This window comes from Chelon labrosus (genome assembly GCF_963514085.1).
Source record: "Chelon labrosus genome assembly, chromosome: 11".
Lineage (NCBI taxonomy): Eukaryota > Metazoa > Chordata > Actinopteri > Mugiliformes > Mugilidae > Chelon > Chelon labrosus.
The window spans coordinates 27947240-28233090 of record NC_140344.1 but is presented as its reverse complement, the minus strand read 5'-3'; the positions used below and the strand labels follow the sequence as shown (position 1 = coordinate 28233090).

Genomic DNA, 285851 nt, shown 5'->3' with positions numbered 1-285851 from the left:
ATTGTTAAAAGTGAAGCAGGAAGTAGAAACAAAAATTAACCTGACTGGCAAAACAGCAGCGATTAGCGTTTGGGTGGCGTTGTTACTGAGAGAGACAGACTGACGAGGCACAAGTATAAATGGCTCACACCGGCGTAGGCTACGTACGTAGGTTACGGCGTCTATGTCCCGCAGGACCTTAAATGAGCCTTTAATAATGTCCCACCAACACCCGTAGGCTTTCTACACCAGACAAGTTCTGAAACATGCAAATCTACCTCATGTGGCAACACTGCTAAGAAAAAAACAACATCTACTGCAAGTTAAGCTAATAACTTGCAGTAGATGTTGGCCGGGTTTTGTAAAGCCTCTTGAGACGATTTGTATTGTTATTGACGCTATATAAATAAAATTGAATTGAATAAAAAAATAAATAATAACTCTGGCATTCAGTCTCCACAAAAACGTCAACCTTGTTTATGTTACAGCCTGGCTCGAGGGACGTAACATAAAGTGGAGACAGCACAGACAGTATAAAGACGGACGGTGGAACAGCTCCTCTAAAGTGAAGCCAAATCAAGTAGAGCTCCCCCTGGTGTCTGGCTGCAGTATAGGTCATAAGCTCCACCTTCTCCATGTTAGTGGGCGGGACTTGGGCCAAACTAATAAATTTATTCAAAAATGGTTTCTGTCATTTTAGGTAGGTAATATAATGTTGATGAATGTTCAAGTGTCAATTATTTGGAGAAGTTTTGTTTTAGTTAGTTATTTGACGCTATAGAAACAGGATGTGACATAATGGTGACCACCAGTTGCCATGCCAACCACTCCGTATTTCCTTGTAACTGGTGGAGGTAGAGCAGAGCGAAGTATTAATTAAGTCTGGAGGAAGCGTGGGAGGGGCTCTCGGACCGTCCTGATCAGTGGTAAGATGGCGCCGCCTGTATCCCCGGGAAAATAGCTTCAGTTTGGCCAATGACAGGAAGTGGAGACGCGTAGTCCATATTTATATACAGTCTATGGCAAACACATGACAAAGAACTAAGTATTTATTTCATTAAAAACAAATAAAAAGGCGACTGGTGAGCTTCTGCAGCTGAAAGGTTGTCGTCTTAGGCCTCTCCAACAACGCCCTTTACTCACGTCATCTCAGCTGTTGCTGGTTGAGGTAATTAAGCAGGAGCCAGAGACTCCTGCTCCTCCACTGGGAGGCCAGAGGAGGAGCAGAGGGGAGTAACATTAATAAAATGAGTATTAAAGGCTGAATCCTGGGACCAGATGGAGTCAAGTTTTTACCTTCCACACAACACAGAGTCAGACTACTACCACTACACAGTCAGACATGTATATGTCTATTTTTTCCTCCCAGCCACCTGCTCCAGATAATGAAGCGAGGCCTACAGCGGCCTGCTCCTCCTCCTCCTCCTCCCGGCCCTGACAACATGGCATTGTATGAGCTGTTCCTCTTGTGCCAGTGCAGGGTGGAGAGATAATACTCATTTGGAGAGCATAGCGGGGGCGTTGCTTCAGATACAGCTAATCCTCACACCTCATCACCGTGATGTGGCCGGCTGCTGCTGATGCTGCTGCTCCCTCGCTCTTTTTCTTTTCTTTTCTTTCTTCTTCTTCGTCTCGACTCCTTCTTGAGACTCTGTGCGTCTCCTGCTGTTTTCTTCCTCCTCTCTAAGCCCTCTTCGCTTTCTCCTCCTTCATTTATCTCCTCTCTGCCACTGGGGCAGGGGCACGAGGGATGAAAGGGCGGGGCGCTCCTTTTAGAGGAGGAGGAGATAAAGGAGGATTTAGGAGATAAGATGAGGTTGATGGAGAGGAGAGGAGAATACAGCACGGCAGGGAGGGAGAGGATGCTGGAGGCTTTATGTGATCATCTAAACCAACGTACAGATTTCTGTTGTATCACTGGAAAGTTTATCTCACATTTATTTAAAAAATCAAATTTCTTTCTTTTTCCTTTTCTAATGTTTTCTTTGACGTATTTAATGATTTTTTTCATTTCATTTTACAAAACAGATCATGAAACAAACCTTTATATAACAATAAGGTGAGTTTTAGTAATTTCAAAAACTACATTTAGAAGTTTTTGGGGTTAAGGTCTGGACTCTGTGGTGGCCAATCCATGTGTGAAAATGATGTCTCCTGCTCCCTGAACCACTCTTTCACAATCTGAGCCCCATGAATCCTGGCATTGTCATCTTGGAATATGATCCATTGATGGAATAACCTGGTCATTCAGTATATTCAGGTAGTCAGCTGACCTCATTCTTTGGACACATGATGTTGCTGAACCTAGACCTGAGCAACTGCAGCAACCCCAGATCATAGCACTGCCCCCACAGGCTTGTACAGTAGACACTAGGCATGATGGGTGCATCACTTCATCTGCCTCTCTTCTTACCCTGATGGTTCTCCACTATCCTTCCAGTTTTTAATAATACGTTGGACAGTTCTTAACCCAGTTTTAGTAGTTTCTACAATCTCCTTAGATGTTTTCTCTGCTTGATGCATGCCAATGATTTGACCCTTCTCAAACAGACTAACATCTTTTCCACGACCACAGGATGTGTCTTTAGACATGGTTGTTGAAGAAATGAGAAGCTACTCATTGCATCAGTTGGGCTTAAATAACTTGTTGTCAGCTGAAAGATAATCACCCATGCAGTTATTATCCAATAGGAGGCTCCTACCTGTTTGATTAGTTAAATCCAGGTGGAGACTTTTTTTTCAGTGTATTTAGCAAAACAAAACGTGAGTGAAGCTGAAAAGAAGAGTTATAAAGTTGTCTTTTTGTCTCTTTGTCGTAGATTTTAATTTCTCCGTTAACATTTAGTTTGGTTGTTTTTAAGCTTAAAATAGCTAGAAATTATGTTATATGTGTTATTTTTTTAAAAAATTTAATTTCACAAATCTCCCATTTCATAGGAAAAAGTTGTGTTTTTGTATTTTTTTTTAGCAATTTCACAAACTTCATTTAGATATTTGATATAAAACTAAAAATAAGTAAATCTGAATGAAGCTTGAATTAAATTAAATTAAATTAAACATTTTAAAATAACCATAGTTCCTCTAAAACATTATTTTATACATTAAGTGGATCCATGCGCTATAATGTGTAGGCATTTTTCATAATTTCATGTTTGTGTAATAAAATAAAAATAAAAATCATGACATAAGTCAATAATATAAAAGCAAACTTTTGAAAAGTCATATTTAAAAGAATCAAACTGAGTGATTCGTTGAGTTTAAAAACTACCAACTTAAAAAAAGTATCTTGATTAATTTAAAATAATTGGTGTTTTTTTAAAATAAATAAAGGTAAAATATAAAATCAATGATACAACAGAGAAACCTGGACTTTTTTTCTTTTTTTTTAAATAAATATTTTGTATAATTAGATATATTAGTTTCTCCACCGTCCGTCTCTTTAACTCAGAGTCTGGATTCTGTTGTGAGCAGTAAGTTCACAAAACGAGAAAACATTATGAAACTTCTCATCTTGGCTCAAATGTTTGCAGCTAAACTGAGTAATCAGAAAAGAAGCGTCTCAGCAGTTTAGGTGTTTAGAAGAAAAAAGACAAACTGAGTGAGACGGGGAGAAAGAATGAGCCCTGGGCTGCTCTCAGCATTTTATCGCGTATACAAACGGTTTCCCAACAAATACCAAATGTCAGGGAGCCTTAGAGTAGACAGAAGCCAGAGGCGGCATTAGTGTCTTGTATGTCAGCTTCCTGGACGCTTGCCCTCCGTCTGCCCTTTGCTTTTGGCTGAGACTTCCCACCGGGATCCACAGGCAGATGTAATAAAAAGGTCCGTAATGGATGTGAGACGTCGGGGTCGTGTAATCAGACGGCGACGCTTCACACGGTTTAGATTTCTGAGATGCTACGCAGTGGATGAAAGCGTCCCAGCTGATGACACAGGAGTGCAGCTGTAGAGCTTTAATGGATGGACGAGCCCAGCGCGGGACGTCCAAACAGGCCACGGTTATGAAGCAGACCAGGCCCCGTAGGTCATGATGACTTCTCTGCCTGGTGACTATTAGCATAATGGAGCCGCACATCACTTCCTCTTAGGTGTCAGTTAGAGTCTGTGACCATGAGTTTTGACTTTTTGTCCGGCGCCATTGGGACACGTGTGCTTTGAACACAGTCAGCTGGTTTGGTGCAACCCAACACTCATATTTTAATGTAAACATGAGTCAAAATAAGTTGTAACCAGTTGTTGCGGCCAAACCGTATCCTTAACTAGACCTTTATCATTTTGGCTCATTAATTATTTTAAAAAAACAAAGCGGCGTCGATGTTCAAGCAACGACTCCCAACTTTTAGCTCAGTTAGTTCATCCTGCAGGAAACGGTGGAAAATATCTGAGTTGAGCTGGTTTCATCTAAACTCTATTTTATAACTGACACATTTCTTTGTTTTTTGTCAGAGCTATGATGTGATGAACAGTCCCTCTCTCTATGGGTCAATAGTTACAGCCCCACGGGGCAAGGTCAATATTCACACCCCCGGTGACCCAGCTCCATCATCCGACCCACGGGTAATGCTTCAGCACGAGGCCCGGGACGGGACAGGACGGGACAGGACGGACGCCAGCCTCACAACAACCTCAGAGTTTTAATCATTCATACCAACGACCTGCAGAGTTATCCTGTGTCTTTGTGTTTCTGGTGTTTTATTACGTTCTTGTGCATGAAGGACTTGAACGGATTAGGTGAGGATGATTAGCCAGAAGCTAAGCCAACAACTTTTTTTAAATTTTAGTGGTTGGAGGACCGTCCAGCTGCATAAAGAGTGTTTGTTTCTGGACTGTATATAAAGCAGACGCCATGACAGCTCCTCAAAAGTGAAGACAAAGCACGTGGAGCTCCCCCTGGTGGCTGGCTGCAGTACAGCTCATTTTAGCTCTAATATAAGCTCCGCCCCCTCCATGTTAGTGGGTGGGACTTGGTCCAAACTAAAACATGTGGTTTCTGTCATTTTAGGTGGTCAATATAAAGTTGTCAAGTTTTAGTTTTGTGATGCTATAAAAACAGGATGTGACATCATGGTGATTGGCAGTTGCCGTTGACAACCGCTCCGTGAAGCCAACATTTCTTTGTAACGGGAAGAAGAGGAGCATCACATCCACTGGCAATAGAACAGAAGAAGATGGAAGAGGAGGAGAGAGAGAAGGAGGGAGGAGGTGACAAGGGAAGAAGTAGGGGAAGAAAGAGAGAGGGAAGATGAAGAAGGAAAGGGGAGGAGGAAGAAGAGATGGAGAAAAAAAGGAGAAGATGAAGGAGGAGAAGTAGGAAGGAGATGGAGGAAAAAAGGAGAAAAGGGCAGATGAAGAAGTATGAGGAAGAGAAGGAGGAGAAAATGAGGAAGTAGAAGAGATAGGTGAGAAGATGAAGGAGAAGGAAAAGGGGATAAGGAGTAGGAGAAAAGGGAAGAAGACGGAGAAGTAGGAAGAGGAGGACAAAAAGGAAGGAGATGGAAAGTAGGAGAAAAGGAGAAAATGAAGATGAAGGAAAAGTAGGAGGAAGAGATGAAGAAGAAGTGTCCTCCTCCTCCATGTCCTCCTCCAGTCCTGAATGTGTGGAGTCTTAGAAGACGTCAAAGATGTCTCCACGTCTCCATCGTCTCTGTCCACATTGATTCCATCTTGGTTCATCTTGTTTTTCTACCTCCATGTTTCCGTCCCTCCTGGAAACTCCTCACCTGGTGTTGACTAGTAAAGGTTACCATGGTTACCACCTCCACAACCTCCATCAGTCTGATCTGACTGAGGTGGACAGTGTCCAGGTTAACATTAAGTTCAGGTGAGAGGATTCTGGTCTTGTAAATCACCAGCAGCCTGTTGTATTTATCACATATACAGGAATTTAAAATTAAACTAGTCTGAAACCAACAACACATCTTATTATATTTTTATTTTTATTTTGTGTATCAAGCCATTATTACTCCACAAAGACTGATTCATGACTTCTACCCAAAGTCATATAAAACTGGGATGAAACCAGTTAAATCTTCACTCAGAATAATTGATCAATCAACAGGAACTAAATAAATAGGAGCAGGTTTATTCTCTGTACATGTCCGTCGTCTCTCCAGCGACAGCGTGGCTCAGGTGTGGAGGACAAACAGTCTGAGCCGCCGTGGTCTGTTCAGGTGTGAATGTCGGTGATCTTCCTCTTGCGGTAGTTGAGGACCAGGTTGGAGGCGGTGAGCTGCGAGGCCTGGCCCTTCTCCCAGCTCTGGAAGCCGTTGAGGCCGCTCTGACCGGACCTGAACAGAGCCTTCTCCAGACAGTCGAGGCGGTCCACCAGCGCCGACGTGTCCTCGTTGTAGGCGTTCTGGGACGAGTCCATGGTCCGTCTGAACCGGCCGATGAACGTCTGGGCGGAGGGAGACGGCTTTTAATCCAGATGTTAAAATACATTAATCTGCATATTAGATTATTGATTAATCAAAGTATTTAACTGATAACATCCACCAATCAGCCACAACATTATGACCACTGACAGGAGAAGTGAATAACACTGACCGTCTTGTGATAATTCAATGTTCTGCTGGGAAACTTTTCCAAATTCACTAGATCCCAAACTGATCAAGTATCTATGGGATGATCCACAGAGGCCCCTCCCCTCAAAGGCCCCCCCACTAACAACAGGACACCCTCAGAAGGCCCATGTCCATTCTCTGATGAGTCACCACAGGGGAGACCTGCACAATATTACTAAGGTGGTCATAATGTTATGCCTGATCAGTGTATGTATTAAAAAAATGAATAAATAAATGACTCAGTATGTGCATGTTAACTACTACTACTACTACTACTTAGCTATCAAGACATGTATCCTGACTAACTGGAGATAATTTGCCGTTGCTGTTCCTTTAAATGATAAATTGCTATTTGATTGTCTCTTTAGCATCATTCAATAAACAAATCTTTAATAATAAATGAATTTCAGAGTATATAAAGTCTAGACAAACCTGCAATCAGATAGATTTCTAAATCTCTGCTTTGATATTTCTGCCTTTTAAGTTGATTTAAAATCCAGTTCTACATCATTTATTTAAGAGTTGGAGCAGCTCTTTGTTTATTACTTGTTAAAAACATCATCTTCACACAGTAGCAGGGTTGTAGATTTTCTAAATGATGCTCATGTACTCACACTTTAAGTCAGAGCGTCATGTGAGGTTATAAACAGCCTTTAAATTAAAGCTGTTCTACCTGGAAACAGCTGAACCAGTCAACCAGTAGTGTGTTGTGTTTCTGGGCAGACTGCGCCCCCTAGCTGCCATGTAGGAACTAACACTGGCTGCAGGCGTTAACTCAATCTGTGTTGTGTCTCTGCTGACGACAATAAATGAATTAAACCATTTATCTCAGGCCAAGGCCACAGAGGAAGAAGAAGACGCTTTAGTAGCATCAGACTCTTTAACATCAAGGACACAGACATCCTCTGGACAATTTATCTTGATCCATTTATCATTTTATCATTTTGTCTTGTGTAATTCCGGTCTTTTCTCAAGTGCAGCACATATCTCAGGTACTTTTATACCGTTTACATACTCATTTTGGTACTTTCTGGTATTTCAAGTTATTTTTTTTTTATTTTAGAGTTTAAAAACAAGAGCTTATTTGATTTTTAAGTTAAAAAGCAAGAACAAAAGAATGCTAAACAAGGAAATTTACCTTCAGTCTCTACATATGAACTATAGTAACATCCCATTCTTAATCCATAGGGTTTAATATGACGTGGGTCCACCCTTTGCAGCTAGAACAGCTTCAACTCTTCTGGGAAGTCTTTCCACAAGGTTTAGGAGTGTCTTTATATTTCTGACCATTCTTCTAGAAGCTCATTAGTGAGGTCAGACACTGATGTTGGACTAGAAGGCCTGGCTCTCAGTCTTCACTCTAATTCATCCCAAAGGTGTTCTATCAGGTTGAGGTCAGGACTCTGTGCAGGCCAGTCAAGTTCTTCCACACCAAACTCTCTCATCCATGTCTTTATGGACCTTGCTTTGTGCACTGGTGCTCAGTCATGTTGGGACAGGAAGGGTCCATCCTCAAACTGTTCCCACAAAGTTGGGAGCATGGAATTGTCCAAAATCTCTTGGTCTTCTGAAACATTCAGAGTTCCTTTGACTGGTACTACGGGGCCAAGCCCAGCTCCTGAAGAACAACCCCACACCATAACCCCCCCTCCACCAAACTTCACACTTGGCTCAATGCAGTCAGACAAGTACCGTTCTCCTGGCAACCACCAAACCCAGATTCATCCATCAGATTACCAGATGGAGAAGCGTGATTCATCACTCCAGAGAACATGAATTTCACGACTGGACTTGTTGCTCAGGTGTCATCCTATCACAGTACCACGCTGGAATTCACTGAGCTCCTGAGAGCGACCCGTTCTTTCACAAATGTTTGTAGAAGCAGTCTGCGTGACGAGGTGCTTCTATCTATCTTTGATTAAGCAAATAAATCAGTGTAAATATGTGTGATTTTAATATTTATTACTCAGTAGTTGTCCAGAGCAGACCTAGGTTCGTCAGCTCTTTTGTTTTTTATTTATTTTCTTACCTGCAGCAAGGTCTGAGCGATGTCTGGGTTCTCTGGGCTGTCGAAGTGCAGCATCTGGGAGCCCAGGCCGTAGTAGTAGGGTCCCATCTTGTGCAGGTCCACCACGTTGGGGTCGGCGTTGAACACGGTCCTCCAGCCCTCCTTGTAAACCTTGGGGAGCTCCACAGACAGCACCCTCCTCTTCCTCTCATAGAGACCCTTGGACAGCCACAGAGGGAGCTCCATCTTTGAACCCTGAGACCAAGGAAAGAGGCTTCAGAGCTGCAAACAGGAACATTTACACTGCAGGCATATTAAATGTCAGTCCAAAAACAAATTTAAGACCTTTATAATATTTGCATATTGATATGTTGTTATCTACTTGTCAGGTTACCAGACTTTTTATTATCTTTAATGTGACTAAAACTTCTTTCTGTTAAATTCGGGTAAGTCATAAACGACCATACAGCACGTAGTCATGCTGAAATCTTCATTTTAACATGTAATGCTGCTCTTACCACAATACAATTAAATGGAATTACGCGTTACATACGTTAAAGTCCTACTGACATTAGTGCCGAAGTAACGAGTGAAAATAGTTTATTATTGAAAAGTATTTATAACTTTATCCATCAAACGTATCAATAAATAAAACCAGAAAATTAAAACACGCGAAAAAATGAATGGAGTTTGGCGTGAGGTTAGGTGGCTTTACGCAGCCAAACTATATTTATCTGACGGATACTTTAGAGCTGGAAGACAAAAATACTGTTAATGTGATTACAATAACAATCACTAATGACATTTTAATTAATTTTACCGACCTCCGGGATGTCCTGAGTGTCGCTCGACCTCTCCAGGAATCCAAGCCGGGGGAAGGTGCACTCGGTCCGGATAGGAAGTCTCTCGTGAGAGAGCAAAATGTCGTCTAGGGACAGGTAATTCTCCTCCATCCCCACTCCGGCTTCAACGGGAAGGTACGACTGTGTGTTCATTTGTCCGGTAATACACCAGTAATAACAAATTTACCGATTTATTCCCAGTAAATTGTGGAGAAAAACGAATACCCCCGGCTGTATTTACACTTTGTCCTCGCGTTGGCGCCATAAACACGGACCAATCAGAGCGCTGCAGCAACGTGTGAGCCAATGGGAGCGCTGCAGGGAGATCCAGACCAGAGCAATTGATTCAATCGCAATCGATTCACATCTTTCTGTTATCGATTTGTTTTTTGTTTTGTATTGAACTGTGCTGTCTTTTCCTGTTTTGATTTATTCGACCACTTTTAGTTATTTTTAAACGCCAAATATGATAATTATTTAAAGACAAATATATTTGTTTACATTAGGGACAAAACTAAACTTAGATTTTTATATTATAATGATTTCCGTCAATAAAAAGCAGTAATATTCACGTTTTTCACGTGAAAGTCATGTGTAATTACGATTTTAGCCATTAGATGTCAGAATATTACCTTTAAAAGGTTTGAGCAGTAATACATCTTAGAACGATTAATATGAACAAAAAAATTATATAAAAGCACAAGTAATTCAAACTAGGACTAAAATTTCAACCTTGGAGTTCAAAACAATTTAAAAGGATGAGGAAAGGAAGAATAAATTGTCATGCTGCATGCTTCTCTTTTGCTCTAAACTTCTTCCTTCTGTGCTGATCACACTTATCTGTTGAGAAATGAAAAGTGACAAGAAGTCCATGCTGTAATCTTGAATTTTCCAATCTGTCAGACAACAGGAAGTCAGTGATGTTTCCCATTTTGACGTTATAGATCATTACATATGTCCTGATTCTTAGTCGTCCCAGAAACTGGACGTCAGAGTCATTAGAGATGTCAGTAGGTCGCCAGTTTCATCCTCAGAAAGGAATCAGATTAAATGAAGCAGCAGTAAATGAAGCTAGCGTATTCTCCCGGTGTCTGAGCTGAGTTGCAGGCGCTACGCTGACTTTAATGAAGCAGAAACTTTCCTCTGCAAACCAGACTGAAAACACGTCATTCGCCAAAGAGATCATCCCCACTCCGTTAGCTGCAGGCCACGACACACAGGGAACATTGTGTGTCCCATAAACTGGTGATGATGGCGGCAGTTATCGTTATTTGGCCTCTTATGGCCCCCTGTTCTGCACCGTGAATGTGAAGTTAACGCTGTCCTCTGTCTGAACGCCTCCATGTGTCAGGGCCTTAATAGGGATGATCTCAGTACTAACAGGCATGCTACCCTTACTGTGAAGGGAAATAAAACCTCAGTCAAACTACACTACATCAGATCTGGGCCCCTGAAGGTGAACATAACATTGAAACGTGTGTGGGACATCCAGTGACACATTAACTCTCCGTATCTAAAATCATTTTAACTGCTGTGACCTGGGACTTGCAACACTTCACTTCAATGTTATGCTGCAAAAAGAAAATGCTGTAAATGAAATTAGCATCCATTCGAAGGCTTTAAATGTCAGTTTTTCAATGAGTTGCCTGGATCACGGTGTTAAAAACAGAACAGAAGTTTCTATATATACATACTACAAAGAGGTGCTGCTCTGTTGCTGCATCATCTGTAGTGTTTCTGGTGCTTTCAAAACAAACGTGAACATTGTCAAAAACTGCGCTTCCTCTAATGTCCACTAGAGGTTGCGTCTGAAACTGAGTCAATCCTCATAGAGCTCCATGTTAAAAACTTTACACCAGAAAAAAACATGTTTACAGCCTGGTACAAAAAACTGTTTGGTCTCTACAGCTAATTTCTACATCCATGACCAATGTACAGGGAGAACACACCTGTTTAAATTATATCAAGGCTTAAAGCTATGCTGAATTAAGGGGCGTGGCCACTTTGAGTGACAGGTGGGTGTCCTCACAGGTTGCTAGCTTCACTCATGCTCCGCCTCTTTGATCATTGTTGAATTAGCTGGGAGTTTGGTGGAGTCAGGTGCTGCCAAGATGGCGGCGTCCAGAGACGCCACATTGAGCTTCAAAAACGATTTTTCAGGAAAGATGACTTTTTCAAAATTCAAAATTCTTTCATATCCAGTAAAATATCTAAACATCTACTTGGATTAAAAAGCAGTTTGTAGATATGCATGGTGTCCTGAGGATGAATGCTAGCCTGGAGAAGCCAGACTAAACACTTGGCTTTCGTTAGGGGGCGTGTCTTAATTAATACAGAGAAAAAAGATACCGCTGCATCAACTGGAAAGTTCTCCAACCAATCAGAGCCATTTTGTAGGTGTTCAGACGACAGCGTGACTACTGTTGATCTTCTGTCAATCACCCACACAAAGCCCCGCCCCCAAACGATCTGATTGGCGCAGCAGGAGCAGAATCAGTTCCCAGCGGAGAGACTCCAGAACAACTTTCAGCCACAAAAAAAAAAGTGCTGGTCTTGAAGTTGGTCTGACTTCTAGGCTGGGATAGTTTAGGATGTTTGGACAATTAGATAAATTTGGCTCTGAATGGTTGACTTTTATAGATTATTACGCACTAAAGTATTTATTATTTTTATTTATAAAACCACAAGAAATCCTGTAAATCCTGATCATCCAATCGTCCAAAACTCTGCAACAGTCTTTCATTGGAAATTAGACAAATTCAGTTTCCATATTTGAACATTTGAACTTCTTAACATTTAAAGTCAATTTAACTTTCTATAGCAAATGTCTCTCTAATAGCTTTATTCTAAACTCATGCTCCTTCCCCTCTGCAGAAGCTGTCAGAGAGCATTGTGGGAAATGTAGTAAACGACTGTCTAAAAGTGGGTACGTCTGGTTCGCTCCTAAAATAACTCCTCCTGGGGTTTTCCCACGTTCCACTAATAAAACCCGTCACAGAATGGAAGCTGGAAACAGAAGCTGTCATCTAGCACAATTTATTCCACCATTTGTTTACAGTAGCTTTGTAAATGCAGTTTGTTTTTTTGTATGTTTGATTCGTAGTAGTCTTCACACATCAGCTCTTGGCATCATTCTGAAACGTGAGTGAACACCTCACATGATTGGAATATTAAACAAATATTGTTAAATATGAACAAATGAATAAATAAGCCCCCCTTTCCCCCCCTCCACCCTCAGTCCAGTGGCTCCACAGTGGGTCTACAGAGTCCGTCCGAGGGTCCGAGGGTCGGCTCACGTCTCCGGGTGCAGACAGCCAGACCTGCTCTAGCAGAAACACGATATGGGGAGCCGACAGTAGTAGTAGCAGAGACCAAGAGCCACCTTTTCAGTTGCAAACACACATGTACAAACGGTCACGGATGGATTATGAGACGGCGGGACCCCTGGGCACAGACTTCAAAAAAAAAAAACACAACCTCCTTTCAAAGACGCCCAGGCTGAAAGGGAGACCAAGCAGTTAAAGATGATGAGGATGAGTTGTGTTTGTTGTGTTTCTCCATGGTTATTTTGGGTCTCTCTGCATCGTCTTCATTGGACTCTTTGTGGACATTTAGGTTTGTTCTTTCTTTGAAGATGTTTCGACTCTATTTGTAGTTGGTTTCTGTCTCTTTGTGTCTCATTGTAGTCGATAGTTTTTGTCTCTTTTTGAGTCTTTCGTTTACTAGTTACTTTAAAGGCCCTTTGAAACTTCGTAGTTAGTTCAAGTGTCTTTGTCTTCGTGGAGACTCAGAGTCTCTTAGTAGTTGCGTTGTGTCTCTTTGTAGTTAGTTATAGTCTCTTTGTAGAGACTCAGAGTCTCTTAGTAGTTGCTTTGTGTCTCTTTGTAGCCGGTCTGAGTATCTTTGTAGCTGGTTTGAGTCTCTTTGTAGTAGCTCTGAGTCTTTCTATGTCTCCACATCGAGGCTGAGTCTGTTAGCAGTTGGTTTGACTCATTTTGAGGCTTTTTGTAGAGACTCAGAGTCTCTCAGTAGTTGCTTTTGTGTTTCTTTGAGTCTCCTTGTTGTTGCTTTGTGTCTCTTTGTAGCCAGCGTGAGTCTCTTTTTAGTAGCTTTAAGTCATTTTGTGTTTCCTTGTGGAGGCTCAGAGCCTGTTAGTAGTTAGTTTGAATAGGTTTGTAGTTGCATTGCGTCTCCCTGTTGTTGTTTTGTGTATCTTTGTAGCTGGTTTGAGTCTCTTTGTAGTAGCTCTGAGTCTTCCTGTGTCTCCCTGTAGAGGCTGAGGCTGTTAGTAGATGGTTTGAATCATTTTGAGGCTTTTTGTAATTGAATTGTCATTTTTAGTCACTTTGTAGTTGAAGAAGTTACAGTCGTTTTTTAGTCTTAGTCTCTTTGTAGCTGGTTTGAGTGTCTTTGTAGTTGTGTTGAGTCTCTTTTAGTCACTTTGTAGTCACATAGTCAAGTTTTTTGAAGTTGGTTCAAGTCTCTTTTTATTTGGTTTTGAGTCTCTTTGTGGTTGCTTTGTCATCTTTAGTCACGTTGTAGTTGAAGTTAACATCTCTTTGCAGTTCTGTAGTTGATTTGAGTCATTTTTTGTCTTTTTATGTCACTTGAGTCATTTGTAGTCTCTGTGAATATCTTCCTAACCGTTCGGTGGCGGTTCCACTGACTAACCAGAAACGTCCTTGTGTCTGTGCCCAGTTGACCCGTTAAGTAAAATCCCTCCATGAGAAACAGTCATATGCACGAAGACACTCGCACTCACTCTCACATTTTTGAGGCCGACACGAGAAAAATGACTAATCGTGATCACGTGGAAAAATCTGGCAGATCTAAAAACGAAAGAACTCAGAGAGGTTACGTATGAAATTTACAACATGTCACGTCGCTTCTCTGCAGCTGTAAACATCAGCAAAGTAAAGGGAGGACTGCCAGTCGCACACACACACACACACACACACACAACATGGACATCTAGACTGTAAACATTTCAATACACAGACGCACACACAGCACCGTCCCAGTCAGACCTCTACAGTGACCGTCCACACCGTCCCACACACGACCACACAAGGCTTCAGCAAAAGCTACGTTATCACCGTGTACATACGCCTGACACCACGACATCCCAGACACACATTGCTGGCCCCTTCCTAAATCCCTCCCTCAGGTGTTGACTGAGCATGCTCAGACTGCTCCTCCTCCTCCTCCTCCTCCTCCTCCGCCCCAGACGCGCTGACTTCCCGACACCCCTCCCTGCCAGCCCAGGTGTGCACAATCAAGATCTAAAAAGCATTGCGGGGAGTTGTTTAATTAACTAATTAGTCTAATTGGCGAGGAAGGTCAGGGGTTATGAGGAAGGAGCGTCACCGAGCTGGAGTCCTGCTGCATGAGCTGAGAGGCCCAGTCTCTTTTCTGTAGCAAAGCTTCTGCAGCTCAACAATCCTCCATCCGCCGGGCTTCCTCCTTCCTCCTTCTTTATTTTCTCCATGTGTTGGGTTCCTCTCCTCTCCCCAGTTAAGGCCGTGGGGGGGCTGGACACAAGCGACGGACACAAGCCCGGATCCAGAGACGGAGACAGATGGAAGGCCAGCGAGGACCTGAGCACGTCGAAACGGGCGGGGAGGGAGGCGGGCGGCGAAGACGACGACGAAGCCCTTTTTACGGGGACTCTGTTAGCCTGGAGAGGTGTGAGGTGAGGGCGGGGGAGGAAGGGCGAGGTGGTTGTAAAGCAGTATCATCAGCGGATGTATAATGGAGGGGGTCCCCCCTCCCTCCCCACCCGCTTCTTTTTAACGTACGACGGTTTGACAGTTTTTTTTTTTGGTTCAGTTCACGAGGAATAATTATCTTGGTTTAGGATGATGGGGGGTCTGTCGGGGTGAGGGTGTCGATCGCTTTGATTGTTTCATCGGATTTGGTTGCGTCTGTGTCCAGATGTCCATGACAGGACCACGAGATGTCCTGGAGACAGAGGGACAAAGAGACAGCATGGAAGTCAGCGACAAATGAACCCCGGCCTTTTTATTTCTGTCATTTTGATCTTCAATTAAATAATGATCTGATCAGTATTTAAAACGCACAGGACATGGTGAGGACCTGATTGGTCAGTGGAGCCATAAAATCAAATGATTTCCAGTATAGCCCAGATCGCTAGCTTAGCTTTAGCACAATAATGGAGAAACATGGCAGAGATATAATTTAGTCCCCATGAACGGTCACCTCAGAGAGGTTCAGGTATTTTACTCTGAAGTCCCAGATGAAGGTGAAGGAATTAACACGATGAATTTAAGAGAATAAAATAAAATTTCCTCCGTTCATACTTCACATTGACAGTAAATGGCAGGACTGAAGAAACTGAACTTCTTCTTCTGCTTCTTTTTTTTAACTGATTCAGTTTTGATGCCACAGTGCATATTACTGCCCCCTCAGGCTAGAATTATGTACTGCAGCTGCACTTCAGATTCTGCTTGCTTTCCTTTCCACAGTCACTGCTGATCAAATATATATATATATATATATTTGATTTCATGAATTTCTAATGTTTTTTCTTTGTTTATTTATAGGTACTTTATTATTATTATTATTATTATATTATATTTTTCTTCTCTTTTTTAAAACAAATTGAAAATGATAAAAATTTAAACATTTTATTTTTATTTAATACATTTGTTTGTTTACAGTTTACTGAATAAATGTATCTTGTCTCTTCATTTTTATTTCCTGACCCTGTTACATAATTGTGAGTTTATTAGTTCATTAATGTTTTATTATCATGATGATTTATTAGTATTATTATAACTATGTTTTTCAGATGTTCTGTACCAGTTGTTTTGTCCCTGTCCTGTTAGTGTTTCTGTTTGTTTGTCTTTAATAATAAATAAATAATAATAAATTATAATCCATACACAGTTCTGCAGTGATGAGCATTCAGAATGCGTCTCTCACCTTGAACAGTATTCAGGATGGGCCCAGTGATCAGTCAGTCAGTCAGAGGGGTGTTCAGGGCAGGACCGGTTGATCTCAAACCACGAGTCTATACAGCTGCAGAAAGACGAGGACGCACAGAGATGAACTTATTACATCAGTGGCACATAGCGGGAACAAATATCTGAGAATAACAGCAGTTATACAGAAGCAGCAGCTGGAGGGTTGTTGGAAGGCCTCCATGTACGCCCACAAACAAATACGTTTTATAAGAGAACAGCAGCACTCACATGTGCATTATTTTAAACATAATATATTTACAGAATATTTGAGGAAGTCAGAGGCAGTTGCTGAAACAGTGGAAGCATGTAGATATCTATTTGGTTTAGTAATCTTTCATTTATAATAAGATATTAAGATGCAGCTGTCAGAGCTTTCTGCATTTCTGCATAAAAACGAGTCAAAACATCAGTGGATCTTCACACATATCCTGAAAGTAGACAAAGAGAACCCAATCAAACTAATTAAACAGAAATATTATACTTGTATGAGTCTGCTAATGCCTCATTTGGATTTCATTATGGGGCGTGTTGCAACCATAGACTGTATATAAATATGGACTACACGTCTCCACTTCCTGTCATTGACCAAACTGACGCTATTTTCCCAGGGATGCACGCGGCGCCATCTTGTGAGTTTGGAGCCAGAGTCTGATCAGTACAGTCTGAGGGCGGAGCCACGTGGAGCCGTGATATTGATGCCCCGCCCACACTTCCTCCAGACTTACTAGCGTTTCAGTTTAATTAATACTACGCTCTGCTCTACCTCCACCTGTTACAAGGAAATGTTGGATTATACACTGGACTTATTTTTAAATTTGGCATGGCAACAGGTGGTTGCCATTATGTCACTTCCTGTTTCTATAGCGTCACATAGCTAACTGAAACGAAATTTATCAGAAAACAAATTGACACTTGAACTTGCATAAACATTATATTAACTACCTGAAATGACAGAAACCATCCTTGAAAAAAAAATTTAGTTTGGCCCAAGTCCCGCCCACTAACATGGAGGAGGTGGAGCATATGACCTATACTGCAGCCAGCCACCAGGGGGAGCTCTACTTGCTTTGGCTTCACTTTAGAGGAGCTGTTCCACCGTCCATCTTTATACTGTCTATGGTTGCAACGTACACAGAGGATAATCCTCCAACCAATCAGAGCCGTTTTGTTGTGGGAGTACATCTTCAAGGAACTCTACAAGTCCAGGTTTCTTTGTTTAAGCTTTGTTTTTGTTTTTACAGTCAACAGTCTGACCGTTACAGTCAGCAGATGCTTCATATTTGATATTTAAAAGCTTGCCGTGCATTGGTTTTCTAAAGGTTTTGGAGCCGCCACTGTTAATGATACACTTTCATTCCCTGTGACCCAGTAACATCTATACTGACTCTTACACCTGAACTCTTGCAGTAAACTTATAAGTGTTACCTTTACTATAACCCCAAAAAACAAAACAACCAAGTTAATAAGACATACTCTGCTGAGACATGGTCAAAGTCAAAGCACATGAGGTGTAAGCAGAAAAATGTATTTCAACACAAAAACCACTTATTTCAGAAAATTAATGCTGCAATCTAGAGAAAAGTAGAGCAATAAATAAATATTTTTATGTGGTTTTATGCTAAATAAAACTTCCTTAAAGGGTTTACAACAGGATTTAAGTGCATATAACTATAATAAAATGAAGATCAAAAGTTCATCTCATATTAAATCATACAAACACAAAATTAAACTACCGATATTCAAATCTCGACGAAAGTCATTTTGACTAATAATAAAAATACTTTATATTTTATGTCTGCCCATTAAAAGGAGATTCATTATTTATGTATTATATAATGTTTCTCTCATATTAAATCATGCAAACACAGAATTTTGGATTTAAAAGATGCAAAAGTTCTTTTAACTTAAGAGGACCACTAGCAGCAATCATCTCATTTGTTTATGCAAATGACCCCGAGCTATCCAGTTAATGTGACGGTGATATATCAGCTTCATCACCTTTATTATCTGACGATATAACACCTATAACCTCCAAATGTGCCGTCCATCTCCAAGGATGGTCTTTACTGGAGCGTTGTGAGCAGAACCATAGAACGGGCGTTGGTTCAAATCCCTCCCTCTCTGTGTGAGTGTGAGTCATTCACCTTTTGTGGTAGATGCAGAGGCACGGCAGTCTGGCGATGGTGTCCCCTTGCTGCAGCTCCTCTAGACAGATCACACACTCGCCGGCGTCCCTCGCCAACACATCATCTGAGGTGGCAGAGGACGCATCAGTATGCAGCAACAAACATCGAGAGCAAATCAAACCCGGAGCAGAGCGGCTCGGTGCACAGACACCGCGGCGGCCGGCTGCTTTCTGCTGCTGCTGCTGCTGTGGAAATGTAAAGGTTTCTATTTAAAGCTGGGAAGGTAAATGCATTAAAATCAGGTTTATAGATTCTGTTTTCTGTCCCGTCCTGATCTACGCCTCCACAAAAGTTAATGTTTATACTCAGTGTCACCCTCCAGAGTTCAGTCATTTTTCTGTTCCACATAAAACACCTGCAGAAGCCAAGTACCTCATCTTCAGTTCTAGCCTGGAAGTAAAAACCCTCTCTGTTGGGAACTGATTCTGCTCCGGCCAATCGGATTGTTCGTGGGGGCGGGGCTTAATGTGGTGACAGACAGAAGAGTAACAGTAAGAGTCATTCCCATCATCTGAGAGACGTGGAGTTGGATTAGTTTACGACAAAGTGCTATTTAAAAACCTTTCGTGAGGTTTTGTGCTTTTTATTCGTCAGTTTGAATCTCTTTTCTCATTGCGGTTGTTTTGGATCTTCTTGCAGCCATTTTGAGTCCTTTTGCAACCTCTCATGTGTCCTTATGCTTCATTTTTGTCTCTCTGTAGTCAGCTTGGATGCTTTTGCAGCCATTTGTGTCTCTTTGCGGTTGCTTTGTGTCTCGTTTTTGGTACTTCTCTAGTTGTTTTGCATCTTTTTGTGATGTATTGTGTCTCGTAGTTTTGCTCAGAGCTGTGGTGCAACTCTGAGCAGTCAGTTTGAGACCCCTCGTTTGATTGACCTTCAGTCAAGACAAATTTTACGGCAGCAATTGAGCCTGGAAGACAGACAGAGGTTGGTCTGGAGTCTCTCTGTTGGGAACCGATTCTGCTCCTGCAAAAAGATCTGTTGATTGTTTGGGGGGGGGGGGGGGGGGGGGGGGGCTGTATGTAGTCAGTAGTCATACATGTCATCTGAGAGCCATGGAGTTAAATTAGTTTACAACTTAATGCTATTTCCAACATTCTGAGGGGATTTTTGTGCTTGGTTTTTGTCTCTTTTGTCTCGTTTGTGGTTGTTTTGCATCTTCTTGCAGATATTTTGAGTCCTTAATTAACAATGTTGTGTTTCTTTGCGCTTGGTTTTTGTCTCTTTGTAGTCAGTTTAAATTCTGTTGCAGCCATTTCTGTCTCTTCCTGGTTGTCCTGTGTTTAGTTCTTGTATCCCTCTAGTTACAGACAGATAGATAGACGGATAGATGAAGTAACAGACAGAACATATGCTCTGACTGCAAATCAGCTTAATTCTTCAAACTCCTGTAACCCTGCTCTCCTCCTCCTCCTCCTCCTCCTCCTCCTCCTCCCTCCCTCCATCTCTCTCTCCTCATTTCTATTGTTCACATCCCTCCATCCCCAATGAAAACATCCAGGATCTCTCTCCGACCGAGTGCTCCAGATTAAATCGCTGGAATCTACATACTGATAACAATGCAGCAGCTCTCCTCCTCTTCACCCTCCTCCTCCTCTTCACCCTCCTCCTCCTCCTCCTCTTCCTCCTCTGCTTCATATTTTCCTATTAGCCCGGACGAATCGAACCAGGAAACACTCTGAGATTAATCAGCTGCCATAAACTCCGTGCAGTCCTCTAAACGGCGCTCGACAGCGAGAGCAAAGTGTATTAGATTTAAAGTCAACACCTGACCCGAGCTCTGATAATCAAGTTAAGAGCGCCGTTCAATCATGTTTCCTTCACCTGTGGAACGCTTTAAAAAAATGAGGTCGTCAGGTTCAAGCTAGCGCCCTAACCCGCCGACCGAGAGGCCTTTTAAACGGATCATGTTGGTTGATGAAGCCTTTCGTGATCCTTGCAGCTACACTGGTGTGCTCTTAACTCTTTATGAACCAGCACGTGACCTGAAATTAAGTTTCATGGTGTAGTGTAGGAGGTAAACTGTTAGTGATACCTGGAAGTCCTTCCTAACCCTGACCTCCGAAACATACGACCTGTGGGTCAATACCAGACACTTTCACGTGCGAGGTTTCACTGTTTTAGTCATAGACTGTATCACTTTCCTGCACAGGCCAAACTGACGCTATTTTCCCGGGGATACGGGCGGCGCCATCTTGCGACATATTGATGCCCCGCCCACACTTCCTCCAGACTCACTCACATTTTCGTTTAATTAAGACTACGCTCTGCTCTGCCCCCACCAGTGACAAGAAAATGTTCGATTATACACTGGACTTATTTTTAATTTTATCTTTTTTTGGCCCACCGGACACTTTACGGTGTGGTTGGCATGGCAACTGGTGGTTTCCATTACGTCACATCATGTTTCTATAGCGTCACATAACTAATTAAAATGAAAAATTGACACTTGAACATTCATCAACATTATATTCACTACCTAAAATGACAGAAACCATCATTTGACGTGTATTTTCGTGTTTTAGTTTGGTTCAAGTCCCGCCCACTAACAACTAGGGGGTGGAGCTTATGACCTATACTGCAGCCAGACACCAGGGGGAGCTCTACTTGATTTGGTTTCACTTCATACTGTCTATGGTTTTAGTCAGAGTTGTGGACATAACACGACACTGAGACCCAGAACTAAACAGCAGGTGGCAGCAGTGAGCTGAAATTGCTCTTAATTTTGTTTAGAAATTTTTGGTTGCAACTCCATCATCCTCTCCACACTCTGCTGGAGTATAATCAGTTGCCAACAGAGAGACTCCACACCAACTTTCTGCTACATAAAAACTGTGGGAGGGGGACGTTGGTCTGGCTTCCAGGCTACAGGTTTAAAAATTAAACTGCGTGACACGTGTGAGACCACACATGAACTATGTGCGGCATTAAACTGATCAGAAGCTGGTGGAATGCCAGCTTCCCTCTTGACTTTCAGCTGTCTCTCCTGGCTGCAGTCTTGCCAGCAGACGTTTGGCATCCAGCGCCTCCACATCAATAACGACTTCGAGGAGACGCTCTTTGCTTCGCCGAATCACGCCACTAAATTCCCTCTTTCCTCGTCTCTTCCTGCGTCCTCCGGTGACCTGAGCTGCACAGCTTCATCTTTACCTTTCACTTCATATACGACCCTGCTGACTTCCATGTCTGTACGAGGCCCAGCCCCCTCCGTCCTCTCGCTCTCTGTGCGAGCAGGGGGGCTATATTTAGACGAAGGCATTAAAATATCATCATGCAAAGTCAAAGCCCAGAAAAGATCCAGTGGTCAGCTCACGTGGACTCAGTGTGCTACCTATAACCCTCATCTGCTCCTGCACTGAGGAGGCATGAAGGCGAGCAAAGAGACACAAGTAACACATTTACTTTGATTAGTATTTGTATTCAGACTTCGTATTAACCCATTAACATATATTTTACCAGTTAAGGTGCTTTGACCCACTGACCGACGCTGTGTTCCTACTGAATCCATGTGAGGATAAAATCTGGGAGGTTTAAATCCAAGCGTACGACTCAATCCTCGTTGTCATGTCTCCTTCTTAATACACATTTGAGATTGGAGTAAATACTAATAAATATACTTCCTGTCTATGATGAAAAACTTAAAGCTCTGTTCAGACGTCACATTATCATCCAGTCTGGGAAATCCGATCCGATCGCAAGTGGCCGGCTTCAAATATCCACACCTGACATTAACATGCGTCCACAGCCAGCACTTCGGATCTGATCTCTGTTTCGCCCTCTGTATGTACGCAGTAGAATATTTTAACAGCTGTTGTCTCTAACGGATCCCTACTGTTGGTTCAGAACCAAGAACGGCGCTTTAACTCAGATTATAAACCCTGGAAGCTTCCATAGGCACTATAATCTCAGGTAATAAAGGTAAATAAAGACACCGGATTCACATTGATAATTAACCACATGCTGATAAGTTATTTAATGACAGAATCATTCACTCATATTCATAATTTCATTCGTTAATTCTTGTTTAAATGTATTTATTGTCTAGTTAATTAACAGCTAGTTAACAGGAACAAAATCCCGGAGAGCATCACCATTAGCGTCACCATTTGCATCTGGTCTGGAGCCTCTTGTTGAGTTCTTGTCTCAAATGAGGACACAGCAACGAATTTAAGATGTGTTCGACTTCTTCTTTTGAGATTTTGGACCTTCTGGTCGTATTACTGCCCCCTTCGGGACAGAAATGATTTACAACACAGAACATCTCAAATGTCAGGGTCTTGTTTGATGAATTTCGACTTTTCCTGTTTCAGTTTGCGTGCAAATCGACGCATTAACGTATGACGTTGAGGAAACTTGTCTGAGCATTGCAGCAGAGTGCTGTATTTGTGGCCTGTCCTTTATAGCGCGTCTTTGAATGAGGCCTTTACTGAAAACAATTGCTGCAGCCGCCGTTGGACGCTTTGATCAGTTCAAAGTTTGGGATTTGTCTGAACCGCTTCGAGTGAAACTACAGCATTAGGGCCGACGCAGCCTTTGATTTTGTCCAGGTTTTAGCCCAATAAAAAAAATAAAAAAATCAAAAGGAACAATGCCTCAGGTCCAATGCCCTGTCTTTCATCCTCCCACCGGTGCAGCAATCTAGTTCAAAAAGCACATTAGAAATACTTGATAGCATTCAATTTACACAAATGTCTGTCAGGTTTTTTATTATTTATATTCTTTGGTGTGTGAGTGTTAGTAGCGAGGTAGTCTTCAAAGGCTTTCCTAAAACAGTTCAGGAATGTAATGCTTTTAAGAACCTTTCCCATGTAACTCACAGACAGGAAGGTGTAAACAAAATAGTCCTGCAGGAAACTTCAGAAGCAGATTAAACAGAATAATGAATAACTTGTTCAGAGTGTTGGATTAGTTATTCATTCAAGCTTTTCCAGCCCTTATGCTCGAGGCTATTTTTTATTTTTGCTTCAGTTTTAATCTGAATGTTCCGCTTTGCCTTGATGAGTTGCGTTTAAAGCACCGAGTTATTAATGATAAACCGTGGCCAAAAGGAAGACGGTCTTTAATGTTAAGGTTGTTGCAACGACGGACGAGGCAACGTGTTGAATGATTATTTACTTAAATCCTCAGATTGCCATGAAGAGCGAGTTTACAACCATCCACAATCAGGTACGTTCACAATGACGGAGAAAAGCCAGAACCCAAACTCAACCACAGGTGTGTTTAATTCTTTATCCTCTAACAAAATCCGTCCAGTCCTTTTATGAATATGTCCCTGCAGTAAATGTGTGTTTGAGATGTTTGAGAAGTTTCTAGAGAAATTTGGAAGTCTTGTTTATTTAAGAGTTAAGAATTTTTGCAAGATATGCTTCAAGTTTAGGTGTAAAACGTGAAAATTGTCCACATAAACCCATAAAACCACTCTATGTATGCAGATGATGTGATGCAAATTATTACCTGGTGTAAATGTGACTCAAACTAAATCCGTCCAGTCCTTTTCTGAATACATCCCCGCAGTAAATGTGTGTTTGAGATGTTTCTAAAAACAACCAAATAAAATAAAAATCTGAAATGAAAAGATTCACCACAGTAGAATAAAATGGTCATAAAAAAAAAAAAAAAAAAAAAAGATCCTGTTTGGGGGAAAAAAATATAAAAATGTTCCAAATACAATGAGCTCTATTTACGTATTTATTTTTTGTTCTAAAATAAAAATAAAATAGTGGTCAAGTAAATTGCCATAAATGCCATGGAAATAGGTGGAAATATTTAACAATATTTAACAATATTTTGACAATGATTTTGTTTGAAGGTCCTATAAGCACTTCTATTTAAAAAAAATAAAAATAAAAAATATATATTTATAATTTTTATTTCACAGGGTTGAGACTTTTTGCAAGAAAATTTAGATTTAAAAAATGAAAAATGTCCACGTAACCACTCTATGTACCGCATGTATGCAGATGATGTGAAGTAAATTATTACCTGATGCTCAACGGCTATCTTTGCCTGAACAAAATAAATGCAAAAAAATACAACGAAACTAGAAAGAAATGTTTGAAATGTTCCAAATACAGTGAGCAGTATTTAAAACAATAAATAAATTGTAGTCAGTAAATTGTCATAAATGCCCCAAAAATACTGCAAAAAACTAAATCATAGGCAGAAATATTTAACAATATTTTTTTTATATTGATATAATTTAAAGGTCCTACAAGCACTTCTATTTTTAAAAAAATATATATTTTTATGATTTTTTTTTTCACAGGGTTAAGACTTTTTGCAAGATACGCCTCAAGTTTAGATTTAAAACGTGAAAAATGCTCTTAAAAACACTCCACATGCCGCATGTATGCAGATGATGTTATGCAAAGTACAAAATATATACAAAAAAATACAACTTAATGACACTAAAGGAAATGTTTGAAATGTTCCAAATACAATCAGCAGTATTTTTTTCTTTGAAAAATTGTGGTAAGTAAATTGTTACAATTGCCTCAAAAACCATTGGTGGAAATATTTAACATTTAATACTTTTTAGGTTGATATTGTTTAAAGCTCCTATAAGCACCAAATGGATTTTTATCATTTTTATTTAACAAGATTAAGAATTTTTTCAAAAAAACGCCTCGAGTTTAGGTGTAAAACGTGAAAAATGTCCACGTAAGCTTTTAAAACCACTCTACGTACCGCATGTATGCAGATGATGTGATGCAAATTATTAGCTTGCACAAATGAGACTCAAACTAAATCCGTCCAGTCCGTTGCATGAATCCATCCCTGGAGCAAACGTGTGTGTTTGAGATGTGCTGATGTGCGACAGCGAGCGTTGCCCCCGGTGGATTGACAATACACCCCTGAGCATGCTGGGAAACGAGATAAGCTCGGCCAGTTTTGTGGGTCTCAGAAACCCAAAGGGACAAAGTGGGAGGAAGATGGAAGAGGAGAAGGAGAAGAAAAAAATTACAGAGAGATTACACGGCGGGAACAGACGGAGGAGAGAGGGACGCAACGAGAGAGAAAGTAATTTTCTAGAAATAAAGAACGGCAGGAAGTAAAAAAAAAAAAAAAAGAAGAATTATGGAAGTGTTTCTCCTTTCACCCTCTGTCCTCTCGTCTGTTATCGGCCATCGTGGTGCTCCATCATTCTAGATCCCATCTCGTTTCAGACAGTTTCACTCTCCTCTCTCCGTCTCTGTCACTCAGTCCAAAATCCAGCAGCAGGCTTCAAACGTACATTATCCCTCACAACGCTGGCCTTGCGGGCCTCGTTGGCGGCTATTTGTGGAGCTGTAAAATTACTTTCCCACCCTACCCCAAGCTGTAACGACTGCACATGATTTAGTTATCTTTACAGTCAGAAACGCACCGACTTCTGCAAGGTGACCCGATCAGAGCCGAACCAAACAAGTCTGAGAGCAGCCGTGGGGGCGATGAACGAACGGGGAGTGGCATTATTAAAACAAACCTACAGCCTGCAGGAGGAAATAAAACAGGAGATTGGACGGTAGACAACGCGTCTGCAGCAGCTTTATGTACTATTTTTATTTTTTTTATTTCATTCATAAATATCAGATAGTAGCACCTTGACACCGAGCAATAATAATGAATGATGATAGAATCTCAGACGTTACAGCTCCTAGTCTGGAAAGAACTGAGTCTGAATTAGATCCACAGATGCAACTTTTAAAGGAAAAAACAAACACTTTAATAATAAATAATAATAATTTATGCACATTAAGAGCAAATGTGACAATTCTTTTTACATTATGACCACCTTCCTAATATTGTGTAGGCCTCCCTTGTGGTGACTCATCAGAGAATGGACATGGGCCTTCTGAGGGTGTCCTGTGGTGTCTGGTAACAGAATGTTGTTAGTGGGGGGTCTTTGAGGGGAGGGGCCTCTGTGGATCATCTCACAGATACTTGATCAGTTTGGGATCTAGTGAATCTGGAGGCCAGGTCAACACCTTGTGCTGTTCTTCATGTTTTTTTTTTTTAGTTGTTCCTAAAGTGTTTTTGTGTGTGTGTCTGTGTCAGACTGCATCCTGCTGGGGATGGCTGCTGCCATCAAGGAGTGTCATTGCTATGGGGTGGGGGTGCCTGGTCTGGTCTAGGTGGGTGCTACATGTCTAAGTAACATCCACACCAATGAATGCCAGGTCCAAACGTTTCCCAGCAGAACACTGAACTGTCACAAGATGGTCAATGCTATTCACTTCTCCTGTCAGTGGTCATAATGTTGTGGCTGGTTTTACTTTTGGATGTAATATGTTGGCATGTGTGGTTTTAATGTTGTGGATTTTCAGTTGACGTGTCACCGCGTCAGAGGGTGCGACAAAAAAAGGTGAAGCCTTAGCTTAGCTTTCATGCTAAACCCGACACCAAGCGACAAGTAGACTTGTTGCTCCTTCACTGTTGGTGTGAATGCACCATTAAAAGTGCAATAGCATGGATGGATGGATGGATGGATGGATGGATGGATGCTAGGTTCTGGTACCCCTCTCAATCTTGATTACATGATATAATGCTAGTGGTGTTAGCAAAGAGTAGGGATGCCCTGATCGGTATTGGGGCTGAGCCAAGCCTGATCTTTTGTAGTTACTGAATTTAGGTCTGCCATAAAACTTCTTCTTCTGTTTGAGTCAGTCAAAGGCTGCACCCAAACAACAACAACAAACACTGAACGTTTAAAAGAAGAGAAAAGTTTCCTGGAGTAGAGAACACAAGGTACCAGCTACCCTCTCCACACTACATTAACTTTGACAGAAAGATTTATTGGACTGAATCCAGTCGACTCTAGGAGAAGACAAGGAAGACAAGGAAAGACTTTAGGACGCTACAGGGGAGGAAGTTTAGGACATAACTCAATATTAAGAGCCTGGGACATCCCTAGAAAAGAGCCAGATCTTCAATAATCCACCAACACATGGATGGTTTTTGTTTTTATTTCACTGTCTGGTTCATTAGTCCAACGACTTCTCAAGAGATTCAGGATCTTCTACAACCTACAGCAGGTATCAATCCTCTAAAACACAGGTAAGCAGAAATGGATTGGCGACTTTAAAGCTGCATCAGTCAACTGGTGGTGGGACGTCCGTGCAGACAGAGGACCAGGCCGCATGAAGACAGTGAGGGATGAGCTAACAGGGTAACACAGAGCAGCGCTACACAGACGATCAATAAAGAGAAATAAAAGAGCGTGACGTTGCCGGCTCCCACATCTCTACGCCGTTACATACAGCGGCGAGACCGAGAGCCGAGCATTAACCGTTACTGACGGTGAACTTTACTTGTGTGTGTGACTACGCACCTAAACGCAATTTAAAGAAGCGAGCAGACGTCGTAAAATTATACCTCGAGCGTCTGAACTCGGACCTTTGTAATATGTTAAAAGCAGAATGGTCAGCATATAAAACGTCTCTTCTCTCTCTTTTCTCTTTGGCAGTTACTTCGGCTGATTCATTTGTAAAATTATATTGATTAAAATGTAAAAGACTAAAATGATGCCAGTGCTATGAATGTGCAAGAACTGCCTTCACTGAACTCTGGCGTGCAGCAGAACAATAAGAACTAGGAAAAGCACTTAAATCTGCTTCTTCTTGTTGGTCACAGCTTCTTTAGTTTGTTCCAAATTACAGCCAAGCTCACAAACTAAAAGTTTAGTCCACCTTTATTCCTCATCCATGGGCGCCTGTTGAACCTCTTAGGTGATGTTAACTTTGCCTCAACTTTGGAAGACTCCCAGCTATTGTCATATGTTTTTTTTCATCCCAACGGAAAGCAAATCATTTTAATTTTGACAAAATGTGCAGAAGATGCAATTTTTTTTGTGCTGTTTTGTTAATTTATGGTCCAAGTCTCTTACTATTGAGTCCTGACCTGATGTTAAGGGTCCTAAAGTTCCTCCCCTATAGATTACTTTCTTGTCTTCTCCTAGATTCATGCCAACAGCTCATCTCTCACTGTCTTCATACAGCCTGGTCCTCTGTCTTCACGACGTCCCACCACCAGTTGACCGATGAAGCTTTAAAGTCGCCGGTCTGTTTCTACTCATCTGTGTTTTAGAGGATTGATACCTGCTGTAGGTTGTAGAAGATCCTGAATCTCCTGAGAAGTTGTTGAACTGATCAACCAGCCAATTAAATAAAAACAAAACCATCCATGTGTCTGTTTCTTCTCTCTACGTGCAATAACAAACCATGTACAAAAGATTTATTAATCTTTTTTGGGTGTTGGGAAATTGGGGGTTATTCACTCGTCTTTATTCAATTCTTGTACATGTATGTCCGACAGTGCTGTGTGCGATGGAGATGTCAAATTCCCTGCGGAAACCCTCCAAAGGGATCAATACAGCTGTCTATCTATCTATCTATTAGTCGTGTGAACTTTTTACTTTCAGTCTAAATGAACCAAATCAAACAGGAAACACATCAGTTAACCAGCATTTAACGCTACAATGCTTTACACTGTACGGTTGGTTTCTTACAGAAGCGTAATGGTTTTTGGGAACGGGTTGAAATCCATCATGGAGGCTTTTAATCCTCAGCTGTGTTTGTATTTTCTGGACCGGATGAACGGATGCGCTGAGTAAAGTCGTTCTATGAATTTTTATGATTTCTCCTCATTCATATTTATCATGTTTTTGGGAGGAACGGCTTGATAACACGCCCCAGTGTTTGGACCCACCCACGACGTCTTGAATAATTATCTGTACAGCAGCAGCAGCAGCAGCAGGAGTCTTGGCGTCGTGGCACAGTCTTGGAGACGGGGATCAATAAATATGAAAAAAGTAAAAGTACATCATGTTGAAAAACCGCAGCCAGAACCGGTTCATCGCATCCCGGCTCGGCGGTGATCCAGCCCACAATAAAAATAAAAGATAAAAGTTCTTTACCGTTGTACGAGAGGCGGGGCTTGCTTAGACACATGATGAAGTGAACCTCCATTTCATTGGACGCCACAGACTTGGAGCAGACAGGACACTTGAATCCTGGAGAGAGAGAGAGAAATAAAGAGTAAATAAACGTTATGATCCCCCAGAGTAACGATGAATGTTCTCGTTATTGAACCAGGACCAGTTCCACCTGCTGCATTTTAAACCGGTTTAAAGAATCCAGATCTGAAGGAGACCACAATGATTGTAGATAAGAACAGGATCACGTCAACAGACTTTAAAATAAAGATATCTCCTTCAACCCGATCGACCGTTTCCATGGAGACCAGGTAAAACGATGGGACCAGATACATGAGTCCACATCAAAACATCAATCACCTGTAGAGCTTTACTGATGGAGAGGAGCGTCACATCTACTGGAGATAGAACAGGAGAAGAAGGAGGAGGAGGAGGAGGAAGAAGAAGACAAGGGAAGAGGAAGAAAAAAAGATGGGTGAAATGGAAGAAGGCCAAGAAGATGAAGGAGGAGACAAAAAAGGAGAAGTAGAAGATGGAGGAGGAGAAGAAAAGCGAGAAGGAAGAGAGGAAGGACGAGGAGGGAGAGGAGAAGGAGATAAAAGAGGAGAAGGAGAACAAGTTGGAGGAGAGGAAAGGAGAATATTGTCTCCTCCAACTTTGTCTCCAGTCCTGAATGTCTAGAGTAGAAGGGGGAGGAGGGGAAGGAGATGAATGACAAGAAGGAGGGTGACCAAGACAGAGAGTGAAGAGGAGGAGGAGGAGATAGAAGGAGGGGTAGTCTCCTCCTCCATGTCCTCCTCCATGTCCTGAATGTGTAGAGTCTTAGAAAACAACCAAGATGTCTCCACGTCTCCATCGTCTCTGTCCACATTGATTCCAAAAGTCAACTGTCTGTGGTTGAACTCATTTATTTATTAAAGTTAAACGAACAAAAAACCCCAAATCAGCTGAAAAATCAAATAACTGGAATAACTTAATTTTGAAATGCTGAACGTTTCTTCTAAATAACGTGAAGAAACAAACTTAAGTTTTATGAGTTATCAACTTAATTTATTTTATTGATTGTGTCATGAATAAAGAAGAAAAGATAATTCTCCTAATTTAATTTGGTCTCTTGGTTAAAAAATACTTTCATTAGATTTCAACAAGACAAATAGAAAAAGTAGATTTTTTTTTTACAGTGCATCTCTCACTTCCTCTATGACGAGTTCTTTCACAATAAAAGTCTTCATCTGTGCTTGTTCATCCACTCTGATCCTCTCTCCCTCTCTGTAGTTGTTTTTTATAAGCCGTCCCGTCCTGGGCTGTTCGTCCTGGACTGTTCGTCCTGGGCTGTTCGTTACAGTTTTACAACTTAATTTAGTTAAAACCTAACAGATAATTAGATGAACCACATGAGCCCAGTTTGCCACACAGCTGAGAACGGGACAGGACGGGACGGGATGGGACGGGAGGGGATGGGACGGGACGGCTCGCTGGTAAATAAACTCTGAATGGACAGAAGACGTCCTGGGATCACGCGGACGTATAATGAGATTTACATTTAGATGGGTGCTGGCGTTGCAGAGGGACTTTCTCTGACAGTTTGTACTATGGGCTATATAAAGACATGTACTTGAACTTAAAGGGCTACTGCAGCAGTCTAGTACCACACATATTTTAAAGCTAAAAATAGCCTACACTTCCCAGAATGCACCTGGTGTGAATTAAACATCTTAACCTTCTTGACATGTGGGAATGATGTCTCCTAGTGGTGACGGTTCAATAGTTTTCATTACACAACGAGAAACGTTGACGTTTCAATACGTTGATCTTGACTATACACTCACTGGCCACTTCATTAGGTACACTAGTGGAACCAGTCCTGCTTTAAATCTTGTCTACATGAAGATTCCAGTATTCAGCGTTATTTTCAAAAAGACCGTGGTCATGACTTGGGGAGACGATACGTATTTCAGACCAAGCTGTAAAGTCTCTCTCTCGCTCAGTGACTCACTCAACGGTGAACTTTAAAGATTATGATTGTTATTTTGATGATGTCACCTTAGAAAGCTTTAAATGTTAAGCTTGTTACATAGTCTGCAAGGAGCAAGAACTTTGTTCTCTCTCCTCGGGCTGCGAGAACAAGACAAAAGTTTGTTCTGGTCATTCTGGTCATTTATACTTCACGGGAAACTCAAGTGCTGAACTCCAGGGAAGTCCTCACAGGCCCCTCCCCCTGCAAAGCATTGTGGGAGATGCTGAAGAGAGGAACTTTCCTTATTATTTTTTGACGAACATGTCCGTCGTGCATGCACCCACAGAGAGATTAGCGGCCACTTCCAATTTCTGACCAATGACAGAACAATAAACAAGGAGAAAAAAAAAGGTTCTGCCCGGTTGATGTATCGAGAATAAGCTGAGTGAACTCCCAAACAAAAGCTGCGAGAACAGAACAACGTCATTTTGTTCTCGCAGCCCGAGAAGCGTGGACAAATTCTCGTGGAGTTTGTAATTCCCACAACAACCAGATCTGCAGGAACACGATCAGTTCCCGACGGAGCTACTCCAGACTAACTTTCTGCCACAAAAAGGTTTTGGATTAAGAAATTAGTCCGGCGTCAGTGGGCTAGGCTAAAAAGCGATCCAGTTTAACATCACCATAAAGTCCATCCAGGTGAATCACCACCTTTCTGACGCTGGTTCTACATCAACTGAACATCAGAGCAGTCATGAAGGAGGATTTAGATTAGAATGCATTCCCTAGTGTACCTAATGTTTTGGCATGTGTTACTAAAACAACATATTTTATCTCCTCTTAACGTGCTTCAGCCAGTGATTACTCCTACGCCACCATCACCTGTAAATGGTTATAATGTTATGGCTGAAAGAAATTAATATATTTTTTTTTCTAAAAGTGAGTTTTATCATTTGTTAGCTCACAAACGCGCACGGATAAATTCACTATATGCTAAACTCTTACATGGCAGCTGACCCACTTTTCCCTCGGCTGCTATTTTCAGACGCTCCGTCGGGACGAGCAACGAGAGAGAGAGAGAGAGCGAGAGAGAGAGAGAGAGGAGGGATGGAGGAAACGAGTGAAAAGGAGGTGCAGGAGGAAGGTGGGAGAGTCGAGGCCCTTCTTTTTTTTTTCTGGAGGAGAAATGAAGGGTTGTGATACGGCATCCAGCAGGACCGACTCAGCCAAGCGCCACAAATCCTCCAGGACGTTTCATATTCGAGGAGCGCATAAGGTCACGCTGGGACAAAAATAAATCAAAGCACTGGATCATAAATTAATTATACTGGTGCCTATGTGAGAGAGAGAGAGAGCGAGAGAGAGAGCGAGAGAGAGAGAGAGAGAGAGAGAGAGAGAGAGAGAAAGAGAGAGAGCGAGGTGTCAGCCCAGTAATCCTGCTCTGTGCAGGAGGAGGTAGTTTATGTCAATGTGGAACGTTTCTATCAGATATATTTCTCTCATCACCGTGGACTACAGGTGACCACTATGGGACGTGTAAGACTACTGTTACCCTTCTGTCCATCATCACATTAAGCTCCGCCCCCCAAACAATACGACCGGCCCAGCAGATTTTGAAGGAGAAGAATCGGTTCCCAACGGAGAGACTCCACAACAATTTTTTGCAACCGTTTGCAGACTTTGTGGACGTGACGTAGAATCAAACACATTTGTTTCATGTCCAGTTCATTCATCTTCTGTAACCTCTTGTTCCTGTGAAGGGTCGCAGGGTCTGCTGGAGCCTATCCCAGCTGTCATTGGTCTAGAGGTGGGGTCCACCCTGGACAGGTCTCCAGTCTATCACAGGACTAACACAGAGAGACACTCACACCTACGGCCAAGTTAGAATCACCAATGAACCTAACCAGCATTTCTTTAGACGGTGGGAGGAAGCTGGAGAACCTGGAGAGAACCCACGCAGACACAGGGAGAACATGCAAACTCCGTAAACAGAAAGGAACCAGACGACCCATGGATTCGAACCCGGGACCTTCTCGCTGTGAGGCATCAGTGCTAACCACCTCGCCACTGTGCCGCCCCATACACATATTGAACAGTAAAATCAGCCACAACATTATGACCACTGACAGGAGAAGTGAATAACATTTAAACCATCTTGTCACAGTTCAATGTTCTGCTGGGAAACTTCTGGACCTGGCATTCATTGGTGTGGATGTTACTTAGACATGTAGCACCCACCTAGACCAGACCAGGCCCCCCCACCCCATAGCAATGACACTCCTTGATGGCAGCAGCCATCCCCAGCAGGATGCAGCCTGACACAGACACACACACACACACACACAAAAACACTTTAGGAACAATGACCTGCGTTTACACCAACAACACACAAACCAAAAAAAAAAAAAAAAAAAAAACATATTTGGGAACAACTAAAAAAACAAACATGAAGAACAGCACAAGGTGTTGACCTGGCCTCCAAATTCACTAGATCCCAAACTGATCAAGTATCTGTGGGATGATCCACAGAGGCCCCTCCCCTCAAAGGCCCCCCCACTAACAACAGGACACCCTCAGAAGGCCCATGTCCATTCTCTGATGAGTCACCACAAGGGAGACCTACACAATATTAGGATATTAGTCATAATGTAATGGCTGATCTTTGTAGGTCACAATATTAAACTTGGTCCAGGGCAGCGTCACAGCAGGATAAAGAAGAACCATAAGAACCATTCCGTTCACACCTGGTATTAAAATACTAATCCCTTACGGTGCACTTTCCTTTTTATTTAGGCTTTAATTTATAAAAGTGGTCGTGTAAGAGCGCCCCCTGTTGAGCAGGAGGTCTTTAAAGCGTCCCTTCAGTGCATCCTGGTCGTCTTCACACCTGTGCTGTCAGATCGCCCAGGACTGATGCTAATGCGAGGTGTGAACGGGGGCTTCGTCATCAACTGCACCGCCTACAATGAGCCAAGAGGACGGATCCAGATGTTAGATCAATTAGCCACGAGACGTATTAAAAATGTTAAAACGCAGAAGTCCCTGCTCGTTGTTTGTCTTCTCTAGTGTCCACAGGTGCTGCATGTATTTCCATATCTGCACATCTGAGAGCACACACTAAGCTGAATGTTGTGTTATCCTTTTTCCTTTTTTTCCAGAACATCTCTCTGTGATGTTTCAGTGATGAGAAACATCCGGGTGTGATAGAATAATTATCATCCGGCGAGCGGAGCCGATCAAAGCTGGATAACGACTCCTCAAATGCAAAAACCTGTTGTTGGATTTCCCTGCATGCATCTGGCCAGACGCTGGCGTCAGAGCACCTGACTGATCACGTCTAGCTCCAGAATACTTTTTAATTCCCTGCAGGCTATAACAGCACCTGTTATCTGCAATGTCCACACATGATAACTCGCCCTAAATGGATTTATATTTCATTTGAAACGGTTTTATTTCTTAACACAACACAGGTTCCAAGTGTCTGAAGTCTCTAAAGGAGAACAGATCATAGAAACTAACATTTATTTTGGCAGAACGTCGTCATAAATCTTTGCTCTTGGATTTTTCTAACAGCTGAAGGGTCCTCCGTCAGATGGAGGCCGTCGCTCACGTAGAAAACAAACTTCAGTCTCACTCAAACGACGGGAAACTTGTTAAATCACGAATGAAGTTATTAAAACACGCTCTTATCTTAATAACGCCCTCTAACATTCTGAGCATCCATCGACACGTACACTTGAATATAATCATTTCACTGCGGAGGAATTTAAATAATTAGATGCACTCACAAACATTTCTCTCTCCACTGAACAGAGAAGCAACAATGGAGGAAAAAAACCTGCAGCACCGATAATAAACTAATGCAAATGAATGTTTTATATAAGAGAGCCAGAGAGCGTGAAGGCGCACAAGTTCTGAGGATGGTTGGAGCAGCAGAGGAAGGCGATCCGTTAGCCCACACACTTTAAACACGGTGTCTGCACGCCGCTACGCCGGGCCAGCTTTCATTACTGGTCCTGCTTTATATTTGTGTCTGAATGTAGTTTGAGCAGCGGGAAGGTGAAGTTTTTATCATCTGAAATCCACAAACACAAGATAAGGATACAAAGATACTGCAGAACTAAGATCAGCACTGAACAGACACAGGGCTGGGTTTAAAATTTAGATTCACAGATTCAAATGGATCTGAGTTTGAAAGATTCGTTATCAGTTCATAAAATAATCTGCAGGTTTTCAGGTAGAGAGGACACAAGACATGCTCCAGAACACTTTAACTCCCTACAGACTGGAGCAGCACCTGTTATCTGCAGCATCCACACATGATAACTCGGCCTAAATGGATTTATATTTATATTTCTAAACACAACACAGCTTCCAAGTGTCTGCAGACTAAAAGAGAATCCCCTCTACCTTAAAACTCATCACAGTGTTTCTCCTACAATCTTAATCTAATTTACTTGCCGTGGTCTCATAACGAATCAGAAATACTTTTCCATATTTCGAACAACATTGTGCTCATCTTGTTTTTCCCATTGCTTCTGAACACATCTCCCCCTCCCCCTGTAATTTAACCTGACGGAGAAAGCGGCGCTCACGTAGCATGAGAAGCTACTTGTGTAATAAAATTTTACGTTACCGTGTCTTTTTAAAGCCTGATGTTTGTGCTCTGGATTTTAGACCACAGAGATTTACAGTTATTTAAAGAGAGTTGGTGAAAACGTGAAGGAAACGACTCCAGACGTAACGTGACCGAGCTTAACGTTATAAAAGCTACCTAGCACAGTTAGACTGACATACAGCAGTTCTCTTGTCACATTACATTACATGTGATGCTGTTATGTTTAATCAGCAGCATTGTGTTTAGTGTTCATGGAGCCAGGGACTCATGAAATTCTGCTTGTGTCACAGTTTTGAGTTTTGAATTTGTTCCGCCAGAGTTTCTGGTGAAGTAAGGATCCAAATGCGGGACTCAAAGACGGAGGCAGGAGCTGGAAACAAACTGATTTTAAACTAAAGGTGCTGCAGGAAAGGAAGGGGAAGCAAAAAGGTAAGGACCAAAACCAAGACGAGAACGAAGAAGCACGAGTGTAGGATAAACGGAGATAGCATCACAGATGATCTGAGTAAAGGACTATATATAGGAGGGGTTAATGAGACACAGGTGAAACTAATGTGGGCGGAGCCACGAGGAGAAACCAATCAACCAATCAGAGGTGGGAAAACACAGGAAGCAAAAAAAGACAAGAAACATAGAGGAAGAACTTTACAAAATAAAAACAGGAAACACAAAGATGTATTCAAAACTCAAACACAACGACAAGAAGAGATGACGAAAGGAAAGATGAGAAACTAGATCAATGGTCGGCACACACAAAACTGAAATATCTCTAAATGGATTTATGTTGAATTGAATTGAATCATAACCAGGCTGGTGTCACATCAGCTGTTAGGCATTTCAATCTTTTTTTTAAAAGCTATGATGTTAAAACCGTCGTACATCTGCAGGAAACTGAGGCATAAACATAATGAAGAGAGGCTGAAGAGACTGCAGCTGCTGTTCAAAGCTTCAATCTGTTTCCAGTCTACCTGTCTGTGGGAGGAACATCACACACCTACACACACCGTGCATGACTGTGCAATAACAACAGCGTCAGAGAACCACCGAGCAGACAGAGCCGCCACACATCCTGAGCCCGAGCGCTATTAAATGGTCCCACGGAGACTTATTCATGTCAAAGCCCTCTGCACACACACACACACACAAGCACACACACAACCACACACACTTCCCAGACGAGGTCGCTCAACTCAATCTCTGGCCGATGCATATTTCATCAACCTCTGGACCGAGACCCTGACGCAGCTCCCAAATAACCACCGTCCACGGAAGAAGACGTCAAGATGGAGACACGGCGAGCCGACGTCTGGCTGCAACTTGTCGGCATACTGAGCATGCTCAGAGGGGACGTTGGCGAGACTCTGATTGGCTGTTCGGCTTAGCGAAACAAAACCCAGCAGTGACAAAGTCCGATTCCTTGCTGGTCCTAGCTCTTCAGGTTTCCCCTTTTGATTGAGACTACTGCCACCTGCTGGTACAGAGCATTATTTGCTTTCCTGCAGGCGCAAAATGCTATGCTAGCTGGTCGTTGGCTATAGGCAGGAAGTGGAGGTACAAATAAAAACACACTTCACACACTTTTTGTAGCTTAGCAGAAATTGGACATGAGCTGTTGTATTTGTTTATAACGTTTCAGTCTTACAGATAGAGTTGTTCGCTTGTGGTAGCTCCACATGCTAACATGCTAACATAATCCACTATAACACTTAAGCAAACTGCGCTAACTAATCTGAATTTTGGGCTTTTCTAAGGACTATCTTAATGGGAAAAGGGAAAATTCCTCAGTTATTATGTTAATTTATTAACTAATTGATAAATTAGTTAATAAATTAAAAGTTAATAATATTATTATTGAAATAAACACTAAAAAAAGAGGATTTTAAAGTATGTAACATAAAAGACAAAAAACTAAAACAAACATCACATGATTTCCACCAGAGGCTGTAAAGACAGCGGTCGCTGCTATTCTGCTAAGCTAGGCTAGTTAGCTAGCGTTGAGCAGAACTACTACTATTTGTGGCGTCACTAACATTACACATTATTATTTAAAGGTGTCAATGTTTCCTTATGCGTCTATTAAAACAGAATAAAGATGTTTAGCATCCGACGTGGGAATTTAAGAAAACGGGAAAAAGTTGGTGAATTAGCTTAAGCTAAGGCTAACAGCTAGCCTTAAATCATCTCGGTTTTTACTTTACTGTTTTTGAAGTTGTTCTTTTGTAGTGAACATGAACAGAGTTCAGCATTTCATCTTCGTGTGGTGGATTTATTACAGCGTCAACGACACGACTGTCAGATTTGAAAATATTAACATTTACGTGAGTGTGAAGTTAAATCATCTTTATTGGATTACAGTTACAGTATAATTAGGTGGTTTATGGCTGAATTAATGCCAACAAAGGAGAAGAGTCTTGAATCACCTTGTTCTGTGATAATGTCTGGCTCACTTTACGTCAGCTCTCTCTCATCAGCTGTTAATTACCTGGAGGTCAGTGGCTTTACTCTGGATGATGCTAGAGGCTGTTATCACTCATCAGAGAGACTCCAGCCAATAATGTGTTGGCGACACATTGATTTTTTTTTTTTTCACTTAAAAATTAGTTTATAACAACATCTGATTTAAAAAAAATAAATAAAAAACGGCTTGTGACGGACGACTCTGAGTGAGTAGTGTTAAACTCTTGACTTTGGTTTTGCCCCAAACGTTGGATTAGTGGAGCTCCTCTGAGATGAAGATTTAATTTAATATTCAAATAACACACCACATTTAATCTATTTTTAACATTTCATTGTGAATATAATTAGCCAGGTCTAGGATTATTAATTAATATCAAATAAGTCTGTTTTTTCTTTAATCAGGTCTTTGTCTGGTCAAACAGCTCCTGATGAGTAATTAAACCATTTGTCTCTGTTTTAGACCTATGTCATCTTATTTTAACGCTAGATAACCTTCGACGCCTGCTTCAGTCATTTCGTGTGTCTTAGCATTTGCTGTGATTAACTTGTACATTTGACTCTTTGTTGTTATTTTCCTTCTCACTGCAGTGATTTTTTGTTTCTTTGTAGTTTTGTATCTTTTTGTAGTTGTTGTGAATCACGTCTGATGAATATGTGTCTCTGTAGCCATTTTGCACCTTGTTCAAGTCATTTTGGGACTTTTTGTGTCTCTTTGTAGCTTTGTTGTATCATATTGTAGTTGCTGTGATGAACTTGTGTCTCTTTGTAGTTGGTTTGTTTCCTTTTCCTTGTTTGCTTGTGATTCATTTGTGTTTCTTTGTTGTCATTTTGTATCTCGTTCTCTGTAGCATGTTTGTGTCTTATTGTAATTGCTGTGATGAACTTGTAATAGATCTGTGTGTGTTTGTGTCCACTTTGTGTCTCTTGGAAGTCACTTTGCATCACTTTATGGTCATTTTGCGTGCGTAGCCCCTTTTTTGTCTCCTTTTGTAGTTGTTGTGAATCACATCTGATGAGTGTGTGTCTCTTTGGAACCATTTTGTATCTCGTTCTAGTCATTTTTGTGTCTCTTTGTGTCTATTTGTAGCTTTTCCGTATCTTTTCGTAGCTGTAGTGATTTGCTTGTGATTCATTTGTGTCTCTTTGTCGTCATTGTGTCTCTTGGAAGCTCTTTCGTAACCATTTTGCATCTCGTTATATTAATTCTGAGTCTCTTTGTAGCTTTTCTCTGTCTTTTTGTAATCGTTGTGATGATCTTGTGTTTTTCATTCGTAGCTATGCCGTGCCTCTTCATCAGCTGTAACTAAAAACATTATTTCAAATAATCGTTTGTTGCAGCCCTCGTCTCTTTAAAGTCATTTTGTGTATCTCTGAAGTCAGCTGAACAACTTTCCACCAGGTAACGGTAACAAACACTTCAGGCCCCTGAGCCTGAGTCCATTAATCCCTCCATGTCACACCTGGTTGTTAGATGAGGACGCCAAATAGTAAGAAAGGACAGTTACCTTCTATCTTTAATCTGGTCTGTGTATTAAAATTCAAAATCATGTTCCATAATAATCTGTATGAAAGTGGAAGATGTTGGAAACACTTTGAAACAAGATAACTGGCACTTATTTGTTTTGAGACGTTCTACAACATGAATTATTAAATAGTTTAGATGTAATAATTATTATTCAGGACACTTTGGTGTTTGGTTTAAAAATGAGACTGGATGTTGGTCAGAAAACAGGAGTAGTGGTGTTATAACTTTTTAATTTCACTAATTTGGGACGTTCTTTAGGTCTTTATAGTATTATATTTATTCTGTGTCTTCTCAACAGTTATTGGTTTTAGTTCTGAAGCTACTGATGAGTGGTGGACCAGTGAACAAACGGATGATTCTGGCTAAAAGAGAGAAAACACTTTAACATTTAACCTGAGGCCTGCAGCAGCAGCAACATGCAACAAGCTGTATTTTCTAATGAGCAGAGCAGACATCAGTCAGCAGGCGCTGACATTAATGAAGTGTCTCTGTGGCTGATTTTAAATCATCGGTCGTATGGAGCAACACCTCGACCGGCCCTGATCCTGCAGCAGACGCCGTGATTAAAACACAGACCCGGCCGTCTCGTAACGATGAATAATGTCCAGAAGAAGACGGCTGGACCGTGGAGAGCCAGCGTCATCCAGAGTCTAAATCAACCCGGAGCCCGGCAGCGTAACGGCTGCACAAACAACTCCCCCAGACCAGATCGATAGCTCCGTAAAATCCTGACTGTGTTCAGGCCTCGCGTAAAATATCTGCCCAACGGTAACCACAGTAATCACTGGGGATTGTTTCCAGTCCTCATCTGTGTGAACGCTTTGAGCCGAGAAGTGTCAATAGCTGCAGAGGACAGACAGACGATGGTAGGAGGAGGACGGGACGGGGAGGGGGGGTGGTCACATAAGGATCACAACAGTCCGGGGGCTGGGATGAATCATCCCGACGTCTACTTTATGGTGCAGAAGTGAGGAGGAGGAGGAGGAGGAGGAGGAGGTAGAGGAGGAGGTGGAGAGGACGAGAGGGGACAGTAAAGCAGAGACTAGAGGAAGACGAGACAGAAAGTTCAAGGGGGAACCGATGGAAGAGAAAGACCACGAGGGAGGGATAGAGAAGGAAATACTGAGAGTGAATGGAAGGAGTGTTGGGGGGGGGAGTGGTGGAGGAGAGAGGGGGGGATGAAGTAAAACACTGAGAAACTATTTCTTCTTCTTCTTCTTCTAAAGCTGAAACTGGACATCGTCTCGTCTCTGGTTTCTGACTCTAACTCCTCTCTGAGACACTGGGATGAAAACTTCATCCAAAGACTGAAGGAGTCAACGGTTGTTAAGGAAATCAACGCTCTGAAATAAAACTAGAGGAGTCAGAGTGTTTATGGTCCTAATGATGCTGACGCGTCCTGTGGCGCCAGCATCATTTCAGCAGTGATTTGACTCTCTCTTAGTTTCTCTTAGCCACTGTTCTTTATGTTGCAGTCATTTCACTTCACGTTGTAGTTGTCTTGTGTCTTTTGTGTCTCTAGCCAATTTTGTCTTAATAAGAATTTTGCCATTGTTCATCAATTTATAATAACTTTGCATCTTTGTAGTTACTGGGATTAACATGTAGCCATTGTGCTACCCACTGTAGTTGTTTTGTGTAACTGTTGTGTTACTCTTGTGTCTCTTTGTAGCAAATTTGGTGTTTTTTTGCATTCTGTAGACTTTTGAGTTCCGATGTAGTCATTTGTCTCTTTGTAGTTGTTTTGTATCTTTGTTGAGTTGTTGTGATGAACTTGTGATTAATTTGTGTCTCTCAGAAGTTATTTCGTATCTTTGTAGTTATTTTGTGTCTTTTTCTAATTGTTGTGTTTAAGTTGTGTCTCTTTAGCAAGTTCTGCCTTTTTGCATCTCTTTGTGTCACTTTGTAGCCATTTAGCTTCACTTTTTAGTCTTCTTGTCTCGTTGTTGTCACTTTCTAGTTGTTTTGTATCTTTTCTCAGTTGCTGTGATGAACTTGTGATTAGTTTGTGTCTCTCTAAAGACATTAGAGATCTCTTAACAGTCATTTTGTCTCTTTGTCTGCAGCCATTTTTGTCTAAATAATAATTTTCTTATTTTGCATCTCTTTGCTTTCAGATCACATTTCTTCTGTGATCAACTTGTGGTTCATTTGCACAACTTTGTAATAATTTTACATCTTTATAGTTGTTGGGATTAACTTGTAGACATTTTGTGTCTTGTGTCTTTTTGCAACTGTTGTTTAACTTGTGTATTTTTGTAATCATTTAATTAACTCTCAACAAGAAAGACTTCAGGCCCCTGGGCCCCTTGACCACCAGGGCCCCTGAGCCTCTGTCAGGTAGGACCGTACAGTTCTCCTTCCATGTCACACAAGAACACGATGTGATTTTTCCGTCCCTGTGTCTACAGAGACAACATTTAATCAAGTGTGTGTCCACTGAAACTCAGAACAGACAAACAGCGAGACGAGAAACCAGCGTGGTGTAATTACACAGAACTATTTAGATTAAATTCATTGTGCAGAGGACCCTCCTGACGGCCCCTCAAGGACCCACAGAGGTCCCCTGGAGGCCACGCTGACAAAGACCGCAGGAGCAGATGTTGCTGCGCTGCTGGAGACGAGATAAGACGAGGAGACGCTGGGTGTTGGACGACACATTTAAAGACGGTGACGCAGCAAAGTCAGAGGAAACGACAAAGATCACAAAGTAAAACTCACAGTTAAAGGAACAATCAATAGAAGCTCCAGTGTGGACGGTGGCAAAGGAAAATGTAGTGAGAGAGATTTTTCATTTCTGTCTCAAAGATAATCTGTTACTGTGATGATTATGGTGCGTTCTATTTGTCTTGTAAGCGCGACTTGCAACTCGGGAGTGACGTCACATCCGTGTCGGAAAACAAGTTACAGCGGGTTTTTGCGTTCTGTTTTGTACACAACACGACAGGTCGGAGAAAAGATGTTTATAGTGTTTATCTCGTTTACAGTGCAACCACGGCGGCTTTCACGTCCATTACATATTACACAGTTCGATATCTGAATATTCCGTTTTGATTAACGTTAACGATAGGCTACTGCTCCGCTTTCCGCTCAAGACTCGGCATTGTTGTCATAGCAACATGGAGCGTCTCTAGCCAATTTAAACTGCACAAGCTACAAAATAACTTATTAAGCGGTATTTAGCTGTAGCGACATGCCTATTGGGTAACCGTATACACTGCTATGTGCACGACTTCTACATTTGGTTACAACAAAGACAAACGTGCTTAAAATAGTAGAAAACCACAATGTTTACTACGTGTGACGCTCGTGGTAGCCATCTTGGAAACTGAACTCGGGGTCCTCTGAGCTTCGACGAGTTGACGACTTGTATATACGACCTCGGGGGCGTTCTATTTGCAACTTCCGGTTCGTAACTCGGGAAAACGACTCGGAAAACGAGTTCGGTGGACAAATAGAACGCCCCATTATTTCCTCAAATAAACGATTAAAGATTTTGTCTCAAACACTTCAAAAACTAGTGAGTAATGCCAGTAACAATCAAATGTGGGGTTAAATAAACTAAGGTGGTCGATTACTCGTTAAACTTTATTTATTTATTCATGTGAATAGTCGTGGGTAATGTAAAGTCAGCACGATTAGAGATGAGTCTGGAATCTAAACCAACTCTTCACCAGCTCACAAATCTGTTGTGGCTATAATTTGGTCTGGAGTCTCTACGTTGGAAACTGATTCTGCTCCTGCAAAGATCTGCCGGGCCAATCACATCGCTTGGGGGCGGGGCTTAATGTGGAGTTGAATTAGTTGACAAATAAAAGGCTGCCGTCAGAGAAGAGTCCACCATCGAGTGCACAAGTTTAAAGGATGAACAGTTAACAGTGATAAGGCATTTGTTGAAAATATCACATACGTCATTGCTCTGATTGGTTGGAGGACTACCCAGTTAATGCAGAGGTTAGTTTTTCCACTGTATGGGTTGAAACACATATTTATTAGAAATATAGCAGGTTGAAATAAACTGGAGTTACTTTTTAAAGTGACTATATCCAAAATAAAACAAGTTGAATCAAGGCCAGTGAAGACGTTTCATCCAGGTAGCTTCTTCTAAATGATTGGTGGATTGATAAGGTTTGCTCGGGTCTGTCAGATTAATCTGGGTCATGAAACTTTCACTAGTTTAAGTCTGGAGTTTCTGGCCATTAATAGGCAGGAGTATCAACATCTGGGAAGGTTTTCTGTCATCCAGGTCATGTTTTAACCAAAAAGAGAAGGTAAAAAAAAAACAAGGACAACTGGACTTGTGGAGTTTCTTGAAGACGTTTCATCCAAGTCTTCAGTTCTAATAGACTAGTGGTGGAACTGGGGTTTAAATAGAATCATCTGTGGGTGCTAACATGGCTAGAGTCTTTTCATGACCAGATAGTCACCTGTAGTTGAAGGAAACGGTTTTGATCCTGTCTACAATGAATGGTACTCTAACAACCCATTAATGTCCAGAAACTCCAGTCTCAAGGTGTCAATGAACCATTTTTGGGGCAGAAATTGTTTCTGAGTTTGTGTTTAAACCCCAACACTGGGTTTTTAGAACTGAAGATTTGGAGGAAACGTCTTCAAGAAACTCTACAGCTCCAGTTGTCTTCGTTTCAGCTCGTTTTGGCTTTTTTTAGGATACTGCATGACCTGGACGACTGAGAACCTCCACAGACATGTTTTAAAGTGCAAGAACAAGGACTAAACCTTTCAGTCGGGTCAAGGTAAGCCGGGGACATGATCATCGCCACAGCATCAACACGCTTTGGTCGGTTCCTGCTCTGATTCTGATTCTGATTCAAGGACACCGGAGCCTTTTTATCTACGTGGTAAGAAAGCTGCAGAGGCGACCACGCTGAGATTTAGATTTGTGAGACAGGCTGAAGGCAGAGATTCCACTGCAGAAGCTCCACAGAGCCACTCTGGGGGTTTACGGCTCGATGCCAGAAAGCAGAGATTTAACACACAGAGACACTCCAGGCAGCCGGTGTCAGGCAGACGGATCAGAGGAGGACGACGGAGAAGACACCATTAATACTTCAGACGGATGGAAAGTCTGAGAGAAACTCCAGTTAGTGCAGAGAGGAGGAGGAGCAGGAGGGAGGAACAGCTCAAACTATTACTATCATTACTATTATTGTTATTGTTGTTATTACACAGTCATTAAAAGAGAGGATTCAGAATCTGTAAACATGTTCTGACAGGATGAATCCTGTTTTAATTGTTGTGTGATTATTTTGTCTTTGTAGTATTTTTATGTGTGTTTTGGGACTTTTTGAAGTTTGAAGTTGTCTCTTTATCGTCACTTTGTGTCTATTTTGCGTCTATTTTGCATCTAAAGCCATTTTGTGTCACTTTGTCATTGTTTTGTGTCTCTTTAAAGTCATCGTTATTGTTTTTTTGTCTTTTATATTTGTTGTGATTAACTTGTTGTGAATTTGTGTCTCCAAGTAAGTAATTCTTTGGCACTTTGTGGCACTTCTGTGTCCATTTGTAGTCATTTTGCATCTCTTTAAAGTTGTTTTGAGTCTATTTTGTAATTGTTGGGATTAACTTGTTTCTCTTTGTAGTCATTTTGTGTCTATTTTGCGCCTCTTTGAACTAGTTTTGCGCTAATTTTGTGTTTTGTTATTGTCATTTTGTGTCCCTTTGTCATTGTTTTGTGTCTTTTTGTAGTTGCTGTGATTATGTAGTGATTAATTAATTATATGTATTCTGCTTTGTAATGAACTGGTTTAGTCATGCAATTTCTTCATCATAGATTTATGGCAGCCTTGATGCTAGCCAACCGCCACTAAAACAGAAGAAGAAGAAGAAGAAGAAGAAGAAGAAGAAGAAGAAGAAGGAGTTGTGATTCTACAGGGGCGTGGTTTTGGTTTACAGCAGAGCTAAAACAAATAACTACAAAAGATGATTTTAAAAATGACTCGATTGGCCCCATACCGATTGGGACAACCCTTTGACGTGAAGGGAACATACAAACTGAGGAAAACCAGTGGGCCGAGAACAAAGCCTTGAGGGACTCCATGAGTGATAACTGGGAACTGGCAGAATTACAAAGACCATGCAGACTGGATTCCTATCCTCAAGTAATAGTTCTCCACCTCTGCCTGTAGTATACTCCTTGTTACATCTTCTTTTTTATTGTAAATTCTCATTAAAGCGGTTTAAATTAAATTTACTCCATCACGTTCCCTCTGCCGCCTCCATTTTTGTTTGTATGAAGAAGCAACAGCAGCAGCGTTTCAAAGCTCGGCAAATAAATCAAACCCATGCACCGTAAAAAAAAAAAATAAAATGCCAGACAGCGAGTGGATTAGTACCTTTCTCTGTCTCACAGTCAAAGACAGCAGGACGTCTGGTCGTCAGCAGCCCACCACCGTCACGACCGTAAACGGCAGCCCCCAAACAGAAAACTGTTTGGCTTGATTGCATCACAACTTACAACTAACGCAACTCTCGCCAACAAACTCGCCTTACCTTTACCGGAAAGACCAGCAGTTTCCATGGGAACAGGACTGAACAAGAGAAAAAAGAGAGAGAGAGAGAGAGAGAGAGTGCCGGAGAAAGGAGAGGAGAGGACGGATGGACGGATGTTGGGGGTGTAGAGAAAAGAAGTGAGAGACATGTTTTGTTTGTCGCACAGGGAGTTAATGCGACCTTCGACGTGAAGTGAAGAGAGGGAAAGGTATAATTACACAGAGAGAGAGAGAAGAAAAGACAGGGCCACAGCTTTGGGTCTGAACAACTCAACATCACCAGGGGTTAAATTAGGATGTTTGCTAAGAAGAGACTCCCTCGATGCTCAATCAACCCCTCAGAGCCGTCCTCTCCAGAGACCTCAGAGGGCCTGACAGGGATCGGTAAACAACACAGTGATATATATATAAGTCACTCTGAACAGCAGCCACAGTGCAGCTTCGTCCCATATTCATCCATTAAATGAAGGTTCTCGGTCGTACAGGTCATTGTTTATCCAATAAACGAGCTGAAGCAAGGACACTTGGACTTATTGAAGACGTATTTAAACCCCACCAACTTATTAGAACTGAAGACTTGGATGAAATGTCTTCAAGAAACTCCACAAGCCCAGTTGAACTTGGGACATTAGAGCGGGAGGAAGCTGGAGTCCTTATTCTAACAGTTGATTTCAAAAATATTTTTAAATAAATTAGGGATGCCCTTTTAACAGGATCAGCCAAGTCTGATCTACTGTAGACAGTTGTTTTAGGTCTGCCATAAACCAAAACCACGTCCATGTAGCGTCACAACGTCTTCTTCTTCTGTTTTAATGGCAGTCAGCGTCAAAGCTGCTGAAAATCTAAGAAGAAAAAGCAAAAATCCCGTGATTAAACATGTGATTAGACATGTCTGCTTCGTGGAAGAACTTTAGTCTGGAGCCAGGGTACGAGCTACCCTCTCCACACTACATTAACTTTGACTGAATCCATTCGACTCTAGGAGAAGACAAGAAGGACAAGGACAGACTTTAGGAAGCTACTGGAGACAAACTCTAGGACATTTAGGATCAGACCAGCACTAATATCGGCCGATAATCAAATCCCTTCTCTACTCCAGATCTGATCCTAAATGTCCTAGAGTTGGTCTCCTGTAGCTTCCTAAAGTCTTTCCTTGTCTTCCTTGTCTTCTCCTAGAGTTGGTCTCCTGTAGCGTCCTAAAGTCTTTCCTTGTCTTCCTTGTCTTCTCCTAGAGTCGACTGGATTCAGTCCAATAAATCTTTCAGTCAAAGTTAATGTAGTGTGGAGAGGGTAGCTGGTACCTTGTGTTCTCTACTCCAGAAATGTTCTGGTCATCCAACGCTGCCATAAACTCCCTAACCCTCTCTGGAAGATGTTTCTCCTTGACGCTGTCTCCAGGAAACTTTTCTCTTCTTTTAAACGTTCAGTGTTTGTTGTTGCTGTTTGGCTGCAGCCTTTGACTGAGTGGACTCCATGGATTCTGTTCAGATGATCAACTACTACCACCTCACCAAACATCTACATCACACTAGTTACTAACTGCTGTCTGACTCACGTCATTTTACAGCAGACATGGTTAGACAAATGGTTTTGCTGCTTCTTCTTCTTCTTCTTTGACGCGAGCCAAGCTGCGTTAAAAGCAGAATCAGAAAAACACGTTTTGACGCTACAGGGGGGCGTGAATTTGGTTTATGGCAAAAGATCAGAGTCCCGTCGCAGTCGCTTTATAAATGCCTGGATCGGCGTCACGTCGTGCGTGTGCAGCAGCGGTGGGAAGCTATGTGGTTGTCACGGCAACAACAAAATAAAAACCCATCTCCAAACGTAGCCTCCTCACACTCTCACTCCCTCGTCATCTCATTCTCTGCCCTTGTATGTATGCAGGAGGCGTACGTATGTGTCCTCGTACGCCTCCTCTGAGCAGCAGTGTGCTGAGTTAACAGGGAGTAGAGAGACAAGAAAAGATGGGGAGACTGTGTGAGAGACGGAGAGGGAGAGAGGGAGAGAGGGACAGGAGGAGAGGGGGAGAGGAAACAGAAATAAATTGCAGCGCTGACCTATATTCTCGAATCCCGCAACCAGACAGTACAGCGGCACAGATGTTCTCCCATCCCCGTGTTCCTGAAACCCTCAGCTGTGAAATCCAGCCACAACACCAGACTGCATGGACGCTCCGGCTGCGTGTTCGCCGTGCATCCTTTATTTATTTGTTTGTGTGCACGTCTGCAGGCATGTGTGGGAGGATCTGCACTGGTTTTTTAATATTCCCGTGCTTGAAGGCGGCACTGCGCCGGTTCCCCCCGCTGCCGAGCGCATATCTGGTGCCGTTACACACTTGTCAATAATCTGTGTCTGGTAGGACGCGCCTATTCATCCCTCCAAATCCTAAACATGATGATGCAGCGAGGAAGACTTATTTCAGGCCTCGGGCGTCTAATCTTTCTCTCTCTCCACCAGACTCAACCTGCAGACTCTCCTTTCCTTGTTTCTGTGACGGCAGCATCGACGCTTCTTATACAGATAGTGAAGTGACTTCTTATCGCAGCGATGTGTTGCACCCAAAATGCATTATTGTCATAGCTACAGGCTTTAAATATAAAATGGACAACACAGTACCTCAGAACTGAAGCCAAACTCTGGCAGTCTAAGCACTAGAAGCTCAAATGACGTCCACATTCAATCTAAGAGGAATCTATCCTCTATCTATGCTAGACACACGGTTAGCGGTTAGTAATTATTTCTGTTTAGACAATAATAAAGTGTCTTTTAACACACTCAAGTGGAGTCAATACCACGTCACTGCTACACAAACTCTAGTGGAAATTAGCACAACATGGTAGCATCCATTTCCACCATATTTAGACTTTTATGATAATATCTTTCATAACATGCTCAAGATAAATAATAATTGGCAGCTAAATATCATATGATTCACTGTATATTATGTAAAAAAAAAATAAAAACTGTGCATGTTTCGCAGATTTCAGTCAATCGCTAGCCAATGCAGTTCCTCTAATGTCCACTAGAGGCTGGCTCCAACAGCGAGTCAATCCCCATTGACCTCCATGTTAAAATATATAGGTCAATGTTATCACTACTATGACCACTAGAGGGCTTTGGCTTGAATTATGCATTTGTGTGGTGGAGCCAGGACGGTATTAGAAATTAGCATTGGTTTATTCAGACTTTTTATATTTCATAGTGTGTGAACCAATCCTGCAGTTCCTCCAGTGTCCACTAGAGGTTGGTTCAGAAAGTCAATCCCCATACACCTCCATTAAAATGTGAAACTTAACAGCAGAAATAAAAATGTTTGGTACAAAATCAGTTTACAGAGGCTGAAGTGAGGTCTGTCGTGTTGCCGTTAAATGTTTTGTCCATGTCATTATAACTTTTAGAACCACTAGAGGGTTTTGGTTTAACCGAGTGGCAACGTCTGAGTTTCTAAAATCTTTTTTAAAGTTTGACGTTTGAGTGGTGGAGTCGGCATGGTGTCTGATATGACACTATGTTTATTTAGACTGCTTTTTAATAATGCATGAACTAAACCTACAGTTCCTCTAATGGCCACTAGAGGCTGACTCCAAAAGTGAGTCAGACCCCATAGACCTCCATTAAAATATCTAACTTTAGAAATAAACATGTTTACAGCCTGGTACAAAAACAGTTTTGCTCTTTATAGCTAATATCTCACCTGTTTAGTTTAAATAAAGGATTAAAGTTATGCTGAAGTAAGGACGCTGCCAAGATGGCGACGGCCGGAGACGCCACGCTGAGCTTCAAAACCGCTCTTCCTTCATCCATTTATATATGACCAATTAACATCTGTTATATTAGTTGGAATAAACGTTGGGGTAAACAGGAATAAGATGTTTTTATACTTTTCTAGCTGCATCTAATAATGTTTTATTTTAATTTAATGTATTGTTGGAACGAACGGTTCCCTGCGCCTGACTTGTTTCTTTTTTATTTTTTTTATCACCAGCTAAGTTTTAAATTAAAAGGCAGCGGTGTATAGAGGTGGAAGATTTGCTTATGTGTCTGTAATCTGAGAACAATAGCACGCAGACATCCACCCATGAGACAAAAAAGAGGGGAGGGAGGGGGGGAGGGAGGGGGGAGACAGAGGAAGTGATGGGGTTTGCTGAGTAATTGCTTTGTATCTCAGACGGGTGAGTGAACTCTGAGGGAGGAGATTACGTGCGGCGTTGTAAAAAGAGAGTCACTGCTTCGCCCTCTAACCTGGTGCAGGTCATCGTTGTGTGATGGAGACCTTTCATTTTGCTTTTAATGCTTCTTTAACCACTGACTGCTCGTGTTAACATCACGGAACAATCATTCACGGCTTAAATTGTAGAAAACACTCAAAAAACTTAAACGTAAGCAACAATAAATGACTTGATGTATGAATATCAATGCATCCTAACCCTAACCCGTTGCATCTTTAATATATAAAAGCACTATTTTTCTTTTAGCTTGCCGTGTCAGTTCTTCTCAATGTCAGACTCAGTGTTACTTCACCTGATAGGGAATTCGTTTGGTTTGAAACGTGCTGTGTGAAGTTTATCAAAACTAAACACGGCAGCTCGACAAATCTGTAGCAGCACCTGAAGTCACCTTGAGAAATGTTCCTCTACGAGACTCTGATGCTAAATATTACGACACTTTACCAGCTACCACAGGCTGAGTATCATCTTTTAGTCATTGTTTACCAGTTACCCATCCAACTGTTACACCTAATATGTCTCTAATTTAATTTGCAAACACATCAGCCACAACATTATGACCACTGACAGGAGACGTGAATAACATCGACCATCTTGTGACAGTTCATTGTTCTGGTGGGAAACTTCTGGACCTGGCATTCATTGGTGTGGATGTTACTTAGACATGTAGCACCCACCTAGACCAGACCAGGCACCCCCACCCCATAGCAATGACACTCCTTGATGGCAGCAGCCATCCCCAGCAGGATGCAGCCTGACACAGACACACACACAAAAACACTTTAGGAACAACTAAAAAAAAAAAACATGAAGAACAGCACAAGGTGTTGACCTGGCCTCCGAATTCACTAGATCCCAAACTGATCAAGTATCTGTGGGATGATCCACAGAGGCCCCTCCCCTCAAAGGACCCCCACTAACAACAGGACACCCTCCATTCTCTGATGAGTCACCACAAGGGAGACCTACACAATATTAGGAAGGTGGTCATAATGTTATGCCTCATCCTCAGTTATAGTGAATTCGGTGTAAACACATCGGTGTCCACACATAAGTTTTAAGTGTAAAGTGACACAGCAGCTACAGTGCTGAGATAAAAACCGTTGCTTTAAATCCTTCAGCTGACATGAAGATCTACTTTAAATGAACAGTGACGATGATTCTCCAGGACTGAGGATTTCAAAAGCTGATCACATGTCGGTGCCGTGTTTACAGTTTGTTCCAATTCCCCCAAAGAAAAGCCCGAACACTGCTTCACAGTGTTTTCCACCGTGGTGGAGGACAGCACTGAAGAGCCGTCTTTGTCCTGAGAGCTCACTCTGTTTTAACTACAGAGGCTTAACTCATCTACAAATCTGATTCAGCTCCAGCGATGAAATGATTCAACTCCCCGCGCTTAAAGGTATTGTTGAAATGAACAATTGATTCGCGCATCGACCCGTCACCACCGCTCATCCCTGTTAAAACCGGACCGGTCGTGGCTGCTGGCAAATTTTGTGAAGCGTCTGCCGAGGCCTCCGATCACTTTGATCCTTTTCTGTTCTGCCCTTGTTCTGTCCAAGTAATTAAGTGTTAAATATGCTTTCCCATTTGCAAGGTGGTACCTCCGGTGAATCTGCAGCCAAGGTCGGCCAGGGTTTAAACGCGCTGGTCAGAGAACGAGCGCGAACGCTGCATTGATTAAGCACTGATGCTGTATCGACAGGCGGTGTCAATAAAGAGGCAGGAGGGCGGAGGGTAGGCCCGCTGGTCTGAGGGATGACCGTGGATGGCTGATGGATATATAACGATCAAAGGTTTGCTTAGGGATTGGCTCGTACTGTAAAAGTCAGTTATTAGTGTTTGGGGTGGGATGGATCTAACCTATCTCTTTGTCTACTGCCGTATATCACCGGGCTGGAAGTCTGTTGTTGTAGTAAATGAACAAAAACCTATTGATCTGAAGCGTTGAAGACCTTATACACCAGTTAATACCATCATCTACACCAGTGTTGTCTTTTAGAATTGTCAGAATGTCCATTAAATGACTTTACAGAAGCTGGATATTTTATTCATTAGCATTTATCAGTTACTTTATCATTTATCTATAGCTATTTAACAGTGTACACCACTTTTACCACTGACTTTTAGCTAACTACATCAGTTGTTTTCTACTCTGAGCTTTCTATTTCTAGATTTCATTATTTACTTTTAGGTTTTTTTTAACATTTCATCATCAAAAATGCTGCACAGTTGTTTACCAATTACCTTCAGTTCACTAACATTTATCCACTTTTAGCTTTTGTTAGCTATTTTAACATACTGTATTATCATAAACAACATTTTTTTTTCACTTTAAACTTCTGCTTTTATTATTATTTTAAGGGTTTAACACTTACTTCCAGCTAACGACTGTATTTCAGCATTTTCTCAACAACTCTTTTGCTAAATATTACAGCGGTTTACTTATTGCGAGCTAATTGTTTAACAAAGCCTTTTAGCTACTTCAATTGTTTATATACTTTTAGCTATTTTAACATTTTATCATAAACTGATGATAGCTAACTACATCAACTGTTTACTGCTAACTATAGCAACTGTTTGTTAGCTACTTTGAGCTAAATTTAACATTCTCTATCCACTTTCTGTTTCAACACTTTGCTACTTTAAGTTATTTTAAGATTTTATCATTAACACTTTTTACTAAATAGTATAATTGTTTACCAGTTACATAGCTGACAACTTCAACTGTGTACTGCTAACTATAGCAACTTCGTATTGGCTATTTTAAGCTAAATTCAGCATGTGCATCCACTACTTTTACTAAGTGTTTAGCCACTTCTTTTAGCGCTACATTTCAAATTTTGTCTTGCTAAGGTAGTTAGCTAAAACTACGAGCTAGCTAGCTAGCTTATATTGTTTATTAAAAGTAGTTGGCTAACACTACTAGTTGACTACCTCAACAATTATAAGTAACTTAAAGCTAAATTCAACATGTGAATCCACTACTTTTCGCAAACTTGATAGTTTTGCCACTTCTTTTAGCATACTTTTCAAATTTTGTCTTGCTAAGGTAGTTAGCTAAAACTTCAAGCCAGCTAGCTAACTTCTATTGTTAATCAAAGGTCATTAGATAAAACTACAAACTAACTACTTCAACCTTTTATAAGTAACTTTAAGCGAAATTCAACATGTGAATCCACTACTTTTCGCTAACTATGTTAAATGTTTATCTACTCTTTATGGCCTTTTTTTATTTTGACATTTTATCCACACAATTTTGCTGAATACTCCAAAAGTTTATCTCTCTATTTCAAATGTTAATCATTTATCTCTGGCTCACTGATTTATCTCATCACAAATACTTTGAGCTAACTATTGTAAAGTTCCATCAGTTTTAGCTAACCACCATATTTCAACATTTAGCGAATCTTTGTTCAATATTACAAAATTTTTCTTTCAACGTTTTTTCTTCTGTCTCTCTCTTTTCCAGCCTTACATCTGTCTGTTTTCTTCTTCTCACTGACGCCAGATGTGAAACACTGGGATTAATCAAAGAAATTAAAAATCACCTCTCATATATAAGATCAAAGCAAAGCAGAAAGAAAAAAGAACACATCTTGATTTCTGTTCCTTAACTTCCATAAGCCATATTTTTTTTATATCCACTACACCCAGACAGGGATAATTTCAAATGAATTCAACACAAAATAGAGCTAATTTCCCCGGGTACTAGCAGCTAGCGTCACTGCTTTCAAATGTCAGATTTAGATGCAGGATCTCCTAGTTTCTAAATTGAAAACATAAAAGAAGTTATCTATTCAGCTTAATTATGGAGCTTGTTACTGAATAGTGGCCATTAGAAGAAGTACAGTGGGATAAAGCTTTTGTAAAAATGAATGCGTCCAGCAGCAGCAGCCATTCACCGCGGCCCACCTCGTTTGACCTCCACCGGAAACAGACCGTAGATGGACGGGAGGAAGACGCCGCTGCGCGTCTAAATGAGTAAATCTGAAGACGTGACGTGAGGCGACGTGACGTGAGGCGACATCACAGATGCGGTGGCAGGCCTCTTTGTGGTCCGCGTCGTGATTAACATTAGTCTGAATCTCTTAACATTTGAATGGAGGTTCATCAACACACACATCTGCACCACCGCCGGCCTTTCCCTGAATTTTAAAGAGACAATCTGTTCTCCCTTTGCGGTGAGGATTCTGAGTCTGTCTTTACTCCCTCTCTGTCTCTTGTTCCAACGACACCGGCATCCCAATGTTAAACAAAAGAGAGGAACCTGTGCAACAAACAGCCATTTTACAGGGAAGTGTTTACAACGACCAACGTCCCCAGAGAATACTTCTCAGGATTAAACGAGCATTTGGGTGAATAGTTTATTAATTATCTTTGGCTAACTAATTCATCTCATTGAAAATACTTTCAGTTAACTATTTGAATGCTCTGTCACTTTTAGTTAACCACCATATTTCAACAAATCTTTGCTAAAAAAGTTTAACAATTGCCTCAAGCTAAGAAGTACTTCTTGTTCTTAAAATAGCCAGTTCAATATGTTAATTGTTCATGTACTGTTTTTAACTCTGTATTTCAATATTGTATATCTCAGTTTTAAATAATCACTGTATTTCAACATTTTATAATATTACAATATTTTACTTCCGGCTAATTCTTTCAAGATACACGTGATGAGCTACATTTGGCTAACTGATTCAGTGACTTTTAGCTAACTATTTAAAACTTTTATCAGTTAATATAAACCAAACACAACTGTTTCTTAACTATTTTGACAGTCAGTTATTTACCTTTTGTAATTACATGCATTTGCCGCTGAATTTTAGCTAACTAGGATTTTAAGCTAGCTCAATAGTTATGCTGCGTTCCAGAGAAATGGGAGGTCTGAAATTTCCGACCTCCCATGATATGTCGCTATAATCTCTCTGCGTAAAGTTATTAGATGAAGTGTAGCCTTCAACGTTAAAAAACAAACAACAAATGAGTCCGACAAAAAGAGAGGAGGTGCTTTCAGCACAGAGAAAAGTGTATTACCTATTGCTGGTGGCAAAACTTTGGGATACCTCAATTTCGATCATTGTCAGTAACTTCGGAGTCAAAACAAATATTATCTTATCGCGTTCAGCCATGTTTGTTTTTTATGTTCAACTTGGTTCTCCTGGAACGCTTTGAGGCCGAGATCTGGTACACTCTAAGTGGGATAAATCTGACATCCCAGCTTTCTGGAATGCAGCATTAATCCACTACCTTTAACTATTCTACTCCATCAGTTTCAGTAAATGTTAACAAATTAATTAATGGATAAAGCATTCATAAATTCGGTAAATGGCAAAGTTTCACACCAACAACTATCAGTGTCGCATCAGTAAACATGGCGTTTACCTGTGGAGCAAACAGACATTTTACAGGGAAGTGTTTACGGAGCAGTGTCTCCAGAGAACACTTCTTAGAATTAAATGAGCATTTGGTTGAATAGATGGATGCATTTACTGTCCCTAAGGAGAAATTAGTTTCCATGTTTGTCCAGTTTTAATTACAGATACGTCAGCACCAAGTTGAGGCGAAAATTCTCAAAACGTAGGTAGCGGAAGTACCAGAAGTAACAGATTCCCTTGCTACAAGAGATAATGTACATTAACAACGAGGGATGTTCCGGTCGGTAGCGCGGCCCGGATTGGTATCTTGCTATTTGTTGGTCTGCCATAAACCAAAACCAAAAATCAAAGAAGAAGATTATTTCTTGTCTTTTACTACTAGTTCTTGATAGAATGTGTCTTCTATCATCTCTCAAACAACAACAGTGCAAGCTGTGAGACATCATTCTCTCTGGAGTCTCCACAAAAAGAAAAAGCTTCAAAATGAATATTAAAATTCAATCAGTTTGGTCCAATAACAGCTTCAAAGTCTGTAAGAGACATATGGTTAATTAATTTTACCCCATTCATGAGGATGTGTATGAGCATGCTAATCATTGCAGCTCAACGTCTGTGGAGGTTCTCAGTCATCCAGGTCATGGTTCATCATAACAGACAAGCTGAAACGAGGACAACTGGACATATAGAGCTTCTTGAAGAAAACCTTGTCTCAAAGGCATCTAAGGGAAAGTCTTTTATTGTGTATAAAATTCCATCCAGCTCAGCAAACAGTTGTAGCAATAGTTTTGAATGATTCAGCCGAGTTAGAAGTAAAGCTTAAACCATCTACGTTCACTTGCGCTGACTGGAAATCCCATTGGAACAGATCATTTATCACAAGCTCAACTCTTCAGTAAGTGTAGTGGGAGTCAAAACATGTTGGGAACACAACCACTAAAGTATAATTTAGAGCTGCAGTATTCAAAAACAAGCTGAAACAAGGGCAACTGGACTTGTAGAGTTTCTTGAAGATGTTTCATCCAAGTCTTCAGTTCTAAAAGACTGATGGTGGAGAGTTGGGATTTAAAGAGGAGCATCTTTCCTGAAGATAGCCTACAACTCCAGGGTTTGTTTCACAGCTTCTTCAACAAACCCTGGACCCCATCTTGGATCTGTGGGGGCTCTTGACTTGACTCGTATGTCCTACAAGTCCAGCTGTCCTTGCCAATTGCCTTTGAAACCCTTACAAGTCAACTACAAGTCAAGAAAGTCAATAAACCCAACCCCACAAGAAACCCTACGAGCCCAGTTGCCCTTGTTCACTTTTTTTTTGTTTACATACACATGAGTTATACTTTTTTCATGCTGTGTTCTCCAACTGTTTAGATAAACACTAAACTTACTGAAGAGCAGTAATCAATGATCTATTCCAAGGAGATCTCCAGTCAGGGCAGGTTCAAGTGGATGCTTTAAACTTTTCTTCTAACGAGGCTGAGTCGTTTAAAATGATTGCTTGGACTGTTTGATGAGTATTTTGTAGATTTCATACTCAGTAAACTGAGCATGTTTCTTGTGTAGAGCTCGATTTCTAACAGATTTACGATCTATTAAACTCAATAATGTCGACAATTTAACTAATTGGACAAGTCAACAAAGTGAAAACTTTTTTTTTTACCAACTACAGATGTTTCCTTTCTCTAACCGTTCTTTCCCATCTCAGTGGTCTCACCGAAACAAACGCCGACTTTCTGACATGACTCTATTGTGCTTTTGAACGCAGCTCACAGCAGCCAAGTTCCCACGGAAATCTCATTCCCCAACAGTCGAGAGGAGTTACGAGTGAAATGAAAGGTCAGGCTGAGTAATCGGCGCAGAAGACCGGATGGATGAGAAGTGGCAAAAGCAACCACTGTTTTATCGCGGCATTAGAGGAGTGGCATTTTGGTCGGAGCAACCTTCATCAGACGCTTTAGGCTGTATCTCGTCAGACACGACAAAATCCCTAACGCAGGTGACCAGACTGAAGCTGCAGACTTGATGAGTACTGTCAGTCCCGTCCTCTTCAACAGTGAACATCTAACACAAACACTTGTCACTCATCTTGATGGGCCCATTCATCTTTTATACTGATCTCACCTGAGGCTCAGGTGTGCAGCAACTCTAAAGCCTCTGGCATTGAATTCATAATGTTTATGGATGTTTAATGTCCTTCCTGGCTCGGTTACTGTTGTTACAAGCGTCACCTTTTTTAAAAATATGACACAACTGTCGTTCATCTTGTCCCTTCTGGCTTTCAATTAAGTTTCTTTGTACTCATTTTGCATCTTAATATTGTCATTATGCATATTTTGTGCCTGTTTGCATCCATTTATGATTGTCTTGTTGTTAATTTGAATATTTTAAGTACTTTTCCACATCAGTTTAGTTATTTTGCATCTTTGCTGTCATTTGAGTTTCATTGTGGTGTTTTGGCACCTTGCTTTGCTATTTTGCATCCCTTTATCAGTATTTTGTGTCTTTTTCTAACAGTTCGCAACAGCTCGCTTCTGAGCTGTTTTGTGTCCCTTTACAGTCGTGTGAGTAACATTGCGGTAATTTAGCACCTTGCCCAGCTATTTTGCATCCCTTTTAGGACATTTTGTGTATCTGTAGTGGTTTGATGTCTCTTTGAAGCTGCTTTGTGTCTTCTTACTGCCATTTGAGTTTCATTGCGGCACATTGCCACACCTTTAAGGCAATTCTGCATCCCCTTCTGGTCATTTTCCATCTCTTTATTGTTGTTTTGTGTCTTTTTGTAACTCCTTTATCTCTCTTCTGTGCTGCTTTGTGTCTCTTTACAGCCATTCGACTTTCATTGGGGTACTTAAGCGCCTCGCCACACCTTTGAAGCAATTCTGCATCCCTTCCTGGTTGTTTTGCATTTTTGTTTGGGAGGGACCCACCAACTCTTCTGCCCTTCAGTAATAATTTTTCTGGACAGATTGATGTTGAAACACGTATTAAATTTCAGTCTGTGTATAATTAAAAGATCTTAAGCCTAATGTTTAACCCAGTAAACCCTCTAAATTTCTAAATTCTGTGATTTCACCTTTCTCTCTCTGTTGTCTATCTCTAAAGCCTCTCCTTCTGTCATGTGCATCTTCATCAGTTTTTCCAGTTTTCCTTTGACTCTCCTCCTCCTCCTTGTTTTCTGCAACTGATATGAACACACACCAGAGTCGCTAGGCAATGCAGGCAGGGAAAAATAAAAAAATAAAAATAAAAAACAGCTGAGATGTTGATGTCCGACTTGCTTTTCTCCTGCTGTGAGCTGGTCGGGGCTTTGGTAATGAGAGTCTGGGGACCGGCCCGATCCTACTGTGTGCAAAGAAGACATAAGAAAAGATGGGGGAGTGTGTTTGTAATGTTCCTCGATTACTTAACCGCTGAGTGTTTCAGTACATTCAGTGGAACCGGCTGTGGGCATGTAGCTGAAGGCTTGCTGGATCCCAAAGCCCCAAAGTGTCTGACACTAACCACATGTCATGTGGGTTTACGTAAATTGATTAAATGCAAATTTGTTGGAATACTTTTTCAGAGAGTGGTCAGTTATTGTGTACTGTGCAAGCGCTACTTATTGTCTTAGCAGCTGTTTTCATTTATTTGTGGTCCTTCCCTGTGTCTTTATTGTCAGTTTGCATCATCATAGTTGTTTTGCACATCATTTTAGCTATTTTGCATCCCTTTCTGGTTATTTAGCATTTCTTTATGGATGTTTTGTGTCTTCTAGTAGCTGTCGCTTGGAGTTGTTTCGTGTCTTCTAGTTATTTTGCATTCCTTTATGGTTGTTTTAAGTTTCTTTGTGGACATTTTGTGTATCTTTGGAGCTGCTCTGTATCTTTGGAGCTGCTCTGTATCTTTTTGTGCTCCCTTTAGCAAATCTGTAGCAGTTTTGCAACTTTTTGTGGTTGCTTTTATGCTTCTTTATGGTTGTTTTGGTTTACTTATTTCTCATTGGGGTCATTTTGCAAATTGTAGCTATTTGGCATCCCTTTCTGGTTATTTTGCGATTCTTTATGGATGTTTTGAGTCTCTTTGTAGCTGTCTCATGTCTTTCTAGGCCTTACGTGTCTTCTTGTGGTGATTCATCCTTAAAACGTGATTGTTTTTAACTTCTTTTTGTGTCTTTGTGGTCATTTGACTCTCATTGTGTTCGTTTTGCAGCTGTTTGGCATCCCTTTATATTTGTTTTGCATCTCTATATAATAATTTTGCAATTCTTTATGGTACTTTTGTGTGTCTTTGTAACTTAGGACCTATTTGTGTTTGGTTGTTTTGCTATGTGCATCTTAATACAGCCATTTTGCCTCACTTTATGGTGACTTTGTGTCTCATTGTGGTAATTTGGCATCCCTTTGGAGTTACTTGTGTCTTTCTAATCTCACCTTTTTGCTCCCTTTAGCAAAGTTGTGGCAATTTTGAAACTTCTTGCGACTGTTTTGCATTTCTTTATGGTCGTTTTGTGTTTCTTTAGGTTCCTTTGAGCCTCGGTGCGGTTGTTTTTATGGTCATTTTAAGTTTATTTATGGTTGTTTTACACCCACTAGCCAGTTTGCATCTCTTTCTGGTCATTTTGCATTTCTTTTCAAATGTTTTTCACCTCTCTGTAGCTATTTTTGGGTCATTTTTTTCATACTACTACTGTGCATCTCATTACAGCCATTTTATATTGTTTTGTAGCTGTTTGGCATCCCTTTGTAGTTGTTTTGTGTCTCATTCATATTTCCATTCCTTTATGGACATTTTACGCTTCTTTGTGGACATTTTGCGTCTCTTTGTAGCAATCTTGCTCTTCTTTGCAGCTATTGTGCATCCCTTTCCAGTAATTTTCCATTTCTTTAAAGACATTCTGTGTCTCTTTGCAGCTGCTTTGTGTGTCTTTGGGGTGTTTTGTAGCTGCTGTGCATCCTTATAACATTGTTTTGTGCCTCTTTAGTCATATTGTATTCATATAGTTGTTTTATGTTTCTTTAAAGACATCTTCTGTCTCTTTGCAGCTTCTTGGTGTCTCTTTTTGAGTCTCTTTTATGTTTGTTGCAAATGTTGTGCCACTGCTTAAGAACAGATCCTCCATCTTGCAGCCTCATCTTTTATAGGACCTTTAGGAGCTAAATTCTTTGTTTCCTTCAGTTCCTTCAAGTTATCCACATATGTACACAGAAAAACCCCTCATTAATAGACCAGAAAGATATCTTAATTATTAACTGAACATATTCAAATGTCATTTTCTGTCTAACCAGCCGTCAACTTCCCTCAAATTCGGAATATAATCACAACAAAACAACAGGAAATGAGTAAATATTCACATTCACCAGAGACTTTTTGGGCATTTTTCTTACAAACGACTTAAACAATTCATCACTTATGAAAATTGTTGACTATTGATTTTCCTTTTTGCAGCATTTCAGCTGCTTGTTTCAGGGTTCCAGGGTAAATATGAGCGATGTTGTAAACCTGCAGGTGTATCCAGTCACAGAAACATGAACAACCCTCCTCACCTTCCTCCCTACCCCCCTCCTCCCCCTCTCCCTCCTCCCTCCTCTCTAATCGCAGGGCTAATTGACTCAGCCAGATTTGGCAACAGGCTGATTAGTGTCATTTCACACAACAAGGAATGACCTATGCAGACGTTGTATTCTCCAAATCCAAAGGCAGACACACACACACACACACACCCAGGGCTGTAAAATGACCTGTTAACAACACTTTCATGTGTCTGTTTGACCGAGCCAGCCTCCATTATCTTCAATTTCACACAATTTCCTGCAGAAAAATAACCTAAATGTGTTCAGTGGCCTCTTTTTTTTTTTTTTTTTTTCCTGCTGTTATCTGAGTGAAAACATACAGAGCTCCACGTCCCTTCCCTTTATCGCAGTGGAATTTAATGGCACCGCATTGGTGTCACTCAGCAGCTGCAGGTAAACAAGGTGTGCGTGGTTGTGGGTGCGTGGCAGCAGGAGCTAGCGTCCGTGGGAAAGTGTTTGTGATGATTAATCCGTCTCCTATATATATATATATAAAAAATAATAATAAAATAAAATCCGAGTGTGTTCGTGTGCGCACTTACCGCTGTGCGCGCTGAACCAGCGGGGCGCGATGTGCAGGGGCAAGGTGTCAGCCAGCGACCCCCGGGACCCCAGATACAGCACCCCGTCCGTGTGGTGCCCTCCGCCCCCAGTGTCCTGATAGCCGGTACCGTGGGGGGCCGCGGTAGTGCCCCCTGACCCCCCGCCGGCTCGATCCGAGTCCGTCCCCCTGGGGGTGTAGAAGCCGAAGGGCACCGCGGGGCTGTGCTCGATGCCCATCCCGGCCACGGAGCTCACCGAGCGGCTCCGCAGGCCCATGGTGCCGCTCGGCCGGTAGTGACCGAAGTGGGCCGAGGGTGGCACCGCGCTGTCATCCGTAGAGACGCCGGGAAAAGCACCCCGGGGCCGCCCAGCCGTGCTCTGCTTCCCCCCCATCCAAAGCGGGAGAGGAGGTGGCGGTTCTGGGTGGGTTGCAGGAGGGGGCTCGGCTCGATCAGGCTGTCGCCCCCCTCCCCTCGCTCCTGTCTGTGTCTCGGGCCTGTCTGTCCGTGTGTCTCCGCAGGCTCGTCAGCTCTGGATCTCCGCAGACGCAACAGCCCGTCTCCCTGCTGAGCGGAACATGAGCCGGCCCTGACGTCTGGATTCACCCGCAGACAAAACCTCGACACCACCGGGGGAGGAGGAGAGGGAGGAAGGAAGGAAGGAAAGAAGGAAAGAAGGGAGGAAAGGAGGGAGGGAGGGAGGTAGGCTGACGAGCTGAGTGACGCCGAAATCCCAGCACGACGAACAGATGCGCACCGCGCTGCCCTCGCTGTCCCAGGTGGTTAGAGACGGCGGCACCGCACGGTTCTCCCGCACGGCCCCGATCAACGCAGCGCCGCAATGCTCCCTCCAGCCGCCCTCATCTGATCTCAGACATCGTGACAACTGTTGCTGTCTGTCTGTCTGACCGCCACACAAGACGGTCTCTCCTTAATAAATAATAACAACAATAATATCAATCAATCAGTGTCCGAGATCTCTATCCGGTCCGGTCCGGTTCTGAGGGGCTCCAGCCACTTTATCCTCCCCCGTAGATCGGGGTCACAGAGAAGCCGCTCCCCTGCGCTCAGATCGGGGCTCCGCTCCGCTCCTCTCCGCTGCTGCTGCTGCTGCTTCTGCCGCTGCTGCTGCTTCCCAGACAATGGACGAGGCTCAGTGCGCAAACTCGGATCAAACAGAGACACATTCACTGTGTTTTAATTCCTCAACACGGGATTGGCCTGATTCTTTATTCTGTAGGGGTCTGAGCTGGTCTGGCCTGGGGCATTTAAGGTGATGACAGGTGTGAAGGAGGATTTACGACCTGGTTTCATTCACTGAAGTCATTTTGTGTCGGTTTGGCATCCCCTTATAGCTGTTAGACACATCCTTGTTACTGTTTCGTGTCTGTTTGGAGCTGCATTGTGACTTTTCATGGTCATTTGCCTCCCTCTGTAGCTATTTTGCATCCATTTCTGATCAGTTTTCCTTTATTTTTGAATGTTATGCATCTCTCTGTAGCTATTTTGCATCCCTTTATGGTTGTTTTTCCATTTATTTTTGAATGTTTTGCCTCTCTCTGTAGCTATTTAGCATCCCCTTCTGGTTATTTCTTAACGTTTTCCATCTATTCATAGCTATTTTGCATCCCTTTATGGTTATTTTTTATTGTTTTGCATTTCTCTGTAGCTATTTTGCATCCCATTCTGGTAATTTTCTTTTTTCTTGAATGTTTTGCATTTTTCTGTAGATATTTGCATGTCTTTAAGGTTGTTTTGTGTCTCCTTGTAGTTATTTTGCATCCCTTTCTGATCATTTTTCCTTTATTTTTTTAATGTTTTGCATTTCTCTGTAGACATTTGCATGTCTTCATGTTTGCCTCTCTTTGCAGCTATTTGCATTCCTGAATGGTTGTTTTGCACTTCTTAGTAGCTGGGTCATGTATATTTGGAGCTGCTTTATGTCTTTTAAAGATTTTTTGCTACTCTCCGTAGCTATTTTGAATCCCTTTATGATCCATTTGAATGTTTTGCATTTCTCAGTAGATGTTTGGCATCTTTTTCTGGTCATTTTTTGTCATTTGTAGCGGTTTGGCATCCCTTTAGATCTGTTTTATGTCTCTATAGTAATTTTGCATCCCTCTATGGTTGTTTTGTGTCTTTTTGAAGCTACTTTGCATACATTTCTGGTCATTTTGCATTTATTTATGAATGTTTCGATTGTTTTGCATCTCTCTTTAGCAATTTTGCATGCCTTTCTTGTTGTTTTGCTTCTCATTGTAGCTGCCTCTTTTATTTTTGTAGCTGCTTTGTGTCTTTTTAGAGACATTTGCTCATCTTCTCTTTCTCTTTGTGTCATTTTGAGCAAAAAATACAAAAGTTAAAATATAATGTGCAGACATCTGAACCCATGAGCTGGTGTTTAAAAGTGACATATCTGAAGCATCAGGGAACGATTAATTAATCTGGTAATTACCTCCTCTTCTCCATTACCCATGATCCTCTTCTTCTCCTCTTATTGTCAGCCCCTTCTTGTGATTAACAGGTTTTGCACAGATTTTTCCACCATATGTTTAAATTATTGGGATTACTGGCTCACGTGTTTGGTTTGGGATTACTCTGTCTAATCCTGGGAGTGTATTTAGGCTGATTTTGTTCTTTGTTTCTTTACAATAACATACAGTCAGTCTTGAACAGGTTTTCTCTGTGTTGCTTCCCAACAAGGTAAACTGTGTTACAGTAGATGTTAATCTATCCTGCCATTATGACAGCAGGCCTATAAATGGACTCATTTCTGCTGCTCAGGCATGTAAACACAGTAAACACACACATGAACCAGACGCACATTCAGCTCAAGTGGTGCTAACATAAATTTAAACGGCTGCAGGATCAAACATTATCGCCTGGTGCAGCGATTCCAGTCAGGAGCACAATAATAAGTCTGCGTTAATATTTAATAAATACAACTGTAGTGGCTGAGACTGCACGGATGGAGATTAGAAACAATATCACTGTAAACTGTTTAAAGCAGTGAAAAATGCTTCAAATGGGGAGCTACAATGAGTAAATAGCTAAACGAATGGGTCAAATGGTTATCTAAAAGGAATAAACAGGATGAAATGGTACCTAAAAGTAGTAAATATGTGAAAAGTGGGTGGTTTACATAGTTAACTCAAGGTGATATATGCTTCACTAACAGTAATATATAGCTAATAAGATCAGATTAGAAATAATTAACGTTTAACTGAAGGATTAAATGTTAGCTCAATGTGATAAATAGCTAATATGTAATTGGAATAAGGCTTAGTTTTAAATGGACTGGATAGCTAGCTCAACTAGACTAAAAAGTTTGATACAAGTAATAAGTAGCAGCCTAATTAGTTAAAGGTGCTAAATAGTTTACATTAGGACAAAAAACAGTAATATATATATAACTAAATGATGTTAGCTAACATTTATACTGTTGCTTTAGGCTAATAAGGTTAAATGTTAGCTAAAAAACAGCGAACGGCTAAAATAAAAACGTCTTGCTGAAGTAATGAAGGCTTAATATTCATTCATTCATTCATCTTCTATACCCGCTGAGTCCTGTTAAGGGTCGCGGGGTCTGCTGGAGCCTATCCCAGCTGTCATAGGGCGAGAGGCGGGGGTCCACCCTGGACAGGTCTCCAGTCCATCGCAGGGCTAACACAGAGAGACAGACAACCATTCACACTCACACTCACACTCACACCTACGGCCTATTAAGAATCACCAATGAACCTAATGAGCATGTCTTTGGACGGTGGGAGGAAGCTGGAGTACCCAGAGAGAACCCACACAGGAAGGCTTAATAATAAATAGTTAATTAAAAGTGATGAAATAAAAAATAACTGAGTGGTCCAGTGTTCGCTTAAAGTAATGAATAGTTAATTAAAAGATGAATGTTAAGAGCTACAAGTATCTCAATAATAAGTTGAAAGTAATAAATTATTAATCAGGTAATAAATGGTGAACTTAAAAATGTTAGCTTAAGGGAGCTATCTAAATGTGATAAATAGTTAGCACCAAATAATAAACAGTATTACATGTTAGCTAAAAGTAGCAGATAGATAAACTACAGGAAAATGTAGTTAAATAAAATAAAAGGTTATATACAGCACAGCTAAACTAAACTGTTAGCTCAAAGTAATAAACTAAAGAATTAAACGATAGCTAAGTGTAAAGGTGTAAATGAAGACAATAGTAAAAAGTAGTTATGCTAATTAAGTATTAAATAGTTAAATAGTGAAAGTAGCAGATAGCTAGCTAAAATGATAAACACCTAAAATAGACGGCTAAATAAAGGCACGAGTGAACAAAACCAAAGCAAAAGAATCTAAAATATAAAACATATTCTGGTTTGTTTAACACAGTTTTGTTTACTACACACTTCCTTGTGTGTTCCTGCATAGTTTGGATGTCTTCAGTAATATTCTACAATGTAGAAAATGTTAATAAAATAAAGAAAAACCATTAAATGAGAAGGTTTGTCCAAACATTTGTCCAGTACCGTGGTCAGTACGTGTCTCTGTGTGGTTGTTATGGGGTCAGTCTACAGTGAACGTTCACTGATTTCCCCTGAAACCGTGTTATTTATTGGACGTGTGCAGGTAACGTTCACTGACTGTGAACTAAACAGTCTGCAGGCAATAAAGTCTTACAGTTTTGATTTAAGTTGATTTTATTTTACTTCAGTGGCTGTGACAACAATATTAAGATTAATTTATCTAGTCCATCTTCTAATGTGTTCAAAGGGAAGCTGCTGCTGCCACCCTGTGGTGGAGAAGAGTTACTGCAGCATAAATATAAAACTGCTTTTGGTTTTAATAACAATTAAATAATGGATGGAGGATGATTTTACTAATTTAGGACACAACACCAGCGCCTACAAACTTTAATGTCACATTTAAAGTGATAAAATCCTCAGTTGTGGTTAAACTGTTTTCACATGAGAAAGAGACGTTGATCAGCTGACTGGAAAATCAAAACAGAAAGACACACAAAGCGAGTGGAGACACTGTGAAAAGGATTTATGTTTCGGTTTTTATTTGTGTTTGAATTTTTCATTTGCATTTTATTTTTTATTTTTTTGCAGATAATCTGAACTGGAAGAGAACAAAACTTCATTTCCGTGCTGATACGATAAATCAGAGCACACTTATTATTATTTATTCTAACATCAATAGTGCAGCTGAACAAAAAAAGAAAGATTGCTAGAAGGGTGATTTGTTTTTTTATGTTTTTCCTCTTTTATATCTCACATTTCGCTTCAAAAATCAGTTTTACAAACAAAATCAAAGTTTCACAAGCTTTAACTGGATGTGTTTCACAGCAATAAATAACAGATTTCCTTTATTATTAACGCCTCACAGACTGTTTCCATTAATCTGATTGGATTTTTTTTTTGCAGTGTTCTGAGCTTTTGGAGCGAAGATAAAAATGTTAAGATTATTTTTCAAGACAAAAAGCTTCAGGTTCATTCACGGTTTTGTTGATTTAACTGAACATCACTTATTTATATCCTGATTTAACAGAAGGTACCTCTGATGACTTCACTCAGCTCAGATCACGCTGGAATCCCTCCAGACGGAAACACTACAGCCCTCCCTGCTGCAGAATCTTCCCAGGATTCATCAGGTTCTTTGGGTCAAGGGCGTCCTTCAGACTCTGCATGACCTGTATGCCCGGAGGTCCCACCTCCTCACAGAGCAGCGCTCGCTTTCCTAAACCCACGCCATGCTCCCCGGTGCACGTACCGTCCATGGACAGAGCTTGCCTGCAAGAAATTCAAATGTTTATTAAGTTTTTCAGGTTTTAAAAATTACCTGCAACTTGAAAAAACAAATCTAAACGCAGCTCTTTTTAACAAAATACAAAATATAACTTTCTTCTTTCTAGTTTTGAATTAAAAAGCTAAACTCGTTGGTTTTACTGTCTCAGTTTGTGTTATGTTTCATTTTGAATTAATATCATTTTTAGCATCTATCTAAACTCAATAACCTGTAATGAGAAAGTGAAGACATGTTTTTTTTTTATGCAAATTCACAATTTATCATCAACCACAACGGGACTGAGCAGGAGACGCGCTCCACGAGGTGAAGTCCTGGTAAAAGGAGGATGTAAAGGTGTGGAGAGAGGCGACGGTTTACCTGGCCAGTCTCTCTGTGAACAGGTGGACCCTCTGCAGCTCCTCCGGGTCGGTGGGATCCAAAACCATCAGACAGTGGAAGTTACCATCGCCCACATGACCCACTATGGGACCTGAAGACAACGTCAACATTCGTCACAGTGGAAACCAGACGTGTGCTTCATTTGGTTCTAATCCTGTTGCTGTATCTTCCTCCTCCACTGACTTTTAATTCCAGCAGACTTCTAACTCATTCACTCACTGTCTTTTATCTTGTTAAGCCACGCCCACTTGACACTCTGATTGGTTCAATAGCTTGTTTGAGAGTGAATATATGTCCAGTTTCCTGTTATTTCTATTACTCTATTAAAATATCAAGGAATGCACAGAACCCTGTGTAGCTGTAACTAATTTACTCTATATGTGATTATTGTTTACATCGTTCTGATGAGTTAACTTATAATTAAATGATGAACCCCACTGATATTTCCCCTCTGCTCACCTGTGAGTCTGTTCTCAATCAGGTCCTCTTTTGTCTCCACGATGATTTGAGGCAGTCGAGACAGAGGGACACACACATCTGTGGCGTAGGCCTAGAAATAAAGAAAGAACACACACAAATGTACAATTAAAGGCACAGTCATGCCTTCACAGCTTGTTCCAAAATGAGTATCATCTCCCCAAGTCATGACAACCACATGATCCGGTGGTAGGTAAAGATCTGTTAGAGAAAGCAGCTGTTATAATATTCTACTTTGGAGCCAGAGTCTGATCAGTACGGTCTGAGGGCGGAGCCATATGGAGCCAAGATATCGATGCCCCGCCCACGTCCTCCAGACTCACTCTCGTTTTAGTTTAATTAATACTACACTCTGCTCTACCTCCACCAGTTACAAGGAGATGTTGGATTATACACTGGACTTATTTTAAATATCGTTGTTACAACTCTCACTTTACAGAGCAGTTGGCATGGCAACTCGTGGTCGCCTTTATGTCACATCCTGTTTCTTTAGCTGAAACAAAACTTGACTCTTGAACATTCATCAACATTATATTAACTACCTAAAATGACAGAAACCATCCTTGAAAAAAATTATTTGAGATGTATTTTAGTGTTTTAGTTTGGCCTAAGTCCCGCCCACTAACATGGAGGGGGTGGAGCTTATGACCTACACTGCAGCCAGCCACCAGGGGGAGCTCTACTTGCTTTGGCTTCACTTTTGAGGAGCAGTTCCGCCGTCCATCTTTATACAGGCTATGTTATGTTATATACATTCAAAAAAGGAAACTGAGATCAGATCTAGAGTGGTGGCTGGGGGCGCATGTGGAGAAAACAGATTTATCAAAAAAACGGTGTTAATGAGCCGTGACGACCTCTGGAAAGAAAACGGCGTTTACCTTGCAGCCCGGCCTCAAAGCCAGAGCAGCGTACCAGGCGTCGTGACGAGCTTTCCACAGTCGACTCCGCGTTTCGGCATCACGAGCCCACTGGAAATCTGAGCCTCCGTTACTCTGAGTGATGTCCTCTGTAGAAAACACACAAAGAAGAAAACATGTTGGCGTCGTCAGTGAGCGTGAAGGTGAAAACCACAGCGAAGACAAAGAAAGATGACGGTGGAAATATTAATGGTGTTCTGGGCTTTTTTTTATGAGCAAATCTGAAATATGCATAAAAACTGGTGAATGGAAAAAAGCACCTACTGCCTGAGGTTATAATAAAAATGTTATTAGACCACTTTTCACTGCCTCTGCTGTAAGTTTTAGAAGGCTGTTGAGATAAACTATGAAAACATCTGAGCAGGGATGGACCGGCATCACTAAAGAGCAACATTTCTCTGGAGTTATTAGTGAAACAAGACACATCGTTTGTCTGTCACCTGCTCTCACTCACTCACCGGTCGTGTTGACTTGTTCTTCCACGCTTCGCTCCGAGCCGTGGAACTCCAGGAACAGAGTCGGGGTCACCGGGTAGGATAGAGAGCTGAATCTGTTGCAAGCGTCCATCATCACGTCGTCGAGGAACTCTGGAGGACGCACGAACACAAAGGCATGGAGACACACAGAGGACAAAGAGGACAAAGGAGACAACGAAATGGGCTGGACTTGCCAAAGAAAGCAAATATTAAAAGTAGCTCAAATATGCTGGATTTTCAAAATAAGAGAACTATAATGGCACAAGATACAAGATTTCTTCCAGATTGTTCTAATTAAACACTTAATATTGTGTAAAAGTATTAATTTGTCTTGTAATATGTATCAGAAAGCGTCATTTAAAACTTTAAAGATGAGTTAAATTTGAATTCACTGAGCTCCTGAGAGCGACCCATTCTTTCACAAATGGTTGTAGAAGCAGTCCTATGCCTAGGTGCTTGATTTTATACACCTGTGGTCATGAAAGTGATTGGAACACCTGGATTAGATTATCTGGATGAATGAGTGAATACTTTTGGTAATATAGTGTAGATGTAGTCTGAAATAAGGGGGAAACCAGGTTTGCAGAGGCAACAGACACGTCACAGTTTAATCCTGAAACACTAGCGCAGTTAATGCTTATTGAATCATTGTGCTGCAGGCTGATATAAGGTGTGTAGCTAAATTTTCCAGTAAGGGGCCAAAGAGTGAATGAAGTTAGTCTGAAACCCTGACGCCCTCCTCACCGATGCGAGCGATGGGCACCCCGGCCTGAAGAACCTGCACGGTGCTGTCTACAGCGGCCTGGACGGACGGAAACGAGCACACGGCCGACACCATGGCCTCTGGGACACCGTACAGGCGTAACGTGGTCTTGGTGATGATCCCCAGCGTCCCCTCTGACCCCACAAACAGGTTTGTCAGATTATATCCTGCTGAGGTCTTTCTGAAGAAACAAACCAAAGACAGAGACAAAGGTTTATACGTTGCACTAGGAGTTCATCGTAAACACTAGTTTGTGAGTAACATCTGATTCGTACCGGGGACGTCGGGCCTTCCCAGCGGTGTGTATGACTGTCCCGTCCGCCAGCACCACCTCCAGGTTCATGACGTTTTCCCTCATAGTCCCGTAACGCACTGCGTTAGTACCAGACGCACTGGTGGCAGCCATGCCACACAGAGAGGCGTCAGCGCCAGGATCTGAGACAAGGACGACACATTAAAAACAAAACACTAGTTTATTAAATGAGGTGAAAAAAAAATGTGAAAAAAACTGTCTCATGCAAGCATTGGTGGTTCAGTGGTAGAATTCTCGCCTGCCACGCGGGAGGCCCGGGTTCGATTCCCGGCCAATGCATCCCCTATTCATTTCTTCTTCTTTTCTTTTCTGCATATGGAAACCTTTCCTCTCCCACTCTGACTCTCTCCCTCTCCCTCCTCCACTGGGTTAGTGTTAGGGTTATTCCACAGATATTCCTACTCTTACAAGTTTTTTGTGTAGCATCAGATTTTAAATTTGCTATCCTATTGTGCCCTTAGCAGACAAAATTGTCCCATTGACTCCCATTAATATTTAAAGAAAAAGAAAAAAAACATGAAAAAAACTCTCTCATACAAGCATTGGTGGTTCAGTGGTAGAATTCTCGCCTGCCACGCGGGAGGCCTGGGTTCGATTCCCGGCCAATGCATTCCCTATTCTTTTCTGCACATGGAAACTTTTCCTCCCCCTCTCTGTCTCTCTCCCTCTCCCCCCTCCACCTCAACAACCAGTCAGGGTAGAGGCTACAACTTGTGTTGTAGAAGGAAAAGGGGGAGTCATGTAAACACTATTTTCCTGAAAGTTCAACCGTAACCTGTTTTTAATGACTTACACGCTTAGTAAAAAAGAAACGACCAAACGAAGCAGCACAACCACTGTGCATGAATAACTCAAGAGAGCACTGATCGTTGGCAGACCGTTGCCTCCGACATGCTAAATTTGGACTCTCCACTTCTGTTGTGGAAAAAAACATGAGCTCCCTGCAGCGTGAAGGCTGAGACGCTGAGAAGTGTTCAACCGTAATCTGTTTTTTTTTTTAGTTATACGCTTAGTAAAAATGAAACGGACAAACGCAGCAGCAAAACCACTGCGCATGAATAACACGACAGAGAAAGTTGACTGATCGTTGACTGACCGTTGCCTCAAACATGATCATTTAATTAATGAAAAAAAAAAAAAAACATAAAAAAAAAGCCCCAAACACAAGCATTGGTGGTTCAGTGGTAGAATTCTCGCCTGCCACGCGGGAGGCCCGGGTTCGATTCCCGGCCAATGCATCCACATCCTTTACTGCTTCTTAGCTGTGACTAAAGGCATTTGTTCCAACTGTTAACAAGTATAACCTTCCTACAATGCAGCACAACTTATGCTTCAGTCATTCTCACTTTGACGTACAAAGAGGGGCTCCCCAGGACAGAACTGGTACAAATCTGCAATGTTCTGCAAGGTTTCAGTGTTCAGGAGGTTCCTGCTACAGCATGGGGAGGGTCACCACTCATCCGAGTAGATTCTTCAGTTCTAGGGGACTGGACTAAAAAAAAAAGTCCATTTGCCTTTTTTGAAACTTTTTTGGATGTACCATGACCTGGATGACTGAGAACCTTCACACACACACAGGCTCAAACCACAAAATCCATTTGACATCCAAAGAATATTTGTTTTGCCTTTCCCTGGCATGCACATTGGTGGTTACCTTTGATTCTTCAAGCAAGACTTAGTTTTTGCCCTCAACCACCGCACTGATCGTTCAGTTGAGCCTGTTGGTCAAATTTATCTGGCAACCCACGCAATGGTGGCAACTATGCTGTTTGTGTAACAATACTTGACTCAGTGACTTGAAATATTATTATTGATTATTGTTTTTTTTTTTTTTTTTTAAAAAAGCAAAAAAATGTCTCTCATACAAGCATTGGTGGTTCAGTGGTAGAATTCTCGCCTGCCACGCGGGAGGCCCGGGTTCGATTCCCGGCCAATGCATAATGAATGTTTTTCTCAATCAAGCTCCCTAGAAAGGTTGTTTCCAACATGCTAAAGACCATTGACATTGATGTCTGAAGATGACACCTGGATAAAACGTCTTTATGAAACTACAACTCCAGTTGCACTTATATCAGCTTTGGTTTTTGAACATACAATCTAGATCAGTGGTTCTCAAACTTTTTACACTTGGTACCACCTGAGAAAATACTTGGCTCTCCAAGTACCACCTAATGACCAACATTAAAGTACAGTAGCGGAGTAGGCCAAAGTTTTCATGAAAAACATTTTAAAAGTTTTATTTAACAAGTTTATTTAATATTGTTGGCCACGGTAACAATCATACACAGATGGAACACTGTGTTTAAAATTGGAAAATCATAAACTTTACTTAAATAAAAAAATCAATTAAAATGCACTGCGTTTTTTGCTAACAGTAGCAGATGTTGTGGTGCTGGTACTGGCATCACTGTTCGCGCTTGTGCTCGGCTCACACACGTCCTCCTCTTCGGTTGTTGTTATCTCCTGTTGCACGTCTGTCTTTGATTTAAGCCACGACAATAGTTTTGTCGTACGCTTCATTTTTAAAGTCCTTGTTATTACGGTAACTAAACCATCTTCCCATCACAGCCCAGCTACAAACGGCGCCTGTAACGGCGGGAATATTACATATATCGGCTAACGTTACCCAGAAACACTTGCGGATTTTTAAAATTATTAACTTATTTATTGTCTTAATTTCCTTCCATTTTTTGTCATCGGTTGATAGTTTTTTTTTTCATACATTCTCATATATTAAATCGTGTTTCACCTTTTAAATGTATTTTATTTTATTTTAGTATAAGTATTATTTTGCGTACCACTAGAGGGAGCCCGCGTACCACTAGTGGTACGCGTACCACAGTTTGAGAAAGGCTGATCTAGATCATGGTACCCCCAAAAGAAATAAGATGAAACAAGGACAACTGGACTTTTAGAGTTTCTTGAACACTCTTCATCCAAGTATATTCTTCAGTTCTACAAGAGTAATGGGGGGTTGGGGTTTAGATATGAAGGACAAATGATACTTCTTTGAGGACAACAATGTTTATCCAGAAAAGACGGGTTGTTTGAAAGAGGACTAAAGGAAGCTATGTATGTCAAATTGTAAAACCTCTCTATGAACAGGAGAGCTGCACTGAGATATAATATGCCTTCAATCTACTTCAGAATCTGAACATCCGTCCCTAAGAAGTTTCACACTGTTCACATCCAAAAAAGGCGTTTAAAAAAGGCAACTGGACTTGTGGAGTTTTTTGAGAAGATGCTTCACCACTCATCTGAGTAGCTTCTTCAGTTCTAGGGGACTGGTGGGAAGTTTGAGGTTTAAGTAGGAAACTTGTGCTGGAAACTTTTGTGTAAACAATTAATTTCCATTAATGGTTAGATACTTACCTGTCGTTGAGGGGGGAGACTGTTTGTCCCTGTCATCTTCCCTATGAATGGGGCTCTAACGACCCTTTGTCCATCAGAGGCTCCAGTCTCAAGGTGTGAATGGGACTAAAGTCGAAATTATGCTTCCGCGTGGACACAGCGCGTCCGTGCGTACGGACCTATTACGGACCTATTGCGTCCTTGCGGACCCCCGTGCGTCCTACGCAAGGGCCAGACGCGCACCTCCCAAAAATCCTCGACGCGCGTCGAGGCGACGCAACAGCAACGCAACAGCAACGCAGCAGCAACGCAGCAGCAACGCAGCGGCATTGGCTGTGATTGGTCCGCTAACTACATCCGCTGGAGACCGCTTTTCCGGTTTCCACTCATAAACATAATTGTCTCCTTTGTCGTGCCCTAATTTGCAATAGAAGTATTTCTTCCTCTGCTTGAATAATTTGGAGCTCCAACGCCAGTCTCTCTGTCTCGGTGTCCATCGTTCACTGTGACTACGGCAAAAGCCGGAAGGTAAATAACGAGGCGAGATACGTCACAAGAGTGTCGGTCGGTCGGTCACAAAAAACCATAGCGCCCTCTACCGGTGTGGCATGCATTTCGACACGTAAACCCCACGCAGAACCATCACGGTCTCACGACTGCGTCCGAGCAACTGCGTGGCCATTGCGTGACCATTGCGTGATCACTACGCAGAAGCATAATCTAATCTTTAAACTTCTTGGGGACAGAAGTTAAAACTGTATTGTAAATAGATGGCAGATTAAATCTCAGTCCACCTCCTCTGTTTAGTGAAGGTTTTTCAAGTCTGACATAGATGGCTTCCTTTACTCCTATTTCAAACCATTGGTCTTCTCTAAGATTTGGACGTTGTTATCTTCAAAGGAGTGTATCTGTCCCTCAGGTGTAAGTGGTCCGCTGAATCGTTTCCTGTGTTGGTACATGCGTTTGAGGATGGGTTGTTTGGTTTCCCTGAAGTACAAGTCTGTACAATCCTCACTGCACTGAACAGCGTACACCACATGATTCTGTTTCTGCCTGGGTGTTTTGTCTAACTGGAGTTTCTGGACATTAATGGCTCATTAGAGTACCATTCACAAGGTTAAGAAAACATCTCCTAAGAGTTTCCTCCAATTTTAGTTAGGTATCAGGTCATTAACAGATCCTAGACACCCACAGATGTTCCTTTAGTATAACTAAACTCTCCACCAGTCCTTCAGAACTGAATAAGCTGCTTGGTCTACTAGAAACCACAGAGACTGACCAACAGGAAACCAGAGGCCGGTGTCTCGTAGGTAGGAATTGAGGGCCTTCCGTGTCACCCCGGGCTCCACCGTCACGTCAAAGTCCTCCGGGTGGAGATCCAGGACCTGGTCCATGTTCCTTAGACTGAAGCACACACCACCCTAAGGACCACAGAAAGAAACAGTCTTATCCTTCCGCTGCATATATAACATTTATATCCATTCACAGACACTCTCTCACCTTCACAGCTCCAACCCCTCCCTCCAAGCCAGTCCCGGTGCCAAAGGGGATGATGGGAAGCTGGTGACTGTGGCAGATCTTGGCCAGGGCGCTGACCTCCTCCACACACCGTGGGAACACCACCACATCTGGGGGACGACATCTGGAAAGCACCAATGAAACGCTCACTCAATTCAGCTAGTGGTTCTCAAGATTGTTTTTTATGTGCAGCTGAGCTACTGTGACCCCTTGTGGCTCAATAAAGTCTAAGTCTTTCCAGTTATAATAGAGTGTTTATTAATTTTTCTCCAGACAATGACAAAGCCCATTCCTCATCATCCAAAGAACAAGCATTTAAACCACCGAGTTCCAACGGCTTTCAGACCTCAGTAGAGCTCCGGGCGTCACAGGACTTTTTTTGTTGACACCGCCATATTGGCGCTGGATTCTGCACCTGATATAAAGTGATTGCTACACAAGCCAAATCCGTTTTTTGAAGGATACCACTGCTCTGTTGTCTCGTGCCTACTTCTTGCCTGTTTTACTGCAGTAATCCACATCTGCCGTCTTGCAGGATCTTTGGGAATCCTATGAAACTATTAGTTAGTTGCAGTTGTCAACCGAATAGTAATTCGAAAAGCACGCGTTCCTGCCAATATGGCGGTGTGATTGCTGGTGCGCTACCGGAACTCTACACGACAAGACAGCAGCCTCAGTATTTGGACCATTACAGTGAGTTGTGTGTAATTATTGGTTGGTTTGCGCTTCACGCTGCCAATGAACACAGAGATGCTTGTGTGACCTGTCGGAAAAAGACAAAAAAACAGGTATGTAAGCATTGGTGGTTCAGTGGTAGAATTCTCGCCTGCCACGCGGGAGGCCCGGGTTCGATTCCCGGCCAATGCATTCCATAACCTTTTCCATACGTGGAAAATTTCCCTCCTCCCTCCACTGCCACATGGGCAGACATTCCTACTTACCAGCAGTCAGGGGAGAAACTGGAAAGCTTGCCTGACTAACTTTTTCATGTTCAACTCTGCTGTAACGACCCATTATTGGGCAGAAACTTCAGAGACTAAAGGTGGGATCGGGGATTGAACTGTTTGGGTAGTTAGGCTCAACAGCGGTGGTACTTTCAGCTTCTACAGCTGCATCGTTTAGAGCATCTTGACCAGCTGCATCGCCGTATGAGCACAGAGTCCACAGGAGAGCTGCCTCCATCACTGAGGATCCCACCCACCCCCAAAATGGACTGTTCACGCTCCTACCCTCAGGCCGGAGGTACAGGAGTGTGGAATGTAGAACCTTGAGACTGAAGAGGTCCTTCTCCCCATCACAGTCTAGAATCATGGGCTACTTCATGCCATACAATGAAATCGTAAACACACAGAAGACTCTGCAACGGCAAAAAAAAAAAGGCAAAAACTGGCCATAAAACAAGCATTGGTGGTTCAGTGGTAGAATTCTCGCCTGCCACGCGGGAGGCCCGGGTTCGATTCCCGGCCAATGCATCTACGTTTTGACTCCTCCTTAACAAAGTCATGGTTTTACAATGCAAACGTTGATTGTTGAGTGTGTGTGTCAGTGTCACAGACTGACCTGTGTACAGACTCATCTTTGCCATGTTGTTCTCTGACAGCTTCCCCCGATGACACGCCGTCCTCACCACATATAGATCTGAAGGCAGAGACCACGCTGTCCACAGCAACTCCCTGTGCAGACACACAGTCTAAGTCAGCTTTATTGTCAATTCAGACATGTGCAACACATACACCGGATTGAAATTTCTTTCCTCAAAGGCCTACCGTGCAGCAACTTAAACACAAAAGGTACAAATATGATTATATAATAAGTCTCAAAGTGTAAAGGCATGTAATGTCCACAGTGAAGTCCGTGGGTTGGTGGGTGGGGTGAAAGCGATCGGGTATGTTGTCTGGACCTGGAGGCTTTGCGTGCATTGATCCTGCTAAGGGATCTCCTCACACTTGCTGAGGACAGTGTCATCACCTGGTCTCCAGATGAAGGTGGAATCTTCTGAGCATGGAGCTTTCCCAGATCTGTGGTGTGGGCTTGTAGTCCATGACGGTCTGTATTCATCGCCACAGACTCCAAGTGTCTCTGCTGTCGCTGAAGCGATGGGCTATCCTCCTGGAGTGCTGCCTCTTGGCCTCTCTGGTGCCTCGGGACAGGTTGGCCCTAGCTGTCCTCAAGCCCACCTCATCTCCAGCTCTGAAGGCAGCGTTTCGAGCCTTCATGAGCCTGTAGACATCCCCTGTCAGCCGTGGCTTCTGATTGGCCCAAACAGTGATGGTCTTGATGTCCGTGACGTCATCATGGCTATGTAAGCAGTGACAGTGTGTGTACTCCTGGAGGTCTGTGGTGTTGTTGTACGTGGCAGCCTGCTTGAACATATTCCAGTCGGTGGTACTGAAACAGTCTTGAAGTACCGCTGAACACCCTTCTGGCCACAATGTGTTTTTTTCCCCGTGTAGGAAAGTCAATATGTTGGTGTATTTTGGGAAACACAGTCTTTGGGTCAGCGTGGTTGAAGTCCCCGGGCAGGATGAGAAAAGCATCCAGGTGGGCTGTCTGCTGCTCACTGATGTGCTGGTACAGTTCATTCAGTGCCTCTATCCTCTTGTTGTTGTCGGAGCTGGGAGGGATGTAAACAGCTACAAAAAATATAGCCATAAATCCCCTCGGTAGATAGAACAACAGCATCGACAGAATGATCCAGTGTTGCTGGATTTGTTTAAAATTTCATCACACCTATGTAGGCTTTGCACTGCAAAAAAGGTCAGAGTGGGCCTTAAACTAACTTTTTTTGGGCAGGAGGAAATGTACACGACAACTGGAGTCAATATTTAATTTAAAAAAAAAAAAAAAAAAACATGAAAAAACAACAGCTATACAAGCATTGGTGGTTCAGTGGTAGAATTCTCGCCTGCCACGCGGGAGGCCCGGGTTCGATTCCCGGCCAATGCATTGATTTATGGTAGTTTACATATTTCCTTCTTAATTTGATTGAGTACCACTTCCATTTATTACCCACAACACATGCTGAGCGTACTGTGTCATCAATACGCTTCCAAATACATGAATAAAAATAAAATCATGTCTCAGCTGCCTTATCTGTATAAGCGTCCATATAATAAGAGCATGTGTTTTGCATCAGTCCTTCTTCAAACTCTTTTTTTTTGGGTAATAATATTAGATTTAGCAACAAAGAGCAGCAGCCTGTGCAGTTCATCAGTTCATATACATGAATACTAAACATAATGCAGTTGAGACGTGGCATTTTATAGAAAAATGTATGTAAGATTATTAAAATATCAGCAAATACATCTTATTTAGAATAAACTATTGAAAATTTAACTTTGCTAGCTACCTAGCTAAGCTAGAAAGAGGCTGAGAAGGCTCAGAAGAGCGTTCCTGGGGTCACCATGGTGCCAGCTGCACTCAAAAAAGTGAATGAAGTGGGTTGTTTACTTTATATTAATTGTATGTTTTCAGTTTACTTAAAATACATGTGTTTGTTAAGTTAACTTATTTTTTTCTAATAAAGTCCATGTAATTGTGTCTTTCGTTATGTGTACAAAATAATTATGCATTGGTTAAACACAAATCATTTAATTTAAGTGAATTATGGGTGCGATACTTCTTACATCCAGAAGGTGGCAGTAAGAAGAATATTAAAATGCTTCAGAGGGCACTTGCGCAAACTCACTAGCGTCCTTGTTTTTGGTGGTGAAACTTGACAACGGTTCGAGCATTGACTGTATAAGGTAGGTGGACATGTTTCATCCGTACTTATTATTGTAGTAGCTTATTATTGAGCATTATTTAATTGTGTGTTTGTGATACAACACTAGTTCTATATTTCTGAAGTGCTTGTGTTTAAGAGAACGGTGGGTCTGGCACGTTTACGTTTACGTCGGTCTGCTGTTATCCCGCCATTTTCCATTTAAAAGTTTTCCATCGGCAAATTAGTGGGGGGCTTTTATTGTAAAACAAGTACAGGAAATGCTACGTCTTCTAAAAAGCAAATTACGTTGGGAACTTTATTAAGCATCTTGTACAAAGTGCTGTAAGATAATACGTCTCATTTACATATTCACACACAAACGGATATATTCAGGAAACTGATGGGAACCAAAAACAACGTCTGTAACATTAACTACTCCGAATGTAATCAGACGTTGTTTTTGGTTCCTATCGGTTTCCTCAATATATACGTTCGTGTGTGAATGTGGAAATGCTTATAGTACTTTGTAGAAGACGCTTAATAAAGTTCATTCCATTGACTCGTATTGGTTCGCGGGACAGAACTACTTCCTCCAATATGGCGGCGACGTTGACGTATCGCAACAACGGGCCAATCCGCTCAATGAGGCGGACTGGCGTACGGGGACACCGGGGATTTCCCCGGTGGACCGGGCCATGGGAAAAAGAAAACTAAAGGGGGAAAATAAGGCGCGTTCGACTTCATGCAAATCTGAGCAGATCTGACTTGACGTGATGCATGCTGGGTTGAACAAGTTCATTTTAACCAATCATATTCGAGGTCTATGAGCATGAACAACCCAGCATGCATCACGGCAAGTCAGCTCAGATCTGACTTGCCGTGATGCATGCTGGGTCGAACAAGTTCATTTTAACCAATCATATTCGAGGTCTATGAGCATGAACAACCCAGCATGCATCACGGCAAGTCAGATCTGCACAGATCTGCATGAAGTCGAACGCGTCTCTTGTCTATCGCAACGGCCAACAGCGTTGTGGTCCGCTGGGGGGCTGGGTCGGGCGAATGGCTAGGCGCTACGTCATCATGTCCAAAAAAGCCACTTCCGTATCCATTCGCTAAAATTCTAACGGTTACGGTGCTCTGTCAAACTGGACTACAACGGCATTAAAATGGTGCAGTGCTGTGTCCCGTGTTGCAATAACAGAAACGACGTGAACAAAACGATCTCTTATTACCGATTTCCCCTCCACGAAAAAGAGAAGAAGAGATGGCTGAAGTTGATACGGTAAATTGGATCTCAGATGATGAACATTAATAACAGAAATAATAATAATAACCGGCTAGCGATTACTAGCGAGCTAACGTTACTAGCTAGGTACTACTAGCTACTGCTAGCTGTTTGTTTTGTCAGCACTTCGACTTCCACTTAACGTTAGCTCGCCATCTCTTCTTCTCTTTTTCGTGGAGGGGAAATCGGTAATAAGAGATCGTTTCTGTTATTGCAACACGGGACACAGCACTGCACCATTTTAATGCCGTTTTAGTCCAGTTTGACAGAGCACCGTAACCGTTAGAATATTAGCGAATGGACACGGAAGTGGCTTTTTTGGACATGATGACGTAGCGCCTAGCCATTCCCATACCTGTGTTCACGTATCACTACCTATGCTGTTAGCCAATCACATTTCGTCCATGTGGGTAAGTCCCACCCATTTCCTCAGCTGTCACTTGTAAATCACACTGCGCTAGCGGTGCAAGACAGCTTTGGTGGATTGAAAGCCAGTGCTGTCTATTTTTAAATAACATTTTTATTGAAATGGGCTTATTGTTGTAATTATGTTGCCGTATACGGCCCTTTGGCTGACTCTGACCGGCCCACGTAAAGCTTGTCATTTGTTCTCGACAGATCATCCGGACAGGGTTTTTGTTTTGTTTTTTGCTGGTGTCCTAAGTTAGCATGCTAATGCCGTGTTAAACATGCTGCTGTTATTTGGCTAACGGTCACTTTCAGTGTGTCTGTATGTTAGCATTTATGTTAGCATTTATGCTAACATACTGTGTTAACTAGTGTTAGCATTTATGCTAACATACTGATGTTTAGCTGCAGTGGTGTCGTCATTTATAGTAAGTTTTCTGTTAGCCGTGTGTGCTACCGTGGAACAGTAGGCTAACAGATTTAGCCCGTTATCTGCAAACTGGTCTGCTAACTGGTTACTAAGATGTAGTAACGCTGTTAACTGGTACAGAGCTACTACGTCTTTGTGTCAGAGTCTCCGTTAACATATTTTAGTATTTAATGCTCTAATACTTGTGTCTTGAGCTTTTATTGGTCAACCGTATCAACTTCAGAGCGCGGCGCTACTGTACCGATACACTGAGCGGTTGCCAAGGCAACACTATTAATTGTTTGGGGTGCCCCCTAGCCCAATCAGTAAAGTGTTGTTTTGTTTTTTATGTTTTTTTTACTTGGATTGAGTGCATGTAAGTCATGGTGAGGACTGTATATACTGTAGCTCTAAAGGACCCTGTACAAAGCATTCATCTCTTAACATTTTTATAAATGTATTTTTGTTTATTTTCTCTTTTTGTAATAATCATATCATGTTGCAATATTTCAGGTACTGATTAATGGCTTATTGATGATCCGTGCTTCCTCCTGTCTGCCCTACTCATAACAGGTATGATCACAACCAGCTACTTAATTACTGTGAATTGAGTTGCCAGTATTTTTATTTTAAGAAACATTTATCAGGTGCTTCATTCTCTTGCTCTCGTTCTGAGTAGGTGTTTTTCTTTTTTAGATTTCTAGTTCTTTTAAAAACAAGTAATGAACTACATTCATTTATGGCTCCTTTATGTTGAATTTCAGATTGTATAGCTGTTTCTTCACTGACTGATGTGGTGTTGGTGGCACTGCTGAGCTTGCCCGTGGTATGTTAACAGTCAGACATTTCTTTCTTAATTTAAGACTGTTTTACAAGTTGAGTTTCCCTTACCAATATCTCCTTTGTGTTTTGTTTTTTTTGTGCCCCTCTCCCCTTCCCCTCCCAGATTTGAATGTGGCAGTGTAAAGGTTGCAGTTCAAAGACCTCAACTAGAGGCCAGTTACTTAAACATTACAGGTTAAAACATCCACATTATGGGCGCAGGCACCCATATCCTTGCCCATATATTAGTTGTCCTTGTACATCTAAATCTTGGAATGCGCTCAGGTCACATTTGTGTAGAGTCCATAGTAGAGAAACATCACGGCAAACATTGACATCAGCCACATTCAGTTGTCATGTTTGTGGATCCTCTGAAGTTGCCTCTGAAAAGGAGTATTTCACTCATATAAATTTGCATCTCAAAGCCAATGAAACAGTCCCCTGCATGTTCAAGGGTTGTACATTTAGGACAAATATTTATGGGACATTTAAATCACATAAAAATAGAAAACACCTTGGTTATTCTTACACTGACTTTAAACCTGGAATTGTTGCAGAAAGAGACACTTTTGAAAGCTCAAGTGTATCATATGACCATGGAGACAATGAAGAATCAGAAGAAGCCCAGCTTGAAGTGCAGTCTAGTTTTCAGAGAGACGTCTCAGAAAATGTTGAGAAGATGATAGAAGAGAAACTTGCAGCAATGTTGCTTAAGCTGGAAAACATACTCCATGTTCCCAGTAATGCAGTCGATGAGCTTTTACAGGACTTGCACTTCCTAATGAGTTCTGCATCACAGAGTACATTAAATGCCATTGTTTCAGATTTTTGTACTAAGCATAATCTTGCTCTTGATGCAAAAGAAACTGAAGAATTGGCCTCTGCCCTCTCTCTTTCTAATCCCTTGACAAAAGCAATTGGAGATCAGGGCCCACTTGGCACTGCTTTTAAGCGGAGGCAGTACTTCAAAGACAAGTTCCAAGTAGTTGAACCAGTTGAATATGTTTTGGATAAGGAGCGCAACCATACCTACCAATATGTACCATTATTGCAGTCATTGCAGCAGCTCCTTAGCAAAGATGGTATAATTGATGATGTAGTAGAAAACTACAGTGCTCACCAAAATGAAACTGCACACCAAGAATACAAGTCATTTCAGGATGGAGAGTTTTTTAAACAAAATGAGTTCCTATCTTCAGGGGAATTGAGAATAAGTGTGACCCTTTATATTGACGAGTTTGAGGTGTGCAACCCTCTGGGTACTTCCAGAAAGAAGCACAAACTTTGCGCTATATACTGGATTTTGAGCAACTTACCCCCAGGCCAACACTCCTCTTTGTCATCCATCTACTTGGCAGTACTGTGTAAAAGTAACTACATCAAGGAATACGGATATGGAAAAGTGCTTGAACCTCTTTTGCGTGATCTGGTTGCTTTGGAAGAGCATGGGGTGTTTAACCCACAGATTGGAAAAAATATTAAAGGCACAGTACAATGTGTAGCTGCAGATAATCTGGGTGCCCATGGGATTGCGGGCTTTGTGGAAAGTTTTTCAGGAGAGTATGTTTGTCGATTTTGCACAGGGCGTCTCAGTGATTTTCAGACCAAGCAGGTTCTGTCCAGTGAGTTTTGTCTTCGATCCAAAGACGAACACAAACAACATGTAAAACATGCAGCGGAAAGTGGAAAGCCTTGTGTTGGAGTGAAAAGGCCATGCGTGCTGACAGAAAATCTTTCTCATTTTGATGTGACAACTGGATATCCACCCGATGTACTCCACGACCTGTTGGAGGGTATTGTTCCAGTGGAACTTGCACAGTGTCTGGGTGTGTTGATATCCAAAAAATACCTCTCTTTGGACACTTTAAATAAGGTTATTCTCAGTTTCCCCTACAAAGGAGAAGATAAAACAAACCGTCCCCATGTTATGCCACAAAGATTTTTAAGCAAAAAAACAATAGGTGGCAATGCAGCTGAAAATTGGACCCTCATAAGATTGCTGCCTTTCATGATTGGAGATGTTATACCTGACGGTGAACCAGTGTGGGAGATAATTTTGGATTTAAAAGAGATCGTGGAACTTGCCGTTTCCCAGATCCATACAGAAGAATCCATTGGATATCTTCAGTTCAAAATATCTGATCACAGACAGAAATATCAAGAAGCATTTCCCAACCAAAAACTTCTCCCCAAGCATCACTTCTTAGAGCACTATCCTCACATGACCCGATGCTTCGGTCCTCTAGTTGGAGTCTGGACAATGCGGTTTGAGAGCAAACACAGTTTTTTTAAGAAGGTTGCCCGTCACACCAAGTGTTTCAAGAATGTTGCTCTAACACTGTCAAGAAAACATCAGATGATGATTGCGTATCACTTACACTCATCATGTCCACAGAAACCTGGAGTTGAAGTATCAAGTGTATCGAGAGTCCCTGTTGAAGTGCTGAAAGATGATGTATCATTGCCTCTCCAGCAGATGTACCCAAACATGACAGAAGTAAACATGGCTAAAAGCGCTGATTGCAAGGGGATCAATTACAGAAAGGGAATGATAGTCATCTGTGGATTTACTGATGGTCTACCTGAATTTGGAGAGATAATACGAATATGTGTACTTCAGGATACGCTGAATTTCATAGTCAGGATGTTCTCAGCTTGGTTTAGGGAGCACTACCGGGCCTTTGAACTGCAACCATGTCCAACTGGCACAATGTCCCTGATAACACATGACAAACTGGCAGAGAAGTACCCATTACATGACTACTTCGTTGGGTCCCTTCGACTGGTTACATTTAAAAGATATCCTTATATTACAAGCACATATTGAATACGTGAGTAAATGGCTTTAATTGATAGCTTACTAAATGTGCACTTTATTCTCACTAGCATGAGCACCTAATACCAAGATAACACCTGTCACCTCTTTCCACTTGGCTGTTTACTAATCTGTTTCTGTGCATGCACTAACTCCGTGTCACTGGTGAGGCTGAGCAATATTTTGATATTATATCGATATTGTGATGTGAGACTAGATATTGTCTGGGATTTTGGGTATTGTAATATTAGAATATGGCATAAGTGTTGTGTCTTCCTAGGTTTAAAGGCCACATTACAGTAAAATGATGACATTTTCTGAACTAGCAATTATTTGCCTTTACCCACATAGTTATTATAAACACGTTACAGGTGATTATTTATCAAAAATCTCATTGTGTAAATATTTTGTGGAAGTACCATAGTCATCTCCACTATATCATCACAATATCGATATTGAGGTATTTGGTCAAAAATGTCATATCGCCTATTCCAACCTAAAGCAAGTAATTTGAGCACCACTAACCATGGGAATGGCTAGGCGCTACGTCATCATGTCCAAAAAAGCCACTTCCGTGTCCATTCGCTAATATTCTAACGGTTACGGTGCTCTGTCAAACTGGACTAAAACGGCATTAAAATGGTGCAGTGCTGTGTCCCGTGTTGTAATAACAGGAACGACGTGAACAAAACGATCTCTTATTACCGATTTCCCCTCCACGAAAAAGAGAAGAAGAGATGGCGAGCTAACGTTAAGTGGAAGTCGAAGTGCTGACAAAACAAACAGCTAGCAGTAGCTAGTAGTACCTAGCTAGTAACGTTAGCTCGCTAGTAATCGCTAGCCGGTTATTATTATTATTTTTGTTATTAATGTTCATCATTTGAGATCCAACTTACCGTATCAACTTCAGCCATCTCTTCTTCTCTTTTTCGTGGAGGGGAAATCGGTAATAAGAGATCGTTTTGTTCACGTCGTTTCTGTTATTGCAACACGGGACACAGCACTGCACCATTTTAATGCCGTTGTAGTCCAGTTTGACAGAGCACCGTAACCGTTAGAATATTAGCGAATGGACACGGAAGTGGCTTTTTTGGACATGATGACGTAGCGCCTAGCCATTCCCATAGCATGACAATTCATTTTCCATGCTACTATCATTATGTCACTGGCTTCTGTCTGTGGATCGCTCAGTGTTTGCTTCAGTGTCCTTTTTGCTTTACATATTATCAAAGTCAGTTGGTTACTTTCTAATTTCAACGATTTTAATTCATACATATTTAATGACTTTGTATTTTTATCTTTTCTAGACTAAAACATTTTGATGATGGCTGCACCAATAAAACTGCGGATTATCCTTGGTTCCAACAGTGCTGAAAAACTGACCATAGAATCAGGCATGCCAAAGTCTGTTGAGGATCTTTCGAATGAGATCAAACGTCAGTTTGATTTAGAGGGGGCCATTAGACTCCAGTACATGGACAGTGACTTTGGTAACGAGTTTGTTAACCTTAATCAAATTTGCGACATTCAAGACAAGAGCACAGTGAAAATCATCCGCTTGTCAGATGCTCTAGACCTCAGCCAAGGCAGCATAAACCAGAGAGAGGAAGAAACATCCTTGTTGTCATGTTCTGACACACCAATACTCTCCTCTGATCCAGAAAATGCTCGATGTCACTGGCCCACAGAATTCCAAATCCCAAAGTTTTCGTATGATGTGGAGATGCAACTTCGAAGTGCAAACCAGGCCTTCATATCAGATGGAGTTCTTCTGTCCCCTGGTCACAAACTTAAATCAGACATCTTGGAAAGTCTGGCACAGGAAATCTTCAAGTTCAAGGCATATCCCTCAAACTCAGAAACTGAATCTGTTGCTGAAGCTTTAATCAAAGCACATCCATGTTTGAGGGAACAGGGATCCTTCTGTGGTTTCTACGGCTGGAAAATAAGTCTTAAGTACAAGATGGCAAACTACAGGACAAAGCTTAGAAACTTGGGGTGTCCAGAACTGAGCATCAATTCCCTCAAGCACAAACCTGTAGATAGATGTCAGCCTGCCTACAATGTCAAAAAACCGAGGAAGGCAGAGGTAAATTTTTGTCCTCCCTATCCTGCCGGAGAGACACAGGACAGCCTTGAAGGTGAAAGATTGGCGTTGTTATCTGAAGTCAAGAAAAGACATAATGATAAAGTTGTCAAAGAAAAGATGGCCAAGACCTTCGCATACAGGAGACTGGAGGTCGTCAGAGACAAGCCCATGGTCGCAGAGTTCAAGATCAGATGGCCAGGATTGTTCACTGTGGCAGAGGTATGAAATGCTTCAACAATTGTTTTATATATATATATATATATATAATTATTATTTTTTTTTTTTTTTTTGGGCAATTCTGCTATATTGGACAGTGACAGTGTAGAGACAGGAAGGGCAGGGGAGAGGTTGGATTTGAACCCCAGCTATAGTCATTATTTTTTTGTCATTTGATACAATGTAACATGGGAATATTAATCTAATTTTGTGTAAAATGTAACCATGACACAGGAAATACTGTTGTTTAGAGCACAGCCTGTTTTTGTACATTCTTGTGAGAGTATTTCTGTTTAAATGTTAAATGTTTTAATAGGTACCAATAATTTGTTGTTCGTGGACATTATGTTTTCAGGTGGAAGCAGAATTTGTGAGGATCACTACTGGTCCCCTTGTCTCAAAGTTCCATGCACAGCTTGACCAACACACTGCCCAGCTCATCAAAGTGTTCCAGAAGAAAGGAGGCTCTGCAGGGACTAAAATCAGCAGGACTTTGGTCCCAATCACACAGGTATGTTTTGCTACGAGTAGAGAACATTATGGAATTATAAGTTGATGTTGTCTAGTCAGTTTTAACAGGTACAGTGACAAGTTAACCCTAGTATTTCTGCATTTTTTATTTTTATTTTTTTCGCTCTTTAGAATGAAACTGTTGAAAAGAGGAGAGAGTGCATCCTCAGGGCACTTTGTATCTATCTGAATGAAGACCCAGACATCCTCTTGAAAGAATACCTGGTTGGTAATTTTAATAGTTTAGTTTCTACCTGTAATAAATCAAATCTTGACTAATCTTGTTGAATCTGATCAATTGCACTTGGTAATATGAAGACGTTTCGCCTCTTATCCAAGGGGTTTTATCTTATTTTTACACAAATAGCACTTTTTGAAGTATCATGTATGAAGGTATTATTGGTGAAAAAGGTCTGAGCGTCTGTAACAGTAGAATTTGTAGTTGTGTACAGTGATTTGTATCTGTGTAAGTATGAGTTGTCCCAAGGACACATAAAAATAACTGTACAAGTACACAACTCATACTTACACAGATACAAATCACTGTACACAACTACAAATTCTACTGTTACAGACGCTCAGACCTTTTTCACCAATAATACCGTCATAATCATGATATTTTCATTAAGGGACACCTGAAAGGCAAAAGTTAATCTTTGGAATTCTTCAAAATCTGTGATTTCATAGATTGGTTGTGTCCTTTCTTTTTCCCCTGTGTAAAGGATGCTGATGGTACTGCTGCACAGAAGGAGCTTGATCTACTTACCCTTGGCATCTACAGCATCGAAGTAGAGGGAGGCGATGCCACCACTCCTCCAGCTGATGTTGGAATAGTGATTGAGGGTGTTAAAGTTCTACATGACCTGGGAGACGTTGCCTCTGCATGTGCACTCTTAATGGGTGTAATATATGCACTGAACCTCAGTTATCCTAAGAAACTGAAAGCCTTCTTTGAAGTACTTCAGAAGCTCTTCCTTCAACTGGATGCTAACAGCCTCTCAACCAAGTTACAGATGCTCAAGAACAAACTGTATGAATGAACCAAATTTGGATGCCGAATGTGAAAATGATTATCTGTTAGAAAATAGCAGAGCAGGAAAAAAAAAAAGAAATCACTTCAGAAAAATAGCCAATAGCCAATCTTCTAGCTGAAGGTCTTGTTTTTTGTACATTGGCACTCTTTCATAACCAGTTAAAGGGGAACTCCGGCGCAAAATGAACCTGGGGTTAATAACACATGTGTACCGAGTTCGACCGTTCTCTGGTATTTGTTTTCATGTATTTGTTTTGTTAGTCAAATGTGACCAGTTCTCTTGCAAACCGCTAATTAGCGTACAACGCTAGCCTTCGGGGCACACCGACACATGAAAAGAAATCGCTTTTTTTATACCACTAACAAGGCTAACAATATCACCACACTTACACGGTAGCATAACTAGGGTCTCTACATGTAAACCGAAGCACTGAGAACTTTGCAAGTATGCAGGCAGTTTATTAAAAAAGGAATACAGTACCGTTCGCGTCCGGCTCGCATATCCAGGCGGGCGCCATCTTGGGGAAACTGAACTGTCTGTTGCCGGAAGAGAGCACTGAGAGCACTGAACGAAGAGAGTTCAGTTTCCCCAAGATGGCGCCCGCTTGGATATGCGAGCCGGACGCGAACGGTACTGTATTCCTTTTTTAATAAACTGCCTGCATACTTGCAAAGTTCTCAGTGCTTCGGTTTACATGTAGAGACCCTGGTTATGCTACCGTGTAAGTGTGGTGATATTGTGAGCCTTGTTAGTGGTATAGAAATAGCGATTTCTTTTTATGAGTAGGTGTGCCCCGAAGGCTAGCGTTATACGCTAAATAGCGGTTTGCAAGAAAACTGGTCACATTTGACTAACAAAACAAATACATGAAAACAAATACCAGAGAACGGTCGAACTCGGTACACATGTGTTATTAACCCCAGGTTCATTTTGCGCCGGAGTTCCCCTTTAAGAACTTCTTGTACTGTAACAGAATGCTGCAACTCAAGCTGACATGTTTGTAAAAATGTATTGTTATGGTTTGTTATGGATGTTTTGTTTGTTATGGATGTTTTGTTTATGCTGCATCAAGGTGGTTGTATTGTTGGACGGCATAAAGGCAGTGTACAACTGTTAGTGTTGAACCTTGCTGAATAAAGGAAATACAAAAAATATGTTGGGTGTACCAAATTAATTTGTGTGGAACCTGTAGACAAACTAGAATTAGGTCACACTAATTCATATAAAATAAATTGGATGAAAACCTATTTTAATAAATTGAACTTAAATTTATTATTTTACTTCTACTAATAAGATACATGTTTAAAGGACAAATGTAAAATATGTAGCCTGTAAATATATTATTTATGTCCATGTAACATAAATGAATTAGGTTGGATAAGCTTAAATATCTCTTGTTGATCAAAAGTTATTTTATCTAGTTGGGTCAACACATTTACATTGTGTTAACGTAATACAAGTTCATAAAGTTAGATGACCTTAACATATTTGCTTTGAACTAACATAATACACTTTCGTGGAACCTGTTGACATAATAATTTTAATTAAAGTCAATGATTCATTTTTTTGAGTGTGTGGTCAACCCACTTGGACATGTCCCGATAGTTCTACTGCACAAAGAAGGTATGCTAGAATTATCCTGTTAAGGGATTGTCTAACCCTAGAAATCTAATTTAAAGAATTTTCTGTCCATGGCTTTTCAATGGTCAGTGACCCAGATCATGGTATATTCCAAAAACAAAAAAACACAGAATGCACCTCAAGTATGAGCGAGTTCAACTGGTATATCTGCATGCAATAGAAGGCTGAGCATCTGAGCGTCACAGTCTCTGCTGCTTTCTCTGCTGGACTAAGAAGACCTAAAAAGACTCCAGGGTGCCTATGAGTTCGGTGGTATCCATCCACCCAAACCCACCAAACAGTAGGGCTGAACGATTTTGGAAAATAATCTAATTGCGATTTTTCATGCCAATATTGCGATTGCGATGCGATATGCGATTTTAAAGGTCTTTGTCTTCTGTATTATTAAGCAAAGACAAGCAATACATCATATAGTATGGCCAACACTGTATTAGATTAAAAAGAAACGGTTCTTTCCTGGAAGCCAGACCTGTTATGATGACATGAGGTGATGCAAGAATTGATGACTGACATTTTTATTTGACTAATTCAATCACAATAGTATTTTGAACATACACAATAGTATACTGTCACGTGACCAGAGTGCAGCCTCTGTGATTAGACAATCTCGTTTTACACGCGCATGTCACGCGCATGTCACGCGCATGTCACGTTGTAGCGGGTTTGACTCGTTTTAATGTTGGGGTGCCAGTCAGAGTCAAGTCTGACAACGTAAAATAAAACAGAACAAAAAAATAATTAGTCAACCCACACAAAATAATAACCACAATTATGATCATCAGTGCCAAAACAAACAAACAAAAAAGGGTGCGCCTTAGTCCGTCTCTAATTTTAGTTCAGTCCAGTTGGAAAAGTCTGTTTCAGTGTTCCGCAAAATCACAGTTCAGTCCAGTACCTGCGCCCCCACAAAACAACAACTCAAAACTCCGCTCCGGGTTTTACCGCGCCTCCGACACAAAATAAGGAAATAACTCAAAATAACGAGCGCCTCTCGTCGCGGTGCAGCAAACGGCACATACAAAACAAAAATGCACACCGAGTACTCACGGTACCGAAGTTTTTTAACGTAGTCAGTCAGTCAGTCAGAGTCGGACTTGCTCCACTGGAACAGTATCGGCGGGGGCTCACCGGTGACTTGCACTCATCATAAATGTCCTTCCTGGAGGACGGATTCAAACTACGCGGGAATCGGTGGATTATCTCCATTGGAGTAGGAGATGAATGTGGGTGGATGACGGAGGAAGCCATGAATGGAGGTGTGTTTTGTGATTATGACTTTGCGGGCGCTACAACGTGAGCAGGGTATAATCGCAGCCGTAATCGCAGCCTTTGCGGTTAGAAAATTGCACTTGATCATATCGTGACATTATCGCAAATGCAATATATCGTCCAGCCCTACCAAACAGCACATTAGGGAGCACTGCAGGAAAAGGATACCAGCACCTACAGACATGCTGGACAGAGTGGAGCCTGTCCTGAGGCATTTTCACTTGGCCACAGACCTCAGTGACGTTCCACTCTTAAAGTCATCTATGCTCAAAGCACCGCGAATCCATATTCTCCGTGGTTGTCGTGGTGACCCTCAACTCTCTGGAGTGTCATGCACGGGAGTTGGGGAACACTTCAGCTAAATCATGTTGCCGGTGAAGGCACTAAAGTCCCTGATAAGGAGCCTTGTCAGAGGTACATCAAAGAAGGAGGGATACAAAGAAAGTGTTGTGTGCAGTTCTTCCCCTGACTGGATATGGAATGTGGGAATGTCTCCTGCATTGGAGGAGAGAGGGAATGGGAGGAGCAGTGATCCCCAAGTCTAGAAAAAGTTATGGATGCATTGGCCGGGAATCGAACCCGGGCCTCCCGCGTGGCAGGCGAGAATTCTACCACTGAACCACCAATGCTTGAAAAACACCATTTTCACTGCATTTTTTCACACGTCTAGTAGCTAGTAGCTAGTAGCTGCAAAACCCACAACTACTACTATAGCTTTATCATTGTTTATGTGCCTGGCTACCGTCCTGTTCCTCTGGATTGGGACAAACACTGTAACCAAAACAAACAGACATCTGCTCCCGGATATCAGCCATGACAGAAGCCATTGACTTGTTGCTCCAGAAGCACCACGCGGAGAAGGACTTCCTTGAGGTGGAGGTCCACAAAAACAAAGCTTTGTTCTTGAAACATTTCTGGAAATATCACGACCTGGATGAATGGCAATCGTCACAGACATCTCATTGACCAGTTCTCAACCTAATGACTGTAAAAAGCCACAGTCACAATAAAGGACCAGACCTTAAAAGTTGCACCAAAAGGCCATTACTTACATGTAGGCTGCAGGTAACCAACACTTTCGACCTGTACTGTCCAAGCAAGCCTTCCTCAGAGTTCCTACGGAAGTTCCTACAGAAGCAATCCCCCTGGTACCTGCCTAATGTTTACTAAAGCCTGAATATCTTCTGGAGTGTGCCGGGCTCAGCCGTCTTTAAAAACTGAACATCAGTGCTTACCCCCCCATGCTTACCCCCAGTGGAGAAACAGGTCTCCACCCAGGATCACTCCAAAAATAAAAAAGGTAAAATAACAAATGAACGAACTGATGGAAGGACGAGGTTCTCAGTCCAGCTGGTTCACGCCCTAACTAACCGGGGAGATCACTGAAAGACTGAACAGCGCTCAGAGACTACACTGAGCATAGTCTCAAAAAGATCAAGCAGCCACGAGAGTACAATGATCTCAAACAACAAAAGAGTGATGGCTTTTCAGCCCTCACCAGGCGTCAATCAAGACGTCTGTGAAGGTTCTCAGTCATCCAGTCTGCTAGACAATCAAAACATTAAACCCAAAGACTCTTGTGCTGCCGTAACAAGGCCAATAGGGGTACAGAAGGACGTTACACATAGATCATCCAATGGGAGAAGACAACAACTAAACAACCAATACCTGTGAAATTCAATATAATGTCAATAAAAATATAAAAATCATTCACAGTCCTCTCTTTGCCATAATCTCTTCACATTGTTGGCATTGGTGTTGTCAATAACAGCACAGATCATGGACCTGTTAAAAAAACTAATAAATAATAATGCTTACAAATTAACATTTGGTGTTACATCACTGTAGAGCTTTTGTAGTCTGTTCAGGTTGCAGGGTTTACTTGTATTTATTTGAAAACTCAAACAAAATAGGCCAAAGACATGACGACAGGTCATGGAAAAACACAGAAAATCATTTCTGTAGAAGAGGAAGGAAAAGTGTGTTGCATTGGCCGGGAATCGAACCCGGGCCTCCCGCGTGGCAGGCGAGAATTCTACCACTGAACCACCAATGCTCACATACGGAGGTTTTTTTCACTTTCGTCCAGCACCATGTGCTCTCTGTGTGTGCAGAGTGAATCGCTTCCACGTCAGAGGAAGCAGTCGATCAAGAATGCAGTTTCTTTGGTCTTTATCTGAGCCCGTGAGGCGGCAGACTCCTGGGGATTACAACAGCTGGTACCATAGCAACCAAAGGAATGCTCACTGTCGGATTCCCCTCCTTTAAAGAGTGCAGGGAGCTCATTTCTCCCTTCTTGTCAAACAGAGTATAAGTTATTTTTGCAATCACTATATGTAAAATAAGGATTTTTAATTTCCCAATTAATAAAGATATAAATTAGGAAACAAAAAAATGACAGTAAATGACAGAAAATCACAACTGGTTTTACCATATTTTAAAGAAAGCATAGCGTGCAGTTTCTCCCCTGACTGGCTATGGGAGAGGGAAGTCAGAGGGAGGGAGGGAATGGGAGGAGGAATGATCCCCAAGCCTGGAAAAAAAAATGATGTATGCATTGGCCGGGAATCGAACCCGGGCCTCCCGCGTGGCAGGCGAGAATTCTACCACTGAACCACCAATGCTTGAAAAACACTATTTTTCACTGCATTTTTTTCCCTCCTCACTGCTAGTAGCCAGTAGCCACTATCTGTTGCAGCAGAAGGTTAGACAACAAAGGCCTTTAATCACATGGAGGCTGCTGGTAACAAACACTTTCGACCTGTACTGACCAAGCACGCCTTCCTCAAGAGTGCACAATCCTACAGAAGCAACAAGGCCGGCGGCAGTGCAGAGGGACACATAGATCACCCAGTGGGAGAAGACAACAACTAAACAACCAATACCTGTGAAGTTTGGTGCACAGTCATATGGAGAATACATCTGCGTGAGTAGCCTATTAAAAAAAAAAAAAAAAAAGTCCTCACTTCAATCCAGGTGGCAGTAATGAGCCTAAAAGCTGCCAGCAAACGTTATTAGCCTACAGAAGAAGAAGAAGAAAAATAGACGAAGAAGAAAAGTAATGGAGAGTGTGGAGTTGGAAGAGTAACACTGGCAGTTATGTCCAGTTATGCTACAATGAACGAAAACTGGCTGATTGTTTCCTGGGTGATGGTTCAGTCCGAGAGGTCCTTGGAGCGGATGTACCAAGAAATGACCAAGAGGTACAGCAATGCCGATGTGAAAAAGGCAGACTATCACTGGATGGACAGGTGAGAGCAGCCATTTTCTCTTTACACAGCAATTCAAAGTTCTAATATAATGCCTATTTTTTATACCTACATATGTTTGTAGGGATTGCTGTGCTCCATTTAAGATCCCCGACTACCTCCCTGGTGAACATCTCCAGTGGGACGCCTGGAAGACGACACCTACCATTGTTGCTGATGCCACTTCTGGACCACTGATAAACAATTGTGCCTCACGGACACATTACAACAACAACATTGATGTGAAATTGGACTTGTTCCACTGCTTGAGGCGTTTTTCACAAGGGTACACGTCTGAACATCATCCTCTTTTGAGCACATTCTACCAGCTCCTCTCTGCTGGACTAAGAAGACCTAAAAAGACTCCAGGGTGCCTATGAGTTCTGTGGTATCCATTCTCCCAATGCCACCAAACAGCACACCACAGAGCACTGCAAGATCAAAATCCCAGCACCCGCAGAGCTGAGTGGAGAACGTCCTGAGGCATTTTTCACCTGGCCATGGACCCCAAAGACATTCCTCTCTTCAAGCCATCAATGCTGAAAGCCTGGTGAATCCAAAGAGTCCATATTCTGCGTGGTTGTTTGAGTGACCCTGAACTCTCTGGGGGCGTCATGTACAGGAACAGGGGGACACTTCAGCTGAACCATGTTCCCGGTTGGACACCAGAAGACCACGAAGCACCTCCAGCAGCACGGGGTACGTTAACATAATATTGAACCTTGTATATTTTTCATAGTGTGATTACAGGATAACTTGAGTGATTATTATTGGTTGATTTTATTCCAGAAACATCACATGCCCTGGCCCTGCCACTGACATCCTCCCCAAAGAGTATGTTATGTCATCATGTGAAGCATCTGGCAAAACACCTGAACACAAGCACATGTTTAAACGCGAGTCAGGAAAACCTTGTGGAGACTCAGCAGCTGGGGAGATCTCTGAAAGAGGGGAGTGAGTTAGTGTTCCTGTGGACACAGTGGTGCCAGCTGTGATCAAACCTCCTGCACCTGGAGGTCACGAAGAAACGGGTGAAGGAAAAGACTGACAAACAGAGGAAAAGGCCAGACACACAACAAGCAGGTCACCTCGCGCTTAAACAGGGACAAAAACAGCCCACATGTAAATACAGGGTTCCCCAGGAGTGGTAGGGAAATACATTTACTGCCCATCGAAAATATACCCTCTCTCTACCGTGATGAGGGCATGACTAGAGAGATGAACTGGAAGGAGTTTAAGGAGTCTCCCTTCTATGAGGCAGAGAAACAGAGATGGCTGGGAGAGAGGAGGAAATAACGTATGTATATGACTGGAGGGATTATATACTTTAAATGCTGATGAAAGCGTTTCCCTTCTCCTTGTAAGAGAGGACATTCCTTTATCCAGTGACCTTGTTGGCAATAATTGCTCTTCTTCAGCAACACTTCGGTGGGAGACTGAATGAACTCAGCAACGATGTTAGCCATCCCACCAACTAAAGCTGACAATCCACAAATCAAATTAAGGTACATTGAACAAATCACTGCACTGTACGACAAGTGGCCCAAAAAAACAAAACTGGATTCTCCCCACTAACTACCTCGCCGAAGAAATAACTAAACTGATACCTAGTCTTCGTACAGGTACTTGTGGTGGGTATTTATTCACTGAAACTCAGCGGCCTTGGAAAGCAATTGCATAAAACAGCAACACCCCAAAAACCCTGAATGTGATCCCGAGCCAATGGCTCCAACCACTTTCCCCGTCACACTAAGAACCCCCTTGCAACAGATTCCCTACGAGAACCTGCTGCTACACCTAACAGAGGAGAACACCAGTCAAACCAAGGCCACACCAAACAATTTAGCACCACGTGCTTTCCTCAAAAGCAAAGAGCCAAAATGGATTAGACGAATTAAAGCTCTCCAAAAAACATCATGTGTGATGCTCCACCACAAAACAAGATAGAAAAACTGCCATTACTACAATCTGATGAATGGACGAGCCCCCATTTTGTCACGACCTGGCTCAGAGGAGGGACAAAATGTGGAGACCACACACGCTCCTTTAAAGTAAAACTCAAATTTAATGATTAAACTTAAAAAATACTGCGCAAAGAGCGAGAACATGCAAGCCGACACGTTCCTACAAACCACAACCCAGAAAGGAGAGAGAGCTTGAGACTGCCTGCCCCAGTATTTATAGGTGGGCAGTCACAGGTGTCAGCAATTGGGGAAAACAAGCCCCTCCCCAGATCCTAGCAGCCACCCTCAGCAAGAAGTAGGCCTTGAGGCCCGCGGGGTGTCACATACACAAGGACGACGAAACCACAACCACACGGATATGTTTCCTGAGGAGACGTTCTGAAGATCAGTCCGTCCGTCTCCATCTTTGTCTCACTCCACCAAACGCACCGCTGATTCAAAAATGAGGTGGAGGGTGAGTGGAGCTGAGACTAAAGACAGCTAGCTACCTGAGAGGACACCCACCTGTCACTGCAGTGTGCAGTTTCTCCCCTGACTGGCTATGAAAGTGGGAATGTCTCGTGTATTGGATGAGTCAGAGGAGGGAGGGAATGGGAGGAGGAATGATCCCCAAGTCTGCCCTTCTGGAAAAAAGTTACGGATGCATTGGCCGGGAATCGAACCCGGGCCTCCCGCGTGGCAGGCGAGAATTCTACCACTGAACCACCAATGCTTGAAAAACACCATTTTTCACTGCATTTTTTTCCCCCACTTGTGGTAGCTAGTAGCCGCTACAGCTAAACCCTGGTACAACTACTACTACAGCTTTATTATTGTTTATGTGTTGATATACTTCAATTTAGTAACAGTTTCTATTTAATGTTTTTAAATTTTAATCAACCTTTTAACAGTAATTTGTTTTGAGAAAATTGGCTGTTAGTTGGTTAGCTGTGACTGAATGCTAACATTCCAGGGGCTAGCTATAGCTGCTAGCTAGCGCGTACAACTGCTATTACAGCTTTAATATTATTTATGAACATCAGTTTCGCTATATTTTAACAAAGTACTATATAGCTTTCATTCATGTTTTTTAACTGGATCAAACATGTTACATTTAAAAAAAATGAAAATACGCAAACAGATTTAATTCCAGAAAATCTATTTTGAAACTAAAATGGCGGTAGCAGCTAGCATATAGGACAGAAAATCACAACGTGCATGTTAACATCTATTAAAAACTTGTATATTTAGATTTTAAAATGATCCCCATTTCTTTTTTTTTTTTTTCCAACCATATACGTTTACTTAGTTTTGAGAAAATAACCTGTTAACCTGTTAGCGTTGACCACATTTAAGCTAACAAAACAGGAACTAGCTAGCTAAGATAGAACGTGCTAATGCAAACATTATTGACCGCACAGAAAGTGCAGCTAAAACATCTTTACTCGTTTGTTTTAATGTAAATCTTCAATGAGAATGTTAACGTTTTGTATTTAAACATTAAAGGTCAATAAAGGTTAGTTTTGATCAAATTAACCGTTAGCCTGTTAGCTTTGGCCACATTTATGCTAACACACCAAGCGCTAGCTACCTACTAAATAAAACTACTAACGGCTAAAGTGAACATTATTTCCAAAACCGCTCAAAAAGTGCGGCTTAAAGTTTTATATTTTGAAATAAAGGAGTAATATACATATTTCCTAAATGTAGGAATTTACGGAGATAATAACTAGTGCCCATGCTGGTATGACACTGTGCTTCATTAGCAATGCTAATTAAACCGTTATTAGCTTGATTACTAACCTGTTAGCTCAGTTTTGTTTCCAGTCTCTACACCTGCTGACCTGCGTTTACACAGAAATAAAACGATAAAATAAAGTATTTAAAAAAAGAAACAACTCACCCTGCTGCTGTTTTCTGATTTAATGCCGCGACACTGGAGCAGGCAGCGGCGGTGAGCCAACAGCCGGAGTCCGGGTGTCAAACCGAGGAGCATTGTTTACCTGGAGCGGACTAAAGTCACCGACCTGCCAAACCACTGCCGCCGCGAACACACAACTTCCGCTACGACATCTTCAAAATAAAAGCAATCTTTTATTAGTACTTACGAAGGAACGGAAACGTTTATTTCATTATTTTCCTTAGTTTTTAAAATGGCCACAAAACAAAGAAGAAGGCCTGCAAGAAATTAATATTTTTATTTATACATTAAAAAATTATTTCTTCGCAGATTTTTTTTTTTTCATTTTTGAATCGCTTTCTTAAATTGACAACATCAATTTAAATGTTTTGTTGTGTTTATCTGACTTGTTTAACTTGTCCCGATTCATATGAGATTGATATGTGGTTGGTTTTCTAGGTTTGTGAGATGACACCCAACATGAATTCCTCTGGTTTTAATCTGGTACAGACCTACAACGTGCCTTACATGCAGACTGTTTAAACTGGCCCAGATTTGTTTCAGTTCCATATGAATATGACATGATTTATAATCCGGTTTTTGACACACATCTGGCTAGTTGGATACCTGATATCTGCCCTGTTCAAGGTGGAGCTGTGTTCTCTTCTCCTTCCCCAGATTTGGCCCAAATCTGACCCACATGATGACAATTTTGTGGCCCGTGTAAAATGAGCATATGGTACATTTATCTTCATTTCAGTTTAAGAAATATGAACTAAAGAAAAGCTGCATGCTTGTACAGCCCACTCAGCAGCTAAATAAACAAAGAAATATAGCTACCAACCAACATGAAGACATCAGATACCTCGCCATACAGCAGTAAGCAGCATGTCACTGGGGTTTTCAAGTGGGCACCTCCCTTCACCGATGTTTCGTTAAGTTTGGCCCACGACACCTCAAGAAGGTTTAACAGTGAATTACAGCGTCCTGGAGTCACCCTTGTCCACGCTGCCACTGCAAAACCCATCGTTTTTATCGCCATTCAGTGACTATCAACAACTAACCTTTCAAGAAATTAACCTAGCCCTTTTATGTAGCAATCAGAACTAACAATCCGACTTACTTGAGACAATGATGCGGCCTAAACCAACCAAAAAACCCAAACGACCAAATCTACTTTCGACTGAATTTATCTAGCCACATTTATCCTAAGTCTTGACCATAATTCAAGCCCACATCTGGACAAAACTTAACTGCTATCTGGGTACCTTAAGGATCCAGAATCATAACCGTTTTAATCCACATAGAGTCGCAAGTTGTCTATTTTCACCTGTTCAGATACTAATTAATCTCAAATAAAACCATAATCTAGTCATCAATGAGGTACAAAAACAAAATGTAAATGACTTTAACTTTGAACTGAAAAGAACAGCCCCTTGAAATATGTCATCCATATAAGAATATCTGAGATTAAACTTTGTTAACTTAAATCAAAAGTGATCTTTACTTTGTATGGGTATTAATTATAATATGCAAAAAACAATTGCATAAAATAATAATAATAGTAATAACAGTAATCTATGGGCGTATACATATGTTGCTTTTGAAGTGTTTATTATTATATTTATATAATTTCCAGTATTTACTTTTGTGCTTTTATTTTTTAAGTCCCCCTCACGTGTTTCCGGTCTTGTCTGAACTCGACGGTGTTTGCGGAAGGAGGAAGTCTCTCTGTGATCAGGAGATGGCGCTGCAGGGCAAAGAATGAAGACGCTGAGGTGGACTCAAAACTGGCAGGTAGCGCTCAATGCAGCTTCTTTTTTTGACAACATAAAGTACGTCTTTTAGTCGCTTCGCTTTATTAAATCAAGCTAATAGCGTGTTTTATAAAGTGTTGACGTGTAGTTTGTGTTAGCATTGCTAAGCTAGCCGGTCAAAGTTCACAACAGACTGTCAACAAACGACGTACCAGTCCAGTTTAGTTCGGAAAAATATTGCGTAAAATATTTTAAAATAACCAACAAATTGTGGTTTATAATGTTTTTTTTGTAGCCTTTTAATCTTTAAATGAACACTATTTCCCCAAACATCTCGTATCAATAGATATAAAGCTTCACACTGGATGACCAGTATTAATGCACAATTAAAGTTTGGTTAATCAAAATAAGTTAAGTGCCGATGTTAGCCGATGTTACCACAAAGCTTTACAGACACCATGGGTTATGTTCTGCTGCATATTCCCTGTTTGATGAAGCAGTGCAGCTTTAAATGTGCATTATTTAAATGGAATCTGGTGCAGGGGCATTAAGTCTGTGCTACAAAACTGGACAAAACAGCCAGTTGTGAATGTTGTGTTGCTTTGGTACCCCAGTCACTGCTGATGCACTCACGTCCAAGAACCCAGGTGTCATATTAGCATATTAACAAACATGTTGTAAATGTGTAAGTGCTCCTGAAACAGCTGTATTCCCTCCTGGAGGTCATGTACCCCGTGGACCTGCCAGCTGTGGAAGACTCTGACCTGGCATCTGCATCCGAACACTATCTCTCTTCTCTGGAGTCTGGGAATGATGAGTGGTTTCAGTCATCACAGACCTCAAAGGTACACTCTATGTGAACTGAAAGTCTTGAAATGAGCTAATCAGCACTATTATAGGAAGTTGTGTAAGACTGCAAATGTAATCTGTGGCTTATTTAGTCAATTAATCAACTAATTATTTGCTATGAAGGATATCCACTAGTGAATTCATTCTAATATAACAGTCCTGCACTAGATCTAGTCTCCGTGAAGCTTTTGTTTCAAATAACTGAGAGAGATGTTGATTTGTCTGCTTTTTCATTGTGGAGGCTGTGTTTTGTTCCAAATATTCTGACATAGTAGTCAGCGAGCTAGGCTAAATAACATAAACTCCTTAGTGTTTAATTCAGTCCAGTTTAACAGCACCACATCGTCGTCTTCTTGTCTGCTCAGGTGGCGATAACGGCAACGAACGTGAGCCAGCTGCAGCTGTTTGGAGATGACCAGCCTACATGCGCAGTGCTGGCTCTTCACCCTCCAGACGATCACACACAAGGTTTTAAACTAAACACACTTTGCTCTCTCAGAACTCTGCTGCACGCTGGTAAAAGACTAATGCTTTCTGCTGTAATGTTTCCTTCCAGTTGTGGCTGTATACCTGCACGGGAAGTGGTGGCGTTTGGATGACGTCTTGCGAACCTCGACTGAATCCAGAAGCGGCATGGTTTTGGTAACTTGGCTCAGATATCTGTTACTCATAGATAGATACTCATTGGCATGCATCAAGCAGAGAAAACATCTAAGCAGATTGTAGAAACTACTAAAACTGGGTTGAGAACTGTCCAACGCATTATTAAAAACTGGAAGGATAGTGGGGAACCATCGTCTTCCAGGAAGAAATGTGGTCGGAAAAAAATCCTGATTGATGGTGATTGGTGATCACTTAAACGTTTGGTGAAATCAAATGGAAGAAAAACAACAGCAGAACTCAGGGCTATGTTTAATAGTGAAAGTAAGAACATTTCCACACGTACAATGTGAAGGGAACTCAAGGGATTGGGACTGAACAGCTGTGTAGCCTTAAGAAAACCACTAATCAGTGAGGCTAACTGGAAAAAAAGGCTTCAGTTTGCTAGGGAGCATAAAGATTGGACTCTGGAGCAATGGAAGAAGGTCATGTGGTCTGATGAGTCCAGATTTACCCTGTTCCAGAGTGATGGGGGCATCAGGGTAAGAAGAGAGGCAGATGAAGTGATGCACCCATCATGCCTAGTGTCTACTGTACAAGCCTGTGGGGGCAGTGCTATGATCTGGGGTTGCTGCAGTTGCTCAGGTCTAGGTTCAGCAACATTATGTGTCCAAAGAATGAGGTCAGCTGACTACCTGAATATACTGAATGAGCAGGTTATTCCATCAATGGATCATATTCCAAGATGACAATGTCAGGATTCATGGGGCTCAGATTGTCAAAGAGTGGTTCAGGGAGCATGAGACATCATTTTCACACATGGATTGTCCACCACAGAGTCCAGACCTTAACCCCATTGAGAATCTTTGGGATGTGCTGGAGAAGGCTTTGTGCAGTGGTCAGACTCTCCATCATCAATACAAGATGTTGGTGAAACATTAATGCAACACTGGATGGAAATAAATCTGGTGACATTGGAGAAGATTATTGAAACAATGCTACAGAGAATGTGTGCTGTAATTTGATTTCTGACGATGGACAGCAAAGTGTTAATTGTTCAATTGGCTCGTTGGTCTAGAGGTATGATTCTCGCTTCGGGTGCGAGAGGTCCCGGGTTCAAATCCTGGACGAGCCCTTCGTAAAAGGTTTATACCTTTTGATTTACATTTTATTCATATAAAACCTTTTGCACAGGTTTTAACAGATGGTTTATGAACTGATATGAAGAACATTCAAAGGAACAAAGAAGAAAATAGGACAATTTATAATGAAAATAAACTAATAATATTTTAACTCAATAGCTCTAAAAGTAAATTAAAGAAAGCCTTACATTAACCGAATTCATAGAAATCAGCCAACTTACTCCTCCAGCTTCCTCCCACCGTCCAAAGACATGCTGGTTAGGTTCATTGGTGATGAACCTAATAGTTGTCTGTCTCTCTGTGTTAGCCCTGTGATAGACTGGAGACCTGTCCAGGGTGGACCCCGCCTCTAGACCAATGACAGCTCGGATAGGCTCCAGCCCCCCCGCGACCCTCCACAGGACGAGCAGTTACAGAAGATGAATGAATGAATGATGTCTTCCACAGGTGCAGTCGATCATGGAGAGGGTGATCGTGTTCCTGCTCAGTCAGGTGGTGGAGAGGCCTTCACGGGAGGCGGCGCTGTTCTCTCTACACCCCCGGACGGAGTGCTGCAAAGTCCTGTGGAGGGAGAGCCGGGCGGTCGGCTTCTACACCGTCAAACACAAAGGTTCGATGGAAGGGGGACGAGTGTTCAGGTTAACGTCTGGTGTCAGTCCACATGTGGAGGTGGTCTGGGACACATGTGACCTCCTTCCTTTGGTAGTGTGAACACACAATGAGTCCTGGGTCACATTAAAGACCACTAATCACTAATCCTCTAATCACAGGTGAGGATCTGGTTGTAAACAGACTCACTCACACATGTTCCTAATAAAAACCTCCCACTTGGATGACATGTCTTAAAGAAAACTCCAGTTACCTTGGTTTTAGCTTTTTCTTTTTTTGTAGACCTGGATGACTGAAAACCTTCACAGACAATGTCCATAAATGTGTCAGCTGATTATTTACACCTGTTTATGAGAGAATCACTGCTGATGGAAATAACTTGAGAGTAGAGGACCAGAGCAGACAACGTGCAGGCAGTAGCCAGAGGCTGTTTCTGCTCTACTTGTGTAATATTTGGGAGTTTTTCCAGGGAACTGAAACGTTCCTACAGCTGTTCTTCGACCTGCAGGAACCAGGGTCAATCTGGGCTTCAGGGTCTCTGGTTGAGGAGTTGTTTTCAACATTTTTGAGTCCTCTTGTGTTTTCACTGCACTTTACAAGCATTGTTTTTTAAAAACATCCATCTCCAGTTGATGTTGTGCTTTGGCTCAAAAACTGGAGTTTAGATCAGGGGTGTCAAACCCGTTTTAGTTCAAGGGGCCACATACAGCCCCGGTTTGATCTCGAGGGGTCGGACCAGTAACACAAGAGCATAATCCACAGTTTTCCTTTTGTTTTAGTGCAAAGATGTACATTAAGAAAACTTTTAATGAACTATCCTTTTACAAAATATTTTATGAACAACCTGAAATTTCTCAAGAACATCTCACCGCTGTCGTCCTCTGTTTAGTTCTGGGTCTCAGCGCTGTGTCATGTCTGCAGCTCTTCAGTGGACAAATTAGGAACAGGTTAATGTCTTCCAACGTGATTTAGAAATCACCTGCTTTGGACTGCTCTCACCTGTCCATCCAGTGATAGTCTGCCCTTTTCACTCCAGCATCACTGTACCTCTGGGCCATTCCCTTGGTACATCAGCTCCAGGGACCTCTCTGTTTAAGTCTGAACCCTGTCAAACTCATTTTAGTTCAGGGGCCACGTACAGCCCCAGTTTGATCTCAAGCGGGCCGGACCAGTAACATAATAGTATAATAACCTATAAATTAGGACAACTCCAAATGTTTCCCTTCGTTTTGGTGCAAAGAAGAACAAGTACATTATGAAAATGTCTACATTTAATTAGCTATACTTTTACAAAACATTTTTTAGTGCAATTTTATTTATTTTGACTAAGTTTTAGAGGTGACTTTCTTTCTCGCTCCGTCTCTTTCCTCTCGGCTCCACCAGCCTGGTTACCTGGTAGGTTAACTTGAACATCACTAACTAGCTAATCAAACAGATTGACAACACAGGACTATGGTGCGTTCAGGAACCATGTTGAACATAGGACATTCCATATACTTGATGAACCTTCCCAAATACCGGTAATCTTCCGTATTTTGCACTTTGCAAATTCATGCCACGGGCCAGATTACATCCTCTGTATGTTTGACACCCCTGCTTAAGAAAGTTAAATGGCGCTGGAAAATTCACTGGACGACTACACCAACCAACAGTGTTTGTAATGGTTTTGACGTAGACTTAAAGCGGTAACTCTGGTTTTCCACCGTTTCAGGCAGCTTGTGTGACGGCTGGAGCAGCTCCTGCTACCTGCTGCCTGTCCTGGACACAGTGTTGGTGAGGAGGAGCTGCAGGAGGAGAGGCTTCGGCCTTCAGATGCTGGAAGATTTCTGCTCCTCATTCTCCACAGAGGAGTTTCTGGGAGTTAGCTCTCCGTTGTCACCCAGCATGGCGGCAGGTCCAACTCTCTTCCTTCCCCTCTTAATTTCTTAGCTTAAGAGGTTCAATGCAGCTCAGGCATCTTTTATTTTAAACTTCCTTTGTAAAAGAATGCAACCCTGTGTGCAACTCAGTGTTCAGGAGGTTCCTGCAACGGCACGATGAGCATCGGGAGCGTCTGTACGAGGTGGAGGCTCCAGGAAGCTGGACTCAGAGACGAAACATTTGGCTTAATATCCAGCTAGGACGCTACTCCATGGGTAAACATTACACTGACTTTCATGTGTCTAAAATCTCACAATTTAAGCTGCGTTGTCGAACTAAAAGATTTCCAGATGTGTGCGTGACCACTCGTGTCTTTCCAGGTACTGATGAGGAGAGCGATCAAACGTCTGGAGAAACTCCAGGGAATGAAGCAGGCGACCCGTCTCAGGTGAATTCTCGCTCCTGATCTCTCTTTTTAAATTACTAAATATTTGTTGAGAGAACATTCATTCACACATTTGTCAAGCTGAAAAACTGGACAAAACAGCGCAACCTCAACCACAGCATAGACAGGTCAATGGTGGGAACCGATGAGGTCACTTGTTATGCGCTTTGCAAGCATTGGTGGTTCAGTGGTGGAATTCTCGCCTGCCACGCGGGAGGCCCGGGTTCGATTCCCGGCCAATGCATACACATATTTTACCGCAGTCGTAGCTATGACTAAAGGCATGTGTTCCAGGTGTAAACACGTATAAACTTGTTTCACGATGCAGCACAACTTATGCTGCACACATTCTCACCTTGACGTACAAAGAGGGGCTCCCCAGGACAGAACTGCTCCAAATCTGCAATGTTCTGCAAGGTTTCAGTGTTCAGGAGGTTCCTGCTACAGCGTGAGGAGGGTCTGTCTGGATGAGGTGGAGACTCAAACCACAAAATCCATTTGACATCCAAAGAATATTCAGTGTGCCTTTGCCCTGCGTGCACATTGGTCCATTTTTGCCCTCAAACACTGCATTGATTGTTCAGTGGTAGAACTTCTTTCCTGGTTCTTCAAATCATTGAAGATTTGTTTAGAGAACATTTCACACTTTCTACATTTTCCACTTTCCGGTTTCAAGAAAGGAGAGCTGTGTCTTTTCATGTTCTCTCAACAAATCTTCAATTATTTCAAGATTAATGTGGTGTTTGAGGGCAAAAATGGGCCACTCCATAAGTTGTGCTGCATCGTGGAACAAGTTTGTTTACAGCTGGAACAAATGCCTTCAGTTATAGCTACAAAGTAGTAAAAGATGTGGATGCATTGGCCGGGAATCGAACCCGGGCCTCCCGCGTGGCAGGCGAGAATTCTACCACTGAACCACCAATGCTTGCATGAGGGAGGTTTTTTTCCCCTTTTTTTTTTTTTAAACAATATTCAATAATAATATTTCAAGTCACTGAGTCAAGTATTGTTACACAAACAGCATAGTTGCCACCATTGCGTGGGTTGCCAGATAAATTTGACCAACACGCTCAACAGCACGAATGTATGAAGTTCTACTACTGAACGATCAATGCGGTGGTTGAGGGCAAAAACTGAGACACCTGCTTGACAGATGCGCTCTAATCAAATTGTCTTGCTTGAAGAATCAAAGGTAACCACCAATGTGCATGCCAGGGAAAGGCAAAACAAATATTCTTTGGATGTCAAATGGATTTTGTGGTTTGAGCCTCTGTGTGTGTGAAGGTTCTCAGTCATCCAGGTCATGGTACATCCAGAAAAGTTTCAAAAAAGGCAACTGGACTTGTAGAATTTTTTGTGAGTCCAGTCCCTTAGAACTGAAGAAGCTATGAATGGTGACCCTCCTCATGCTGTAGCAGGAACCTCCTGAACACTGAAACCTTGCAGAACATTGCAGATTTGGACCAGTTCTGTCCTGGGGAGCCCCTCTTTGTACGTCAAAGTGAGAATGAGTGCAGCATAAGTGGTGCTGCATCGTGAAACAAGTTTATACGTGTTTACAGCTGGAACACATGCCATTAGTCATAACTATTAAGCAGTGAAAGATGTGGATGCATTGGCCGGGAATCGAACCCGGGCCTCCCGCGTGGCAGGCGAGAATTCTACCACTGAACCACCAATGCTTGTATGAGGGAGATTTCTTCCACTTTTTTTTTTTTTTTATTAGCTCCTTTGTCATATTTTAAACTTGTTCAAGCACGGTATTATGACGAGAGCTGTAGTGAAGAGGTTTGTGTTTGAACTGCAGTGACTGTAAAGACTTTTCTGTTTTCCTCCGTGCAGACGCGTAGAGGGGAACAGACCTCTGATGAACAACAGACTAAACTGTGTGATCTGAGGAAACGAGGAATCTCCCCGAGCAGCAAGATCTCCGGGACAGGATGTAGCCCCACAGTCCCCCTCCACGATCTGGACTCCCGCCCTCCCACCAGGCTCCTGAACACAAACCAAGCTCTGAGAACCAAGAACTCTCCTTTAAGGCGCTGCAGGGAAGGATTGGAGGAAATGCAAAGAGGTGATAAACGAGCCAGAAAGACATGAGATAAACAGTTTATATGAATGAAAGTTGGAACTTTTTACAGTGAATCAATGAACAGTACGGGTATTAAATGTTTTTTCTGGGTGTATGTATTGTATAGACTGTATTGTTTATGTGTTGCTGTATTGTCCTTACTAGGAAGGTCAAATGGAAGTCAATGTTTACTCTAAACATTTGTCTCTTTGTGATTATTTAGTTTTTGTCTGAAGTTCAAAACACATTAAAATGGGATAGAATCCTAAAACTTTAACTTGCTATAAAAAGTACAGATCAATTGTTGTAAATCAACTATATTAAATCACCTGAGCAAGAGTATGGAGCCCTGAGCTTCTAGAAGATTGCAAGTTAACACTTTTGTGAACACACAACTTGTCCCTCAATTATGAATTTCACTGAAGCTGGACTGAGGTGGAGGGAAGGTTGGAGTACAGCACCTTCCCTTGCAACGAGGATGATCCCAATGTCCAGGTGCTGGAAGGCATCATCATCAGAGTCCTGTTGATATGAGAGGACAATCATGGCATTTGTTATTAAATAACCATCAGAGAAATTAAGCTATATAATTTAATCACGAGAAAGGTCAGATGCATTAAGGCAGGGATGGTTGGTTGACTGCTGGAGTTGATTAAACATACAGATCAACCGAAGAAGCTGGAAAGAACTGCACAACTAAGTTTTTAGCATCAGTAAAGAACATGTTTAAAACTATGCTCACAATTTTTCTCAAATACAGGAACTGTCAACCCATAATGGGTTAGTTAAGATATTTTTTTAGAAATTAAAAGGTTACTTACAAAACCAGGCTTGTAGAAATCTGCTGGGTTGTCTCCGAGGAGAATAGGAAGTCCTCTGAGGACCAACGTCATCAGATGGCTCGTGAGTCTTTTGGTAAAATGACAACACAAGTTCCAATTTGAAATTAATGTAAGGGATCTGGACGAATAAAGTAAAATGCATTGCACAGAGTATAGAGTAGAATATTTAGCGACATCATTACATATATGCTGTGAAAAAAAACAACTAATATATCAAGTTATCGCTGCTGAACTTTATTTCACTGCACATTCCCGTGGAATATTAGAAACTACTAATACGGTTTAGTGGTGTGAAAGTTTTTTTCAAAAACATAAAAGAATAATTGATAACTTAAAAGTTCAATTACAAACAAATTCCGGGTTTACAGTGTGCCCACTTTAGTGGTGTGAGTTTTCACTTCGTTCAAATGCATTAAAAAAAAAAAGTAAATACAATACAAAAAACAACAAATCAAAATATACATCTCCACTTCTTATTTCATTTGTCATGTTAAAATGTAATATGTTTTCAATAAACTGAAATATACGGTCAAGGATTTCTCAGTTTTGGTGTGAATCATTTTATATATAGTAAATGTATAGAGGTATTACCTTTAGTGAACTTCATCTATTGTTGTAATATCACAGCTGTCACATTAGTGGGTATTGTATTTTCAACTCTTGTGTACAGAGCATTCATTTAACATTTACACATCTAAGTGATTATCAACACTTTTTAAATTCAGTTTCATTTATCTTTATGCTCCCTATCAAACTGAAGCCTTTTTATCCAGTTAGCCTCACTGATTAGTGGTTTTCTTAAGGCTACACAGCTGTTCAGTCCCAATCCCTTGAGTTCCCTTCACATTGTACATTTGGAAATGTTCTTACTTTCACTATTAAACATAGCCCTGAGTTCTGTTTTTCTTTCATTTGATTTCAAACGTTTCAGTGATTGCTGATCACGATTTTTCTGACCAAATTCCTTCCTGGAAGACAATGGTTTCCCCACTATCCTTCCAGTTTTTAATGATGCCTTGGACAGTTCTTAACCCAATTTAGTCGTTTCTACAATCTCCTTAGATGTGTTCTCTTCTTGATGCATGCCAATGATTTGACCCTTCTAGACTGCATTGTTTTGAGTAAATGTTTAATCCGTTTCTTAGGACTAAATCAAAAATGGCTGTCAACACTGACACTGCTTCAAGTGCAGCACTAAATCCTTCAAAACGATGCTGACATTTGTACAAGAACACCCATGAAAGAAACCACAGGATGAGGATAATTATACAATTTAATGAACACGTGAACAGTGGATTATCTTCAGTCGGCTTCAGTTCAAACTGCTTGGCCTGTAAAGAAGAACACCATTAAATAATATAGATTAGACTTTGAAAATCTGATCTTATCTAAAGAGTGTAGAGACCAACCTACGCCATGTTCCTCTGTTGCTGCAGACACCAAGAGATCATTTTCCTAAGACAGATCTTTCAGGAAATAATGGCTTGAACTACAAGCCATTACCCATATCCTGGTCAAAGAAGGCTCAAGGTCATCCCTTGAGCCTCCTTTGACAGGAACACTGGTTCCCTGTGGCCATGTAGCACTGGTGAAATATTTGATGTTGACAGGGCTATTGAGCAGAGCAACACTCCCTGTTGAACCAGGTAACCAGTTGATTTGTTTGAGGAAGGAAAAATCTTCTTTGGAGAAACGCTGATGGCACATGAACATTTAAAAGGATCGACTGAACGCCATTTGGGGCAGACATGTTACAAAGTTTAGAGTTTGACACAGGAGCAGGCCGAGCAGTTTGAGATGAACTTCCTGAAGGACCGGCATATTAACTTTCTTGACCTGGACGGTTACTGCTGTAGGAGTTAGTCGTTTGTTGGCTGCTGTAGTTGGAATATTGTTTGTCCGTTTTGGGGCTTTGCCTGAATGCAGTCAAGCAGCTCAGTGAGTTGATTCAATACATGAGACCTAAGCTTGGAAAGCTGCCATGTTCCTTCCAGAGTAACCATCATGTTGTACCGTCAGATCTGCAAAGTAGTAGTTCCGTCCATCAGCACCATCATCCAGGTCAACATTAAGTTTATGACTGAGGGTGCTTCTAATCATAAGTAATTGGAACAGTAAAACCACCCTCAAAGCTTGGCTTGTCAGGGTTGTATGAAGAGCTTGACTTTTTCTGTTTTACAGAACTTTTGTCAGTATCAGGCTTGTTGAAAATGGTCTGGACCTGAAAACTTGTTGGTCTGTATAGCGCACCAGAGCCTGTGAAAGGAACCTTCAGGTTAAGGTCCAAGGTTCTGGGCTGCATTGGTTGATAGTTTCTCAGTGGAGGAGACATTCCTTGCTGCCATCTGGAGCCAACGTCAGATGATGGTGTATTCTGTACCTGGGCACTGCGGGGGGCTCCCAGAAACCTCCCCAGAGGCTTTGGCCCTCTGGGATCAACCTCATCGTGAGGAACACTTGGCCGCCAGCTTCTAGGGGACACCCTCAGAGACTGGACGGACTGGAAAGGGCGACGATTCCCATATCCGAGTAATTCTTGTGGCTCCCCTCCTCCACCCTGCCAGGATTTGGGACGCAGAAAACTTCTACCTATACAAATAAAAGTTGTCGGAGTTGGACTTCAGCAGGACTTTTTAATCATTGCTATACAACCACGTTCATCAAGCATTGTTCAAATGGAATAAGGTAAGCCTTCATGCTGTGGTGTCCATTATGTTTAACCTTACATTTATAAAATGAAAGTTTTGGCAGGAAATAAAAGTTGGCAATTGTGTTTAAACTTCTCTCACCCCTATGCCTGCAGTAGATAAAGTAATTCTGACAACTGGGAAACTACAACTCTCTTCAGACTTAAACCAGATCAGTGCTCAACATGCCTCAGGAGAAGCTTTACTACATTTGTACGCCTTGCACAGGCCTATCCATTTTATGTCATATAGATATTTCTCATGTACATAACCCCATAATGGAGATCATGTTTTGCTTCTAAAACCCATTTGAGCCCTACTGTAAAGCAGCACAAGAGATTTTAACTGTGGATGTTTCCATACGGTTCCAACACGTGCCTTTACAACTTGTCAATTCAGAAAACAGTAAAGATGTGACCTTACCACTTGGAAAAGCTAAGGAGTGGTTCACCTCACTTAACAAGCAAGCCAGCAATATTCTGTGAAGCATGTGCAAATATTGATTAGAGTCAAGAACAAAGTATTCCACAACAATTCACATAACAACCTTTCTTAAAAGTAACTCCCATTTAAACCTGGTACCTTGTAATCAGGAACCCAGCAGCCATGACTGCTGCACTCAAAGCACACCTTCACAAACCGTCAAGCTACAGGTCTCAAGCTGGACTGTGCATCACTACCTTGTAGGAGTTTAACTTCCACTAGAAAACACACCACTGGCTCCAAGATATACTCTGGTGTTATCAATCATACATTTCTAATGAGGAGTTCAGCTGAGGCAGCCAAGAGGACGAAAGCCCACAAAGCTCTGGCTCACACAGGTGTGACCACTTGATGTGATTGGTCTGGCAGTGCAGCTTTATCTCATTTTGAGAAATGTAATTCTAACTGAAGGAGCTGATCGTTTTCAATGATGCGTTTCCTTAAATCTGATGATGTGTCTGGTCAGTTGTTTTTTTTCTTGTGCAGGACTTTTTTCACTCAAACTTGTGTAAAATCTAAAACGCTGCAGTGACTCCTTTTAGAGACTGACTGTGCTTTTTAAAGCTCCCACCTCCACACTAAATCTGCTTTAGTCATATACTGATCAGCCACAACATTATGACCGGATGACATTATAACGTTGACCATCTTTTTCAACAGTTCAATGTTCTGCTGGGAAACTTCTGGACCTGGCATTCATTGGTGTGGATGTTACTTAGACATGTAGCACCCACCTAGACCAGACCAGGCACCCCCACCCCATAGCAATGACTTAAACCTAATAATTTCAAATAATAATTTCAAGAATAAGCAGAATTTAAAAGAATGAAGACTGGCATATTGAAGAGCAAGTCTGACACTGTAAGTCATACCCTTGCAGTGCAGATGTTTATAAGTGTACTTGTTGTATTTTATATGTACCTCATCCTGTTCACCTTAAACCCAACAACACACTGAGCAACAAACAAACTTGTTCAAGGAGATTATTGTCCAAAAAAAAAAAAAAAAGGAGTATTTTGTCCCTCATACAAGCATTGGTGGTTCAGTGGTAGAATTCTCGCCTGCCACGCGGGAGGCCCGGGTTCGATTCCCGGCCAATGCATTCACATCTTTTACTGCTTCATAGCTATGACTAAAGGCATGTGCTCCAGCTGTAAACACAAACAAATTTGTTCCATGATGCAGCACAACTTATGCTTCAGTCATTCTCACTTTGACGTACAAAGAGGGTCTCCCCAGGACAGAACTGCTCCAAATCTGCAACGTTCTGCAAGGTTTCAGTGTTCAGGAGGTTCCTGCTACAGCGTGAGGAGGGTCTGTCTGGATGAGGTGGAGGCTCAAACCACAAAATCCATTTGACATTCAAAGAATATTTGTTGTGCCTTTGCCCGGCGTGCACATTGGTCCATTTTTCACCCCAACCAAAGCACTGGTGGCTACTTTTGATTCTTCAAACAAGGTAATTTGATTAGAGCACATCTGTCAAACAGGTTGATCCATTTTAGCCCTCAAACACTGCATTGATCGTTCAGCTGTAGAACTTATTTCCTGGTTCCTCGAGTTATTTAAGATTTGTTGAGATGACATGAAAAGGCACAGCTGTCCTTTCTTGAAACCGGACAAAAAACTGTTGTGCCTTCATCCTGTGAGAGTTATTTCAGCAGTGTTGTTCACCGTGATAGTTTGGTCCAGTGAAAATGCATTAACACTAAAACACAGCTCAGAATCAATGAGGACAACTAAATAAATACACTTTGTTTTTTAATCAATGAGAGTTTCTCAGAATAATTTCAAGCTATGATAAATGGTAGAAATAAAAGGTCTTAAACGCACTTTAGTGATTCCCAATAAACACTTTTATTTGTAAAAAGTTGCTTCATAGTTCAAAACTGTCCATTATGTGACTCCAAAAAGGCTTAAAGGGTAACCCAGAATCCTCAGTTAGTTATAGGCCCAGGCTGCTGGGGGACTCAGACTCTCTGGTTCTTTAAAACGTCTTGATCGTTATTGATGCAACATAAATGAAACTGAATTTAAAAAGTGTTGATAATCACTTAGATGTGTAAATCTTAAATGAATGCTCTGTACACAAGAGTTGAAAATACAATACCCACTAATGTGACAGCTGTGATATTACAACAATAGATGAAGTTCACTAAAGGTAATACCTCTATACATTTACTATATATAAAATGATTCACACCAAAACTGAGAAATCCTTGACTGTATATTTCAGTTTATTGAAAACATAATATTACATTTTAACATGACAAATGAAATAAGAAGAAGTTGAGATGTATATTTTGATTTGTTGTTTTTTGTATTGTATTTACTTTTTTTTTTTTAATGCATTTGAACGAAGTGAAAACTCACACCACTATTCTGAGAAACTCTCATTGAGTTGCTGAAATAACTCACAGGATGAAGGCACAACAAATATTCTTTGGATGTCAAATGGATTTTGTGGTTTGAGCCTCCACCTCATCCAGACAGACCCTCCTCACGCTGTAGAAGGAACCTCCTGAACACTGAAACCTTGCAGAACGTTGCAGATTTGGAGCAGTTCTGTCCTGGGGAGACCCTCTTTGTACGTCAAAGTGAGAATGAGTGAAGCATAAGTTGTGGTGCATCATGGAACAAATTTGTTTGTGTTTACAGCTGGAACACATGCCTTTAGTCATAGCTATGAAGCAGTAAAAGATGTGAATGCATTGGCCGGGAATCGAACCCGGGCCTCCCGCGTGGCAGGCGAGAATTCTACCACTGAACCACCAATGCTTGTATGAGGGACAAAATACTCCATTTTTTTTTTTTTTTTTTTGGACAATAATCTCCTTGAACAAGTTTGTTTGTTGCTCAGTGTGTTGTTGGGTTTAAGGTGAACAGGATGAGGTACATATAAAATACAACAAGTACACTTATAAACATCTGCACTGCAAGGGTATGACTTACAGTGTCAGACTTGCTCTTCAATATGCCAGTCTTCATTCTTTTAAATTCTGCTTATTCTTGAAATTATTATGTTTAAGTCATTGCTATGGGGTGGGGGTGCCTGGTCTGGTCTAGGTGGGTGCTACATGTCTATGTAACATCCACACCAATGAATGCCAGGTCCAGAAGTTTCCCAGCAGAACACTGAACTGTTGAAAAAGATGGTCAACGTTATAATGTCATCCGGTCATAATGTTGTGGCTGATCAGTATATGACTAAAGCAGATTTAGTGTGGAGGTGGGAGCTTTAAAAAGCACAGTCAGTCTCTTTTTTTGAACATCATGTTTCCCAAAACAGGACTGTGTTGAAAATATGGGACGAAATCTAAAAGGAGTCACTGCAGCGTTTTAGATTTTACACAAGTTTGAGTGAAAAAAGTCCTGCACAAGAAAAAAAAAAAAAACTGACCAGACACATCATCAGATTTAAGGAAACGCATCATTGAAAACGATCAGCTCCTTCAGTTAGAATTACATTTCTCAAAATGAGATAAAGCTGCTCTGCCAGACCAATCACATCAAGTGGTCACACCTGTGTGAGCCAGAGCTTTGTGGGCTTTCGTCCTCTTGGCTGCCTCAGCTGAACTCCTCATTAGAAATGTATGATTGATAACACCTGAGTATATCTTGGAGCCAGTGGTGTGTTTTCTAGTGGAAGTTAAACTCCTGCAAGGTAGTGATGCACAGTCCAGCTTGAGACCTGTAGCTCGACGGTTTGTGAAGGTGTGCTTTGAGTGCAGCAGTCATGGCTGCTGGGTTCCTGATTACAAGGTACCAGGTTTAAATGGGAATTACTTTTAAGAAAGGTTGTTATGTGAATTGTTGTGGAATACTTTGTTCTTGACTCTAATCAATATTTGCACATGCTTCACAGAATATTGCTGGCTTGCTTGTTAAGTGAGGTGAACCACTCCTTAGCTTTTCCAAGTGGTAAGGTCACATCTTTACTGTTTTCTGAATTGACAAGTTGTAAAGGCACGTGTTGGAACCGTATGGAAACATCCACAGTTAAAATCTCTTGTGCTGCTTTACAGTAGGGCTCAAATGGGTTTTAGAAGCAAAACATGATCTCCATTATGGGGTTATGTACATGAGAAATGTCTATATGACATAAAATGGATAGGCCTGTGCAAGGCGTACAAATGTAGTAAAGTTTCTCCTGAGGCATGTTGAGCACTGATCTGGTTTAAGTCTGAAGAGAGTTGTAGTTTCCCAGTTGTCAGAATTACTTTATCTACTGCAGGCATAGGGGTGAGAGAAATTTAAACACAATTGCCAACTTTTATTTCCTGCCAAAACTTTCATTTTATAAATGTAAGGTTAAACATAATGGACACCACAGCATGAAGGCTTACCTTATTCCATTTGAACAATGCTTGATGAACGTGGTTGTATAGCAATGATTTAAAAAGTCCTGCTGAAGTCCAACTCCGACAACTTTTATTTGTATAGGTAGAAGTTTTCAGCTTCCCAAATCCTGGCAGGGTGGAGGAGGGGAGCCACAAGAATTACTCGGATATGGGAATCGTCGCCCTTTCCAGTCCGTCCAGTCTCTGAGGGTGTCCCCTAGAAGCTGGCGGCCAAGTGTTCCTCACGATGAGGTTGATCCCAGAGGGCCAAAGCCTCTGGGGAGGTTTCTGGGAGCCCCCCGCAGTGCCCAGGTACAGAATACACCATCATCTGACATTGGCTCCAGATGGCAGCAAGGAATGTCTCCTCCACTGAGAAACTATCAACCAATGCAGCCCAGAACCTTGGACCTTAACCTGAAGGTTCCTTTCACAGGCTCTGGTGCGCTATACAGACCAACAAGTTTTCAGGTCCAGACCATTTTCAACAAGCCTGATACTGACAAAAGTTCTGTAAAACAGAAAAAGTCAAGCTCTTCATACAACCCTGACAAGCCAACCGTTGACTTCGGTTTTACTGTTCCAATTACTTATGATTAGAAGCACCCTCAGTCATAAACTTAATGTTGACCTGGATGATGGTGCTGATGGACGGAACTACTACTTTGCAGATCTGACGGTACAACATGATGGTTACTCTGGAAGGAACATGGCAGCTTTCCAAGCTTAGGTCTCATGTTTTGAATCAACTCACTGAGCTGCTTGACTGCATTCAGGCAAAGCCCCAAAACGGACAAACAATATTCCAACGACAGCAGCCAACAAACGACTAACTCCTACAGCAGTAACCGTCCAGGTCAAGAAAGTCAATATGCCAGTCCTTCAGGAAGTTCATCTCAAACTGCTCGGCCTGCTCCTGTGTCAAACTCTAAACTTTGTAACGCGTCTGCCCCAAATGGCGTTCAGTCGATCCTTTTAAATGTTCATGTGCCATCAGCGTTTCTCCAAAGAAGATTTTTCCTTCCTCAAACAAATCAACTGGTTACCTGGTTCAACAGGGAGTGTTGCTCTGCTCAATAGCCCTGTCAACATCAAATATTTCACCAGTGCTACATGGCCACAGGGAACCAGTGTTCCTGTCAATGAAGGCTCAAGGGATGACCTTGAGCCTTCTTTGACCAGGATATGGGTAATGGCTTGTAGTTCAAGCCATTATTTCCTGAAGGATCTGTCTTAGGAAAATGATCTCTTGGTGTCTGCAGCAACAGAGGAACATGGCGTAGGTTGGTCTCTACACTCTTTAGATAAGATCAGATTTTCAAAGTCTAATCTATATTATCTAATGGTGTTCTTCTTTACAGGCCAAGCAGTTTGAACTGAAGCCGACTGAAGATAATCCACTGTTCACGTGTTCATTAAATTGTATAATTATCCTCATCCTGTGGTTTCTTTCATGGGTGTTCTTGTACAAATGTCAGCATCGTTTTGAAGGATTTAGTGCTGCACTTGAAGCAGTGTCAGTGTTGACAGCCATTTTTGGTTTAGTCCTAAGAAACGGATTAAACATTTACTCAAAACAATGCAGTCTAGAAGGGTCAAATCATTGGCATGCATCAAGAAGAGAACACATCTAAGGAGATTGTAGAAACGACTAAATTGGGTTAAGAACTGTCCAACGCATCATTAAAAACTGGAAGGATAGTGGGGAAACCATTGTCTTCCAGGAAGGAATTTGGTCGGAAAAAATTGCGATCAGCAATCACTGAAACGTTTGAAATCAAATGAAAGAAAAACAGAACTCAGGGCTATGTTTAATAGTGAAAGTAAGAACATTTCCACATGTACAATGTGAAGGGAACTCAAGGGATTGGGACTGAACAGCTGTGTAGCCTTAAGAAAACCACTAATCAGTGAGGCTAACTGGGAAAAAAAAGGCTTCAGTTTGCTAGGGAGCATAAAGATTGGACTCTGGAGCAATGGAAGAAGATCATGTGGTCTGATGAGTCCAGATTTACCCTGTTCCAGAGTGATGGGGGCATCAGGGTAAGAAGAGAGGCAGATGAAGTGATGCACCCATCATGCCTAGTGTCTACTGTACAAGCCTGTGGGGGCAGTGCTGTGATCTGGGGTTGCTGCAGTTGCTCAGGTCTAGGTTCAGCAACATTATGTGTCCAAAGAATGAGGTCAGCTGACTACCTGAATATACTGAATGACCAGGTTATTCCATCAATGGATCATATTCCAAGATGACAATGCCAGGATTCATGGGGCTCAGATTGTGAAAGAGTGGTTCAGGGAGCATGAGACATCATTGTCACACATGGATTGGCCACCACAGAGTCCAGACCTTAACCCCATTGAGAATCTTTGGGATGTGCTGGAGAAGGCTTTGTGCAGTGGTCAGACTCTCCCATCATCAATACAAGATCTTGGTGAAAAATGAATGAAACACTGGATGGAAATAAATCTGGTGACATTGGAGAACATTATCAAAACAATGCTACAGAGAATGTGTGATGTAATCAAAGTTAAAGGAGGTCCAATGAAATACGAGAGTGTGTGACTTTTTTTTTTTTTGGCCAGGCAGTATATTATTCTGTTTTCCTACATGCAGATGTGTAGACGAGAATCTCGAGGAATCTCCCCGAGCAGCAAGATCTCTGGGACAGGATGTAGCCCCACAGTCCCCCTCCACGATCTGGACTCCCGCCCTCCCACCAGGCTCCTGAACACAATCCAAGCTCTGAGAACCAAGGACTCTCCTTTAAGGCGCCGCAGGGAAGGATTGGAGGAAATGCAAAGAGGTGATAAACGAGCCAGAAAGACATGAGATAAACAGTTTATATGACTGAAAGTTGGAACTTTTTTCTGGGAGTATGTATTACATAGACTGTATTGTTTGTGTGTTGCTGTATTGTCCTTGCTAGGAAGGTCAAATGGAAGTCAATGTTTACTCTATACATTTGTCTCTTTGTGATCATTTAGTCTAGGTCTGAAGTTTTTTTCACTGAGGTCATGTTTCCAGTGATTTGATGCTGTTAACACTTTGAAAACAGCCATACTTAACCGATCTTCACGCTGAGGACAGCGATACATGTTTTTGGTAATATTTTTATTGTTTTTGCTTGTTGCGTTTAGAAACCACAATGAAAATCACTTTGCAAGCTGAAAATCATACGGATGGACCTGACACCATCTTCAAAAGCAATTCTTCAACGTTAACGTGTTAAAAAGTCTTATACTGTCAGCAAAATAGTGAAAAAGGCCAAATGTGTTGAGTGTTTTTTGATATAAAACTGGAAAACAATCAAATAGTTGCATCCAGGAAGCTTCTGTTAAACTTTTTTCCTGCATTTTTTTTGAAAAAGTCAAAATATGTTGGAAAAAAATATCACATAGTCACACCTACGGAGCTACTACCAACAGTTTTCTTACATTTTTACTTTAATATGTTTAAAAACCACTGTTTTAATGTTAAAAAAGTCACAGAATTTAATAATTTTATCATGTTTATTGGTGTTTAGCTTAATTTCCCAGAGAATTAAGTCAATGAATTTAGGCCTATAGATTGGAAATAAAGTTTAATTATGTTAAATATAAATGTAAACATATAGTTTGTAATTATTTTAATAGTTTTTGTTGATATTTTTAGTTGCTGTCTTATAATTTTGACTTTAATACGTTAAAATGTAAGATTTTTCTGACTTCCTGTTTATGGTTGTCGGACCGTCGGACATCGGACCTCTCGCGCGACTTCATCCAGGAACAGGAAGTAAATCCAGAAACGGGGAAAAAATTTAAAATCTCGAGAAAGGGAAAAAAGCTTCTCAAAAGATGAGCCGCATTTATCACGACACGTCTCTACAGAACAAACCGGTGCACAATGAGAAGTTGGACCGAGTCTGGTCTCCGTCTGCGTACGAAAGGTACGAGCGCAAAGACTTTTTAATACCTCTTTAGTTCCTGGCTGCACCAAACTCCATTGGAAAATCTCACGTTTTTGTGTTATTTTCCCCAGCCTATAGAGGAGAGAAGTTTATTTTACACACTTACAAATTATTAATATGTAAAATGTGATTCGGGTATATTCGGCACAGTTTGGGTGATTATATAGTGGATCCAGCTCACTAAATATAGCAAGAATACACAGATTCCAACTCTTTAATTTATCAGCATTCTGAGCTCAGTAATCCTGCATAGTACATATTTACATACTGTTGAAGTTTACATAAAAATTATGGTGTTCTAATATCTTGGTTGCATTGCCTTTAAGTGGTTTAACTCAAGCCCTCCACAAATTTCTTACAAAAAGTTGCAGGAATTTTTATCCATTCCTGAGTCTGGTTTGAAAGCCTCCTTTCCCCAACACTATTTTTCTTTTAGACTGAGGTCCCTGTTTATTGATGCACACTCCTTTACCTCGACTTTTTTTGTCCTGAAACCATTTTGTGTCCACTTTGGAAATTGTTCTTGAGGGTACATTTGGGGCACCCATTGGCTGATGAGATGTTGCTCCTAAACACCCATGTAATCTTCCTTCTTCACGGTGGCAACAATTTTTCTGCACGTGCACCAGTTCTTACCGCAGCAAATTACAAACACAACATGATGCTGCCACCTCCATGCTTCACAGTCAGGTTTTTATCTTGGAATTAAATGTTTTTGGAACCCGTTTCCTCCAGTGTCTTCACAAAGTCCTTCGCTATTACTCGACTGGGATTGAGTTGTACTGTTCGTACCATCTCTAGAAGACAGAACAAGTCTCCTTCCTGAGCAGAACGGCTGCACGGTCCCGTGGTGTATCTTATTCTTTGCACAGATAAACGTGTGTTACATCACGCATTTTGAAATTGCTTCCAAGGTTGAACCAGACACTTGTGGAAGTCCAAATTTGCTTGACTGGTCTCTATATCCCCATGATGTCAAACAAAGAGGCACCAAGTTTTTGAATCTAGACCTTCAAATAAATTCACAGGTGCACCTCCAGATTATTATCAGAAGCTTCTAAAGCCTTCACATCAGTTTCAGGAGTTTTCCGAGCTGTTTTAATGCACAGTCAACTGAGGATATGAAAGAGCTGACCCACTGGAGTAAGACTTTAAGTTTATTTAAACACCTGATGTTTAAAAAAAAAAAAAATTTGCATCCAATTTTCTGCATTTCTGCATAGAAATGACGCAAAACATTAACGCACCTTCGCACAGGTCCTGAAAGTAGACAAAGAGAACCCAGTTAAACAAATGAAAGAGAAATCTTATATTACATATCAGAGAGGTGCTAAAGTAAGTGAACCTTTAGGATTACAAGTTAATTTCAAAGCCACATTAGAGTTCAGAAGTGTTTCCAGTCAATGTGGACAAGCCAGAAGACTATTGGGACAATGTTTAGTGGACAGATGAGACCAAAGTAGAATAGTTTGGTTTAAATGAGATGAAACAACACTGCATCATTCCAGCATCAGAACCTCACCCCTCCATCAAACATGGGGGTGCTAATGTCCTGGTTTGGGCCTGTTCTGCTGCATCTGGACCAGGACGGCTTGTCCTCATTGATGCAGCAAGACAACGAGAACCAAGAACACAAGTTGTTCTCATGACAGTTGTTTGCACATTATTCTCTGAATGCCCGTTTAAATATGGAAGTATAATAATTTTTAACCTTTGGTTTATTTTCTCCTCCTGCCCAGTGGCCCTGGAGTTCTTCTTGAAGGACAACTGCTGGATGTCTCTCGACATGCAATTTGCGACGCCAAGAATCAAAAGGTACAACAGTAAAGTTGTAGTTGACTGTAAGAGTTCAGAACACTACAAAATCAGAGTCAAAAATTAGGATATTACAGACTCCAATACATCAAAATGTGCCGCCGTGCACGTCATCTATCTCATCACCCTTTCAGATTTCGTCCTCCTGTTGGTTTTGAGCTTGTTTTATTTCAATATTATCAATTTCGTCCGTAATTTGCTGCATAATTTTTACTTAACAAGTTTTGTACATGGTAGATTAGCTCGAGATTATTATTACAGACAAACTCTGCAGTTATTACAGAGTAGTCCAAATTAGTTCTACCGCTGTAGGTGGTCTTTAATGTGACCCAGGACTCATTGTGTGTTCACATTACCAAAGGAAGGAGGTCACATGTGTCCCAGACCACCTCCACATGTGGACTGACACACCTGCACTTTAAGTTGGTCACTTGTGATCTGATTGGCCAGGATGGATGTAGATTGGGGTTAATTTAGAGCTGCACACTTTGGAATTATAAAATCACGCTGACAATAATTCTGTGTGAAACACTTTAATATAAATGTTATATATCCATTATTGGACCTTGTGTCTTGACAAAAAAAATGACTCAAAGAAACAACCAGAAGATTTGCTCAAGTCCTCATCAGCATTTTGTGGAGCCTAAACACACATTGTTTTGATATCTCTTTCGTCTTGTGTCACTTTCAGGTCCGGTTCTACGTTCTCTACATCAAACCCAGTCGCATCCATCAGAGGAAGTTCGATGCCAGCGGGAAGGAAGTTGAGCCGAACTTCAGCGACACCATAAAGGTCAACACTGGCTTCCTCATGTCCTCCTACAGTGAGTAGATGACAACAAACATGTTGTAGTCATCCCATAGTTCTTCTCTCCTTAAGACATTGGTTTAAAGGTGTGTCTTCCGTCTGTACAGAGGTGGAAGCTAAAGGGGAGTCGGACCGTCTGTCAGAAGAGCAGCTGTCTGCGATGGTGAACAAAGAAGAGCTGGTAAAGATAACCGACAAGCACCGACCGGCCGGATCCTGGGCCTTCTGGTACCCGGAGTCAGAGATGGACAAAACGGAGCTGGAAACGGGACAGGAAGTACGACTGAAGACCAGAGGAAACAGTCCTTTTATATGTGAGTCCTGTTTTTACTTCTTAACCAACTCCATTCTTCCTTCTGTCAGTTATATTGTTGACAGAAGACTGATTTAAGGTTCATCCCAGCCTCATGTACTTCCCATTAATGGGTCATCCACACTCCACCTCCGTTGTAAAGATTCATAGCTCCCTGCCAAAGACTCCCTGCATCAATTGTTTCGAGACGTTTTTCAGTCTGAACATTTTGCTTATTCAGTGACAAGACAAGAGACCAAGACACCAAAGGACAAAGAGGGCAGGACAAACCTGGCCTAGACCCAGAGACCCAGAGACCTAGAACCTGAGAAGAAGAGCCAAGACAAGACCAAGAGACCATGAGGAGACCAAAACCAATCAAGAACCAGAGACCAAGCGTGAGCAAGGCTCACAGACCCAGAACCAAGATAAGACCCCAAGATCAAGACATCAAGACAAGACCAAGAGGACACCAAAACTGATCAAGAACCAGAGACCCAGAATCAGAGAAAAAGAGCCAAAACAAGAACAAGAGGCTAAGAGACCAAAACAAGACAAGAACAAGAGGCCAAGACGTGACCTTGAGACCAAGAGGCCGAGATGAGACCAACATGCCGAGACGAGGCCAAGATGAGACCGAGAGACCAAGACACCAAGAGACAAAAACAATGCAATGCAAGACAAGAGCAAGACGACAACACGATACCAAGACAAGACAAGACAAGACCTTGTTGATCAATATTTACAGTCGCTGTATCAAGCTTTAGTAACCGACTAACTACAGTTTGGTGAAAACCCAACAAACCTGAAGTCTGATACTGGCAACACATTTATTTGTAAAGCTAGCGTGACCCTTGAAGCCGAAATAACGGAGAAATACATCTGGTTAAAATAAACTGGAAATATGTTTGAAGCCAAACCCCACATTTGTGACCTAAAATAAAAATTATACTCTTTGTGACATGTTGCCACCAGTTTAAAGCAACTGCTCTGAAGACTAAAGTCTTGTTTCTTGTTGCCAGAGGCCCCTTCCTGGTTTTCACAGCCTTCACGTCAAGCTTTGTCCCAGCGCTGACCTCGGCAGCAGCAGGAAGTGAAATAAATCAAACCTGATTTTTTGTTTTCCCGATTCCTTTCACAGTTTCGATCTCAAAGGGAGTTTAACATCCGCTCTTCAGGAGAATCATCCAGCCGTTTGATATTCAATAGTTGTGCTTTGGATTGTTGACATTTATGTATTTATAGCCAGGAGTCTTTGTGACTGGCTCTTACTTAACATCACATAACTTAAAGATATAAAAAATTGATTTAGTCAACGTGTGAACTAATTTAAAAACCTTTAAAATAAGGTAGTTTTTCACCTCATTTGTTTTCAAAGACTGAAAAGTCAAAAGAATGGGGAAATCTGAAAATCTGCAGTTCCACGTATGTCCGCTAGAGCGTCCACGAAAAGCGACTCAATCCCCATAGACATCCATATTAAAGTGTCTCACTTGACGGTAAAAATAAACATGTTTACAACCTGGAACAAAATACAGTTTTGGTCTCTTTCGCTAAATTTTCTGTTCATGAAACATATACCAGGGAGAATTTTTACAGAACTCACCTGTTTAAATTATATCAAGGCTTAAAGTTAGCATGGCAGCGTTGAGTTACAGGTTGCTAACAGTCATTAGCCTCGGCTCCACTCACGCTCCACCTCTTTGACCATTTTTGAATTAGCTGGGAGTTAGGTGGAGTCAGGCACTGCCAAGATGGCGACAGTCAGAGACACACTGAGCTTCAAAACATCAGGAAACCTTTATAAGTGACGTCATGTGGGTGTTCAAACCATTCGTATGTGCAATCAGTTGCTTTCTTTCTCACCTTCCAGTCTCTTTGGCCAAAGTGGACGGCAAGACAGTGACCAAGTGTAACTTTGCTGGAGACGAAAAAGCCGGCGCTTCGTGGACGGACAAGATCATGGCCAACAAGTCCGACGCCAGCGGCACCCAGAAATCTGGAGGAGGAGGAGATGGAGCTGATGAAGACGAATGGGTGAGAAACAAACGCATACCAAATAAAACCTTAGATAAACACCATGGCTAGACACTAGCTTCTCTAGACTAGCATCTCTTTGCTAAGCTAGTGGCTACAACACTAAAATACATGTTTATTACCTCCCTAGTTCCTAATTCTAGTTATTAGCATCCCTATACTAGCATTCCTTTACTAAGCTAGTGTCTACGACACATATAATACACGTTTATTGCCTCCCTACATTAGTGACGAGCATTCTGAGTTCCCAAGGCAAGTCAGTAACATCCCAAGACAAGCGTTATGATGCTAAGCTAGCTATTAACATTCTCTGGTTGGCCCAAGACCAGCTGTGCTCTGTCATGTCCAGTTTGAACATACATCAGCATTATATTTACGACCTAAAATGACAAAAACCATCCCTGAAAAATAATTTATTAGTTCGACCCAAGTCTCATCTAGTAATATGGAGGGGGTGGGGCTTATAAAACCTATACTGCAGCCAGCCATCAGGGGGAGCTCCACATGCTTTGACTTCAGTTTTGAGGAGCTGTCATGGCATCCAGTCTATGGTCATGTCTTTTAAATGTAGTTTAAATGTATGCAGTTCATATTACTGCCACTAGGTGTCACCACTGTCATTAGAACAACTACTGCTTCCCGGCAGCCTTTAATGGTTTTACCCATTTACTCTTTATTTTTTCTTATCTGAAAACACCACCTCACATGCACATTATAAAGACTTTATATTAACATGTTATTTAAGATTCTTTGATGTCTAGCTCAGAGATGCTAGTGGTTGTCAGTAGCTAAATCTCTGCCTTCAACAAAAGCACCTCCAGCCTCTGCTTGCATATTTTGTAGACGATCCTTCCAAACAAAGCTGTGCCACATTTAAGTAAGACTTGTTTAGATATTTTAAAACCCATACAAATTCCTGGACCAAAGCTTGGCTTCAAGTTTGCAAAACATCAGCAACACAAGAAGGTTAAAGAAACACAGGGCCTGGCTGAGTGGACGTACGTCATGCGATAAGGGGAAACTAGCTCTGATTGTACCTGACGGGAAGCGGCCTCAGAGTCTAGATAAGCTGGAGACGTCCCGAACCAACAGAAACCAGAGAAGCCTCACTCCTCACTCTGCTTTGTTTCCTCCCTCAGGATGATTGAGGAAGACGCCTCCCCACCCCCACCCCGACGTCAGCCCCAATCTCCAGGTTGGATCTTTGAAGATTACACTTTTATACGACCACACCCGCAAAGTCACTCATACTAAAGGCTTATTTAGCATACTTTTATTTACATTTTGTATTTTAAGATTTATGTTTCTTGTTATAAAAGCTTTCTCGTCTCAGTACTGACAATAACGTCTCCTCATAGACATTCAGGGCTGGGTGTAGATAAATATTTCAGTTTCCTAACAATTTTACTTAACACTTACACTATATTACCAAAAGTATCCACTCACCCATCCGCATAATTGAATTCAGGTGTTCCAATCACTTCCATGACTACAGGTGTATAAAATCCAGCACCTAGTCATGCAGACTGCTTCTACAAACATTTGTGAAAGAATGGTTCGCTCTCCAGCGTGGTACTGTGATAGTATGACACCTGTGCAACAAGTCCAGTCGTGAAATTTCCTCTCTACTAAATATTCCAAAGTGGAATAGATTGAGAATGACAGCAACTCAGCCACGTTAAATGACAGAGCAGGGTCAGTGGATGCTGAGGCTCATCGTGCTCAAAGGTCACCAACTTTCTGCAGAGTCAATCTCTACAGACCTCCAAACTTCATGTGGCCTCCAGATTAGTTCAAGAACAGTGTAGAGAGCTTCATGGAGTTGGTTTCCATGGCCGAGCAGCTGCATCCAAGCCATACATCACCAAGTACAAAGCAAAGCATCAGATGCAGTGGTGTAAAGCACGCCACCACTGGACTCTAGAGCAGTGGAGACGTGTTCTCTGGAGTGATGAATCACGCTTCTCCATCTGGTAATCTGATGGATGAATCTGGGTTTGGTGGATGCCAGGACAGCGTTACTTGTCTGACTGCATTGAGCCAAGTGTGAAGTTTGGTGGGGGGGGGGGTTATGGTGTGGGGGTGTTCTTCAACAGCTGGGCTTGGCCCCGTAGTTCCAGTGAAAGGAACTCTGAATGCTTCAGCATACCAAGAGATTTAGGACAATTCCATGCTCCCAACTTTGTGGGAACAGTTTGAGGATGGCCCCTTCCTGTCCCAACATGACTGAGCACCAGAGCACAAAGCAAGGCCCATAAAGACATGGACGAGAGCGTTTGGTGAGGAAGAACTTGACTGGCCTGCACAGAGTCCTGACCTCAACCTGATAGAACACCTTTGGGATGAATTAGAGTGAAGACTGAGAGCCAGGCCTTCTAGTCCAACATCAGTATCTGACCTCACTAATGAGCTTCTGGAAGAATGGTCAAAACTTCCCATCAACACACTCCTAAACCTTGTGGAAAGACTTCCCAGAAGAGTTGAAGCTGTTCTAGCTGCAAAGGGTGGGCCCACGTCATATTAAACCCTATGGATTAAGAATGGGATGTTACTATAGTTCATATGTGTGTAAAGGTAGATGAGCCAATACTTTTGGCAATATAGTGTAAGTAGTTATTGGTTCCAGAGATTCGTGGCATCTCATCAATCTTTTCCCGCTAGTTTCTCATCTTTCATGTGTCTTTGCTTTTGTCCAGCTCTTCTCTGTCATCACACTTTTTTTTTTTTTTATTAAATCCCAACAGTGCTCTCAGAACTGGAGTTTATGTCATTCTCTGGATTATCACAAAAAGTTTATCCGAGGATTTTATAAATCGATATCGAATGTTTCAAATCAAGATTGATTTTTATTTTTTTTTTTAAACGAGCTGTGCAGACATTAGTCTTATTTGTTCTTTGAAGGCATTGAGGAAAAAAAGTTTAGCTGGCTTCAGTGTAGCTAAAGCTAAATTTAGCTAATCATCTGTTATGAGACAATAAACATACTAAAAATCAATCAGACCGTCTCCATCGTCTCTGTCCACATTGATTCCATCTTGGTTCATCTTGTTTTTCTACCTCCATGTTTCTCCTCACCTGATGTTCACCCCACGTGGAGCAGACATGCTCAGAGAGAATGGATTTATTCCAGCTCTGAGGAAACATCACCACCAGAACCCCTACACCTGATGCATCAGTCTGATCTGATTCAGGTGGTCACATGAGGACTTTTTACTCTAACTATTAGAGGAATACTAGTGTCCATATAAATATAAAATGTTCTAAATTTAAAAAAAAAAAGACTCACTTTTTAATAGTGTTTTATTATTTAAAATAACAATTTTCAGCAACACAACAAGAATATAATAAAAATTTGGTTCCTTGATTACAGTGCATAATAATAAAACATTTATTGTTGAGAAATCCGTCTGGAAACTGGCGACATGGAGACGCTGGTAAATTTTAATTTGTTGAACATTGACTGATAATAAAACAAAAACAAGAAAGCGGATTTGCTGAATGAGAATCAGTGAAGTAAAAATCTTATTTTATGTGGAATATACTGTACATATATTTCAGGAGTATGTACACAAACACTGCCACACTCAATCCACCGCCAGTGCTAGACTATACGTTGCAGGCGGGGCGCCGAATCGCACGTCCCGATTATTTGTTTCTGGATTCGCTCGAACTGATCTGGACTAAGATGCAGCATCAGCATCAGCAGCAGCAGCAGCTTCTCTCTCAAACCACTGCAGGATGACGTCTCTGTTCTCTTGGACCCACTGGATGTTTACTCGCGTTTGCTCTATGACCTCAGACACCAAGCTTATCTCATTGCTCATTAGAAAGTCGGCCGCGAAACGCTCCAGCTGTGAACACAAACAGATGATACAGTTGGAGAGAGACAGAGGCAACGTGACTCCTAAATCTCGTACTGCGAAAGTGTTTCCTGAACACGGCGACGGCTCATTAAACTATAGTGGACTTTAAAGTGATATGATTAGCTATGTGTAGTGTGAAGACAAATGTTGGAAAAGTTAAAAGTAATTCACAAACATCTGGAATAATTAGCTAAAATAGAACACACGTAAGTAAAATAAAGAAATAATTCTAATAGTAATGGTTAACAATTGAATTATATCTCAAAGTAACTCGTGAATGTCTAAAAGGCTAAAAGCTGTAATATAACTGTTAAAATACAAAACAAATTAACATAATAAATGTTGGACAAACACCCCTCTGCAGTCCTCTAGAGGATAATCGGTAATAGACACTGAATAAAAATAATAAGTAATTTTATATTAGTAAGGTGATTTGTATATTTAACACTGTATGTATGACTGAGACATTTATAAAAAGCTAAAAGCGTAGAATAAAAGCGTAAAATAATGAGCTAAAAGTAACTTCAATATGTCTGTGGTGCTAAAAGCAAAGGTTGAAAAATAACTTAACCTAGTGAAAGCATAATATAATGCTCAAAATAAAACAATTACAGATAAAGTAGCTAATAAATGTTAATGAGAGAGCAAGAAACTGGATGAAGTTAAAGCCGTAAAAGCTAAAGAGTAATAAGATAATAGCTGAATGCTAAACGTAAGCCACGTGAGCTGCAAACGTTAAAATTAGTTTGAGAATATTGCTAAAACCAACTAATATATGTCAAAAAATTAACTAATATTAACTTAGGAACTCAAAATACTAAAAGTAATGTTATAACAGCTTAAATATTGCTTAAAAGTAAAGTTGTAAAATTTGAAAAAGCTGAAAGTTGTAGAGAAACACCTGAAATAGTTTGAGAAAGTCTGAAATATAAAGGAATAAACTGTTACAAGTTGGTAATGTGTGCTGAAAAAGATTATTGGATAAATCACGAGATTAGAAGATGAATACTAAAGACACCAGCAGTTGACATGTAGCTGAAAGTGATCAATGTTGACAGAATTAAAAGTCATGGATAATTGTTTTCAGTTACTAAAAGTTATGAATGTAAAAGTGGAAATGCTAAACATCAACAGAATGACTCGTAAAAGTCAAAAGCAGTTAAAATGTCGCTCAAAATAACTAATAAATGGTAAAAACTTTAAATAAATGTCTGAAATAATGAACTAAAATTACTCATAATGCTCAAAGTAATGTTATAAGAGCTGAAATATCACCAAAAAATAAAGTACTAAATGTTGGAAAAGCTGAAAGTTGGAGAGAAATGCCTGAAAAAATTAAAGAAAAGCTGACAACTTAAAAAAAACAAACTAACAACAACAACAGTTGAAGTGTAGCACAAAGTCATATAAGTTGGAAAATCTGTAGAAGTAATAAAAGAAATGTTGATACGGTTAAACTACAGTTGCGGTTAAAACAGGTTTAAGTTACTGAAAGTTAAAAGTAATGTCTTAAACTATAGCTTAAAAAATGTATTTAATAAATGTTGAAAAAGCTAAAACATCCAAAATAATTTAATGTAATTAACTTAGGAATTTAAAATGCCAAAAAAATGTAAATTGGCAATTTAAATAAAGCATTTAATTTTAGTAATAAGGCCATAAATGTAGGAAGAGGTGCTGGGTAAATTACTGAAATGTTTCACTGTTTGTCATAGTTAAAAAATAATATTAAACTGGTTTAAACATTTAAAAGTTACAGTCGAAATATGGATTTATATTAATATTAATATTTCGATTCGCTTTAAACACCGTCCAGTTCGTGTTCAACTGGACGGTTGATACGGAGGATACGTGCTCAGAGGTAATTTAACTTTCATGATGCCGCAGAGATCTGATACGGTATCAGGGTGTATCCAGTTACTCATCTGGTGTGAAACCTCTTTCGGTGCCAAATGAATCGCAACAAAATTTACCTCTTCCAGTTCAAATGGTGTCGAGAACCTTTTGGTCACGGCCACAAGCATGTACGGCCACTCCCTGTAAAAACACCAGGAATAAAGATTAACACACATCAACAGTAAGATTTAATAAAAACATTATATTCTCAGTAAAACTGTTGGAAATCATTAATCCAGAAGAGACCAGGATGGATTTTATATAACTTCCGATAACTTAGATAAACTTCAGGTGTTATTGTGTGTGCTCACGAAATTAAAATAAATCATCGTAGCTTCCTGGTAAAGGACCAAACAGAGGCTTTTATGGCAGAGAGCTGAAGATAAGCACTGATTAGATAAGAGGACCTTTGCACATGGTGTGATAGACAAGGAGTTTATAGAAACCTACTGTTATTTTTTTTGTTGAGGCTCAGCTCAGTTATTCACGATTTAAAAACGATTGATTCGTTTTCTAATGAGCCACGCAAAGAGCAGGAAATTAAAAACGATTAATCTGTGAAGTTATTAAACAAATTAGGCGTCATAGCTGCACAATTCTGTCCAAACTGATCTAGAATTTAAATTAGACTACGTTCAATTTAAAAGGGAACTGAATTAAGTCGTTTTCAACTGTCGGCCTCAAGCGGATGAGCAGATGCTTGAGGCCGAACGTGTTTTTTTTTTTTGCCAAACTACACTTTGTGAGTCGTAGTTAACTACTCCAGTGTGAATTTCATGGACTGTGACCTTGTACCTCCAACATTTTACATTTTACAAATTATTTTGACTGCAAAAAATTATAGTAGAACCCGTAGAACCCTGAGTCACTCTCAGCTCGGCTAAATTTCTTTTTGGCTAACATCTCTAATTAGTGCTTTTTCCATCAGAAAACGTAAATGGTCTTATTATGTAACTACACACATATTTACAACATGCCACTCCCAAGCACTGGGAGCAACTCAGGGTTCAATGTCTCGCTCAAGGACTTTTCGAACGTTATCAAACCTCAAACCCTCTGGTTCGTGGAGAACCTGCTCTGCCTAGGGTTAGGGTTAACACCACATTAAGCTAGGTACATACACTAACACTGAGGTTGATGGAAGGTAGTATTTGCATCAGAAACAAATGAAATCCAAAAATGGCAGTCTGCTGGGAAAAGTGGCTTTTCTGGAAATGTTCTCATAATGACAAGCATGTCATGGTTTTGCTAAAGTAAACCGGAGGTAGCAACTCTTAATGGATGTTTGGCCACTGGTAGTTCTGCAAATAGCAAATAGCTTTAATCAGATTGCAGTAAAAACAGAAAGGCAGAAAGGGGTAAATTAAAATAGCATGCTGCTTCTTCTTCTTTGCTTTGTGTTTTGACTTATTAATGTGTTTGGAGGCGTATGCAGAAACAAGATTGTGTTAGTTAATAAATGTGACTTTTAGCTAGCTGACAAACTCTTCATCCTTTTTCATTTCATTTCTCAGTTCTCACACATCTGATTCCCCCACCCTGACGAACATATGCTCCCGGGTAAACCACGAATACTTGGAATTTTCTTGTAAATCTGTTGGAATAAAAATGGGTGAACTGATGCAAATGTGCCCCATCATAAACCTCAAACCAAAAGTACTAGCATCAGGGCTTCCCTTTCATGTCTATATTGGTCGAAAGCCACAATCTGCACAATCCTAAATACTTATGACTCTGAAAAGGACACGCAATCTGAAAAGCATTTAGTCCGCAGAGAATCCTACCCTCGACTGACGTAGTCCCAATGAGCTCTCATAAAGTTCCACGCCAGTGCCTGCCCCGCGGTGTTCCTGGCTATGTGGACAATCGTGGCCGCGACATCCATGAGACGTATCTTCTCAGGGTCCAAAGTGTACTCAAGGTATCTGTAAGATAAGGACAAGATCACCTGGAATAAAAATGTGATTGCCTTGGAGTCACCTTATCACAGGTGTGTCGCAATATGTACACGGTAGTTTGAGTGTGACTTAATGATTCACCTGTTGAGCAGCCAGATCTTCTTGGTGCAGGCCAGAGCTCCTCGGAGCTGGTTCTTTTCCAAGACGTCAGTGGTGTTCAGAAACTTGTTCCAGGCGAACTCCCACTCCTTCTTCCCACCAGCTGCCACAGCTTGGCAGTAGATTTCAGACCGCAGGTTGGGGTGGATGCTGAATCACACACAAACACAAACTTCAGAACCGTCTTATTTTCACATTTTTCTTGGTTTTTGTCGGACTGTTGATTTGACCTTTCTTGCTTATCAGCATAGTTACAAGACATGGTGAACATCTGATTCTGCTTTCATGTATTTTCTTGCCCCACTGTCAGCATTTAAAGGGATCGCACTTACAGGATATTAAAATATGATCCCCAACAAAGCCACAGAAAGTGCTTTTTAAACTAGCTGTAACAGGAAAACCAAACTGCTGTAGAACTCCTCAGCTCTTAGCTAGATCACTGTATGAAATGAATGCTGATATAGCTGCAGATAACCTTGGCTAAAACTAAACTATGTTGTATTCATTTTAACCCTGGTTGTTGACAGTTTATTCAATTCAATTAGAAGAAAAATAGAAGAAAAAAAAACAGTTGCAAGTCTTGCTAAAGCTCTAGCTTAGCAGATAGCATTAGCCGCCTCTCATTTCGTCTAAATTAACATATTATTTCGTTATATATTTTTCCATTCTCTGATCAAAGGACTTTTAGAATGATAAGATCATCATCAGGCCTCAGCCAAACCCGATCTTTGGTAGTCCTTTATTTTAGCACTTCCATAAACCAAAACCACGTCACGGTAGGGACAAAATGTCTTCTTCTGCATTAATGGTGGTTGGCTAGTGTCAAAGTAGAACTAAAATCATGTGACTAAACATGCTGCAGACAGCAGTTAGTAAATAGTTGAATGTGAATGTGTGGTGAGGTGGTAGTAGTTGATCATCTAAACAGAATCCATGGAGTCCACTCAGTCAAAGGCTGCACCCAAACAACAACAACAAACACTGAACGTTTAAAAGAAGAGAAGAGTTTCCTGGAGACAGCGTCAAGGAGAAACATCTTCCAGAGAGGGTTAGGGAGTTTATGGCAGCGTTGGCTGACCAGAACATTTCTGGAGTAGAGAACACAAGGTACCAGCTACCCTCTCCACACTACATTAACTTTGACAGAAAGATTTATTGGACTGAATCCAATTGACTCTTGTTGACTCCGTCACCACACAAAGCCCCACCCCCAAACAATCTGATTGGCCCAGAGCATCATCAGTTCCCAACGCAGAGACTCCAGACCAACTTAACACAACAAAAGTTTGTCTGTCTTCCAGGCTACACATACTCTATATACACATCCACATACAAATGTCGGCAAATGCATTAACACATTCCCATGCATGAATTTACAGTACAGTACAGTACATGCACTAAAGTAATGATCACATGCGCTTAATGAAGAGCCTCTGTATTTTTAAAGCTGCACCTGGAAACTTATTCACCAACTACAACAGCATCTCTAATAAAATGTGCAGCTTTAAACACGACCACGATGCAGACACATCCACCAACTACTGACTGAAGTGATTAGATCACACTCACCTTCTCTAAATCACTGCTGGACAGCAAAGCTACAGAATATAAGGGAAGCTATTACAGTTACACCTTAAATTTGGAGAGATTTTAGAAAGAAAATGGGGCAGAGGTGAAACTTCGAAGGTAGTGTCCATACTTGTTGGTATTGTTTTCGTTGTTCATCCAGTCGGCGTACTGGTTTGTAGCCATCTCTACGCATTCTGGGAGTCCGTTGGAACATGCCACCGCTATGGCCATGATCTGGCTGTACCTTGGGATAGAGAAGAAATTAGTTTATATAGAGAAGTGTACAGATGTGAAACGATGGAAGACCTTCTACGTAAGAATAAAAATACGTAGTCCTACGTTCTTGTCAAAAGGGCTGTTTCTAAAGTCAAGTTAAATGTTGAATAATCTGCGGAGGCAACATTCATTGTGGATTTCTTAACGCTTAAAAGCATTCCTTAATTCTAAAACAACTATCACAACCTGCCAGATTCATTCACTTGGTATTGTGATATATCCAAAAATATTAAATGTCTTGTCTTTCTAAAGTGTCTCTCTAAACAAAAACAAACTGCTGTAGCCCTTAGCTAGATCACTGGATAAAATGACCGCTGAGATTGCCGCAGATAATCCTAGCTAAAACTAACACTATGTTGGTGGTTGACAGTTTAGTTTGTAGAAGAAAAAAACAGTTGTAGCTCTTTCTAAAAGTTGCTAGCTTAGAGGATAGCATTAGCTGCCTCTCAGTCTTACTTAATTTCATGTGATTTGGTGGTTAAGCTCCTTTTAAATCATAAACACTTTAAATTAGAATGTTATTCCAGTATATATTTTTTCATTCTCTGATCCAGGGATTTTTAAAATGATCGTATCGGTATCAGGCTTCAGCCAAGCCCGATCTTTTCTAGTTATTTATTTTGGGTCTGCCATAAACCAAACCCAGCGGAAATCTTCTTCTTCTTCTGTTTTAATTGGCGATCACCTAGATGAAGATGCAAAATTAAGTCTAAAACTAAACTTGAAACATCAAAAAGCAGTTTACATGTAGAAATATTGATGACTAGCAGTCGGAGTTATGAACCCATGAATTTAAGGATTAATGCAGCATAAATAAAATGAAACAAAACATTAGCATTCATTTGCAGTCATGCACAACAATGAAGTAGTGCCACTTTAATCATTAACATTCAAGAATGAGCTTCAGTGTGGTTTTAATGAATCATGCCAACGTATTAAACTACGCTGTCTTGAGAGTGTTGTCTTATTGCGGACTACCAGATGTGTGAGTTGGAAATAGTATTTCCACTTCACACATCTGTCACAAGTATGTGGATAACTGATGAAGCCAACTAATGCCAAATTGAACATCTGCGACGCGTTGGGACGTCTGCGCTGGACTGTGACTTTCTGAAAGTTTAACTGCAAACATGTGTAAATCTGTTGAGAATTAACCACGAATAAACAACACGATGGTATTAAAGCTGAGGGAAAATTGGCAATATCCATCTTTCCTTACTGTTTAGTGTGATCCGCTGGGACATCTGATGAGTCTGTTTTGTTAGGAGTTATGAAGGAGTTATAGAGGCCCGTTACCTGCTCCCTGAGGTACACCTGCAGGAAAGAAACAGCTTAAGTTGAATGTGAATGTGACATTCAAATGAAACCTTGTCATGTTTAGCCTGTAAGTGATATAATCTATACATGCCTGCATGGGTCCATACACCTCAGAGCGGTCAAACATGAGGAAGAAGTACTCGAGATTCCTGACTGCTGACTCCCAGGGAAGGAACTCTCTCTCATTTTTCAGGAAGCGGGTTGAATTCAGAGCCAGAGTCACATCGACCAGTTTAGCCCTGGGAGAGGGAAAAAAAAAACAGATAAAACATCCGCAAGACCTCAGTGAGTTCAGTCATGTTTTAAAACTTTAACTATTTGCAACAGCAGCAAGGTAGGCCCGCCGTGGTGCAGCTGGAGTCTAACCCACGCCAAATAATTTAAACCACAGCTGTATCATTACTCCATCTGTGATTCATATTCCTTCAAATATGGCATTTTGTTGTGTTTTTGCACACAGACATTTTCTACAGAATACGCCAGTGATTCTGGGGAAATACTGTTCCCCAGTTCTCAATATGCAAAAACAGCAAGCAGCATGGAGCCAAAACCACTTCCCTGCAACGTCAAAAGTTCTTCTTCGTTTTAATGGCGGTTAGCTAGCGCCAAAGCTGCCAAAACTTGTAAAATCACATGACTAAACATGTCCGCTGTGAGGTAGAAGTTTACTCTGGAAGATGAAATGAGTCCGACAGCAGTTAGTAGTTAGTTAGTAGTCTAAATTTACATATTATTTCGTTATATATTTTTCCATTCTCTGATCCTAGGATTTTCTAAATGATCAGATCACTATCAGGCCTCAGCCAAGCCCGATCTTTTGTAGTTATTTATTTTAGCGCTTCCATAAACCAAAACCACGTCATGATAGGGACAAAATGTCTTCTTCTGCATTAATGACGGTTGGCTAGTGTCAAAGCTACCAAATATTAAAGTAGAAGAACTAAAATCATGTGAGTAAACATGCTGCAGACAGCAGTTAGTAAATAGTAGAATGTGGATGTTTGGGGTGGTAGTAGATGATCATCATTCAGTACCACCACCTTGATTCAACAGCTCCAATAAAATGACTAAACAGAATCCATGGAGTCCACTCAGGTTAAAGGCTGCACCCAAGACAACAGTTTAAAAGAAGAGAAAAGCCTCTTGGTATCAGTCAGATCTTTTTCTTTTAAAGTAAATGTGTAGGTCAAAGACTTTACCTTGCCAAGTTAAAAGCATCATCAATGAGCTGGCCTCTGTTCAAAACTGGAATCAGCTGGGGAAAAACAGGAAGAAAACCAAAAGGTATTTCTAGTTAGAAACAGTTCTTCAACAAAAGAAATAACTTATTGTCTGAAACTGGCGCCACAAGAAACGATTCAAATAAGGCATTCAACCTAAGAATTATTGAATACACACAAGTATTCAGTCGGAAATCCACCAACATCTATTGAGTATGAGTTAAAGATTTGTATTTTTTAGTATCAAACTGCCATTTAATCCCATGTATTATATTAACTGTTATGAAACTTTGTTCCAATGGGAAGTCACAAAATGTTTTACAGATGTTCCTGGATCCCGAACAACAAGCCTTTGTATTATTTTACTAATAAAATTCTCTCGAATGCTTCCTTCGCTCCATTTGTCTTTCATATTGGACGTACTGCAGCAAAACAAGAGACGATAATAGTTCCACTAGACGCTAAGTGAGACGGATCGACAATGCCATCATCCTCTGGGGACCATGAATCATCAAACATGGATTTCGTAAGTCTATTTCAAATTTTACGCCAATGCAGCCAACCATTGTAGAAACTTTGTAGAATGGACAAATGTGGTTCAGAAAGCAGCCAAACTGGCCTCGAACATTAATTTTATGAATTCAGATGACGTGGTTCACACAAAATTCAGTACTCAGATCATAGCTGGTTTGTTGGGACTGTTGTGTCATGATTAGTATGTTCCAAAGAGTCTACTGATGATTAGTTTTGTTCTTGAGAACATTTTGATGATGATGAAGTTTAGAACTGCAGTTTTTTGGGTTCAGTAAATCCCAAATCAAAAACATGCCTGGTGTCTTCTTATTTTATTTTTGCCAAAGTCAAGTTTTCTTCCTCTCCTACAAGAGTGATCCAGTCTTCACTGGATGATTGAGGAAGCATATTTTCGGTTGGTTTTATTGTTTCTCATAAAAGCTTCAATCCAAACCATGATAATAAATCTGAGCCACGTTTCTGGGGCAAGTTATTTCTTTCTGTTTATTATAGTTTGGTCAGTCTTGTGTGCTTGCATTTAACTGACCGGGTTTGATAATTAACCCAGTGGTATCACAGTATCCCAGCACCTACAGCTGGACTGGAAGAAGTCCTTCACAGGACGACCTCTTGTATGCAAAACCTTATTCAATCAAATGAGCATCCCAGCGGGAGGCCGGTTTGTTTTTTCAGCTCTGTTATTTGCCAACTCATTATTTGGAGCAGTACTCACATGTTGGTCTGTCTCCAGCTGATTCAGGAGTCGTGCCCAGTTCCCTGTGTCGTAATTGACCCTGTAGTATCCAGTATAGTTGACGTTTGCCAGGATCCAGTTTCCATCCTTTGTTCTGAATTCAGTTTTCACCTCTTCTCCTAAGACAAAAAAAATAAAAAATAATAGAAAATGCTGAAAGCAGGTCCTGGTAATCTCACATCAAGAGAAAGGTATAGAGAAACGCTATGGGAATCTTGTGTATCTTTTAAAGGATAACGAGACTAAAGGCTCCAGGGTGTAAGAATGGCTGTCATTGGGTCAAAACACCCAAACTGAAAGCAAGTGTACCGATCAGCCACAACATTACAGGAGACAGGAGAAGTGAATAACATTGACCATCGTGTTCTGCTGGGAAACTTTTGGACCTGGCATTCATTGGTGTGGATGTTACTTAGACATGTGGCACCCACCTAGACCAGACCAGGCACCCCCACCCCATAGCAATGACACTCCTTGATGGCAGCAGCCATCCCCAGCAGCAAAACTCACAAAAACACTTTAGGAACAACTAAAAAAAACATGAAGAACAGCACAAGGTGTTGACCTGGCCTCCAAATTCACTAGATCCCAAACTGATCAAGTATCTGCGGGATGATCCACGGAGGTCCCTCCCCTCAAAGCCCCCCCTCACTAACAATATTCTGTCACCAGACACCACAGGACACCCTCAGAAGGCCCATGTCCATTCTCTGATGAGTCACCACTAGGGAGACCTACACAATATTAGGAAGGTGGTCATAATGTTATGTCTACTTCGTGTATATCATGTGCAGTCATTTTGTTTCTCTAAGAAGAAGATTTGCCTGTTGTTGTTTCTTTGCAGTCACACATTTCTGCAGTTGACGTTTCCCTTTGTCATAATTTATTGTCTTAAGCAAGTTTTATCTTTCATTGTGTTTATTCTAAGGCCCTGTTGCCATACTGAATGTTTCTGTTTGTTACCTTCTTCTTTTTTGTTCAGCCAGAGAGAAGCAGGCTCCGATGTACTTGTACTTGTCATGTAATTGATCCGGATGGGCCACCAGAGGCTACAGAGACAAAAAGCAGATTTTAATAAGTACGGTGTTGTTATAAGGCCAGGAAATGAAGTGAGCCAAGAAAGAACTGAGCATGAAATGTAATCTCGTTAACAACAGCACCGTCGTGTCTTTTGAGTTCAGAAATGTTGTGAGCTGCTTTTGGCCGAAGCGTAACCAGGATAAATTATTGTGCAACTCACTCAAGTTATATATAATACATTCCTTCAACCCATTCTGTTAGGCAAAAGGTACAGATGGGGTCCACACTATCTGCAGAGCTGGCTCTTTAATATAAAAAATAAAGACAGTACGGCCTAGTACTGCTAGACTCCGCATTTAATTTCCCAGCTTTCGGAATAACCACCAACACTGCTGTCTGTTGTCAACTAATCTTTAATATGACTTTTTATATCATGATGAAATTAAAAATAAAACATGTACCCTAACCATGTATTTATACCATTTGACGTACATCAGTTGTTTGGACAAACACTGAAAGATTTCTTGTGGAGACGATGAAGCGTATACATGTCTATACCTTGATTCGGCAGTGTCATTGAACAGGAAACGCTTCTGGTAGGTTTCTCCGTTGGCCGTGTTGATGGTGACGACAGGGTAACCGGTTTGAGTGGTCCATGGGTTCATAAACTCGGCAATGGTGATGTCATCACTTACCGTATATGCCTGCCAATGTTACACAAATCCATTACTGCACCCTACGCAGTCAAGTTTATGAGTATTTGAAAATACTGAACATGAGGATGGACTTAATGTGTGTTTGAATGATTATATTTGTGTTAAAATGCAGCTGGCTTAATGTAGTTTTACTTTAAACTGAATGTACTAAAACACAGAACAACACATGTAACTGCCCAAATACTTACAGTCTGGACTACAAATACCATTCTGTGATAAAAATATAATCGTTCAGAAAATGACAATAGTATAAATTTATTTACAAATGCGACATGTTTGAAGTCGGTTTTAAAAAGGCCTGATCAAGTCCTTTGCCTTCCAAGATTTTACCTTCTGTATGTACTCCCAGAGGTCGTTCTGGTCCGTGTTTCTGAATGTGAATGTTTTGAGGTACGCCTGTAAAACACACCCAAACAGAAAGCAAAGGGTTGTAGTGAGCACAGTTTCAACCCATGCTCATAATAATCATTTTTTGTTGTTGAGAATTGGATGAAAGAGTAGAAACACAGCTGCTAGCGGCTGTACCCCGAGAGCACTTGTTGAAAAGAACATTTGGCAGAGCCGTTTTTTCTTTCATCGCCAGGTCAGACGCATGTGAACAGCAATGACGGTATGGCATGTTTTGCGAAGGAGCATTTCTCAATCCTGCACTAACCTGCTCCCTTAGAAAATGTTGGCTGTCACCCGAAACCATATTGTCTGTTTGCAATGTGTCTGCTGCACCCAACAAGGAAATTATAGAACACTTACTGATTTTGTACGTGGCCATAAACTGCCTGTCCTTTCCCATTTTTACAAACTGAAACCATGTGTTGAAATGTTCAACTTCAGACCAACAGGGATGGCGTTATTGTCAACAGATCCGATTTGGTTATGTGATGGAAACTGGTGCTTGTCGATGTTAAAATAAACTTACGTAACTGACAACATAAGCGTTCCAAAGAGAAAGAGCTTGTGTTGGATTACCAACTGGATAGGATTGTTTTTCACTTGATTTGCCTCGAGGTTGACAAAACTGGATCGCAGCAATAGAGAAAAGTAAGCAAATGTTTTAAGACCACACAGATGGAAAATGAATACAACTCTCCATCTGATGAACCAACTCCTACCATACGCATAGCATGCATTTTATATATAAGTTTTTGCAACATTTGGATGGAAACCTAGGAAAACTTGGATGGATGTGTTAGCATCTGCTTTCTTCTACAAAATAAAATCTGTAAAGCAACTTATAGCTAAAACTATTAAATAAATGTAGTGGAGCTATGGTAGCCTAGTCTATAGGGCAATGGAAAAAAAACAACCCACAGTAAGATAAAGCTAGAGGTTTCTCACAGTGCTAGCTGGTAAACTACTATAGCTACCTGGCATGCTCATACATCAACGAGCCAGGTTCTCTCCTAAGCTTTTGTTTTTCCATTACAGTTAGAATCAGCTGCTGAATATGTTTTGTGATACAACAACTAAATAACGCAAAAACAGGGTAAAGGCAAAAGAGTAACTTTGATTTAGCTAGCTTAGGCAGCCTCACTAGTTAGCTATAACTAGCCTCTAACAACAGTTATTAGTCTCTTTTTTCTTCCCAAAATCACACATTTCCATGGTATCATAATGTTTATATGGTGAGGTATTATGTTTTTTAAAAAGCCCAACTCTTTGCACTTTATATTAATTTAAGTAGTAGGAGAAACTTCTCCAAACTAGCCAGCTTGCTAACAATTGGTAAGCATTAGCCTGGATCATATAATTTATTTAAACCTGCCCACAAATGTCTTAGTTTATCATTAGTTTGTCATCAGGAAAATAATAGATGTGTTGAAGTTCAACATGACCCAAAGATTTAGCTAGCTTAGGTTGCCTCGCTAGCTAGCTGTAACTACAGTTATTATTCTTTTTTTCCTACAGACTTTTTCTTTTTTTTCCCAAGAAATGTAAGGTAAAACGTATTTTTAAAGTCTGACGCATTGTACATTATTTTTATTGAACAAGGAGAAAAAACTCTCCAAGCTAGCCAGCATGTTAGCGATTGGTAAGCATTAGCAAAACTAATGCCAACAAAACTTTTTAGTTTATATCTTTATTTTATTATATGCCGTGGTTTATTTCCCAGTTGACTCAGTTCTGGCATGACCAACATTATTCATGAATGTCATAATGTTTATAATGTTGGTCAAGCCAAAACTGGGTTAAGTGGTTCATGGTGAATTTAACCACACATAATATTCCCATGTTTACCAGCAACAACCGCTACTGATTTTGATTAAGGACATAAACCAAGGCATATCAGGAAATAAAGATAAAGTGAGGCATTAGTGCTAACCACCACGCCTGTCCACTACCAATTTTGCACACAGCAAGATTTTGGTTTGCGAACCAGGCAAACACAATATTAAAAGTGGTTTATGAGACTGGAAGTTATTTTTTCTACTGCCATCTAAAACATCAAATTAGACAAGTTTACTGTGAGAGTTTTCCTCCCCACCCATGTTGTAAGTCATAACATGTCGTATGGCAAACCACGAAATTACGGAAGGGATGCATTTTCTCACAAAAATCAACTTCTGGTCTATGTCATGAAAGAGGCTCAGTCTAGACTAGAGGTGTCAGAGGTCTCCTTTAGTCTTGAGCCTCGGAGACTGTCCAAATCAAGAGGCATTTATAAGAATTACAATTTCAGTCACTCTGAATTAGCTGAACAACGGTTGCTTACTCTGATCCCCTGCAGGAATGTACCTTCTTTCACATAATCTGCCAGCATTCTCAGCAACATTGCCCCCTGCAGAGTGAACACAAATTACATGTTAATATTTGCAGAAGACATGTGACAAGGACATCCCGTGGACATTGATGACTTTTTCAACACATCCGAACAAACACTTGGTCCTCTTTCAAACAGTGCCAACAGATGAAGGTGATATGCCTTAAAGAAATAAATAAAATTGGTGTTTTCTGGTAAATGTCCCTTGGAAAAAGCACCTCTATATTTATACACACTCAAATCCATAACGTCCAGAATCAGGGGGTTCCTGATTAAATGCCAATGATTAGAATCTTGGACACTGATGGTCTAGGGTTATGAGGGTCTAGGGTTAGTGTTAAAAAAAAAGTATATGCAGGGTGCAGTATATGCAAGAAAACCCTGAACTGAAGGAAATTTGCCACGAGAGTGATCAGAAATCTTGACAAGCCAATGTTAGAGAGTAGTGGATGTGAATATATAAAACCTACAGGAAGAATGTGTGTGCGTCTGTGTCGCAGAGCGTTGCTTTGTCTCTCTAACCTTATTGTAGCTTATAGCATCAAACATCCCATTGATCTCAAAGGACGTCTGGATGTTTTGCGCCGGAACACTGACAGGATGAGATGACAGTAGAGCGTCCTTCGAAAACGCTCTATGGAGGTCTTTCATGAACAGTACATCTTTCTGTGGAAAAAAACAAATATGAACGAGAATACCCGTTGAATGCGTGTCATTTCAGCCCTATGTGAGTTTGTGTGGATCTTTATTTTTGTTTGGATTTTATTTTTATTTTTTTATCGGCCAAGATTGCAGCAAATTAAAAACTTTGAAGACCTTATCCCGTAATTATGACTTACTCTGTCATAATCGCCAGGAAAATGTTGTAATTACAAGAGTCAGATCTTGTAATTATGATAAAACTCATAATTGTGAAATAATATACAAAATGTCACTGTGAGAGGCAGTGGCAGCAAATTTGGGAAAGCTATATGCAAAGGTTTTGAGTGCAAGGGAGAGACATAGTAAAATAATGTAGACTTAACTCAAATCTGAACATTTAAACTTGATGCACACATTTTTTGATTCAGTATGACCCTGAACATTTTCCTAAGATATCATTATTTGTCATATCCTTTAGAAATAAACCTTCACATGAATCCTATGAGCTTGTATACTAATCCAGGTTGAAGTTTTCCTTCATGGCCAAAATAAATTAAAGATCTAGCCCTCAGATTTCTTATACTTCCAGCTTCCTGTTAAAGCTTAAATCTGTTTGCACAAGTTAAGACTTTTTAAATTTTCTACATTACTTTGGTGAAAACAAATTGTACCAAACAAGAAGGAAATGAAAGCAATTCCAATCAGGTAGCGCCATAACACACTTGTTTTCTCAAATAGTTTCCCGTAAGTCATAATCATGGGACCCTAATCTCATAGGAGATCTTTACAAGACCTCCAAATTTCCAAAGTCCAAAGGCTTGTAAGCACGACTCAGAGGAGGTATATCTGAACATACTATTTTGAAAGTTGGCTCAACAGCATCCACTGCAAAGTACGACATGTACGTGGCAAAGCCCTCATTCAGCCAAACTTCATTCCACCATTTCATTGTCACCAGATTTCCAAACCACTGTAAAAAAAAAAAGAAAAGAAAAGAAGAGAGAACATCAACACAGAGAAAGACACAGTTGCTAGACAAGATAAACATGTGTTTGAATGTTTTTTTATCAGCGCTCAAAACTGAGAAAGAGCTTGTGTTGGATTACAAACTGGACAGGGTTGTTTTTGATTTGATTTGTCTCGAGGTTGATGAAACAGTATCGCAGCAATGGTGTAAAGTAAGCAAATGTTTTAAGGCCACACAGCTGGGATATGCAATGCAAAGCATAGATTTTCTTTTGCTCCATCAGTATAAGAATTCTGTTTAAGTTACTGCTAATCTTGGATGGATGTGTTAGCATCTGATTTCTTCTACAAAATATTTATGGCAATGTCATTTTCTGTAAAGCAACTTGTTTCTAAAACTGTAAAATAAATGTAGTGTAGCTATGGTGGGCTACTGGTCAAATTTGAACAAATAAAGCAATATTTAATTAGTATAGCTATCTGGCATGCTAATGGCAAACACGGCAACAAGCCAGGAACTCTCCTAAGCTAGCTTGAGTTAGCTTTAAGTATCATTATTTTTGTTGTTGTAGTTTTTTCCCCCCATCACAAGTAGATTCTGCTGTGAAATTAATTTTGTGATAATACAACTAAATTACACGAAGGAAAAAAAAGGGTAACTTTGATTTTGTTAGCTTAAATTGCCTCACGAGCTAGCTGTAACTAGCCTTTAAGATTTCCGTGGTATCATCATGTTTATATGGTGAGGTGAAATGTATTTTAAAAAGCCTGACTCACTGTACATTATGTTCATTTAAATAGCTAGCCAGCTTGTTAACAGTTGGTAAACATTAGCCAGGATCACACAGTTTATTTGTATCTTCCCACAATTGTCTTATATCCTTATACGTCACCGTTACGGTTTGGTAAACTTGGAAATATTAGATGTGTTGAAGTTCAACGTGACAAAAAAGAGGTAACTTAGATTTAGTTAGCTTATGTTGCCTCATTAGCCAGCTGTAACTTATTTTTTTCCTACACAATTTCACCAACATTACACAGTTCCATGGCAATTATTCATATGTTAAGGTGAAATCATTTTAAATGTCTGACTTAATGTACATCATTATTATTGAAGAAGGAGGAAAAGCTAGCCAGCATGCTAACGGTTGGTAAGCGTTAGCCGGGATCACATAGTTTATGTGAAACTGTCCACAAATGTCTTCCTTACACGTCGTTTAAAGAGGATTGAAGTCTTCAGCTTGATCGATAAAAGCCATAAACTTGATCTTATGTCTCTTTTTATTACAAGGAACATGTACATGGATTTTGTTTGCCTCTGACCTGGTGTGCCAGTTCGTGAGCAATAAGGCTAGCGACCATTTCCTTGTGCAGCAGCGAGGACACGTTTCCCTTGTAGAGGAGGCTTCCTTCCTGGTACGTGATCAGCCCCCAGTTTTCCATCGCTTCAGGATATAAGTCTGGCAGCGCAATTTGGTCTGAAGGAATCACATAGGTAGATTATTGAGCAGTGTTTATATTACGAGTTTGCTTTATAGAAAGTAGGATGCTCCTAAAATCTCAAATCCTTTTACATCTCATCAAGTCTCACCTAGCTTTGGCAGGTTGTATTTAATGTCAAAGTATTTCTCGTAGAAGTCCAGGATCTTCGGGGTGATTTCGGAGGCGTATTTAGTTTCTCCTGCTGCAGTCGCTTCAGGACGAGCGTATGTCTGCAGGAGGAGCACATAGTGTTATCTACACAGTAAAGCTGGGACAGGAGGAGAGGAGGAAGACAGAAAGAGGAGGAGAAAAAGACAAGGAGAGGAGAGAGAAGGCAGAGGAGAGGAGGAGGAAAGAAGATGGAGAGAAGAAGAAAAGGATTATGAGGATGAGCAGGAGAGAGAATGAAGAGCAGAGGACAGAAGGACAGGAGGAGGAGGAGAAGAGGAGGAGGATCAGAGTAAGAGAGAAGGAGGTGGAAGAGGAGGAGGAAATAAAAAAGAAGATGGAAGGTGGGAGAGAAGAAGGAGAAGAGAGAGAAGGCGGAGGAGATAAAGATAGGAGAAGGAGAAGAGAAGGCGGAGGAGAGGAAGAGAGGGAGGATGGGGAGGAAGACAAAAGAAAGAATGAGAAGGAAGTGATGAGGAGAGAGAGAGAGAAGGAGGAGAAGAGAAGGAGCAGGAGAAGAAAGGAGGTGGAGAGGAGGAGAAAAGAAATTAGGAGAAAGAAGTGGGGGAGAGAGGAGGAGAAAAGAAAGAAGGGGAGGAGAGGAAGAGAGGAGGAGGTGGAGGAGGAAGACGAAAGAATGAGAAGGAAGTGATGAGGAGGAGAAGGAGAGGAGGAGAGAGAAGGAGGTGGAAGAGGAGGAGGAGAAGAGAAAGAAGGAGAGGAGAGAATGAGAGAGAAGGCGGAGGTGAAGGAAGATAGGAGGAGGAGGAAGAGGAGCAGAGAGGAGGAGGAGGGGGGGGAGAAGAGGAAGATGAGTGGAAGAGGAGATGTGAAGGAGGAGGAGGAGAAGGAGAAGAGAAGGCGGAGGAGAGGAAGGATGAGGATGAAGACAAAAGAAAGAATGAGAAGGAAGTGATGAGGAGGAGGAGGGCAGAAAGAAAGGAGAAGGAGAGGAGGAGAGAAGAAGGAGAAGAGGAGGAGCAGCAGAAGGAAGAGGAGGTGGAGAGGAGGAGAAAAGTAGTATGAGGAGGAAGATAGGAGAAGGAGAAGAGGAGGAGGATCAGAGGAGAAAAGAAATTAGGAGAAGGAAGTGGGGGGAGAGGAGGAGAAAAGAAAGGAGAAGGAAGTGACGAGGAGGAGAAGGAGAGGAGGAGAGAGAGGAGGAAGAGGACAGAAGGAAAGAAGAAGGAGAGGAGGAGAGGACCAGTGAACTATTAATCCTCTTCAGGACGGTTTGAAGAAGAATTACTGTCAAACATCTACATGCAAATCTTTTAAATTCCTCTTGAAAGTTGAGGAGAACACAAACCATTACTGTCACATCCTTATGTAGAGACTTGACTGACGTGAACTCTGAGATCGTGAAGGCAAACAAGTACGTCGACATTTTTGGTGTCTTGGCAAATGTGCTGTGTTTCCATCCGTCTATCAGTTTGGTGCCTGAGAGCGTGGAAACAACACGAGTGAGAACGGATTTTCACTTTATTCAATCTGCATCCGATAAAAAACAAAACACACATGAGCTTCAGCTTATTGTTCCTTTCTTACCTGAAACATCCGTGTTTCCCAGGACTGTAGTTCCATCTCTGTGGATGACGGTCAACTCAAACTGCGCCTTCATTTCTGGCTCGTCGAAACAAGGAAACGTTTTCCTGGCGTCTATCGGCTGCATGTTGGTGGCGGTGAGAAATCTGCGAACACAACGTACGATTTAGAAGAGCTGTGCTGTCCTTCTTTTTTTTTTTTTTAAACCCCGACTCTCCACCATCAGACTTTGAGAACTGAACATCTTCTTTTTGGATATATCATGACCTGGATGACTAAGAACCTTCGTAGACATGCATTTAAATCCTTGAAAATCCTTGAAACAACCTGGATCTATCATCCTGCAAGTCCATCACCAACAAAGCCAAGCAGTGACTTCCTGAGCTGCCATAGGTTCTAAATCACCACCATCATCATCATCACGTCTTCTATCAATGTCCGCCGTGGAGAGACTATGTTGCTTACTAATATCATCATGGCTGACCCCTCTTTATCCCCGGCCACTCTGTTTTCCCTCCCTCAGCTCCTCGCCTTCATCCCTACCTCCCTCCAGGACATGACCGTCACAAACAAAGACACATTTGTGGGTAATTTCAACCCAATTACCGACACCTGCCCAAAGCAAGTTCCTGTCCTTGGTGTTAATCTCCCATCTGGAGGACGTTAAACCGTTACAGGAGACTGAAGAAAAGTCTTCAATCTGCAGAAAACACAACGGTATTTGTTCGCTTTTCCGTTGCCCCTGAGTTGGAGTTTTCTTTCGTAAATGCTCTTACAGGAACCACAGAACAATTGTTTCCTGGTTTCCACTCCAAGCCACAAAACTGCACCAACATCTTTGACATTTTGACTCTTTACAGCAGTATTTTTCAACCTTTTTTGAGCCAAGGTACATTTTTTTCATTGAAAACATCACGAGGCACACCACCAACCGAAAATGTTAAAAAAATGAAACTCTGTAGCTTATATTAACAATGTAAAGTCATTCTTGTCAAAGTGTCTTGAATAGGAATCAAATAAACACAAAGAAAAACTTATATATATATACACACACACACACAGACACTTGACAATGGCATATTATTTGCAGATAATAATTAATTCGTTTTCCAAAATGTTTATTCGATCAATTAGGTGAAACTGGATAATTTCCCACGGCACACCTGACGACCTCTCGCGGCACACTAGTGTGTCACGGCACAGTGGTTGAAAAACACTGCTTTACAGAACGTTTGGGATCCCATGCTGTTCTAAAAAGTGACTTCTTCACAAGAACATCTCAGGTGGTTTCATTGAAGGGAATTTGAGCAGAAGATAAAACAAAGGCAACTGTACGAGTGGCGCCAACGTCTAAAAGAGACTGCAAGTCTATCGGTCTTTGGTTCAGCTCCTGTTTTTGGATTATCTCGTTGTCTATCCTGTTAATTAACTTGGGTTTATTCATTTATTCATTCATTTTCTGTAACCGCTTGTCCTCTGGAGCCTATCCCAGCTGTCACTGGGCGAGAGGCGGGTTACACCCTGGACAGGTCGCCACTCTATCACAGGGCTGACACAGAGAGACAGACAACCATTCGCTGTGGGAGGAAGCCAGAGTACCCGGAGAGAACCCACTCAGACACAAATTTTTGTAATATTTTTTCTCAATGCTGAATTAATTTAATTTTATAAATTACAGTCTTCCCCCCTAGTATTATATATATATATATATATATATATTTACAAACACAAATTTGTTAATATTTTACATTTGTTCTGTTTCTATGAAGAAAATCATCATATTTTGAGAAAATCAATTTGTGTATATTCTCAGATTATTGATATTAATACTGCAAGAATACATATTGTGATTTGACTACTGTGACTTGAGCAACTTTTCTTTATAACTGTATTTCTTGGTTATTTCCCAAAATGAAATTTAATTTTAAATATTTACCTTTTAAATATTTTTTTTTATTCTGCAACAAATTTTTTTCAGTGATTACTTTCAAAATTTTACTTTTTGTTTCCCTCAAAATATGTACTTTTTGTTTTTAAATATTCACACATTGACGACACCTACATCGTTCCACCAAAGCTCTTTTCGTTTCCTCAGAAACCTCAGGTTGTCTAAGGTGCAATAGCACCGTTACTCAAAACCAAAAATGTATTCAACTTAACCTGATTTTGTGTCTTAGTTTTGCATCTGTAAATAAAAACGTAAGATTGAATCCAATCCCATTTGCTGACTTACCTCTCTGAGTTTGTATCTCCTTCATCGTACGTGCTCACAAACAAAGATTCAAGGTTTTCGGATATTTCTCCCCGGAAAACCAAATACAAACTGTAGTTCGCTCCGGCCTTCAAAGGCTTTGTCAGCTGCACCTCCAGAAAGTTACTTTCGTCATCGTGGAATTTAAGCGAGGAATTAATTATTTCGTTGTCGTCTTTGCACGTCACCAGCGGCTCGGCAACCCCCAGGTCCTTGCTGTTGAGGTAGATGTTCCGAGTCCCTTCGACGCAGTGAAAGTGGACGGTTGAGGTTCCGTTGAAGACCATCGTCTGGTTGGGATTGGTGCCGTTTTCTGGGATCTGGATGTAGAAATAAGGCTGGATGACGATCTCGTAGAGCTCGGGCACCACGTTCTTTGGCAGCCGCATAACTGGTGGCAGGGCCGTGGTGGTGGGTTGAAAAGTTGGAGCCTCCGTCATGTTCAAGTTGGAGGTTTGAACCTTGAAGAAAGTGATCATGGTGACGATGCCGCCAATGACCGAAACGGTCAACACGACAAAGACGACGGCGAACACCTTGGAGATGCCGGACTGTTTTGGCATCGTGGCAGCTTTCTTTGGTCACTCTTGAAGAAGCTTCCCTCTGCTTGAATCCCTGAGCCTGCAACTGCTGCTGCCGATCAGCGCGCATCCACTTAACCTCCTCCCCATAAACTGGGCTCAGCCCTAGCGATCTCAGGTCTGCACTGGATTAAGCATTAACCTGGGGCACTGCCGGAGGAGCAAAGTGTAAGCGTTGCAGTGTGAACGGGGCGATGTTCATTGTAAATAATCGGTCGGATCGGGCCTGTAAACATCTGGAGGTGGTTACTGTGGCCTTGCCACTAACTCAGGGGTTAGGTAAACCCCAAGGAACACTAAATCTGCTGCACTCTGTAACTCGTCACACACTTCCTCATGTTCCCCGTCTCTGAACATCATAATCACATGCCATCGCTGGAGGAGAATGAAATCCAGTCTTGGAGGCTTTGCAGCGTCCGTTGCCCTTCCCCAGGTAGTCGCAAAGATCCACACCCAAGACAGAGACCTACTGAGACTGACATACTCCCAACAAAGTGGAAGCATAAGAAGGAAGGGCTACTGAGAAGGCTGGATACAGAAATCAAAAAAAAAAGAGAAAGAGGAGGAGGATGAAGAGGAGAGTCATTTTGGCAAACCTCTCGAGGAAAGCCCAAACCTCAAACCCCAAAGACAGACACTCCTCACCTCAGGAGTGGAAACTCAGAGATAAATAAGCACAGTGGGAACATTTTAGAAAAGAAAAGGAGGAAGGAGGGCTGAGATGAGAACAGATGCCGAGTCAAAGCTGATTGATAACAACACCAGAGATCAGCGAAGCCGGAGTCAGGTGGAGGAGCCACCTTCCTGCCTCGCATCACGTCCAATTAATGAAATGACACTTAAAGCAAATAATAAAAACCTCAACCACAATCATTTTATTATGTGGAGGAAAAAAAATGATAAAATGTGAACCAGATGTTACAACATCTGTGCAAATGTCAGGGCCTTTTATCAGTGTGGAAGGATCGATTCCTTAGAAAGCAGGAGGTAGGTGGTCGGTGAAATCATTCATTTTCTTTGAGCTGCTGCCAGCACAGAACTCAGAGAAAGAAAAATGTCCAACAACCAAACATCTGGAGGGCTCATCCAGCGGATCCAGAAAGTCTTTAAGGCCAAATGTTTGAGAAGGAGGACCTCTGCTGATGAGGAGGACAACTGCACAACGATTCACTCTGATTTGATTGGTCTGAACTCGCCACATTGAGATTTCAGCGACAAAGGAAAGGAAATGAAATTGTGCAACGACGAGGAGGCGTAAACACATTCAGCTGTCAACAATCACACACACACCAACAATTAACAAAGACAAAACAGGAAATAAAAGTGGTCGAGCTCTGGAATGAGATCCACATTCCTGGTAGGCTGGGATGATCGGAATAACACCAGTTTAAAAAACAAGAGCGTCTGAACGTGTAAAGTGTTCATTCAGCACTTTTTTTTTTGGTCCTGCTCTAAGTCTTTACTTGCCACTGATTGTTCACAGGAATGATTTAAAATCTAACATCAGTTCGGGTTTTTAAGACCTACTGCATGTTCGTTAATCTCATCTGTGCAGTTCTTTAGTAAAAGTCTCGACTTCACACCGAGTCCAGATATAGTTTGATTTACAGCACAGTGACACACGTGGGTTTCGTTAATCCGATACGGAGAATAAAGGCAAAATATTTAGGGAATAAAACACATTTTGAGAAAACGGAATATTTTTTTAGAGGAGACTTATGTAGGGTTGCTTCATTAAAGTTGCTCAAGATAGGAGAAGTTGCATTGTCACTATATCTATTTGACAAATACGATAAATACACAAGGACTTTGAGGATTACGCTGTGATATTCTGAGAGTAAATGTATGCGTTCTGTGTAAATGTTTTTTCTAAAAATAATTTAAAAATATTTCAGACTAAAGGTCGATAATGTGAGAATGCTTCCGTATTTTAAAAATTTTATACTTTCCAAAAAAAATTTTTTCCTCTAGAATTATTTTTAAACTGCAAATTTTTTTTTTTCGTATAAAATTGTGATTTTTCTCAAAATATTTTGCCTTTATTCAGAAATTTTTTGTGGGAGCTTTTGAAGTCAGACCAGCTTCGTAAAGATGATCTGGAGTCTCTCTGTTGGGAACCTTCACCTCCCTAGAAATGTAAAAACACGTTGCGGCACTGCAGACTGACAGTCTGAAATTAATTTCCTCATCCGATTCTCTCAGATAATTCTTCTGCCTCCATCTACTCTTCTCTCCTTTCCATTGCAGTAATTTTAGTAAACAGCTGATCAACATTTATTAGCTCCAACATGAACTGCTCAGTTTGAAGCTCAACAATTTCGAATACTCTGTAAAAACCTTCCGATTATTTTCTTTATAATTATTTTAAAAATTGTGACTCAGGATTTTTTTTCCTACCCACTATGTTTTTGCAGCAGAAACGTGGTCTGGAGTCTCTCCACTGAGAACTGATTGTGATCCTGCAAATATCTGACAGGTTTTATGTGGATAACAGTAGTTAAACACGTCATCTGAGTTAAATTTGTTTACAACAAAATGGTTCTGATTGGTTAGAGGACTATACACTAACACCATTTTTTTCTCCTGAATCATTTTCAGGCCCTAGTTTGAGATCTTTGAAGCATACAAGTCTTGGTCTGTATATGATTGTTATAAATGTTTTCTGTGCAGTACAATCAGCATCTGCTTTCTGGAGATGCACTGATAAATAAAATAAAAGAACGGTGGATCAATACATTTGAGGGAAATGTTTCCAAGCTGCTGTTGGAAGTGGAGTCAGTTTCATCTGCAGCTATAAAACACTAGTTTTGAGTCTTCAGTTCAACAAGATCAGTAGAAAAATGTGGAGTGTAAAAGGGAAGTTTTAAGCGTAGAGTGGAAGGACTGGTCACCACAGCCAGCTGTCGAGATGCTGAATGCAGTAGCAGGACTGTTTCAGGATGGCGGACAGCTCTCCATAGCTTTCCTCTCTCCACGTAGGCAGTAACCTCTCGTTATTTAGGGCCTGAAGCTTCGGCGTCCCCTCCCGGAGGACGTGGTACAGGCAGGGCCACCGGCTCTGGATCCGCTGCCTGGTCCGCCGGTCCAACGTGATGCCGCGGACGATCTTCTTGGCCCGGAGCTCGCGCAGTGCCGGCAGCTTCAGGCAGGAGAAGACTAGGCCTCGGTTGGGCGACACGTCCAGGAACTCCAGAGACGGCGACTCCAGGGTGTAGGAGATGCCGAGGTTCCTCAGGGGCACCAGAATGTGCAACGTCAGGGACTTGAGGTTGGGCAAAGACTTGGTTAGACTCTGCAGCGTGGAGGGGGTCACGCCCTTGAAGACCCAGAAGCATTTGAGCTCCAGGACTCTGAGCTGCTGGAACTGGGTGAGCAGCGACACAGACAACTCCGACCAGTCGAAGTGCAGACGCATCTTGGAGATGCGCGGGCAGCTCTGGGTGAGTTTGCTCAGCAGCTCCTGAAATCTGGTTACCTGTCGAAGTAAGAAGGAAGTGACATGTTAGAGCAGAGACATGTTCACACCTCTACCAGATTGGATTGAACCCAAGAGTAGTAGGGGTAGGGGTGCTCCGATCAAATGGTATTGGGCAATATTCGACATAAACAGCTTGACTGACGACCTGTGGTTCTGCCAAGTAAAGCTCTTTGATTATAGTTAGGAAATGTTTGTGGTTTTTAGTCACAGATCTAAATTAAAGTAGAACATTCTGTAACCGTAACCGTAAGGAAGCGTGAGTTTAGATCAAGTCACTTATGGGTGTCTGTCCAACCAGACAACCAGAAGATCTGTGAAGGTTCTCAGTATCTAAAAAACAAGCTGAAACAAGGAGAACTGGACTTGTAGAGTTTCTTGAAGAGGGTCCAAGTCCAAAAGACTGGTCATGGTTTATCTAAAGTTCTTCAGTTCAAGAAGTGAAGAAACTACTTGGATGAAATATATACAGGAAACTCTACAAGTCCAGTTGCCCTGGTTTCAGCTTGTTTTTTAGATACTATGAACCTTCACAGATCTTCTGGATGTCTGAGTTACTTCCTGCTGTTCCAACTTGTGGAAAAACCAAATCAGTCAGAACAAGTTACCTGGTCCATTTTGGTGATGCTGTCTTGGTGCGAGCTGGAACTGGAGTGGACCCTGAGGTCCAGCGGCTCGAGGAGCGTGAAGGTCCAGTTCAGGTCCAGCTGGCTCAGGTCTCTGCAGTGGACGTTGTCCAGCAGGTGGCTGAGCAGCTCGCTCCACTTGTTGCAGCGGTCGCCCAGGTCGAAGCTGGCCTTCAGCGTGAGCAGACTGGCCCGCCGGGAGATGAGGTGGTGGGTGTAGTGATGGACCCAGGACTTCCACCGCTCAAACTCGCGGTTGGATACGAGCAGCCCCTCCTGGCCAAGGTGGAAGGCGCCGCGGCGGGAGTAGTCGGCGACCCGCCACAGCTTCCACGAGCGGACGAGGCAGCTCCAGCTGAGGCAGACCAGAGCGCAGCTGCACTTGTCCACCTCGTTCAGGAAGGAGAAGACGTGCAGCTGGCACTCCACCGGCAGGAAGTTGAAGGGGAAGTAGTCGTCGGACGCTTTCCGCCGGCTGCTCACCGGGACCAGGGGTCTTTTTCGAGGCGACATGATCGCGGATGAGGAGAGAACGCTCGTGGTCATGGGTGGAGGTCAGAATCTCCACCGGCTTGTCTTGTGGTCCAACTTAGCCATAAATATTTCTGCCCTGTGACGCCTGAAAGAGAACGAAATGTTTCAGCATGTCCTCAGGCATGGAAAGGAGAAGATCATGACAGTTAAAGGGCAGCTTCACACATTTATAACAGACTTTCTATCACTAAGAAATGGACAGATAGATATAGATCATTCTTCTGCTGCTAATTCTTTAACCCTGACATTGCTGCTGTGTCTGGAAATCAAAACCTTAGGATTTCCAGCAAACAAAAAATGCAAAATTTAAACAGTTTTATGCACTTTATTGCTGCATGTTGCACTGTAACACTCTTTTCAGGTCATTTTTTAAAAACGCTTGTAAAATTGGTTTGTAGTTCAAATTAAATTCAAATCCAGTTTAGTTTTTAAATCATAAATAAATGGTAGAATTTGTCTTTAAGTCTCCAGTGGTCGAGCTGTTTGCGTTTTTTTATGTCTCTTCTAACATTAATAACACATCTAGACGTGATTAATGTCTGAACCAGCAGCAGAGGACCTGACCGTCGTTATTAAGCATTAAACAGAGAAACGTGACACCGTGTCAACAGGTTAATGTTTGACAAACTGGAGGACTGCTACTGAAAGACACACTTTTATTGTGACATGAAAATACAACGTCTGCACCAGTGTCTATCTAAATGTTTTGTCTGTGTAAACTTTACTTCAGGTTCCTGGTCTGATATTCTTTTTCTTTTCTGTGTTCTCTTGAACACAACTGTGCTAATTTGAAACAGTGGTTTTCCTGTGAATCTTAAACAACAGCCTGAAACATGGCAAACAGGCAACGCAGAATTTAAATAGGTTTATGCATTTTACTTGTGCAGGTTCACCGTAAAACTAGTTTCCTGCACAAATTCAGTTCCAGGTCTAACATTTTTCCCCTGTCTTTCTTTTTTCTTTTCTAATCTTGTACTCAAACGTGCACACAATTCTGAAAAAGAAACCAACTGCAGTGGGTTTCCTGTGAATTTTAAATATCAACCTGAAATTTGACAAACAGGAAATTTAAACTCAGTTTATTTCTGCAGGTTCACTTACTTGATTATGACAAGAAGACACACTGCATGTCCAGGAGATTTTGCACGAGTATCTATCTAAATGTTTGTCTGAGTAAACTTTACTTTGGTGTTAATACTTCCTGATCAGATATTTTTCCTCTATGTGTGTTTTTATTCCAATCCCCTGTAGAAACGTGCTAACTGGAAAAAACAATGCAGTGGTTTTCCTGTAACTTTTAAATAACGACACCGTTTCCTCCTCGGAGCTTCAGCAGTAATGTGATAATCACATGCTCACGGATCCGTGTGTTAAGTCTGTTTGGTAACGACACGTCGGTTTTAACAGGATTCGAGGTCCGTTATTCTGGCCTCCTCTACTCACGGATGTTTTCCAGCTGTCCGTCAAACTAACAGCCCTGTCATCAACACACGTCAATCATCTCCACACTGAGACCACATCTGGAATGATGTGGTCGTTTTTAGAGACAGCGTGGAGACATGAGTCGTTACCTTTGGGTCTGTAAAAGGCTTCCTCCCGTCTTCAGTTTAAAGAGAAAAAAAAAAAGAGCTAGCCTGCTATAAGCTAGCAGAGGTGAAGGAGTTATAAAATCAAAGCTAATTACGAAACAAAGTTGGCGATTTTATATAATTCTCGCCACGTCTGGGCTGATTAGAAACTTTAAAAGCTGCGTCTGTAGATTTAAGATTAAAAAGAAGCCGCGGATAGCGACGCTAGGCCGGCTAGCTAGCTAGCTGCCGAACAGCTGAGTTCTGTTGTTGTTTTTGTTGTGGCTCGGCGGCGATGGCGTCATCAACGTGCGCCCGGCAGCGTTCTTCTTCTTCTTCTTCTTTTCTTCCACCGGCGTCGAACAGCCGAGCGGAGCTTAGTGTAAAAGAAAAGGACAAGGCTGCGAAGAGAAATAGTTTTTTATTTACTTGCAAATAAACCACATAGTGTTGATTAATAAACACATAGCGAGAAAGAGAAGGCTGGTATAAGCTGTTTTTATGAAGTATCTCAAGATATGAGTCGCGTTTGTTTGGTAGGATCAAGCGCTCCCTGGTGGACACAAGTACAACCAGTAATGAACAGAATGGATCTCAGTCTGCTGTTTATTTCTTTGTAATGTATATATGTTTGTATTTTATTTTATTCATATTTGTTTTTATTATTTTTTAGTTCTCACCGCGTTGTTTAAAAGCTGCTAAATTTCTATTTAAATTGTTATATTGTTTTACATGTAGGATTATTGATATTGACCAGTAGATGGCACACCGCGTACACTAATGCTGTGGGTTATCATTGTTTTATTTTTAATTTGCTATGAAACCCGTATGTTATTAAATTGTTCATATAAATTGACCTGTGTATAAAAAAATAGTAATTTGTTCTCACTGTGTTGTTTTTAAAAGCATCATTTGCTTAAAATCCAGTAGTAATTATTCTGTTACCAGTAGATGGCACTCAGGATATACTTTATCTTAATTTAACTTAATGATTTGACTATGATTTGTAATCTAAATGATGCAGTTTAAGGGCTGATGTCTCACAGCCAGAAGGTTCTGGGTTCTAATCCATCATGGCCCGACTGGTTCCTTTCTGTGTGGAGTTTGCATGTTCTCCCTGTGTCTGCGTGGGTTCTCTCCAGGTTCTCCAGCTTCCTCCCACCGTCCAAAGACATGCTGGTTAGGTTCATTGGTGATTCTAAATTGGCCGTAGGTGTACCCCGCCTCTCGCCCCAATGACAGCTGGGATAGGCTCCAGGCCACCCTGCGACCCTTCACAGGACAAACGCTTACAGAATATGAATGAATGAATGATGCAGCTTAATCACAATTAATTACACTTAGCTAATAACTGGGTCTCTTTGCAGTATTCTTGCATTTCTTTGTGTAAGTTTTGTGTCTCTTTGCGTCCCTATCAGTAACTGGTGAACCCTAACCCTTCCTCAAAACAAAAACAACTTTAACCAGATAAGACACCCCTGGTTGTGTCAGTTCTGTTTCACTATGTGGTCATTTTTTAGCCTCTTGGTATTTTTCTGTTTGTTTTCAGCCTGTTTGTGTCATTTGTTTATTCTTTTAACTAAAAACTCAAACTCATTAGATGCTGTTGACTCCCTTGTGGTGTATATTGTGTTTCTTCGTGGTCATTGTGCATCTTTACTTTAAGTAGCATTTCTCTTTGTAGTGGTCCTACATTTGTTTGTGGTCTTTTCTTTGTCTCTTTGTGGTACTATGAAGAAATTCTACATTTCCTTTCTGTAGTTTGGTGTTTGCCTGAAGATCTTTTGGGTGTTATCGTAGTATTCTTGCGTGTCTTTGTGTTCATTTTGTGTCTCTTTGTGTCCCTATCAGTAATGTTTGAGCTCTAACCCTTCGCCCAAAACAAAGGCAGCCTTGAACAGATAACACTCGGACACTTATCTTGTGTCAGTTTTGTGTCAGTGTGTGGTCATTTCGAGCCTCTTTGCATTTCTCTGTTTATTTGTGCAGCCTGTTTGTTTTAGCTTTTTAAACTAAAACTCACAGAAGAAACAGGTCACTTCAAACTCATCAGATGCTACTGACACACTAGTTTTAAGTCTTATTGTGTTTTTTGTTTAGTTATTTATTTGTGGTCATTTGAGTCTTTATTTTAAGCTGCATCCTCACACCTCTTTGTTGACATTTTTTTCAGTTTCTTTGTGGTTGTTTTGAGTCTTATTGTGCTGGTTTTGTGTCTCTTTGTGGCCCTATTATCACATTTTGACCCTATATCCTATACCTAGTCCAAAACAGTCCCTTTAAATGGATAAGACATCCCCTAACTGCAGTACTTTTGTGTCACTATGTGGTCAGGTTAAGCCTCTTTCTCTTTTTGTGTTTATTTTCTTTGCCTTTTAACTAAAACTCTCTTATCGCCACCGTTATTAGGTCTTATTGTGTATCTTTTGTCTTATTTGCGAACATTTTGCATGTCTTTGAATAAATTTGCCTTGAGTTTACGTAGCGCTGCTGTTGCAAGCCTTGCTGCGTCTCATTTTAGTGATTTCTTAGCTGTTTGTCTTGTGTCTCTTTGTCCCCCTATCATTCATTTTCCAGCCCTCACCCCCACCCTCGTTCAAAACAGCTCCTTTTACTAAACTAGAGACCCTAACTCAAACAACAAACTCTCTCTTCAAACTCATATCATGCTCTGGACACGGCTGTCGTGTATTTTCTCTCATTTTCTCTCTTTGAGCCCTTATCATTAATGTTTTAACCCTAACCTCAGCTCAGAACAGTTAAACAGCAGAGACACGCCCAGTTGATGTGTGTTTTGCGGCCATTTTACACATTTTCAGAATTTTTTTTTTCGTAATTTTTAGCCATTTTAAACAATAAACTGCCACTTGAAACTCATACGATGTGTGTGTCAGCAGACTGAATCATCATCCTTCCGTGTTAACACGAGACAAAACCAGGACGTTTAGTTTTTCTGCGGGTTTCATCTTGTGACTCGGTTTGTCCGAGTGACCGCGAAGGCACCGCTGAGTTTGTTGTGGTCCTGCGGGGCCGTGTCCGCCTCAGCCAATCGGAGAGGAGAAGGGGCGCGGTCGGTCCTCCCTCTCTCTTGTGGCCACGCCCATCCACCCCCCTCCGTCCGTCTCCCTGATACTCGGAGCGTCTCTCAGGCTTGATTCATTCCCTGCCAGGAAACCGACGCAGCAGATCCGCAGCAAAGCTCCAGAGAACATTAAAGAAATAAAATAAGCCCTTCATACACTTTAAATAAATCCTCCTGCGACACAGGAAGAAAAAGAAAAAGATAAAAGAAAGAAGAAGTGCTGTTTTTCTCATATTTTATTTGATTTGTTTGAAAAAAAAAAAAAAAAAAAAAGATGAAGACCAAATTTATCAACGGGGTGTCTTCTTCACCCTCCATGTCCCTGGGTCTGCTGGTGACCGAGAACGCCCTGCAGGTCCAGCCCGACATCCAGGACGACTGCAAGGACCTGGTGCGCGCCGACCAGCCCGAACCGGACACCAGGCGCAAGGCCTATCTGTGGTGCAGGGAGTTCCTCCACGGAGCCTGGAAGAGCGTGGCCGAGGACGACTTCAACATCACCGTCATAAGGTACAGCGTGTACCCCTCTATTCACTCACTCACTCTCTCACTTTTGCATCATGATGCAGAACGGCTGCTGTGTTTGTGTCTTTAAGCTGCAGGGATGAGGTCATCCTCAGGCAACAAGGCAGATGATTCACATGTCAAATGACCCAGTGGAAAAATGGATCCACATGTCTGAATACATTCTCTAAATTTAAACAATAGCCAGCCTTGTTGGGAGTCTTATTTTGAATGTCTTTGTGCTGATGCTGCATCTCTGTCATGTCCTTTGTTGAATCCTCATCCTTGTCTTGGGTCCCAGAAAACGCATTTGCTGCCCATTTTGCTTCCAGGCAGGGTAGGTGTGTTTGCGGAAAATGGCACTAACACGAGCATCTATACCAGGGGTGTTAAACTCATTTTTAGTTCAGGGGGCCACATTCAGCCCAATTTGATCTTAAGGGGGGGGGGGGGGGGGGGGGGGACCAGTTACATAACAGCGTAACAACCAGTAAATAAAGACAAAAGTGCCATTTTTTTCCTTTTGTTTCAGTGCAAAGTAAAGTAAAATATCTTTTTTTTCATTTTATCTAAAGTTATTTGAAAAAGAAGAACTGAAAAAGAAGCTGCTCATTGCTGCCATCTACAGTTTAGTTCTGGGTCGCGATATATTCGCAAACTCTTACTAAAACAGAGCATCCCCTAGTGGACAAATTAGGAACAGCAGTTAGTTTTACTGAAAAATAGTAGCTAATGTCTTAAATGTAATTTTTGCACTTTGAAAATTCATCCGGGCCGTATGTTTGACACTCAGATGATCTAAAACCATCGTCTAGTGATTTTCCATCTCACCAATGTCCTTTCTCAAGATAAACCGCCTTATTTCGTGACATCTGTATCAGACTTTGAGGCCGTTATTTCTCCGGAGTCCTTGCAGATATTTAGACAGTTTTTAAAAAAAAAATTCTCTCACGGTACGTACTCAGAAATAACCCTGTCCACTGACCTTCTGTCCTCCAGGGGTGGTCTGAGCAACAAGCTCTTCCTGTGTAGCCTCCCCGACAGCCTGGACTCTGTCGGGGACGAGCCGAGGAGCGTCCTGCTGCGCCTCTATGGGGCCATCCTGCAGGTGAGAGTCACACCTCTTTTGACAAAAAAAAACTGTTGTTTTTACTGTACAGACAGCCCCCCCATTCCCCCCAGTAGTGTTTAGATATTAGTGTATAATTACTGCTTTTCATTTAGCGCTGCCATATGACACACAGATAACAGCAGAAAGAAGTTTAAACAGCATTAGTTAAAGACAGCTGGCCTTTACCACAGACGTGACTCATGTAGCTGGGGTCAAAGGTCACTGAGGGGATGTTCAGACCTCTTTATTGGAATGTGTCCTCGGTGGTCTGATCACAAGGAACCAGCTGAAACCACACCTGACAGTCACCTGAGATCTGACCTCAGTTTCGTGTCTGGGGAGATGATACGTATTTTAGAACAAGATGTAAAGACAGATAGATAGATAGATAGATAGATAGATAGATACTTTATTTATCCCATGGGAAATTTGGCATCCAGTAGCATCATTACACAGATCAGGAAATCACGAGTCTGTGCTGTTTTAAAGCAGTGACAGAAGCATTCTCCTAGAGGCTAATAAGAGTAAAACGCTGTGAAAATTTATTTCATTCGTAATTTAATTTGTTGATTCTAGTTCAGATTAGTTTCTAGTTTAGTTTGGTTCTCAGCTCCAAGGCCAGAATCTTTTAAAATAGTGGTTGAATGAGTTAAACTCCTCTTCCACAGATCAGCCCTGTTGAGTAGGTGGTCTTTAATGTGACCCAGGACTCATTGTGTGTTCACACTACCAAAGGAATGAGGTCACATGTGTCCCAGACCACCTCCACATGTGGACTGACACCAGATCAGTGTTCACACCTGGACACTTGTGATCAGATCACTGAGGACAGATGTTAGTATCAGGTCTGAAGATGATGTGACACCACCAGAGCTTGTTGTTGTTGTTGCTGCTGTTGTGTGTGTGTGTGTGCGTCTGCAGGTCATTTGCTTATGTTAGCGTATGCATGCTTGCCTTCACGAGTGTGTGTGTGCGTGTGTGCGCGCGTGTTAGCCATTGTTGTACATGGTGATGTACCCCCATGGCTGTACATGCATGTGTTCTTTGCCGTAGGCTTCCCAAAGGAGCGTGCCTTGGGCACTCTTGTTCCCAGGTGAACCCACCAAAAACCACGGTACAGTATGAGATCTCTGAAATCTCAGCCTAATACAAAGATGTAACACACACTCATGTAGCTCACTGCCGGAAAGAGGCCAAGTGTGCAAGAAAGAATAAAAAAAACAAAGTGCTGATGTCTCCTTTCTGATGTCTAGTTGTTAAGAAGTCAGCTTCATTTCTGAGCTAGTGGACCAGCACAGACTCTGATGACTCAACAGGACAAGTCAGTCGGTTCTTCTTGCTTCACAGTTTGCACAAAAAAACCCCATAGATAATGAGTTTTCCTGCAGATTAACGCTCATGACGCGGCCGGTCAGTCCAGAGTTCACCATCCCACATCTTATTCTGTTTAAATGTGAAAAAAACGGAGATAACGTTTCTGTGCAAACGATTTCACTTGCAAATGCAGAGCGACATTTGCACGGCATATTCTGATCTCCCATCGGCCGTGAGTAAAAAAACTAAACCAAAAGAAAGACACAGAGTCCTCAGAATCCCTCATGTGCAGCTGTAAAGTGATTCGTGTTAACCCCCGGGGCCTGATGGGACCTGCATTAAAGTATTAACTCAAGTCCGTGTAATTGCTAACGGGCGTGCGAGCGGTTAGCTTTTATTGCCACTGTGTCCTTCACCAAGGTAACTGCAGCCGCCTCTGCCCCGCCGGAGCCGCCGCTCGGGACGAATTAGCGGCGTCTAATCAAAAAGCTAATATGATTAAGGAACTCTTAATGTCTTTGTCCGAGTGCGCGGCCGCTAATGATTAAACCGGCGCCAAACGGGAGACAGTGTTTCTCAGCAATGAAGATATGTGATGCAGGTGATTGACAGTAAACGGAGGTCAATCAGTAAACGTCCGTCCCTTTCTCTCAAACTTTAATATACAAAACAAAACAAAAAAAGAAGACTAGCTGTGTTTGAACTCATACTGTACTGTCTGGCCTGCAGGCTTGGCTAGGCTGATGTTCACAGACGTCTCCTCATGTACTCACAGACAGGTCTTTCCTTTCTCTCTTGCTGATAGATGTCCTGTAATAAAGGGGATTCACGACAGTCAAACAAAGAAAATCACTTCCAGGTAAGTAACCCGTGATAAAGATGATGATGATGATGATGATTCTTCTCTTAACACAAGTTGAACTAGTTTTGGGAGTTTAGGGGAATTCTGAGTGTTTCTTTGTAAAGTTTCCTCGCTCCTCGTGACCGAGGAAACGATACTGACTTTTAGTTTGTTCCATTTTTTTTTACTTTCAAGGTCTTTAGCACAAGTTCTCCTCTGGTGTTTAATTATTTAAAAGACTCAAAATTAAAACCCTCCTCTCTCATGTACACTGATCAGCCACAACATTATGACCACTGACAGAAGAAGTGAATAACATTTAAACCATCTTGTGACAGTTCAGTGTTCTCCTGGGAAACTTCTGGACCTGGCATTCATTGGTGTGGATGTTACTTAGACATGTAGCACCCACCTAGACCAGACCAGGCACCCCCAAATTCACTAGATCCCAAACTAACCTCCCCTCAAAGCCCCACCCACTAACAATTACCACAAGTCTCGCCACAAGACCACAGACAGATTTTTGATTAGCAGGTGTAAGAAGTGACATACATCGACTGTGCATTGTTGTCAAGTTCTTTCTCCGAAGCTGTTGAGTCGTCACCAGTAAAGCTGCCAATGCGTCACTGGATCAATGAAAAAGCCACAAGTGTTGGCCACTGGTTTGACGCTTCATCTTCTTCTTCTTCTATGGAAAATATATCTCACGGGTGCTGATTCAACCGTGTGATCATTTTGGAGGCAGATTAACGTAATTTACACAAAAGAAGTCACAGATTAAACGTCATCCTCCAGCATGACACCTTTAGGACAGTTACAACAAAATGGACACAGCCTAAATAAACAGAGGATTCACTGCAGACCTGTTGCATTGGTTTATTCCAGGCGTACCTAATAAAGTGCCTTCTTAGCATAAACAGGAATAATGAGAGAGAAACAATATGGTAATAGTGAAATGGAAAGTGAAAGTCTCAGTGTGGCTGTTTTGGGGTAAAGAAATAAAGAGGAAGTTATAAACATTAAGAAGCAGCACTTTAATATTAGTAACAGATCACTAAATAACATCTGTTTCGGGCCTTTAGCTGAAAGTTATGTTAAAAAACTGCTTTACAAAAATAAAAGCTAAAATGGTCGGTGTTTCATTAAGAAAAGACTCTTATTTTGGTAAATTAGACCATGTGATGAACAGCTGGATGTTCAACCAGACAGTTGGTCCCGACCGCCTGCCAAGCCTCGTTCTCCCTGACCTAGAAATTCCTGCACGTCATGTGGCTGCGACCCTTGACCCCCCGCCTCGACATGCCAAAAGAGAATCATGCCCCCACCCCCACCCCCCCAGTCATGTGATGGAGGTGAGGTCAGCAGCCGGTTAGCTAATGTCACCCTCTGCAGAGCCCTTCTGTTAATCAGCGTCGAGGCCGAGGTCGAGATCCTCGCCTACCTTCCTTCCCCGACAGTCCCGCCGTCCGTCTGGTCACGGTAAATCCCGCTCGGATTAAATGGGACGACTTTGAATTAATCCCTGCTGGGATAATTCAGACGTCAGAGCAAGACAGTAGCTCACATGTGAGGCAGACCAACGCCGCAGATACAGATGTAGAGTTTCACAAATGTTGTCTTTACTCACTAATGTAGCTCTAATTTGCATTTTTTTTCCCCCTTGCGCCATTAATTTAACGTACACGTCCTGCAAATGTTTCAAATTAAAAGCCTGCAAAGAGTGTTGTGTTTCATTGTTGCTGGCTTAAACATATAGCAGCTTGATTTTTAGGTATTATGAGAGATGTACCAATTAGAAATAACACATAAAATATGTGATAAGCAAAAAAATACTGTGATTCCTGCTTTAGAAATTGGAATATTTGGGGCTTTTTGGCTTCGTTCCATAGTAAAGGTCCAGGTTTTATTTGTTTAGTGAATATTCCAAAACGTAAACTTCGTTCTCAGGGAAACATTAAATAAAATTATGTGAGCAGATACATGAGTTAGCATCAAAACATCAATCACCTGTTGAAGTTTATGGATTAAGAGGAGCATCACGTCTACTGGAAATAGAACAGAAGAAGAAGAAAGAGGACAAGGAGGAGGAGGATGAGGAGGAGAAAGAATGAAGAACAACAATTAGATTGGGAGAAGGAGAACAAGAAGAAGAGTGAGGATGAGGAAAGAAGAGGAAGAACTAGAAGAAAAAGAATGACGATGAGGGAAGGGAAGAGGAAGTGGAGGAGGAGTTAGTGTCCAGTCCCGAATGTGTAGAGTCTCAGAAGACGACCAAGATGTCCCCACATTGTCTCCAACATCTCCGTCCACATTGATTCCATCTTGGTTCATCTTGTTTTTCTACCTCCATGTTTCTGTTCCTCCTGGAAACTCCTCAACCCGACGTTCACCCCACGTGGGTCAAATGTAGTGTCCATGGAAACGCAGCAGCTGATGCACACTAATATACAGAATGTGCGGTGGCTGTTACATAACTGCCGTTCCAGGCCTTTGACAGATAAATAGGACAAATGTGTCTTCTCAGTTCAGGCAGACTCACTGGCTTATTGACACACATAGCAGAGGAGATAAGCACTGAGGTTAAAGCAACAGCTGCCGGCGGCTTGGACTGCACCTGCTGCGGCGTCGCTTCAAGGCCGGCCGCTAGACATCCCGGAGAGGCGCTGATGTATTCATTTAAAACTCAGCTGCAGGAATATGAGAGTGGATTAAGCTGAGCTGGAGGTTGAAGATAACTGACAGTGGAGCCTCCTTTTCATTCAAAAACCTTCATTACAGGAAGTTTCTGTTTCCTGTGTAACGACAGGAAGCTGCTGGCAGGGATCTGTTTGTCAAGAAACAACTGAATGGACATCTTTGACTTGTTGTCTTCTGGGAGTCGTCTGAGAGCGGGAGCCACATCAAAAAAGCTACTAAAAAAACGACAATGGCATTTAAAATAGGACATGGAAGGCGAGGTTGATTGAGGACGTGCAGGGAAGTCAGAACGTCAGTATGAAGTCACACAGGTTTGGCTTGTAAAACCAGTGAATTGAACATGACAGTTAGTTGAAGAGAAGAAGATTTTGGTTTATTTAGAAAATTCCAGAGTTGTCATTGTCCTAGTATAACCTCAATGAAGTACAACATAGACTGTAATAAAAGTGGACGCCATGACAGCTCCTCTAAAGTAAAGTGGAAGCAAGCCCCCTCCATGTTCGTTTTAGTTATTTGATGCTATAAAAGCTAGGGATGTCCCAATCTGTATTGGTCGATCAGTATCTGGGGCTGATGAACCAAAGCCACGACCTTGTAGAGTCAAAGCATCTTATTCCTCTTCTGCTTTACGGCAGTTGGCTAGCGTCAAAGCTGCCAGAAATCTAACGTGGATGTGTGGTGAGGTGGTAGTAGTTGATCATCTAAACAGAATCCATGGAGTCCACTCAGTCAAAGGCTGCACCCAAACAACAACAACAAACACTGAACGTTTAAAAGAAGAGAAAAGTTTCCTGGAGACAGCGTCAAGGAGAAACATCTTCCAGAGAGGGTTAGGGAGTTTATGGCAGCGTTGGATGACCAGAACATTTCTGGAGTAGAGAACACATGGTACCAGCTACCCTCTCCACACTACATTAACTTTGACAGAAAGATTTATTGGACTGAATCCAGTCCACTCTAGGAGAAGACAGGGAAAGACAAGGAAAGACTTTAGGAAGCCACAGGAGACCAACTCTAGGACATTTAACATCGGATCGGCTGATACTCAATATTAAAAAGATCGGGATCGAATCGGGGGAAAAAACTTGATCAGGAAATCCCTAATAAACAAAAAGAGTGCAACAACATGGTGATGACAGCTGTGATTGTCATCGACTGCCACTCTCTTTTGGGGTTTGTATTGAGAGTAGGGAATTAGCCAGAGAGCACCGTCAATATCAACGTTTCTTGCGAACGCAGTAAAAATACGACTCCAGTTGGAGGCGGCATTTAAGTTGTAGGTTAACAGTGTCATAAGTTAATTCTCTGAATACATATTTGAGAGATGTAAAACACAATGAAAGGCAGCTAGTTCCAAGAAATGAGCCACACTCTTGGCATCCTTCTAAAACATTCCATTGGACTGGCGTAAAAGTTTAAAATCGTGATGGGCGTTAACCTCAGCCAGTCCCTGTTTTGTCTGAAAGAAGTGCCAACAGATTGGTTAGATGGTGCTGATTAAGAGTATGGTGGTTTGTTGACCAGTAACCAAACAGGACTCAACACTGTTGTCAGCGTGTAGTTTCTTCTACAGAAGGTCAATCTATGTAAGATCTTGGTCAGTAGGGTTTCTGAAACGACATATATAAATATACATAAATGAATACATATACATATACAGGAGTTCTTGCTCTGCTTCATCCTCAGGCTACCAGCTGGTTGTTGTTGGCAGTATGTGTGTCAAGATGATTATGGTAATGTGGATAATTCACGTTGGGAGATTTGAAGCTGCATGTGATCAGCGCTCTGCAGATAAGGCGTTACGTAACCACAGCCAGGCAATGAACAATGAATAAAACTGCATGTGGTTCACACAGGCGATCAAGAGGATCAGACATTTCAATGCAGATCGGACAGATTGTTTGGTTTGAATGTTAAAAGGTAAAAACAGGCAAACATTTTACCAGAGCCGCCGGCATGTGTCAAACTTTGTCACGCAATGCCGACTAAAGGCAGCAGCTTCTATTGTTGACGAGATGTTGTAATATTGCTTCGGTGATATGGGACTTGGTCACTTTTGCAAAGTCAAACAAAGGCTATGCTCAAACAAAAAGTAGAGAAACCACAAATCCCCTGGAGCTTCAGACGGTAACTCCCATCCTAACCACAGCTACTCACCGGCTAACGTTTGCTTCCTCAACTACCAGTGACAAAGGCCGCCACTGGTTGGCACAGTTGTATAAGATTAAGATAAGACTGTATTAAAAACTTTGATACCTGAACCCTGGAACCTCAGATTAAAAGTCTGATGCTCTACCGATCGAGCTATAAAATACTTAAAAAGTCCTGGTCTTGCATTTAGAGCTGGAGTTGCTGTGTTGTTTTAATCTTAATGTTTTTGAATGAATTCACAAATACAACTTAAGAAAAACAAGACTTAATTTGTTGGTAGTATCGCACGGCCATACTCTAGCATTGGAATATAAAAATTCATAGTTTGGTTTCAATGAGATGAAACAACACTGCATCATTCCAGCATCAGAACCTCATCCCTCCATCAAACATGGGGGTGCTAATGTCCTGGTTTGGGCCTGTTCTGCTGCATCTGGACCAGGACGGCTTGTCATCATTGATGGACCAATGAATTCTGAATTCTACCACTGAACTCTAAAAGAAAATGTCAGGACATCTGTCCATGAGCTGAATGTGAAGAGAAACTGGGTCATGCAGCAAGACAACGAGAACCAAGAACACAAGTGGTTCTACTTGCTTCAGGTCCTGTTGTGGAAGGACCTGAAGCAAGCAGTTGATGTGAGGAAACCCACCAACATCTCAGAACTGAAGTGGTTCTGTTCTGAGGAATGGGCTAAAATTCCTCCAAGCTGCTGTAGACCACTGATCAGCAGTTACCAGAAACATTTAGTGACAAGGAGGTCACAGCAGATACTGAAAACAAGGGTTGACAAAAATGATTAATTTTCTTGAATAAATAAATGCACAAGTAGAATATTTCTGTTTGATTTGATTCTCTTTGTCTAGTTTTAGGACTTGCGTGAAAGTCCGCTCATGTTTTGTGTAATTATTTGTGCAGGAATGTAGAAAGAAAAACCTTTTAGACTGTCAGATTGCACTACCTGGGATAAAGTTTTGACCTTTTCTCCTCTCAACAAATAAGAGCGTCACCTCATAATCCTTGCTGACTGCTTTATCAACCTTGAAAGGATCTAACGCTCATATTAATTAACTAAAAAACATGAAATTCCACCTTTTCTTTAAACCCTAGTGTGCACAGCATCCCCTAAAGTAAGAGTTCAGTGCCGGGCTGGCTCCTCTGTAGGTGGTACAGTACAATCCTGTTTTGAGAGATATGGTCACAGCACGGTTCAAAATAATGCATAACATTTAGGAGGCCTCAAAGTGGGCAGTGCTGTTTTCTCTGAGCCAGCTTCCTGCTGGACCGTCGGTATGAACACACATTCCCCTGGCTTTCACACAAAGAGAGTCCAGATCCGAATCTCTGCGTCTGCTGCAATTTATCACAAGGTTATTTACTTCACAAGGCTTTGGATTACAATACGTCACACTCCTTCTGACCACAGCCTTTTAAGGTTTCATGTTAAACAACTTTGAGGTATTTGTGTTAAAGGGCTCTATTCCAGCGTTTTAGTAACTTGTAGGGTTTAAGAGAGGCAAAACTTTTATTTCCCCTGTGTGGTTCCTCATTTATTTCCAGCCTTTCACTGGAGCCTCATTTTTAAACCATAGCTGATATAAGTTTGGCTTCATTGGTGCAAATTTGAATTAAATTAGGTAGATTGAAAGTTTGCTCGTCCTGCATCACCTCTAAGAGTCTTAGAAGCTTCACAAAGGTGAATTTTTAGTTTCCCACAGAATAAATCAGCAGAATGAGCCTTGGCAGTGCTGGCTTGGCTCTGTTAATTAGCTACCGAGCCCTCTCCTTTCTCAGTGCCGTCCTGAATGTTTGGTGAGATGCCCGGCTTTTAACCGTGTTCTCCACACAATACAGTGCAGGAGAAATGGTTCGGTGAGAATCCAGCTCACAGTGTTTAGTCTTTAAAGCTCCAGGGACTACGAGGAGGTTTCTCCGTTAGCCTTGAGTCCCTGTTGTGTTTCTGGCTGCATGTGTCGGCATCGGCGTGGGAGTTTTGTGCATTTCTTAAGATAAAGGCGAGGCGGTCTTCTCCGCTCCAGCAGCTTCAACGGCGACTGCTGCGCCGAGCAGCCAAGTTCCTTCCTGGAGGTTTTAATCTTCCTCTTGTGTTCTCCTCACCGCTCTGACAGGCAAACCCAGCTAACCCCTAACCACAACATTTCTTCTCATTCAGACCCCCAGCCCTGGTTTCCTCTTAAGCCCCTTTCAGACATGCACTTCACCCTGCTAATGTTCTGGCATTTTCACATGTCAGACCTCATGTTTTTTCCACACAAAGTAGCTTTGGCAGTCTGCCCTGTTTAGAAAGCTTGGAAGGTACACAATGTTATAGCATAGATTTCTCAATATGTCAAATGAAGTGGAAAAACAAAATGCCTCATTTTCATTTTCTGTGCTGAAAGAAGCTAAATCGGTTTAAAGAACTACTTTAGACATTAAATTTATAATACAGTCAAATCAATGTTTTTGTCATGATTACCAGATAAGTTTGGCTTCATTGGTGCAGATTTGCTCGTCCCCCGTCGCCTCCGAGCGGGCGTCTTAGGAGCTTCACAAAGCTGAATTTTCAGTTTCCCACAGAATAAATCATCAGAGTGAGCCTTGGCTTTGCTAGCTTGGCTCTGTTAATTGATACCAACTTCATTCACAGTGTAAATTATAGCTACATCTCTAGGTTTTGCATGAGTAGATTAAACTTTTTTTGTCAATGAATGCGCTTCAGAATGAAAATGATTTGGGATCTAACCTACAAAATATAAATATGTAAGGCATGCATGAACTTTTTGCAAATTTATTAAATGCAAACAAGAAAAGTTTTTATCAGATTCTCTGCTGTGTTGCTACACGTTGTGGTCAGGTGCATCCTCTCCGCTCGCTGGTCTCGCTGCAAACATTTTCCCACAGTGAAGCATGGCGGTAGCAGCATCATGCTAAATCTACAACACGATCAGTAGCTGGTTTTTATGTTTGTTCAAATGTGAAAGCTATTCTGCATGTCAGAAATCCATGTATCCAACCAGAGCATGCAACCAAAGCAGAAACTGCAGCAGACAGGGACCGATGAGAAAACACAAATGTTTTTAGACGCTGAGCGTTTTCTGCGTACTGATGGAGCAGCAGTAGTGATGTTGTTGACGCCTCTCTTGCCTTCAAATCTTTAAATGTTGCTTATGTGTTCGCAGGGCGCTGAGGCCATGGTGCTGGAGAGTGTCATGTTTGCCATCCTGGCCGAGAGGGAGCTGGGGCCCAAACTCTACGGCATTTTCCCTCAGGGCCGCCTGGAGCAGTACGTCCCCGTAAGTCACCCACCATTCTGTTCACTCGTAGCATGATCGGAATTTGTTGTATGTATGTATGGGCGTCACAGTTTCCAGTGCAGAAAAAGAAAAGGTTAACACTCAATCACAAGATTAGTTTAAAAATAACCAACGTATTTATAATTAATCAAAATTTTCCATGGAAGTCTGCAGCATAACTTCAGTATTGGGACAAATATCGTTAACTGAAATCTTTTGGAATCCTGGGAGAACATTTATAGAATCAATTCCCAAGTGAAAACTCAAATTTCTCCCAAATAGATTTGTTTAAAATAAGTACCGTATTTATAATTAATCCAGATTTCCCATTAGAGTAAGCAGTATCATTTAAACATCGGGACAAATACAGTTAACTAAAAGCTTTGAGAATACTGCGAATACACTTTTAGAATCGATTTACAATTCAAAACTAATTAATGAATGAATGAACCGTAAAACATCTGCTGCCATTTTACACGTGGAAGAAAATAAGACTGATGGGTTTATCTTATCTAGTTTAAAAGAAGAAAGTGGAACCATTTCTCATCTGCAGATCATCTGTTGAAAGGTTGAAAAGCTTTCCGTGTATGCATCACAAAGTCATGGTTAACTGCAGAACATAGAAGCTTTTGATGCTTTTACATGTACATATGGTTATAATAAGAAAAAAATAAGCAGAATATGAGACTGAGATCGTGTCAAAATCTGAAACTGCAAAAAAAATGTTGAAACTCTGTGTTTGAAAGCTTGAAATTAATTTTTTTAAAGTATCTTAATGTTTTCAAGACTCAGACTTTAAATACTTTTTCAGTTAAATCTCAAGCATTCAAACACCGAGTTACAACATTTAGCAGCTAGCTTTGGTTGGTACTTTTATTAATTAGCAAAAACAATAGCGTCCACTCTGCAGAAAGAGAAGTTTATCATCCGTATTGGGAAGTTGGAAGACATTTTCTGGCTTAAACGCTTTTTATAAAGTTTTTATAGGCCGATGTATTCTAGAAAAAAAAACCACGACTATGCATGAAATAATCCACCGTGACCTTCTCTCCCGCAGAGCCGCAAACTGGACACCTGTGAATTAAGCGACCCCAGCATCTCTGCGGAGGTCGCCGAGAAGATGGCCAAGTTTCACGCCATGCGGATGCCCTTCAACAAGGAGCCCAAGTGGCTGTTTGGAACCATGGACAAGTGAGTCATCCCGTCTAGCTGTCATACTGACTCATATTTATCTGTGGTTTCCTCGGTCAGTAAGTTAAGTTTTCCCGTTCCTGAGATAACACATGACACCACTGATTGCTTATCAGCAGGTGTGAGGCGGCCGCACGCTTTTATCACGATGCACTTCCGTTTGAAGAGTTTGGTCTTTAGCGTGTTTGTTGGGGTTACGTTGCACAATGTTTGTTAGTGTACGGTGATAAAGCGTGTCGTCCTGCTCCGATAGATACTCTTATCTCTTCGCCGCAAACATTAATCATCTTTTTTTTTTTGTAAATTTCCACATCAGAAAAGGAAACCGATTGATTTCAAGGTTCCAAACGAGTCCTGAAAAAACAGAATGTAGACTAAGACAAACAAACTAAATGCCCAAACTGAACACACCCTGAATAACAAACAGGTTTACCAGAGACTTGTTTAGGATTGTTTGGCGTTCAAATGTCACGCGACGTGTTTGTGATGTTTGCTCTCTCCTCCAGATACCTGAGCCAAGTCATGAGGCTGAACTTCACCAGAGAGTCCCACCTGCGCCGCTTCAACCGCCTGCTCGGCTACAACCTCCCGCAGGAGCTGGATATGCTGAAGTATGTTCCTGCACACTGCACACTATGCACACCACAACACACAACATGACATATGTATGGAAAGTTTCCAGACGTGGAGTTATGTAACAGGATGTGCAGAGTGTGTTGCACCGACCTGTCTCACTGAAATGTTATTTTCTGAGTTGGTTTTTTGCTCCGAGCTCTACTAAACTTTATCTGAAATATGATCTTAGATTAATCTAATGTGGGTTACACACATGAACCATCTGCTTTCCATTTGACTGCAGCTCAGGATTTTGTCAGTGATTTGCTGAAGAGTTTTCATGAGATTTTTCTTCTTGGCCGACTTTGTCCTGCATAAGTATTAAGTTTAATTCCTCAAGGAGGCCTTTAGGCGTGGTTCTACAGTCCGCCGTGTTGTTTTAGTTCTTATTTACCTGGACTTCATAGGATTATTAAGTTTACTTAAGATCAACCGGAGCTAAACAACAGATAGAAGGAGGATAAAGTCTGAAGCCCTGCTCTGACCTTACGTAAACATCCGATCGCAACTGGACAGCTTTAAGTGACTGTTTGTCGTGTTCGCGCCATGACTTGGGGAGAGCATACATATTTTAGAACAAATTGTGAATCCTCTCTCTCATTCAGAATTTATTTATTGATGTCCTCCCTGGTGTTTTTTTTTTTTTTTTTAAAGACCTGCATAAAGCTGAAGCTCATAACTGCAACCCTGAAAACTTCCATATGTAGCGTAATTTCAACAAACTGCTCAGGACGGATGTTTATGCAGCATCTAAATAGTTAAAAGTTTATCTTTGTAAAACGCAGAATATTGCATATTCATTTTAATAATTGCTCAGTTAAGGTTTGTCTTCTTGACCTTAACACAGTGAGAAAAAGAAACCAAACCTTTGTCGTCTGTTTTCTCTGGTCTTTCAGTTTAAGGGAGTATTTGTGTTTGCAGAGGTTTTATATAATAAAGTGAATCTGCCTCGGTCGCTGACTTTCAGTCTTTGTTTCCGTCCAGGTCTCTGCTGGAGTCCACTCATTCTCCCGTGGTGTTCTGCCACAACGACTGTCAAGAAGGTAAAGCATACAGGCTCCATGTGCATTATTCATTTTCCCTTTTTTTTATGGGCGAGCTTTAGTTTATTTTTGTGTTTCTGCTGCTTTCAGGGAACATCCTGCTGCTGAAGGGCCGCCAGAGCTCAGAAAAACAGAAGCTGATGCTCATTGACTTTGAGTACAGCAGTTACAACTACAGGTATGTTAGCGACAGCTACGACACAAATCTCAGCTCAAGTTTTCTTATGTTTTCCGTCGTCTAGAGGAGCACGTATTGTCCTACCTTATTCATCAGATATTTAAAGAAATGTTTAAATGCTAACAGGCTACGTACAGATGGTGGAGGAGGAGGATATTCGTTAAACATCAGTGTTGTTTATCTGCATGTTAGCATGCTGGTGTTAGCCTTTAGCTCAAAGTCAGAGAGCTGCTAGCATGAGTTATATTATTAAATTGTGTCTAAAAAGCCCTTTACTTTGATGCTATGCTAACAGCTAGATAGTTGATTCAGAGTTATGCCAACGTTGGTGGTGCTCGAGCTAACAGGTGCTAACCAGCTAAAACTTCAATAGTGTGCAATAACGCTGGGAGACAGAAAACACAAAAGAATAGGAAATAAAAATGTGACAATAAAAACACAGACATAAATAAAGCAATTCCTACTTACTCCATGCAATCTTGGCTTTTAAAATATAGTTCTTATTTTTTGCTATTTATTTCAATATAATTAAAAATTTGACACAGAAAACTAAATCCTACTTTATTCCTAGTTCAAATGAGCCTGGATTCAGAATGTTTATGTTGTTGAGCCGGTCTTTACATAATGTAGGGAAATGAAACCAGAAGACAAACGGAAGGAAGTTAGTCCCTGGACTCCTGTCAAAGATTGTTTTCTTTTTTTTTTAAGAGAAAACACAATGTTGGCTTTTTTTCAGATGAACTGAACTTTGAGACTGTTTTTGTTTTCCAGTAAATGGTGGGGTTATTTTTAGTCCTGCTGGTATTTCCCTTGTTGACAAACTTTACATAACCAGTTCTCTTGGATTCCATGATTCTCAAACCGGGTTTAGCTTTGAGGTCACTTTTCTCTATGGAAGCCCAAAGTGTCCAGTATTCAACAAACCAACAAAAAAAACAACAAAAAAAATAATTAAACTAAATAAACAAAATATGTCTTTACTTAGAGCAACCGCTGGACAGTTGATTCAGAATTATTGCAAAGTTGCTGTTGCTCTAGCAGCTGCTAACTGTCTAAAATTAGTAGCGGTTACTGAACGTGCTAGCTTAAAAGTTATAATAATAATAAAAAAATAACTGACATAAAAAAAATAAGTTGCACTAATTAACAAATGTTAGCATGCTAACATACTAAATAGGGATTAAATAACGGCATGCTAGCATGGCCATTTTGATCTTATTAGCATGCTGATGTTAGCATTTAGAAGACTGCAACTGACAATTATGCCGTACCTTATTTAAAAGATTCTTTAAAAGAAGTTAGCATGCTAACAGGCTACATATAAATGGTGAAGATGACATGCATGGTAGGATAGTTGTTATACATCAGCATAGCTCAGAGAGCAGCTAGCATGAGTTTAGACTGCAACCAAAAAACAATTATTTTGTTTTCGGGCCAGCTAAAAGTTGCTAACAGGTTAAAGAAAAGGGGAAATAAGGAAAATTATAAAGTAGTGCTGATTGGCAAAGGGTTTCATGCTAATACACTAAACTGAGTGTGTTTTTTATATATCTGCATGTTAGCATTGGCATTTTAAATCTGACTGCTAATATTAGCACTTATGGCATAAGATATTTATCAGATTTTTACAAATGTTAGCACACCAAACACACACACAGCATATTAGCATGCTGTTAGCTTTTAGCTAAAACTCAGAAAGCATGACTGTAGACTGCAACTGATAACTCATTAGCTATGGTTCTGATGCTGGTATTTTTTACAAATGTTTTGGGTTAAACATTGAACATAGTAAACATTAAACATTAACATGCTAACATCGTTTGTTGGCTTGCTAATGCTACTATTAGCATTAGTTATTGCACTGCTGTGCCAAGATTCACTCTTAGACAGCTGCTCCTGTGTAGACTAAAAGTGAAACAGCATTATTTTGACATTTTGATCCAGCTAATAGGAGCTAAGTGGCTAAAAATGGTAGCAGTTGCTGACTGTGCTAGCTTAAAATGCTGAGGGTAGTGGATGAGGCATAAGATAGAAAGGGAAATGAAACAAAAAGTGATATAATATGAAACACACAGAACGTCCCCTAATAAAAAATGACAAGGAAAAGCAAAACAAAAAGTCTAATTGCAAAATAGAAAATAGTCAAAATGTGACATTAAAAAGCAAACGTGGCATTTTTTAGTAAAAATATATATTTAAATCATTATAACAGGTTATTTTTTAAATGCACATACTGTTTATTTTTGGATGTTTTTGGCTGCCATACTTGCATTGATCCTAGAACAAAATGATGCACAACATAATACCTGATCCAAATGCTCTGCGTCACCATCGCTTATCCTCCTTCCAGTTATTCTCCTCCCATCTAACCTCCAGTGCCCTGAAATGCGATGTGTAAGCTGATAAAGTGAGAAGAGAGATAAAGCGACCCAGATAGAGAGGTAGAAAGAGAGGCAAAATCAGAGGGGGGAAAATGGGAAGAAAAAAGCCTGCAGCCTGGTTTATGTCTGCGTGTCCCTGACTCTGGGAGCCATAATTCATGGCTGTTAAAATATTCACTGCAGCTGTTATATAACCAGAATCTGGCGGGGCTAGTGAGGAGGCTGCAGGCAATGGAAAGACCTGCCTGCGTTATTAATGGAGGTGACCAATGCAGTCGTGCTCAGAAAGACTGGGAGCAGTCACAATGATGTGATTGTGTGTCTCAGGGAGCGCTTATTTTCTGCTCCTCGTGAGGTTGCGAATGCCAGAGCGGCTCATTTATGGGAAGCGACGTAGATCAGAGTGAACTCCCACTTCCCCTCAGCCCCCCTCAGCGCGGCCCCTTTAAGTCTCCTCACATGTCACCAGGATGTCACACAGCAGACATGTGACACCGAGGTCCTGAAAGGAGGCGGCGCATGCAAACAAACCCGAGCACATGTCTTATTATTTACGCTCGCTTGCCCAAACATTAGGTACACTTGTGAGAATCCTCCTTCATGAGTGCACCAGTGTTCAGTTTATGTCGAAACAGAAAGATGGTGATTCAACTGGCTGACCATTTTGGAGGATGTAGCTTGTGGTGTTTCTGTTATAAAGGGGGGTGGTCAAAATAATAGGAACACGACTATCCTGCATCGTAATGAAAACACAGTTGAATCAACAGCTCTCTCAGATATTTTAAACTAATGCTGAACACCAGAACCTTCGTGACGAGTAGATTTATTGCAGGAAAGTTATATTAGAATGAATTCACTAGTGTACCTAATGAACTGGCAGGTGAGCGTTTGTAGAGGTGGAGCCGGCCCGCTTACCGCAGATATTGTTTTTCTTTTTTTCATTACCTACAAGTGGAAACAGACGGGGGCGTGAAAGCTTTGTGTTGGAAACCTCTCAGAGCTCCTGATAATAGTGTGGGAATCGACTTCCAAGTGCTACGTTAGGACACGACCACATGTGGCCACAATCTGCTTGTTTTGGTCTGAGGCAGCACAGATGCTCTTACTGCAATTTTCAAAGTAGCTGCCTGTGGTGGGAAAGAAACAGGCTTCTTGTTTGTCTGTATTCCTGCTTCACTGCAATTCAAACACTGCAGACCTTTTGTCATTTGTGCATTGCACTAATTAGCAAATGTTACCAACATACAAAACTAACATGCTTGTTAAGTAGCCTAGGATGTTAGCAAGCTTAGCCAGCTGCTAGCTTGAGAGAAGACAACTGATGTTTTTATGTCATAAGCTATTTATGTCATAAGCTATATATCTTTTACATTTAACATGCTTGCATGCTACATATAGATGGTGAAGATTACATGCATGGTACTTGTTAAACATCAGCATGTTTGTGAGCATGTTAGCATGCTGTTGTTAGCCTTTAGCTCAAACTCAGGCATCTGCAGACTGCAGCTAATAATTCACAAGCTATAATGCTGTTATTGTTTACCGTTTTTAAAATGCTAACAGGCAAAAACGTTGAACATTGTTAACACCATACGTGAACGTCAACATCCTTGCATTGTTTGTGGGCTTGTTAGCATGCTAATGCTAGCATTACTCAAGTAAAGCTCATCCTCAGAAAACTGCCAGCATGACAAATGTATATTTATGTCATTAGCTATTTATCTGATATTTTTCTCCAAATGTTAGCATGCTAACAGGTGACATATTGATGGTGAAGATGAGACACATAGTAGGATACTTGTTAAACATCAATGCATTAACCTTGTGAGCACATTAACGTGTTGCTGTTAGCCTTTAGCTCAAACTCAGAAAGCTGCTTGCATCTGTAGACTGCAGCTAGTAATTCACAAGCTATGTTGTTGTTGTGTACAATTTTCTAAAATGCCAACAGGCTAAAATGTTGAATATTGTAAACATTATACATTACTGTCAATGTGTTAGCATTGTGTGTGAGCTTGTTTTTGCGCTAGTGCTAGCGTTAGTCAACACACTGCTATGCTAGAATACGCACTCAGAAAGCTGCTAGCATGACCATACACTGCAGTTGCCAATTCATTTTCTACATGTTTTTTTTTTACCATATTAGCATGCTGATGTTAGCCTTTAGCTCAAATTCAGAGTGCTGTTAGCCATTTATAACTGTAAAAACATAATAAGGTAGGGCCTATGTAGAGGCAGTTAATTAGCTCAAGCAATGACAATAAAGTACTGTGTGTATATACTCCTAAGATTCATGTTAAGAATGATGCTACACAAACTATGAGATGTCAAGCAGAAATAAAGAATTTATTTTATATATCTTCTCTTCTCTTGCAGGGGATTCGACATTGGCAACCATTTCTGTGAATGGATGTACGACTACAACTGCGATGAGTTTCCTTACTTCAAAGTCAATGCTCAGAACTACCCTTCGAAGGCCCAGCAGGTGTGTATCGTATGTTACCACACATTTAATTGGTTCTGCTAACGGACCACTGACTGATATGTTTGTGCGCAGTTCCACTTTATTGAAAGCTACCTGCGTGAGTCCGACCAAGGGTACGACAACCTGAGCCCAGAGGACCAAATGAAGGTGAAGGAGGAGCTGTACGTGGAGGTCAACAGGTGAGCTCAGGTGGAGGAGGCAGTGTAACCTGACTCTAGGTGACTCAGGACAAGACTGTACAATAGTAAGGTTAAAAAAGCAAAAACAAACCAAAGTGTCTGTGTGTTCCTGTAGGTTCTCCCTGGCATCTCACTTATTTTGGGGCTTGTGGTCCGTCATCCAGGCCCGGTTGTCCACCATCAAGTTTGGATACCTGGTGAGCTTTTTTAAATGTTTCCACATGTTAGCCCAACACACTGACACGTGTAGTTGTAGTTGTGATTGTATATATTTATTCATGTATGTATGTTTGTGTTGTAGGAGTACGCCCAGGCCAGATTTGACGCTTACTTCCAGCAGAAGAAGATCTGGGCTGTGTAACGGAGCGAGACGATTGGACTGCATTGACGACACGTTCAGCCAAAACCGTCAGAAGGAAGACGTACAGGCTGATAAAGATTCCACGATCCACGCTTTACTTACACTCCCCCGCCTCGCGGGGATTAGCTGGCTACCGTCGGTGTTGTGTTGACTAAAGCCGAACCTTGATCACACGGCTAGGTGCTTAAAGTACGCCCCACAGTCCATTGCAGCTCAAAGTTTACACTGCATAAATACCTTAAGGCCAAAAAAAGAGGAAGAAATAACACTGACTTGTACTAACTTTCATTGCCGGTCAGGAGTGCTCTCTGCTTCTGCCGTGTTTGAACCATATCGCTAACTCGAGCTTTTAGAGCGGTGGATTTTGGTTTTAAGCTAAGTTGGAAATGTGAACATTGCATCAATGTGTATGTAAAGGTCATTCCCCGGAGGAAATCCTCTGTGGGAACGACCCAAAATGTGAACTTCCTTGGGTAGATTCCTGCTGTCTGAAGCAGCTGATTACTATGTGTATTATATATATAGATCTCAATGTGCCAGTAGCCTGGCCACTTGTTACTGATGGTCTGACTTGTTGGCCGGTGGAATCGTGAGTTGATCGTCAGGTCCAGTTTTCTAGATATTACACACTTGCTATTTGTTGGATTTTATTATTTTTTTTAAATGGTTGTGTTTGACATCAAGTCTTCAGGCCAGGGCAAATACAGTTATGTTTTTTATTGTGAATAGTTTCCTCGGCGACTCCACCAAATCAAAATCAAAGACATCAGACATCAGGTACCTCCATTACAATTTGGCCTCGTTCTTTGTGGCTTCCTTTCTAATAATACTGTGACTTTCCTCAGCTTTTCAAGGGACACAGGTGTGGTGGATTTGTAGTATTATTATAGATCACTGTGAAAAAGTAGAGATCCTCATCTCTGTATAGTTTACACATCTGGATTGTCTGATTTAGTCAGAAGATCCAGACGTTTTTGTTATTTCTTTATGAGCTTGGTTGCTAAACCCTTGGCAATCGTTCCTTCTTGGATTTTTTTGGGTGTTTTGGCACAAGTGCCTGCTGCTTCATCACTGTACCCACAATCTAGAATAATGATGCAGGTGGTCTCGGTCACAGGCTGCACAGTTTGCATAAATCGCAACTGGGTGTCTGTGTAGTAGCCCTGTTAAAAGGGCATTTAGTAAAGTCCAAGGCCTCGCGTCATCAAATTGGATAAAAGGCGTCACGTTTAACCAAGAAATTCAGAACTGGAGCAGACGAACGCTGATATCTGTGTGCGTCAAGCTTACCTCAGAGGTTCTACTTTTAGGTGCCGCTCCGTACGGAGGGATAATTGCTCACAATTGTTTAAAAAGAGAGGCGGTGAGAGTGAAAACTGTGACTAATTCACCCAAACATCCATCAGCTCATTTCTACCTCACTCTGCCGTTATAAGGTGCAGTGCACAGGAGCACTGCACCTGCTGCTGAGACAGCTTTCACTTTGCCTTTGAATTAGAGCTTGATGATTTGAATTGTAGTTCTTACATTCAGTGAAAAACACTTTTTCCATTCCTTTTTATACAGTAGCAGTGCAGATTGAATTTCCCTCTGGATAAACACTACCCTGGAAACCAGACTACCCTCCCCCGCCCTTGAATTTTTTTGTTGCTGGTCTGGATTCTCTCTGTTGGGACGTGATTATGTTCTACTTGGCCAATCAAATCTTTATGCAGTAATGGGCTGTCCAAATTAGTTTTTTATCTTTTTTTCAAACACTCCATAAACCGTGCTACCAGGCTCATATCCTGATAAGAATTGAGCGCGGCTGTGCAAGGCTAGACAATAACAGCAAAGCTTTTACATAACAGAAAACAATTGTTTAAATGCACTCAAATTTATCCATATTAGAAGTGAACAGTGAAGAACAAACTGACTAAAACTAAAACCTTTTGCTAAGCCCCACTTGTTAAGCTTCCATTCTCACGCTGACCAGTAAAAACGAGGCAGATTTAACGCTTGAAATTTAGTTATTTTTTTAAATGTTCTTGGCTTAAGACCATTTTAGACAAAAGCAGGCTAATTAAGCTAACATTAGCAACCTATGAATGGGGTTTTAAATATGCACTAGGAGGCTACATATACGTTATAAAAGGCAAAAATAACCAAACAGAGTAACTCTACCTTTGGTCAAAAACAAAAAACAAGTAAAACATTAAATAAAGCTAATTTACTGATTTTTTTTTTCAGCTCCTTAACTGGTGAATTACCTTTGATTAACTTCTTAACCAAATATTACGCCGCATAAATACTGCAATAACTAGATTTATTCAAAATTAAGTCCTGCTAAAAGCTAACTAGCCTAGCGTAGATGTCCAATCAGAGTAGTAGTTGTTTGGCATCAACAGGACAGAGTTCCGAGTTGCTAATGTTAGCATAACGGTGGTTCTGTTTTAATACAATCAAGCTAACTAATGTGATTTCTTGCTCCGTTTGTGAGTGACACATGTTTACGAGAGCGTTTCATTTACCCCAGAGTTGGGCATAACTGCATTCCAGTTGAAATCCAAGATGGACGCCTCCAGGAAATCCTTGTTGTGCTTGCTCTCTACTCATTAGCAAAGGCGAACCAGTGCTTTATTCAGAAAAAGATAGAAGTTGGACAGTACGGTTGAGTGCAGAGCAGCCATCTTGAGAGTCAAAAACTCAACGTTATGGTCATTCCAGTTCCCACTTGGAACTCAGACTTCCCAGCTCAAACGGAAAACACCACGAGCTACTTGCCGTTAGCTTTTGCTACTGGGTTTACCAATGAATGAATAAGTTTCTGAGCAGTGCTTGGACAATCGTTGTGTGGATGAAGGGGTTTAGCAAAAACATCTCAACATAAAAACTTTTTTTAGCTTTTTTTTTTGCCACAAAATGTAGAAAACTTACTGTGCTGCTACAAACTAAAGCTGTGCAACCACCACAAACGCCGACGTTCATTCCTGTGAAGTTGTGGTGAATCTATAGATCTGGATGTTTATCTGTGAGCCACTGGGATTTAGCATGGAAGCCACCAAAAATGAATGATTCTCGTGAACGCTGCTTTTGTTGCGACGCTGAGGGAACTAACCTGATCACTACACCAGTAAACCAATACTGGGACCATCCAAAGGTGTTTGAATGTCTACTACTATTATGGCACTTTTGAGGAAATAATTATAGAAACCCTTGGGAGTTGTTGAACTGTGACTTTTAGGGTTTTATTTTTCTTATTTTACGGGTGTGTTTTATTGTATATGTCATCATTATGATTCCTTTTAAATGGTTTGAATGTGGAGTTTTATCTTTACCTTGAGACAGAATGTGCCGTGGATCGTACTGGACAACTAGAAAACTTAAAAGTGTTACTCTTTTTCTTTTCTTTTTTCTTATACACCATTTATTGGCACTTTCTTCTACCTAACCTGAATTAGTATTGAGAAGTTGTTATTTTTTGAAATTTCTCACTTGCCCTGACGTTTTGCTACTGTACATGCTGTTTCCATCTCATTTCTGTTGTATTTTTTTTTTACATTTGCTGTAGAAAAACTGTGTAATTATTATAGTGCATTCCATACTTGTCATTTCAGCTTCAACATCACGTGCACTTTGGACCAAAAAAACTCAAATTTGACTGTATCTTCCATTAAAACAAACGCATCCTCTTTAGTGTTTCTGCTTAATCGCTAGAAAAAAGGATCCAAATATGAATAACTACAGAGTCATATTATCATGAGAGTACACCGAGTTAACAAAACACTTTTCTTTTCGGTTAAAAACGTTCTGTTCTGTGATGAGATGCCACCGCTGCGCTATGACGTGCGGGAACCTTTGCTATCTATGCAGCTACACCGAATGCACATGTACTCACAGTGGCATACTTTGGAATTAAAAAGGTTGTTGGGTGAACTGCGGCCGCACAGAAATGAAAATGACCTTGGCTGTAAATTTACTGCTTTGCACAAATAAATGTTTAAAAAAATAAAAAATAAATGAAACAACCGACCGTGGCACCTTCTTTTGTTTGGAATTCATTTCACGGTGAATAAGTCATCTGACCAGACGGGATAAACGTGGCGATGAAGAACTTTTTGTCTTGCATTTAAGATTCCACATGTACGCTTTAGTCAGATATGTGTATCTATGACAGATGTATGTTTATCTTGCTGTTCTCTCTTTCTTCTTTCTTCTGTCTGTACCCGGCTGGCCTTAGGCAGATGGGTCCCTCCATATGAGCTGGGTTGTGCTCAAGGTTTTCCTTGCCACTGTCGCCTCGTTCAGGCTAACGAAGAGATATCTCCTAACATGAGCCAAGTGCTAATCATAGTGTAATCATAGTTCTAATTCCGGACTCAACGGGGAATAGCACTAGCGTACCATAACAATATTGGTTAAATGAACGAGTTTCGCGGCAGATAATACGTTATTTAGAGGCTGCGTTTTGTGCCCCGATCACTCCCACTATATGGATATACGTGGCGCTCTGCTGGAGTTAAATATCATCTGAACGAGTCCAAATGACACCAAAGTTATATGGGTGAGTAAACGATCGATTTTATGCCAGAAATAAGGTCCAGGTTGTAAAAATCAGTAATTCCTCTTTAAGGTTTTTGTTTTTGATTAATAGTTTCACATTAATTTAATTTATAGTTTTATCGTGGGGGCTTATTTCCCTGACTGCAACATATCCTGTTTTTCTTCCTTCTTTCTTTTTTAAATTTTTATTTTATTTTCCATTTATTTTATTTTTCATTTGTTTTTATGTGTATTTGTTTTTTTGTTTTTTTATTCAGGATTATTATTTTATTATTATTATTTATTTTTAATATATTTATTACCAACAGCTGGGATAGGCTCCAGCAGACCCCCGCGACCCTTAACAGGAATAAGCAAGTATAGAAGATGAATGAATGAATGAATATTTATTACCCATACTACCTCTGTGCAATAACATTTGCACTTTAGTCACGTTGCTCTTCCAGTCATGTTCACATCCTCCATGGGCAGTTTGGATAGTTAATACATTTATGGCATAGTTATTTATTTTGTATATGCTTTGTATTGTTCAATTTATTGTTTTTTCTTCCTTAAAAGCATCTTGTACTTACACGTCACGCTGCTCACTTGTGCCTGGACAAACAAAGTTTTCTGAATCTGAATCTGAAATATTCACACGTGTTCATGTTCTAACATCCTAGCTAATCATCCGCAAAGACTAGCTAGGATGTTAGCTTGTTAACATGAGCTAGGTGCTAATCATAGCATTAGTAGCTAGTGTCAGTGTCATTCTTACAGTTACTGGCTTATTTCCCAGAATGCAACATCCTGCAACGCATCAACACCAACGCCTACTTACGTAATTTCCTACGCCGCTGAAACTTGTGCATTGGTGTTGGAATCGCTCTAATGCACCAAGCTGAACCGTGCCAACATACAAAACTTTAGCTAATTAGTCAAAGAAACCAAATGACAGCACAAACGTCCAAAATAACAAATTGTGAACATCTAAATTAGTTTTATCTTCTCGGTAAAATGCAGCAGCGTTTGCCGCAGCGGGACAGTCTGGACGGATTTATGTGGAATGCTCATTGAGATAATGGACGCTGAGACGAACGAGACGCTGGAATGCTGCACTGAGAGCAGCGATGAGTCACACTTGGCCCGGTGGAGGGAGGCTGCAGCCAAATGCACCATTCATACACCACCGGCATGGTCACCTTGGCCAACGTCATGCTGTTTCCAGTAACAGCTATGCTGCAGGGACAGTTTGATCCGACAGCTAAACTGCTTATTCAGCTCTTAAATCAACTTTGATTAAAAGTCAAGGCGATAAAGGCCCGTATCATATAGATTAATCCTTTAATGGTTTTTGTGTAACATAGTGCCATTTATCAGTGGTCGTACTTTGCCCTGTTAGGAAACACGCTAATTAACTAGCCCAGCTGGCTCACTGCAGCATCAGAATTAATTAAGATAAAATGTTTATTAGCTCCACAGTTCAGCCATGTCTGCTAATAATTCACAGGTTATAGGTACAGCGTGACATTTTGAGGCCTTGGTCGCTGCCATCTTGGCTAAGGTCAAACATAGCTGTCAGATTTTCTGGAATAGCACATAAATGTCACGCTCCTAATATCCTTTATTTGCTTTGATATTAAACTAAATATCGTTTCAGCCGTAAATCAAAGTCTAATCAGAGTCCAGGCTGGTGTGAACAAGAAAGGTGAGGCTAGAGTCCCAAAACAGTATTGCACAAATTAGCTTATGGGGTGTGGGCTCCTCAGGGAGGTCCCCTATTGTCATTGTAAACTTTGCATATTGCCACTGCTGCAGTTTGAAGTTTATCTTGTCAGGCGGGGGCGTCTATTGTTGCCGAAAACTAAGCACATTGCCACTTCTGTATTTTAAGGTTTATCTAGTCAGCTGGGGGCCCCTACTTACGTTGAAAACTTATCATATTGCCACTGCTGTAGTTTGAAGTTTATCTTGTCAGCTGGGGGCCCCTACTGTTGTTGAAAATGTAGCATATTGCCACTGCTGTAGTTTAAAGTTTATCTTGTCTGCTGGGGGCCCCTACTGACATTGAAAATGTAGCATATTGCCACTTCTGTAGTTTAAAGTTTATCTTGTCAACTAGGGGCCCCAATTGTTATTGAAAATATAGCATATTGCCACTGCTGTAGTTTAAGGTTCATCTTGTCTGCTGGGGCCCCTACTATCGTTGAAAACTTTGCACATTGCCACTGCTGGAGTTTAAAGTTTTCATGTCAGGTCCCACTGCGATCGACACACCTATCAGGGGCCCCCTACCGCCCTGCGGCCCCGAGCAGTTGCCTGTTGACAAGCTGCCTCTGGTGAAGAAAACCATGAACCAGTGACACACAGACACAATCACTTCTATCAATCCAACAGTTAAATCATTGATACTTCCTGTTTGTTCTTGGGTCAAACATCTAAATGTATTCAATAGATATGAACAAATAAATTGTTTACATTTGAATCATCATATTTCTGCATGCTTATTTGTTTCAGTGTGTCATTCATTCAAAAGTTCATTCTGTAGAGACATCTGAAGGGTCAATGTGACGTTCCTGGAGTCATTCGTGACCGTACTTGTTCCTCTGCAAATATTTGGAGGAAGGCATCTTGTGATCTGGTGAATAGTTGAAAAGGTCATCAGCTCCAGGCTTCTCTCTTATGTAAAACACCAAGTTCAACCACCGGCCAGTTCATTAGGTACACCAGTGTTTTAGGCTGTGGTTTGTAGAACTACTGGATTGGATTGTGTTGTACCAAAACATGTTCCTATTATTTTGACGTTGTAGTCAGTGGTCTAGGCACTAGTGGAGCTAAAGAAGTGCCAAGTGAGTGTGCGCCGGTCAGGCATAACATTATGACCACCTTCCTAATATTGTGTAGGTATGCCTTGTGGTGACTCATCAGAGAATGGACATGGGCCTTCTGAGGGTGTCCTGTGTTGTTAGTGTGGGGCCTTTGAGGGGAGGGGCCTCTGTGGATCATCCCACAGATACTTGATCAGTTAATACAACACATATATAATACCGTATAAGACATGGGCAACTTTCAATTCATGTTCTCATTAGAGTGTCTGATGGGCAACAACCACAGATGTTCCTGTTAAACCCCAACTCCACCACCAGTCTTATAGAACTGAAGACTTGGATGAAACGTCGTCAAGAAGTTCAGTTGACCTTGTTTCAGATTTTGTTTTTAGATAAACCATGACCTGGACACGTTGAAGAGGTAACTTTTTTTTTTCTTGTAAAATGTCAGTGAGCAAAGTTCAAGTCAAACCCTTTTTCCAAAGCTTTCCTGTCAGTGCAGTAAAAGCAGAAAGGTCAGAGAGACAAAGGTAACCCTCTTTACCTCTGTGTTTCTGACCTTTCTGCTTTTACGACAAAAGGAGGCAAAAAATAAAGGTACCTGGTAAAAGTGAGGTGGGCTTTAATTGGTGTGTTTGTGTTTGGAAGGAATGCAGGCTCACAGCGAGCACAGACTGGCCCACTTTTCCTTCTTTAACCTATCAGAGGAAAGTGGACGAGAGGTCATGTTGCATGTACACAACTCAAAGACGCCGCCGGGTTCTTTTATGGCCACAGGGAGCGAAGCAGCTCTGGATTTACCTCCTGACGAGTGACCTCCAAATCTTTGACCGGTGAACATCCAGTGTCACGCACAGGCCTCGGTTCCCACTGCTGATTCAGAGGGCCGAGGAATGTCAACACAAAGGCTCGTGGGAGGCTAAAGCGTTGGCGACGGAGGGGTGGATGGTGGGCGGTGGACGGGTGGGCAGAGGACGGGGGGTAAACAAGATGAGGAAAAACAGGTCAGTCAGGTTTGGGCATGTTGCGGTAATATGGCCTGAGCTTGTTTGTGCTTGTTTTGTCAACAGGACTGACACATTCAGACATTCAGACCTCTCTACTTTTAGGGTCAGGCCTCAAAATAAAAAATGTTCCTTTTTCATAAAGCTGTAAAAATAAATAAAAAGTGGACACCATGACAGCTCCTTAGAAGTGAATCCAGCTAGGTCAGAAGCCCCGCCCCCTCCATATTACTAGTGGATGGGACTTGGGCCAAACTGAAACACTTAAATCTTTAGTTCCTGCAATGTTTCGTTTGAGTTATTTGACGCTATAAAAGCAGGATGTGACATCAGGATGATTGACAGTTGCCACTGACAACTGGGGGATGTAGAACAGAGGGCAGTATTAGCCAACTGTAACCCCGGTACACTGGTGTCAGTTTGACCAATGGGAGGAAGTGGAGACGTGTCGTCCATTTTTCCTACAGTCTATGCTTAGGGCTGGCTCAGGTGACCCTAAACTATCCCATAGTTGTGCTGCTTTAGGTCTAGGCTGCTGTGTCTTTTGCTATCGTTGACTTTTCCTCCAAATTCCATGTGCACTCTTCCATAGAAACAGTATTCCCTCGTGGCCTTGGCCTCTTTCAGCAGGACGTCCAGAGACACTCCCTGCCGCAAAGCAACAATGGTTCAGGAATAGTTGATGAGCAACAGCAACAGTGAGCTCAAGGGGCCTCTCTAAATTCCTCCAGATCTAAATCTAACCTGGCATCTTGTGGGACGTCCTGGATAAAAACGAACAAGTCCTGGTCCATGGAGATCTCCACGTCTCAATGTAAAGCAGGACTTAGAAGGATCTGCTGCTGATGTCTCAGCTCCACCCCTTCAGAGGTCTAGAGGAGTCCAGGCCTCGACGGGTCAGGACTGTTTTGATGTCAGCGTTAGGCAGGTGGTCATAATGTTATGGCTGATTGGTGTAAACTGAACATCTACTGCAGCAGTCGCCTGAGGACAGAGCTGCAATGTTGAAACAATAATAGTCCAACAGTGCCACCTGGTGGCTGATGGACATTGTTGACTTCCTTCCATGAACTGAATCAACTATTCCCTCTTCTTCCTCTTCCTCCTCCCTATTCTCTTTCTCATTGACTTCTTCCTTTTTCTCATCCTCTTCCTCCTGCTTCTCCTCTTACCCTCCCTCCTCACTCTCGCCTTCCTCTCCCTCCTCCTTTCTCCTCCTTCCTCCATTCTTCCTCCTCTTTTTCCTCTTCCTCCTCTTCTTCCTTCCTCCTCCATTTTCTCCTTCTTCTCTTCTTCCTCTTCCTTCTTTTTCCTCTTCTTCCTCTTCCTCCTGCATGTTCTCTTCCTCCACCTCCTCTTTCTCCTCCTCTTCCTGCTCTCTCTCCTCTTCTTTTTCTCCTCTTCTTCCTCCTCCTTTCTCTCTTTCTTCTGTTCTTACCCATCGTCCTCACCCTCTTCTTCCTCTTTCTCCTCCTCTTTTTCTTTCGTCCCCTATTCATCCTCCTCTTTCTCATTGTCTTCTTCCTTTCTCCTTTTCTTCCTCCTCTTTCTCCTCTTCTTCCTCTTCCTCCTCCTTCTCTTCTTACCCTTCATCCACACTCTCTTCTTTCTCTTCCTCTTCCTCCTCCTTTCCCTTTTCCTCCTCCTCTCCCTATTCCTCCTCCTCTTTCTCATGGTCTTCTTCCTCTTTCTCCTTTTCTTCACCCTGCTCTGTCTCCTCTTCTTCCTATTTAGCCTCTTCCTTCTCTTCTTCCTCCTCCTTTTTCTCTCCCTTCTCTTCCTCCTACCCTTCTTCCTTGCGGCCTGGTACATCCCGGCCACCCTGTTAGTGGGTCATAATGTTATGGCTGATTGGGAGCATCCACACTTTTCTCACCAGATGTTTAGAAAACCCGTAGAACTCCACGTTTAGTGCGATTTTAATGAAGCTTCAAACTTTAAAACTAAGAAAAAAAAACAAATACATTACAGCAGATAGATGAGTCACAACAGGTGAGAAATATGAAAGGAGGCTTCACTCCTCCAGCGTTCTCTTGAGAAACTCGACCAGGAGGTGATGAGGGAAACCGAAATCCATCTGAATCACCACGTAGCCCTGCAGCACGGACAGAGAGGTAACCAGGTGACTGCAGGTAAACACAGTAAAGCTACCAGGAGGCTCAGAGAGAGAAAACACTCACATCCCGATGAAGAACTTCAGGGTTGAAGATGTCAAACAGGTAAGTTCCTTGTTGGTCCAGCAGCCGGGTCACCTCGGTCCCCAGAACTAAAAACAAACAATAAAAACATTTATCAGACTGAAAACCACTTGTTTGGTTAAATGTCAAAAGGTTGAAGTTTCTAACCAGACAGAACTCTGGGAACGCCGATCTTCTCCACGGCTTCTTTTATGAACTCTCGCTCTTCCTCTTTATGAACCTGGAAAAAGATGGAGAGGAGACTTTCCATGGAGACGGGATAAAAGGATGCTTAGAATCTTTAGGAATACGGTCGCAGCTTTCCTGTTAACTATAATATAAAGGAAAAAAAACTAACTTACGTGTTCATTTAGTGAGGGCAGCATGGCGGTCATTAAGAAGAAGCTAGAGAGAAACGAGGACCACCAGTCAGACACAGCGACAACAGAGCAAAATTACGTCCGCAAACAAGTTGTTAATTCAAATCTTAGAAGTGCTAAAGCATGCATGTCTGTTCAAGCCTTGTTAAGTTCGATAAAAAAGTCGTCTCAGTCTATTAATTTTAAAACCTCGGCTATTACCAAACCAGAGCTCGAGTTAAATGAACCTTTCATTTTTTTTGTTTGTCTGGGGCTGGCTTCCAAAAGAGAGCTTAATCTGAACGAGACCATCTGATCAATTAAATCAACGGAAGTCTGTATTTGTGTAAGCAAGAGGAGAGCAACTCAATATTTACTCTCACTACTGGAGGTTTTTCTTTCACTGCTGCAAACAGCACAGCGGTGATCACAGACCAGAGACCAGAGACCAGAGAAGCTTAACAGCTCATTATGTTCAACAACTGTTCATGGTTCTGAAATGGCAGTACATAGAGATTCATTGTTTTGAGACAGCAGATGTTAAAAAATGACGGGGAAGTTCATTTCTTTTTTACTTTAAGCCCCACGTTCACACCTCACATTAACATCCGATCACACCTGTCCATCTCTAAGTTCCTGTGTTCACACCTGGTCTTAATTAAAATGTGTCTCCACATGCGTCCCCAGCCAGCACTTGAGATCTGATCTCAGTTTGTGTGTCTGTAAATAAGCAGCGCCATCATGTGGTCAGTAGAATATTGTACCAGCTGCTGTCTCTAATGGATCTCTACCTACCGCTGGATCAGAACCATCAACACCTGGTTGTTGACTTGGAGACATGATCCAGATTTCGGTCTCTCTCACTCACAGAAAGCAAACAAGTTCTGATTTCTTTAGAAAACATTTTGTCTCTGAAATCAAGAAGGAAGCTCTTACTCTGTCGGTTTACCGTGCAGGAAGACTTTCTTGTCAGCGTAGGAGACTGAGACTTCTACGACCACGTGCTTCACGTCCAAAACAAGAGAAAGACACATCAGACACCTTTAAATGGACACTATGGTACAACATATATGAGCTGAGTTTAAGATTATGTGAATGAGACTGATTGTGTCAGTATTATTTGTCCTAACCTCTTATCATTGAAATGAATCAAAGTAGCACTCTACAACACTGGGCTAAAATTAATTTAGAGACTAATAGGCCTAAATAAATTAAAATAAAGGTTGATGTTTACATAATGAATAAATATTGTCGCCAGGGTGAGGATGAAAAAAGAAAAGTAAGTCTCCAAGCAATCAGAGCTAAATTATTGTTAACAAATTCAACTCTACGGCGCTCAGACGACTACTGGTACCCTTCTGTCCGTCACCACATAAAGCCCCGCCCACAAAGGATTTGATTGGCCCGACAGATATTTGCAGGAGCAGAATCAGTTCCCAACGGAGAGACTCCAGACCAAACCTGACTTCCAGGTTAGTTGAATTCAGTTTGTTTGAACTGCTTATCGTTTATATTCATCAAATTACTTCAAATCTAAGTATGTATGTCAACTGTTTATCAGTTAGCTAAAACTAATTATTTAAATATCTTTTGCTATTTCATCCATTTACTATTTACACTTTGTCATTTTTAAGCAGATTGTTTAAATTGTTGAATTTAGCTAGTTATTTCTACGGTTTTAGCTGTTAGCTTAGCATCTGTTCTGTTGTTTCATTGCAGCTAAAGAATAAACATATTTATCCATTACATATATAAACACAATAAAATAAAACAAAAGTTTGTTTTTAATCAAGCAATAAATTATAATAAATATGGAAATCTTTCCTGCCACTCCCCACCAGTCATTCAGAGGTGAAGAAGGCACTTTAACGTTTTGAAGAAACTCTACGAGTCCAGAAGCTTCTGTTTTTTGTTTTGTTTGTGTGATACTGTGACCTGGAGGATTGATGATCTTCACAGACATAGAAATCAGAAAGATTAAGTACCGTGGTAAAGGTGAACGTCGGTGTGCCCTCGTTTCCACAGTAGAGCTCTCCAGAGGCCGTGGTCCAGACCGTCGTACCAAAGGTGGAGGTGTTTAAGAAGGGAATCCCTGAGCTCCACATTCTGAGTTCTGGAGAACCTGGTTCCATCAGACACTGAACACACAAATAAAAAGTCTCCACTGGTAAAGGAAAATACAACAAACATATTTCTGAGTTTTCCATCTCACCTTTCTAATAAATTCAGGCATGGTGCTGGAGAGGTCTGTCTTGAAAAGGTTCTGAAATCACATTCAACAGATAATGTGACACGATGGAAACTGTAAGAAGTTTAAACATCTGCGCCGTTTTTATGTACTTACAATGAGTTCTTCTCCAGAAATGTTGAGCTTGAAGCGGCCATCTTGGTGAGCAGCCAAAATCATGGGGTTGAAGACCTTGTCTGGAGTTCAAACACCACAAAACATTTCATTTACAAACACTCATTGAACATTTAATAAAAGCCAGACCAACACCCCCACGAACAAACTTTGGTTGTGGAGGAAAGTCTCTCCGTTGGGAATCGATTCTGCTCCTGCAAAGATCTGACGGGCCAATCAGATTGTTTGGGCGGGGCTTCAGGAAAAGTAACAGCGACCATGCACTAAGATCCGATCTGGGCAATCTGATCCCAAGTGGCCATCTATTAGTACCTGGTTCACACCTGGCATTACTAAATGTGATCCAGATCTGATCTGATCTTAGTTTTGTGCTCTGTATACAAACAAACACTGACGTCATTTGGGGTACAGTTGAATATTTTAACAGCTGCTGTCTCTATTGGATCACTACCTACCGCTGTTTCAGAACCATGAACAGTGCTGTTTTAATGTGTGCCACTTCGTAGACCTGCACAAAACTCAGATTATAACCTGAACCCAGGAAGTTTCCATATTCACCGTAATCTCTAGTAATAAAGGAAACTAAAGACACAGGTCATTATTGAGGAAATACAAGATGTAACTTAACTCTACGTGTCTCCTTATACATTAATATGACCACATCAATAACGTAATTAATAACAGAATCACCACCACAGTGTATTTAGTTTGGTTCTCAGCTCCAAGGCCATAATCTTTTAAAAGGCTCTCATTACTAATGAACAGACATCACTGATTCATGTGATCATTTCTACTAGTGGTTGAATGAATGAGTTAAACTCCTCTTCCTCAGATCAGCCCTGTTGAGTAGGTGGTCTTTAATGTGACCCAGGACTCACTGTGTGTTCACACTACCAAAGGAAGGAGGTCACATGTGTCCCAGACCACCTCCACATGTGGACTGACACCAGATCAGTGTTCACACCTGGACCTGTTTAACCTGGACTCCAGAGACCAGATCAGTGTCCACACCTGGACTTGTTTAACCTGGACTCTAGAGACCAGATCAGTGTTCACACCTGGACCTGTTTAACCTGGACACAAGAGACCAGATCAGTGTTCACACCTGGACCTGTTTAACCTGGACACTAGAGACCAGATCAGTGTTCACACCTGGACCTGTTTAACCTGGACACTAGAGACCAGATCAGTGTTCACACCTGGACCTGTTTAACCTGGACACTAGAGACCAGATCAGGATGGACGGATGTTTCTTGAAGGGCAGTTCTTGAAGCTAAATGTGGTGTCTCTGGCTGTTGCCATCTTGCCTGACTCCACCTAACTCCCAGCTCATTCAGAAGTGGTCAAAAAGGTGAGGACACCCAACTCAAAGAAGACACTCCCTCAATTCTACATATCTTTAAGCCTTATAAAATTTAAACAAGACAGTTCTATAAACATTCTCCCTGTACCAGGCTGTAAATATGTTGATTCTGCTGTAAAGTTGACCATATTAACTTGGAGATCTATGGGGACTGACTCAGTTTTGGAGCAGCCTCTAGTGGACATCAGAGGAATTTAACATTTTAGCATTTCAGCTTCCTTTTTCCTGGAAGTTGCTGCTCATCTGTGACAAGGAACTCAGAAACCTCTGCAAGAAGTCCTCTGTTCTGAATTGGCTTTACTTCTGAAGGGATGCCAACCTAAAACTTACACAGATTCTAACCATCAGAAGACAAGAACAGTTAAAAACTGCAAAACCAGGAGTTGTGTTAAATGCTGTTTTTAGAAATTAGCATCCCAAGTTTGATTAACATCAGGGAGAGTCTGCAGTAATGGAATATGATCCATGATGAAGTGCAGCCTCAAGCCTGATTCACCACAAACTAACTTTATGTTCCACCTCGCTGGCTCCTGCTGGTGTAAATCTTGAGGTTAATAATCATCCTGCATATTCCACGATATAATATCTTGGCTCTACCACACTCAAAAAGACAGAACAAAGTGCCAACTGCTGACCTGACACCCAAAAGTAGAGCATCTTGTTTTCTGTCAGGTGTCTCGGTTGGAAAACAGAATCGTCAATGACGGCGGTCGTGTTGTTGTAGCTGGTCAGCCCCTTCACAAGGTAAACAGATAAATATGAGCTTTCTTACTGGAGGAGACACATCATTGTGTTTTATTTGTATAAACAGGCCATATTCACCTTGTGGTATGATTCTATGTAGTTAGCCGTGATGACAGGTGAAGTGGTGATGCCGACATCCACGTGGATGTCTCCATCACTGAGAAAGTGCTCTGGAAACACAAACTGATGTTAAAGTAAAATAAAAAAATAAGAGAAGGTGTCGGTTACGCCTGCATCAGTGCTTTCAGTCCTGGTGTCTACTGTCGTCTCTGTGGGTCCTGCTAACTTTGCACTTTCCTTAAATGTTGTAGGGATGCAAAAAAACAAAAAACAAAAAAACAGTACATCAGGGCAAAAAGCTCTGTGCTCCCTCAGCCTAATAATAATAATAAAAAAGGGTTTTTAAATTAAGAAGTTGAAATTACCTTCTAATCTTTGAGGTGCATTTACTGACTGATATGTAATATAGGCTATAACCTGTAAACTGTGGTTGGTTTTCCATTAAAATTAATCTATGAATTCTTGTAGTATTCCTCAAGTGTATCACCTCAGAGCTCCTTTAACAGGACAATTTATCTAAAATAGATGAGGAAAAATGGATGAGAAAAAAACATCGGGGCATTGGAGTGTGGTCTCCTGAAGCTGAAACCCATCAGACCCATTGAGTTTATTTTAGAGGAAGGGCCCCAAACCGTTTGTCCTGTAGACTCTCCAGAAAACTAAATTTAAAGACGAGCAGACATGCGCTCACCTGCTCTCTCTTGTATAAAGTCAGCCAGTATATTTGCCACCTTGTTGATCTCCTTGCAAATCTGCATTTGAGAAGAGATTCGGATCAAACACAGTGATTCCAGTCATAGCTCTCTCTCTCTCTCTCTCTCTCTCTCTCTCTCTCTCTCTCTCTCTCTCTCTCTCTCCCTCGCCCTCACCTGTCCCTTGATGACCAGCTTGACGGTGAAGGTGATGAAGTCGGTGAAGAGCTTCTTCAGCCAGTTCGGCCTGAAACAATCGAATGCCCGTTAGACGGATGCAATGCCGACGCTTTCAGGCTTACAGGTTTTCGTCACTTACTCTTTGTCTCCCTGCAGGTGTAGACGCAGCTTGTGGAAGTTCAGGTAACAGTCTGAGGTGTCTGCTGCAACCTTCCCATTACCACAGTCTGACAGAGTTTACAGAGGGAACACAAGATGAGATGAAATCAGAGACATAAAGCAAAAAAAATAAAGACTGCAGTGTGATAATCTAGGGGTTTTGCATCCAAAGAAGAAGTTGCTGCAGTTTGAAGTGCTTGAAGAAGTAAAAGTACTAGAAAAAGTCATGCATTCCATATTCTGGCTTTAGCATGTGCATGTTACATATTAAGAAAATTGCAGTGTAGGGATTGCACAAGTTCAGATTTTTTTAAAGTCGTGATGAAAGTCGAGTTGACACCGACTAGAAATAGTAGAAAGTAATCAAATCTATATTCTTGACCTGAATACATCTGCTGAGAACAGACAGCTCATGTGCTACATACTGTGTGCTGCAGATACGTATAGCCTGTATAAAAACAGACAGCACCTCAGCACCATCAGTAGCAAAAAATGCTAAATTGCAGCTAAAGGTCTAATAACTTTATCAAATAGTTGATGTGCAGCCTCCTTCTCTCTGTTACCGCAGGACGTTTGGTGAAGTTGTTAACTGACTGCTGTCCAGAGGATTTAGACCGTTCCTCTGCTAGCTTTAGCGTTAGTCTTTTCAGATGCATTGCAGTAGTACTTTAGTTGTATTTCAGGACTGACATGTGACGGTAGAATGGGCTTCATCGTCAGTGAAGTATCTCCACACACTTGATGAGCCGCTGCTAGTTTGCTGCAGCGACCCACTGGGCTCCTCACCTGTCTTCTAGGAGGCGTCCATGTTGTTATTGTCACGTGATCAGTGACTAGTTGCCATGATGCTTAAAGCATCTTTAATGTGGACACAGTCAACACACTGACTAGTTGACTAGTCTCTAAGACCCCTAGTGGAAAGTAAAACCTACTTACAAAGTTTGGGGTTGATTCCAAGATCAATCTGAGAATCAATCTCAAAGTCAATAGAGTGAGCGACGTTGACGCTGAAAGACACAAGAAAAATAAATGAATTTAGATGTTAGCACTGACAACGACTGAGTGGAGCCATGCAGCTTGTTGCTCTAACTCACAGCCAGCTGCCGTAGCCATACTGGATCGTCCCTTTGAACACGGCGGACACATTGCTTATCTCCATGGCGATGCCTTCACCTGGACGCAGCTCAAACTCGCTCCGACCGATCGTCAGGTTGTGAATCTCCAAACTAGGCGTGTCAATGGAGAAACATTAGATGGTTTCATGGTATGTTGTGTGTCCATGTGTGTTTGTGTGTCCACTCACTTGTCCAGACCATATAAGACTCTGCCGACAAAGAGCAGGGATTTCTCTCCCTTCATACTTGGGTATCGGGCGTGTTGAAATGCCGCCTCAATCACTTTCGTGGTTTTCTCATTCACTGGCAACAACAGACGGAAAGACATGAAGGCAAAGACACTCAAAGGACGCATCAACATGTGGACGGGAGGCTGAGTTTGAGCTGTTCAGATCTATGAGCATTAGAGACGTCACACATTCATCTTGTTCTTCTTTAACCGTTCTTTTGTAGAACCACTTGTGTTCTTGGTTCTCGTTGTCTTGATGCATGACCCAGTTTCTCTTCACATTCAGCTCATGGACAGATGTCCTGACATTTTCTTTTAGAGTTCACTGGTAGAATTCAGAATTCATTGGTCCATCAATGATGACAAGCTGTCCTGGTCCAGATGCAGCAGAACAGGCCCAAACCAGGACATTAGCACCCCCATGTTTGATGGAGGGATGAGGTTCTGATGCTGGAACACAGTGTTGTTTCATCTCCAAACATAAACTTGTAATACTAGAGGTGCACTTACTTTTGCAATAGTAATATTGACTCATTTTCCTGAATAAACAAATAGACTAGAACAAGATGAATGTTTAGGAACGGCCAAGTCAAAGTCCTGACCTTAATCCAACAGAAATGTTGTGGAAGGACCTGAAGCAAGCAGTTGATGTGAGGAAACCCACCAACATCTCAGAACTGAAGTGGTTCTGTTCTGAGGAATGGGTTAAATTCCTCCAAGCTGCTGTAGACCACTGATCAGCAGTTACCGGAAATGTTTAGGTACTGGTAACTGCTGCACAAAGGGATCCCACTAGATACTGAAAACAAGGGTTGACTTACTTGTTTTTTTGTAATTAAATAAATATACAAGTATAATATTTCTGTCCCATGTGTTATGTGGTTCTCTTTGTCTACTTTCAGGACTTGGGTGAAAATCCGCTGAAGTTTTGAGTCATTTTTCTGCAGAAATGTGGTCAAGTGGCACTGTAGCTGACTGGATTAAATGAACACATGCATGAAACTAAGTCCAACTCACAAACAACAGCAGCAGGGTAGGTGAGCCGGCACACCGTTCCTGTGAATCTGTAGGCCGAAGCCGGGTCTGGCAGGCAGCCGCGGGACGCCCCAAACACAGACAGGAGCGGCAGCAGCAGGAACGGCAGCGACGGGAAAACATCACGAGCCATCGTCCACAGCTCTCTGGGAGTCGTTTGAGGTTTTTAGATCCCTTCTCTGAAAACCCTGCAGCCTTCTAACCCACGCTCAGGGAGGGCTCGGTGGGCTGCAGCGATCTGCTGCAAACCCCCGTCCTTCGTCCAATCAGAGACAGACGACTTGTGTGAATCACTGTTGATGCAAGGACAAAAACACTGATCTGGTCCAAAGTGCAAAACCTTTTCTGGTGATGTGAGCACTCAGAAAAACTCTGATGCTTTTAACTGGTCAGGAGTACAAACAAAAATCACATCCTTTAATTTCAGGTGAGGTTAACAAATATAAACTTAAAAGAGCAGCATTGTTCAGCATACATACCAAATAAAGTCGTCTTTAATGTGGCCACAGATACACGGAATAATCTTCCCAAAACTGCTTTCTCTGCTCTCAACAGGCGACAAACGTTCAACTTTGTTCAGGCTTAGAGTGAAACCAGATACAGGAGCTGACTCTTAACTATTCATTCATGGGGGGGGGGGGGGGGGGAATGAAAGAGGAGGAGATCAGCTGATAGAGACTGGAGATAAGAACTGATTTAGTCAGGAGCTTTAACAGGAGCCTCTGTGTTTCTGTGGTGAGGACACTTAATTGATTACTTCATCTTCTTTGGTGTAAAGCAGAAATCCGGTTCTGGAAAGAAGAAGAAGAAAAAGAAGAAGGAGAAGGAGAAGGAGGAGACGAAGAATGAGGAGGAGGAGCTGTGAGCGTCAACTCTGCTGGAAATATAACAAGTGGAGAAGGTGAAGAAGACCAACTAAGAGGAAGAGGAGGAGGAAGGGAAGGAGAAGGAAGAGGAGTAGAGAAGGAGGAAGAGAAGGTGGAGGAGGAGGAGAATAACAAGGAGCCCAAGACGGAGAAGGAGACAGGGAGCGCAAGGACAAAAAGAAGGAGGTGAAGTAGAAGGAGAACAAGACGAAGAAGGAGCAAGGAGAGAAGAACAACAATGGAGAAGAAGAAAACTTAAGACGAGGAGGACGATGAGAAGAAGAGGGAGAAGCAATGAAAGAAGGAGTAGGAGGAGGAAGTGAAGAAAGGAAAGAAAAAGGAAGAGGAATAGAAGGAGTAAGAAGAGAAGAACAAGGACGAGAAGAAAACTGTCCTCCAAACTTTATTGACAACACTGAATTCACTCAATAAAAGAAGATGGCAGTAGAAGGAGAAGAAGATTAAAGAAGAGGAGGAGACGGATGAGAAGAATGAGGGAGGAGGAAAGCAAAATAATACCAAGGTAGAGGAGGTGGTGTCTAGTTTACAAGCTGTAAACATCCAACTCTTGGTTTGGAGCTTCTGTAGATTCAGAGACACGTGAGACTTGACCTTCAGAGAGTTCCTGTGTTCAAACATCAGGCCAACGAACTCTGCTTTTTAATCTTTGGACCAAACAGAAACACAACGACCACAACAACAAAACCACACGGCGAGAGAAGCGGTGATGTTAGGAACATTTATTGCATCCATTATGGCAAACCCTCTTCAACACACTTTACTGTACAGAGAGACATTAAAAAATAAAAATGAACCAAAACCTATTCTAGTCCTTTTTTCCTCCAGGGGGAATCAGAGTCATAATTTTTACAGGATCACAGGAAGAAGGGAGTGAAACTTTCACCTCGTTAGGTAAAACCCACTTACTTCCTGTCAGAATTAAAAATAAAATCAAATCAAAACAAGTAGGTCAACCTGAACTGAATGAAGGAGATTAAAATGTTTGGTCCAGGAGGAATGATTGGAGGTCTGTTCATTTACTTTTATAACCTGGAATGTAAAACAACAAAAAGGACTGAAAGTCAGATGAGGAATAAACTCACCGTCATTTCCTACGTTATAAATAATTCACGAGGTTTTTAACTTTGACCTTTGAAAACCTTCTATGAATTACATTAATAATAATAATTATAATTATACTAAATCACAACCGCTCTATGTGTTAAGAAGCTTGCATAATAAACTTGTTGTAAAGTGCTTCGAGTACGTACAATATATTTACAAAACTTATTTCATCTTTTTCAGAGTTTCTTATTATTTTTGCTACAGACTGATTTGGTCACATTCGATAAATTCACCTGCAACACAAAATGAAATGGCACGTATGGTACAGAGCTAGTTTTAATTATTTATTATTATTATTTTATTAAACCGACTCAGAGGAAGCAAATAAAGGCCAAACTCTGCAGAATTTTATCTTGTTTTTTTCTAAATAAATAATAATAACTTGTGGCTTTTGTGATTTGATTTTAACAAAAAATTTAAATTCAGGTTTTTGAAAGTGTACGTCTTTAAATCACCAGGTGATATTTTTAGATTTTTTCCCCCCATAATCAGGTGTTTGGACATAAAAGAAAATCCCAGAAAGTCCTAAATGATTACTTCTTCTTCTTCTTCTTCTTCTTTGGTTAAAAGCAGAAATCTGGCTCTGCTGCTGTGGAGCATGGAAACCAGCTGGAAATATAACAGAAGAAGAAGAAGAAGGTTAGGTTAAGAAGAGGAAGGAGGTGAAGGAGGAGGTGACGAAGCAGAAGGGTGTAAACAAAGGAGAAGGAGAAAGGATGAAGGAGGTGAAAGAGGAGGAGGTGGTGCTGTGGAGTGTCAAATCAGCTGGAAATATAACAGTAGAAGAAGAAGGAAGAGGAGTATAAAGATGGTTAGGCTAAGGAGAGGGAGGAGATGAAGGAGGAGGAGATGATGATAGAAGAATAAGAAAGAGAAGGAGAAGAAGAAAGGAGGAAGGAGGTGAATTTTTTTTTACAGTGTGCTGTAAATATAACAGAAGAAGAAGAAGAAGAAGAAGTGGCCTTTCTTTGCTTCCCGTCTAAAAGAAATTGATCAATTGATCAACAACATCTGTCCAGCTGTTGCAGAGAATCTGAATCCAGGACAGACCAAACGATGTAAGGCGAATGAGCGAGTATGAAAAGTGATTTTAAATCCAAAAGGATCCAAATGTCTGTGAACACAAACCTCCTCACAGGAAGAGTCATTCAAGAGTTTCTATGTTTAATGGATAATAAATCCATCCACGTAGCTACACGTCTACCAAAGCCTTTAGATGCAGCAGGAGAGCAGCAGACGTCCGTAGAGGTGAAGAGCTGGGATCTTTTGAGGAGTTCATTGTTGTTAACTTCCCTTCGGTCCACTTGTTTTGTTTGTTTTTTTTGGGGGGGGGGGGGGCTGCTTCATTTTGCTGGTGTTTTGTGTTTTCCCCGCGTCGCTGACATGCTAACGACACCTTCCAGCCTCAGAGATCTCCGTCTCCGTCTCCGGGCGTAGTTAGTTGGCCATGCCCTGAGGAACCTCTGGGATGAGGGAGGAGAAGAACGTCTTGAAGAAGACCCAGGCCGTCCACATGACCGACACCCTGTGAGGAGGCACCAACACCGCCTCCATCGGCCCCGGGCCCTCGGAGGCTTCGCCGACAGGCTCCTCCCCCTGTCTGTCAGCGGGCTCGTCAGCCTAGAGATAGAGAGGTGGAGGAAACCTTTAATAACCACGGAAACACTTCATCTGCTGGTTTCTCTCTGGGTGGAGCTCATCTCATCCTCTCCCCTCTTCTTCTCTTCCTCTCCTCCTTCTCCTCCCCTTCCTTTTTCTCCTCCTAATTCACCTTCACCTCTTCTTCCTTCTTCTCCTCCTCCTCTTCCTCTCCTGCCACTTTTTTCCTCTCCTTTCTTCTTCGCCCTTTCTCTCCTCTTCTTCTTCATTCTTCTTCCCCTCCTCCTCCTCTTCCCCACTCTTCCTCTCCTCTCCATTCTTCTTTCCCCCTTCTCCTTTTCCTCATTCTCCTCCTCCTCTTTTTCTAATCCACTTCTAATCCACCTCCTCCTACTTCTCCTCCTCCTTTCCTGCCTCTCCCTCGTCTCCTCTTAATTAACCTCCACCTCTTCCTCCTTCTCCTCCTCCTCCTCTTTCCTCCTATTCCTCCTCGATTCTCCTCCTCTTCTTCCCTATTCTTCTTGTTCTTCTTGTCCTCCTCCTCCCCTCCCCCTTATTCTTCTCCTCCACCTCTTCCTACTTCTCATTCTCCTCTCCCCCTTTCTCCTTTTCCCCCTTCTCCTCTTCCTCATTCGACTCCTCTTTCTACTCCTTCTGCTCCTCTGCTGTCCTTCTCTCCCTCCTTCTTTCCTCCTCAATTTTTTTCTTCTTCTTCTTCTGTTCTATTTCCAGTAGATGTGATGCTCTACTACTACTACTACTTCTGTGGTTACTGTTTTTATATATACACTCATGTATCTGATCAGTTCGTTTTATCTTGTCTCCATGGAAATGGCCCATCCCTGATCACAGTGTGGGGGTCTCTTACCGGGTTCTGGTTTGGGTTTCTGTTCAGGTTCTGCTGGACAGCCTCAGGCGGCTGCAGATGGTTTGGGCCTTGGACCTGCACTCGCCTCCTGAAGGGAAACCAGCCAACAGTGTGTCTGTGGAGGAGGAAGAGACGAGAGGAAAACATGTTAATGTGAATGCAAAACAGCCTGGAGCTCTGTCCACCCATTCAGCGGCTGTAAATAAAACTCTCTGTCCTCAGTAGGGAAATGACGGTGGCTGGCAAAGTCTACAAAATAAACCAACGCTGTCTTCAAGAGCATTTTAAGAGCTCTCAAGAGGAGGAAGACTGACGATCTCTGTGTGTTTATATGTAGACATGTATGTGAATGTTAGCGTATGTATTTACAGGATGTTGTCGAATCTTTTTAAATGCAAACCAGTCTAATCACGGTGGCAGAACAACAAGGTGTCAAAGTTGAGTCCAGACTTTTTTTAGTCATGCCACTGACAAATCGACCAATCATTTTGCGGCATTCGCGTTATACAAACAGTCAATGTTGACTCTCCAGCGTTAACTGGGCAACAACGCTATGAGTGGATGGATGCAGGTGGAAACAAGACGGTCATGTTGTTCGAAAATCAAATCCACAAAGGAGACATATGGACGTCCTTTTAGAAGAAGAAGAAGAAGAAGAAGGGAAAGGAGGAGGAGGATAAGATGATGTATAAGGATGAGAAGATGGGGAGAAGAAGGAACAAGAGAAGAGGAAGGAAAAGAGAAGAAAGGAGTAGAGAAGAAGAAGGGGAAAGAAAAAGGGGAGGAAAAGAATGAGGAGGGGCAAAAGAAGTAAGAGGAACAGTAGAAGAGGCAGGAAGAGGAGCTAAAGAAGGAGGAGGAAAGCAAAGAAGGGGAGAAGGAGGGAGAGAATGAGGTGGAGAAGTTGTAAGAGGAGGAGCAGAAGAAAAGAAGAAAAATAAGGAAAAATCGGTCGTGAAGAAGGAGGGAAGAGGGAAAGGAAGAGGAGGACAAGATGACGGAGAAGTACGAGAAGATGGGGAGAAGGAAGACCAGGAGAGGAAGAGGAGAAGGAATGAGCAGAAGAAGGAGTAGATGAGAAGGAGAAGGAGGAAGAGAAGAATGAGAAGTGAGAGGAGAAGAGGAGAAAGGAAAGAAGAAAAGAGAGGTGGAGTAAAAGAAGAATGAACGCGCCATATTGGTTGAAAATCAAATCCACAAAGGAAACATATGGGCGTCCATTTAAATGGCTTTTTGGACGTTTGTTTTAAAGATTTTAATAATATACGAACTACACGTGTCGGTTTATTGTGGCCAACAGGCACATAACTGTTTCCTGTTTACATTCCTGACAGACTGAGGTCTAAGAGGTAAATAAGTCTCCAGCCTCTAAACATTAACCTGGAACTGATGACTAATCTGTTATGAGTGTGTGGTAGTTATGTAACAGGAGTGTGAGACCAGAACATGTGAAGTAAAGGAACAACGTGGCCGACAATAACAGGACTGACGTGGCTTTGTCAAGACCTAAAAGTTATTACAGGACGTCCCAGGAAAGACCCAGAAACTCCTACAACCTGATCAGCTTCTGTTTCTTCAAGCTGATCAATGATTCTGATCAGAGATGAACTGTTTCCATGGAGACAAAATCAAACGATCTGATCAGATATGTGCTCATATCAAAACATCAGCGTAGAGGAGGGAAAGGAGGGAGAGGATAAGATGAAGGAGACGGAGGAGAAGATGGGGAGAAGGAGGAACAGGAGAAGAGGAAGGAAAAGAGGAGAAAGGAGTAGAAGAAGGAGTAGAGAATGGGGAGGAAAAGATGAATGAGAAGGAGGAGTGAGTAAAAGGAACAGTAGAAGAAGAGGAGTAAAAGAAGGAGGAGGATGAGAAGGAGAAGGAGGGAGAGAAGAACAATGAGGAGGAGAGGAAAGGGGTGGTAAAAGAAGGAGTAGAGAAGAAGTCAATGAGGTGGAGAAGGAGGGTAGAGGAGGAAAAAGAAGAGGAGGGTAAGATGAAGGAGATGGACGAGAAGATGGGGAGAAAGAAGAGCAGGAGAAAAGGAAGGTTAGAAGAAAGAGGTAGAAGAAGGAGGAAGAGAATGGGGAGGAAAAGATGAATGAGACAGAGGAGTGAGGGTAAAAGGAACAGTAGAAGAAGAGGAGTAAAAGAAGGAGGAGGAGGAGAAGGAGGGAGAGAAGAACAATGAGGAGGAGAGGAAAGGGGCGGTAAAAAAAGGGAAGAGAGAAGAAGAAACAGGAAGTCAATGAGGTGGAGAAGGAGGGTAGAGGAGGGAAAAGAGGAGGATAAGATGAAGGAGATGGACGAGAAGATGGGGAGAAGGAAGAGCAGGAGAAGAGGAAGGAAAAAAGAAAGGAGTAGAAGAGGAGCAGAGCAGAAGGAGAAGGAGGAAAAGTAGCAAGGAGGAGAAAAAGAAAAATGAAAGAAGAAAAGGGAGGAGGAGTAAAAGAAGAAAGAGGAAGAGAAGCAAAGGGGGAGAAGGTGGGAGAGAAGAAAGGAGGAAGATGATGAGAAGAAGAAAGAAGAAGAGAAAAGGGAGTAACGGGGAGGAGAAGAAAGAGAAAGAGAAGGAGAAGGAGGAGGAATAAAAGGAGAAAGAGGAGCAGTAGAAAAGGCAGGAAGAGGAGAAGAAAAAAAAGGGGGAAAAATAAGAAAGAAGAGTAGAGAAGAAGTTTCCCCTCCATCTTTTCTCTCCAGTACTGAATTGACAGAGTAGAAGAAGACGACCACGGTGTCTCCACCTCTACTGTTTTTCTACCTCCATGTTTCTGTGTCTAAAATAAATACAGCTTGAGAGTTGACTTGTTTGTTCTGACTCTGGTGAAACAGGTTTTAGGGAAACGTATCCTCAAGTCTTGTCCTGTATTTAAACAATCAGCTGCTTCCGTCTGCCAGCAGCGATACTGTTCTGAGTGAGTTTATTAAGACGTTTCCTTTTAATCATTAACCAGGACGAGCAGTGACTGAGCAGTGATTCAGCTTTTCTTTGAGACGACACGAGCAGCTGATAGGAGACTTACAGGTACATGAGGAGGAGGGTGCTCATCACCAGCAGGAAGCGGGTCAGGTTGGAGTTGAAGTACACGATCATGAGCAGAACGCCGAAGCGCGCCGCCGAGTACATCCAGTCCAGCCAGTCGCGCTCCATGTCCTCCTCGTCCTCCACCACGGGCCCGCCCTGCGCGTTCATCCGCATGTTCTGGTTGGCCTCCCCCGGGTCGATGAACGCGCCGTCCTGCGCCGGGCGTTGGTTCTGATTCGCTGGCAGGTTGTTGTTGATGGGGTTCTGGTTGGCCAACGGGGCCGGGACGGCCACTTGGTGGGCGGGAACGGGCGGGTACTGGCCGACGGTCGCGGCTGTCGTCGAGGGAACGGTGCCAGCTGCTGCCAGCGCTGCTTGGCTATGAGGGGGGAAGAAGTGAGCGTTCAGACAAATTCAGGAAGTTTAAGGAAGGGTGGATAACGTAGTTTGTGACTCAGAACTCACTACTGCATGTAGTACTGTCTGGCGTAGACGTGCTGGAGCCACAGCAGCTGTTGAGGGCTGTACAGGGAGTAGTTAGGAAAGGCTGGCTGGGTCATCTGTGGAGCTCCAGGCCTGCAGGACAACATCACACACTCTTAATATCTGCTTAACATTTCAACCTTCGTCCGGTGAAGTCTTTACATTTTCAAGGCATTGTATTCCACTTGAATTTTTCAATATGTTCATCACTTTAATATTGACAGGGATTCCTAACCTGGAAGCCAGAGCAACTTCCCAGCCGACAAATCTGAACCCAAACTGGGAGCTGGTTCCACAAGAGAGGAAGTTTAAACGCTAAAGGCACTTCTACCTCACAAGTTAGCCTGCAATTTCTTTGAAATAGGATGGAACTTTTCTGGTTTTTACAGGGAGCCTATGAAGCGACATTAACACTGGAGTAATGTGAGCTCTTCTTGCTAATTCCCATTTTGGATAAGATGGAATTTTTTATTTATTTATTTTTTTTAAAGAGAGATATTTGGACATGTAACTTTCCCTTTCATGGTGGAAAAAACACAAAATATTCCGTTGAGTCAAATTTAACTTTCACTACATTAAATGACCTAACCTAAGCAGCCTGGGAAAACAAACAACGTCCTCGTCTACAAATTCTTTTGTGGCAGAAAGTTGGTCAGGAGTCTCTCCGTTAGGAAATGGTTCTGCTCCTGCAAAGATCTGCTGGGCCAATCAAGTCGTTGGGGCGGGGCTTAATGTGGTGATGGACAGAAGAGTAGCCAAACACATCATCTGAGAGACATCTGATTGGTTTGAAGACTATCCAGTTGGTATCGCTGTAAACAGACCTCATAATGAAACCCAAATGCCACGTTATGAGACTCCTGAATGTTGCTACACCAGACTAAGGGACTCCCACAAAAGGAAGTGAAGAAGAGAACTGAATAACTGAATGAAGGTCATATATCAAATGCACTAAACCTGAGTTTTTGTGTTTTTTTTGGTGGAAACAAGTTAAATTTCCAAAAGAAATGACCTAACCTAAGCTGCCTGGAAGTAAGGCCAACTTCCTCATCTACACATTTGTTTGTGGCAGTAAGTTGTTCTGGAGTCTCTCTGTTAGGAACTGATTATTCCCCTGCAAAGATCTCCTGGGCCAATCAAATTGTTGGGGGCGGGGCTTTATGTGGTGATGTACAGTAGTCATACATATCATCTGAGAGACGTGGAGTTGATTTCTTTTACAACTAAATGGCTCTGATTGGTTGGTTGACTATCTAATTGCGTGCAGAGGTATTTTTTTCTCTGTAATGGTTGAAACTTGGCCCATAATGAAGTCCTAATAAAGTGTTACAAGACTCTTTAGCGTGGCTACACCAAACTAAGGGATTCCCACAAAGGGAAGTGAAGAGAGGAACTGAATCAAACACATCAAACTTAAGTTTTCATATCATCTGGCTGCGTCAAGAGTATAAAATCTGTCTTTATGGCTTACACTGCAGCAGCGGGCCATGTGGGAGTTCCTGCTGGAGACGCTGGGGTCTGAGCTGAAGCTGCAGAGGTCGGCCTCCTCTGCCTCAGCTCTGGTGTGCTGGGAGTCTGGACCGGTGAGGCCGACGCTGCCATTGGACTGGAGGCTTGTGGCTGCACTGTGGCTTTGGTCTGCAGAGGCAAGGAGAGTTTGGAGTTTGGTTTAAAACCGACTCAAAACACAGACGCATAAATCTTTAAACATCTGTTTATCCGAGGATGACGTGGAAGGCTCGGCAGCAGCTTCAGTTCAAGCAGAGCGGGACGCTAGAGAACGTTGTGAAACTAATGGGAGTGATCTTAAGTTGTACTTTTGATCTTGAAACTGTAGCCGAGCTGTGAAGGATGACTGATGAAGTGGAACAGTTCCACTCCACGGTGTCTTGGCACAGAGGGAGGAGGGGAAGAAGTACACCTGGTCCTGGAACACATTTGTCTTCAACATTTCTTAAAATGCGAGCCCACTGAAAAAATTCAACATGCAGCTTTTTGTTGCCCTACTAATGTTTATGACTGAAAACAGACTCTAGAAGTTCTAAAACCACAACTTTAAGGTTGTTAAAAGCAGATGAAACTCAAAATATGATCCAGACAGTAACCAGAAATAATCTTTGGTGCTTCTTTTTTTTTTAAAGGGACGACTAATAAACTGCACATCTGATGTAATATTTACAGTAAACAGCAACGGAAATATGTTCCTGACGAACTGAAAGCAGCCGTTTTGTTTAAATAGTTTCACAATGAGTTTCACAACATAAAAATAAAACCAGCAGAAGTTTCACTGAAGGACTGCGATGGTAAAACTGTCTCTGTTTAGACTTGGATGTGTTTTCAGTGATCGGATCACAAGTAACCAACTGAAACTACATTTTAAATACGTCTCCAGATCTGTTTTCTTCACTTTATATGCAAATAACCACTAATATCATTTGGGGCGCAGTAGAATATTATAACAGCTGCTGTCTCTAAAGGATCTCTACCAACCACAGGATCAGAACCACAGACCGTGCGGTTTGTTGTGTGTGATATGAAGACTTGGGGAGATGATGCACATTTTGGAACAGGCTGTAAAATTTCATCACTGAAAGCATACAAGTTAAGATTATTTATTTATTTAACTTTTATTAGAAACTACACTTATTCATATGATCATTTCTAATAGTGGTTGAATGAATGAGTTAAACTCCTCTTCCACAGATCAGCCCTGTTGAGTAGGTGGTCTTTAATGTGACCCAGGACTCATTATGTGTTCACACTACCAAAGGAAGGAGGTCACATGTGTCCCAGACCACCTCCACATGCATCCTTGAGACTTTAAGTTGGCTTCTTTTGATTGGATCACTCAGGCAGCTAGGTCTGAACAGGGCCTAGCTATGTGTGAGGATTGGTCCGCTTGAAAGTAGCACGTTTTTCCGCTTTAGTATTTCCGGCTGCTTCTCCATCAATTGATTGCTTTGGATCAATAAAGATGGAACACGTCGAGGAAAGGTTAAATGAGGAGGTTCGGAGATACAAACATTTGTACGACTCGTCTTCAGTGAAATTTCGGGTGGAAGTTTCAATCGTCATTGTTGAAAGTGAAGCAGGAAGCGGGAAATGAACCTGACTGGCAAAAAGAGACACAGCGCTGACTAGGCTACGTACGTAGGTTGCGGCGTCTCGTCTAGCACTTTAAACGTCACCCAACAGAAGTCCACTTTAGTTTCCATGATACCAAACGTCTGCCTGACTCCACAGACCACCTGACTGTCACATGAGAAGACAAACTAGGACCTGCTGCCTTGGTTCTCAGGAAAGTTAATTTCTCACCTTGGGTCTGGCTCCCAGAGGTCTCTGTGGTGGATTCCTGATAGCACACACCAGGTGCAGCGTAGGAATGGGCTCCGTCTGAGAAAACGGAGATAAAGGTAAACTGTTAATTCATACAGTTATTGCTCTAGCACTTGTGCTTTAGTGAGGAACATACAGACTGGTACATTAGGGAAACAAAACAGCCACTTCACAAATTCTGCGGCTCATTTGCATCTGGAGCTGAAGCCATGTTTCACTGGCAGTGATAACATGTCACTTTGGTCTAATTTATGAGCTTGCTGAACGCTCGTCCAGTCTCTTATGTCCGTTATAGTTCACTGTGAGTCATTAGGACCAGTTACCAGGCAAATTCTGTCAAAATGTGAACGTCTCTGGAAGATTTTAGACGCACAGTGAATGAATGACTTGAATGGTTGATGTTCATTTAGTAAAAAGCCAGTTTCCCAGGTTAGCTGCGAGGTAGGATGGAACATCTGCAGCTAAGTAAGTAGAGAATAAATTAAATGAACATATAAACGTCCTCATTATGGACTGGATCTCATCTGCAGCAATAATAAGACACAAAACCTCAAACCAAACACATGAATTATTATATCCTGTTTGATGAAGCAGGCCACGGGAATCCTTTTATGGCCCCACTAAACACTGACATGAAGGGAAGGTATTAAACAGGTCAGACAGCTTGTGAGCTTCTCATATTCCCGTACACACCTGTCTGAAGATCTCTTTAATGTTCTGGTGATCCAGTAACAGTTTACCAGCGTAGATCAGCCTCTGGTCACTCACAGCCTGACGGGAACAAACAAAAAAAAAAAAACAAGAAGGGATTAAGTCATTTTTTGAGCACAAATCTGAAACTCTGGGTGAAATGCTGACTATTATAAAGAATTAACTGCAACGGTGATAGAATGTTTTGAGGTTCACAGCAAATCATGGACTTCAAATCACTTCCTGTTGGGTCCTGATTGGCTGTTTGTAAAGCTAACAGCTATAAAAACACAATAAAACGTCAGAGAAACATGAACTTTTGCTCTAAATCGTGGCCTAATGCGAGTTGTGATGCGTTTGCAGACATTTTCAGAAATGCAGAAGATGGATGGCCGGTCAATATATTGCAATATAGTTATATGAAGTTGTAAAGTTATAATATGTCTGAGGAAAACACTCTTTAACACTTCCTATATTAAATTAGCTGCTCGTTAGCTTGCCAACTGTTACTTGGGACTTACAGCTGGTCGTACCACTTGAACGTCAAGTGTACACGACTTCCCACGTTGAAACCTCAAGATCATTATTTCCATTTGAAGGCTGTATAAACCATCTTTGAACAAACCATCTTTGCCACGTTTGTCTAAAACACTGCTATTCTCCCGTTTCTGTGGGACTATATTTGTATTATATTTTAACACACGATGAGCCACATGTTCCTCAACGCTGCCGACACGGCAAGTCTCAGCAACAACACACGTGGCTAATTTCCCAGAGAGGTGACCTCCTCGATCAACAATCATTAACTGTACTGTGAAAACCTTTCTCTTGAGGGAGGACATTTCCTCAGTGTTTTTTTTATTTATTTTTTCTCAGCCTGGACGAACGCTGCGCCCTTCAAGGCAGGGAGGGCGAAAGCTCTTCAGTGACACATGCTTGAGACCTGAAAACACTTGGCTGAGTCTGTGATAAGAATGGCTGCTGCCCAACTTTCCTTTTTCTAACCATCATCGTCATCCCATGGCCGCAGCAATTCAACCCCAGTGCTGAGACTGTAAAAGGCTCAGAAGATCAGGTTATAAAGCAAGCTCACTACTGCTGCTGTGTGTATAAAGTTGATATAAGGTTAACTGAACGTCCGGTACTAAATACAAAGCTGGACACGCCTATTGATTTGATGTAGAAGCTTCCAGTGAGAACTGAGAGGAGCTCTTATGTAATATAGGCAAACAGTTTTCACTAGTCGGTGAATCAACACGTGGAAATCTTCACCACAGACACTCAAAATCGATTGGTTTAGCCCGGGGTTCCCGAGTGCAAAGTAATACTCAGATTTTACAACTATTTTTAAGAACTACTCGCGCATATGCAACCTGCCATACAGGATAGAGGTGTTTATAGTTGTTTTAGGTACTGACCACATATTTAAGTTTGCATCTGTGGATGTACCTTTGTTAAGGTGTGGTTACTGTGCTGTAATGACACTAATGCTACTCACCACATCCCTAGTAGATTGTACTTTCGGTTAGTTCAGTAATAATAATTGTGTTGCAGGTGGATTTAAAGTGTGCTCCTTAATTTTCTGCACGCTACAGCCGTCTTATTGTACATTTAATTTGTCAATTTTGTCATTTTTGGTTGGCTTGTGTGAATTCTGTGTATCCAACTGCAAGTTTGTACAATTATTTTGTTTTTTTCTACTGTTTCTTGTGCATTTTGTTTAGTTTTTTGTAACTAAACTAACTTTTAAGCTCTTACACGTGCAGTCTGGGCTATGTTAATTCATACACAGCTATATTTTGACTGTTTTAAAGTGAAGGACCTGCCTATATAATACTTCCAGAGGCCCTGGTGCAGGTGTGTTATGACACAGAGAAAGACACACAACAGAGAAATGGCTGACAGCTGCGAAGCGTCTCCTCAGCTGACATTCCACAACACAGCCTCGAGCTACTTCCGCTAGCATTAGCCGGCTAACTCAACCGCCTCACGATTAACTCACCGGTTTGTTCGGGTAGACATCTGACAGGTGCGTTTTTAGGTCCTTTACAGTCCACGTCAGGGAGACACCTTCGACGGTTTGGTCCTCCAGAGCCTGGTTGGGCGTTTTTATCACCAAACTGATCGTCTCTCGTTGAGAATCATCCATTTTCAGTTTCTCTCGCTCGCTGTGTAGCCTCCAGCTGAGGTTGATATGCGCTAAAACGATGCTCAGCAGCGGGTTAAAACTAACCGAGACACTATTTTTTCGAGAGATAAAAAGAAACGTGGCGCAGATCTTCTCCTCTGTAGAGATCTCTATGTATGTGCGTCTGTCTGCGTGCGTGTGGTCTGCGGTTCTCGAAGTGTCTTTCTCTCGCTGTCATACGGGGCTTTACAGGAAGAACGTTGTTTCCAAACACACGGTGGCCGCTCCTGATTGGTTAACGCCCCATTACGCCCGACGTGGAGGCTCGGGGAATGGTCGTCCCGTCGTGAGCATGCGCAGTTGGTTACATAGATCGTAGTTTCAGACAGACCTCTCACTTTGGTGCCATTTTGACACATTTACATAAAATGAAATAAAAAGCTGGAAACAGACGTATTCCGAATGAACAGCGAACATACACGAATAAATTACCTTATTGCAACGACGTGATTAAACTTTATGCATTAAAATATTTTGAAGGTGCAAAGCAATTTTGCTAACAAAATTGTGTACGTTTTTTTTTAGAAACAATTTATTCACTTCTATTTATTTTACTGTAAAACCACCTATATTATAGTCTATTATGGTTCATTCTATGCAGCTTTTCTCCATTTCACCGTTCTCTTGCTGTTTCTGAAATGGCTGCGGAGTGAGTGCTCTTCTCGTCTTCAGCCTCTCAGATAGTAAAATTAAAAGTTTGTTTATCGGTTGAAGTTGCATCAGTCTGTGACATCATCTGTAAACTGGCAGAGTTGTCCAGAAGCTGCTGCACCAGAAAGCCAGAGCACATTAAATGCATGTTTGTTCAGAACAGAGAAAAAGCACTCTTCACTGCATGTGGACCATCTCAATTTGCACTCTTCCCCGTTTTATGACCTTTATATTTTGCCCTGAGGTAAAATAAAAAGTTGTCGTCCTTGCTCAGGCAAAGATGAACTGCAGAAAACAATGTCTGTGTAGCTTTAAATTTTTCTTTGAATTGGTGAATGTACATTTGATTAGGTTATGATAGTTATTTAATTGTGTCACTGTGAAATTGTGGACAAAAAGGACAGTGAACCTCTGCAACATTGGGTTGCATAGAAAAATCACACATATATATGTAAAGAAAATCCACAAACATGGAATAAATGAATGCATATTTTAATATTTTAAATTAAATCTGACAAATTGGCAAAAAATAAATTTAAAAAATAATTGTCATTTATATGGCAGGATGACCATATATACCTGCTGTATCATATTTGATCCACAACTTTTCAACATGATTGTACCATAACATAATGTATAAAGTATGAAATAATTATAGCAAAGTAAATATTCATATATCAACCATCAGTGCCAACATGAAGCATACTGTAACCTTTTCAAACATTTCAACATAAGGAAAAAAAAAAAAAAAAAAAAATGTCAGTGAAAGCAGCCATTTTGGAAATGGCTGCCAAAAGCTACGGACTGTAGAGCCTGGATAAATCCACCAGAGGGCAGAAGACAAGTATCAAATAGTTTACAAACACGTACTGATCTATCACATAAGGATAAAATAAAAGAGCCACCTGCAACAAACAGAGGCTGCTACATGTATATTCTGCATTTTATACAAAATGAATCTCTTTGTCAGCTAAATTAGTTAATTGCATTGCAGAGATCAGATCAATTAGCATGCAGATAAATGATTAAAGTATATTTCCTGTTTATCTGAGCCTAGTTTACTTCTTACTAATATAACTGTTCTAGCTTCTTCTAGGCAGATTAATGGGAGATACCACAGGTTGTAATAAATAGGAATCATCCTTGAATTTGGAATGTGATCGGTAAATTTGAAGCACTTGGTTCACAGCAGTAATTAACATTTGTATAAATTAAAGTGACTCATTTTTATCCCATAAATGTCAGTAAAGGCAGCAAATAACTTGACGTGCACCGGAAAACCATGCCTAGCCTCGGTGCAAAACACAAATAAACAAAAAACCTGTTCTATTACAAGATCAGATGATTATTAACAGTCTGGACGGTAACTGCAGCATCAGTTTGACTTGTTTCACTGGCAGTAGAAGGTGAGAACGTTTTCCTGGTTCCCTCTGACCAATAGGACTGGAGGTCTCAGGTCACGTGACAGGAAGTCGAGCCAGGCCAGGTAGAGCGTGCTGGGACAAACTCCTCTCCTCCCCACTGGCATCGTGCTGTGAGAACACACGGTAGATCGAATCAAATCGTTTTATCTTTTACCTTTTCATAAAAACGCGGCGTGAAAAGAGGAAATATTGATCTCACATGACAATCAGAGCCGCCTCCCTGGAGTAATCCTGCAGGACCTCATTTAGACGGATCTGACGGAGAGACTGGACCCCACAGAGACATTATTTTTATTTTAAAAAAGAGATGTCTTTTGGTTTATTTGAAATGTGCATGGTTGCATCTCATGTCCAACCTTGGCCTTGCATCTCTCCAGATCCTGGTCAGTGATCATCCAGGGCTCATCCTGCTGCCTCGACGGCCTAGAGTCGGCGTCCCGTTTGGGGTTCGCGTCCAGCCTGTAGCGGGCAACCATGTTCTCAAACTGATGGACACTGGAGCACACAGACAGGAGGAGGAGGAGGACAAGGTGGAGCAAGAGGACATGAAGAAGCAGAATAAGATGGAGGAGAGGGAGGAAGATTCATTAGTGCAAAACTAAAGGCAACGCAATGCAACAGAGTCTAAAACGTTGGCGCTCTTACTTCATAGGCTGAGGACTCTGGTAGATGTCAGGAAGAACTTCAACGTCGTGGAAACCCAGACGGAACTTCTTGATCAGTGACAGCAACCTGGGGAGAAAATACAGAATAAAGAAATGTCATCACCCTAAGGAGCTGTATAGAGTCTTTTAGCTCACTGTTTTGGTTTTAAGCAGCCAGCTTTAACAGCCATGTAAACTCTTGATGCTGCCGGTTTCTCTCTGGTTCTTGAAATAAATCCATCCTCTCTGAGCATGTCTGCTCCACGCGTGGTAAACATCAGGTGAGGAGTTTAGAGGAGGGACAGAAACATGGAGGTAGAAAAACAAGATGAACCAAGATGGAATCAATGTGGACAGGGATGTTGGAGACGTGGAGACATCTTGGTCGTCTTCTTCTACTCTATCAAATCAGGACTTGGAGACAAAGTTTGGAGAAACCTCGTCTTTCTCCACCTTCTTCTCCTTCATCTTCTCCTTTTTTCTCTTTTATGTCCTTCTCCCCATCCTTCTCTTCCATGTTCCTCTTCCACTTCTCCTTATTTTTGACTTCTTCTTCTTCTTCTTCTTCATGTCCTCCTACTCCTCCTTCTCCCCCTCTTCCTTGGCCATCTTTTTCATGTCCTTCTACTTCTCCCTCTTCTCTTCTTTGTCTCTTTCTTCTTTATGTCCTCCTACTCCTCATTTTGCTCCTCTTCTCCTCTTCCTCTATCTTCTTACACTTCTCTTTCAGGAACTTCTTCTCTATCTTCTCCTCCTCCTTATTTTCATTGTTTTCTTCCACTCCTTCTAGTTATTCTGCAGCTTCTCTTCTCCCCCTCCTTCATGTCCACCGCCTCCTCCTCACCAACCTTGGTCTTCTTTCACTTCTTCTCCACCATTGTTCATCATCTACCCATCCTCCTTCTTCTCTCTCTTCTCCTCTTCCTCTTCCTCCTCCTCCTTCTTCTCCTGTTCTCTCCTCTTCATCCACAAACTTCTACAGGTGATTGATGTTGTGATGCGAACACATGCATCTGATCACGTCGCTTTATTTAGCGTTTACATGGAAACAGGTCAGTCGGAGAACCAATGTAAACGTATTTGTTTCTGTTGAAATCTGAAACACTTTTTGACAAATGTGAAGCACTCACTCCTCCTTCTGCTCCTCCCTTTTGTCCGGTTCTCCCCCAACAAACACCCGGACTTTACACCGGGCCCAGCGCTTCCGGCGGGTCAGCAGGTAGGGCAGCAGCAGAGTCAGACCTGGGCAACAGAAAAAACACCCGAGAGGATGAGGAAACCCGCGGAGATACCAGGAAATATAAGAACCGAATGACGGAGATGTCAGCAGACCTCCATCGTCGGACAGCCAGTACACGTCGATGGTCTTCTTCCCTTGTTTCTTCTGAAACACTGTGGTCGGCTGAGGCTGAGGCTCCGGTTCAATGGAGACAGACGCTGCAAAGCACAGTTATGTGTTTGCATCAGTTTAAAGCACTTAAGGGTGTTGATTTTCACAATAATAGAGTGATCACACCAATACATACAGGACGTAGTGCTTGTTTGAATGACGGGAGGGGCGGGGGAGGTGGAGTTTATGTTCTCTGGTCCTGCATCGAAACCTGGATTTACTGAAATAAACACAGAGAAATTTGGATTTGTGGATGAATACTGTACATGGAAGCATTTATTCACTCCCACTGACTATATCTTTAGCCCAGAACACTGTTTAAACTCAGATTTTAATCTTTTTTAGTGTTTAATTTAATGGATTTCTCTTGCACCTTGTTTTTTGTAGTATTGCTAGTAAGAGAGACTTGCAAAGTAAGAATTTAATTGCTGAGCTGCTGTTTTTCCAGCGCACATGGTAACAAATATCGTGAATCTTGAATCAAGGCTCTCACCGCGGGACTGAGGCGGAGGTGAAATGTCCAGGCCCTCCCTCATTCTCAGGACGCACACGCCGTACTGCAGGTCGAACGCATCACTGAAACATGAACACGTCTAAGTCAGTGTCTTAATAGAATAGAATAGAATAGCCTTTATTGTCATTGCAGAACACAAGTTGTACAGTGCAGCTCTACAAGATGCTCAGTAGAAACAGTAAAAACTGTCAAAAAAATAAAAATAAACTAAACTAAAAAGAAATATAGAATCTTAATCTACGTCAGAATGGAATTGCAATTGAATGTAATGCAATGTAAATATAAATAACAGTATAAATATGAGTGTGCATTAGAACATATGGCTACGGAATATACTGTTATGTGTACAGTATTGTGTAGATTGTCATCCAACATATAGATATAGGTTATTTAGATACTGCTCCACTGTACTCACTGCAGGATCCCTATGTAGTCGTGTGCAGCCTGAGGTGTGTCACTGCGCCAGCCCTTCTTGAAACCCATCAGCAGGACGTTGGGCTTGATGCGACCCAGACCTGCCCCCTGGTGGATGAGAGGAAGAGAGGAGTCAGATCAGATCAGATCAGCTTCCTCAGGCTCTCTGTGAGGTCAGATTACTGCAGCGTGAGCCTCGTTAGGAAAGAAGAAGATGAACCCGTCATCCAGAGCAGCGCTTTTATAAGAAAAATAAAGCAAGACAATTAGCTCCTGGTGGGAACTCTGCAGTATTTGGAAACAATAGAAATGACGTGATGACAAACTGATAAAGAAATGTCACCACCCTATGGTATGTAAATCTTTAATAATCTGATCTCCTAACAACCATGTAAACTCTTGATCTGCTGGTTTCTCTCTGGTTCTTGGAATAAATCCATTCTCTCTGAGCATGTCTGCTCCACGTGGAGTAAACATCAGGTGAAGGACAGAAACATGGAGGTAGAAAAACAAGATGAACCAAGATGGAATCAATGTGGACAGAGACGATGGAGACGTGGAGACATCTTGGTCGTCTTCTAAGCCTCCACACATTCAGGACATATAGAAGGATATGGAGGAGGACATGGAAGAGGAGGACATGGAGGACACTTCATATTCTTCTCCTTTTTTCTTCTTCTTTTAGTCCTCCTCCTACTCACCTTTCTCCTCCATCTTCTTCTTCTTCTTCGTCTTCTTCCTCCAGTTCTTCTTCTTCTTTTTCTTGTTCTTCCTCTTCTTTATCTTCTTCTTCTTCCTCCAATTCTTCTTCTTCTTCCTCCTCTTCTTTATCTTCTTCTTCTTCCTCCAATTCTTCTTCCTCCAATTCTTACAGTTCCTCTTCTTCTTCATCTTCTTCTTCTTCTTCCTCCAATTCTTCATCTTCGTCCAATTCTTCTAATTCTTCTTCTTCTTCTTCGTCCAATTCTTCTTCTTCTGCCTATTTTTCTTCCTCTTCTTCTTCTTTCTCCTTCTCCTTCTTCCTCCACTTCGTTTTCTTCTTCCGGATCAACTTCTTCTTCCACTTCTTTTATAACCTGTTTTTCTTTTTGTCATTTAATTGTGTGTCATATTTGTCACCCCAGCGTTACCTGGAGCCATCGTCCTGCCTGTCAAATGTCTCTTCATCTAACTGAAGCAGCTCTGACCTGTAGCAGCATGTTAACTCCGGTCCTCAGCTCTGCAGCCACCACCCCTCTGTAGAAGGACTTGACCTTCCTTTGGTTCAGCCAGGAGGCGTGACTGTCGCTGCTCGCCTTCTCCACCACTGACGGAGAGGGACTGGTCTGGAACAGAAAAGGACGTCTTTGTAAACTCAAAAACGCTGACGAGTATATTTGTTTCTTCTCTTTTCGTGCTCTACTCACCGTCACCACATTCCCACACATCATGAGGCTGAGGCCCTTTGTGAAACAGTTGACGAAATCCACCAGAGCGGGACGGTTGCTGGGAGGACCGGTCATCACCAAACACTGAGGCCTGAAACAATCACAGTCATATGAGCACTAACCCATCTTGTCAAATGCATGAATCTGTGTCCAGCTACAAGCAACATATTCTGTTAATTAGTAAAATGTGTCAGTGAGGTTATTATTCTTCTGTAAACTTTGAATAAAAAGCACTATTTGTGAACTTCTGAAATGTGGCAAAATCAACAGTATTTGAGCTTAAATTCAATTGAGTTTTAAATTAAATGCCTCCAAAAAAGGATCTGAATGTTTACCAGGATATATCCTTTAATTCGCACATAAAACAGAAGACCAGGACTGACTTCTTTCACCTGGTCAACATCCAACGTGAAGGTTGCATTAGTCTCATCCAGGCTGGGTTACTGTAATTCACTATAATCGGTTTGTTCAAATCTTTAAAATCGCTCTAAAAGGGCTCCAACTGATCCAAAATAAGAATTAGCAAGAGATATCAGGTTACGCCAGTCTTAGCTTCTCCTTGTTAGCTCCAGAATAGAATTTAAAATCCTCCTCCTCACATACAAGGCCAGGAGCCATCGCTTAGTTATGCTGCTATAGGCCTCGGCTGTTGGGACACTTTCTTTCTCGTTATCTATGCAGTTATGTGCTCCCGATGTATGGCATGTAGTTAACTATTGTCTCTCTCCATTGCTATCATTGATGTGTGTCCCTCACCTGTAGTTCTTGACGTGGTCCTCCACCTGGTTGAGGCCCACACACTGGTTCAGAGCGAGGTTGTAAGAGCTGGCCTGCACCGACGAGCCCCAGTTCACAGCTAAACACAGCAGAAGAAGAATGAAGCTGGACTCTGGCTGTACGCTGCTCGCTCTATATGTATGCTGTGCATATATATATACCGATCAGCCACAACATTATGACAACTGACAGGAGAACTGAATATCATTGACCATCTCGTGACAATTCAATGTTCTGCTGGGAAACGTTTGGACCTGGCATTCATTGGTGTGGATGTTACTTAGACATGTAGCACCCACCTAGACCAGACCAGTGGTCATAATGTTATGCCTGATCGGTGTATACATGACTATTTGTGTGTTTACCTGGCTTCTTGTAAAGCGTGTATCCCAACAGGATGAAGACAACGCCAAAGGCAATGAGGGCCGCCCACCAGGTCAACAGGAACATGATGACCACGCAGCACACAGCTCCCAGCAGAGACAGCCACTTACTGTAGAACCTGAAGGACGGACGCCAACCTGCAGGTCAAGGACATTGGAGGACTGTTCATTCATTTCTTCAACCTGACTTAAACTCAGCCTAATCAGAGATTCAGTCAATTTAACCGTTTCCGTGATCTACCTGGAGAGTTAGTGATGGAGGCGTGGAAGCAGCTGAAGTTGATCAGGGAGTAGGAGCAGAGGAAGAAGTTGGAGATGATGGGAGCGATGGTGTTCAACTCGGCTGAGGAAAGACAGGACAAAGAGAAGATATCAAGACGGTTACTGAGACTGCTTCACTTTACGGACCGTCTCCAAAGCCTCACCAATCAGGATGAAGCAGGCGGCAATGAGGTACGTCAGCAGGTAGGCTCTGAGAGGCTCCTGGTTCTTCCCGTAACCTTTGCCAAAGAATCCAATGAGAGGGTAGAGGTTGTCCTTACACAAACACTAAAAAAAGAAAATAATAATAATATACATGCCTTTGTCAAAATATGCACAAAAATAACTTATTAATTGGAGAAAATATGGAACAGCCTGAATGTACCTGGAAGACTTTGGGAGCAGACACCAGACAGGCCAAAGCAGAGGACAGGGTGGCCCCAAATATACCGGCAGTGATGAGAGGAGCAAAGGCCGACACCAGGCTCATCGACTGGACACAGAGTGTTAAAGTGTTAGACTCACCTGGACAGGAAGGATTAATACAGAATCATTTGGGAGTTTGGAGCTTTACGCTTTGCTGCCCCCAAGTGGCAACAACAGGTTCACACACACACACATAAATATATTCTACTGGTTTACTTATTATTAATTCTCTTCTGTTTAATCTTTGTCTATAGGCAAATGTTTAGTTAGATGGTTCGATTGCTTTTTTTGTTCTGAACAGGATTGCACACAGTTTTGTTTTTGTGTAATGAAAATAAAGATTCTGATTCCTAAATTATGCACAGCTCATGCAACAGGATGCATTCTCTTCTGGAGAATTGCTTTGTGCATGAGGACAACATTAAAAAAACTGATGACTACTGTGCACTGTGTGTATAAATACACTCACTAGTGAAAGAAACTCTAATTACAGGTAGTACCAGATACTTACTGAATAAAAAAAAAAAAAAAGCAGATTTAATTCCAGAAAAATATTGATTTTGTAGGCAGTAACTGACAACTACACAAATTAATTCAAGTATGCTCTATTTTCACTGCATTCAAATACTAAATAGAATCAATGATTGCCAGTTCATTAGGTACACTAGTGAAAACATTCATTCATTCACTTCCAGTCAGAGCGCTTGTCTTCTGGAGGGTCATGGGGGGTTCTGGAGCCTATCCCAGCTGTCACTGGGCGAGGCAGACAACCATTCACTCACACCTACGGCCAATTTAGAATCACCAATGAACCTAACCAGCATGTGTTTGGACGGTGGGAGGAAGCTGGAGAACCTGGAGAGAACCCACGCAGACACAGGGAGAACATGCAAACTCTACACAGAAAGGAACCAGTTGGCCATGATGGATTAGAACCCAGAACCTTCTGGCTGTGAGGCATCCACCACAAATTATCTCCACCTTGAACCACCACATCTTGTCTTCATGCAGGTTCTGGTATTCAGCATTAGTTTAAAATAACTGATAGAGATGATGATTCAACTGTGTTTTCGTTGATTACATGTTCCTATTATTTTGACACTGTAGGCAGCACAAACTCCAATCCTCCACAATGATCATCCAGGTGAATCACCACCTTTCTGATGCTGGTTCTACATCACCTCAACATCAGAGCAGTCATGAAGGATGATTTAGATTAGAATGCATTCACTAGTGTACCTAATAAAGTGACAACTGAGCGTACGCATCCCTCTGGAGGGTTCTGGTGATCTGATAATCCAGCAGTTACGAGGCATTTGCCACCATCAGTGAGTCAATAATTTGATTTCCAACCCACTGTGGGATTAATTGAAGGATTATCTTATTTACCTATCTGTCTCAGAAACGACTGAAGCGTTAACAGTAAAACTCTCCATAAAGTATCACCAGTAATCAGATGTTGTCGTCTACCTGATAGTAGTTGCTGATGCCGTAGGTGCACGTCCCGTTGTTGATGCACTCGGTGAAGTCCCAGCCGTATCCACAGGCCAAGCCGACGCAGTCCTCGGCGGGTGTGGACGAAGACAGAGTGTCGTTCAGGACGCCAGACGCGTCCCGCACCACGCAGGCTCCTGAGAGGAAACAGACAGGCACTCGGCTTGTAATAAAATATAAAAAGAAACGTTAGAAATTAATGTTGTGTGGACTCTGTGGATGCAACCGACACTTGATAAATGATAAATTTAAGATTATATCCAGTTTCAGTTTCAGCTGAACTTGTAGTTTATGATTTCAAACACATTTGACACATCCACGTTTTATGATGTTTCTTTGTAAATGATTCACAGAGTAAATGAGGAAAATATGTTTATTAAAGGCGTAGTTAGAAAAGAGACTTGTGGAGTCTGCCAGATACACTCACTGGCCACTTTATTAGGTACGCTAGGTAATGCTTTCTAATCTAAATCCTCCTTCATGACTGCTCTGATGTTGATGTGGAAACAGCGCCAGAAAGGTGGTGATTCACCTGGATGATCATTGTGGTGCTGTTAAACTGGATTGATTTTAACTCTGAAGTTATTATTTAGTTGTTATTTAGCCTAGCGGATTGACTAGTCAATCTGGCATAACATTATGACCACCTTCCTTCCTAATATTCTGCAGGTCTCCCTTGTGGTGACTCATCAGGGAATGGACATGGGCCTTCTGAGGGTGTCCTGTGGTGTCTGATCAACAGAATGTTGTTAGTGGGGGGCCTTTGAGGGGAGGGGCCTCTGTGGATCATCCCACAGATACTTGATCAGTTTGGGATCTAGTGAATTTGGAGGCCAGGTCAACACCTTTAGCTGTTCTTCATGTTTTTTTTTTAGTTGTTCCTAAAGTGTTTTTGTGTGTGTGTCTGTGTCAGGCTGCATCCTGCTGGGGATGGCTGCTGCCATCAAGGAGTGTCATTGCTATGGGGTGGGGGTGCCTGGTCTGGTCTAGGTGGGTGCTACATGTCTAAGTAACATCCACACCAATGAATGCCAGGTCCAGAAGTTTCCCAGCAGAATGTTGTGGCTGATCGCTGTATTTATTAATTCAATGCAGTGTGGGTGAAGTTTCTGTGTTTTCTTAAGATTGTGTAATCAGGACAGAGTGGAGATAAACTGGCATGTAGATTTTCATCACTAAATAGAGATATTTTTGCAAATGCAATCATAATTTGCAAATTAGTCATTAAGAACACATTCCTTGGTAGGAGGTACAAAATTGTGTGTAAATACAGGTTTTTTGTTGCTAGCAGGAGCATACTGTACCAATGGTAGCAGAGATGATGAGGTAGGAAATTGTAGTCCAGAATATAGCCATCAGTGTTCCTCTTGGGATGGCCACTGCTGGATTCTGGGAAGGAGAGGACATACGGCATAAACATAAACACCCCTGACAGCTAAAATGTCCCATAATCAGCAGCCAGGTGTGTTTGCCGTACCTTCAGGTCCCCGGAGATGTTCGCTCCTGCCAGGATGCCAGTGGCAGAGGGGAAGAAGATGGAGAACATGCCAAAGAAGCTGCCCTCCGGCCCCCGCCAGCCGGGCACAAAGTTAGCAGCAAAGATGTCCGCTGTTAAAGGTGAAAACGGTCAGTTTACAGGAGAGCTTGTGTGCTACTGAAATGACGTCAGGATAGGTTATTTTGATCGTTTGTCACCTTTGTAGCTAAAGAAACCTTTGGCTTGTTTCTCTGGTGAAGCAGGGATGATCGTTCCAACAATGTAACTGGCAAACGACACCATGATGACCAGGAAGAACAGAACCTGGGCCTGTCGAGGGCAGAACGGACTGTTAGCATACAGATTTATTAAACTGCACAAGAACAGACTCTTATATGTCTTGTTCTGTCATTCATTTTGCACAGCAGGTGTAGAAAATATAGATAAACCACATGCATTTGGGTTGTAACATGATGCTAGTTTTGCTAACACGTTGTGCTAACAAGTGGAGCTCTTTCAAACTTTGGAATTCAGAGAGTTCATTCATTCATTCATCTTCTATACCCGCTTAGTCCTGTTAAGGGTCGTGCTGGAGCCTATCCCAGCCTATCCCAGCTGTCAATTCAGAGAGTTAATGTGGACAAACTTTTCCTGTATTTAACCTTCCATTTGTGTTTGTTACTGAGTTTTGGAGACAGTTGTAAACAGATGTTTGAGCTGGACAGTATTTAAGCTAACAGAAGCTAATGGCTCCATATTTTGGGTACACAAACGAGAGCGGTGGCAATCCTCTGACTAATCTTTTACATGTTAACCACCATGACAGTTCACCATAGTCTCAAATACTGTGTTTGGCTAAGCTGACCTTTGACTCCCACGCCATCCCGGCCATCGAGATGGCCAGCAGACACGTGACGGTGATGACGCCGATGATGCGGATGTCGTTGGTTTTGTCCACCATGACAGCTCCGTGTTCCTGACGAGGACATTTAACAGAATAAACACCCCCACCCACTGCAAAGTCTGCACACTGACACGATGCACGCTACTCACACGCATGAGGTCTGTAACGGTCTCTGCGAAGCCCACCGTGTGCATGGCCACGGCTACAGCGTTGGCAAAGGCAAAGATCAGACCGATGGACCCGCCGAGTTCTGGGCCGAGGCTGCGGCTGATCAGGAAGTAAGTCCCACCTGGAAGCGGTCATTGTGTTTGGAATGAGTGGCAGGAAAAAAGGTAGAAGTAAATGTACTCAGGGGCTTGTTGTTGGGGTGACGAGTGAACAAACCTCCTTTGACTTTGCCGTTGGTGGCGATGGCCGAAGTTGAGAGACCAGTGATCCCGGTTATACAAGAGGACAGCAGGATGATCACCCAGGTCATACCTGATGGAGAGGCAGAGGTGGAAAATAACTGAGACTGAACAAAGCTTGTTTTTAAGAAACCAGGTCAAGGTATAACCAAAAAAAGCAACCATAAACAAAGACATATGTAGCCTGATGCAGAACTCATTAAGCTCACTTAGAAGATTACACACGTTTCATTTGTGACATTTTGCAGGTGACTGATGTCTAGTTATCAGCCATTAGTCCAGGAGCTTGTGTTGACTCTATTATAAATATTAAAAACTCTATATACTGTACTTGTACCCAGAACAAGACGAATTCCACCTTTATGCCAACACAAACTCTAAACATATGTGGAAATAGATCTGATTCTGCTTCAGAAAGACTGATAAATTGTGCATAGACATGTGTATTTAATGCAAAAACTTATATTTATACTTATGTGGTCTTTTAATACAAAATTAGGGGCACTTCTGAAACATTTCGGTGCAAGCTCTGGTCAGGATTGGAAGCCATATTCAACTCCTCCTAAAACTGAGTTACGTTACTCTGTATTTATTTGTTCTTTCTAGTTGTTTATGAGAATTTGTTTGGGTGCGGTGTGTCTTATTGAAGTTCACCCAGGGTTACAGGGTAGAACCTACTCTGCCTGAAACTCGTGACTAATGTCTGTGAATGACCCAATACTCACCTGCAAACAAACGATGATGTTCAGATTAACTTGGGTGGTATTTTCTTAATAATTAGCAGTTCTCTAATGATCCATTCATGTCCAGAAACTCAAGGTGTGAATGAGGTTAAAACCTTTTTCTTATTTGGGTTGCTAGGGTACCACTCACTGTGATAAAACCCAGATTCATCTGAACAAATTCATCTAATTGCAGATGATTATCTGGTCGTTAACAGACTCTGGACAACACCCATAGATGTTCCTAATAAAAAACTATACTCCTTAGCAGTCATTTAGAACTGAAGGAGCCTTGTTAGACTTGTACGTGCTGCAACATCTCAAAGAAAACCCAACAAGTCCAGTTTCCTTTGTTTTAGCTTTGTTTTTTGTTTGTTTGTTTTTTTAGACATGGAAAGCACGTTTGGTTTGGTTGGACGTACCTATACCAGCTTGTGCAGTGATCCATGGCAGCCTCAGGTACAAGATCACTCCCCAGATGTTTAACATGCAGCGGATCTACAAACGCACAAAATCAACAATTAGACGTAGCGCCGGCAGCGTGAGCAACTAAAAGCTGCTTCTTTTATTTGAGAGAGAACACGGTTTAGAAAAAAACTCCCAGCCTTGCACCTTTTGGCAGAGCTAATAATGTTTAAGCTGTAATGCTATGTTCACATTACACCGATCAGCATCATGGGCCTTCTGAGGGTGTCCCCAGATACTTGATCAGTTTGGGATCTAGTGAATTTGGAGGCCAGGTCAACACCTTGTGCTGTTCTTCATGTTTTTTTTTAGTTGTTCCTAAAGTGTTTTTGTGTGTGTGTCTGTGTCAGGCTGCATCCTGCTGGGGATGGCTGCTGCCATCAAGGAGTGTCATTGCTATGGGGTGGGGGTGCCTGGTCTGGTCTAGGTGGGTGCTACATGTCTAAGTAACATCCACACCAATGAATGCCAGGTCCAGAAGTTTCCCAGCAGAACACTGAACTGTCACAAGATGGTCAATGTTATTTACTTCTCCTGTCAGTGATCGGTGTATGTGCTAATTTCAGTGAGGGAGGGACTGGTAGAACATGGCATAATAACGAGTCACTGGGTAGTGAACATTTTCAGTTCATACCGGGAAAAGACAATAAATGATTTTATTGAAAACTTCCCTCCACTGATGCCAAATAAACGAGTCACAGCTGCTGTAATAAGATACTAAACCTTCTGTTAATTTGGCTTAAACGAATACAAGAAAAGTAAATAAGAATTTACACCTGTAAACATCTCTCTCCCTTCACATTTATTATAGAACTACAATGATTTCCTTTTATAGAATATTTGCTTCACAATAAAACAATCGTAGTATCGTCATCTGGAGGACACATTGGGATATTTTGAAAAAGTTTACATTTTTCCAGTGGCCCTAACTTCTAATTAATCTCATGCATATTTAATTGACATTAATTAAAACATCAGTTAAAGGATGGGTAAGGGTCAAGGTACCAGGACTGACATCTGAAATTAAAGAAAGTCGTCACCACTTTGAGAGACTCATAGAAAGCGGCACGTTTCTGAACCTGTCTTAAATTTTAAAGATCATCACCGATGCTCCACGAGCCCTCCACCCACCATGACTCCCTGGACCCAGCCAAAACGAGTGGGTTCATACGGCGCCTCCTTCAGATCGTCCTCGTCCTCCTCGGAGCTGTCTCCTCCTTCCACCTGTCCCGCCGTTGTCTCCTCGTACATGGGAGGTTTGAAATCATCCTGATGATGAATATTGGAAAGCAAAACACAAATTGCACAGAAATAAATAAATTTGACAGTTATAAAAGTGTATATAACTGGTTTAACTGCAGGGTTAGGATTACAATTATACTTTTCATTCAGTATTAGTGCAACATATTTCCAGGTAACAGGTGTTTGCCGCAAAAAAATAGAGAGAATATTGGTCAGCCAAGGTCAAACTGTTGAAGACCTGACACCTAACTGATGATTAATAGAGTAAAAAAAATGCACCTTTTTCATATTAAACAACTGTTCAACAAGTATTTATGTCATTCCTTTGATTAATTTCGGTATTTTTCTACCTCAGGGTTGGCGTGCAGCTGGTACAGCGACGGTCTGAAGCGCCTCCGTCGGCCCCAGGCCTCCGTGTTGCCGTAGAAGTCATAGTGCGGCGGGGCGTCCAGGGTCTCGTAGCCAGTCAGAGCAGCAGATCCACGGGACGCTATGCTGTTCCCGTCACCGTAACACTCGTAGTAATCAGACCCGTTGAAGCCTCCGGGCGTCGCCGTCCCGTTCGCTACTGACGGAGGATGCTGTTTGGGTCTGTATGCAGCCAGGTGAACACCATCGCTGGCTACCGGTAACTCCATCCAGACTGTCAGAGCAGCTCTTACTTTATTTGAAGGGAGGGTTGCAGTCACAGATGTGGTCAAACGAAGCGAGTCAGTGAATGTGATGGAGCCTCGCTCTAGTTTTAAGGCAAATGGAGGAGGTTTTATTGGTTGGGTTGGTTTTATATTTGACCTTAACCGTGCAGGAAGAGCCTGAGGCCATGTACAAAGGCTAGTTCAGTGAACACTCAAACAAGATTCATTACAGGAACTATTAAGACTGACATGGACAATTTGACACAGTGGGGTCAACTGAGATATCAAACCGGACTGTGCTGGGCCAGGAAATACTCCGTTTAATAAGGAATCATGTGTCAGAGATTTTCTTTTCCAGACAAAAGCTACAAGAGACATACCAGAAGTGAAGTATAAAAACCTTCATTGATATTTTAATATCCAGTTTCTGGTTATTTGTTTGCAGTTATTAATGAATAATCTCCTGAGGGTTTTTTTCTGGTTAGCATGTAGGTTGTAAACAGCATCATTACACACACAGACTGAACTGTAAGGTAACCTTGACTGAGACCACACAAGGCAGTCAAACAGAGCATGACGGAGCTCAAAATGCAGCCTTAAAGTTTGTGATATTGTTGTTCAGGAGCTTCCCAGCTGCAGTGTATCAGTGGCCAGTTTGATGCTTTTCTTAGAACTTGTCAGAACCGAGACGAACTCGAAGATCTAATTATTAACAGTAACACAAGTTTGTGCATCCTTTGGAATTTTCTACATTTCTACATAAAAATGACTCAAAGCATCAACGGATCTTCACACAAGTCCTTAAAGAAGACAATGAGATGCCAATCAAACACATGGAATTCAAGAAAATTAGCCAATATTACATATCAGTGAGGTGCACCTCCATGTGTTCAGAAGTGTTTTCATCAATGTAATGAGACTCAGGTGTGGTTCAGTTCCTGGTTTAGTTTAAATAAATCAGGGATTTGTCTCAGTCTGATCTTCACATCACATGTTTGTGGAAGTGTATGATGGCAACGGACAAAGGAGCTTTCTGAGGCACAGTGGTGTGGTGGTTAGCACTGATGCCTCACAGCCAGAAGGTTCTGGGTTCTAATCCATCATGGCCGACTGGTTCCTTTCTGTGTGGAGTTTGCATGTTCTCTCTGTGTCTGCGTGGGTTCTCTCCAGGTACTCCAGCTTCCTCCCACCGTCCAAAGACATGCTGGTTAGGGTCTCTGTGATAGACTGGCGACCTGTCCAGGGTGGACCCCGCCTCTTGCCTGATGACAGCTGGGATAGGCTCCAATGACCCTTCACAGGACAAGCGGTCACAGTAATTTCTTTCCTTCCTTTCTTCCTAATGTTGTTCATACAGTTTTCACTGTTTATACTCGGCATCTTACAGAGCTGAAACAGAATGTACAACTTGGGATTTTATTCTCTCCGAAGAGTTTGGATTTTAGATTGATGGACCAATGAATTCTGAATTCTACCAGTGGACTCTAAAAGAAAATGTCAGGACATCTGTCCATGAGCTGAATGTGAAGAGAAACTGGGTCATGCAGCAAGACAACGAGAACCAAGAACACAAGTGGTTCTACAAAAGAACGGTTAAAGAAGAACAAGATGAATGTTTAGGAACGGCCAAGTCAAAGTCCTGACCTTAATCCAATAGAAATGTTGTGGAAGGACCTGAAGCAAGCAGTTGATGTGAGGAAACCCACCAACATCTCAGAACTGAAGTGGTTCTGTTCTGAGGAATGGGCTAAAATTCCTCCAAGCTGCTGTAGACCACTGATCAGCAGTTACCAGAAATGTTTAGTTGCTGGCAACTGCTGCACACAGTGAGGTTCACTTACTTCACAAGTATAATATTTCAGTTTAATTTGTTTGACTGGATTCTCTTTGTCTACTTTCAGGACTTGTGTGAAGATACGTTGATGTTTTGAGTCATTTTTATGCAGAAATGTATAAAATTCAGAAGGGTACAAAAACCTTTTACCTGGGCTTTAACTAGATATCTGGTCCTTTGTAATCTCTGAAAACGCCTTCAAATTAAACAACGCAAGTATTTTGTAGAGGCGATGTCATGAAAATACAATTTGCCAACTTCCAAGAATCGTAGAAATCATTATGGGGCACAACTAAAGTTTCATTTACTCCAACGTGCAGTCTGTATCTAATCTGGATGTTGATTTATTCCTGGTATTAAAATGCATTCTTGTGATTAGATTGAATCGTACCCGCAGTTTTATTGGAAATTTGATGAGTTTGTTGGATGGATGACACGTACAAATGTGCAGACAGAATTTCGTGCTTGTACAGTTCAGCCGGGAAACAAAGTGGTGGAACCAACAACCGGATGACAGATTATGAGTCTCTTCGTTCCATTGTGAGCCCATATTTTCACCAATTCTTTTCGTCCTATAGTTGCCAATGTCAGTACTGGACCCAGTTTTATTCAAGACCTGTCAAGGCAGAGAAAAGAAATAACAGATAATAAAAACTAAATCTGTTTTGTATCAGTACTGTGCTGACATAAACAAGCAGTAGTCTATCGGTGCGTTAGCATTAAAAATACCAAAACCTTGTGCAGAAATAGGTTGCAATTCAACTATTTGCATTTTTTTTCTTTTCCAAAAGCTTCAGAAACAAAAAACAAATTAGCTAGTGTCCAATTTCATACCAGCTACAAAGATAGAGAGGGCTAGCTAGTGTTGCTTTGGTATCCATTCAAACCACTTCCAATGATGCCCAGGAGCGTTAACTACACCGCTTCAAGTGATTTTTCCCTCACTTGATGAAGCACCTTCGGATCCACAAAAGACATTTTTTACAACTCTTTGCGGGCCTTTTGTGACATATAAACCGAGCTCTACGTATAAAATCAGAGGAGCGTCCCTTTAAACCATCGGTTTATTGGAAGTTCCCCAAAGTTCCACCAACAATCATTGCTCCAGCTGAAGAACACAGTCACGCGATGTCCTTGATTACACCGTAAGACACCTTTTCCACTGAAAGGTGCAGACTCGTTACCGTGAACCGCTTCTTCAGGCGCTGTTAAATGATTAATCCGGGCTGCAGCAGCTGAGTGACATTTTGGTGCGTTACTTTTAAAGCCCAGCGTTTATCTGTGTTCTGTTATCTTTTATGCAAATCTAAGATAACTGCACCTCCTTTCATGTTCAGCTAAAATGTAACCATACCTCACACTTTGCTTAAATCCAACACGAGCTGCTCAGTTGGCCGAGAGCTTAGTTTAGTCATTTACAGCAATGTTTAACGAACACATAGATGGTATACACAAAGCTGCACGCTCTTTAAAACACACCAGCCTGCACACAAGAGGCCAAGGTCATTACTAATTTCTTTGTTTACTGTTTTCTTATTAGCAAGGTTACTCCAGAAAAGTAAACGTCGCGGAGTCAGGACAATATACAGTTAAATATATGCATAGTGAGGGAATCTTTTCTCTAGGTTAGCTTCGGTCAGGACATGTTTGGAAAACCAGCCCCTAATGCCATTGTCTTTATAAGTCCGACACCGACTAAATACCTGGATGATATTTATTCAGCGTAATCATTCTCCAACCACTGAATTGGTTTTGACAATATGGTCCAGCTCCAACTTTAAATTCACTCAGATGACCAGGATGTTTCCACATTTCCAACATAGAAGTCCAGACTTCAATCTTTTCAAACAAGATGAAAGAGGAGAAAAATAAGAGGAAGAAGAGTAACAAGAGGACAATGACAAGAAAATGTAGAAGGGTTTTTATCCCAAACTTTGACAACCCTGAATATCTAGAGTAGAAGACAACGACTGAGATGTCTCCAACATCTCTGTTCATATTGATTCCAGCTTGGGTCATCTTGTTTTTCTACCTCCAGGTTTCCGTCCCTCCTGGAAACTCCTCACCTGATGTTGGAGCAGACATGCTCCGAGAGAATGGATTTATTCCAATAACCAGAAAGAAACCAGCAGCATCAAGAGTTTACGTGTTATTAAAAGGTTTACACCACCCCTGTTGTAAACCACCCCACATATTACACTTCAAGGGCAGATTGGAGTTTTGGCTTATCCAATGTATAAGAGTCATCCAAGTAACCAGGATGCGCCATAGCGTTAGTGTGGAAGGGTTTTTGGCTTCATATTGGAGTAGTTAATTTCACTGTGGTGAAATAAACTGAAAGTTATTTAAGGAACTCTGCTCAGACACCAATTTGGTGCTCCAGTTTCACTTTGTTTCCAGTAGAGAGCAGCTAAACACTCGTGGGAAGGGACGTTTCAGACAGGAACCCTCAAACACATGTCAGCCAGCATGTAGACAAACCCATTTCCTCTCAGGAAACCAGATTCAGTTGAGCACCCTTTGAGATTTTGCCAACAAGTGTACAACAGCTTTGACAGATGTCAGTTTAGTTAATTCAGCTTCCTTCTTCAAATTAGGCTGCTGATAAAGATCAAGTTTTAAATCAAGAAATGACTTGAGAATCAGGAAGAGACTCTTGCATTTTCCTTTCTTGCAAAACAATCCATTAAATTTGTGAGCTGTACAGATGTTGGATTTCTGTGTGTTTTGGCATTCATCTTCTCATCTTGTTCTTTTAAGAACAGATTAAGTACATCTCTCCTTAAGCACAATTAGTCCTTCCAAACACCTTAAGAAAAAAAAAAAAAAAAAGCAGTCAGAGGATAAGAGGTTGTTAACAGTTTAATGGAGACAGTAGATCTTCAATGCAACACTTCACTTCTAACTGTTTGGCCTGGAAAGAAGAAGACCATTAGAATATACCAGTTAAGAGTTGCATGTATATAAAAACTTATACAAGAATTTAATAACCAACCTGTACACTGTTAATCTTGATCGGACTGCCCTTTCAGGAACTTCCTTTGCTCCAGACATAACCCACATCCTGGACTCCTCCAACACACCGATTCCCTACAACTACGTACCACTTGTAAAATTTGAAGTCGACAGGGCTATTGAATGGAGCAACATTCCCTGTTGAACCAGGTAAACCAGTCTTTCAGACCAGAATCAGAACATGATCGTTATTAATGGGTCTCATTAGATAAGAGATTGTAGATTTAGTGCAGGGATGCCTGTGGCCTGGAGTGGACTGGGTTGGAGAAGGGATCAACTGAACGCTGTTTGGGGGCAGCCACATTAGGAATATTAGAGTTTGACACAGGAACAGGATGAGCAGTTTGAGATGAACTTCCTTCAGGACTGGACGTTGTTGGAGTTAATTGTTCGTAGGTTGTTGTAGTCCCTCCTGGAGAAATCACCATGCTGCGTCATCCTCATCAATATACAAATTGGTGCATTTGGTTTGGCGGTCTGGAAGTGAAGAGTGGCCAAACTACCATTTCCGCGAATAAGGAGACCAAGATGAGAACATTTGCGCTTGGCCATAATTTGGATAGACCGCGGGAGTGTAGTACCCGGTGTAGTAGCCACTGTATGGACTGGCATATTTTTGAGGATCACTTGGAAATGGAAGCAGACTCTGCTGCTGCCGCCGCTGGAGTGCATGCTGCTGCTGCTGCTGCTGCTGCTGCTGCCACTGCTGGAGTGCATGCTGCCACGGCTGCTGCTGTTGTTGCTGTTGTTGCGGCTGCTGCTGTTGTTGCTGTTGTTGCGGCTGCTGCTGTTGTTGCGGCTGTTGTTGCGGCTGCTGCTGTTGTTGCGGCTGTTGTTGCGGCTGCTGCTGTTGTTGCGGCTGTTGTTGCGGCTGCTGCTGCTGCTGCTGCTGCCGCCACTGCTGGAGTGCATGCTGCCACGGCTGCTGCTGCTGCTGTTGTTGTTGCTGCTGCTGCTGTTGCCGTTGTTGCTGTTGTTGCGGCTGCTGCTGCTGCTGCCGCCACTGCTGGAGTGCATGCTGCCACGGCTGCTGCTGCTGCTGTTGTTGTTGCTGCTGCTGCTGTTGCCGTTGTTGCTGTTGTTGCGGCTGCTGCTGCTGCTGCCGCCACTGCTGGAGTGCATGCTGCCACGGCTGCTGCTGCTGTTGTTGCTGCTGCTGCTGCTGCTGCCGTTGTTGCTGTTGTTGCTGCTGCTGCCGCCGCTGCCGCCACTGCTGGAGTGCATGCTGCCACGGCTGCTGCTGCTGCTGTTGTTGTTGTTGCTGCTGCTGCTGCTGTTGCTGTTGCTGCTGCTGCTGCCGCCACTGCTGGAGTGCATGCTGCCACGGCTGCTGCTGCGATGATGCCAGTTTATCAAGTTTTATTTCAACTGGGCTAACAGCTGGCTGTGTGGTTTGTTGGAGTACAATAGCTGCAGGATTTGAAGCAACCTTGGGTTTATTTGGTGGCGATTTTGCCGGCTGCATGCTATATTTTAGAAGGAAAGCATTTTTCTTTTCCTTTGGAAGATGACGTGAAATTGGAAGCGTAAAACCAAGATGATGGCTCGACTTGGTCGGATCACGTTGAGATTTCCCTCCAGGACGGTCAGCCATGTTTAAACTGGTCTGGACCTTGACCTCTTTTGGCTCATGTAGATAATGCTCATCAGATTCTTCCACAGGAATCTCCACATTTAAGTCAAAACTTCTGGGCTGCACTCGTGGAGACACTCCTTGCTGCCATCTGGAGCCAACATCAAATGATGGTGTATTCTGTATCTGAGCACTGCGGGGGGCTCCCAGAAACCCCCCCAGAGGATTTGGCCCTCTGGGATTAACCTCATCGTGAGAAACACTTGGCCGCCAGCTTCTAGGGGACACCCTCAGAGACTGGACGGACTGGAGAGGGGGATGATTCCCATATCCAAGCAGTTCCTGAGGATCCCCTCCTCCACCCTGCCAGGATTTGGGACGCAGGAAACTTTCACCTATGGAGAGAACATGCAGATGTTCATGTCAAAAATGGATATACAATGCCAATGTTTAATAGTGAAAGTAAGAACATTTCCACATGTACAATGTGAAGGGAACTCATGGGGTTGGGACTGAACAGCTGTGTAGCCTTAAGAAAACCACTAATCAGTGAGGCTAACTGGAAATAAAGGCTTCAATTTGCTAGGGAGCATAAAGATTGGACTCTGGAGCAATGGAAGAAGGTCATGTGGTCTGATGAGTCCAGACTTACCCTGTTTCAGAGTGATGGGGCATCAGGGTAAGAAGAGAGGCAGATGAAGTGATGCACCCATCATGCCTAGTGTCTACTGTACAAGCCTGTGGGGGCAGTGCTATGATCTGGGGTTGCTGCAGTTGCTCAGGTCTAGGTTCAGCAACATTATGTGTCCAAAGAATGAGGTCAGCTGACTACCTGAATATACTGAATGAGCAGGTTATTCCATCAATGGATCATATTCCAAGATGACAATGTCAGGATTCATGGGGCTCAGATTGTCAAAGAGTGGTTCAGGGAGCATGAGACATCATTTTCACACATGGATTGTCCACCACAGAGTCCAGACCTTAACCCCATTGAGAATCTTTGGGATGTGCTGGAGAAGGCTTTGTGCAGTGGTCAGACTCTCCCATCATCAATACAAGATCTTGGTGAAAATGAATGCAACACTGGATGGAAATAAATCTGGTGACATTGGAGAAGATTATTGAAACAATGATTCAGAGAATGTGTGATGTAATCAAAGATAAAGGCGGTCCAATGACCTTTTTAGGCCAGGCAGTGTACAAGTACACCTTATTGAAGTCGGACTTCAGCAGGCATATCTTTAACCAATGTTCCATCTCCAGAATTTAAGCTTAATTTTCCTGGCATTTAAGAAAACAAAAAAAGTATAGAATAGTGTATGCAAGTCAATTACAAGATTTGGCAGATACTGGTTGCAATGAAGTTTCTTCACATGTGGCAGAATGTGACACACAAAATGAATTTAGGATTTTCTGAAAAATAAATTGTTACATCAAAATTAAACTGATGAGGGCAAGACAAATTATTTACTTTAATGTTAAGTATCAGATATTTAATTTTTTTGGATTTGTCACTGAACAACTTCTTAGAAAACATAGCAGCTTAACAAGGTCTTCACATCAATATATAAACAGAGGGAGTTTGAGATTTACTCATTTCATTTTGCAAACTGCTAAAATTGTGGCATATTAAAGACTTGACATCATATCTAAACAGTTTAAAGTTACCTTCAAATTGAAATTGAATTCATGGGTGTGTGCTTGCATAAGCTAAAAGACCGTTGCCTTATAGATGCCTCTGAAATCTCTTGACTACGTGGACTACCCTACTGTACTGTGTATATACCGCTCACCTAAAGTCAACTTTGAGCTAATTTAATCATAGTGAGCCAATTTAAGAAACGCTTTAGAGACCAAATGTATCCTGACATTGGAAATGCTTAAGGCAGGTATGGTGCTTTGGAAGAATTTAAGATGTTTTCAGTAGCATTTAATAGTTTTGTATAGCAGCACAGGATATTCCAATTGTGGACATTTTCATACAGTTCCAACATGACAGCTTGCTTATTCAAAATAAAATGAAAATGTGACCTTACCTCTTGGAAAAGTTAAGGAGTGGTTCACCTCACTTAACAAGCAAACCAGCAATATTCTGTGAAGCATGTGCAAATATTAATTAGAGTCAAGAACAACTTGCATAACAACCTTGTGCATTCTTAAAAGTAATTCACATTTAACTCAGGTACCTTGTAATCAGGGACCCAGCAGCCATGACTGCTGCAGCTGCACTCAAACGTGTCTTCACAAGCCGTCGAGCTACAGGTCTCAAGCTAGACTGTGCATGCAGTGCTACCTTGCAGGATTCTAACTTCCACTACAAAACACACCACTGGCTCTGAGATATACTTTCCTCAGAGCGTTTCTCAGGTGTTATCAATCAGGATATAAGGAAGCACATCATTGATACAATCAGCTCTTGCAGTTAGGATTACAGTTCTCCTCATTGATCACCTCCTCCTCTCCAGTGGAGACATAAAGCTGCTCTGCCAGACCAATCACATCAAGTGGTCACACCTGTGTGAGCCAGAGCTTTGTGGGCTTTTGTCCTCTTGGCTGCCTCAGCTGAACTCCTCATTAGAAATGTATGACTGATAACACCTGAGAGCCTCCTGCAGGGAAAGTATATCTTGGAGGCAGTGGTGTTTTTTTATTTTTAGTGGAAGTTAGACTCCTGCAAGGTAGCGCTGCATGCCCAATCTAGCTTGAAGGTTTGTGAGGACGTGCTTTGAGTGCAGTTGCAGCAGTCATGGCTTCTGGGTTTTTGATTATGAGGTACTAGAGTTAAATGCCAATTGTTTAAGAAGGTTGTTATGCAAGTTGTTCCTGACTATAATCAATATTTGCACATGCTTCACAGAATATTGCTGGTTTGCTTGTTAAGTGAGGTGAACTACTCCTTAGCTTTTCCAAGAGGTAAGGTCACATTTTTCTTTTATTTGGAACGAGCAAGTTGTAAAGACTCATGCTGGAACTATATGTCCACAATAGATCTAATGTCTGTTGGTTTTCCAAAATACTAACTGCTACTGCAACAAACCTCTTGAAATCTTCCCAAGCACCATACCTGGCTTCAACACTCACAAGATCAGGATCTGTTGGGCTGATTGTGGTCTTCAAAGCAAGGGGGTAACCCAGTCACTCCATCAGGTTTCAAAGGCAAAACATTATCTGGGTTATGGGGTCGGGTTCATGAGGAATGTCTTAATGGTGTATGCTTGTGACATTCACAGCCTTAAAGGGGAACTACTGTTTTTTACAACCTGGACCTTATTTCTAGCGTAAAATACCATCGTTTACTCACCAGTATCACTTTTGTTTCATTTGCACTTGTTCGGGAGATAATTAGATCAGCGTATGTCCATGTAATGGGAGTGCTCAGGGCACCAAGCCTCTAAATAACGCATTATCTGCCGCGAAACTCATTTATTTTGTTATAATACGCTGTGCTATTCCCCGTTGAGTCCGGAGTTACCTGTTATCATCATTCGGGGTCTGTAGATTAGCCTACCCTGTATCCTTCTACATGGATATACGCTGATCTAATTATCCCCTGAACAAGTGCAAATGATACAAAAGTGATATTGGTGAGTAAATTATGGTATTTTCTGCTAGAAATAAGGTTTAGGTTGTTAAACACCCCCTGTGGAAAGCATTTAGTCATGCTCAAGAGTTGCGAGTTGTTTTGCTGATATATTCAGAAATGGTGGAGGTGGCTGGTAAGTTCATAAATTTTTGCTTTTGCTGCATTAAACCACTGCTGCAAAATCTACTCAAAGGCTTATTCAAGTGTGTCTCCATATATCCAGAGATTAACCTGCAACCAGAGAAAAACTGGATCCAGTGCAAGTCTGTTAGAGGCATACAAAATTTAAAAGCTGTTCTTGAGGCATGTTGAACAGATGTACTTTACGTCCCTCTTGAAGAGAAAATTGTTGGTTGGAATTGCTCAACTGCTACTGGTATGTGGTGGCGCTCAAGTCTTTGACGCATCAGTTTTTAGCATTTTGCATTTGTCCGTTTCAAGCTGATTTGTATTTTCCGAGATGACTAAAGTTGCTCAGTGACAAATCTAAACTATCAATTTATTTTTTTATTTTTTTTGCAGAAAATCTTAAATGACTTGCATTTATTTGCTTCACATTCTGCTACATGTGAAAAAACTTCATTGCAACCAGTATCTGCCACTCATTGTTAGTTAGTTGATATACAGTGTATATATTTCTATTATGTCTTCAAAAATTCTGGAGATGGAACGTTGGTTAAAGAGATGCCTGCATAAGTCCGAGTTTTATAAGGTGTACTTTATATATTCTCTCCACAGGTGAAAGTTTTCTGCGTCCCAAATCCTGGCAGGGTGGAGGAGGGGAGCCACAAGAATTACTCGGATATGGGAATCGTCACCCTTTCCAGTCCGTCCAGTCTCTGAGGGTGTCCCCTAGAAGCTGGCGGCCAAGTGTTCCTCACGATGAGGTTAATCCCAGAGGGCCAAAGCCTCTGGGGAGGTTTCTGGGAGCCCCCCGCAGTGCCCAGGTACAGAATACACCATCGTTTCATGTTGACTCCAGATGGCAGCAAGGAACATCTCCACCACTGAGAAACTATCTACCAATGCAGCCCAGAACCTTGGCCCTTAAGCTGAAGGTTCCTTTCACAGGCTCTGGTGCGCTATACAGACCGACAAGTTTTCAGGTCCAGACCATGTTCAACAACCCTGACAAAGGTTCATACAACCCTGACAAGCCAAGCTTTGAGGGTGGTTTTACTGTTCCAATTACTTATGATTAGAAGCACCCTCAGTCACAAACTTAATGTTGACCTGGATGATGGTGCTGATGGACAGAACTACTACTTTACAGATCTGACGGTACAACATGATGGTTACTCTGGAAGGAACATGGCAGCTTTCCAAGCTTAGGTCTCATGTATTGAATCAACTCACTGAGCTGCTTGACTGCATTCAGGCAAAGCCCCAAAACGGACAAATAATATTCCAACTACAGCAGCCAACAAACGACTAACTCCTACCGCAGTAACCGTCCAGATCAAGAAAGTCAATATGCCAGTCCTTCAGGAAGTTCATCTCAAACTGCTCGGCCTGCTCCTGTGTCAAACTCTAAACTTTGTAACGCGTCTGCCCCAAACAGCGTTCAGTCGATCCTTTTAATTGTTCATATGCCATCAGCATTTCCCCAAAGAAGATTTTCAAGAAGATTTTTTACTTCCTCAAACAAATAACTGGTTACCTGGTTCAACAGGGAGTGTTGCTCAATAGCCCTGTCAACCTCAAATACTTCACCAGTGGTACATGGCTGCAGGGAACCAGTGTTCCTGTCAAAGAAGGCTCAAGGGAGAATAGTCTGGTGCTCGCTCAACATAGTCCAGGATATGGGTAATGGCTTGAACGAAGTTCCTGAAGGATCCATCTTAGGAAAATGATTTTTTGATGTCTGCAGCTACAGAGGAACATAGCGCAGGTTGGTCTCTACACTCTTTAGATTTTGATGACCTGATCTTATCTAATGGTGTTCTTCTTTACAGGCCAAGCAGTTTGAATTGAAGCAGACTGAAGATGATCCATGTTCCTATCCATGTCATATTAAATTGTGTAAACCTCATCATACTATGGTTTCCTTTTTTTTTTTTTTTTTATGGGACTTCTCGTACAACTGCCAACATTGTTTTGAAGGATTTTACTGTAGCAAGTAACTGCAATTTGGTCAGACTGCAACTAACATCAACTACAGCTGCTCTTTTAGGTCATGTTTAAACAAAATGGAATCAGAATTTTTCCCACTTTAGACCAATTTAAGCTGATGCGTAGAAGTTTGAATCCAGGTTAACGGCCGTATGGACACTGCACTCTTGGCACTTGTGCAATTATGTGGTGTCCTTGAACATTGTTGGGTCATCCATTACAGATGAAAGCGGTAGCAAAGCTCAAGTAAAATTTTCTCAAACTGAAGTGTAATAAACAGACATTAAAAGGTAGTACGATGACTGAACAAATTCCTGAGATGACTCCTCTGCCAGTGCAATTGATGAGGACGGCACAATGCGCTATTGTAATTGAAGTAAAGCCATTAAGTGTGCACACATTTTAAAGTACAATAACATTTCAAATCTTAAATTGCAGAAACTTGAATGGTTTACTGTATTTTGTATTTGATCTGTACTTGAAGATTTATGGAAAATTATAAACAAGATACTTTAAATCCCAAACTGGGAAATTTCAATGTTGAAGGAGCAATTTACAGGCACAAATCAAACTGTCTCCTATTGGATAATTACTGCATGGGTGACTATCTTTCAGCTGGCAACAAGTTATTTAACCCCAACTGATGCAATGAGTAGCTTCTCATTTCTTAAACAACCATGTCTAAAGACACATCCTGTGGTCGTGGAGAAGATGTTAGTCTGTTTGAGAAGGGTCAAATCATTGCATAAAGCAGAGAAAACATCCAAGGAGATTGTAGAAACTACTAAAACTGGGTTAAGAACTGTCCAACGCATTATTAAAAACTAGAGGGATAGTGGGGAACCATCGTCTTCCAAGAAGAATGAGGTCAGCTGACTACCTGAATTCCATCAATGGATTTTTTCTTCCCTGATGTTCACGGGCATATTCCAAGATGACAATGCCAGGATTCATGGGGCTCAGATTGTGAAAGAGTGGTTCAGGGAGCATGAGACATAATTTTCACACATGGATTGGCCACCACAGAGTCCAGACCTTAACCCCATTGAGAATCTTTGGGATGTGCTGGAGAAGGCTTTGTGCAGTGGTCAGACTCTCCCATCATCAATACAAGATCTTGGTGAAAAATGAATCCAACACTGGATGGAAATAAATCTGGTGATACTGAAGAAGATTATTGAAACAATGCCACAGAGAATGTGTGCTGTAATCAAGACTAAAAGCGGTCCAACGAAATATTAGCGTGGGTGACCTTTTATTTTTGGCCAGGCAGTGTACATGATAAGTTTGTCCGTTGGGCTCCTCTCACCCACCGCTTCAGAAGTCTCCAGTCTGCAGCCAATGACGGAGCCAGCCGTCCTCATCAGTTTGTTCAGTCTGTTGGTGTCACTGGCTGCAATGCTGTTTCCCCAGCAGACCACAGAGGAGAAAAGACCGCTGGCCACAACAGACTGGTAAAAGATCTCCAGCATCTTGCTACACAAGTTGAAGCACCTCAGCTTCCCCAAATGAAAAGAAGTCTGCTGCCCCCCTTCTCGTACACAGCTCTGGTTGGTCTTCCAGTTCAGTCTGTGGTCGATGGTCAGCCCCAGGTACTTGTATTACTTCTGAACATTGTTTAAATATGTGTCAAGAAAAAGTCAGCAGAGGGCAGCAGAAGGCAATAACTTCATGTGGTGCAAAACAGCAACTTGTAAAGTACTTAGATGAGACCTCTTTAACGTCATCAGAGTGATGCTCCTTCAAATGTTGTATTCTTCCACCTAATTTGTAACCACAGGTCTTGTAGAAGCTTGTTTGTCTTGGTAGCTACCATCAACTGAGATCAGATAGACAAACGCCTCTTAAACAATCTAATGACAGGGACCCACATTTTAAAAGACAGTCAGCCCATACCAAGAGATCAGGTATGTTAAATGTCTGATACTAAAACTACATCTTATATCAAGTCCCGATAGCTTCTCACCGCCTCGTCACAGAAAAAAACGGCGAAATTAATGCTTGTTTACACAGATTGTTCCTCTAAATGAACTCTAAAACCTGACTTAAACTCTTCAGACAAACCGTTCCTGTTTAGATGGTCACACAACTGATTAGCAACAACTTTTTCTAGAATTGTAGAAATAAAAGGAAGGTTGGATATTGGGCTATAGCCAGCTAAAACATCTGGGTCTAGAACAGTTTTTTTTAAGTAAAAGTTTGAGTAAAGAGGTAGGATACATTTATCTGATTTAAATTGGAGCTGTTCATTCATGAAAAAAACTTCTAGACTGAGGGCTAAAGGAACAAATGGCTCAACAGAGCTGTGACCTTTCGTCAGCCTGGCTATAGTGCTGAAAATGAATCTGGGTTGTTCTTGTTTTCTTCTATTAATCATGAATAAAATGCTGTTATAATATTAAGGAGAAGATGAGAACGTATCCCCAAAAGCAGGTAACCCCCTCCCCCAATGATCTCTGTCCAGCAGAAACCAGTGGAGTAGGTCTCCCCCTGCTTGCCTTTCTTTCTCGATGAATTAACCCAAATCACATATCCTCATCAGGAGGTCTGAAGATTATGTTGTGGGTGGTTTTTCGTGCATTTGACAGGAACCTTCTGATGTTTCCAGGTTGTGTCACACGTTTCTTGAACAAGGGGACGATAACATCGTCAGCCTTTTGCACGCTCTAAATCGATGAGAACCATCATGGAGCTTGCAGACTTCCACTTGTTGCTGATGTCTTTGAAAACTGTCTTGTGAAGGTTGTTAAACTTTTCTGGGGCAATGTTGAGACAGTCGACTTCAGCCATGATTTTATCCACGAGACGCAGATGGATGTCATGTATCACTTCTGGAGGCCAGGTCGCCCCTGATTTCTTTGTGGCCTTCAAAAGCAGGTCCTTAACGAAGAGGCTCACAGACATTCTGCATCTTTCTTGTTATGCTTGTAGATCCTTTTCATGTCTTTCCACAGATCCAAGGGCATAATCTGATCAAAGATGCACCTTAACTCATTCTTATATTTCTATGTGGTCTTAAGTGAATATACTTCCTGTAATTGTTTTTTTTACTGTGCATTATGCATTGATGGATAGTTTCACACTGAAATGTTGCTGTGTTTGTTTTAATGCTATGGCAATCAAGGAATTCAACTCAAGATAAGATGGACATTTATTGAGTGTCCATAAGCAAATTCAAAGCAGAACAGAGATTGTTAATAGAAGACAAAAGAAATCAAATATGTTCAACAGTGAATTAAAAGAGACTGACAAAAATACAGAAATCTGTACATGGAATCCACAAACTCATAATCTTACTGAAACTGCTTCTTCCTCTGGTTTATATCATAATGTTGGCTCACACTGAGTCTCTGTAGAAGTGATGTTTCTTCATGTTTTCCTGCACCAACAACAAATATACCAATACTATATAATTTTAAGGTTTTACATTAAAAGTAAAACACTCACTAGCTTCTCCAACAACTAAGCTTGTACCTGAAACAATAATTCCAGCAAAGAGTGATTTCCCCTTTAAAGATGTCAGATGGATAAATTCCAGTTACATTCATTTATTTTATTTGTTTATTTGGTGAGGACAGTGCAAATGAATGTACACTTGGTACAAATACATGACGTTGTGTAAATATGCCGGATTTAGCTACAAGCTGATTTCCATCCGTAGTCCTCAGACATAACATTAACATACATAGCGGAACTATATAAAAACAAATAATATTTCAGTACAATAAATAAAAGACTGCTTAAAAGTGAGCTACTACTTTACAGTCTATAAGTGCTGATCAGACTTCACACACGTTCACAGGTTTGTTTAGTTTTTATTGATCGTGATCGGTGATCACTTAAACTTTCGGTGAAATCAAATGGAAGAAAATCAACAGTAGAACTCAGGGCTATGTTTAATAGTGAAAGTAAGAACATTTCCACTCGTACAATGTGAAAGGACCTCAAGGGATTGGGACTGAACAGCTGTGTAGCCTTAAGAAAACCACTAATCAGTGAGGCTAACTGGAAAAAAAGGCTTCAGTTTGCTAGGGAGCATAAAGATTGGACTCTGGAGCAATGGAAGAAGGTCATGTGGTCTGATGAGTCCAGATTTACCCTGTTCCAGAGTGATGGGGGCATCAGGGTAAGAAGAGAGGCAGATGAAGTGATGCACCCATCATGCCTAGTGTCTACTGTAAAAGCCTGTGGGGGCAGTGCTATGATCTGGGGTTGCTGCAGTTGCTCAGGTCTAGGTTCAGCAACATTATGTGTCCAAAGAATGAGGTCAGCTGACTACCTGAATATACTGAATGACCAGGTTATTCCATCAATGGATTTTTTCTTCCCTGATGTTCACAGGCATACTCCAAGATGACAATGCCAGGATTCATGGGGCTCAGATTGTGAAAGAGTGAAAGAGTTTTTTCCAACTGTGAGCATAGATATGAGTTTCGCTCAATCTGGAGGGAAATAACGCTGCTCACCTCCGTTCAGGAAAAAAAAGAAAAAAAAAAGAAAAACGACATCCGTCAGCCGACGTGTGATTTATGGTGTACAGCATGGCTGGTGCAGCTGAAAGAAAAAAAAGTCTATGAACTTCATTCAAAATTTAAAAAAATTAGCTATGAACTTAACCCATTTAGGCCTAAATACTCTTCTGTAAACCCCCTCTCAAAACCTGAGGTTTTTCAAAATATGTCAACGCTTACTAAAACCTTAATTTCTCAGGCTCTGTAGCAGATAAAAACATGAGATAAAAAGCATTTGACAGCTTACTTCTTTGGCTTTCAACTTGACTGACTTGCTAGGGCATAATCTTCAAATGCATTTTTTTTAAAAATCAAACACCAAACATTTTGAAAATTTTGAAAATCAGTAAAGATCTATTTTTTCAATTACTTCGTCAATATCACTTCCTTCACTTGAGTCAGCCGTGAGGGATCGCTAGCACGGTGTTTAAAAATTTCAACCAAAACATACTCCACGGGTAGGCTTTTATTTCGACCAATCACAAAGCGTTTTATTAGTCACATGAGTTTAAAAAAAATCCCTAAGCATCTCTGTCACTCACCCCAAGAATATTTCAGCCAATCACAGTGCATATAATTAGCCATGTGCCTTGAAAAAGACGACAACGCTCAAAATGACACAGACGCGTTTGCCGGCCGTAACTACGCATAGATGCGTGATCCGGTCTGAATGGGTTAAACTAGCTCTTGTCTAGTGTTTACTTGTACAACACTGCTGGAGGCTAAGGTAATGCCATCCAGAGTAATTAAGTGATTTGATAATGAATCCGAGATGTTTAGAGCCAAAACATGAGTTCCATTTTGTCTGAGTTCAAGAGTAGGAATTTCAGCCAAGCCTTTGTCATTAAGGCATGCTTGGAGCTTAACCAGCCAATTGGTTTCATTGATAAATATAAATGGTGTAATCGGCATAGCAATGGTAGTTTATGCAGTGTTTCCCAACAATATTGCCCAAGAGAAGCACGTTTAACGAAGAGTAAAGGCTTGATTATGCTTCCGCGTAGTGATCACGCAATGGTCACGCAATGGCCACGCAGTTGCTTGGACGCAGTCGTGAGACCGTGATGGTTCTGCGTGGGGTTTACGTGTCGAAATGCATGCGACACCGGTAGAGGGCGCTATGATTTTTTGTGACCGACCGACCGAGACTCTTGTGACGTATCTCGCCTCGTATAGTTATTTACCTTCCGGCTTTTGTCGTAGTCACAGTGTACAATGGACACCGAGACAGAGAGACTGGCGTTGGAGCTCCAAATTATTCAAGCAGAGGAAGAAATACTTCTATTGCAAATTAGGGCACGACAAAGGAGACAATGATGTTTATGAGTGGAAACCGGAAAAGCGGTCTCCAGCGGATGTAGTTCGCTGCGTTGCCGCCGCTGCGTTGCCGCCGCTGCGTTGCCGCCGCTGCGTTGCCGCCGCTGCGTTGCTTCGAGGATTTTTGGGAGGTGCACGTCTGGCCCTTGGGTAGGACGCACGGGGGTCCGCAAGGATGTAATAGGTCCGTACGCCCCCTCGCGCTGTGTCAACGCGGAAGCATAATTTGGGCATAATGGTCCTAGCAGAGAACCCTGAGGAACTCCACAACTTTTGTATGAGTATTAGAATCATTGTTGAGATGGACAGAAAGGATTCAAACCAGTCACAGCAACTACTTTTTCCTAGAGTTTTAGAAATAAGGTTGGCTATTGTAGTTTGCTAACACATGTGTTTTTTGTTTTTGTTTTTTTAAGTAAAGGTTTAATCTGTGTCTGAAGACTAAATTAAAATGGCCATCAACACTGACACTGCTTCAAGTACTACACCTTCAAAACGATGCAGGCAGTTGTACAAGCACACACATGAAAGAAACCACAGGATGAGGATATTTAGACAATTTAATGGACACATGAACAGTGGATTATCTTCAGTCTGCTTCAGTTCTGCTAGGCCTGTAAAGAAGAACACCATTAGACAATATAGATTAGACTTTGAAAATCTGATCTTATCTAAAGAGTGTAGAGACCAACCTACGCCATGTTCCTCTGTTACTTCTTGATCCTTCAGGAACTCTGTTCAAGCCATTACCCATATCCTGGACTATGTTGAGCAAACACCAGACTGTTCTCCCTTGAGCCCTCTTTGACATCAACACTGGTTCCCTGCAGCCATGATGAAATATTTGAGGTTGACAGGGCTATTGAGTGGAGCAACACTCCCTGTTGAACCAGGTAACCAGTTGGATTTGGTTGAGGAAGGGAAATTGAAAGCTGCCTTGTTCCTTCCAGAGTAACCATCATGTTGTGCCGTCAGATCTGTAAAGTAGTTGTTCTGGCCATCAGCTCCATCGTCCATGTCAACATGAAGTTTTTAATTGAGGTCCTTCTAATAATGATAAGAAATTGGAACAGTAAAACCGAAGTCAACGGTTGGCTTGTCAGGGTTGTATGAAGAGCTTGACTTTTTCTGGTTAAGGAACTTTTGTCGATATCGGGCCTGTTGAAAATGGTCTAGACCTGAAAACTTGTTGGTCTGTATAGCGCACCAGAGCCTGTGAAAGGAACCTTCAGGTTAAGGTCCAAGGTTCTGGGCTGCATTGGTTGATAGTTTCTCAGTGGAGGAGACATTCCTTGCTGCCATATGGAGCCAACGTCAGATGATGGTGTATTCTGTATCTTTGGCCCTCTGGGATTAACCTCATCGTGAGGAACACTTGGCCGCCAGCTTCTACGGGACACCCTCAGAGACTGGACAGACTGGAAAGGGCGACGATTCCCATATCCGAGTAATTCTTGTGGCTCCCCTCCTCCACCCTGCCAGGATTCGGGACGCAGAAAACTTCTACCTATACAAACTTGTCAGAGTTGGTCTTTGGCAGGATTTTAATCATTGCTATGCAACCATATTCATCAGATGTTGTTCAATTTGAATAAGGTGAGCCTTCATGCTGTGGTGTCCATTGTGTTCAGCCTTATAAAAGGTAAAAGTTTTGGCAGGAAATAAAAGTCAGTAATTGCGTGTGTTCAAACTTCTCTCACCCCTATGCCACAGCAGATAAAGTAATTCTGACAACTGGGAAACTACAACTCTCTTCAGACTTAAACCAGATCAGTGCTCAACATGCCTCAGGAGAAGCTTTACTACATTTGTACGCCTTGCACAGGCCTATCCATTTTTTCCCCCCTATTTTATTTCATATAGATATTTCTCATGTACATAACCCCATAATAGAGATCATGTTTTGCTTCTAAAACCCATTTGAGCCCTACTGTAAAGCAGCACAAGAGATTTTAACTGTGGATGTTTCCATACGGTTCCAACACGTGCCTTTACAACTTGTCAATTCAGAAAACAGTAAAGATGTGACCTTACCACTTGGAAAAGCTAAGGAGTGGTTCACCTCACTTAACAAGCAAGCCAGCAATATTCTGTGAAGCAAGTGCAAATATTGATCAGAGTCAAGAACAAAGTATTCCACAACAATTCACATAACAACCTTTCTTAAAAGTAATTCCCATTTAAACCTGGTACCTTGTAATCAGGAACCCAGCAGCCATGACTGCTGCACTCAAAGCACACCTTCACAAACCGTCAAGCTACAGGTCTCAAGCTGGACTGTGCATCACTACCTTGTAGGAGTTTAACTTCCACTAGAAAACACACCACTGGCTCCAAGATATACTCAGGTGTTATCAATCATACATTTCTAATGAGGAGTTCAGCTGAGGCAGCCAAGAGGACGAAAGCCCACAAAGCTCTGGCTCACACAGGTGTGACCACTTGATGTGATTGGTCTGGCAGTGCAGCTTTATTTCATTTTGAGAAATGTAATTCTAACTGAAGTTTTCAATGATGTGCTTCCTTATATCTGATGATGTGTCTGGTCAGCTGTCTGGTTATTTCTACTTATGCATGTTGTTTCACTGACTTCTCCTTCTCCAAATGTTCCCATATTTTTCTCATAACCCTGCTTTTGGAAACATAATGTTAAAAGGACAATGACTGTTCTTTGTAAAGCTTCAAAAATCCACACTGACTCTACTCTCTATAGTTTTAGAAAATACTACCAGCTACATCTTAATAGTATATCACACAACCAATGTAAAGACCTCAGAAGTGTCCAATAAAAAGCAATGAAGGCAGTTTTAAGGGTTTTAAGTCAGTACAAGATCACAGTAGAAATAAGAATATCATTAAAAACAGAGAAATCTTAACACCAGTTGCATATACTAGTTGTACTGAAGCTTTCAACTATATCTCTGCTCTTCCTCAATGGTTTAAATTCATCAGTCATAAAGGAGATGGTCAGATATTGTCACTTCATAGTTTCATAAACAAACCTTGCGTTGAGAATTTTCTTTTTTTTATATTATTCCTTAACATAAATTTGAATAAAACTGGTGTTGTTCGTGTATACATTGTTTGCAACTTTTGTAAACCAATTATCTTGAAAACTCCTGAAACTTCTGGTGAAACCTAAAATTGGACTGATCAATACGTGAAGAACTATTGTGTCACAGTTACAAGTGCAAAGATGAATACTTTGCATTGCTTTTAATGTTTAGCTCAGTCTATTGTGTTTTTAGTGTTCTATTTCACATTGTTTTACTGATTTGATGTTCTTTTATGTAAAGTGTCTTTGAGTATCTTGAAAAGCGCTTTTAAATAAAATGTATTATTACTTATTAAATGTATTCAGAAAAAAATAATTACTAACTTTCTTATACATCCTACAATCATCTAATTCAGTTCATCACATTTCATTTTAGGTGCAGTAAAACCAAAGTAAAGAGCAGAGGCACTGGGGTTGATGATTTCATGCAATGAATAAAACATCTACAGTTCAACTATTGCATTAATTATGAAAGAAAATCACATTAAATGATTTCTCACTTATCTTGCAAATGAGTCTCTTTCAAAGTAGCGAAATAATCAGTCCTCTTAGTGAAAATTGTTACTTCTCCATGGAAAGCACAAGACTGTCTTGAGCTGAGCTGGAAAACGTTCTTTCAGAACGCTGACAGACACTGCACTGATGACCCAAAACATTATGACCACCTGGCTAATATTGTGTACATCTCCCGCTCTCTTCCAAAACAGTCCTGACCCATCGAGGCCTGGACTCTTCTAGACCCCTGACGGTGTGGAGCTGTGGTACCTGCCAACAAGATATTAGCATTAGATCCTTTAAGTCCTGCTTTAAGCTCAGAGGTGGAGGCCTCCATGCATCATACTCGTTGGACCAGAACATCACACAGATGCTGGATTGGATCGAGATCTGGGGAATCTGGAGGCCAAGTCAACACCTTGAACTGGTTGTTGCTTTGTGGCAGCGACCATTGTCATCAGGTAATGCTATTACCATCCAAGCGATGTAGAAGAAAACATGACCAGGCCAGCACCGTCCATTGAAGGTCCAGTTGTTATGCTTACATGTCCATTGTAGGAGCTTTCATCAGTGGGCAGGGGTCGAGATTGGACAATCTGACTGGTCTGCAGCTACACAGCCCCAAACAAAAACTGATGTACTATGTGTCCCAACATCTTTCTTTCAGAACCAACATTAACTTCCAGCAGTCTGAGCTGCAGTAGCTCATCCACTAGCTTCAATGACCCAGTCTCTGGTTCCTTGATAGAAGCTGACCAATGCAGACCAGGAACACCCCAAAAGAGCTTGCATCTTTTTTAGGAGATGCTTTTCTATCCATCACCATTTAATCCTCATCACAGTTGCTCAAATCCTTCAATTTGAACATTTTACCTGCTTCGAACATCAACTTTGAGGACAAAATGTTTCCAACTCACTGATGTGATAAATGTTACGGCTCATCGGCATATTTCTCCAGGCGCTACACTAATCTTTCCAAAACACTGCTGGCAGTTGTATGAGAACATCGATTCAAATAAAGAAATCACAAGATAAGATGTTTAGACATTTTAATGGAGACACAGGAGATTAATCTCAGTGTAGTGCTTCAAATCTCATTCCTTGGCCTGTAAAGAAGAACATCATGAGATTATTTTAGTAATAGTTGTATTAGAAGTCTGAAGAGTGTAATGACCAACCTGTGCTGTCCCTCTGTAGCTGCAGACATTAACTCATCATTTTCTTAGAAGGAATCCTTCATGTTTGCTCCAGCTGTTATCCATATCCTGGGATGTGTTGTGAAAGCACCATACTCTGGCATCTTGAGATTTCTAGAGACCATGCGCTTTGACAGGAACACTGGATCCCTGCAACTTGGTAGCATCGCTGATAAATTTGAGATCGACAGGGCTATTGAGCAGAGCAACACTCCCTGTTGAGCCAAGTAACCAGACGGATTTCCAAAGAATGGAAAGTCTTTGTAAAGCTGTGAGCAATCAGATTCTAGGGTCCGTATAGTAACAGAATCAGGACAACATGGCTGTTATTAATGGGTCTTGTTAAGATTAAACAGTAGAGTAGGGTGAAGGGATGTCTATGGTTTGGTATTGTCACTGGTGATGGATGCAATGAGCGGGTAGGAGAGGAGAAAAAACACCTTTTAAAAGGATCGACAGATGCTGTTTGGGAAAGGCCATGTTAAAGGCTCGAGTTTGATGCAGGAGTAGTCCGAGCAGTTTGAGATGAATGTCCTGAAGGACTGTTGGATCTTGACCTGGATGGTTACTGCTGTAGGAGTGCTCTTGTCATTTTATTTTTTAGGATTGCATGAATACCTCCTCCACTACACATGCGAAGGATTTGCTTGTATGTAGTGACGTAGTATCCTTTTACTTGGGTAGGTGGAGTCAAGTAGGTCTGTAAGGTGATCTTGGCGTACTGAAACTAGAGACTGAAGCTTTGAAAGAGGTCTGTTGGGCTTTGTATTGGGTCTTCTTGCAACGTTCCTTCCAGAGTAATCATCATGTTGTACCGTCTGCTCTGTAAAGTACTTGTTTTCACCATCAGCTTCTTTGTCCACATCAATATAAAGTCTGATGTATTTGGGTCGTCCGCTCTGTCTCTCTGCGTCACGTCCTGGAAGTCTCATTTGTGTTTGATGGTCAGTTGACTGAGGCTGGAAGTTCTGATCAGTACCTTGTGGATCACTGCTGTGCTGATAAGGAGACCAGGAAGGGTTACCGTTCTGTCCCGTCTGCTCTACATTTACTGCTTCATGACTTGCGCTGCTGGGAACTTCCCTGCTGTAAAATGCTGGATGTTCATATTGGGATGGATCAACAGTGGGGGTTGAACTTGCATGAGGTGCAGTCTCTTTCTGTGAGCAATCACAGGGTGGCGTATACTGGGGGCAGTTATACTGAGGAGTATTACCTGGCTGCCATGTTGGAGCATAGTTGTTGCCATTGTAATTTTCACTAGGAATGGGTTCATACTGGGGTGGAGACAAAGGAAGTTGCACGTTTGTTTGGTCTTTACTTCCTGTTGGATTCATTTGGGGGCTGGTGTATCCACTGTACGGATTATAATGTTGAGGATCGTTTGGTGTCGGCGGAGATTGAGGCGGAGTTTCTGGCACACCTAGGCTTGGAAAAACCAGACTCTGTGGGGTAGGGAAATTAATCTGGCCTGTTTGCTCAGCAGGAACCATTTGCTGGCTAGACTGACCCGGTGAAAAGGCAACTGGTTCGTTATGTGCAGGTGTTGATTGAACTTGTTCGGAAGATGGTTGTTGGGTTTGTTGCTGCTCAGTACCTGCAAAGTGTGTCCATTCTGTTCCAATCGGGGCTGAACTTGACTGTGGATTTGCTTGCTCCATGTAACTACTCTGAACTAAACCAGCACTTTGTGGTATTTGCAGATTTGTTAAGTAACCAACATTGCTGCTGGAGGGGTTTTGAGGTGGATTATTTGGAAAAGATGAGCTGAAATCAGTTATTCTACTATTTTGGTCTTTTGTTGAACCTTCGTTCAAATGGACACTAGAACCAGAGGAACTGGTCAGACTGGTTTCTCTGATTATGCTCAAGAGTTTTGAAACAGGAATCTTCATGCTGAACTCAAAGGTTCTGGGCTGTAACAGTGGATTGTTTCTCTGTGTTGGAGAGGTTTCCTGTGGCCTCCCGAAGCCAGCGTCAGATGATGGCCCATCTGGGCTCAGCGTTTGTTGGTGCAAATTGGGTTGACTTTTTATATGGACACGGCTGGGGACCCTTATCACACTTCCTTGGGGATTTTGCCATTTGTCATTAACCTGATCCTGGACATTAGGTTGCCAGCTTCTAGGGGATGCTCTTAGAGTCTGGACATACTGGGGAGGGTGACTGCTTCCATGTCCAGGTAACTCAGGTGGCTCCTCCCTTTCACCCTGTGAGGCTCTAGGATGCAAAAAACTTCTTCCTATGAGAGAAAATGGATATGTATTAAAAAGTACACGTTGTTAGTTGTTTAAAAAGATGAATGAACCCGAACAGAAATATGAAAGAAACACATGTATCTGACTTGTATCTGCAGAACCTAAAAAACATCCTTAACACACATTTGTGTCATGAGTTTTACTTGAAAGACCGTTTGTTGCAACAAAGTCTTTTTGAATCTTCTGGTGATTTTTAATTTTTCTTTTTACTAAGTTTTGTGCAGACAGATAAAGAATATTGATTCTTCGGTTAGGAAAAACACTAAATTTCACCTTTTGAGCAACATTACAGTCATCTGTTTCATTGTCAACGATCAATATATTTAAGTATCTGCTTAGAAAGGCAAACCGAGGGGCAGAAATTTACAAATGAAAGTAACTGTTCTGCACATGTATGCAAAGTAATAGATCTTCATTCAGTACTACCAACTTGATTCGACACCTATGCTCAAAAACACATACACAAAAACATGAATGCTGTGATTAAAAGAAGAGAAAAGTTTCCCGGAGACAGCATCAAGGAAAAAACAAATCTTCCAGAGAGGGTTAGGGAGTTTATGGCAGCGTTGGATGACCAGAACATTTCTGGAGTAGAGAACACAAGGTAGACAAGGCAGACAAGGAAAGACTTTAGGAATCCAAGACTCTATTGGGACTCTGACTGGCCAACACTCACTAATAAATAATCTGGATCGGATGGCAAATAAACTTGATTGGGACATCCCTAATTTTTAGCAGGATTATGATATTTCAACTAGGTCAAGTTAAGGCTTCATGCTGTGGTCCCGTTGTGTTTTCCAGCCAATAAGCCCTGGCTACAGTCACCTGCAGGCTCCCATACTACAAATGGCACAAGAACAACTTCTTTTACTCAACTTGAGCTCAACAGTGGATGGGGACTTTTGACTATTTCCCAGGAAGGGGTAAAGGTAAAAAATGCAAATGCATGATGAAATGCTGAGGCTGTCGGAAACATCTTCAGACAATGAGGAAGTAAACTTGACTAAACTACAAATATCCATCTCCACCATTTCTGAAAACAAACGAGTCACAACATGCAAACTGACTCATGGAAAAGGTCGTCAGTACCCTCCCCTTGCTGCCCTACAACATACCCATGGCTTTGTGTTTTGTTAAGTAGCAAATATCTAAAGAACATAAATATTTTAACTGTGGATGTTTCTGTACAGTTTACCAAGAGGGACTGTGTTTTATGACATGCATTATTCAAAATGTAGTTGTGCATCTCATTTAATCATAGCTTGAGTCAACAGGGCAACTCTAGACTGGATTTAAAGACCAAATTGTTGGACAACAGACCCTGATCCTGATGCATGCAAGGCTAGATACGGTGATTTGGAAGATTTAATTGTGGATATTTTCTTTCTAACATATTTTGGATAACTTATAAATGCAAAATATAGTAAAAGCATCTTCTTACCTCTTGGAAAAGCTAAGGAGTACTTGACCTCACTGAACAAGCAAACCAGCAGTACTCTGTGAAGTATTCAACATCTAAATTAATAAACAAAACAAACAGCATGCATTCAGAAAAGGGATTAATATTTAACTTTGGTACCTTGTAACCAGGAAGCCAGCGGCCATGACTGCTGCAGCTGCACTCCTCCGTCCTCACAAACCTTCGAGCTACAGGAGCAGAACTGCCCAACAAACCACTTGCTCCAACCAAAGAAGCCTCTGAGAGTCCAGAGTGTCGGCATAGGCTTTCACTGCAGGAGGCTCTCAGGTGTTATCAATCGTACATTTCTAACGAGGAGTTCAGCTGAGGCAGCCAAGAGGACGAAAGCCCACAAAGCTCTGGCTCACACAGGTGTGACCGCTTGATGTGATTGGCCTGGCAGAGCAGCTTTATGTCTCCACTGGAGAGGAGGAGGTGATCAATGAGGAGAAATGTAATTCTGACTGAAGGAGCTGATTGGTTTTAATGATGTGTTTCATTACGTCAGCTTTTTTTTTTTTTTTTCTGGTCAGCTGACTGTTTTTTTTTTTCTTGTGCAGGACATTTTTCACTCAAACTTGTGTAAAATCGGAAACACTGCAGCGACTCCTTTTACATTTCGTCCCATATTTTCACCACAGTCATCTTTTTGGAAACATAATGTTCAAAAACAGAGAGAGACTGACTCCGCTCTCCGCAGTTATGTAAAATACTACATACTGACCAGTGAATGAATAACATTGATGCTGCTGCCATCAAGGAGTGTCATTGCTATGGGGTGGGGGTGCCTGGTCTGGTCTAGGTGGGTGCTACATGTCTAAGTAACATCCACACCAATGAATGCCAGGTCCAGAAGTTTCCCAGCAGAACATTGAACTGTCACAAGATGGTCAATGTTATTTACTTCTCCTGTCAGTGGTTTTAATGTTGTGGCTGATCGGTGTATGTCTTATCTGACCATTATATTTAGCTTCCATATAAACATTTAAGTTTGAATCTTGTCTGTGGAAAGCCGACTGACACTGCAGGATATTTTTTTAAATCACATTCCTGCAAGATTTTAAAGAGGCAATAACGTCAGAGCATTTCAAAGTCATGCAGCTCTGATAACCACCGGCCATGCCTTCAGATGCTATCAGACCAGATTTGCATGCACGCTAGTCTAACAGGCTGTGTTTGGTACACCAGTCACAACAAGGCCAGCCGGCGGAGTATTAAAGATTGAACCGTGGCCTTGGTCACGCTTTCTGCCGCCGTGAGCCGAGGGCCCCACCCCGTTCCGGCCTAACAGTGACGGATGTCTTCAAGGAGTTCACTGGTTTATTTATCCCTTTCTGTTTATTTGGTGGTTTATTTACTCCTGAGGGAGCAAGGCGGCGGCTGTGGTGGCGGTTGTCTTTTTGCTTAATGGAGGAGATTGATTTTTAGGATGCGCCGCGTCGTCTGCTCAGCTGCAGGTGAAACCTAACGTCCCCTCTGGACAATAAAAAAAAGGACAAACAAAGACAGTGCCCATGTGCATTTCGATTTTGCTTTACTGCTTCGCTCCCGTCAGAGCCTCATTGCAATTCCCCACAATTATGTACACCGTCCTTCATTAAAGAGTTGAGAACGTGAGAGTAGTCGATATATATGGAGGCACACTGGTACAGAGAAAAGAAGAAAACCAGATTAAAGGCTTTGTGACAGCCACCTGTAGCTGTTGGGCCTGTTCTGTGTTTTCCCCTCTTGTTTTGGTGCTTGTCTGTTTTCTGCAGGTGCCTTAGTGGGAGGGTCTCAATTTTTCTCAATCGTTAATTTATTTATTTTCTGTCGAAACTTATGGTTGTGGGGGTGCCTGGTCTGGTCTCAGTGGGTAGTAGATGTCCACATGGATGCCACTTCTCCTGCCAGTGGTCGTAATGTTGTGGCTGATCGGTGTACATCCTAATTTAAAGGGGAATTACCGTTTTTCACAACCTGGACCTTATTTCTGGCATAAATGCGATCGTTTACTCACCCATATAAGTTTGGTGTCATTTGGAGTCGTTCGGATGATATTTAGATCCGCGTATATCCATAGAGTGGGAGTGACTGGGGCACCGAAACGCAGCCTCTAAATAACGCATTATCTACAGCAAAACTTGTGCACCCCGTGCGGCTTGTTTACCTGTAATTTGCTACTGCTAGTTTTTTGCAACATGGCTGAATATTTTTCCGATTCTGAGGTTGTGGACGCCGACTTTGTTCATGATGGACGTTCTTACCGTTTTGAGCCAGAGTATACCGATGAGTAGCTCGTTGAAAGGAGGATGTGGAGGCAGAGAGAGGAACAGCTGGCCAAAGAACAACAAACTGCTGCACGTCTGCAAATAGACAACAGGTAACTCCGGACTCAACGGGGAATAGCACTAGTGTATCATAACAAAATATTGGTGAAATGAACGAGTTTCACGGCAGAGTTATTTAGAGGTTGCGTTTCGGTGCCCCAGTCACTCCCACTATATGGAAATACGCGGATCTAAATATCGTCCGAATGACTCCAAATGACACCAAAGTTATATGGGTGAGTAAACAATTGTATTTTATGCCAGAAATAAGGTCCAGCTTGTAAAAAACGGTAATTCCCCTTTAACTCAGTTACCATGTGCACCCCCTCAAAAAAACAAGTGCAGTGACACTGCATAACCAGCGGGGGTGCAGCTGAGCTTAATTATTTATTTTTTTGACGTAACCTTATTTTGGTTTTCTTGACACGAATAATAAAAAGTGAGTCACAGAAGTAAAGAAGTTCATTTTAAAGCTGCAGCATTGTTTACTCTTTTATTTGTGTCTTTGTTTCCTGATGGCCAGCCGTCTCCTCCTCTACTCATATGCATTCTCCTCTCCTTCTCCTTCCTGATTGATTCTTCTGCGCTTTGCATCATCCGGCTGTGGGTGAATGATGTTGTTTGCCTCTGTGACAACCAGTCAATACCTCATTCTGTTCGATTTTCGGCTTCATGCTTTTGTTTATGTTTGTTTACGTATTTTCAGAGAGGGTCCTCATTGACTCGCTCGCTAACAGCTCCAGCGATTAGGGCCTCATCCTCATCCTCACGCTGCCGATTTAAGCGATCACGTGTGTCGGTGATGGTGGTGTGTTCAGGTAGTTAATGTATGTGCGGAGCAGTCACAGCGCAGAGAGCGGTGCTGAGGGGTGCTCCGGAGTAATGATGACAAAGAGCCACCTGTCGGAGCGCCGGCTCCCTCAGAATGTCATTTCACACTGAATGGGTAATCAGGTCAGCGTCGTCGCCCCGGATTGGAACGCTGCAGAATTACGGTCTTCTCCAACTTTTTAATGTCAAGCATCCTCTTGTAGAGGCGGTAGAGGCGAGCAGGTAATCCCACACGAGAAAAAAATAATATGGTACGGAACACCTGCCTGAGAGAGGCCAACTTTAGAGTTATTAGATTCAGTGTGTGCTGCTGAATAATGAGGTGGAAACAACAGGAAACTCTGGAGCTCTACTTGGTGCAGATAAATTATAGGGCTGCTATCGGGGGACTGATATGGTGCTGTCTATCTGGAGCTAATTGTGCATGAATTATTTGTGTAATCTAAATTTTTATTTTGTAGAGGCCCTTGGAGTCTTTATAGAGCACAGACTTGACCAACTAGATGTAGCTCATTGCAGTCCTGTCTCACCAGGACGCAATATTACAATGAAATGGGTGCATGTGATTTGCTCAGATTACTGGAACTCCCCAAACTATGATTGGCCTCTAGTATCAAGATGTGTTTTAGTACAACAGCTGCTGCTCTCAGTCAGATGGTTACACCCACCACATATCTCACTCCTCTGGGGTTTACTAGACCCCCAGTAATAAGAGTGGATAAAGACCGGGATCCACCACACCAGGAGGGACCCTGGGTGCAGGCTGCACAAAGACGACCAATCCAGCGGGATTAGAGCAGGGATTAATGATGCGAGCAGGCATATATGGAATACTATAACCAAGCTGTGCAGAATGGAAGGTCAGAATGGGATACACCTTTAGAAAGTAGTGGAGAATGGCCGAGCCAAGAGCCTGAGGGACTTCCAGACACAGACTGACACTTGGGGCAGTGGCTCCTGCAACCAAACGCTTCCAGGCTATAAATAAATATATTATGTTTTACTTCAGAGAAGCAGAAACATATGAACCCAACACTGACACAGGGTTTCTCATGCAACGTTATGGCGGTCCACCAGAGTCTAATTTACTCCGCCGCGGTCTCGTAACGATTCGGAAATACTTTTGCACGCCCAAATTTAACCTGACGGAGAAAACGGCTCGGACGACGTACGGGACTCATGTAATGTGAATTTATTTGTGTTGTTCACTAACAAAAATCAACTTTACAGCCACAAAATCTGATGTTTGTGCTCTTGATCCTTTAGACCGTGGAGATTTAAAATTATTTTAAGAGAGTTGGTCAAAACCCAGAGGAAACGACAAAGGTAACTTTATAAGAGCTAGCTAGCAAAGTTAAATTGATAAGTCAATAGTTTAAACTACTTTTATTTGCTGATACTTTATTTAATTTCACATAACTGTGTTCATAGAACGCCACGTCTCAACAAGAGCATTATGTTTAGTATTCATGTACATGAACTGATGACGTGCGGAGGCTGCTGCTGTTTGTCTAATATCAGTGTTGTTATGGTAATTTAAAGACGGACTGATACAAAATGCATGACCTTATTTTACATGCAGACATTCCATAGGCTGCATAAATGGGTTTTAACAGTCGGGATTACAATAACGTCACGTATCCAAACCACCATCGGCCCTAAGGGCGCCAGCAAAATCCTGAGGGAAACATTGACTGACATGTCACCTTCTGAAGCTGATGTGTCAAACCTTCTTAAGTAAAAACATGGTGGAGGACATACCTCCGAAGCTAGGACCACGGACGGCCCAACGCTTGCAAATGGCTGACTTTCGCTTGGTGGTTTGTGCCCTTACACCAGACTAGAAGCCTGGAAACTGAAGTAGGTTTGGATTTCCAGGCTCAACACAAACAAAAAAATAATCCTAGAGACAAAGTTTTAAAAGAGCTGCTGCACGTTTTCTCTTCTGTGACAAAAACACAGGCACCTAGCATTATTCTTTTCACGTCCTCCTTCACACACACCAGCACCGTGAATATAAGAGGAGCTGCTTGACAAAGTGCTGATGCGTTCTTATTCTGTATATCCAGAGCTTTGGGCTGACAATTCAACAGTCGCTCCGGGAGAAATCAATGACAAAGACAGAGATAGCAACACCTTCTCCTACAGCACCCACAGAATAGATCAGAAAGCCACGCAGCTTGCAGATGTTGCATCTTCGTGGATCTGTCTCCAGTAGCACGTGGCATAAAAAGAAGCATGTACCGACACTGTCAGAATATAAAGCTAAACTGGTGCCTTGCACATGGTTAAAATCCTTGTACTTCAGTCGTAATGAAGTGCTTGCACGGCACTGCCTCGAGGTTTCAGACTTTCAAAAGCAGACTCCGGCTTTAATCTCTTCACTTGTGCAGCGTTACGTTTGCACCCAGTTGCTTCATGTGGCCCAGACAGCGTAGCCGGGCCCTGCATCCGAATCCCGCCACGGTTTTCTGAAGCTTTAAACTTAAATCCTTTCTGATTTCATTTGCTTCCTTGTGTCGTTGCTCTGCATCCTCTGCTGTTGGTCTGCTGTTTGCCACAGTCGCCACCGGGAGGCAGAGGATCGACGCTGCTGAAAATTGATTTTCGAATGGAGGCCTCTCGGTGCTCAGCTGAATTTATGGCAGAGCGTCTCACTAACCAGGCCAACTTCCTTATATTCGATTTCAGATTGCTGCAAAGGAGTCCAACTTTCTCTGCCTCTGACACTTCTTACACGTGTAGAGGCGGTGTAGGGAGGTAGGGAAACCCACACGGGGAAAATAATATAGTACGGGACACCTGTTTGAGATTTATTAGATTCAGTGCAGCACTAAGAGGTGTGTGTTGCTGAATAATGAGGTGGAAACCAGAGCTCTGTTCGGTGCAGATAAATTACAGGGCTGCTATCGGGGGACCGATGTGGTGCTATCTATCTGGAGCTAATTGTGCATGAATTAAAACGTTTATTTTGCTGAGACACTTTGAGTCTTTAAAGAGCACAAACTTGACCAACGGGCGACCAACAAGCTGTGGCTCATTGGAAAGTGGCTGAGGTTTAGATTAAAAAGAAATCAATCTCAGACTATTTGTAACAGGCTCATCCATCAATCTGGTCCCCTAAAATGATCCTCCACCCCCCCACCCCCACCAAACCTGTACATCCAAACTAAACCCTAATCAGAGAAAAAGAAAAACCTCCACTGTTGGCAGATGGGAAATGAAGAAATATCGCACTGTCGCTTTAAAATAATCATATATGTACTAAAACAACTTTTAAAATCAAAGCTATTCTACAGTGCATCCGGAAAGTATTCACAGCGCTTTACTTTTCCCACATTTTGTTATGTTACAGCCTTATCCCAAAATGGATTCAGTTCACCTTTATTTAGTAAAAATAAAAAACTAAGAAATCACATGGGGGCAGCACAGTGGTGTCGTGGTTAGCACTGATGCCTCACAACAAGAAGGTTCCGGGTTTGAATTCATGAGCCGACTGGGCCTTTCTGTGTGGAGTCTGTGACCCTTCACAGGACAAGCGGTTACAGAAGATGAATGAATGCATGAATGAAATCACATGTACATATGTATTCACAGCCAACAAAGGTCAAAAATGAGTTCAGGCGCATCCTGTTTCCGCTGATTATCGTTGAGATGTTTCTACAGCTTAAGGTGGGTTAGGGTTAGGGAGTCCATCTGTGGTGAATTCAGTTGATTGGACATGATTTGGAAAGGCACACACCTGTTTATATAAGGTCCCACAGCTGACAGTGCATGTCAGAGCACAGCCTAAGCATGAAGTCTAAGGACTTGTCTATAGACCTCTGTTACAGGATTGTCTTGAGGCACAAATCTGGGGAAGGGTACAGAAAGATTTCTGCTGCTTTAAGGTCCCAATGAGCTCAGTGACCTCCATCGTCTGTAAATGGAAGACGTTCAGAGCCACCAGGACTCTTCCTAGAGCTGGCCGGCTCCAGGAAATCTTTGCAGCCCACAATCGAGCTGGAGTCTCTCCCTTTGGAAACTGATTATCTTCCTGCAAAGATCTGCCGGGCCAATCAAGCCGTTTGGGGGGGGCTTTATGTGTTGATCATCTGAGTGCCATGGAGGTGAATTAGTTTAGAACAAAATGTCTCTAATTGGTTCTTTTTCTCTGTATCGGATGAAATACGACTCATAATTACCAGACCCTGATTCTGGAGAGATCTGGCGACGACCGCATGGAGGTTGCACTCAGTTGCATTGCTCAGAGTTTACAGAGAGAGCTTCCCTCAAGTTTTACCAATATAATTACAGAAAGATGTTGACTTACCAAGTATGTAAATGAAAACTTATGTCACTTGTGTAAGTTATGTCTTATGCCTTGTGTTGATCATTTGCAGAAGCTTTAGTTTCATGGTTCATGGTGGTTGTCTCACAGTGTCTTAGTGTCTTCTGGACTCTTTCCTTCCCTGCACTTCTTAATTTCCTTGCTTCGTTTTTAGGACTTTATGCCTGTCTCTGAGCTGGTGACTGGGGTTCTGAGTTTGTTCCGATGCTTCAAAAAGTTAAACAGGTGTGTTTAAAGCAAGAAAACATCAAAATCCACGATTCACTGAGTCCAAATGATCTCTGCTGACTTCCATAAAGTCTACAAAGTGTCATGGTATTGACTTCTGACTTTTGAATTTAGTTTGGTTTTCCATGTTTTCTGTTTCTCTGGCGTAACTTTAACTGCTACCAAGAGCTGCTGGAGTCATGACCTTTCAGTTTTATTTTGAAATGGTGCGTTACCCCGTGCCCGTCTTTGTGTTCCCTCCTCTGTGATTGTTTGACCCACTTGGTCTCACCTGTATCTTGTTCCCTCATTAGTTTTCAGTTTGCATATAAAGCCCTGCCTCTTCCCGTGTCCTTTGCTGCGTTCAGTCATTCTCTTCTTTTTGGATCAGTCTCGTTAAACTTTAAACTTTCTTATTTCATCCAGCCTTGCTTCCTCGTGTATGTCCTGCATTTGTGTTCTCCCTTAATTTGCCAAACCAACGCCACAAAGGGTGCAGACCTCCATCTGGAAATGATCCACAGTCTGTATGAACACAAACATCTTAATAAGAGTCCTCTTAAAAACAGTGAAATTCAACTTTTGAAGTAAAAAAGCATCTGAAGACAAAGTAGTTTATCCCTTTTTGACCCATGTGGGAATCGAGCTCATTTGCTTTGAGTATTTTGCCTCTTGTTCTTGACTGAAGTAGAACCGAGGCTTAATGTCCCTCTGCTGCCTTTTCTTCATCCAGCTAATCAACAAACACTTCATGATGAAAGCAAAGAGAAACACAGTCGGTGACTTTTAGGAACAACTCATCTCAGCCTTTGTCTTCAAAGTAAGGAGCTATTACCAAAGACCTTGTGTCACTGTGTGGAAATAGAAGGAAAGTTGTACAATCTGAATTGCTGAACAGAAGGAGGTTGTGGCGAAGTAATTTGTCTATTTTCGAGTGGCATTGTGTTTCACATCAAGGCAAAACTTTTGCAGCACAAGAGCTGTAGTGGTTCTTTCTGAAAAGAGAGGAGTATCACTGAAAGATCTGAATCTTATTAGATTTATAACTTGGCAGTAAGATATCACCTTTAAAATATACTGCATAACTAATATTTGTGTTGTGACAACAGATAATTTCACGTATGGACAACACCACAGAACGTATAAATATGGACACTTCAAGTTTCTTCCCCAAGGCCATCAGCATGCTGAACACATACAAGCCCCGACTAACCTCAGCCTAGTCCCTATACATTATGCAATATCGGCTTCAACGATTATACCTGTGCAAGACTCATTTCATCTAATGCTGCTAATGCTCCCTCCTCTCACCGTATATCATATCATATATATGTATATATTTCTGTATTATTTTTTAACTTTTTTATATAGTCTACATAGTATTTTTATATTTTAATACTCACTCATTGATTCTTGCACTTATTATTGTCAGATGATGTGTTATCCTTGTGTTTTATTTTGATGTCTGTTTATTGCACACCAAGTGAAATTGCACCTCCAATTTCATTGTTGCTCTGCTACGATGACAATAAAGCTCTCACTCTCTCACTTCCTTGCATTGGTCAAACTAACGCTATTTTCCCGAGGATACGGGCGGCGCCATCTTGCGACTTTGGAGCCAGAGTCTGATCAGAACGGTCCGAGAGTGGAGCTGTGATATCGTTGCCCCGCCCACACTTCCTCCAGACTCACTCGCATTTTCGTTTAATTAATACTACGCTCTGCTCTACCTCCACCAGTTACAAGTAAATGTTGGATTATACACTGGACTTTAGTGTGTTACTTTGGCCCAAGTCCCATGCACTAACATGAAGGGGGTGGAGCTTATGACCTACACTGCATCCAGCCATCAGGGGGAGCTCTACTTGCTTTGGCTTCACTTATGAGGAGCAGTTCCTCAGTCTATCTTTAGATACAGTCTATGGACAACACCCACAGATGTGTCTATTTAAACCCCGACTCTCCACCAGGTGTTTAGGTGTTTTAGTTTTTAATCCAACTGAAGACTTGGATTAAAAACATCTTCAAGAACGTTTCAATGCAGGTCTGTTAATTTATACACTGATCAGTTGGCCTCCAGTGAAGCGTCACTCAACAGAAAACAACTCTGTGTGTTCTGGTTCACCTCTGACTTAAAGGCCTTTTGCAACCAGAACTCAGTGTTTCCTTTTTTTATCCCAGATCCTGTTTCCTCGAGCAAAATATCCTTATACATAAATGACGGTTGGTCTATGCCCCACAAAGGAAGAAAATGAAAGAAAAGAAATATTGCTTTGGTTTTTTTTTGTAAATGTGCGAAAAAAATTTGGAAAAACTGCAGAGCTAGGCCCTGCCAGGGCACACAGTCAAATGTTCTCTTGAATTCCAAAGGCAAGATGCATTAAGTTGCCAAAAGTTGGGGTCAAAGCGTGAAACTAAAAAAACACTTGAAACTGTGCATGTGTGAGATTAGTGGTGAACCGAAGTCTGGCTGAAAAAACAAACAATGGAAGGAAAGAGTTGAGACTAAAGAAAAACTGTATAGTGGACAATATGACATTCCCCTCAGACGTTTCTACATTTCTGCATAAAAATTACTGAAAACGTTAGCGGATTTTAACACAAGTCTTGAAAGTACACAAAGAGAAAACAATCAAACACATGGAAGAGAAATATTATACTTGTGTGTTTGTTTATTCAGGAAAATGAGCCAATATTACAAATCTGTGAGGCGCAGAAGTAAGGCACCTCTAGGATTACAAGTTAATTTCAAGGCCAAAATAAAGTCAGTCTGTTCAGAAGTGTTTCCATCAATGTAATGAGACTCAGGTGTGGTTCAGATCCTGGTTTCGTTTAAATAAATCAGAGATTTGTATCAGTCTGATCTTCACAACACATGTTTGTGGAAGTGTATGATGGCAACGGACAAAGGAGATTTCTGAGCAGCTCAGAAAAAGGGTTGTTGTTGCTCATCAGACTGGAAAAGGTTCCAAAACCATCTCTAAAGAGTTTGGACTTTGGATTGATAGACCAATGAAGTAATGCAGCAAGGCAACGAGATCAAGAACACAAGTTGTTCTACAAAATTCATGTTTAGGAACGTCCAAGTCAAAGTCCTGATCTTAATCCAACAGAAATGTTGTGGAAGGACCTGAAGCAAGCAGTTGATGTGAGGAAACCCACCAACATCTCAGAACTGAAGTGGTTCTGTTCTGAGGAATGGGCTAAAATTCCTCCAAGCTGCTGGAGACCACTGATCAGCAGTTACCAGAAATGTTTAATTACGGGTAACTGCTGCACACAGTGAGGTCACAGCAGATACTGAAAATAAGGCTTCACATACTTTGTAATATTGGCACAGTTTCCTAAATATACAATTACTTAAGAACTTTAAGGATTTGTGTGAGTATTCGCTGATGTTTGGCGTGACTTTCATGCAGAAATGTAGAACATTCTGAGATACTGACACATTCTGGGAATTAGCTTTCCACTGAAAATTAGAATAAGCCGAGTCAAGCACTGGAATGAGTTACAGGTGATCAGATGAAGGGTTGGACAAGGAATCAGTCAAACCTCCTGAGCACAAGCAGAGAAAGAACATCAAGGTTAAAAGGTGATGAGTTCTCACCATGTCGGCAGGAAGCGCTTCGTGTGCTGTCGACAGCACGGGGGCCGAGGATCAACCCCGGAGAAAGCAAGTGTTGTCAACAAGCTGCCAAGGCCTGGCAGATGTAAAAAGCGAGGCTCGGTGATCACTTCAGACTGCTAGATATAGAGAGAGGAGCACTTAGACAGGATGGAGATGTGAGGGAAAGGGTATAACAGCCACAACAGCGAAGGATGCGTGTCACATTTCGGACACAGCGGTGGAAGATGTAAAATCATGCATCAAAGCTGCACAAACAGGAATGTTTAGCCGCTGTGTTTATCACGTCAGAGATCCATCAAGTAGACCTACAGGACTGAGCTGTCACTCTGTCGCCTGTTAGAGGCTTCATCTGCTGAATCCCAACCTGGAGGTGGATGGTGGCCTCAGGCTAGTGAGACACTGTTGCTGCTGGCGGTATGAACGACTGGTTTAGGTGCATGTCTGTGGCTACAAAGCAACAAAAAGCAGGTGAGCAAGAAAGGAGGCAAAGACAGCCGCTGTTCTAGAAGCAGAACTGTATGGCAACCTAAATTTACGTATGTTCCTAATGTAATCACCGAATAAATCTAATTCAAATCAGCTGGTTAAACTCCAAGCATGCCTTTAAGACATGAAGTCTAGGATGACCTGTCATTTTTTACTCTTAAAGTCAGACAAAACACAAGTCTTTGTATTTGGCCCTAAACATCTCAGAGATTCATTATCTACGAAGGGTGCGTGCTCACAAAAACGTTCCGTACGTACTTGCTCATGGAGAAGTTCAGATGTATCAAGAGTGAAATGCCTCACGCCAACGTCATGTCTGGCGTACGCTGGCTTCTACAGATGTTGATCCTTTGGCGACACTTAGAGGTGATGCCAGGAAACTGTCATAAATGTGAAAACTATTAGTCCAACCGATCGGGACTGTGCCAGTTGACCCCGAGCAGAGCCATGCCAGCCGTGTGGGACGGAGTTATCCGCATGTCAGCCAGGTATATCAAATTCCCACAATGCATCTGAACAGGTCAACATTAAAGCGCAATCTGCAGCGAGAGTTGGTTTTCTGAATGTAAACAGAGCTATCGACTGCACACACATTGATATAAAAGCGCCGTCACATGATGAATTTGTAAATGTCAACAGGAAACATTTTCATTCGATCAATATACAGATCACATGTGATGCGTAAATGCAATTAACCAACACTGTGGCGTGTGGAGGACAGAGTGCCAAAGAGAACATTTTTGCACATCTCCACTCCAGTGAATAGCGTCTCCAATTTGCTTTCTGTGAAGTTCTTCTTTTTCCCGTCGTACTCATTCTTATGTTTTCATTTTCTGATCGTGCAGAGAGGGGAATCTCAGGTGGAGGGTCAATTTAAATATGATTTGCATACTTAAAAGGGGGCGTGGGATACGGAGGGGTCGGGTACAAGTGTGCGCTCAATTGGGATGTACAAAGGAAATGTGCTTCTGGATCTGAGCGTGCGCCACGTTTTAGTAGAAAATACACGCAAGTCTTTGTACATGAGGCCCCTAGTTTCTTTGGATGGCATTACCTAGGCCTCCAGTACTACTGTGAAAAACCTTGGCGTTATATTTGACGAGGATATGTCCTTTAAATTGCACATAAAGCAAGTAACCAGGACTGCCTTCTTTCACCTGCGTAATATCGTCAAAATTAGGAACATCCTGTCTCAGAGTGATGCTGAAAAACATTTGTGTCGTCCAGACTGGATTACTGTCATTCATCACTGTCTGGCTCCAAATACTCTTTAAAAAGCCTCCAATTGATTCAAAATGCTGCAGCAAGAGCAGTGACAGGAATTATCTAGAGAGATCATATTACTCCAGTTTTAGCTTCTCTGGTAGAGCCTTCAGCTATCAGGCTCCTCTCCTGTGGAACCAGCTCCCAGTTTGGGTCTGGGAGGCAGACACCCTCTTTACTTTTAAGGTCAGGCTTAAGACTTTCCTTTTTGATCAAGCTTATAATTAGGGCCGGACTGAACCATCCCTTAGTTATGCTGCTATAGGCCTAGGCTGCTGGGGGACGATGCACTGAGCACATGTCCTCTACTGTTTTCTCTGGCACCGAGCTCTTGTCCTTTGTTGGATATTAAAGTGTTATGTGAGGGAACAGAACAGAAAGAAGTGTTCTTCTTCTATCATACCAGATATGGGGTTGTTTACCGCTTTGCTGCAGCTTTGCTCACTAGATAAGATGCACCACACTCTTATTTTACCTTGTAGATACCAGTTAGAGCCGGCCTCGGCTACACATGGAAAACTACTGATACACGAAAGGCCGCGCTCCTCCTGTTGTCACCGGGTGGAGCCCAGATAGAATAAAACTTCTGTGCACACATAGTTGGGGGCTTCTCTTTCCCTACCCTTAAGGTGGTTAAGTTGAAGTCTCAGCGCTGACTCTGTACCTATTATCTGCGTGCGAAATAAACTGTCAATTGGAGAGAAGTTGCAGGGTGGTCTATTCATAGTCGAACTAATCTTTCCAATAGGCAGAAAGAACCTGAGCTGAAGGAGAGAGAAAAATTCCTCCTTCGACACCTTCAACTTTTTATCTACTACTAGTCATGCAATTCTGTGCTATTACTGTATAGCATGTTAACTGCTCTGTGTCCCTCAAGAGCGCAAACATCAGGTTTTAAAAATTGGCAGTAACATAAATTCTTATAAGTAAACAACGCATACAGCGTCACATGTTACATGAGTTGTCTGAGACGATTTCTCCGTCAGGTTAAATTCAGTACAGAGCAGGTGAGCAACCAGAGGGATGGAGAGATGCTGTCGGAGAACAATAGGAAAAACAACGCAAGCGCAAAGTTGTTTGAAACGTACAAAAATATTTCCGCGGCGGAGTAAATTAGACCCCGACGGGCTGCCGTAGTGTTAACATTGTATTGGAAACCCTGCAGGTATTCAGTTAAATAAGAAAAATTACCACAGAGCATCACTTTTATGCATCAGTTGTTTCAGTAGTTTTCTCAAGGATATATTGTCGATGAGGTGAAAACATTCTCAGCTGTGGCTAGAAGCTGCTTGAAGCTACAAGATCAAATTACCAATATCAACTGAAGTTTATTTACATCTAGTTTTGGACATTATACCCGTCCAGTATAATGTAATTTAAGAGAGACATTGTAAAGGTCACAGTCAATACAGGGAGAATAAAACTCAATAAACAGCAGACAAATACTCTCCTCCAAAGTCAGTTAAGGGTGCACTGATGTCTTTAAGCATTTGACTTCAAAATAATAAATGATGTGGAAATATAACCAAATTCTATTATTTATTTTATTTTTATTTTTCAACTTTTGGATATTTGTGAATATATGGTATAATTTTCCACATAGTTATGTGAGACCATTTAACTGAGATAGATTAGCCAGAGGAGGACTATCTTCTATAAAAGCAACTAAATTCAGATACTGCACATGGTAAAGTATTGTTATTTATGACGGATCTGTGGCTGCTTTCATTTGTTGTTTTGTGTGCAGAGATTGTGCCTGAACGTCTTTATGTCAGATCAGAGATTTTGAAACAGCTCTCCACTGTGTTTTCAGTTCAGTCAGGAGAAACTCAAAAGAGAGAAATTTAATGATTTATTTGACATGTTGTTCACGGCGCGGAAAAGATGAAGAAATGTGTGAGAAATCTTTGACATTGATGGAGTCATAATATTAATGGGGGTGGATATCCTGTGAGCTGTAGAGGAACATCTTCCTCTGATTCATCTCGAGTGGATTATAAACAATACGCATTTACACGGGCTTTAGTATTCCTCTAATAATCACAATAATAGTCCAATCATCATGTCACCACCTCAATCACAACAGACGGGCCTGAACAGAAGCAATCAGAATGAGAGGGTTGGTGGAAAACTTTAATAATCTGATCTCCTAAAAGCCATGTAAACACCTTATCTGATCTGATCCATGAGCTGAATCTGAAGAGAAACTGGGTCATGCACACAAGTGGTTCTACAAAAGAACGGTTAAAGAAGAACAACAAGATGAATGTTTAGGAACGGCCAAGTCAAAGTCCTGACCTTAATCCAACAGAAATGTTGTGGAAGGACCTGAAGCAAGCAGTTGATGTGAGGAAACCCACCAACATCTCAGAACTGAAGTGGTTCTGTTCTGAGGAATGGGCTAAAATTCCTCCAAGCTGCTTCATGTAGCAGCAGATCAGCAGTTACCGGAAATGTTTAGTTACGGGTAACTGCTGCACAAGGCGGTCACAGGAGATACTGAAAACAAGCGTTGACACACTTTTGCAACTCACAGATATGAACAAATAAACAATTTTCTTGAATAAATAAATACACAAGCATGATATTTCTGTTTCATTTGCTTGAGTGGGTTCTCTTTGTCTACTTTCAGGAATGTTTTGAGTCATTTTTATGCAAAGATTTGGAAAATTCTGCTCACAAAACTTGTAACGTGCTCTGTATGTCTCATTAGATTATTTTATTTAGCATACTCACTGATCAACATGATTGATCAGGGTTGAGAAATACTTTCCACGTCAACACAGTTATTGTTTACATACACTAAGTCCGTATTCGTCAGCGCTAATGAAGTGATTCTGAACGTCTGCTGCAGAACATCATCTGTCGGATTTAGCAAACAGCTTCCTGATTAACATCTGACGGTCCCAAATAATTACCGCTGATTAACACTGATTAACCAGACGGCTAGGCATAAGTGTTTGTTTGTTCTGCAGAGGATATAAATAAATAAATGAATGCACAACAGGAAGTTTCCATTCTCACTGAACACTGAGCATTCTTTCTGGTCGGTCTCTTCTGATGGAGGCTGTTACGGGAGGCTTTTTAATTTTGATTATTACGTTGCAACTAATGACACATATCTCACCTGCATATGATTCCTCATGTGTTTGTATATTATGCTAGCTACCTGTAACATAGCTACTATTATTAATGTCATTTCAACCATATTCAGTTTATATTGGTGCAATACATGGTGAAATGAGAGGACGTTCCTCCAGGACCTTGGAGATACATGAAGACGTAGGACTGAGTACAATACAAGGGACTGAGCATAAAGTGTGTGTGAGTGTGTGTGCAAGCTCATGCAGACAATAGGAGACATTATGAAACATTTGAGAGACAATGCTCTTACAAAACAAGACGCTACATAACAGCACAGAGCAGCGCAGACCAATAAACAGACTGACATAGTATGAGTAGAGTGGTTGTAATTTGATTGTGATTGTGAGTGAGTGTGTAGACATTGTGTATGTTCAGTCCAGTTTCAGCAAAGCTGGGAGTCTAATATCAGCCATAACATTATGACCTAATATTGTATAGGTCTCCCTTGTGGTGACTCATCAGAGAATGGACATGGGCCTTCTGAGGGTGTCCTGTGGTGTCTGATCAACAGAATGTTGTTTGGGGGGGGCTCTGTGGATCATCCCACAGATACTTGATCAGTTTGGGATCTAGTGAATTTGGAGGCCAGGTCAACACCTTGTGCTGTTCTAAAAGTGTTTTTGTAGCTGCATCCTGCTGGGGATGGCTGCTGCCATCAAGGAGTGTCATTGCTATGGGGTGGGGGTGCCTGGTCTGGTCTAGGTGGGTGCTACATGTCTAAGTAACATCCACACCAATGAATGCCAGGTCCAGAAGTTTCCCAGCAGAACATTGAACTGTCACTAGATGGCTGATGTTATTCACTTATCTTATATATTCACTTACTTACAGTGGTCATAATGTTGTGGCTGATCGGTGTATGTACATGTACATGCCTGCTTTGCCAAGACTCATCTGTTTGCTTCTGTTGCACCCTTCTCTTCTTTCTCTATCTCCAAGCGACCGGCATTTTTGTGAAAAGCTAATTATTTTCTTTCCATCGTCGTCTTAGAGCTGCTCTGGAGGTTCAGGGTCTGGGTTTTGTAGAACATCTTCAGATAATTTGGAGTTTTATTCCAACCAGAGAAACCATCAGATCAAGTGTTTACATGATTATTAAAAGTTAATGTTTTCATACTGAAGATTATCAAAGATTTACAGAATCCCTCTCAGAATGATTCAGTTCCTTTGATTGGACCGGTCTGTTCTGATGATCGTTGACCAGCAGAGTGTGTTCAGATGACTGATGTCTGTCAGACTTTAAGGCCTAAATCCAAAGATCCCTGCCACCCAGCGATAGTCACACTTGACTGAGACGTCAGAGCTCAGAAATGCCTCTCTGTCTATCCCAAGTGTTTATTTCTCTTTCATTTAATCTGAAAAGCAACCCGTCCGCGTTAAAATCCTGACCTCCCAGTGAGGTTTTTGGGATTTGAAGCTGTGCCGACAAAGAGTGGCGACAAGCGAGATTAGGCAAAACTCCACCACTCAGCGATTTCACGTCTTCAGTCTCCAGTGCTTATGAGCAGAAAGAAAAGAGATATTGATGCAGCCTTCATCATGGTACATAAGCTAACTATGAAGTTAAAGAAGTCTCATCTAAGTACTTTACCAGTTTCATGAAGTTATCGCCTTCTGACTTTTCACTGACACGTATTTAAACAGTAGAATGGAGAATGGATTAGCATTTCGCATTTAACTAAAACTGTCCGTACATATAGTTTCTGGAATGAATCCTTCTTGTGTATGAGTCCAAAATCAAAGTACTACAGTAAACATTCTGGATGTGTTCACCCTTAATGGGTTGTACCTCATTATAACGGTTAATTATAATTAATAGTTATGAGTGTTGTCCTCTAAAATGCACTGACAGACAAGTTATCTCAGGAACATGTGTTCAGACATCGTACTGATTCTGAACGTCTGTGTTTATTTCACTTTTAATTTGAAAGTTCAGAAAATAAATCCAGTTTTTTCCTCAAGAGTCAAAGAAAAGGGTTTGGTAATTTTACTTGTATCTGTTTGTATTATCTGATCCAATCTTATAAATGACTGAGAACAGAGAGAGAGAGAATGGGATTCAGATTTCTGCTTCAGATATAAGCTTCATTGAACTAAAGTGAGAAAAATTCTGATGCTGCCACAGTTAATGCTGTCAGTAGCAGCTTGGCTAGATGTAATAATTAAAAGTTGGCATCAATACAATGACTCTCTGTCGATTAAAGTGTGACTAAGACTAATAGTGTTTCATCTGTAGACCAAATCAAAAACAGACGTTAAAGTGAAGTTTCTCCTGCATTCCATCCAAAAAAAAAATTCTCGCCAAGAAAAAATGACTGCTTCCATCTCTTCTCTGATTTATTTATTCATTCCCTCTCCGTCTCAGTCCTGCTGCAACCTTTCAATCTCTTATTTTTCTCTCTCTCTCCCTCTCTCTCGTTCCCTCCAGCTCTTCACCTCTTATGATCAGGAGTGTTCAGAGAGCATCAACATCTGCTGCTGGACTCATTCTGTGTGAATGGAGTCTGGCTTTTTACCATTTATCAGATTTTACAGAACTACTGGTAGCTGACGGCAGCTCCTTCTTCTTCTTCTTCTTCGTCTTCGTCTTCTTTTTCTTCTTCTTCGTCTTTGTCTTTTTTCTTTTTCTTCTTTTTTGTCTTCTTTTTTGTCTTCGTCTTTGTCTTCTTTGTCTTCATCTTAATATTTTTCTTCATCATCTTTGTCTTCTTCCTCTTCATCTGCTTCTTTGTCTTCTTCGTCTTCATATGCATCTTCATATGCGTCTTCTTCTTCTTCATCGTCTTCATCTTCTTATTCTTATTCTTCATATTCTTCGTCTGCGTCTTCTTTTTCTTCTTCTTCATTCTTCATATTCTTCGTGTTTTTCGTTTTCTTCCTCTTCATCTGCATCTTCTTCATCTTATTCTTCATTTTCTTCTTCTTCTTCTTCTTCATCTTCTTCTAAGGCTGCTGTCATCTTGCTGTGGATTTACCAAAGTCATCTCCTTTCCACTCATTGCTCCTCAAGCTTTCCGCAGACTCTCCTCGTCCTTCCTCTTCAGCTGAACATGAACAACAATGTGTCGTTCAGAAGTCCAAGATCCAGAGCAGCAAACCTCATACAAACCTTCCTCTCTCTTTTCTTTTCATTTGAATCAAGCTTTCACCTCTTTTTCTCTCTCTCTCTGACTCAGCTGTGATCTTACATTTGTTTCTGTCTGCGTTGGATAGAAATGTTTGGTCAGGCTCAAAGACAGAAGGTTAATAATCTCCGTGTACTCTAGCATTGCATTAATCTCTTTTTATGAAACGCTGCCTTCTTAATATTCTTTAATATATTAGAAAACTAGTGCCGTGATAAATGATTCTATATTTACTGGACATAAATGAGACTCAGAGTGACCTGTGAGAAAATACGTCTTTGATTTTCTTCTCTGGTCCCCTTCAGACCTGGCGTTAACATTCTTCCTGTACAGCAGTAAAACTACACTAGATCATCTGTGTTGAAGTAAAACATTGTGCAGTGAAAATAAAATCTGCAGTGAAACTAACTAAAAGGACATGCATGCATGTTGCAGCAGGAGTCCTCTGGTTTGACCGGAACTCGTCCTAGAAGTTTGAGACGTTTGATCAATCTGAATCTCCGCTCCAGGCCAACCGCGAAAGTTGTGCATCTGAGACGCTACTTTAATAAAACATCACGACCACTGCAGAAGAAACGGCGCCATCATTATCTCTAATTATTACAAAAGGATTTCCATAAGAGGAGTTCTCTGCTAAGAACATGAGGAAGATTCAAGCTGTGCAGACAAAGGGGGGTTCGTGCAGATGGGCCTTAAAGGCTTTTTCTGGCCGATGACTTTGAGTCCAGTTATGCAAAAGAATCTGAAATGAACTCTCCGTTTGTTTCAAGCTGATGCAGACTTCTAAAACTTTAACAGTCTGTCTGGGAGATTTGACTTTCTAGCTGACTAAACCTCGTCTTTCTGAATACTTAACTCCACGACGTCTCACACGCACGCACATAAACCAACATCCGACGATTCAGACATCATGAATATGTAGAGCTTTGAACTGCTGCGCTCACAAAAAAATGCCAAAAATGAAAAACAATCTTGTTAGCGGGGAGCAGATTACTTTGGTGAGGGATCAAATGTGATGGAAAACTTTAGCGCCTTTACAAAAACTCATCTGCATCAAGCTAAAATAAAAAAAGAGGTCGGTGGAAAATAGTTTGCCATCATCGTTGCCATGGTTACCGTTATGACCTGTCGGGTTGAATTTACGAGGGAAGTAGTTAAACAGAAGGGAAGCATATTTTGTTTCCTGGATGTGTTTGTGCTGTTAAGGCTCAGAGACCTGAATAAATGGACGTGGCTAATAGCTGGATATAGATGCTGATGCGGGGCCGCGTGACCCAGTTAGGAAGAGTTTTCCATGATGAAATGAAGAGATCAGGCGGGTTATTTGCAGACACGGGGTTCTATCATTATGACGGTGAAAAAGCATCAGAAGGTAGATCTGTGATGGAGAAACGCCTCGGGGAAACAATTAGGATTATTTTGATAGAAACGTGGCTTCCAGTTCTCCGCTTTTATTCGTTTTTGTCACTGCTTGCAGAATATTTTCGGATAGATACGTCTTTGTGAAATAATGAAAGCGCGACGTACACGTGGCTTCTTCAGTTCTAAACGTCTGGTGGGAAGTTTGGGGTTTAAATTTACGACGCAGTCTTAACATCTGCCCTCAAAACAAAAAGTTTCCCCCTGTTACAGTGTCTGTGAAGGCTCTCAGTCATCCAGGTCGTGGTGTATCCCAGAAAACAAAACCATTTAAGAAACTGGACTTCTTTCTTGAAGACGTTTCATCCATCTATCTCCTCTGGAGGGTCACGGGGGGGCTGGAGCCTATCCCAGCTGTCATTGCGTGCTCACAATCTGGGCCCCATGAATCCTGGCATTGTCATCTTTGAATATGCCCGTGAACATCAGGGAAGAAAAAATCCATTGATGGAATAACCTGGTCATTCAGTATATTCAGGTAGTCAGCTGACCTCATTCTTTGGACACATAATGTTGCTGAACCTAGACCTGAGCAACTGCAGCAACCCCAGATCATAGCACTGCCCCCACAGGCTTGTACAGTAGACACTAGGCATGATGGGTGCATCACTTCATCTGCCTCTCTTCTTACCCTGATGAGCCCATCACTCTGGAACAGGGTAAATCTGGACTCATCAGACCACATGACCTTCTTCCATTGCTCCAGAGTCCAATCTTTATGCTCCCTAGCAAACTGAAGCCTTTTTTTTCCCAGTTATCCTCACTGATTAGTGGTTTTCTTAAGGCTACACAGCTGTTCAGTCCCAATCCCTTGAGGTCCCTTCACATTGTACGTGTGGAAATGTTCTTACTTTCACTATTAAACATAGCCCTGAGTTCTACTGTTGGTTTTCTTCCATTTGATTTCACCAAACATTTAAGTGATCGCCGATCACCATCAAGCAGGATTTTTTTCGACCACATTTCTTCCTGGAAGACGATGGTTCCCCACTATCCTTCCAGTTTTTAATAATGCGTTGGACAGTTCTTAACCCAGTTTCAGTAGTTTCTACAATCTCCTTAGATGTTTTCTCTGCTTGATGCATGCCAATGATTTGACCCTTCTCAAACAGACTAACATCTTTTCCACAACCACAGGATGTGTCTTTAGACATGGTTGTTGAAGAAATGAGAAGCTACTCATTGCATCAGTTGGGCTTAAATAACTTGTTGTCAGCTGAAAGATAATCACCCATGCAGTAATTATCCAATAGGAGGCTCCTACCTGTTTGATTAGTTAAATCCAGGTGGTGACTTTTTTTTTGGCCAGACAGTGTATGCTATACAAAACATCACAGAGCTACTGGTGACCTCTTCAGGAAAACATTAGGTGTCATGGGTGGTTCATCCATCTTTATATTCAGTCCGTGGTTGCAGTAAATACTGTAGTACCTGTAGCAGAGTGATTTAATCACATTTAAAGTGCCAGCAATCCTCTGCAACTGGTTATCTTCTGCCGTCCTGTCTCACTCAGTTCATTTTTAATGGCATTAATTATTATTTATTGTCTTTCTTAGAGAGTGATGGCGACGCTGAACGGCAATTTACTCCCAAACTTGTAGTGGAAATGTTCAATTGGCTGTTAATTGTCACATATATGCTTGTGTGCCACAATCACCACACAAGCATTGTGTTGGAGAGGTACAGCTACCTCCTCGTCCTTGTCATGTTCCTGGTTAAGTAGTGTTCTTTGTTCTTTTTTAGTTTCAGCTTCAGGTTGTCACACTGTCAGAGAGGAAAGTGCTTCACACTGCAGCCGTTTTAGAGGCAGTAATTACGGCTGCAGTCGGCAGCAGCCCCGTTTCTCTAATGAATTAGCTCCTTTCAGGTAAATTGGCTTGTCAACGTTAATACGTAGCAGAAGAATATAGAGCAGCAGAGTAGACAAAGAATAAAGAGGGCGAGAGAAAGCTCCCACAGTTCCATAGGTGCACGGGTTTGGCTCTGAGCCCACAATCAGCCCAGACCTGAGAGCAAAGACAACTCATAAACCAAGTGTTGCTTCTGGGAAATCCCATCAGCACAGCTCAGCTTCCTGATAAGTGGAAACTGCACCACAGTACCGTACCAGTGGGAACCACTAGCAGTGGTCACACTGATACCTGAGAGCACTGCAATCTAGGACAGAGAGCTTCAGCCCTAAAGATAGAATAGACTTTACTGAGGTATCCAGTGTGGAAGATCCTGATTGTGTGCTGGGTTTAACAAAACGATTTTTAGATTCAAGTTGATCTGGTTCCTTTCTGTGTGTAGTTTGCATGTTCTCCCTGTGTCTGCGTGGGTTCTCTCCAGGTTCTCCAGCTTCCTCCCACCGTCCAAAGACATGCTGGTTAGGTTCATTGGTGATTCTAAATCGGCCGTAGGTGTGAGTGTCTCTCTGTGTTCTCCCTGTGATAGACTGGAGACCTGTCCAGGGTGGACCCCACCTCTAGACCAATGACAGCTGGGATAGGCTCCAGCCCCCTCGCGACCCTTCACAGGACAAGCAGTTACAGAAGATGATTCAAGTCGATCATGATTCGCAAGATACAAGATAAATCTGTAAAATCTGTCAACCTTCAGTCTTTCAGTCTCTCAACATGAGATTAGTCCTTGTGTGATGGAGATCCTGAACATGATGGAAGCTCCAACTCTGAGAGCCCCACTCACGGCCTGAAAGATGATCGGATTTAAAACGTGTGACCACAGAGAAGAGCTGGACAAAAGCAAAAAAAGTTTGCAAGATGTGAAACTAAAAGAACTACCACAAATCTCTGGAACCAGCTACTTCAGTTTTCTGAAAAGTGAATCTACATAAAGTACATAAAGTTGTTTCTGAACTGAAATATCGCTAAATGATTTGATGTTGCAATACTCAGCCCTACAATACTTTGCGTGCATTTCATGCTTCCTGGTGCTGGAAAATGATATGCATTTAATGGAGCCTGAGCTGAGTTCCTGTGTCCTGTCTGATGGGATTACAATGACATAGCTGGTGTTGTTTCAGATTGTATTAAGGAGTTCATGTTTTTTGTTAGGTGACTGACTACAGTCACAGATGAGGATTCAAGAATGTGTTTAAATTATGTACAGAGCACAGAGCACTGGCTGCACCAAAGCTCATTATAAAATTCTGCTTTTCCAGGCACTGTTGAAGATGCTATCTCCCTGCCTGTTGCCCTGTACCAGGTAATCCTCTCCCTGCTTCACAGAAATCTGAGGACCATCTCTGTTAATCTCTCTGCTGCTGCTGCATGGCTGTGTGTACCCGAGGCTTTTCTTAAGCCTCCCACCCAAAGATAAGCCCAGAGAGAAAACTTGGTGGAATGAAAATCATGCATGTTCCATTATCATATTTCTTTTTTATCACATCCTCCAGGTTTAAGTCCCGGCACTGTAGTGTTCAAGCCTTCGCTCACAGGGAACTTCACAGCAACAGTTGGAAGCGGGAAGAACAAGCGGCCCACAATGTTGCCGGAGATTGCTGCTGACAAGGTGACGGTAGTGCAGAGAGAGAGAGAGAGAGAGAGAGAGAGAGAAAGAGAGACGAGAAGTTGCTCAGTGTGCACACCTCTGCAGAAGCTTGAACATCCTCTGAAAATATTATACCATATGCCATCCATAGGTGAGGTGTGAATTCTGGAAGGATTGTATAGAGGATAGTATAATGAGGAAACATTTTTAGCAATGCTAGCAGTGTGACTTTAGGGATGGTACCTGCAGAATCCACATCAGCTTCAGCTCTACTTTGTGTTCAGTGCTAATTAGCATGTTAACCCACATTGTAAGGACGTTAGCGTTCTAATGTGAGCATTTAAAACGAGTAAAGTTTCACAGAGCTGCTAGGATAGCAGTAGATAGAAGCTGTTAAGGGCAAATTATTAAGTTGTGTTAAGAGTTAGGCTTCAGGTCCTGATTATGTTTCATGCATTATTATGTATAGTGCGCTAAGTACTCATTTTCGTTGCATTTTCACACTGCTAGCTTAATTAAAGTCATGATTTATCATGGCGTCTAGTTACTGGTGGTTACTGCTGTAATCTGATTTTATGTTCACCAAGCATGGGTGGCCCGTGACCTGTGAAAACAGATCTCGTTGAGATATTGGAGTTGTCACTGTTCTGCAAAAATGACCCCAAGAACACAAGTGGTTCTACAAAAGAACGGTTAAAGAAGAACAAGATGAATGTTTAGGAACGGCCAAGTCAAAGTCCTGACCTTAATCCAATAGAAATGTTGTGGAAGGACCTGAAGCAAGCAGTTGATGTGAGGAAACCCACCAACATCTCAGAACTGAAGTGGTTCTGTTCTGAGGAATGGGCTAAAATTCCTCCAAGCTGCTGTAGACCACTGATCAGCAGTTACCAGAAACATTTAGTTACAAGGAGGTCACAGCAGATACTGAAAACAAGGGTTCACTCATTTTTGCAACAGACAGATATCTATGAATGATTAATTTTCTTGAATAAATAAATGCACAAGTAGAATATGCATGTTTTGATTGGGTTCTCTTTGTCTACTTGCAGGACTTTTGAGTCATTTTTATGCAGAAATGTAGAATGTTTATTTGGGATCCATGTAAGCTGTTAAATTTGGATTCTCTGATGACAATGATCATGCAGGTCCACAGAAGAAAGTTGAACAGCTCTTCAAATAAATCCAGATATTTTTGTTAGCAGCTGTTGGACCAAACCAGTTCAAAGACAATATGGTAGAAGTTAATGTGTCGAGTAGTTTGAGTTTGATTTACTCATGTTTTTTTCCTGTATTGAACATAAAAATCAGACTGGACACACTTTAGAAATGACTCCAAAGATTGACTGACTGACTGTGATACAGCTTGATAATCTGATGTTTTCACATTAAGTATTTTCACATGAAAGTGACAGAATCATCACTTATTATTTTGCATTTCAGCTCCACTCCGCAGCGTTATATTAAGCCGAGCGATGCTTGCTTCCAATCTTAGCCGCGCCAGTGACATTTTGTCAGTCCATTAATGAGGCAGTGTGGTAACTGACAGCAGAACTGTCAGCGTTAACTGAACTCTGATAATGATGAGTGTGAAAACAGCCAGGGACACCATATGACTTGGCGCTTACTCACCAGACCGAGAGCCGCATCGGCTCTGGGAGGTGTCCGACAACTTTCCAACCAACATTTGTCAACTCTGAATAATTATCTCTGAATATCATCATGTAGCAACTTTTGAATCATCTCCTGTGCGTGACCCGTGGATATTTTCAGAATCTAATCTCAGTGTTCCTCCCCACTTTAAACAAGACTAGAGGCTTGTCTACTGAACTCTCAAAACTTAAAATGAAATCAAATATATCTATGGAATAGTTTTTATTAAACAGCCTACATGTAACTGTACACAAGAAATACATAGAGCAGGCATAACATTATGACCACCTTCCTAATATTGTGTAGGTCTCACTTGTGGTGACTCATCAGAGAATGGACATGGGCCTTCTGAGGGTGTCCTGTGGTGTCTGGCAACACAATGTTGTTAGTGGGGGGACCTTTGAGGGGAGGGGCCTCTGTGGATCATCCCACAGATACTTGATCAGTTTGGGATCTAGTGAATTTGGAGGCCAGGTCAACACCTTGTGCTGTTCTTCATGTTTTGTTTTTTTTTAGTTGTTCCTAAAGTGTTTTTGTGTGTGTGTCTGTGTCAGGCTGCATCCTGCTGGGGATGGCTGCTGCCATCAAGGAGTGTCATTGCTATGGGGTGGGGGTGCCTGGTCTGGTCTAGGTGGGTGCTACATGTCTAAGTAACATCCACACCAATGAATGCCAGGTCCAGAAGTTTCCCAGCAGAACATTGAACTGTCACAAGATGGTCAATGTTATTGACTTCTCCTGTCAGTGGTCATAATGTTGTGGCTGATCGATTTATACCACACAGTTGAGTCAGAACCCCAATGAAAATCATTTAAAGGTACAGCAGGTGGTTGACACAAGCAGACTTGTTTTGGTTGTCTGGTCTTTTTCTTCTTTGTTTGACCTGTTAAATGGACTACTGACCGTGACAGGCAACAGGAAACATGCACAACTCAGAAGATATTAAAATGAAAATTTGTACCTGAGCAAAACACGGGAAACAAAAACAGACGGAGGACACATCTGGAGACCTTCAGCAGCACCAGAAAACAATCAACATACTTTTAAACTGGATTCTACCGCTACCAGATCACCAGGGTGGAGTTGCTAAACTGGGATGATGTGTTCTCTGCTTTTAAGCTTCACTTAAAATCCTGAATTTAAAGCTGAATTTAGAAACAGCTGGAGGCGTTGGAGGCACTTTTGACTTTGGAAAAGAAAGAAGTGAGGAGATCAAGTCTAAGTGACCTTCTCCTGATCAGGACAGGTAAAGAAATGCCTTCATTTTGGAGACTTCTCCATGCTGAAAGAACATGACCCATCTCTCTTTCTAAAAGAAGAAAGAAAAGGATTTGTCACCCTGGGACATCGTGCGGTTCAGCAGCTGCACATGAAAAGAATCACAAACTCTCTGAGTGACTGCGTTCTTTTCTTGAGTCCTGAAGAGAGAGACACCTTTTACCGCTCTCCCTTCCCTCCCCGTGCGTCCCTGTCACAATGTAGTAATTGCAGCGCCTGTCCCGCTGCAGTGAATCCTGTGTGACCGCGTAAATACAACCCTGCGTGACCTAGAGGCCATTTATTAATTACAAAGCCGTCTGAAATAGGAATCCCTGCCAAGTCCAAGATCCACAGGAGCAAATTATCAGCTCCGACAGCTACACAGTCGATTCCTGACCCAACAAAGGAGTCTTTTACTCCACCCGTTGTTGCGGCAGAGTCCCATGGCTTCCATTTTCCTCCTTAATAACTGGAAGTGTCAAAGGACCCGACTACACAATAGAGGAGAAGGTTCCATTCTTGGCCCTTGTTAAAATCCAGACCAGGTTGGAAGCAGCTCGGAGTCAACACACAATGCTAAACCTTAGATTAGAAGTAAAGTTTGTGCACGTATAAGGAGGATTTGTACGTTTTAGCCACGTTAGCAACGAGGCTGCACAGATGATTTATCATTTGTGGTTTGAGTGAATTATTGAGTGAGCATGGATACGTTCATGTATTCTCCTATACTGTACTTGTGTTCTTTTAGACATGCACAAGAACTGTTCCAGTTCAAATTACAATCTGACCAAGTTCAGTCCAAATGCCCTCATGTGTACTCGTCCCACCTGTCTTATTGAGGATGCATCGGGAGGTAACTGGTTCCGATTCTAGAATGACCATCCTGCGTCCTCCCGTCCTCCCGTCCTCCAGAGTCCTTACTTCAGAATCAAACTTGTCAAGTCCAAACCAGTAGTTTATCAATATTTGGTAAATACTAAAATAAATACTGCAGTTCCTCTCATGGCCACTAGAGGCTGACTTCAACAGTGAGTCAATCTGCATCGACCTCCATGTTAAAAAGATGATAAACATGTTTACAGCCTGGTACAAAATATATCCAGGCTTAAAATTGTGCATAATTAGGGGGCGTGGCCTCTTTGAGTGACAGGTGGGTGTCCTCACAGGTCGCTAGCCATCTGCCTCAGCGTCACCTGCCCGCCTCAGCTCCTCTCACGCGCCACCTCTTTTACCATTTTTTGAGTTTAAGGCACTGCCAAGATGGCCGCTGCCGGAGCCACCACACTGAGCTTCAAAGCTGCTCTTCAGAAAAAACTGTGGAGGCTTTCTATCAAGGCTTAAATTTATGCTGAATTATGCTAGCTGTCTGCCTCAGCTCCACTCACGCGCCACCTTTTTTTTTAATTGGCTGGTAGTTTGGTGGAGTCAGGCACTGCCAAGATGGAGACGCCCTGAGATACCACACTGAGCTTCACAATTGCTAATTAGGGTGTGATTACTGAGGGTTCATCCATCTTTATATTCAGTCAAGTGTCCTTTTTCCTGTTGCAATGTGTTTCTAATTAACTTGCAAATAATAACGGCAAAGTCAATCGATCAATAAGACCTGACGGGCTGCCGGACAGAAATCATGATGCATAGCCCGTAATGTTGTCAGTCAGTTTAGCGACTGGATGCTAACACGTCACTAAACAGGTTTGCTTTCTGATGCACCGCCTCTGCTTTTACTCCCTGAAGCTTAATTCACCCTAATCAGTTTAGTGTTCCTGCACCAGCTGGAGCTTTTACATGAACAAATATGCCCTTTTTCCTTACTTCATTTGTGAGCATGAAGATTAAAATGACGCACAGCCTCAAAAGTGACATTGTGCTGAATGCACACAGAGAAAGTTGCTGTTGAGCTTCAGTTACATGGGGAGTTAATATATGATCTCATAATTAAGATGGAGGCCCATTCATATTTATTACATACAACCCCTATACAGTGTGTAGATGTATAAAAGATGATTTTATTACTTATAGAACAGGACGGTGTAATGTAGAGGGATAAAACCGTTTATTGTTGACTCATGGACATTAGCTTTTAACTGAGGCCTGTTTTTTAATCTCCGTCCATTAAGCTGATCATTCAGACTGAAGTAGTCATTGCACTCAGATAGTTCAGATCCATTATCTCTACAGCAGGAAATGCTACAGCTGATGGAAGAACACCCATCATGTATCGGCCTGTTCTGCTTTAATTAATAATGAGTCAGTCAGGATTAGATAAGAGACGGTTCAGGCCGTGACACACTAAACCGATG

At 41.8% G+C, this 285851-nt stretch overlaps 13 protein-coding genes and 5 long non-coding RNA genes across 22 annotated transcripts; 5 read left to right on the top strand and 13 right to left on the bottom strand.

Annotated features, from left to right (window-relative positions):
• Positions 1–5842: 5842 nt before the first annotated feature.
• gins3 (GINS complex subunit 3) lies at positions 5843–9614 on the bottom strand. The gene is made up of 3 exons (XM_084554485.1): positions 9375–9614; positions 8572–8805; positions 5843–6376 (listed from the first exon to the last, which is right to left on the bottom strand). The coding sequence occupies exons 1-3, from the start codon at positions 9543–9545 to the stop codon at positions 6146–6148; spliced, it is 636 nt and encodes a 211-aa protein (XP_084410611.1). The 5' UTR covers positions 9546–9614; the 3' UTR covers positions 5843–6145.
• Positions 9615–16375: 6761 nt separating this feature from the next.
• On the bottom strand, positions 16376–62625 carry znrf1 (zinc and ring finger 1; the record flags this gene model as incomplete). The annotated part of the gene is made up of 4 exons (XM_084556076.1): positions 16376–16433; positions 18523–18628; positions 29459–29554; positions 62232–62625. 4 exons carry the CDS (start codon positions 62623–62625, stop codon positions 16376–16378), a joined length of 654 nt encoding a protein of 217 aa, XP_084412202.1.
• A 4379-nt stretch (positions 62626–67004) lies between these two features.
• ldhd (lactate dehydrogenase D) lies at positions 67005–99642 on the bottom strand. The gene is made up of 11 exons (XM_084555416.1): positions 99518–99642; positions 77777–77889; positions 76199–76340; positions 75978–76119; positions 71310–71469; positions 71016–71215; positions 70254–70382; positions 69757–69884; positions 68861–68951; positions 68381–68492; positions 67005–68007 (listed from the first exon to the last, which is right to left on the bottom strand). The coding sequence occupies exons 1-11, from the start codon at positions 99608–99610 to the stop codon at positions 67827–67829; spliced, it is 1491 nt and encodes a 496-aa protein (XP_084411542.1). The 5' UTR covers positions 99611–99642; the 3' UTR covers positions 67005–67826.
• A 1590-nt stretch (positions 99643–101232) lies between these two features.
• Positions 101233–108876, top strand: fam169b (family with sequence similarity 169 member B; the record flags this gene model as incomplete). 2 transcript variants are annotated; one of them, XM_084554417.1, is made up of 9 exons in its annotated part: positions 101233–101311; positions 101994–102116; positions 102486–102588; positions 102677–102762; positions 104310–104472; positions 106183–106365; positions 106481–106606; positions 106712–106779; positions 108619–108876. In XM_084554417.1, exons 1-9 carry the CDS (start codon positions 101279–101281, stop codon positions 108874–108876), a joined length of 1143 nt encoding a protein of 380 aa, XP_084410543.1. In that variant the 5' UTR covers positions 101233–101278. The 2 variants fall into 2 exon arrangements, with proteins under 2 accessions (XP_084410543.1, XP_084410542.1); XM_084554416.1 differs by having other exon boundaries at positions 106481–106779.
• A 1913-nt stretch (positions 108877–110789) lies between these two features.
• LOC311495094 lies at positions 110790–114691 on the bottom strand. The gene is made up of 4 exons (XR_014699306.1): positions 112959–114691; positions 112800–112855; positions 111099–112278; positions 110790–111020 (listed from the first exon to the last, which is right to left on the bottom strand). It is a non-coding gene; the product is annotated as an uncharacterized lncRNA (long non-coding RNA).
• Positions 114692–115260: 569 nt separating this feature from the next.
• On the top strand, positions 115261–118636 carry LOC311495093. The gene is made up of 4 exons (XR_014699305.1): positions 115261–116621; positions 116725–116780; positions 117303–118482; positions 118561–118636. It is a non-coding gene; the product is annotated as an uncharacterized lncRNA (long non-coding RNA).
• A 2332-nt stretch (positions 118637–120968) lies between these two features.
• arpin (actin related protein 2/3 complex inhibitor) lies at positions 120969–128133 on the top strand. Of its 2 annotated transcripts, XM_084555419.1 has the most exons (6): positions 120969–121125; positions 122886–122961; positions 123653–123785; positions 123877–124083; positions 125935–126098; positions 127238–128133. In XM_084555419.1, exons 1-6 carry the CDS (start codon positions 121034–121036, stop codon positions 127244–127246), a joined length of 681 nt encoding a protein of 226 aa, XP_084411545.1. In that variant the 5' UTR covers positions 120969–121033; the 3' UTR covers positions 127247–128133. The 2 variants fall into 2 exon arrangements, with proteins under 2 accessions (XP_084411545.1, XP_084411544.1); XM_084555418.1 differs by lacking the exon at positions 127238–128133 and having other exon boundaries at positions 125935–126632.
• Positions 128134–129390: 1257 nt separating this feature from the next.
• On the bottom strand, positions 129391–152455 carry LOC311496000 (aminopeptidase N-like). The gene is made up of 20 exons (XM_084555717.1): positions 151094–152455; positions 148864–149006; positions 148625–148755; positions 147257–147377; positions 146989–147143; positions 145556–145669; positions 144580–144723; positions 144010–144075; positions 141630–141695; positions 141142–141287; positions 140527–140612; positions 139543–139682; positions 138276–138331; positions 137168–137315; positions 136979–137073; positions 135614–135727; positions 133897–134064; positions 133642–133782; positions 131935–131998; positions 129391–129949 (listed from the first exon to the last, which is right to left on the bottom strand). The coding sequence occupies exons 1-20, from the start codon at positions 151672–151674 to the stop codon at positions 129779–129781; spliced, it is 2850 nt and encodes a 949-aa protein (XP_084411843.1). The 5' UTR covers positions 151675–152455; the 3' UTR covers positions 129391–129778.
• An 89-nt stretch (positions 152456–152544) lies between these two features.
• Positions 152545–158354, bottom strand: LOC311496001 (uncharacterized protein). Of its 2 annotated transcripts, none has more exons than XM_084555718.1 (3): positions 157899–158354; positions 155776–156412; positions 152545–155167 (listed from the first exon to the last, which is right to left on the bottom strand). In XM_084555718.1, the coding sequence occupies exons 2-3, from the start codon at positions 156337–156339 to the stop codon at positions 154580–154582; spliced, it is 1152 nt and encodes a 383-aa protein (XP_084411844.1). In that variant the 5' UTR covers positions 156340–156412; positions 157899–158354; the 3' UTR covers positions 152545–154579. The 2 variants fall into 2 exon arrangements, with proteins under 2 accessions (XP_084411844.1, XP_084411845.1); XM_084555719.1 differs by lacking the exon at positions 157899–158354 and adding an exon at positions 157429–157888.
• A 2715-nt stretch (positions 158355–161069) lies between these two features.
• Positions 161070–185298, top strand: chka (choline kinase alpha). Its single transcript, XM_084555141.1, has 12 exons — positions 161070–161487; positions 162481–162589; positions 164712–164765; positions 172779–172892; positions 173950–174083; positions 174590–174694; positions 175683–175741; positions 175832–175919; positions 180677–180785; positions 180858–180964; positions 181080–181161; positions 181266–185298. The coding sequence occupies exons 1-12, from the start codon at positions 161252–161254 to the stop codon at positions 181323–181325; spliced, it is 1257 nt and encodes a 418-aa protein (XP_084411267.1). The 5' UTR covers positions 161070–161251; the 3' UTR covers positions 181326–185298.
• A 5795-nt stretch (positions 185299–191093) lies between these two features.
• cetp (cholesteryl ester transfer protein, plasma) lies at positions 191094–200735 on the bottom strand. The gene is made up of 17 exons (XM_084554670.1): positions 200136–200735; positions 199078–199192; positions 198869–199000; positions 198711–198781; positions 197755–197842; positions 197613–197682; positions 197435–197495; positions 196762–196853; positions 196575–196674; positions 194559–194638; positions 194427–194477; positions 194200–194352; positions 193151–193218; positions 192218–192260; positions 192024–192096; positions 191859–191944; positions 191094–191773 (listed from the first exon to the last, which is right to left on the bottom strand). Exons 1-17 carry the CDS (start codon positions 200284–200286, stop codon positions 191693–191695), a joined length of 1515 nt encoding a protein of 504 aa, XP_084410796.1. The 5' UTR covers positions 200287–200735; the 3' UTR covers positions 191094–191692.
• A 1009-nt stretch (positions 200736–201744) lies between these two features.
• On the bottom strand, positions 201745–214769 carry herpud1 (homocysteine-inducible, endoplasmic reticulum stress-inducible, ubiquitin-like domain member 1). The gene is made up of 8 exons (XM_084555621.1): positions 214148–214769; positions 212149–212226; positions 211435–211512; positions 209591–209757; positions 208102–208212; positions 207635–208015; positions 204612–204726; positions 201745–203764 (listed from the first exon to the last, which is right to left on the bottom strand). The coding sequence occupies exons 1-8, from the start codon at positions 214292–214294 to the stop codon at positions 203582–203584; spliced, it is 1260 nt and encodes a 419-aa protein (XP_084411747.1). The 5' UTR covers positions 214295–214769; the 3' UTR covers positions 201745–203581.
• Positions 214770–215784: 1015 nt separating this feature from the next.
• Positions 215785–230043, bottom strand: slc12a3 (solute carrier family 12 member 3). The gene is made up of 25 exons (XM_084554869.1): positions 229706–230043; positions 229245–229382; positions 228071–228146; positions 226904–226999; positions 226669–226808; positions 226481–226591; positions 225834–225945; positions 225616–225746; positions 225443–225527; positions 224115–224275; positions 222604–222711; positions 222383–222506; positions 222199–222300; positions 221940–222095; positions 221554–221653; positions 220777–220888; positions 220558–220695; positions 219372–219478; positions 218936–219018; positions 218579–218662; positions 218183–218489; positions 217054–217140; positions 216765–216903; positions 216608–216675; positions 215785–216516 (listed from the first exon to the last, which is right to left on the bottom strand). Exons 1-25 carry the CDS (start codon positions 229991–229993, stop codon positions 216375–216377), a joined length of 3195 nt encoding a protein of 1064 aa, XP_084410995.1. The 5' UTR covers positions 229994–230043; the 3' UTR covers positions 215785–216374.
• A 5155-nt stretch (positions 230044–235198) lies between these two features.
• Positions 235199–238843, bottom strand: LOC311495620 (uncharacterized protein). Its single transcript, XM_084555140.1, has 3 exons — positions 238602–238843; positions 238452–238507; positions 235199–236807 (listed from the first exon to the last, which is right to left on the bottom strand). Exons 1-3 carry the CDS (start codon positions 238625–238627, stop codon positions 235339–235341), a joined length of 1551 nt encoding a protein of 516 aa, XP_084411266.1. The 5' UTR covers positions 238628–238843; the 3' UTR covers positions 235199–235338.
• Positions 238844–239017: 174 nt separating this feature from the next.
• On the top strand, positions 239018–242058 carry LOC311495621. Its single transcript, XR_014699331.1, has 4 exons — positions 239018–239187; positions 239273–239328; positions 240737–241889; positions 241954–242058. It is a non-coding gene; the product is annotated as an uncharacterized lncRNA (long non-coding RNA).
• Positions 242059–248480: 6422 nt separating this feature from the next.
• On the bottom strand, positions 248481–250412 carry LOC311495999. 2 transcript variants are annotated; one of them, XR_014699341.1, is made up of 4 exons: positions 250132–250412; positions 249973–250028; positions 248631–249570; positions 248481–248552 (listed from the first exon to the last, which is right to left on the bottom strand). It is a non-coding gene; the product is annotated as an uncharacterized lncRNA (long non-coding RNA). The 2 variants fall into 2 exon arrangements; XR_014699342.1 differs by having other exon boundaries at positions 248631–249445; positions 250132–250409.
• A 2110-nt stretch (positions 250413–252522) lies between these two features.
• Positions 252523–253259, bottom strand: LOC311495804. The gene is made up of 2 exons (XR_014699335.1): positions 252667–253259; positions 252523–252594 (listed from the first exon to the last, which is right to left on the bottom strand). It is a non-coding gene; the product is annotated as an uncharacterized lncRNA (long non-coding RNA).
• Positions 253260–253274: 15 nt separating this feature from the next.
• On the bottom strand, positions 253275–256668 carry LOC311495803 (uncharacterized protein). The gene is made up of 3 exons (XM_084555415.1): positions 256522–256668; positions 256384–256439; positions 253275–254926 (listed from the first exon to the last, which is right to left on the bottom strand). The coding sequence occupies exons 1-3, from the start codon at positions 256545–256547 to the stop codon at positions 253311–253313; spliced, it is 1698 nt and encodes a 565-aa protein (XP_084411541.1). The 5' UTR covers positions 256548–256668; the 3' UTR covers positions 253275–253310.
• Positions 256669–285851: the final 29183 nt, after the last annotated feature.

What these genes read in the sequence shown, in the direction of transcription:
- gins3 (XM_084554485.1), bottom strand. Translation starts at nt 9,545, where the DNA reads ATGAACACACAGTCGTACCTTCCCGTTGAAGCCGGAGTGGGGATGGAG. An exon ending in ACACTCAGGACATCCCGGAG is followed by an intron (nt 8,806 to 9,374) that starts GTCGGTAAAATT and finishes CCTTGGTCTCAG; the next exon opens with GGTTCAAAGATGGAGCTCCC. An exon ending in TCGCTCAGACCTTGCTGCAG is followed by an intron (nt 6,377 to 8,571) that starts GTAAGAAAATAA and finishes CCCTCCGCCCAG; the next exon opens with ACGTTCATCGGCCGGTTCAG.
- ldhd (XM_084555416.1), bottom strand. Translation starts at nt 99,610, where the DNA reads ATGCTCCTCGGTTTGACACCCGGACTCCGGCTGTTGGCTCACCGCCGC. An exon ending in AATCAGAAAACAGCAGCAGG is followed by an intron (nt 77,890 to 99,517) that starts GTGAGTTGTTTC and finishes GTGTCTGCACAG; the next exon opens with GGAGTTGCTGTGGACAGCGT. An exon ending in CGGCCTCTGGTTTCCTGTTG is followed by an intron (nt 71,470 to 75,977) that starts GTCAGTCTCTGT and finishes TCCTTGTCTCAG; the next exon opens with ATCCTGGCGCTGACGCCTCT.
- arpin (XM_084555418.1), top strand. Translation starts at nt 121,034, where the DNA reads ATGAGCCGCATTTATCACGACACGTCTCTACAGAACAAACCGGTGCAC. An exon ending in CTTCCTCATGTCCTCCTACA is followed by an intron (nt 123,786 to 123,876) that starts GTGAGTAGATGA and finishes CCGTCTGTACAG; the next exon opens with AGGTGGAAGCTAAAGGGGAG. An exon ending in AGGAAACAGTCCTTTTATAT is followed by an intron (nt 124,084 to 125,934) that starts GTGAGTCCTGTT and finishes CTCACCTTCCAG; the next exon opens with TCTCTTTGGCCAAAGTGGAC.
- LOC311496000 (XM_084555717.1), bottom strand. Translation starts at nt 151,674, where the DNA reads ATGCCAAAACAGTCCGGCATCTCCAAGGTGTTCGCCGTCGTCTTTGTC. An exon ending in AGGTGTATGGACCCATGCAG is followed by an intron (nt 137,074 to 137,167) that starts GCATGTATAGAT and finishes TCTTTCCTGCAG; the next exon opens with GTGTACCTCAGGGAGCAGGT. An exon ending in TGGGACTACGTCAGTCGAGG is followed by an intron (nt 131,999 to 133,641) that starts GTAGGATTCTCT and finishes GTGTTTTTACAG; the next exon opens with GGAGTGGCCGTACATGCTTG.
- LOC311496001 (XM_084555718.1), bottom strand. Translation starts at nt 156,339, where the DNA reads ATGACCACGAGCGTTCTCTCCTCATCCGCGATCATGTCGCCTCGAAAA. An exon ending in GCATCACCAAAATGGACCAG is followed by an intron (nt 155,168 to 155,775) that starts GTAACTTGTTCT and finishes TTACTTCGACAG; the next exon opens with GTAACCAGATTTCAGGAGCT.
- chka (XM_084555141.1), top strand. Translation starts at nt 161,252, where the DNA reads ATGAAGACCAAATTTATCAACGGGGTGTCTTCTTCACCCTCCATGTCC. An exon ending in GCCTGGAGCAGTACGTCCCC is followed by an intron (nt 172,893 to 173,949) that starts GTAAGTCACCCA and finishes TCTCTCCCGCAG; the next exon opens with AGCCGCAAACTGGACACCTG. An exon ending in ACCCTTCGAAGGCCCAGCAG is followed by an intron (nt 180,786 to 180,857) that starts GTGTGTATCGTA and finishes GTTTGTGCGCAG; the next exon opens with TTCCACTTTATTGAAAGCTA.
- cetp (XM_084554670.1), bottom strand. Translation starts at nt 200,286, where the DNA reads ATGGCTCGTGATGTTTTCCCGTCGCTGCCGTTCCTGCTGCTGCCGCTC. An exon ending in AGCTGGTCATCAAGGGACAG is followed by an intron (nt 197,496 to 197,612) that starts GTGAGGGCGAGG and finishes TCTCAAATGCAG; the next exon opens with ATTTGCAAGGAGATCAACAA. An exon ending in CGTTCCCAGAGTTCTGTCTG is followed by an intron (nt 191,945 to 192,023) that starts GTTAGAAACTTC and finishes GTTTGTTTTTAG; the next exon opens with TTCTGGGGACCGAGGTGACC.
- herpud1 (XM_084555621.1), bottom strand. Translation starts at nt 214,294, where the DNA reads ATGGATGATTCTCAACGAGAGACGATCAGTTTGGTGATAAAAACGCCC. An exon ending in CTCTGGGAGCCAGACCCAAG is followed by an intron (nt 209,758 to 211,434) that starts GTGAGAAATTAA and finishes TTGCCTCTGCAG; the next exon opens with ACCAAAGCCACAGTGCAGCC. An exon ending in GAAACCCAAACCAGAACCCG is followed by an intron (nt 203,765 to 204,611) that starts GTAAGAGACCCC and finishes CTCTATCTCTAG; the next exon opens with GCTGACGAGCCCGCTGACAG.
- slc12a3 (XM_084554869.1), bottom strand. Translation starts at nt 229,993, where the DNA reads ATGGAGTTACCGGTAGCCAGCGATGGTGTTCACCTGGCTGCATACAGA. An exon ending in CGCCTGCTTCATCCTGATTG is followed by an intron (nt 222,301 to 222,382) that starts GTGAGGCTTTGG and finishes GTCTTTCCTCAG; the next exon opens with CCGAGTTGAACACCATCGCT. An exon ending in GACTACATAGGGATCCTGCA is followed by an intron (nt 219,019 to 219,371) that starts GTGAGTACAGTG and finishes TTCATGTTTCAG; the next exon opens with TGATGCGTTCGACCTGCAGT.
- LOC311495620 (XM_084555140.1), bottom strand. Translation starts at nt 238,627, where the DNA reads ATGGCTGCTGGGTCCCTGATTACAAG. An exon ending in GCTGGGTCCCTGATTACAAG is followed by an intron (nt 238,508 to 238,601) that starts GTACCTGAGTTA and finishes CATGCTTCACAG; the next exon opens with AATATTGCTGGTTTGCTTGT. An exon ending in CTCCTTAACTTTTCCAAGAG is followed by an intron (nt 236,808 to 238,451) that starts GTAAGGTCACAT and finishes TTCTCTCCATAG; the next exon opens with GTGAAAGTTTCCTGCGTCCC.
- LOC311495803 (XM_084555415.1), bottom strand. Translation starts at nt 256,547, where the DNA reads ATGGCCGCTGGCTTCCTGGTTACAAG. An exon ending in GCTGGCTTCCTGGTTACAAG is followed by an intron (nt 256,440 to 256,521) that starts GTACCAAAGTTA and finishes AATACTTCACAG; the next exon opens with AGTACTGCTGGTTTGCTTGT. An exon ending in CTCCTTAGCTTTTCCAAGAG is followed by an intron (nt 254,927 to 256,383) that starts GTAAGAAGATGC and finishes TTTCTCTCATAG; the next exon opens with GAAGAAGTTTTTTGCATCCT.